The 288358-nt window shown below is 42.6% G+C and overlaps 1 protein-coding gene across 1 annotated transcript; it reads left to right on the top strand.

The window, feature by feature from the left end:
- The first annotated feature begins 48679 nt into the window (after positions 1-48679).
- Positions 48680-279724, top strand: ARHGEF26 (Rho guanine nucleotide exchange factor 26). The gene is made up of 15 exons (XM_082251520.1): positions 48680-48972; positions 60154-61277; positions 75817-75856; positions 87648-87790; positions 146750-146806; positions 148038-148198; positions 186443-186595; positions 192098-192227; positions 193773-193847; positions 204112-204201; positions 216469-216623; positions 251097-251303; positions 259520-259587; positions 264139-264243; positions 278890-279724. The coding sequence occupies exons 2-15, from the start codon at positions 60219-60221 to the stop codon at positions 279030-279032; spliced, it is 2586 nt and encodes an 861-aa protein (XP_082107646.1). The 5' UTR covers positions 48680-48972; positions 60154-60218; the 3' UTR covers positions 279033-279724.
- Positions 279725-288358: the final 8634 nt, after the last annotated feature.

Below are 288358 nucleotides of genomic sequence, written 5' to 3'. Positions count from 1 at the left end.
AGCAAAGAAGTGAAGAGCAGGAATTGGGGGTGGGGGGAATTCTAGCTGATGGAACAAGGAAGAAGTTGGGAGGGTCTAGTTAGCACTAAACTACAGTAACTAGCACTAAAACAGGAGGGGAGAACAGAGGGAGATATAAAATACAGTAGATAAACAAGTTATAGCAGTGCTGATCTACCTTTAGATGCCAGTATACATTAGCACATCAATGAAATCATTTCAATAACATCATCAGTGCAACAACAGAAAAATACATCATAGGTGGGACACAACACAAGCATAGTTGCCAACAGTCAGGGATTGTCCAGATGTCCCCGCTCGGAGCTAGTCCTGAGTAGAATCCTGAAAACTAGACTCTGTCACATACAGCGAGAGCTTGCCCATATGAAGAGAGATACTGCACAGTGCACATGCCACCTGAACATCTTACGCCTACCTCCTTCCCCAGTAGCATCAGGCACTCAAGGGGACTGCAGGAACATCCTCTAGGCAGAGCTTGCCTCCCCCCTGCTTTCTCCTACAGTTTAAGTGGGTGGGCGTGTTGCTGGCCTTGGAGATTGCGGCGGGCATGGAAGCATGCCATTGTCTCATAGAAAGGGATGTGAGCTGAGTTGATGGCTGGAAACTTAAAGAGGTAAGCTGCTGGTGGCGGTTCATGTGAGGAGGGAGGTGAGGAAAGATGTAAAGGTGTCAAGTAATGTCAGGGAATGGGAGAGTGTGGGGGGGGGGGGAAGCTGTCTGAGACTGCAGGCAGGCAGTAGACACTATGTACCCTGTGTGTTGCTGCAGCTAGCTTTACCTACTATGTCTGTGCATTGAATAAGGCTACAGTATATTCCCACTGGCAACCAGTGGCGGTGTGATGGACAGCACCTGTGAGTGCCTATCCATGGCTGTCTGCTCATGTAGAGATGATGGTAAGGTCCATGCATCTGTATGGACCGGTGGATGTACACAGACTCTTTTTAATCCCTTTCCCTTTAAGCCAGGCCCAATGTATAGCATAAATTCAGCCACGCCCATTTGCTGCCACTGTTCGCTTTGCGCCACATAACATTTTACAGGTAAGCCACACCCAACAAAATGAATGACACACCCCTAATTAACCTACTGCTACATTGGCTTTCTGGAAAAAAAGGGTCCCTAAAAATATTTTTTGCAATGATGACAACTATGCACAAGCATTGTGTAATTGTGGCACTGCAGAGACTCAAACAATATTTTCAGATGCATGGAAACAGTGCAAGGAGAAGCAACCACTGCAGTTGTATCACTTGAGAACAGCTAAAATATTTTCATTCTATAATTGATTTGGATATTTGAACTTTGTTTCATTTATTGGCATTTCACTTTTTGGACAGCTGACAATTGATAAGCGATAATATTCTTCATTTTGGTTCTTAATAGTTTACATCTTGCAGCTGTAGTAAAATGACAGTTGAAGGAATGGAAAGAAAAGGGGGTTCAATAACCCCCTTTTATCGATGGGATAGTGACAGGTCTAGCTAAAGTAAATTAGAGCTATTTTGGCGGGCTGGAGTGTGAGGAGACCTTGTTGCTGGGGTAGAAAAGGTCTGTAGCGCTCTGTTAGGTGAGAATAAGCCCCAATCAGCTTAACCGCTTGCCGACTGCTCACAGTATATTTACTGCGCCAGTCAGCCCCTCACAGGCAGAGCGACGTAGGTCTACGTCGCTAGCCTGTGAGGCTCTGGGGAGCGAGCGCGCGCCGCCGGAGGCACGCTCCCGCGCGGTCACGGACCCCCCCGCGCGTGTGACCGGCGGACCCGATGTCCGCCGGTCACTCGGCGATCGTCGGGGGAGAGGGAGAAAGTCAGGCGGCTTGTGTAAACAAGCCACCTCTCATTCTCCCCGGTGTAGAAACACCGATCACACAGTTCTACAATGTACAACCATTGATCAGTGTAACTACACCTCAAGCCACAGCCAATCACAGTAAGAATCACGCCCCTAGGGACACACAGCCCCTCCCTCTCAAATAAAGTTAACCCCTTCACTACCAGTGTATTTTTACAGTATCAGTGCATATGTATAGCACTGATTACTGTAGAAATGTCACTGGTAACCCCAAAGGTATCAAAAATGTCAGTCAAGGGTCCGATTTGTCCGCCCCAATGTCGCAGTACCGCAAAAAAATCGCAGATCGCCGCCATTACGCGTTAAAAAAAAAAAAAAAACACAAAAATTACAAAAATCTTTCCCTTTGTTAGTAAACGCGATAACTTTTGCGCAAACCAATCAAAATACGCTTTTTGCTATTTTTTTTACCAAACATAGGTAGCATAAAACAAATTGGCCGAAAATGTTAAAAAATTTTGATTTTTACATTTTTTTGGGGGGGAATTTCATATAAAAAAATGTGAAAAATATTGTTATTTTTGCAAAATTGACGCTCTTTTTTTGTTCATAGCGCAAAAAATAAAAATCGCACAGGTGATCAAATACCACCAAAGAAAGCTCTGTTTGTGGGAAAAAAAGGACGCCAAATTCATTTAGGTACAGCGTCGCACGGCCGCACAATTGTCCGTTAAAGTCACGCAGTGCCGAATCGCAAAATACCCCTTGGTCTTTTAGCAGTCAAATCCTCCGGGGCTTAAGTGGTTAAGCCTGCCCCTGTAGCTAGGAAGATTAGGTAGCATACCTGTTTTTTCCTGTATTTCCCGCCTCCAGAGCTCGCCTCAGCGCTATTAAAAGGGGCTCATCAGTGACCGGACCTCACATCACCTCACAGAAGTCAAGAAAAACCGTGCTGTTCCCCTCCCCCCCTCCCCTTTTGTTTGTCACGGCCAGTATATTATTTGTAGGGTCACCTTTGCATCATGCAAAGGGGGGAGATATTCTATTGGTTTTGTTTAATTGTTTATCCTGGGCCGTAGTGGCCGGGTTATTTTGACTGTTTCAGTATATTATTTGTAGCGTCACCTTTGCATAATAAGCAAAGGGGGACGATATTCTATTGATTTTGTTTAATGATATGTTTTGATTTAAGTTTGGATAATTGATTTATGTATTATTTATTTGTTTTAACCTGGGCCGTAGTGGCCGGGTTAATTTTGACTGCTTTGAATTGATGTTTTCAAGTTACAAGTGTTTTAAAACAAATAATAAACGGCCGCGGCCTTTTTAAATCCAACAGTAAAGGTGTAGTGTCATCATTTTAGTATAAGTTTTAGAGTATAAGAAATCCTGTCTACTATCCCATGGTGCATGTGAACATCTGTAGTATTTTACATGGCGAGACTGCATATGTATTCTATTTTGTGAAAATAGATGGAGTGAATTCTATACTTATTAGGTAGATCTCAACTCTCGTGGATATTCTCTACTCACCCAATCTAAGCACTAAGTAGGTGATGAATCTTGGCAGTCTGGATTTATGTATTCTCTGCAGACAGTGGGCTACATTTGTGTATTGATGAATACTGTGTGTGTATTAGCACCATGCTTTTCCCTGACCTTGTGAATATTGCACTTTATGAGATTTTAACGACAGGTAACACTGTAGTTACTGCAGGCCCCCTACTGCAAGCTTCACACAGGCCAAAAGTCTCTGCATGCCGTAGTGTGTAATCTAAGTCTCAAACATTCCATTCTCCCAGATGTTCTTAAGCTTCTTGATAAGGCTTAATTTGGTGTGTAATGTGTGCGGAAAGCTTCTTACCATAATTCATAAGCATTCTATACGGTGATGATGGCTGCTGGTTCATGTTTTGAAAAAAAAAAATATGATTTTCTTTAGGATTTTTTCCAGCAACAGGTATCTGGAATATTTCAAACATCCCTGTAGATTCTTCACTAATGTTCTCATACATAGGAAACAGATGTTTCTTTCATATTTCTGTTTAACTCAGGTTGTAGAACATAAAGTCATTACATTCATTTTGATAGACATTCCTAATATAAATGTAGGTTATGCATATCTCAACATAAAGAAAGAGCAACTGATCCTTAAAAAAATTGAGCTTGATTATTTTATTCCTAAAGAGATAAAAGTGTATCCATGTGTTTTAAATAGATATACTGTATTAGTAAAACAGGGTCTCTTGTCTCCTATTATAATTCTATTACATATGCAGCCTTTTTCAAGAAAGAGTTCTCATGTGCTAATTCTTAAAGTACACCTGTGCCCCTAGACTATGAAAGAGTTTTAACACAAGCCATCAGGGATCTTTCTAGTAGCATGTGCTTTGAAATAATTCATCCTCAAAGATCATATACAGATACTCTGAAGTCAGGATTTAGATTCTAAAAGCTTACAAGTAACCTGCAAAAAAGCAAAAGGTATCGACATCTAAGTGTATCAGTTTATTAAAAACAATTTAACCACTTCTGGACGGGAAGATTTCCCCCCTTAATGACCAGCTCCTTTTTTGCGATTCGGCACTGCGTTACTTTAACTGACAATTGCGCGGTCGTACAGAAATAAAATTGAGGTCCATTTTTCCACAAATAGAGCTTTCTTTTGGTGGTATTTGATCACCTCTGCCATTTTTATTTTTTGCACTATAAACAAAAAAGAGCGACAATTCTGAAAAAAAAATAAAAAAATTCACGTTCTGCTATATAACATTATTAATAAAAATAAATTAAAAATCATTTTTTTCATTATTTTAGGCTACTTTGTATTCTGCTACATATTTTTGTTAAAAAAAGTCTCAATAAGTGCATTTTGATTGGTTTGCGCAAATGTTATCGTGGATAGAAACTAGAGGAAAGATTTATGTCATTTTTTTTTTATTTCTTTTTTTACTAGTAATGGCGGCGATCAGCGATTTTTAGCGGGACTGCGACATTGTGGCAGACAGATCAGACACCTAACTGACATTTTTTAATAGTTGTGGGGGGACCAGTGACATTACTACAGTAATCAGTGCTACACATTTGCACTGTTACTGTACTAATGACACTGGCAGGAAAGGGGTTAACCCGAGGGCGATCAAAGGGATAAATGTGAGCCTAGGGGGTGTTTTATAATCCCCCTGGAGCCCTGGCACCCTCCCTTAAGGTGTTCAGGGATGTGGTGATCCGGGATCTTAATGACGTCTTAATGACGTCCAGGTTCGCAAGAACAGGTTAAGCCAAAAGCTTACCATGGGTCTGGACACCCTATGCCAAAATAAAGATCTTGTGATCCGTCCAGCTGACAAGGGGGGGGGGCATAGTGGTATTGGATAGGGATGACTACCTGTCTGAAATGAGATGGATCCTTAGTGATTCCGATACCTATACCCCCCTCCCGAGAGATCCGGGTATCCGATATAAGAAAGAATTGGATATTATTGTGTCCAAAGGTCACTCTCTAGGCATTCTGAACAAGAAAGAAAAGGCTTACTTGATACCTAAGGCCCCAAAAATGCCTATCATTTATTATTTGCCAAAGATACATAAGAGCCTCACCTCCCCCCCGGGCCGTCCCATTGTCAGTGGCATAGACTCTGTGACGTCCCGGGTGGGGAGGTATATAGACTCGTATCTTCAGCCTTTGGTGTGGCTCATCCCATCCTATATAAAGGACACTCTGCACGTTATTAACATGCTGGAAACCATTGCTCCTGTTGATGGGTTGTGGCTTGTCACAGCAGATGTGGCATCCCTATATTCTATAATTCCGCATAATTTGGGACTGAAGGCTGTGGAGGACTCTCTTATCCGGGATTCAGACATCCCCGCGCTTCAGATCCAGCTGATTATGGATTTATTAAAATTTGCCACCAGATCGAATTACTTCTGGTTTGGGGGGCAATTTTACCGCCAAGACAGGGGTGTGGCGATGGGGGCGAAGTATGCCCCCTCACTCGCTAACCTCTTTATGGCCCAATGGGAGGAGGACGTCATCTATAATAGTGCCAAGCCCCAGATTCTACTCTGGGCCAGGTACATTGATGACGTCCTCCTCCTATGGGATGGGCCTAGAGCAGAGCTGGATGTGTTTATGCAAGAACTGAACAACAACAGTAGAGGTATTAAGCTCAGTTTTGAAGCCAGCCAGGAGTCCATTAACTTTCTGGACCTAACCATTTCTCGTGATGATGTAAAGTTTATCACTAGGACATATTTCAAAACAACTGACAGGAATGCTTACATTCCGACAGATAGCTGTCATCACTCCCCTTGGCTGCAGGCAGTCCCTAAGGGGCAGTACATGCGGCTCAAGCGTAATTGTACTCATCACGAGGATTTTGAGCGTCAGGCACAAGTTCTTACTGACCGCTTCTTGGATAAGGGTTATGAGGAACCTTTCCTGACCGAGACCCTCAAAAAAGTGGGGGCCATGGATAGATCTGTTATGTTGACTGGCTCCACTAGACCAGCTAACACACAGCCTGCCTATACCGCTCCCTTTGTGACTACCTTTTCTACTCAGCACAGAAGGATAAAAAATATTATAGAACGACACTGGCATATCCTAAAGAATGATCGGATTTTGAGAGATGTTCTACCCATGAAACCTAGGGTCATCTTTAGGGGTGCCACAACTCTGAGTGATAAATTGGCACCGAATGTTCTTGATGCACCAGGGCCAAAGCCTACCTTTTTTAGTCAGCTCAAGGGTTACTATAAATGTAACCGCTGTCAAACGTGCTATTTTAACGCATGTAAGCAAAGGAATACCAGAGAAATCCGTTCCACCAGCTTGGGTATTAGTTTCCCTATTAAGCCCTGTATTTCCTGTACCACTACAGGGATTGTGTACTTGTTGCAGTGCCCGTGCGGCCTGCAATATATTGGCAGGACCAAGCGTGCCTTTCAGGTGCGCTGCAACGAGCACATTGCTAACATTAAGAAGGGCTTTAGGAAACATTCCGTTTCCAACCACTATAGGATTAAACATAATAAGGACCCCCGAGGCACTATGTTCCTCGGGATTGATAAATTCTCTCCTCACTGGAGAGGGGAACCCTTTGTTAGGGGACTATCCAAGCTTGAGATGACCTGGATCTACAAGATGAAGACGTTCACTCTGTTCGGTTTGAATATCGATACGGATGTGAACGCATTCATAGATAATTCTTGAGGTCTACTTGTATATCTGGGCCTATTTCCTTAGTCCCCCCTTTTCTTGAACATGTTTCCTAGTAATGAATCCAAGTTTCCTGCTGGGGGTTGTTTGATATATTTAATTTAAGTTTAGAGTGTGATATGTGTTTTTAGGGCCTATTTGGCCGTGTTTGACACACATTTATTAATCTACACAATGTAATTTATTTGAACATGAACCTATAATATTAGTGTCTATATGCTTCCAATGATGTTGCATTGATGCTATATGGGTTTGGGATCATTGCCAGATGGGGAATGGCCTTATTATTTTTTTTTTAATAGCCTCTCACATTATGTTTGTTTCATAATGTATTATTTATGCAATTTTAATTTTATTTTTATTGTTATGGGCCATGGATAATAATCTGTAATTAATACATCTATTTTCGTTTGGGATTTGTCCTAACTTGAGATTTTTCCATTTGTGCCCAATATATTTATAATTTTTATGTCCGCCTCGGTGGACTAATTTTAAACATATATTTACACTGTCCCCTTTGTAGATTTATAATGAATATGGTGTTTGTGATTCAATTCCCATTTGCCAGTATTTAAGATGGCCGATTGGGCGTCTTGCCCATATGTGAATTCTGTACCATATTAAGGTAATTTGTGAATCTACCAACTTTGAATGCAGCATCACGGGCAGCTTTGAATTAGTTGGATGTATGTTTATGTTTTTGATTTGTAATATGTGATTTTTGATACGGGTCCAGCCTCTTCCGGTGGCTTTGGTTCCAAAATCCAGTGTTTATCCTTCTGTCCGCCTTGCCTAGGATGCCGATCCTTAGAGGTATTGGCGGTCCAGCAGTTAAGATGGCGGCGTCGGCTCTGTGAGACACCGGAGGGGGCGGTCCGCTATTTGTTATTTAAGTGGTGTGTCAGCGCGCCGCCCGCATCCCCTGGAAGACGTGAGGTATCACGAAACGGCGTAGGGAAAGGCGTGCTGACGTCACCACAACGCGACCCGGAAGTCGGGCGGCAGCAAGAGATATACAAGCGCTTATGTTTTAACATTGATGTAAGTTTTTACAACCTTTTATATGAATAAACTGTGTGTACGTACTACGCTATTGCTCCCTTCTCTTTATTGGGACGTGGAACACCGAGGGGCTCCTTTACCAGCTCGGGGCATCTGTTCAGGAATACAGTGGCAGTGCGGTACCACATGGTGGATTCTGGTTGGCCCATTTGTGGATATATGTGTCATGCTCATAACCCAATGAGCTCTGGTAAGCTTAACTTGAGCTCTTTGCATGTGGCACCTTTGTGGAATTAGGCACATAGGAAGTGGTGTGTGTTTCATTCTTTCACCGGACACCTTTAACCTACATGGACCTTTATTGATGGACTTTTTTCTCCTTTACATTCATATACCTATGCCTGTAGTTATGTGATTTGTGATATATTTATATCTGTTTGTGAGGCATAAAGTTTTATTGCCATTGGTGTATACATAAAATACCATATATTTGTTTGTGAGGCATAAAGTTTTATTGCCATTGGTGTATACATAAAATACCATATAAGCCAATATTGCTATTGTTGGTGTAACATATACTTTACCATTACGTACAATTATTGTGTTTATGCTGGGTGACTCTAGCCTACCATCAATTTAGCGCAGCTCTTTATATACATTACTACAGTAATAAGTGCTACACATTTGCACTGTTACTGTACTAATGACACTGGCAGGAAAGGGGTTAACCCGAGAGCGATCAAAGGGATAAATGTGAGCCTAGGGGGTGTTTTATAACTGTGGGGGGAATGGGCTTATGGAATCAACACAGAGACCTGTGTTCCTAAATAGGAGGAACACAGGAGCCCTGTGTTGAGTGCCGAGAGAACAACGGTCTGCTGTGTTTACTATTTTTTATTGCTGTCTGTGCCCCTGTTAGGGAGATTCACCCTCTCTATGTGTCCTGCTTACCATTGTCATTGAGAGTGAAAGAAAAAGAAATCCCACATTTTGGGTTGTCCCCAGAAAAGTAATAGCAAGGAAATCTTCCAATGGGGACACTAGTTCTGGTGACCTAGGGGTCCCCAAGAAATTTCCCTAATTTGCAGGGATTTCCTCTCACTTCCTTTTGGCTATGGGACAGGAAGCAAAGGGACATCTCCGAAATGGGACACAGATGGCAAAAAAAAAATCTGACAGAGGTTAAAACCATCCCTTAGGGTCCTTTCACATGGAGTGGACTGTTTTTTGATCCGCTCTGGCACTTTTTTTTTTTTTTTAACGGACATGGATGACAACGGAGATAATGTATGTCAACGGGATAGCGGACATTCGCTGACATCCGTTTTTGCGTCCGTTCCTTTTTTTCTTTTAGCGGAAGAAAAATAGTGTTTTCTTCCGTTTCAAAAAATGGAACTGATAGGAAAGGACGCAAATCGTATGTCAGCGGATGGTCATCCGCTGACATCCGCAATCCCATTGACATGCATTATGTCCGTTTTTCATCCGCAAAAAAAATGGGATGAAAAACGGACATACGGACCGCCCGTGTGAAAGGACCCTTAGTCTATTCAAAAAAAAAAAAAAAATTGCCTATAGTTCTAATTTAATAATAGCATACAATGCCAAGTTGCATTATTTAAAGCTAGAAAAATACTTTCTCAGATAAAAGAGGTATAGACTTCAGAGACATAATTTTTCCCCTGTGCAAATCATTACTAAAGCTAACCATAGATGGATCAAAATTCGACCAGTTCAGCCCATCTATGGCCATCTACTAGAGAGAAATCCCTCTAAAAATCGGCTCCTCTCAAAATGTAATGATGAAAAATTTTCCTTCCATCAGCGCTGCAGCCAGTTTGAGAACTCCCCGCTATCAGAATACAGTAGTGAAGTAGGGAGAATTCCATCATCCACCTCGAATGGCTGGCTGATTAAAAAAAAAAAAAAATAGAAACCATCTTTGGCCAGCTTAGTACCTCAAATGGAATATGCAGTTCAATCTTGGGCATCAATTCACGAAAAGGATATCAGAGAACTCGAGAAAGTGCAGAGAATAGCAGCCAAACTGATAAGAGTCATGGAGGAGCTCAGTTATGAGGAAAGATTAGCTGAACTGAATTTATTCTCTCTTGAGAAGAGGAGATTAAGGGGGATATGATCTTCATGTATAAATACATAATTGGTCCAAATAGTGAACTTTGTGTTGAGTTATTCACTTTCTGGCCATTACAGAGGACAAGGGGGCACTCTTTATATTTGGAGGAAAAGAAATGTAACCTTTGCATACTGAACAGAAAGAGGTGTGAAAATGTGAAATAGACTCCCTTAAGATGTCTTGGCCTAGTCCTGGCCAGCTCAGTAGGTTGTTTTAAAAAATAGCTGGATGCATACCTAGAGGTACAAAATATAACTGGATACGGACATTCCGAGCTGGCCCAAGACATTATGCTGCCTGGGGTCCAAGAATGAAATGCTGCCCCCCTACAAAAAAATTACGCCCACCAAAAGGCCCCCACATCCATTATTTTATATCATGATAATTAAAACTAAAATACATTTTATGAGGAGGTCAGACTTACATGCAACAGTACCATGTCTATATGCAAAAATGTTTTAGGGGCTGCATTGTGGGGGTGGGGGGGGGTTAAGGGGCTGCATTGTGGGGAGGGGGGTTAAGGGGCTGCTTTGTGGGGGAGGTTTAGGTCCCTTTCACACTTGCGGACCGTTCAGATCCGCCTGTCAGTTTTTCAGATCTGAACGGATGCCCCATGCATCTCTATGGGGCATCGGATGTCAGCGGAGACATGTCCGCTGACATACGATCCGATCCTGTCCATCAAATCCGGACGGATGGAAACCCTATTTTCCACGGACAGGCGGTTCGTTCTCATCCGATTCCCCCATAGAGAAGAGCAGGGACCTGACAGCTCTGCTCAGCATGGGATCGGCGGATCGATCCCCCGCTGAGAAAAATGGAGTCCGCCGACCGAGCGGCAAATGTGAAAGGGGCCTAAGGGGCTGCTTTGTGGGATATTCGAACAAAAAAAAACAAACAAACAAAAAAAAAGTAATAACTTTAATAAAAAATTTAGAAAATATAATATATACTGTTATCTTCTTTCATATCTCACCACCAGACCGGTCCACCAAACACCCACTGTCAGTCCTCCTATCACTCCTGTGTCTGTCACGCCCACCACCCTAGAAGATCCAGCCTGCCCTGCGTGAGATAGAGTGTCCTGATGTCTGAAGTCATTGCACACACCAAGATCACACGAGGGACGTTCCCCAGAGGAGACGTTCCACCTCCTCATACTCATCAGTTTGCACTATGGGTGGTATTATGAGATGGGGAAATGCCACACGCAACGAGTGATGAAAAATAAATCTGGGACGTCAATTTGCTGTCCCTGTCAAAGTGCCGTCTGAGTCCATGGCAGGGCCGCCCCTGCTAACATTTATAGGTAATAACACCAGGGGTAGTTGATCCAGGGAACATCTGATTGTGTCACTTACCTGTATACAGAGACTGAGGTAATGAGGATGTCCTCTTGCACTGTTCCTTTCCAAGAACACCTGGACATTAAGACAGACTTTGCAGGTACAAAGGAAATACATAAGTGCCAAATGGTAGACTGTGAGAAGGAACTGGAAAGCGCTGGCATCTGATGAGCAGCGGTACAGATGACGATGCACCGTGGAGATTGAAAGTCCAGTTGAAGGTGGAGTCATGTCCCAAACCTGGTCAAATAATAGCCAAGTGGAAGGACACCAAGGCATTAGCAGAATCAGAGTTAGGAACAGGCAGAAGTTGGCAACAATCAGGCAGTGAGGTCCGAGTGTGCTCCTATGCTTGAAAATTATTATTTAGTACATGTTCTGTGCCAATAGAAATGTCCAGGCCTATGCCTGCAAGCACGCGTATTAGCCATACAGTGAACCTTAGCCTGAAAGCTGGCACCATGCTCCTGACTGATTGCCTCCTGGGGGACCAGGAAGGATTTTTACCCCCCCCCCCCCCCAGGGCAAATTGGATCATGCTTTTGTAGTGCCCCATAGGAGCCTCTGCATAGGATAGGATTCATTGCCTCAACCGTCACAAGTCAACTATTATTCAATAGAATCAGGGAATAGAAAAAAGGGGGAAAAAGTCCCTAATTTTATGGATTTGTGATGTTTTTAAGAAGGCTATATTGTGCTTTAGATAGAAGAGAACTAGAGAATGTGGAGAGTTGAAAAGTGCTTTGGCTGCTGATAAAAGGCCATTCCTTGTGTTTCTAAAGCTGAAAAGTAGGGGAGTGGATCATGTCTACCATCACTAGTACAATGAAAGGTATAAGAACAAATGAGGTAATGTTTGATGATGATAAGCTGAATAGAATGCTGAAACAAAGGGGAGGTTAACAGAATAAAAAGGTACACTACTGTATTACTGTGAAACATATTAGTATTATTCCTAAAACAAAATAAATTGTAGGGCTCCTACAAGTCTTGGTGAAAGGAAAACAAGGGTGTGCTAAATGCCAGAAATAATAAAAAGGCCTCATTCACACGGGCGATTAGAGCTGATCTGTGAATTCTTACAGCAAGCATCAGTGGATTCTCTTAGCTGGGATCACCTGTGTGTACATTTAGCTGCAGCCACTCTGCCCATATGAATGAGTGATAAACTGACAGCAGAAGTGACTGTCCACAGGTAAACGCACATGCAGTGGTTATCCACAGTTAGGAATAAATGATCGCAAACAGAAATCACTACAGCCCATCATTACTTTGTACAAGCTGAACAGCTGCCACTTTCTCATATACCTGTGATCCCAACTGCTAATCTGCTTATTCTTGCCACTGGAATCCTATGTATGCCACTAACTGCCCATGTTATGGAGGCCTTAGCCCTGGTTCACACAGGTGCTACATGTCAGGATTCGACAGTTGAAAATCACATGATAAGTCGCATCCTATTTGTACCTATGGAACCATTCAAAACATTGCTACTCCAAATTGCACCGATTTGCCAAAGGTTCTAGCATTATTTTTGGCAATTTCATGTGCGACTTGTATAGACATTCATGCATGAAGCCGTACAGATGTCAGCAAGCTGGCAACCAGGGCTAAAAGAGTATCAATAACAGTTAGGTTATCTGATGAGCAATTGTTAGGGGATTGGAACCCTCAGTTGTAGATGCTTAGGAACAGAAAACTACAGTACTGTATGTAACACATTGATGGTCCAGTGGTCCTCAACCCTGGCCTACAGGGCCCACTAACAGGCCAGATTTTAAGTATTACCTTGGGGAGATGCAGACTAGAGTACTGCAATCACTGAGAAGCAAATTATATCACCTGGGATGTATTTCAGTTATCTTGCAAATCTGGCCTGTTCGTGGGCCCTGTAGGCCAGGGTTGAGGACCACTGGACTAAACTGTTCTGTTTGATATTTTCTAAAACGTTTGTGCATTTACCCATAGTTTGTGAGTTAATATAGTAGAGGAGGTAAACCAAGAAATGTTTATTGATGAAGAAATTGGTATCCATGTCTCTAATGAGTTCCAGGGAAACTAGAAAAATGAATGCATTGGTGGTAACACCTAAGATGAGCCCTATAGTGTGTTTTGATTTGTAATTTGCTATTCTGTTGACTCTTGTAACTAATCGACAAGGGTACTTGGACCTTTGTCCTTTGATCCTGTGTGATTGCAACCTTTGTTGCAGGCTAATTGGGCCTTGGTCCTTTGCTCAATGTACTCATCCATCCAACTCATAAATTATCAAAAATGACAATTCCATTTCAATCTGCAGCCAGCTATGATTTCTGAAAACTGGTCACACTGGGAGCAATCTGTCCTGTGTAGAGAAAGTTCCCAGACATTTTATCTCTTGCTCTTGGGTTCCTGGTTTAAGTAGCTTTTCTTATCAGAACACTGGGACTTATCAAGCGGACAGAGCAAGTAGACCCTCCCACTTACCACTTTTACATCTGCTTGAAGTTATTGGAATGGCCTCAATGGTATTAGAATGGTCACAAATGGTCACAGTTTCATCAGAGAAGAAGAATCTGCAATAATGACAAAAACTTTTGCAGTGCATGTCAAGGAATGAATGAGGGTTCACTGGGCTGTCTTTTCTAGATAAAGAGAGATGTCCAGTGTTTTATGACGTCAAATGACCATGTCCTGATTTCTGAAGCAGAATGTAAACACTGTGCTTTAGTATAACTTTTTTTTTTTTGGATAGAGTGCAGAAGGGTTACATTCTAACACTGTCTGAGAGGAAGTACCCCCTTCCCCAATTACTCGTACTGTGATAACCAGGAGAATAAAGTTGAACTCCAGGGAAACAAAAAACATTCCCTCGCAGCGAGGCTGCCCCTACACTGCAAGGGTTAAATGCATGTTTAAGTCCAAGGGACTGCTAAAAGCCCTTTTTGCCTGATGCTCTGCTTCCTCAGTCTCTTCCAGGATTTGAAAGATTGGTCCCAGGAGCCTCTTCTCGTTTCCACATCAGTAGTCAATGGTCCTCTAAGACCTTTCAAGACCAATGCAGAGCCCAAAGACCTGCGCTGATTGTGATAACACTGAGGGACAGTCCATTCCTGATATGTAGGGAGTAGAGGAGAGTATCGGCTCTTTGCGTCCCTATAGACATAAACAAGCATGTTAACTTTCCTATTGTCCTTTTTGTTCTTCATTCTTCTTCATGTAGAATGTTAACAAAAGAAACAGAGATAATGTCACCAATCTCAGTTAGAGGATCTAATCCACTCTAACGCTCACTCTTCTAAAAATATCCTTTTATTTTGCCTTTATTGTAAAGATTTGCCTTTACAGAAAATGAGACCTGATCTCTGTAAAGGACATACCAACAGCAAAAATCACATTGTAACCCTTTCACACTCTACTAAAGAAGTGCTGTTGTTGCCCATTGGAGCAACATCCCTCATAAACTGTCTTGCTAAGTAAATTGGAGGTGGGGGGAAAACCCTTCTTTCACAAGAGGACCTTGAAAATTGAATAGTTTAGTGTAAAGCCTCGTACACACGCAACGATTATCGGCCGACAGATCGGCGGTCTTTTGTCCAGTGTTGTTGTGTTGGGTGAAATGTGCTCTAGACTGCACACGAATTTTCTCGGCCAACAAAAACCAACTTCAGAAGTGATGTCATGTGCTGGTTAACTTTCCGTGTGTTTTTTCTTCTCTGAGCATGCCCAGTCTTGCTCATCTGAATTTTGTCTGCCGAAATATGTACTGACTGACGGAAAATCGGCCGTTCTGTTGACGGCCAACAAAAATTTTATAGCATGCACACCAGATTTTGTTCGGCCGAAAAGTCGGAGTCGGTTGTCGGAAGCATCATACTAACAAGCTGACAATCAGCCGATCGGACGTTGGCCGAAAATTCATGGCCAACAATCGTTGCGTGTGTACGAGGCTTTACTGTCTATGTTATTACTAGCACCTTTCAAAGGGTTTGGTCATAGGCAGTATGTAGTGCCGTTTACATGACCTTCCCCAATGTGGACACAAATGGCAGGACAGACTATGATGTGTCCTAACCCTTCTGCACTCAAAATCTAAAAAAGTTTTGGATGGAGCTTCCGATGGCTAATATTTTAAAAATTATATATATTTTTTTCAATATAAACACTAGACAAATAGGTATATCAAAAAGTAAGGCGCTGCCTTACTTTTTGATTACCTATTTGTCTAGTGCTTATATTGCACTATTAACCTTCCTAGCGGTATTCCCGAGTGTGGCTCGGGGTTACATTTCAGTGCCAAAAGCGGTAACCCCGAGCCACACTCGGGGTACCACCAGAAGCATCGCTGGATCCTGGTAGAGGGGTTACTTACCTTGTCACCAGGATCCAGCGATGTATGCGGGCGGTGTGCGGCGGCGGATCTTCCTCCCGATGCTCTCTGATCCCCGTCTCCTGCGACGTGACGTTCGCAGGGAGGTGGAACCGGCGGCAAATTCAAATGTAAAACACATTAAACACACTAATACATTGCAAAATAAAATAAATTCACATTAGATTGCCCCCCAGTGCCCTTTCCTGCAGTTTTACTGTACTATATATATATATATATATATATACATGCATACTTTAACCTATTTATAGTAATTTATTATATTATATTATAATTTATGATTTTGTGTTTCAAACTTTATCATACCCGAGATGTTATAAAGAAGAACGCACAATAAAAAAAAAAATCATATGTAAATAGTTGGTTTGGGCTTCTCATTCTTAACCGCCTTAGCGGTATCCCCGAGCGTGACTCGGGGTAGGAATTTTCTGCCATTAGCGGTATCCCCGAGTCACGCTCGGGGTCAATGGGCAGAGCGTGCAGACAGCGCAGCGGAGCTTCTCTTACCTTATCCTGGCGATCCAGCGATGAGCTCTCATTGCTGTGACCGCCAGCCGAGATCTCCGCCGCTCGTCTGTCAGTAGGAGGACTTCCTAGTTCCGTTCCCTGCAGCAGCAATGCTGCATGGGAGCGGAACTAGGGAGGGAAATTCAAAAAAAAAAAAAAAAAAAAAAACGTTGCTCAAAACACATAACACATTTTATATTATATATATGCATATATATATATATATGCATATATATATATATATGCAAATATATATATATATATATACCTATATACACACACACACATATATATATATATATAAAATTATATTATTGATTCGATTATAATTCATGCGTTTTATATATATATATATATATATATATATATATATATACACACACACACACACACACACACACACACACACACATATATATATATATATATATATATATATATATATACACACGCATATATATATATAATATATAACGCATGAATTATAATCTAATCAATAATATAATTTTATTATATATATTATATATTAAATAATAAAATAATATTATTGATTTGATTATAATTCACTTGTTTGTGTTTCAAATTTATCACATCTGGGATGTCTACTAGAGACTTGTTTTGGTCAGGTTTAAGTCAGAAATTACTAAGAATTGTAGGCCTATAATACATAACGCCAAATTTCCATGAAAACAATTGTACCGCTTTTGGAACAGAATTCCTGACAGAATCATACCGCCAGGGAGGTTAAGAATTGCATGCAAAATAATTGTACCGCTTTCAGCACCTAAAATCGGAAAGAATCATACTGCCAGGGAGGTTTTAAAGGGGCAGCCTTAGATAACTAAGTAAGGTTGGCTCCCTTCCTATTAATTGCATTTTTTTCAGTATACAATTGTACAGTGTACAATTGTATATGACACTCAAAGAAAACTTACAACAAATTTCAAATTTTTTTATTGGAGATATAAGTATCTTTTCACTAGAATTAAATGAAATGAGCAATGAGCAGAGTATGCTTTGACATTCCAAAGTGTGACCTAATTGGTAATGAAAAGCAGTAGATGAACAGGTCCCTGCTAGCACAAGCAACAAATGTCCTTCCATCCAAAGTATACCTATCATTGTTGCATGCTGAATGTTAACTGCTTTTGTTTCCATTCCAAGGTTTATTGTTTACTCATCATTGTTTTTGTTTTACTATTAATGTAATGTGCCTTCTTTGTTTCAGATTTAGGTAGGTGTCTGCTTGGCGTTAGGCCGCCACTTTTTTCATAAATTAAATTATTTTAATTCAGTTTCACATTTTAATCCCTGTTTTATCTCAAGTAATAACTTGTTTACTGTAGCCTTGAAAACAGAGATTTCATTGTACACCTGGAATGTAATATTGAACAGTATGTGCAGTGTAGAGGTAACACAATGACTTCCTTATTTTACATGCAGTGCAAATAATTACAGTAAAATTCTAATCAGTTTAAAGAAAGATCTCCAGATTGCAGCCAAAAAACTATTTCATTGCTTCTTCTGCAGCACAGCTGTATGAGAATCTGGCTGCATTAAGACACAGAATTTAACTGTAGATGGTGCTGTATGTTAAATAAAATGAATTTTGATTATTAAAGGGTAACTCCACTTTTGTGAAAAATTCAGCAAATGAAAAAATAATATAACATATAAAATTGCGACACAAGTCATATTGTAATTTAATATTATTATTAAGAATTACCTTTCCTTTTTAATCTGCAGTCAGTCGCTTTTTTTTTTCTGTGAAATTCATCACAATATGTTCAGCCCCCAGGCCCACCCACAGGACCATAATAACTCTATAAAAGAGAGTGACGCCCCCCACCCCCATTCTTGTAACTAGACTCAAACCTGCCACAAAGATAAGAATGAGGGAGGGAAATATGCTGCCATGGATAGGCACTAGGAATGGAAAATTACAGAAGAGTAAGCATTACATTTTCCATTTTCCTAGTGCCTTCATGGCAGCATACGCATGGTAAATAATTCACTACCAGGAAGGGAATGCTGATGAAACAAAATTTTTATTGACTGTCACAAAACAGAAAAATTGTAAGGTCTTCCTCCCAAAATCAATGGGAGGTGAGACTAGCTGGATTTAGATTGTAGTGTGCCATAAATGTGGAGAAGGAGGATCAGCTTCCTGCCTTGCAGATTGTTTCTGGGGACACCTTTGCCAAGGCTGCCCAAGATGATGATATCCTAATCGAGTGCACATTCACTTCTTGATGGGCAGGAAACCCTGTAGCCGGTGTATAATACGCACAATCCATCCAGATATTGTGCGTTTCAATGCTGCTTGCCCTTTTCTCGCTCGGCTAGGTACCACAAATAATCTTTCATCTTTCTGGAGGTGTAGTGTAGCAGAGATGTAGGACTTTAAGGCTCTTGCCACATCCAGTTCGTGCAATTTTAATGAATTCTGATCTGAGTCTAAGTCTTGGATTTCTGAGACTCTACACCCTGCGATAACAGCTACAGTACTGGGAAGGCTGCCTTAAGTGTGATGTCTTTCAAAGAGCAGCTTTCCATGCCAGCTTTTTGCCTTAACACTGCTCTTAGAAAGCATTATACCAGAGGATTAGACGTGCACTTTCAGGGTATTAGGTCCTAAACCTAAATCTAAGCCTAATTGGAGAAATTGCAGCACATTCTGAACCTCCACACTTAGTGGGTCGAACTATTCGCTTTGTACTAATTTGTGGAATTTCTGCTAAATCCCGTAATAGGTATTATTTGGGGAGGCCTTCCTTGCCTGAAGCAGAGTCTTGATAACTTGGCTGGAACACTCTACTTCTTCCAATCTCCTCTTCTCAACTTCCAGATCCTTAAATTCAGAATTTCTGGATGCGGGTGAACAAAGTCTCCAAGACAGAAGGTCCCAAAGATGTGGGAGAGGGATGGGTTTGGAGAGGGACAGATGTGTCAATAAGGTGAACCATGGCCTCCGCGTCCAATAAGAGATTATTGCAAGCATGATCACTTTCTCCTTTCTGAGTTTTTGGAGAAAACATAGGATCAGAGGCGGTGCAAAAATGTGCTAAATTAAAGTGCAAATCAATGTGTTATTTATGGCAGCTATTGGCTGCTGATTACTATTAATGTAAGTGTTGTATGCTAATTAATAATCTTATATAATTAATTAATTAGAAGTGAAACAAGTGACAAAATGAATCCTCCAAAATCCTCCGACAATAGCGTAATATTGTATGAAACTTTTTATTGAGCAACAAAAATAAAAGCACTCACATATGATGGTGTCTACCAGACACTAGGAATCTGCATAATAAACCTCCTCCACTGCCTGGGTTGTTGTATGGTAAGTCACGAGCATGGATACAAAGTAGCAGTGTGCGGTATTGTCTCAATGTCCTAAGCCACGCCCTACCGGTTTCGTCACCTCACATCTTCTCGGGGCGGTCATATGCAAGTGCTTTTATTTTTGTTGCTAAATAAATAGTTTCATACAATATTACGCTATTGTCGGCATCCCTTTTTATGTTACTTCACATGATCCATTCTGAGCTGGTGTCCATCCTGGGGTGATTAACCATGCTATAAGGAGAAAGGATTCCAGGCTGATCTCTGTTGTGGCTTATGGTGTTTTGCTGGTTTATAACTTTACCAGAAAAATTTCTGGTGAGTTGGATCTAGGCAAATTAATGAAGCACTGTGGGTAGAAGGATCCTCACTTGTGAACACCTGCCTTTGGATAAATAGCACTTTTTGCACTTTGTCACTGAATGATTTAAATATGGACTTTGTTTGATGGACTTCTTATAATCTACACCATTTATCCATTGTTGTCTTACTAATTTTGGAGAATTTCTGTGGTTATTGCTAATTAATATGGTCTATGCATAAATTTTTTGCACTGCACTAGCACTTTTTTATTAATTAATTATTCATTGCACTAATACTTCCCTTTTGGAGGATTAATTTTGTCATTACTTGTTTCACTTCTAATTAATTAATTATATAAGATTATTAATTAGCATACAACACATACATTAATAGTAATCAGCAGCCAATAGCTGCCATAAATAACACATTGATTTGCACTTTAATTTAGCACATTTTTGCACCAGCACTTTCTTGATCATTTTTTGATCAGTTTAATATTTGATTCATCCATTATTTATTCACCTTATGTATTTCACTTTAAAATTAATTCAGGAGTCCGGTACTTCCATAATATTAGGTATTGCATTGATAATTTTATCACAATTGGACATATTTATCTATTTATATTTTGCAGTTTGCACATGCACTAGCACTGGTAATTATTGTCCAATTAATTACATTTTAATTTTTCATCCATTAACAGATATCACCATTAGAATTTTAGTATACCACATATATTAGACACATGAGAGATTAATCTACAGGTATTGCGCTAATTATTTTTTCTGATATTGCATACATAGCATTGCTATGGTTCATTGGCTGCATTCCTGATAGATTATTCTTATTTTTGGAAGGCTCTCTATTTTTTCCAAGAAACTCCTAGGCACCAGTTCTCCTTATTATTCTAATAGGATCATAGGGACTGGAGGTAATGCATATAGCAAAGCGGAAGGTCAACGACTTAGCAAGTGCGTCCATCCTCACTTTCGTCTGGCAGACATATCTCAAGAAAAAGAGAGGCATCTTAGTGTTCAGAGGCAAGGTGAAAAGGTCTGTCTGCAGTGACCCATTGCTGACAAACCCACTCAAAATCTTTCTGGTTCAGTGACCACACATTGTTGTTGACCAGATTCCTGGGCAATGAATCTGCGTGGTGATTTAGGAAAGCTGAGATGTAGACTGCTCTGAGGTTCAGCAGGTTCTTCTCTGTTCAAGATTAGATGGGCGCCACTTCCTCCATTAGGGATCTGCTGTGCGTGCCGCCCTGATTTTGCACACCCAGGTGCGGGCTGGAAATGGACAAACAGATATCCCTTAAAACGAGACCCTTGCTTTTTTTTCCCCTTACTCACCGATAGCTGCAGTCCCTTACCTAGATGGATGTTGAGGATTTTCATTTCATGGGGACAAGCTCTGTGCAGCAGCTAAGACAGACAAGAGAAAAATAATCACCATCAGAGAAAAAAATAAAGAGAGATTTTAGGTAGGAAAAGGGGCTCAGCAGAGGAAAACACTGTGCACTGGCAGTCAAAATGTTTTCCATGCTGGCTTAGAGCAGCAATCAGGCAGTGGAGCAGGTGGGAGGCAACACAAAGCAATTTCCCGTTGCTCCCACCTGCTTAAATACAGTGAGGGCAACATTCAGCTGGGATTTTGGCGTATGTCACCCTTCTTAATAAACAGAATGCTGTGGAGGCATAGGGAGTGCCGGCAGCTACCAAACACAGGCTGTCAAGTTAGATAGCCTGCTCCCCACACTATACCCACCAAGGAAGGACAGCAAGACAGAACCTGACAGGCAAAAGAAGGCAGGACAGAGCCACAAGGGGGACCAAATGGTGAGTCCTACATTCACTGCCTCAAAAAGATCCACAGGAAAACGGGCTCCCCCACTTCTCAGCCTGTTTAGCAGTAGGGATGATCGAACGGTTCGGGTCGACCATCGGTTCGACCCGAGCAGTAGGGATGATCGAACATTGACTATTAGTGTGAGGAAAGGGATATCTAGTGTAGTTAGGGTGCTATTTTCCACTATAGTTAACTTCAAAAATCTAGTTTCTGTAGGGAAAGTGTTAAGTGCCAGGGTGACCGTAGTGTAGTGTAGGGTGAACTGACACTGACTGCTATTTCAGGGTGACCGCTATAGAGAAAAGATCGTTTCTCTTATGTGACTTACAAAGCAGCGATATGGCTTCTCGCCGGTCAGCCTGTTTTTGCTGCAGGCGTTTATTGGGCTTTTTTGAGGACATGTTTGGAGTCAGGCATGACATCTGAACTTGTGTATAGGGGTATATATACACACACATGTATGTATATATACACCTACACATATATAGGTGTGAAAAGAGCAGAAAACTATGCTTGCGCTAATGAAATAATTAACAGGCATATGGCTCCGCTCCTATCGCACCTATATGTGTGTATGTGTATAATACATATAAGTGTGTGTTAAACATATTGGACTAGGTGGGACTTTAGATGAGACCCAAGCTGGTGTTGCCCGGCGTCTCCATCCCTATAACAAAACACAAAATGAGGTTGAAGGATTGTAAGAGGTGCATGAAAGTCAGCCAGCCCCCAGTTTGATGTACTCACCTTCCAGTCTGTCACCAACCAAATAAGACCTGTCTCTTGGTACAAAGAACAGGGGTTTAGTTGACACACATTTGCAAACGCATGTGAAAGCTGCAGAGCCACGTCACGGCACCCTGTTTAAATCTGCAGTCCTACACTCTTAATTTAGTGTCCTCACACTGGAGGCACATGGCCGCTAATGGGTGGATGGGGAACAGGTGAGAGGGAGACAGCCCAACCTCCCCCAACCCATCCCCATGCACGACTGGCTATTGTCTCAAAAAGTTCAAATAATTAGGTTAAAATATAACCATGGTGCAAACTGGAGAAGACCAGCTGAAAAGCATTACACCTCCATCCCCTTGGTGGATGCAGTATATGGATAGGAAGGGATTTTATATATGGGGCATGGCCTGTAAAGCACACTGCCTTTGAAATCCCTTATTTCCTTTGGGACTTTATATGAGACAAGCAGGTCATGCTATTGGTCTCCATCCCTGTATACGGAAAACACTAGGGTCAAATCAAAAACTGCATCCACCAAAAACGCACGAAAATCGCACGGTGGGACTTTAGATGAGGCACCAAGCTGTAAGCAAGGCGTCTCCATCCCTGGTTGCTTTAAACATATTGGACTAGGTGGGACTTTAGATGAGACCCAAGCTGGTGTTGCCCGGCGTCTCCATCCCTATAACAAAACACAAAATGAGGTTGAAGGATTGTAAGAGGTGCATGAAAGTCAGCCAGCCCCCAGTTTGATGTACTCACCTTCCAGTCTGTCACCAACCAAATAAGACCTGTCTCTTGGTACAAAGAACAGGGGTTTAGTTGACACACATTTGCAAACGCATGTGAAAGCTGCAGAGCCACGTCACGGCACCCTGTTTAAATCTGCAGTCCTACACTCTTAATTTAGTGTCCTCACACTGGAGGCACATGGCCGCTAATGGGTGGATGGGGAACAGGTGAGAGGGAGACAGCCCAACCTCCCCCAACCCATCCCCATGCACGACTGGCTATTGTCTCAAAAAGTTCAAATAATTAGGTTAAAATATAACCATGGTGCAAACTGGAGAAGACCAGCTGAAAAGCATTACACCTCCATCCCCTTGGTGGATGCAGTATATGGATAGGAAGGGATTTTATATATGGGGCATGGCCTGTAAAGCACACTGCCTTTGAAATCCCTTATTTCCTTTGGGACTTTATATGAGACAAGCAGGTCATGCTATTGGTCTCCATCCCTGTATACGGAAAACACTAGGGTCAAATCAAAAACTGCATCCACCAAAAACGCACGAAAATCGCACGGTGGGACTTTAGATGAGGCACCAAGCTGTAAGCAAGGCGTCTCCATCCCTGGTTGCTTTAAACATATTGGACTAGGTGGGACTTTAGATGAGACCCAAGCTGGTGTTGCCCGGCGTCTCCATCCCTATAACAAAACACAAAATGAGGTTGAAGGATTGTAAGAGGTGCATGAAAGTCAGCCAGCCCCCAGTTTGATGTACTCACCTTCCAGTCTGTCACCAACCAAATAAGACCTGTCTCTTGGTACAAAGAACAGGGGTTTAGTTGACACACATTTGCAAACGCATGTGAAAGCTGCAGAGCCACGTCACGGCACCCTGTTTAAATCTGCAGTCCTACACTCTTAATTTAGTGTCCTCACACTGGAGGCACATGGCCGCTAATGGGTGGATGGGGAACAGGTGAGAGGGAGACAGCCCAACCTCCCCCAACCCATCCCCATGCACGACTGGCTATTGTCTCAAAAAGTTCAAATAATTAGGTTAAAATATAACCATGGTGCAAACTGGAGAAGACCAGCTGAAAAGCATTACACCTCCATCCCCTTGGTGGATGCAGTATATGGATAGGAAGGGATTTTATATATGGGGCATGGCCTGTAAAGCACACTGCCTTTGAAATCCCTTATTTCCTTTGGGACTTTATATGAGACAAGCAGGTCATGCTATTGGTCTCCATCCCTGTATACGGAAAACACTAGGGTCAAATCAAAAACTGCATCCACCAAAAACGCACGAAAATCGCACGGTGGGACTTTAGATGAGGCACCAAGCTGTAAGCAAGGCGTCTCCATCCCTGGTTGCTTTAAACATATTGGACTAGGTGGGACTTTAGATGAGACCCAAGCTGGTGTTGCCTGGCGTCTCCATCCCTATAACAAAACACAAAATCACCATCAGAGAAAAAAATAAAGAGAGATTTTAGGTAGGAAAAGGGGCTCAGCAGAGGAAAACACTGTGCACTGGCAGTCAAAATGTTTTCCATGCTGGCTTAGAGCAGCAATCAGGCAGTGGAGCAGGTGGGAGGCAACACAAAGCAATTTCCCGTTGCTCCCACCTGCTTAAATACAGTGAGGGCAACATTCAGCTGGGATTTTGGCGTATGTCACCCTTCTTAATAAACAGAATGCTGTGGAGGCATAGGGAGTGCCGGCAGCTACCAAACACAGGCTGTCAAGTTAGATAGCCTGCTCCCCACACTATACCCACCAAGGAAGGACAGCAAGACAGAACCTGACAGGCAAAAGAAGGCAGGACAGAGCCACAAGGGGGACCAAATGGTGAGTCCTACATTCACTGCCTCAAAAAGATCCACAGGAAAACGGGCTCCCCCACTTCTCAGCCTGTTTAGCAGTAGGGATGATCGAACGGTTCGGGTCGACCATCGGTTCGACCCGAGCAGTAGGGATGATCGAACATTGACTATTAGTGTGAGGAAAGGGATATCTAGTGTAGTTAGGGTGCTATTTTCCACTATAGTTAACTTCAAAAATCTAGTTTCTGTAGGGAAAGTGTTAAGTGCCAGGGTGACCGTAGTGTAGTGTAGGGTGAACTGACACTGACTGCTATTTCAGGGTGACCGCTATAGAGAAAAGATCGTTTCTCTTATGCGACTTACAAAGCAGCGATATGGCTTCTCGCCGGTCAGCCTGTTTTTGCTGCAGGCGTTTATTGGGCTTTTTTGAGGACATGTTTGGAGTCAGGCATGACATCTGAACTTGTGTATAGGGGTATATATACACACACATGTATGTATATATACACCTACACATATATAGGTGTGAAAAGAGCAGAAAACTATGCTTGCGCTAATGAAATAATTAACAGGCATATGGCTCCGCTCCTATCGCACCTATATGTGTGTATGTGTATAATACATATAAGTGTGTGTGTATATATACCCCTATACAGAAGTTCAGATGTTTTGCCTGCCTCCAAAGACCCCAAAAAAATGCCCCAAAAAATGCCTGTGCCAAAAAAAAACACCCAGGTGTGTTATTGCAGGCGTTTTTTTTTGGGCATTTTTTTGTGGTCTTTGGAGTCAGGCATGACATCTGAACTCGTACATGATCGTGTGTACGAGACATTTTTACCAAAACCATATATTTGAGATCAAACCAAAACATACCCCCCATATCCCCCCGGACCACACCAGCACACACACCATACCCACCCCCCCGGTCTTCCTATGGGTAAGGTGAACTCTGCAGGACCATGGGAGAGTGACCATAGGAATGAATGGGGCCTAGCGTGCATTTGCAGTAAAAGGAAGGAATATTTTCCCTGGAAAGGGCCTGTTTGTCTAAAGTGATGGATCTGTACTAGGGATGAGTGACCCTCCCCCAGTCGCCGGCTCACTCACTCTGCCTGGACATGTGGAGGGAGGGCAGGCAGCAGCAGCTTCTTCTTCCCCCTCAGTCTCCTACGTCTCCTCCCTCCTCCTCCATGGCCAATGGCATGGCTTCTCCTTTCGGCGAATCGAGGAACGGGACACAGGACTCGCTTCCTGATTAGCCAGTCAGTGTGACAATACTGACTATTCATTCACTATTGTCACGCAACTCATTCACTATTGTCACACAAAAAAAACCCCATCGGAATCCATGCGTCCAGCGCCCTGCATGTAGATTAGGAGGCCGGACGCATGGATAAGGGGGGGAGGTGCCCCTGCACCCCCAATGGGTGGGCTGCCCCTGTTCATTAGGAAGATTTCCCCACACCCCATCTTCTGTTTGACACCAGTCAAATTAAAGGGAAGTGCTTGTTAAAAAAAAAAAATAAATTAAGGAAAGTGAAGAGAAAAGTTTCAAATGGGAACAAAGATTGTATTAAAAATGTCCATACTCAAACTGAAAAGGGGTTACCATTCATCCCCGTTTCCCGCGGACAATCTCTGTTGGGACGGGATCTGTCCCCGGATTTATTCCTGGGAGCCAGGCACTGTAGAATAACCAATGCAGTGCGCAGACTCCAACAAGTCACACTACATAATCATCAATGAAAATGGTGCCACTAGAGCGACATACACAGCCAGGGCTGCTGTTAGAAATCACGAGGCCCCATACAGCCTGCGGCACGCCACGCTGGGACACGCGAGGGGACACGGCGGCCATTTTCTTGGTTGGGAACTAGGTCCCAGGATCACTCCCCATAGATAAACGCTTTATTATCTCCTTCTAAATGTGAGTTGCCACTTTTTAGTTCGTGCATCAATAAAAATAGTTACTGTACTTCACTATGGGAGTTGTTCCCTTTTTTTACACATGCACATATACAGAGCGGAGCTGATGTGGATATCACTGCGAGCTGGTCTACTATCTGCATGGTTCATCTGATTTGCAAAGGGTAATTGGATCCTGTATTAAAAAAAAAAAAAAAATTGGCCCTATTGTGTATGTATGTGAGTTAGGGACCTTAGATTGTAAGCTCCTTGAGTTTAGGGACTGATGTGAATGTACAATGTATATGTAAAGCGCTGCGTAAATTGACAGCGCTATATAAGTACCTGAAATAATAATAATTTCTGCCAGGGTATGCAAACTTTTAAGCATAACTGTATATATAAATATATGTATTACATTAGCTTTATAACTTCTAGTTCTAGTGGTTCTTTAAAGTGTATCTTCAATTAAAAGTGAAAGTACCGCTAATCTACCTCTCCTCCCCTCTTCGAACATATTTGAAAATGTGTTTTTTGGGGGGAGGGGGGGGGCATGCAATCATATAAACATAATAGAGACCACCCCAATGTATAACTAGCCTTTAAAGCTAACAGTACACATAGAAGGACTAAGTTACACTGTCTAACCATTTGCGTTAAAATCCAAGGCTTTAGTTGCACAATATTTGCAAATACATGTGGAAGCTGCACTGTCCTGCCAAGATCCCTCAGTATAGTGCAGTGAGAGTCTCCATGTTGGAGCATATATAGCAATGGATAAATTAGGGGCAAGTATTCTGAGAGGGATATATAGATTTATATAACTTGGTACTCAACCATTGTAATCAACAGCCAGAATAAAAATTGCACCAATTCACAACAGTTCACTGAACAAATGGCAAAACACTGGCTGAGACACTTTGTTTTGTGGCTAAGGCTTCAAAGAGCCTCATTCCTCATGAAAGAAGAAGGTGTGATGTCCTATTCCTTTGAAGGTAGAAGATATCCATCTGACACTTCTAACAGTGCCAACTAAAACTGCCGATCAGAGCAACTTCATGGCATAATGTTTGTTTAAGCAAAATACAAACATCTCTAAACCTGTCTCTGATCACATTTTACTAGTGAGAAATTCTCTGTGTACACAGCTAGCAAATAAATAATGATATTCAAATTTTACAAATAAGTGCAATGAAGTCTAGAAATGTGTTTACTCTATTTAATTGGCCATTTCCTCCCATTCAGTTGATGACAGAGAACTTGTGAATGGCTGTGACGCTTCCTTTAATGCCAGAGTTTTGCCTTCCTTAAATGCCGGTATTTATTAGCCATACTGAGACTTAACTACACAATCTCATTAAATCTCCAGCTAAAGTATAGCTAAAGGCAAAACTTTTTTTTCTTCTGGCTAGAGTGGGGAGATATTAGAACACCTGTCAGGTTTTTATTACCGTCTCTGTGCCCCGTTAGGGATATTCACCCTCTTTATTTGTCCTGTTTACTGTTACCACTAAGAGTGAAAGTGAAAGAAAACTGTCACCAGAACAAGAATAGAGGGGAGATCTTCCAATGGGGACACTAGTTCTGGTGACAACCAGGGACTCAGTTTGGAGAGATTTCCTTTCACTTCCTGTTTGGCTATTGGACAGGGAGTGAAGGGAAATCTCCCCAATGTGACACAGACATAAAAACCTGACAGAGTTTATAACCCTCCCATTCTCAATCCAAAATGAAAAGGTTTCTACTTTAACCACTTGCTGACCAGCCGCCGCAGATGTATGGGGGCAGGTCGGCTCTCCCAGGCAAAGTCCCGTACATGTACGGCGCTCACCTGGGAGGAGCTAGGGGCGAGCATGCACTGCCGGCAGCGCGCTCCCACCCCCATTTGTCAGCGGGGAAGCCAGTGCGTGTGACAGGCGGCTCTGATGGCCGCCTGCCACCCCCGATCTCCCCCCGCTGACAGAGAAGGGCAGAAAGCTGATGTAAACACAGACGTCTGTCCTTCTCCCTGAGATGATCACAGAGACCATGTGATCCTGCTATAAAGGATCGCATGTCTCTATGGTCATCTCACAAGCCCAACCCCCCCCCCACACACACACACAGTTAGAATCACTCCCCTAGGCTTACATTTAACCCCTTGATCACCAATAGTATTAACCCCTTCCCTGCCAATGGCATTATTACAGTAACAGTGCATATTTTTAGCACTGATTACTGTAGTAATGTCACTGGTACCCCCAAAAGTGTCAAAAATGTCAGTTAGGGGTCCGATCTGTCCGCCAAAATGTCACGGTCCCACAAAAAATTGCAGATCGCCGCCATTACTAGTAAAAAAAAAACAATAAAAAATGACATACATCTTTCCTGTAGTTAGTAAACGCAATAACTTTTGCACAAACCAATCAAAATACGCTTATTGCGTTTTTTTTACCAGAAATATGTAGCAGACAACAAATTGGCCTAAAATGTTAAAACATTGTGATTTTTAAATTTTTTTTTTTTGGGGGGAATGTTATATAGCAGAATGTGAAAAATATTGTTTTTTTTTTCCAAAATTGTCGCTATTTTTCGTTTATAGCGCAAAAAATAAAAATTGCACAGGTAATCAAATACCACCAAAAGAAAGCTCTACTTGTGGGAAAAAAGGACATTAATTTTGTTTGGGTATAGCGTCGCAGGACCGTGCAATTGTCCGTTAAAGTAACGCAGTGCCGAATCGCAAAATAGGGCCTGGTCATTAAGCAGCAAAATCTTCCGGTCTTAAAGTGGTTAAGAGCTTAAAGCCATCCACAACTCTGCGCAAAGCTAAATTGTCAATCTAGTCTTGAAATATCACCCAAATCATCCTCTTTGCTCCTTACAGGACCACGTGCTCTAGCTCTCTCATGGTCTCCTCCTATCCTTATCTCCAGGATTTCTCTAGAACCTCCTCCATCTTCTGGAACGCTCTACCCCATTCTGTGCTGCTATCTCCTACTCTCTTTTCCTGAAAACTCATCTCTTCTGGACCTATCCCGACACCTAAAAAAATGTACTTTTACTTTCTCGATCAACTCACCCTTACACAGTTTCTAATACTTGTATCACTTGCTCTTCGCTATTGGATATTACTCTCTCACCAACAAGGCCCCTCTAACCCTCTTGTCTTGAGTTGTATTCTAAAGCTTGCCACTCACTGATTACATTTCAAATCGAATTACAAATTCAATGAGTGGGTGGCCCTCTCAACCAAATAACTCCTTCATCCAATCAGATGCAGGCACAGTACTGGTGGAGCTGGTTGTCAAAATACAATAGTCGCAGCAGGAAACTCCTTCATTTATGCTTTAAGCATGAATGCAGGAATCTGATTTTATTTGTTCAGCCCACAAGGGGATAAAAAGTTACACTAGTTAGGTGCTGTCCCAGACGGAAGGGTAAGAGTTTCCATAAGAGAAAAGTTCGAGAACAGCATCTGGGAGGAGCAAAAGAATATTGATTACTACTGGCAAGACATAGATGTCATCAGAACTTGGGATTCACCCCCAAGACACCAGCTGCTGGAGTATGCCACAGACGGACTCTGTATTTTACATGGACTCTACCCTTGCAGGTACACTATATTGTCGAAAGTAATAGGACACCTGCCTTTACACTCACATGAACTTTAATGGTCTTAGTCCGTAGGGTTCAATATTGAGTTGACCCACCCTTTGCAGCTATAACAGTTTCAACTCTTGGAACTCTGGGAAGGCTGTGCACAAGGTTTAGGAGTGTGTCTACATGAATGTTTGACCATTCTTCCAGAAGCGCATTTGTGAGGTCAGGCACTGATGTGGACAAGAAGGCCTGGCTTGAAGTCTCCACTCTAATTCATTCCAAAGGTGTTCTATCGGGTTGAGGTCACTCACTCATTTATGTCTTTATGGACCTTGCTCTATGCACTGGTGCGCAGTCATGTTGGAACAGGAAGGGGCCATCCCCAAACTGTTCTCACAAAGTTGGGAGCATGAAATTGTCCAAAAGGTATTGTTATGCTAATGCATTAAGAGTTCCCTTCACTGGACCTAAGGGGCCAAGCCAAAACCCTAAAAAACATCCCCACACCATCATCCCCACTCCACCAAATGATTTAGACTAGTGCACAAAGAAAGGTCCATAAAGACATAAATGAGTGAGTTTGGGATGAGGGAACCTGACTGGCCTGCACAAAGTCCTGAACTCAACCCGATAGAACACCTTTGGGATGAATTAGAGTGGATACTGCAAACCAGGCCTTCTCGTCCACAGCAGTGCCTGACCTCAAAAATGCCCTTCTGAAAGAATGGTCAAAAAACATTCCCTTAGACATACTCCTAAACATTTTTGACAGCCTTCTTAGAAGAGTTGAAGCTGTTATAGCTGCAAAGGGTGGGCCAACTCAATATTGAACCCTACGGACTAAGACTGAGATGCCATTAAAGTTCATGTGCGTGTAAAGGCAGGCGCTCAATTACTTTTGGTAATATAGTGTATGTCGGGGCAGCAAATTCCCTGAGCTAGGGTTAGGGACATAGGAAGGAATTTTGTTTCTGCATGTTGCACTTTGTAATGTCTTTTCCTCTTTTTCAAGTAAAGTTTGCTGCCTGGTCTGAAGTTAGTAAAAGGGGCGTAATGCAAGTAACAGGCACCATTCCACAGTTCAGGTCACTAAGGTACATTGGGGCATGATGACATCAGTACAAGAGTACTACAGTGTGAAGACACACTCTTACCTAGGGTAACCCGTGAGAGCTACAAGCAGCCTGTTGTTAAACATGTGCCTGAGATAGATGGGATAGCCTCTTGCAGGAGGAAGCTGTTGCCACCACTCTCTCGGTAAGTGGTCTGTCTCTCATAATAATGGGGGGTAGACTCATGCCGCAGAGGTCCCCAACCTGTTCCTGGGTATAGAGGAGTTAAGCGAAGCTATGTGCACAGCAAGACCCCGTACAGTTACTGGGAATGAGGTAGCTGAGATGAGCTGGACAGGTGAATGTGTACAAGGCTCAGCATTTCTTCCCTTAAATTGCAAATTACATAGACAGTGTGCATTGACACAGGGACCACAGAGTTGACTTGAGAACAGTTACAGTGCAAGTGTACTCGGTGTACCTCCATCTCTAACTGTGGAGGCCCGCCTTAAAGTCGAGTATTCCTCCACGGCAGTCTCAGCCTTGTCCCAGGGCATTGATGAAAATGGAACAAAAGTAAAAGGTACCTGATGTAAATTAAAAGTGATCCATGTGTCTAGCGTAGCCCAGAAGACTCCACCCTGGGGTAGGCCTCTAAATGGACCCATGCTTGGTGTCCAAAGAGGAGAGAAACATGAAGGCAATGCTGTATCTTGGCCTAGGCTGAAAAGGCACTTTCCAGGGGGGCGTCACCAAAAGATGCCCCTGGGTCTTATAAGGGTGGACTGGGTCAGGAGTAAAATCTGCCTGGCGCCCCCAAAAAGTCCCATATCATATATGGGAGGTCAGTGTATATATAATATTTGGGAGTCATTGTATATATAATACAATGGGGGGTCAGTGTGTATATATATATATATATATGTATATATATAATATATGGGAGTCAGTGTATATATACTATATTGGGGTTCAGTGTATATATAATACATGGGGTGATGGGGAGGATCAGTGTATATATAACACATGGGGTCAATGTATATATAATATATCGGGGATCAGTGTATAAATAATACACGGGGTGATGGAGAGGCAGTGAATAATAAATGGGGGGTCAGGGGGGCATCCACCAGTCTGCCTGCCTGCAAGGAGAACTGGGGGCTTCAATAATATTAACAGATGAAGGGGTGTATCTTAAACAGGAAGGGGTGGGACACATTTAGATGGGAGGCGCCCAATTTTAGTCTTGCCTAGGGCATCACAAAACCAAAATACACCACTGCATGGAGGACATGATGACCACCCTATGACCCTACCAATAAGCACTCCACCCCCCCTTCCCCTTTCAACACACAGGCTGATTGAAAGATATGTGTATATCCAAATTAACTGTACTGTCTTCCCTAGATTTTGTAAAACACAGAGAAAACTATTCTCACTGTAATAATAATACAATTATTTTCAGTTTGTCATCATTTTGCATCTGTCTGTGATTTTTGCACAGCTGTATTGTAATGAGCAACCTGACAATGGCTCAGCTTCTTGGATAGGGGCAGCTTGTAGCAATATTCTAGAATAAGTGTGCTGTGTATGGCATTTTTTTTTAATAGGATCATTTTCTATATAAATCAAGCGATTAAGTAATCAGATGTTTGCAGCAGGATTCCTGGTAACTTAGGCAATTCCTCCTTTCTGCCATAGCAAATGGAACAAACACTATGTTGCAACATATTTAGCTGTAATCCAAGTTCATGTCATATTGACAAATTACCAATAACATCTTTGTTTGAAGAATCATTTTCCAGCCAGCATTAATAAAAATCACATAATGGAGCAAATGTGAAATTATCCACAGTGGTTGTATTTTTCTAGTTATGCAAGTTATAAAATGCTTTTGCCAGAAAAAAACTGAAATGTGTCCCTGCATTTGCATTACATTTTGCATGAATGACAATTTTCCTGAAGATTCAGCAGGACTGAAAATTAAACAGCTCTGCCAGAATGTATAGCCAGGCTGATAACTTTTCTTTTTTTTTTTTTTTTGCTGCTTTTAAGCAACACACCTAGGTCCCCCCTTTTGCCTTTACCTGTGACTGAATGGTGAATGAGCTGCAGGAGCTCATCCCTCTGTTTACTCTGCTTTCTCCTCCTGTCAGTAAGATCCTTGTTGTCAGCACCTATTTAATGTAGAACACCTGTCTTGACTATTAGAGCTACTGTCAGTCTTAGTGCAACAGTGCAGGGAATTACAAGAGGATGCTACACGTTAAATGCAGGTACTTACCCAAGTGAATAATATAAGATAATTGCATGAATTACTTTTATATCTGCATGGAGTTCAGTTGTAAAGGCCAAATTCATCAAAAACTCTTAGTTTTTTAATAGAGTTGGAAGAGTTAGAAATTCTGTCAGGTTGTCTGTGGCTCCAATCAAAAATCCCATAATTTTTTGTGTGTGTGTGACACTAAGGCGAGTCATTTTTTGCCTGCTTCACCCCCCCCCCCTTTTCCTTTCTTATCCCCCCCTTTTTTATTGCAATAATATTTTATTGAAAAGAGAAATGGGATATAAATAACATTGAAATACAATTGTGCATATTTTTCACCAATGCATACATAGAGGATAGGGACAATACAGAAAAAAAAGGGGGGGGGGGTTAGGTACCCAAGGGAAATGGGAGCTATGGAGCAGGGAAAGGAGGTATGGGGTGGATGGGTGGTTAGTGAGGTATATAGGAGTAATGGGATTTTAAATCCCTTTCATAGCACTGAGTACCCAGGCGATGTTGTATGTTGTCGTGCTTTTGTAGTGTGATGTTTCAAGAATGAAAGCTTACACATCTATCGGATGCACGTCCTCCCTCCTTGAGCCCTTGTGTAGGGGAGGAAGGCCACACGTTTTGAGAGGTAGACTAGAGGGTGTTTGAGGATGGGATCGTAGGAAATGTTTATTGAGCGGAACTGGTATTAATCTCGTCTCTTAGTAGAGTATATTGACTTGACATCTAGAAATGTGTCTGATTTTCCCTTTTTGCTCTGAGGCCTAACAACTGTCTCTGATTTCAGGCATATATATATATATATATAGTATATCTCCTGAGGAAGCGAGCATGGTCTCGCGAAACGCGTAGAGAAATTTTACCATATATACACATTTACACCTTGGCTTGTCGGTCATATTTTGATTTATGTAACCACGGAAACCCATGCATATATATATTTACCTATGTCTAATAGAATTATTTCAATTGTATGTACCAAAGTGTTTACAATTTATTACATTTTGTACATTTTATACCTTGTGGTTTGTGTCTTACAAAATCCCTTGGGCATTCTTCTTTTTTGTATTCATACATATCGGGACTAAGACACTTTCATTCCCTTCACATGCCAGCTCTCCTCTAAGTAATTTGGGGAATTGGTTACAAACAAAAGGAAAAAACCTGACGGAGATTCTAACCCTTACCCACTTTTTTTCACTCTCTGTCACCATTGTAGAAATTCAAATTCGTGTGAACAGTAGAGAAAAGCTGAAAATACCTGGGTTTAGTTCAAGGTGGGTGCTGGTGTCAAATTCACTAAAATCAATGGGAACTAGATTAATGTCCATTTTCTAGGTTAAAGGCAAGGGATTGTCAAACAAATGAGCACTACCCTGGGGAACATGCACCAAAGCAAAAAAAAAAAAAATGAAAAAAGTGAAAAATTCTGTTAGGTGTGAAACAAAAAAATTTAAAATTTATGTCTGGGGGATGCCCTTCACCTGCCTGTGAAGTGGCACATCGGCACCATGTATACAACCTACTGCAGCAAAATGGACATTTACAATGAAAGAAAAAATACGGTTTATATTTCCAGCAGATGAGAACTACGTAGCTTGCTTCTTTTTGAAAACAAATGGCTGTGTATCTCTTCAGCTATACCAGACCCTTATTGTAGATGAACAAATTAACCACTTCTGGACCAGAAGGTTTTACCTCCTTAATAACAAGGCCATTTTTTGCGATACGGCACTGCGTTACTTTAACTGACAATTGCGTGGTCGTGAGACTCTAAACCCAAATAAAATGAATGTCCTTTTTTTCACACAAATAGAGCTTTATTTTGGTGGTATTTGATCACCTCTGCAATTTTTATTTTTTTCGCTATAAACAAAAAAAAAGAATGACAATTCTTAAAAAAATAAATATTTTTTACTTTCTGCTATAACAATTCCTAATAAAAAAAAAATGTAAAAATCTAATTTTCTTTATCATTTTAAGCCAATATGTATTCTACTACATATTTTTGGTAAACAAAAATCCCATTAAGTGTATATTGATTGGTTTGTGCAAAAGCTATTGCGTTCCTCCCATATAAATGAGTAAGGGGTGCTATGTAAAAAATGTAAACAGTAAAAAATGTAACCACATATTTTGACAAGTCCTTCAAAAAAAAAAAATGTCCAAGGATGTATATATACCCCTAATCGTGTCATTCAGTGACACAGATCCACATCAAACATGATAAATGATGCCCTCTGACCTGCTGAAAGAGAATAGCCTTGAGCTCATCTCTAGTTATCAGAAGTCCCCAATGAAAACAAATGCTTTGAAAAAAAAAAAAAATAATAATTTTTTAAAAATTAAAAGAAAACCTGCGACAGAAACGAACCCTTCATCTAAACAGAAAAGGTAAATTTTCATTACCTTTCAAGGTAAAAACGTAAAGCTGAACTCCAGCCTTACCTTTAGCCTTGGTTGTATAGGCTCCTCCCCTGTACTGAAATTACTTACATTGATTTCAGTGCACACTGTGAGCTTCTCTGTTGTGCCTCTGCATGACAAATATCCATGCTGTTGGAAACAGGTATGTGAATTTGTGTATTTCTTCTTGGTTTGGGAATATGAAGCACATACTAGTTGAATAAAATATTGTTGCGCTAGGCTGGTGCGCCCTCTATTTTTCTTTAATTTTAGAGGTTCACCTGGGTTTCCCTGACTTGTTGAGAGTGACAGCGCAGTCTTTTAGGCAACTACACCGTCAGGATTCACCGTGTAAAAGATTAAGTCGCACAGCACTTCTCAAGCGCAGGAGCATAACATTTCTTTTCTACGTTAATTTGTCACACAGAGACCAGCAAACCTAGAGTTGGTCCTAATTATTTCCTTTTTCCCTATCTGCAAACTGGAGGTAATTCTTATTTATTCTATAATATCTATCTATCTATCTATCTATCTATCTATCTATCTATCTATCTATCTATCTATCTATCTATCTATCTATCTATATATATATCTATATATATATATATATATATATATATATATATATATATTCTATTTATTTAGCCATAGTGACACATTGTAAAGGTATATTGAATCTGTTGCATATGTTGGAACAGTTATCAGAACTGTTGCAAGGCTTTCAAGAATTAGGTGCACAAACTTCTAATGCTAGAAAAGTGTCACAAATGCTTGTTTAAATGGCCCTCCAAGACTTTTGCTTTGATTGAATTATAGCCTTTTCCAGCTGCTGCTGTCACTCACTATATGGCTCATTCTAAGTTTCAGCTGTACAAAGAATAGACACATTTATACAGAAAGTGATACATTTATACACTTATACTATTAAAAAAAAAAATCTACTTTTGAAAGAGAGTGACAGTTGGATTCCCAGGCAATTAGACTAGCATCAATTATTAGGCCTTGTGCACACTGGACGTTTTTACAGCTGCTATTTTTGGCGTAAGACGTTTTTTTTTTTTTGCAGCCAGTAAACTCCCTTGCATGTCCATGCACACATAGGGTGTTATCAGCAGTTTTCGGCAGGAGCATTTTCTGGCTGTAAAAAAAACCCCCAGAACTAGTGGGTTTTAGGAGGCGTTTTTCAGCTGTAAAAACATCCTAATGCCTCGTACACACGTGCAGATCTTCGGCCGAACGATCGGCCGTCTTTTGTCCCCAGGCTGTCTTGTCTGTTGAAAAGTGCAAAAGACTGCACAAGAATTTTGTCCGCCGACTACAGCCGACTGCAGAAGTGATGTCATGTGATGGTTAACTTTCCCTGTGTTTTTTCTTTTCTGAGCATGCCCAGTCTTGCAAATCTGCTGTCTGTCGGCCGAATTCTGTACTGACTGGCGAACAATCGGCCGCTCTGGTGTCGGCATACAAAAATTTTAATGCTTGCACGACAGATTCTTTTCGGCCGAAAGTGCGCTGTCGGCTGTCGGAAGCATCATACTAACAAGCCGAAAATCGGCCGATCGTTCGGCGGCCGAACATTTTCGGCCGACAATCTGCACGTGTGTACGGGGCATAACTCTGAAAAAAAGCTAAAAAAAACCCACTAAAAAACGCGGCTATTGGACGTTTATCAACGTTTTTGAGCCATAAGCTTTTGTGGGAGTATAGTTTTGCTAAAAAAAAAAAAAAAAGCTAAAAAAATGCTACAGCTGAAAAAAGCTAAACAAAACGCTGAAAAACGCTACAGCAAAAAAGCTGAAAAACTTTTTCTACAGCTATAGCTTTCTACTGACGTTTTGGTAATGTCCAGTGTGCATGGGGCCTTAAAGTCGGTCTGATGATAAATTTTTTTTTCCTAGTGTGGGGAAGTATAGAGGCCCCCATTGGATGTTATTTGCTGTCTGTATCCCCATGCCTTCACTTCTAGGCCAAGCGACATGATAGGAAGTTCTGAGATGTCACTTATAATGTCACTGAATGAAGTGTCACTGCTGGAAGATTTTCCAGCTTCCTGTTTTGGTGAATATTTACAAAATTTGCACTCCACCACTATAGATTCTGATAAAATTGGTTGCCAAGATAGATATTGAGGGTGGATCTCCCCCAAGGGAATTTAGACTGAACTAAATACCTTATGTAGAAGAAAGTTGTGGTGCCTTCGATCTTCTAAAAGCAGTAGAAGTTTCCAATAAGGTTTTAAGCAATGTAGAAGAAATAATTAAGCTTAGGCAGCTTGCCAAGAGTGGTGGCTGAAAGTCGGGACACTGCTTAGGTAGAGACTGCAAAGAGGCAAGCGCTAAAAGCAGCCTGGAGTGATCACACTATTTACCCCATAGGCCCCATTCACACCTAGTGATTCCAAATCCCACTAAAATCATGGAAAAGCACAGTTGAATGCCAATTATTGCTAATGGCAACCCAAATGTCGTGTGATTTTTGCCACGATTGTTGTGCAAAAAAAATGTTTGGAATTCAAAACATAAAAAATTGCATAAAGCTTGTCACCTGAAAATATGCAGCAGATATTTTTGCACGCCAAACAAGCCATAGAGCAGCCCATTTAATCAGGGCCAGATTAACATAGGGGCTATTGGAGCTGCAGCTCCAGGCCCCTACCTTAATACAGGCCCCGGGTTGGCCATATTCACTGTTACCGCTCTTCTGTCACTTGTAAACACAGAAGTCTGGCTTCTATGCTCGCTTCCCCAGGCAGCACCCTCAGAACCTCCCCACACAGCACGAAGGCCGGACAAGGAGGGACAGTTGCCGATGCATGGATGTGTTTATGGGCTTCAGAGACAGCATCCCATGTTGAATTAGGCATGCATGGCTGCACCCTTCCTCCTCTGGGTGCATGCCAAGGCACGGCCCTTAAGGCCCTTCAAAATCCTCAGCACCAAGACCATGATGCTCTTAATCCGGCCCTGCATTTAATAAACCCCAAAGAATTTGAGTGGGAACGTGTGTTCCTGCAATGCGAAGTGTGAATGGGACCTTGGCATCTCTTCAATTTTTTTAGTCTAGTACACGCTACATTCAACAGTATCAAGCCCCAATGAAGGATGAAGGGGGACCCTTTGAAATCAAACACGTTCACTTTTAAGGATACAAGAATCTGGATAAAATTAATTCTGGACTTTATTTAAACAAACTATCCGCCAGCGGCTCTCACCGTTTGTCACTTATTTGTGTACATCTTCTTGCATAACTGATCATTTTTAGGGACCTCCAAAATTCTTTTCATAACACACAGCATCTGTGATATATAAATGGCCCTAAATGATCTCAGTGACAACTCTACGTTGGCTGTGATGTCTTGCACTAGCAGGCTATACTGGGAACTGCTTAGATCTGAAGCAGCCAGACCTTTGTTTTATGACCCTATCTCATGACAATAATGTACTTTCATCACATGTCAAATGCACCTATTCATATTAGAGTTCTAGAACTGTTGCCATAGCGAGTTTGGAAGCATGACATGTTGCTTTGATTAGGACAGTTAATCCAATGCTGCAGAGCAAACTTAAACATATGAATAGGTATTATTATTATTACAGGCATTTATGCAGCACCAACGATTTACACAGCACTATACATTCAGTATATTCACATCAGTCCCTACCCTCAAGGAGCTTACAATCTAAGGTCCTCTACAGTAGCATACCTCCCAACAGTCTTAAAATCTGTAGATCTGCCCGGATTTTGATATAAACCCTGCAATCTTGTAGATCCAAGCATTGAGCGTTGTTCTGCAGCATTTCCCTGCCATGTTCTGAACAGTGATGCAGGGCAGGAGAAATGACATCTAACATTATCAGCAGCCAGTCAACTGTTTAGTAAATGTACTCTGTCATTCTAACTTGCAACCAGTGGCGGCTGGTGCTCAATGGGCCGAGGGGTAGCAGACGGACCACACCATACCCTCCCCCCCCCCCCCGAACCACACCAGCCCGCACACCATAAACCCCCCCCCCCCCCCCGACGCCAGCTCACTCACCCTGGACATGTGGAGGGCAGGCAGGCCGCAGTGGCGGTGGCGGCTTCCCCCTCAGTCTTCTGTCTCCTCCCTCCTCCTTGGCCAATGGCATTACTTCTCCTTTCGGCCAATCGGGAAACGGGTCTCAGGGTTCACTTCCTGATTGGCCAGGAGGAGGATCAGTGTGACAATAGCGAATATTCATCCGCTATTGTCACACAACTGGGTGGGCTCAGGGCGCAGTGCTCTGCGCCCCGAGCCCACCCTTTTTTGAAGCCCCTTAGAGCCTCTGGCTCTAATCACATGCTTCAAAAAAAAAAAATTCATGGCTTCATTGGAATCCATGCGTCAGGCGCCCTGCATGTAGATTAGGGGGCCTGACACATGGATGGGGGGGCGGCGCCCCCAATGGAAGGGCCGCCACTGCTTGCAACCATTCAGAAGTTTTGGAACTGCAGCCAATCAAGAGGTATGGATCCTGCCATGTGACAGTGCCAGTTTATTTATTTATTTCAAGTACTTCTATAGCGCCGTCAATTTACGCAGTGCTTTACATATACATCATACATTCACATCAGTCCCTATTCTCAAGGAGCTTACAATCTAAGGTCCCTAACTCACGTTCATACATACACATAATAGGGCAATTAGACCCAATTAGGATCCAATTAACCTACTAGCATGTATTTGGTGTGTGGGTGGAAACTGGAGTACACAGGGAGAACATACAAACTCCAGGCAGATAGTGTGGTGGTTGGAATTTAAACCTGTGACCCTTTTGCTGCTAGGAAAAGTGCTAACCACTACACCACTGTACCACTGTGCCTTCCAGTTCTTACCTGATTGGCTGCAGTTCCAGAACTTGGATATAGAGTACAATGACACTCCCTAAATGACTGACTGTCTGACTGCTGAATAATTGATTTAATGAAACAGCTGCAGATTGGACTTTCATGCAGCTTGAGGGCCATATACTTCAATGTTAACCCTCAGAAGTTGTATGAAAGTCATACCTAAATGTTATACAATGCAACTTGTGCGCAACAGTTGTCCATTAAAACTGGTCAAAAGCCAAAGTCGTATCTAAGTTGCACCCATCCATAGTTGCATAAAAGTTGCATCAAAGTTGCACCAAATTTGCACCAAAGTTGAACTCCAAAGTCGGCGCAACTTTGGAATTGTACAAGAGTGAAAGGGGCCTAGCACCACTTCTGTGTTTGGAAAATACATGGCATGCAAGGGTAAATGTTGATGCAAACCAGTGTTGTCATTTACAAAAGCACAAAGGAAAACAGGGATCCACCACTCAACTCGAACAGATTTGGGTGTAAGTGGCAGTGTACAGAAGCTCCTGTCAGCCAAGACTCCAGTAGAAACATATAGTGCCAGCTTCCGCTGCTACATTAACATGCATTGCTTTAGTGAAACAGGATAGAAAGATACCTTGCAACCTCCATGCTTATGCGTTTCTGCCCTGTGTGTGCGCCTTAGTAATTGCCATTTACAAATTTAGGGTAGCATATGGCTAATCACTTGTATTGCAGGCTGTACACAGTGACACATGCGGCTCCCTGTGTGCCAGGAAATTATAAGTACCAGTTAAAGCCTCCTGTGCACGAATACTAATGCAGTATGTTGCAGGTACAACAAGTACTGCAGACTAGTGTACAGTGTAGTTTTTGACTACTTACCATGCTCCTTTAAGCCATGCCCAATATTTAGTGCAATTTAGCCACACCCATTTTCACCATATTTTCCCTCTCCCAGGGTGTTCCTCATTCTTAACGTGTTTGTTACCCCAACATTTCATATTCCTAATATGTGGTTGCTGTACCATGTACTTGTATGCAAAAGTATCCTGTTTTTTTTTTTTTTTGTATTGCTTCCTTTGTATGAAATCCCTGGTGTTCCTGCCAGTTCCTCTACTTTCTTATTAAAAACTGACCACACTAAGCAGAAGAGCACAGCGTGGTCAGTTCTCTAGTGGCGCTTTTCCACTGCATGGAACCGAACGGTTCAGCTCGCTTTTGTGCTTTTCCACTGCTGGTACCGCATGGTATAGTGCATGAACGGTTCGGTACGGTACGGTACGGTACAGCGACGCTTTTCCACTGCATGGAACCGAATGGTACGGCTCTCAAAAACAGTACCTACTCGATTGTGGTTCCAAGAGGTACCATACCCGGTACCATATCCCACAATACTTTGTATGCAGTCACTACTAGCCACTGATTGGTCAGAGAATCCCACCCACCCCGTTGTTATCCCACCCACTTAACTTTAGTACTACTTTAGTGGAAAAGCAAACCATACCAAACCGCACCGAACCGTTCCAACACCGTACCATGCGGTACCAGCAGTGGAAAAACAAACCGGGCCAAGCAGGGCCGAGTAGAGCTGAAACGGTACTTGCAGTGGAAAAGTGCCATAAGTGTGCTGGGAACTCAGCTTGCTCTCTTTCAATGATCAGACCTGTCCTGACACGCCCCTCCTGCACAGCCATTCACTGGAAAGCTCAGTGTCTGCTGTTTCTCCTCCCCCCAGCTCTTATGCAGCTGAGAACAGAGGGAATGTGATCATTTACAGTTAACATTTTAGGCCAATTTGTTTTCTGCTACATATTTTTGGTAAAAAAAAAAATCGCAATAAGTGTATTTTGATTGGTTTGCGCAAAAGTTATTGCGTTTAATAACTACGGGAAAGATTTATGTAATTTTATTGTTTTCTTTTTAACTAGTAATGGCGACCATCTGTGATTTTTTTTTTTTTGCGGGACTGCGACATTGCGGTGGACAGATCGGACCCCTGACTAACCTTTTTGACACTTTTGGGAGTACCAGTGACATTACTACAGTAATCAGTGCTATAAATATGCACTGTTACTGTAAAAATGACACTGGCAGGGAAGGGGTTAACTTTATTGGTGATCAGTGGGTTAAATGAATCCCTAGGGGCGTGATTCTAACTGTGGGGGGCGTGGCTTGTGATGTAACCACAGAGATATACGATCCTACATAGCAGGATCGTACAGTCTCTGCAGTTACATCAGGAAGAATGACAGGCGGCTTTGTTTACATCAGCCATCTGCCTTTCTTCCTCTCCTGCGGGAGATCGCGAGTGGCCGGCGGACATCGGAGTCACCGGTCACATGCGCGGGGATCCCTGTGAACGAGCGGGGGCAGGAGCGCACCTCTGGCGGCGCGCGCTCGCCCCCTACTGGCTCCTGGGCGAGCGACGTAGCCCTACGTCGGTTTGCCCAGAAGCGGCTGACCGCCGCAGTAAATAGTCGTGCAAGTGGTTAATGGGACCAATTTAGAGAGAAGCCAATTAACCACTTCCCGACCGCCGCCCGACTATATACAGCGGCGGTCAGCCCCTCACAGGCAAAGTGACGTACCGGTACGTCACTAGCCTGTGAGCCAATAGGGGGCGAGCGCTCCCGCCCCCGCTCGTTCCCTAAGCAGCCCGCACGTGTGACCGGCGGACCCGATGTCCGCCGGTCACTCGCGATCGTCGAATACAGTGGGAGAAAGGCAGGGGGCTAATGTAAACAAAGCCGTCTGTCATTCTTCCCTGTGTAAAAGCACAGATCATACGGTCCTGCTATGTAGGACCGTTGATCTCTGCTGTTACACACACAGCCACATCCAATCACAGTTAGAAGCACGCCCCTAGGGACACACTTAACCCCTCCCTCTCCAATAAAGTTAACCCCTTCCCTCCCAGTGTCATTTTTACAGTAACAGTGCATATGTATAGCACTGATTACTGTAGTAATGTCACTGGTACCCCCAAAAGTGTCAAAAATGTCAGTCAAGGGTCCGATCTGTCCGCCGCAAAAAAAAAAAAAAAATCGTAGATCACCGCCATTACTCGTTAAAAAAAAAAAAACAATAAAAATGACAAAAATCTTTCCCTTAGTTAGTAAACGCAATAACGTTTGCGCAAACCAATCAAAATACGCTTTTTGCGATTTTTTTTACCAAACATATGTAGCAGAAAACAAATTGGCCTAAAATGTTAAAACATTTTGATTTTTTACATTTTTTTGGGGGGAATTTCATATAAATAAATTTGCAAAAATATTGTTATTTTTGCAAAATTGTAGCTCTTTTTTTGTTTATGGCGCATGATCAAAAAATTGCACAGGTGATCAAATACCACCAAAAGAAAGCTCTGTTTGTGGGGAAAAAAGGACGTCAATTTAATTTGGATACAGCATCGCACAATTGTCCGTTAAAGTCACACAGTGCCGAATCGCAAAATAGGCCCTGGTCAGGAAGGGGGTAAAATCTTCCGGGGCTTAAGTGGTTAACCTACCAGCATGTCTTTTGAGCATTAGAGGAAACCTGAACAAGTACAGAAAAAGATGCAAACTCCATGCCATGCAGATGGTGCCCTGGACAGGATCTGTACCATTGACCCCAGTGCTGCAAGCCAGAAGAGCTACTCATTAAAGCCACTGTGCGGCATGAAAGAAATAAAATAAAGACACTCAGTAGAAAGGATTGGATCTCCCATACAATAAATTAGGTGCAGGATGTCCATGTGCAGAGAATAGTCTGTAGTCATCTCTTTCACATAGCACACTCACAGCTCATCCACATGGAAACATGTGAGTTCATTTTATATGTCAGCAGTATTCCATGAAGACATGTCAGCCATAATACAGCCTTTGTAGCTACAACTAACACAGATGGAATCCATAGGTTTACAAGGTCCATTTGTTATAGGGAAATCCCTACAATGGTGACAGCTGTCTAAAACTATGCTTTATAGAGTACAGCCTGGAAGGTTTACACAGGGCTTTTGGCAGACCATCATCCCCAGGAGAACTTGAATATGCAACACTGGTAATTTGACAGTGATAATCTGAAGCTTGAAAAGCCATTAGACCCAAATAGAATGCCATGACATGGCTCAGTCCGGGTGGCTCTATAATGGCCAGCCAAGCAAATACAAATTCTACTGTAAAGCAATGCTTGATATGACAGTGTGCCATGATGGCTTGTATATGTCTATTATTCCCTTCACAAGGTGAAATAAATATAACGCTGGCCATACACTACACCAGCCATGCTTAACCAGGGTTCCATAGAATCCTAGAGATCCTCCAGAGGTGTCTAGGTGTTCCATGAGCTTTGGCTAACTGACCTCCCATGTGATGGTGCCTCCATAGTTCCAGGTCTAACACAACTTGGTAGAGCCAGAGCCATTCTGGCCACACTTGTAAGGGGGATGGGGGAGGTATTCTTCCCACTTATCACCACCAATGTAGGGGAATTTCCGAAATGACAAAGGCTTCCTCTGCAGTAAAAGGTTTAGAAAGGCTGCCACTATACACTCAGATAGTACAATCACCAACCAATCTTCTTTAGATTTACCTAAACATATGTATTATGCATATATTACATATATTATTTATCATACATGTATATGTAATATGAGGACACAACTAAACCATCCATTCAATCAGGGCAGGCGTTTTCACTGTGTATTTGACGGTAGATCTAAATGATTGTTGGCTAACCATGCACTAAACAACAGAGCTGCTGTTAGGCTGTATGGGGTCCCATGATTTCTTTCTCGTGATGCCCCCCTACTTCCCCAGGGTGGAGCAGAACAGTGGCACTGAATTTATTTGCCTACCCCACAAAAATGAAAAACAAAACAAAAAAACTCCTCTGCTCTCATTACTGGAGCCCCTCTGTTGACCTGATGAGGCCCAGAGAAATGTAATTTAGGCCCTGGTTAGCAGGTTGGAGTTGGGTTGTGGTCTAATAAAAATCGAAATATTCATTTAGTCAGAAATGAACAATAAAGCTGCTCCCCCCCCATTTAGTTGATGAGCCCTGGGCCCAGTACAACAGGACCAGTTGTTCTGCCTTAAGAGCGGCCCTGCTAAACAACCCACTGTACAGCCTGATTGTACAATCCTATTTAGATCTACCAACAACCATGTGGTACAAGAGGAGCCTATCTCATTACATGCAAACAATTTTAAAAGTTTAGGTAAGTGCTCATTTTCCATAGTTTTGGTAGATGTACAGTAAAGTTGATTGTACAAAGATTGTATGGTCAGGTTATAACATGTATAGGGAGGTTGAACATACACTATACAGTCTGTTTGTACAATCTCTCTTAGATCTACCACCATCTATATACTGTAGGGCCTGTCTGATTTCATAAAAATTTAATAAATTGCTTAGATTTGTCCTTATAATGAAGAATTTTGTTAAATTAAGCCAGGCCATACATTATGCAATTTTCTTTGTGGTTGAAGGAAAGAAAATTACTTGATTACCCCCATCAACACTAATGCCTCGTACACACGCAACGATTATCGGCCGACCGATCGTCCGACTTTTGTCCAGAGTGGTGTTTTGTTGGTTGGAATGTGCCTAGACTGCACACGAATTTTCTCGGCCAAGAAAAATCTACTTCAGAAGTGATGTCATGTGCTGGTTTACTTTCCGTGTGTTTTTTCTTCTCTGAGCATGCCCAGTCTTGCTCATCAGATTTTTGTCTGCCGAAATCTGTACTGACTGACGGAAAATCGGCCGTTGTGTTGACGGCCAACAAAAATTTTATAGCCTGCACACCAGATTTTTTTCGGCCGAAAAATCGGAGTCGGTTGTCAGAAGCTTCATACTAACAAGCCGAAAATCGTCCAATCGGACGTTGGCCGAAAATTCCCGGCCAATAATCGATGTGTGTGTACGAGGTATAACTCCCGCAGCCCTATTGTGTTTGATTGATTAATAGACTTCAAGTGATTGTAAAGTCTTGTTTTTTTTTACAAAATAATAAAAAAAACATGTTATACTTACTTCCTCTGTGCAGTTGGTTTTGCACAAGGCAGCTTTAATCCTCCTCTTCTCGGGTCCCTCAATACTGCTCCTGGCCCCTCCCTCCTATCGAGTGCCCCCACAGCAAACAGCTTGCTATGGGGGCACCCGAGCCGAGCTGCTGCTCCGTGTGTCCATTTAGACACAGAGCTGTTATATGGCCCCTCCCCCTCTCTCTCTCCTGACTGGCTAACTGACTTTGATTGACAGCCACAGGAGCCAATGGCACCGTGGCTGTGTCCCAGGCAATCAGGAGGGAGAATCCCGGACGGCTGAGGGACTCCTGGACAGAGAAGGACCTCAGGTAAGTATTAGAGGGTGCTGGGGAGGCTGCTTCACCCAGAAGGTTTTTATCTTCATGCAAGGAATGCATGAAGATAAAAAACCTGACTTTAAAACTCCTTTCAGTACAACCAGCTTGCCTATAATTGGATTGAAATTTGGACGGTTCCTGCTGAACTTCGATCCATCTTAAGGATAGGTTGACAAACGTGGACCTAGCCTTAGATTTACCAAAATTATGAAATGCACAAAAAAATGCCTTTATTTTACATATTGCTGCCATCAATTCCTAAAGGCAAATCCCAATACGCCTTCCTAATGTGAAATCTTGTGTTCAAACCTCATAGCACCAAAGCACCCTGTTTTTGTGCAGCATGATTTTTTTTAAAAAAGGTTCATTTACTTCTTTTGCAATTTTTTTGCATGTATGGCAGCCAATTAAAATGGATAGGCTTCCTAAACACGACGCAGAATGCCGTGATAAAACACACACAATGTCGCACCCGCATAGGTGTGAACAGAGCCTAAAGCTGGACACAGATGGATGGCATTTCAGCTAGTTTAGCAGGAACTGGCCCAGTTTCGATCCAACAATGGGCAGGCTGGTTGAACTGAAGTGGATCTATTGACTGATGTCAGTACAACTAGCCCAGTTTATTTTGTACGATCACTGCCGGTGGCTATAGCTGGCAGCAGTGATCATTGTATTCTGATGGTGGGGAAACCTCCCGCTGTCAGTATACAATAGTACAGTCAGAGGAATTCATCCATTAACACTGACTGTGATGATGGGTAAATCAAGTGATTTTCTTTTCTTTGACCTGTGATTGAAGGAAAGAAAATTGCATAATGTATGGCCAGCCTAGAGAATATTGTACAATCAGATTGCAGAGTATATGGCCAGCTTAGATTGATTCCTCGAGAATTAGTCTATAGGCTTCTCCGCTGACGTCTCCACTCATCTGACATTCTTGATAACACATGGTGACCTCATTAGACTTGTCATATGCTTATTGATATAGTAACCCAATGCTTCGGCCGCTGCTTGGTGTGGCAGCGTGTTTCCACGAGGGGGCGCCCACGCCATGAATGGAAGTTTTTCCCGTAGAAGTGAGCAGTGGGCTCAGAGTGCGCTGTGATCAGTGACAGGCGCCCCTCTGCTGCTGGCTACGTTATGCCTGGATTTGGATCGTTGTCAGCAATTTACCTTCACATCACCCCGAGCTCGGATTTGGACTCTGCTCCTGCCTGGCTGGCCCTCCCAGAGGAACCCTGTTACTCCACCCTGTACAGGTGGAGCTGAGCCTGCTAATACTGACCTGAGTACACTGGGAGATTAACCCGGAGAGGAACGGTGTACTCCTCCGATCATTACTGCCACCGGGACATGGATGGAGGATCGCTCATCTAGACGGTAATGTTGTACACAGCCCGAGAAATCTACTATTCATACTGCACTTTACTTTATAATGGAAAAGTAGCAAAGAAATTACTTTTTGCATATTGATTCTTAATGGCCCCTGGAACTGGATGTCATGGCAAAAGGTACCTGTTCTTGGGGCTACCTGATCTTTATCCAGAGGGTACTTGTCCTTGGGGGTACCTGATCTTTATCCAGAGGGTACTTGTCCTTGGGGGTACCTGATCTTTATCCAGAGGGTACTTGTCCTTGGGGGTACCTGATCTTTATCCAGAGGGTACTTGTCCTTGGGGGTACCTGATCTTTATCCAGAGGGTACTTGTCCTTGGGGGGGTACCTGATCTTTATCCAGAGGGTACTTGTCCTTGGGGGGGTACCTGATCTTTATCCAGAGGGTACTTGTCCTTGGGGGTACCTGATCTTTATCCAGAGGGTACTTGTCCTTGGGGGTACCTGAACTTTACCCAGGGGGGTACCAGATCTTTACCCAGGGGGGTACCTGAACTTTACCCACTGGGGTACCTGAACTTTACCCACTGGGTTACCTGATCTTTACCCAGGGGGGTACCTGATCTTTATCCAGGAAGCACCTGATCTTTATCCAGGGGGGTACCTGATCTTTATGCAGAGGGTACTTGTTCTTGGGGGCACCAGATCTTTACCAAGGGCGATACCATATCTTTATCCAGGGGGGTACCTAAACTTTATTCAGAGGGTACCTGTTCTGGGGGGTACTTGATTTTTATCCAGGGGGATACCTGATCTTTATCCAAGAGGTAGCTGTTCTTGGGTGTACCTTAGCTTTATTCAGGGGGTACCTGTTATTTGGTGTACCTGATCTTTTTCCAGGGGTACCTGATTTTTTTTTTCTCCAGGGAGTACCTGATCTTTATACAGAGGGTACCTAATCTTCATCCAAGGGGTTACCCAATTTTACCAGAAGGTATTTGATCTTTATCTTGGAGGGTACCTGATCTTTATCCAAGGGGTTACCCAATTTTTATCCAGAAGGGTACCTGATTTTTATCTAGGAGGGTACCTGATCTTTATTTGGCGGGGGGGTTCCTGATATTTACCCGGTGGGTATCTTACCTTTTATATAAGGATGTACCTGTTCTGTATGCAGGGGGCGTCTGATCTTTACCATCTCAGAATGGTGGGGGGGTATATGAGTGATCCTGTATTCATTAGGCAGTGCAGTTTATTTTTCTAGTTGTGTAATTTCTTCTTCTCAGGTGTGAGGGTAGGCATGCTGCTATTTGTGGTTCCACTAGTGAAGGAGAGGGTTGAAGTCTATTCCAGCTGTCTGTGTTCTATACCCCCCTCAACTGGCTCTCTGACTGTTCATTTTGTGCAGGACAGGTGTTCCACCTTCACAGAAAGGTAGGTATTAGTTCATGGGTCATTACCTTTGTTTTATGATATAAATGGTAAGATGAAATCTAATCAGTGTTCATCAATCCCATCACATTACTCAACCTGCTTATTAATGTGTTTTTCCCTTGCCACCGACCCGTCGCCAGCTGAATGTGGTTTTCATTCTTTTTTGTATCTGGCACAAATAATCCTTTAAAGACAGATCGGCTTTCCTCCATAGGAATCATTGCATTGTGATACAGGCAGGTGAGAAGAACTAAAATAACTGCCATTTGTATGGGGAGTTCAAGGCAGCAAACAACTTCCATTATTTAGGACTATAAACCTGTCTAATTCAACAAAGGGTTATCACTTACGTAAGATTACATGTCCTGTTAAATCCTGTCACTAAAGCTCACCACTCTCATTACAATCTGATTGTACAATCTCCTTTAGATCTACCAATAGGTATGTAGTGAAAGGGCCTGAATGATTGAATACTGATTGGATAGTTTAGGTAGGTCCTCAAATTACATAGCAGTGATGAGCTCAGGGGGGCTCAGATATGAGTCCAAACTCACTTGAGCTTTCCCACTGCAAAGTTCATAGCCAATCATAGGCAGTGGGGGCATTCACTGAGCAGCTACATACCCCTTGCATACCTGCTGCTGCGTGGTTGGGAATGCCTCTGCTGCCTATGATTGGCTATTGACTTTCCGGTGGGAAAACATAGATGGGTACTAGAACACACCTGACTTCATCCCTATTATATACCTACATTATAAAACATTTGGTGGATCTACAGTACGCACTGTATGGTCCGATTGTAACAATGCGACCTGAATAGGAGCAGTTACTGAAAAGTAATGTAACATTTTTCCTGTGTATGGATAAGTTAAGGTTGTGTTTTGGACCCTAGCCTGAACCGTCCCGAGTAAGCCCACCAGGAAGCTGTCATCTGCTATGTGCATCTATGGAGCAGGGAATGCCTCAGATGCTTATGATTGGCCAAGTGCAGTAACAGCTTCCTGGTGGGATAGCTCAGGTGGGTACACACTTGTGTCCGAACACACCTGACCTCATCCCTATTACATATCTACATTATTATAAAACATTATCTGGCAGATCTGCCGTTTAGTGTACGGTCAGATTGTAACATGTGTGGTGGCCCAAATAGGAGCAGTTACTAAAAAGTAATGTGAGATTTTCCATTATATGGCTCAGGTTGTGTTTGGACCCCAGCCTGAACCTTCTTGAGTGGGCCCACCAGAAAGCTGTCACCTTTACTAGGTCAATCATCTGCAAAGGGCATCTGTAGAGCAGGGAATTCCTCAAATGCTTTTGGTCGGTCCAGTGCAGCGATAGCTTCCTGGTGGGATAGATCAGGCAGGTTTGGACTAGGATCGATCTAAACACACCTGAGCTCATCCTCATTCCAGGATCTTCTCAGCAAATAGAGGGGTGCCACCTGCTGTCCAACCTAATGCCTGCCTCCAAAGACGCCCCAAAAAATGCCTGATAAATGCCTGCAACAAAAACGCCCAGGTGGAGAGGAGCCACTACCCTCCTCTATTAATAATTATAAGAAAAATTATCTTTTTTTTTCTGGTTCTGGACATGCTACAGAGCTGAAACTTCACATGTACACTTTTTAGACCCCCCAGACACTAAATCCAAAAAAAGTCATGCCTGCCTCCAAAAATGCCCAATAAATGCCTGCAACAAAAACGTCCAGGTGGAGAGAAGCCATATGCCTGTGCTACTAAAAATTATAAGAAAAACAATCTTTTTTTTTCTGGTTCCGGACATGCTACAGAGCTGAAACTTCACAGGTACACTTTTTAGACCCCCCAGACACTTAATCCAAAAAAAGTCATTCCTGCCTCCAAAAATGCCCGATAAATGCCTGCAACAAAAACGCCCAGGTGGAGAGGAGCCCTATGCCTGTGCTACTAAAAATTCTAAGAAAAATGCTCTTTTTTTCTTGTTCAGGACCATTTTAATGGAAAGTCGGATCACAAGTCGCTTCAAATAAGATAAGGAGGCGACTCCCATTGAAGTCTATGGGACAAGTCGGATACAAGTCGCCTCAAAGTAGTACAGGACCCTTTTCAGAAGTCGGAGCGACTTCAGTAGTGCCAATTAAGACGGCACTCATTGATTAACATTGCCTTTGTTATGTCAAGCGACTTGGGGCGACTTGAGGGCACACAAGTTGCGGCAGTGTGAATGGACTCTTAAACTCTGCTAAAGCTGAATATACACTATACAAGTTGGTTGTACAGACTAGTTGATTGGGCGCACTTTATTCCGTTCAGAGGGGAATCCATGAGCAGATCCCTTGCTGAGTCAGGGTAGAACATGACAAATGTCACTTTTGTCATATCCACGCCCCTTTAGTATTTTGACAGCTTACTAAGGCAGACTCAGGATGGATCTATGGGCTGCTGGATGTAAAAAGACTTCTGTTCAATTACATCAGTCTACCTTCAATTGGCAATGTCTAGGTTCAGAAAAGCAGAAAAGGATTTAGTCCTTTTCTGTTTTCTTTTACTGAACCTGGACAGACTTGGAGGTGAGCTGAAGTAGACTGACACTTCTTCCTGCCCATAGAGCTGCATGGAACTTCCGATAGCCTAAAAAAAATGACCGGTAGGAAGACACATCTAAACAACCCATTCAGTTTGTGTCAAATCAGGCAGACCCTTGCACTATATAATCTAAAGAAGATTGTATAATCAGATTGTATAGAGTATGGTCGCCATAAGATGATGCACTGTGTAGTAAAGCTAGCCTTGGATAGACAAGGAACCAGTGGATTGTTTGTCTATGCAAATGACAGGTAATTAAGTCACTGCTACTTCTGGAATGTGTTGTAAAGCCAGCGAGGACCAACTCTGTGTTCTCTTGGCTTTGGAAGATTACTGATCGTGCACACATGCCAAAAACTACTTGATGCCTTTTTTATAGAGAAGGGAATGATTTGTACCTACTTTGTAGGTATTTTCCAAAAGCAATGTGAAATGCTTATCTCTCCCTAAGGAAACTTTATAAGTTGCTAAATTTGGGCACATTGGACCAGGCCACGTATGGCCAGACTATGGTATAGATATCCGACATCTATTGAGATGACTTTTTAAATTGATGAAAGGTGAACTGCCAAGAAGTTCTTCTCTTCCCCCATCATCATTCCTTTCATAGTACACCTGTTATGATAGTAATGTGAGGTCTGCTATTGGTGGCCTCTTTCTAAAACACAAGCTGATTGGCTGTAATGTAGACTCACAGGCATACACTGATCAAAACCTGGCTGGTTTAGCAGGTTTGGACAAATTTCCATCAGCTTGTGTCCTTCCTCAGTTCATAGAAGCTGACCGTTTGATCGACTTTTGCTGAAGGTACATGCTGGAAATTTTTTCTCAAGTAGTGGCTATAGCCACTGTTCAGCCGCCATGCTGTTTCCAGCCCGTGTCTGTATAGTGAGTGATGATCGGGTGTATTTTTTTGAAGACCCAGATCCCGCATCTGCATGGTTGGATCAACGGGACGCGGATAGAAATAGCCTTGCATGATGAGGACCCTTCCCCTCATTTACTGTGAGTAAGCTGATTCACAATAGGGTCAGTCTGCAGGTCCTTGCACTACACTGGATGCCTACGTACAAGTCTTTGATGCCACTTTGTTACTTGAACAAGTTTGTTCCCTGTCGGAACTCTCCCTAATGTTTTCAGTGGCTGCAGACGGTTTCCACAATGTTTTAGCCCTTTGGGGTGCCAACATATACTCCCAAATTTGTATATCCAAATGGGCACTACACTACTCTTATTCACCAATTGGTGATGATCTGTTTCCCATTCAAACTTCCATTCACACTTTTCATCTACAACAAGCATACTAAAGCCTCGTACACACGCACCGATTGTTGGGCGTAAATTTTCGGCCGACGTCCGATCGGCCGATTGTCGGCTTGTTAGTATGATGCTTCCGACAACTGACTGCGACTTTTCGGCCGAACAAAATCTGGTGTGCATGCTAAAAAATTTTTGTTTGCCGTCACCAGAACGGCCGATTGTCAGTCAGTACAGATTTCGGCAGACAAAAGTCAGATGAGCAATGCTCAGAGAAGAAAAAACACACGGAAAGTTAACCATCACATGACATCACTTCTGCAGTTGGTTGTTGTTGGCCGACAAAATTTGTGTGCAGTCTAGAGCACATTTCAACCAACACAACAACACTGGACAAAAGACGGCCGATCGGTCGGCCAACAATCGGTGCGTGTGTACGAGGCTTTAAGGAACTATACCAGCTCTTCTGTGGAACATTGCAAGACCTTAAAGCGGTTGTAAACCCTATAAAAAAAAAAAATAAAAAAAACCTGCAAGACAAAAGCATAATGAGCTAGTATGCATCGCATACTAGCCCATTATGTTTAACTTACCTTAAAACGAACCCCCGACACGGACCCCCGGACATCGATGCGGGCACTGCCATGATCCCTCGTCGTCTCTTCCGGGTTCGGCGGCTCCGGCGCGCTGATTGGCCGGAAGAGACGGCTCCAGCTCGCTGATTGGCCGGAGCCGCGATGAAGTGATTTTTCCGGCAAGCTCCCGGCAAGTTAATTGAAGGTCCCCCCGGACCTTCAGAGCGCATGCGCCACTCGCGCGAGCGGCTGCATGCACTGTAAATATCTCCTAAACCGTGCCGGTTTAGGAGATATTATTTGTACCTACAGGTAAGCCTTATTATAGGCTTACCTGTAGGTAAAAGTGTCAAAAAGCGGGATACAACCGCTTTAACCACAATGAGTCCTACTGTTCGTTCCTCTCCCAGCGTATGTTCACTCCCAGAGAACCTTAAAACTCTATACTACCCCGGTTTTTATTTTATTTTTTCTGATTTGAGGGATTTTTTCCCCTCCCAGCACCTGCCTCGTTTTTCTAGTATAGACCTTTCAGTTCTGACCGTCCCCTTGTTTACATGTCAGTTCTGTACAAGTTACGGGTAATATGCCCCTGCTATGTTTGGGTTGTAGAGGGCAGGGTGGGGGGTTTTAGACGTTATTAAGTTTTGGTAATGTTTTCTATGTGCAATGTATCGCTATGTGCATGGTGCTCTTTCTATATGTACTTCATGACTCAGACATGTCCTCTTTTTTTTTTTACTATACTATAACCTGTGCAAACCTGCTTTGGGGGCTAAGATAGTATTATTCCTGCTTGTTATTTCTACATCTTTCCTATGACCCATGTAGCGGAGTAGCATTACGATCCACGATATCTCCACTGGTAGTCAGGCACAGCATACAATAATCCTGGTAGCGTATAATATTAACAACCCTCCAATAACCAGACGACCCATGGCTTGTAGGTCAACTAACTCTTTTATTCACAGGACTTGTATTTAAAACAAGATACTTATACGGGGTCTCCACAGAGGGGCAGCAGGGGTTTCCAATACACATTCATGAGCCAGCAGCTAACAAAAGTAAGATACTTATACAGGGTCTCCACAGAGGGGCAGCAGGGGTTTCCAGTACACATTCATGAGCCAGCATCTAACACAATACAAAATCCTACAGGTACTGCACGGGTTACGTTTACACATACAATACACACATAATACAGTTGGACAATCATTCCTGACAGAGTACTCTGTAAGTGGCGATGCTTGCCACAACCCCCATAAATTTCTCACATGGAACGCCCGTATGATCTGTGATTGGCTGAAGCGTTCTGTCGTTTTTCAGGTGCCTCAAGTCCCATTGGGCGGATATTGTGGTACTGGTGGAGACGCATTTCACTGGCCAACTCCAACTCGCCATTAAACTTCCTTATATAGGATGGGCTTATCATGCTACACATACCTCTTATTCGCAGGCAATTTAAATTCTAATTTCTAAAACAGTTCAGCTTGTGCTTATCTCTATAACCACTGTTCGACATATTCTGACAGCTGCAGATGCTGCTGTCCAAATACAATGTGCTGGGTGGGGGGATTCCTCCATCCACTTCCATCCACCTTGTATGAGGACTATGGATGCCCTTTCTGATCGGTCCAGTGCTTGCATTAATCTCCACATCACTGGGAGATTACCGCTATGGGGGTGGGGAGGACAGAGAATTTTAGGAGAGTAGTTAAAAGGTTAAGTTTTAACTAGTTTCTGAGTTATTGATCCCAACAGATATGCAGGTCATAACATCTGGCACTCTAGTCTGCTTACTCTTTCCATGCCATTGATTCCAGGGGAGAATGTGCCCTGGAGCTTAGTGAATGAGGTGCATCTCTGCTGTCTTTCATCATGCAATCATATGCAACCAATAATGCTTTTTATTTCCTTGCACATGACTGGGTACTCTCCTAGACATGCGCACAGGGTGTGCTGAATGTGCCTGGGCACACCCTAATCACCCCACGCGCACTAGCCTTATTGCTCTGTGTGCCAGCGGGGATTATTATTATTATTATTATATAGGATTTATATAGCGCCAACAATTTGCACAGCGCTTTACAGTGTGGGAAGACAATACAGTTACAATACAATACAATACAGGAGGAATCAGAGGGCCCTGCTCGTTAGAGCTTACAATCTAGAAGGGAGGGATGGGAAATATCTCTCTCTCTGCCACAAGAGAAGTGTTTATGCGCTTCTCTTTGAGTGTGGCGGCAGGGAGATCAGTGTGCCGGGTCGTATATCTATGTAGACCAGTGTTTCTCAACATTTTTTCAGTCGAGGCATCCTTTAAAATTATGGACAGTCTGGAGGCACCCTATTCTAAAATGAAAAAAAATATTCTAATAGCTTTATTTAATGCAGCAACATCCACACACAGGACAACCAACGTTAGAGGTGCATTATTCTTCCAAAGCAAATATACCGCACACTGGTACTGACTAGTATTCCAATGTTTCTCTTCTCTCTATCAGTCAGCTAATGTCACCCCAGTGCTGAAGGAGAGAGGCACGGGAGGGTTAAGCAAGGATGCTGTGGAGGCAACCGACATCCTCCTTATTAACTGATGAAGCCATTGGTTGCCAATGTCTAGAAAGTCGTAATGGTGCATAGTGAAAACTTGTGCCTTTGTGTAACTAAAAGACAGGCTTGATCCACCTACTGGCTTGTATACAATTTTTTGATACATTTTTAGGCATTTTGCCAAGACACCCCTGAAGAAACCTCAAGGTACCCCAGGGTGGCTGGGCACACTGGTTGAAAAAGGCTTTGAGCTTTAGGGTGCACATCCTAATGCAATAGGCTGCACACACCTTTGGGTACTCTTCACAAAGTGACATTTCACCACATTCATTAAAACTCTAAGGAATGTTTCCTTGCAAAGTGGAAGTCAGCCCCCATCTATTAAAGCAAGAGGATCAGGTTGACAGCCAAGCACCCAGCATTTCCTAAAGAAGAGACCAGACACCATGCTTCAATTAAAGTGATTGTAAAAGATCACCTTGTAAAACAACCTATTCAGTTTAAAATAGAAATGAAAAGCAAAATATGTGTGTATAGACATACAAAAAAAAAAAAAAAAACTTTTTTGGTGATCACATTCCCTCTGTTCTCAGCTGCATAAGAGCTGGGGGAAGGAGAAGCAACAGTACAATGAGCTTCCCAGTGAGTGGCTGTGCAGAGGAAGGGAGGGGGGATGTAGGTATTAGGCCAAGTCTGATCATTGGGGGAGAGCGCACTGAGTTCCCAGCACAGCTAAGAACTGACCACGTTGTGTTCTCCTGCTTAGTGTGGTCAGTTTTTAATAGAAAAGCAGACGGACTGGCAGAAACGCCAGGGTTTTCATGCAATAAAGTAATACAAAGAGAACAGGATACATTCTCATACAAGTTCATGGTACAGTGGGCACATATCAGTTATATGAAGTGTTGGGCTTACTAGATTTATTCTGGTCAGTGTATGCTATGACTTCTGTTTGGTAGATTTGTATTGATATGTATTAAGTGATGTATTGTATTGATATGTCATGTGTAGCTGGTGCTGAATTGTAAACTGAAACCTTACTTGTTTCCCACCTTTAAAACTGTTCTTCAGGAGAAGCAGATATTGTTGAAATACAACAGTCATGTTTGTTACTTGAATCTTGGTGTGCTTTGTGTATTTCTTTCAGACCTGTGCAGCAATCCAGTGTGAAATTTGCTGTGCAGGAGCTTTCTGTAATAAAGACCGGTCACTGCTGCTCTTTCTCCTGGTGCAGGGTGACTAGTCTTGTATCCGCCCTTCTGTAGTTCTCTGCAGGCATCCAGTAGTAGGTGGGGCCTGCTTGGCCCCTCCCACAGCCCTGCTCTCTGCACAGCACAGTGATGGTGTCACTGCTACATTTACAAGGTAATATCTGGGTTTGCAAAAGGCATTTTTTGCACATAAAGTGGATTTGCATCTTTTTGTGGCTATTGAATGATAGATTTAACCACTTGCCGACCGCCGCAAGTACATATACTGCGGCGGTCAGCCCCTCACAGGCAAAGTGACATACCGGTACGTCACTTGCCTGTGAGACTCTGGGGAGCTCCCGCGCGCCGCCCGAGGCGCGCTCCCGCGCGGTCACGGACCCCCCCACGCGTGACAGCGGGAGAAAGGCAGGCGGCTAGTGTAAACCAGCCGCCTGTCGTTCTCCCCTGTGTAGGAACAGTGATCATATGGTTCTACTATGTAGGACCGTTGATCACTGTTCCTACACCTCAAGCCACAGCCAATCACAGTTAGAATCACGCCCCTAGGGACACACACAGCCCCTCCCTCTCAAAAAAGTTAACCTCTTCACTACCAGTGTCATTTTACAGTAACAGTGCATATGTATAGCACTGATTACTGTTCCTACACCTCAAGCCACAGCCAATCACAGTTAGAATCACGCCCCTAGGGACACACACAGCCCCTCCCTCTCAAAAAAGTTAACCCCTTCACTACCAGTGTCATTTTACAGTAACAGTGCATATGTATAGCACTGATCACTGTTCCTACACCTCAAGCCACAGCCAATCACAGTTACCAGTAATGTCACTGGTAACCCCAAAAGTGTCAAAAATGTCAGTCAAGGGTCCGATCTGTCCGCCCCAATGTCGCAGTCCCGCAAAAAAAATCGCAGATCGCCACCATTACGCGTTAAAAAAAAAAAAAAAAACAACAAAAATGACAATCTTTCCCTTTGTTTAGTAAACGCGATAACTTTTGCGCAAACCAATCAAAATACGCTTTTTGCAATTTTTTTTTTTAACCAAACATATGTAGCATAAAACAAATTGGCTGAAAATGTTAAAAAATTTAGATTTTTACATTTTTTGGGGGGGAATTTCATATAAAAAAAGTGAAAAATATTGTTATTTTTGCAAAATTGTCGCTCTTTTTTTGTTTATAGCGCATGATCAAAAAATCGCACAGGTGATCAAATAGCACCAAAAGAAAGCTCTGTTTGTGGGAAAAAAAGGACGTCAAATTCGTTTGGGTACAGTGTCGCACGACCGCGCAATTGTCCGTTAAAGTCACGCAGTGCCGAATCGCAAAAAAACCCCTGGTCGGAATTGGGGTAAAATCTTCCGGGGCTTAAGTGGTTAAATGAAGAAGAGCTAAGCTTTAAGGTTAAAATGACAAAATAGGTTGTAAGAATACATTTTACATATCTAACCTGAGCTTTGCAGCAATTCTAGGAATATTCTGCCTTTCAGATAAATTCGTGGTCATACAGCTAATGCTCATTATTATTTGTATTAAATGACTTTGGGAATTAGTATTACTGTGCGGATTTGGCGGTGGTGTAATGACATCAATCACCAGATCACTGATACATAACAATCTCTATCTTCTAGGAATGGCAGAATGTTGGTGATTTGCTGACCTTCACTGAGGTTTTGGAGGATGAATAGACGTTGCCATGGAGGCAGAAAGTGAGGTGGAGTTTTCCAAGGATCTTAACTTTGTTCCATTGTGGAGGAGAGCGAGTCCTAATGTTCCCCAGGGAGAGGGACTGTACTGCAGCCGGACTCCTAGACCAAGACCGCAGTCCTACCAGAGTCCTAATGGATTACTCGTCACAGACTTTCCCGTGGAGGATAGGCAGTGCTTTACGGTAACCCAGCCTGCAGAAAGGATTATAAGTTCTCCAGAAAGCCATCAAGGAGGGAAATATTTGCACAGTCCTAATGGAAAACTACAGACATCCCCATCACTCTCATCTCTGGAATACAAATCCCCCAACCACAAACGTTCATCTCAGGTCTTAAAAGTGTTTTCCAATAACTCCATTTCCTTTACTACAGGTGATAACCATTCCTCACCAAACCAAAAACCAATGATTTCACGGCGGACATCTGGAAATGTTACATTGGCGCCTGATAGGGAACAGATTGTCTTTGGGTCCAGTACTTGTTTTCCATCGAATGGGATGGTAACTGCTAGCAACTGCAGTCCGTCTCATCCCATTCAGGCCATCCAGGACACCTTTACTTCAGAGTCTTTGCCAGGTTCTCCAAAGTCTTCTCGGGAAGACAAGCAGTCTCTGCAAAGAACTCAATCCAATCCAGAAAAATCCCCCATCGTTTTGAGCACAAACAGTCCCGCGGCTCTCAAAGCTGGAGCCCAGCAAATCATTCCTAAGAGCCTAGCCTCCGAAATAAAAGTCACAAATAAAACTAGTAATCATAACCACCAAAATTCCGATTCTTTTAAAAGGTTGCTGAAAACTCGCAGCATGGTGGAGACCAGCTCATCTAGTCTAGTGGTGGCTCCGGAAGATGGAGATGCTGAAAATGAGACGGATAGCCCGGGCGCACTGCGCAGAGGGCTTAGGTCAACATCCTATCGAAGAGCGGTTGTCAGTGGAGTGGAATTCAACAACTCATCGGATAGAAAAAAGAGTAACAGAATGTCTCAACCAATCCTCAAATCAGTTGCAGAAGATAAGGAAAAGTTTTATAGCTTGGGAAGGATAAAGGTAAGCTGGTCTAAATGCAGTATGCCCTTAATGTTTGATATTGGGACATAGAACTCAAACCCTGCATCTTGTACTTGTTTGACTTTGGTTAATCAATAACCAATAATCTGAGTGTGATCATAATGTTCCCTTCTTCATAGCGCCAATGTATGTATTGCCACATCAATGACAGTTGCGCAAACCAGTGCTTGCAATTCACATATTGCCAACTTTAGTTATGGCTTGTGTTTGTTTTTAATCTTTGTGAAGTGTTTGTAAGCTTTGTAGATGCAAAATGTCCAAATGTATCATAGTAAGGCTGCATTCACATGTCAGCGTATGGATCGCGGGCAGAATCGCCGCGATTCCACCCGCGATCCGGAGATCATTGCAAATCGCGGGACGCCTGTGCGTTGCCCGTGATTTGCAATAGCACCCCAAACGCTGAGCGAGGTTGCCGCGATTTCCGCCTGCCGAATCGCGGTAACATCGCGCAAAAAAAATTGCGGGACGCAATACGCTCCAAAGAAGCTCTTGTACTTTTTTGGGCGTAATGCGTCCCGCGATTTTTTTTGCGCGATGTTACCGCGATTCGGCAGGCGGAAATCGCGGCAACATAGCTCAGCGTTTGGGGTGCTATTGCAAATCACGGGCAACGCACAGGCGTCCCGCGATTTGCAATGATCTCCGGATCGCGGGCGGAATCGCGGTGATTCTGCCCGCGATCCATACGCTGACATGTGAATGCAGCCTAAATGTAACTTGTGAAAGGGACACTAAACAAGATCTTACATCAATAATAATCCATACACATCCACTACTAAGTGACCCTGTAATAAAGCCTTTCTCAATCTTTGCAGAGGAACCCTCAAAATAACTTTCTGGTCTCGGGGAACCCCTGCTAAAAATGACTTTATCTACCACTCATGATACATTGGTGTGATGGTCAGTAGGATGAATGCTCCTTACATTTGTGGGCATTGGGAAGAATTACCTCCTTACAGATAAATAAAAAGATTAATGGTGTCAGTGGGAGCTTCCTGATGATCCTCAAACTACGGCCCTCCAGCTGATGTGGAACTACACATCCCATGAGGCATTGTAAAACTCTGACTTTCACAGACATGACTAGGCATCATGGGAATTGTAGTTCCTGAACAACTGAAGGGCCATAATTTGAAGACCTCTGGCATTGTTTCTCAACCTTTTTTTCATTCAAGGTACCCTTTAACCACTTCCCGACCACCCCCAGCCTTTTTACTGCTGCAGTGTGACTCTCCTGCACAAACCGACGTAGACCTACATTGGTCGCGCGTGGGAAGCTAGGGGGCGAGCGAGCGAGCCACCACCCCCCCCATTCGGCAGTGGGGAAGCCGATGCATGGGTCAGGCAGGTCTGATTGCCCCCTGACACCCACGATCGCTCCCCGCTGAGAGAGAAGGATGGTCAGCTGTTGTAAACACAGCTGACCGTTCTTCTCCCTGAAATTACCATAGAGCCCATGTGATCCTTCTATTTAGGATCACATGTCTCTATGGTCATTTCAGAAGCCACACCCCCCCCCACAGTTAGAATCACACCCCTAGGCTAACATTTAACCCCTTGATCACCCACAGGGTTAACCCCCCCCCTTCCCTGCCAATGGCATTTTTACAGTTTCAGTGCATATTTTTAGCACTGATTACTGTAGTAATCTCACTGGTACCCCCAAAAGTGTCAAAAATGTCAGTTAGGTGTCCGATCTGTTCACCGCTATATGGCAGTCCGGCAAAAAATTGCAGATCGCCACCATTACTAGAAAAAAAAAAAAAAAACAATAAAAATGACATAAACCTTTCCTGTAGTTAGTAGACGCAATAACTTTTGTGCAAACCAATCAAAATACGCTTATTGCGTTTTTTTTTTTTTTTTACCAAAAATATGTAGCAGAAAACAAATTGGCCTAAAAGGTTAAAAAACTTTGATTTTTAAATGTATTTATTTATTTATTTTGAGAATGTCATATAGCAGAATGTGAAAAATATATATATATATATATATATATATATATATATATATATATATATATATATATATATATATATATATTTTTTTTTTTTTCAAAATTGTCGCTTTTTTTTGTTTATAGCGCAAAAAATAAAAACCGCACAGGTGATCAAATACCACCAAAAGAAAGCTCTATTTGTGGGAAAAAAGGACGTCAATTTTATTTGGGTACAGCGCCGCACGACCGCGCAATTGTCCGTTAAAATAACGCAGTGCCGTATCGCAAAAAATGGCCTGGTCATTAAGGGGGAAAACCGTCCGGTCCAGAAGTGGTTAAAGTGGAGCCAAACCCTCCTATCCTGTTCAGCCAAAGAAGCTGCAATTTTAGCCTGTGTTTGATCTGGAACTGCCATGATGCTGCACATGTGATCAGTTATGACACCAGACATTTGAGGGTTTGACAGTTTGGTTGAGAGCACAACGAAATGTGCTCCTTTTAAATATAACTGTTTTAGGGTCAGCAATTCACACCACGTGCAGTCCAGTGCATTTTTTTTCTCTGCATCAAAAATGCATGGATAGTAGGTTATATGTGTAACACCCTACAAGGTAGGTGCTAGATAAAAGCATATTGGGCTTTGGCTGCCTAACAGCAGGGCCATGTTTTTCAGCTGGGCTGTCATGTCTCCCAGGTGTGGCTGCTGAAAGAGGAGTCTCCCCACTGGCTCCATGAGAGGATTCTCATTGGGCAGTGGAGGAAACCCAATCAGTGGCACATTCAGGCCTGTATCTACCCCAGAAGGCAGATTCTGCCACAGAGGATTCTGGAAGTGGGTATACGTTTGAAGGGAAATGCATGACGCAGCGTCTTTGGCGGGAAGCAGAGTCCCAGGTGGGGGAGTACAGCTGTCTCTCCTCCTGTCAGAAGGATCGGGTGTCTCGAGTGGCTGCCTGGGAATCCAGGAGGGAAAGCTGAGCTGCAGAGAGAATCCAGTGTGCCGAGGACCAGTGGAGATAGAGGGGTTCAGTTCCAGGAAAGCCTTCCAAGGTTGTGAGTACTGTGGACTGCCCCTGGGGGTCTGCCTAGTGTAGAGTGGACCACTCCAGTGAAGGTCCCAGGGATCCTGGAGCCTGCAAGTGTCAAGGGGGTTGCCTAGTGCGAGGACCCTGGAAGTGTAGAGGGGGCGCCAGTGGTTGGGCCCTGAAGAGTCAAGTGTGCAGTGTACAGTGTTAGGAGTTGCAGCAGCACAAGGAGCTACCTCAGTCAGTGAAGGGCTGGAGGGAGTCATACACAGGACTTTTGAGCTAGACAGAGTGTCAAGAGTCAAGGATTATTACAGTCCTGCATCTTCTGAGTTAACTAAGGAGTTAAAGCTGAGTTCCACCCAAAAATGGAACTTCCGCTTCAGGCATTCTAACCCCCTGACATGCCACATTTGGCATGTCATTTTTTTGGGGGGGGGGAGCGGGTACCTAGTTTTGACAGGTACCCGCTCCCACTTCCGCTCGGAGCGCCGCGGCGCCCTGAACGGAAGTTCTCCTCTCCCCCTCCCTCCCTGCAATCTTCTGGGACATGTCAGAGGTCCCAGAAGATTGCCGGCCAATCACGGCGCGCAGCGCGACTCGCGCATGCGCAGTGGGTACCCGGCTGTGAAGCCGCAAACTGTCACAGCCGGGTGCCCACAGCAGTGATGCCGGCGCCGAGGGAGAGGATCGAGGCTTCGGGCGGCCGCATCGCTGGACCGTTGGACAGGTGAGTCAAATGGCTGGAACTCCGCTTTAAAGTCGAAGTTTCAGCACTTTCAGCAGAACAGTATTTCAAGTGCCAGGAAGCGCTGGTCGGCATTCAGCTGGCCTCAAGACAGCGCTAACAGGCATTTTTCTACAAAGTGTCCCAGTTAAACCTAGTTGAGCCAGAGGAGTATCCCACTCATTCCCTTCTCCCATCCCCATTATAAAATAAACAAAACAAACCAAAGATGCCAGAATGGTCATTGTCTCCAATCTCACACTGGGGTATTCAACTTAAATGTGTTGGAAGTGTTCCCGGTAACAATGGCAGACCCACATCAGGCCCAATGCCTGGAAATATTGCTACATATGATTTTCAATGGCATAGTTCACACAAGTGCAGTATGTTTCAGTGCATTTTGGTTCTAGAAGAAAAAGGTAGAACGTGTTGCATTTTTTTTTTTGCACTGAACTGTACTGGAAAGCGGTAAAATGCATCCAAAAATGCACCAAAAACACACTGGAACACACATTTTCAAAATTGTCACTCCTTTTTTTTTTTGTTTATAGTGCAAAAAATAAAAACCGCAGAGGTGATCAAATACCACCAAAAGAAAGCTCTATTTGTGGGGGAAAAAAAGGACATTAATTTTATATAGGTACAGCGTCGAACGACCATGCAATTCTCCGTTAAAGTAACAAAGTGCCGTATCGCAAAAAGTGGCCTGGTCATTAAAGGGGGAAAATCTTCCGGTCCAGAAGTGATTAAATAGTATTGGCTGCAGTTCGGCTTTAAAGCAGACTTGTACACTCCTCCACTCCAGTGATGCAGTGTCCAGGAGCTTCCTGTTGGCCACTGACTTATTTGGCCAGTCCTCTTCTGGGTTCCAGTCTTTGGGCATTTTGTGTGGGAGTTTATTAATCTACGCATATGGTGATAATATAGTTCAACCCTCCTGCGCTCAAGTGTAATTCTGGACGGCGTGTGGTAAACTGGATTCGGAGTGGGTGGAGCCAGCCTCCATTTAGCCCCCCCACCTGTGCAGTGTGTGGTAGCAGCATTTCTTGGCTCTGAGGAAGGGGGTTCTCCCTCGAAACGCGTCAGCGTAAGCCACAGCAACTCCGTACGGTTTATCGCACGCCGCCCAGCATTACGCAGTGCCTTTATTCATAGATTTGTTGATATGTGTGTATTATCACACCATTTTTGTGAGTATATTTTATGCATTTTACTATTTTAATAAATGTTTTTAGTGGTAATGCACTAGGTCGGTGCGCCCCTCTTTTTGTGATCTTTCTATGGTGATAATATACCCTGAGCTGTACATGCGCAATGCAAACAGGCAGGTAAGGATACTGTAGGCCTCATGCAAACAGACGCCTAGCAGCTCCTGTGTGTTGAGGCATAAAATCTCCAGAACTTTCTGGCACTAATACAAAGCCAATGGCTGTATGTGGCCATGCACGTATAATTGTCGATGACTTCTTCGTTTACCAACGCATGCATTATGGCGCTTCTTCTGAAATGCGAAAGTGGTGCCCCCTCTAAATTAAAAAGTCTATTTGTTTACAATATTTTTTTTACATTTTTTTGTAAAGTCCCACTTTAATTTGTTACTTCACCTAAAGGTATATGTTTATTTATTTTTTGTCATGTATATACTTGCCTTGTGTATTCCAGTTTTCACTTTTTCACTTTCCCAGAACTGAAGTGGTTAAGGGCTTCTTTAGTTTCTATGATGAAGCATCTTGGCAACCTTTCATGAAGTGTGACACTCTACATCAGTACTGTGTATAGGCTGCTTACACACACACAACCTTTCATGAGGTGTGACACTCCACATCAGTACTGTGTATTGGCTGCTTACACACACACACACACACACACACACACACACACAACCTTTCATGAAGTGTGACACTCCACATCAGTACTGTGTATATAGGCTGTTTACACACACACACACACACACACACAACCTTTCATGAAGTGTGACACTCCACATCAGTACTGTGTATAGGCTGCTTACACACACACAATCTTTCATTAGGTTTGACACTGCACATCAGTACTGTGTATAGGCTGCTTACACACACACACACACAACCTTTCATGAAGTGTGACACTGCACATCAGTACTGTGTATAGGCTGCTTACACACACAACCTTTCATGAGGTTTGACACTGCACATCAGTACTGTGTATAGGCTGCTTACACACACACAACCTTTCATGAAGTGTGACACTGCACATCAGTACTGTGTAGGGCTGCCACGACGCGTCGACGTAATCGACTACAAAAAATCATCGACGTGCGTGAAAAGCGTTGACGCGTCTACGCGTGACGTCACACGCCCCCTGGCCGGCCGCCGCGCCGCTTGAAATTCCCCCGCCGGGCTCCGTCCACACCGATGCCGGAGACAAGACCGTCCACACCCATGCCGGAGACAAGAGGTGAGCGCTGACCGTCTCCAGCACCCCTGTACTCCGCCACAGCTTCTGCCGCAACGCCATCCTCCCCGATCACCCAGCTACTTAAGAGATGTCAAATGTGCGGCACTACACCGGCTTGTACTGTACTGTGGCGGCTTGTAATGGCCTGTACTAGGTGGGAGGGCTTACTGGGGGGTCTGTACTGGGAGGGGGCTTACTAAGTGGTCTGTACAGTACAGACCACTTAGTAAACCCCCCTCCCAGTACAGACCCCTTAGTAAGCCCCCCCCCTCCCAGTGCAGACCCCTCAGTACGCTCTCCCACCTAGTACAGTCTGTACTAGGTGGGAGGGCTTACTGAGGGGTCTGCACTGGGAGGGGGGGGGGCTTACTAAGGGGTTTGTACTAGGTTGGAGGGCTTACTGAGTGGTCTGTACTAGTGTACTGGGAGGGGGGCTTACTAAGTGGTCTGTACAGTACAGACCACTTAGTAAGCCCCCCTTCCAGTACAGACCCCACAGTAAGCCCTCCCACCTAGTACAGACCACTTAGTAAGCCCCCCTCCCAGTACAGACCCCTCAGTATGCCCTCCCACCTAGTACATACTGTACTAGGTGGGAGGGCTTACTGAGGGGTCTGCACTGGGAGGGGGGCTTACTAAGTGGTCTGTACTAGGTGGGAGGGCTTACTGAGGGGTCTGTCCTGGGAGGGGGGCTTAGTAAGTGGTCTGTACTATTTGGGAGGGCTTACTGAGGGGTCTGTACTGGGAGGGGCGGCTTACTAAGTGGTCTGTACTAGGTGGAAGGGCTTACTGAGGGGTCTGCACTGGGAGGGGGGCTTACTAAGTGGTCTGTACTAGGTGGGAGGGCTTACTGTGGGGTCTGTACTGGGAGGGGGCTTACTGAGGGGTCTGTATTAATTACAGGATTAATTAGCTAATCAAAAAAACACTCAATTAAGCAAAAAAAATAAAATAAAAATAATCGTTAGATTAGTCGACTAATCGTAAAAATAATCGATAGATTAGTCGACAGACAAATTAATCGTTAGTTGCAGCCCTAGTACTGTGTATAGGCTGCTTACACACACACACACACACACACAACCTTTCATGAAGTGTGACACTGCACATCAGTACTGTGTATAGGCTGCTTACACACACACAACCTTTCATGAAGTGTGACACTCCACATCAGTACTGTGTATAGGCTGCTTACACACACACACACACACACACACACAACCTTTCATGAGGTGTGACACTCCACATCAGTACTGTGTATATAGGCTGTTTACACACACACACACACACACACACACAACCTTTCATGAGGTGTGACACTCCACATCAGTACTGTGTATAGGCTGCTTACACACACACACACACACACACAACCTTTCATGAGGTGTGACACTGCACATCAGTACTGTGGATAGGCTGCTTACACACACACACACACACACACACACACAACCTTTCATGAGGTGTGACACTGCACATCAGTACTGTGGATAGGCTGCTTATACACACTAGGCCGAAGTCTGGTGTCTAATATACCGTGTTTCCCCGAAAATAAGACCAAGTCTTATATTAATTTTGGCTACAAAAAAACACACTAGGGCTTATTTTCAGGGGATGTCTTATTTATTTACAGCATGTACAATAATTTACATTTATTCAAACAGTCATGTCACCATGACGATCTTAAAGTGGTTGTAACCCTAACAAAAAAAAAATAATCCTGATTCTTTAAGGCATGATAGACAGCACTGTGCTTTTATTGTGTCATTTACCCCTCTCTTTGTTCTAAAAAAAACTTGGAATAAAGCAATAAAATGTTTTTAAAAAAGTTCCTGCGTCCCCTGTCTTCTCAGGAGTCAGCATTAGTACATTCAGTAATCCCAATCATAAACCTTGATTAAAGGCATTCTAAAATTCTATAATCAGTTTTGTAAAAAGATTATAGAATGTGCAGTGTGTCTCTTTTTGTAACTTTATAGTAGAAAATCCCTTATTTACAGCGCCATTGGGTGCTCACATGACCCACCGGAGCTCTTCTTCCCCGCTTTCAGCACTGCAGAGTGAGGGACCACTGACGTAAACCGTAGAGCAGTGGTAACCTCTATGTTTGCACGGGTCAGGGAATGTAGAGTGGTCTTATGCATTTTTTTTATTCATTAAAGTGATTGTAATCTCTTGTTTAAAAAAAAAAAAATAGCCAACCATGTTATACCTGTCTGCTCTGTGCAGAGTGGTTTAGCACAGTGGCCCGGATCCTCCACTTCTCAGGTCCCTCTTTGGCTCTCCTTGCCCCTCCCTCCTGATGAGTGCCCCCACATCAAGCAGCTTGCTATGGGGGGTACCAAAACCGAGTCACAGCTCTCTGTGTCTATTCTGAAACGGAGCCGCGATCCGGCCCTCGCTCCGCCTCTGTCCTCATTGGCTAACTGACTTTGACAGCAGCGGAAGCAAATCACGTCTTGTCTGCTGTCTTAGCCAATGAGGAGGGGGGGTCCTGGGCAGCTGAGACACTCCTGCAACATCGCTGGATAGAGATGAGGCTCCGGTAATTATTAGGGAGGCTAAAGAGGGCTGCTGTACACAAAAGGTTTTTTTTTTTTTTTTATCTTAAAGCGGAGTTCCACCCAAAAGTGGAACTTCCGCTTTAGGTGGTCCTACCCCTCTGACATGCCACATTTGGCATGTCATTTTTTGAGGGGGGAGCGGGTACCTAGTTTTGACAGGTACCCGATCCCACTTCCGCTTGGAGCGCCGCGGCGCCCTGAGCGGAAGTTCTCCTCTCCCCCTCCCTCCCTGCAATCTTCTGGGACACGTCAGAGGTCCCAGAAGATTGCCGGCCAATCACGGCGCGCAGCGCGACTCGCGCATGCGCAGTGGGTACCCGGCTGTGAAGCCGCAAACTGTCACAGCCGGGTGCCCACAGCAGTGATGCCGGCGCCGAGGGAGAGGATCGAGGCTTCGGGCGGCCGCATCGCTGGACCGTTGGACAGGTGAGTCAAATGGCTGGAACTCCGCTTTAATGCATAGAATGAATTAAGATAACAAAAAAAAAACCTTTGCCATTACAACTCCTTTGATTATGGTGAGGAATAAAGACAAATGTCTAAAAATGCAGGCTGTCCTCTACTCTGTTCAGATATTTTTTTACATATGTCAGTCAGTAACTGTAGATTTGTGCACAGATCATCGTCAGTGATGCTTCTTTTTAGTATGCACATTATTTTTTTATTATATTTGTTTTTTTTTCATTAACCTTTTGTGTATTTGAGGAATACTTGCTGCCAGGTTTCTGGGCTTTATCCTAACCTTTTAAAGTTGAATGTCCTTGTATGACCTTCAATGGCATTGCTCATACTGGAATCTAAAAATTACAATTAGAAGCATCCTCACTTGTACTCTTGCAAGGAAGGCTACCTGTTGCTTATTAATCTTTAAATGCATTCAGCTGGATTCAGGCTGGCAGCAAATTGAGGTCCACTGACGGGCAGTTTTGACCCTTATCAAGCACCCACTAAATAATGGGGACAGAGTCATGTAGTGACCAAAAGGCTCAGCTGGCATGTGCGAGGTCTGGGGACAATGTGGAGCAGCACAAATGCTCAAATGTACAACATTTTATCCGCCCCTTGCCTCTTCAGATGGGCCTATCCTGAGTGTTTACATTCAAATAGAGCTTCTGACCGACCCTGGATGCAGGCATTGTGAGTGCAGGGTCAGAGTTTCTGTAGAATTTTGGGTGCACAAACTAGCTTTGGTTATTCACCCAGTTTGTGTGTGGTCATAGAGTCTTGTTGCTTCCAGAGGTGGTGTTTAGCTACCTTTTGAACGCCCCAGAGGTGGGGAAACGGTGGTAAAACCATGTGGTTGAGTTGCACTTCCCCGCTACTCCCTTCAGCTGCAGAGGCATAGCCGCGGCAGGAATTATACCCAGTAGCTTTTGGCGGTAGTGGTGCCTATTCATTTGGGTGCCCTACAAGTTATGTGCAATGCCGTGTGTGTGGGGCGGGGGGTCAAGAGGTTAAAGAAGGCGGGGAGGAGGTAATACAATGCCATCTCATTATTTGTTTAATGCTCTCTGAAGTAAACCACACATGGATTGCTCTTTTAGGGAGCAAAGTTATTGTGAGCGAGCCCTAAGGCTGATTTCACAGGGCTGTCTGATCAGGTCCTCCTGTCAAGTTTTTTAGGGGGACCCAATTGGATCATCCATAGCTTTCTATGGAGTGGTGGATGTCTACGAACATCTGATCTGATCCTGTTCCCTAAAAACAGACAGATCAGGAACCCATTCCTCGTCTGTCTGGCAGATCTGATGACAATCAGATGGAAACAGACAGGCGGTCCGTTTCCATCTGACCGTGCATAGAGAAAAGCGGGGCTATGTCTGTTCTGCATAGCGGAATGGACATGGACCTGTCAACTGCCGACTCAGCGGGAATCAGCGGGGAGATCCCCTGCTGAGCAGGCCGATGCGCATTATAAAACAAGCCTTAAACTTACATTTATGTGTTTAAAGGACATTTCTAAATGAATATAAATGCAGGTTAGTGTTAATGGCAACATTGAAAAATCCTAAGGTTCCATTCACACTTGTGCAACTTGTCATGTGACTTTGGACATCAAAGTTGCATGCCAAGTCACGGCCCAATCTTTTCTGTGGCACCCGTTTAAATTGGTGCGACTTTTGATGCGAGATCAGAGTTGTGCTCCAAAGTTGCATTGAAAATTGTGCGACTTTGGAGTCACGCTAGTGTAAATGGAGCCTGAGAGATTACCTGTGTTTTAGAGAAAATAGAATTCTGTGTGTCTAGGATCCCAATAGACACTCTGGACGCTGTTTATACTTTCCAGGTAACTTTTGAGTTTAGAAAAGCTGAACAAGAGAGCGCCAGTGTGAATGAGGCCTCAGAGGGCTGACCTACCATCTGATGATCCCCCCCGCCCCCGCCTGTTCAGGCCGTTACTATAAACCAGAGACTGGAACATAATGGGGAGGAATAGGGAGTACTTGTCCGTCAGCAGATCTCCTCACAAGCAGAGACAGGTGAGGAGATCACTTTGCTTGCACGGAAGTTACCTGACATCTAGGCATGCAGATTTGAAATTCCTGTTTTGAAAGAAAAAAAATGTTTTACGTTCCTTTTCATAGAAAGTTCTTTCTGTGTTTTCTTGTGTAGATACTTATGGTTAAAAGTTGTTTCACCTGCTGTTCAACGTTACGTAGCCAGGAGCAAAATTCACAAATGGTGACGTGCTTGGAGAACTTTAACAACTTAGAAAACGTTTAACATCATTGTTCATAACTAATAATATTTACGTATTGTCAGCGGATTACGGATAACTGGACTCTCCCATTTAACCATGAACACTGTGCAAATATTACTTAGTACTCACTGTAAATACAGGACTATACAAAGGCCAGTCAGCGTCATTTTTTTAGAGCGTGAATTGCGTGAAACGCTTGAAAAGGCAAGTTTTGGAAAAGTGGATTGTCCTCATATTTCATGGTTTTGGTGAAGCTAAAGGAGAACGTACAATCAGATAATGAAGTGTGTGGCTAGCTTTATACACACATGAACTTTTAGATCTATTTTATTTACATATTTCATTCATACTAGGTCCATATTATAACCTCTTGCCAACCGCGTAACAAATATGTAAAGGTAAGAAAAGTGGGATTTAACACCCCAGGGCTCAGCAGCAATCCAGGTCTGAGGAAAAGGCAGAAGCTGACACATCTTGACGTCCTGTCCGGTTTCCACGCTGGTTCCTACACCGTGGAGCAGGGTCCTGGCCAGCTGATCCATCCTACCTGCTGGTGCCATGGCGAACAAGCTACAACACATCCTTAGGCTCCCACTGTGACTACAGACTCCTTTCTTTCTAATCTGCTACACTAATGGGCCATACACACTATACAATTGTCTTTAGATTTTTTTGTTTAGATTTACCAAAACCATATAATATGAGGTCAAACCTAAACACTTTCAATTTGTATGCAATCAGGCAGGCCCTTGCACTACATGGTTGAAGGTAAAGCCTCGTACACACGCAACGATAGTTGGCCGTGAATTTTCGGCCAATGTTCGATCAGCCGATTTTCGGCTTGTTAGTATGATGCTTCCGACAACCGACTGCGACTTTTCGGCCGAACAAAATCTGGTGTGCATGCTATAAAATTTTTGTTGGCTGTCAACACAACGGCTGATTGTTCGTCAGTCAGTACAGATTTCGGCAGACAAAAATGTGATGAGCAAGACTGGGCATGCTCAGAGAAGAAAAAACACACAAAAAGTAAACCAGCACATGACATCACTTCTGAAGTTGGTTTTTGTTGGCCGATAAAATTCGTGTGCAGTCTAGAGCACATTTCAACCAACACAACAACACTGGACAAAAGACGGCCGATCGGTCGGCCGATAATCGTTGCGTGTGTACGAGGCATTCATCTAAAGGAAATCTATCAACAAAAGTTGTATAGTGTGTATCCAGCTTTAGTCCGGCGCACCTTGCTGTTACAGAGAATTTCAGACAATCACTTTACCCCCAAGGGAGCAGCCACAAGTGTTGCTTTTAGCATCCCAAGGACTTTTAGCCCCGGTTCACACTTGTGCGTGTGCGGGGTTCGCATGTAATGTCGGAGCGCACTGCTCCGACATTACATGCGATCAGCTGTGCGGTGCGAGTTTAGCCATACAGTTTGTATGGCTAAATTCGCATCGCACCCGCAGCAAACACGCGCAGGAGGCATTTTTGCTGCCGCATCAGGATCGGATCGCACAGCGGTTCACACTTGTGCGATCCGATCCTGTGCGAACTGCACGATCGACAGCTCTGTTAAAGTGGTTGTAACCTCTTACATGTACCCAGTGAAGTGACTGGCCTCATGTTATGCACAGAGATTTAAAAATCCTCCTATATAAGTTGTACCTGTTTATCTTCAGTCTTCTCTTCTCTACATCCGATCAAAGTGCAGAATTTATAAAGCTGGTCTGAGCTGTCAGAAAAAGGGGCCGGAGGGCTGAAATTACACATAGAAAAGTTCAGTGAGGAGAGCTCTGAAAGCTGATTGGAAGGGAGGGACACACCCCTCTACACAGCACACAGGAACAGAGCTGAGGCTGACAGCTGGAGAGCCTTCCATTTCCACCATTTTTCTCTTGGTGTCATGAAAACTTGTCAGAAGTGATTCATGTTGATAGCAGAGGAACAAAGCAGCAGAGAGAAATTACACTTAGTGCTCTTAATTGAGATGAGTACACACTATAGAGATAAAGGCTTTGTTCATATTTCATGTCTGAGGTTTACAACCACTTTAGGACTTCTGATTGGGAGCCAGTAGGAAGAGCAACTGATCATGTGATCGCTGTGAGAGCCAATGACAGCAGTCACATGATACAAAAGTCACACACCGTTTCCCATGCATTAAAGCCCACTTAAAGGACTGTCAGGGTGGGGTGAACAGCTTAAAGAGGTTAATTAGGATTTATCATTTATTTTTATTATTATTATTACTCTTTTTTTTAATCCTATAGTATTAATTTAAATTGTTTTATTATTCAGATTCTCACATTTGTTTGAGGCTCTTGTATATTAGTTATTTATTCAGTGTTATCCAATTATCCAATTACTTTTTAAACATTCAATGATATTGAGTGCCTCATTTTACCTTTGACCCTGAGAAGGGGATATTGTATTGATATGCAGATGTTATTTTTTAACAGGGGGAGGGGGGTGTTTTTGGACCCCAGAAAAGCATTGTTTACTCTTTTGATTGTCCCCCTGATCTTTACTGGAATTCATATCTCAACCTTTTAGCAGTGGTGTGGCACTTTAATCCGCAAAAATAAAGTAAAACTATGTATACATTTAGGCTTCATTCACAACTTGCAAAATCGCGGGACGCATGTGGGACACCATTGTTTCTTAATGGCAAATAAATAGGTGACGCAATTTTGCTGCACTTGATGCACGATAAATGACAGAAAATTGCATTGCGCAACGCTGTCTCTTAAAAGAAGCTCCTGCTCCTCTTTGAGTGACAAGTTTTGCACGTTAAGAATTGATGTGATTTACGCAGAAAAATTGCAGCGTGATTGGGGTGCCATTAAGATGTAATGACATTGCAAATGTGTCCTGCGATTTGTCGCATTTGGATTTGCGGGCAGATTTGCCGAATTGCGATGATTCCACTTGTGATTCAAATCGCCCAGGTGTAAGCTGAGTCTTGGTATAGGATAAAGTATTTAGCTGCTTTAGGATAAAGTATTTAGCTGCTTTTTTAAAATTACACCAATTTCTATTGTATTTGCTTTTTGTGATAAATATCAAAGTAACTTCTATTAATTCTAATAATTGTCTTTTTTTTTATTTTTTCCCTTTCATAAGCGCAAAATCCTTCGAGGACAAGGAACATTTGATGGTGAAGGTAGGTAAAAAGAAAATACAGTTTAAAGTGGGCCTGTTCTTTTAATTGATAAAAAGGCCATTTCTTTTTTTTTTTTTTGAGATGAGAACATGAGATGCTGGTGGCAGGAATTGCATAGCACTCTGACTCCCCCCCCCCCCCCCCACACATTTTTTTCCTCTGTGCTCCTTATACCGTCCCCAGAGTTGTATAAAGTACTTGAGTAAACGTACAAGTGCTCGATCAAAAAGTGACTTGAGTAGAAGTACTAAAGTATTCAATATTTTTTGTGCTTAAGTATTACAAGTAGCTTTTTTAAACATTTTGCTACTCAAGTACTGAAAGTAAAAGTACAAGTACTTTGTTATGTAGTTATTAAAGAAAGAAGTAACAAGTTTGAACATGATATTGTTTTTTTATTATTTCAAATGCAGCTTTTATTTATACATACAGTAGCATTTATTTTCATATGCGCTGATAATATACATGTTTTGAGCTTCATGAAACCTGTCATCTACTGTTCCGGCAGTGGTAATGTTTATAATAGTAACGAGTAACTATGCAGCACAAAAAAAAAATATCGGAGTAGAAGTATTGAAATCATTGAAAAAATGTAGTGAAGTAAAAGTGGAAGTAGGAGAAAAAAATTCTACTCTAGGAAAGTACAGATACCGCCTTTCGGTACATAAGTACAGTAATGAAGTATTTCTACTTAGTTACTATACATCTCTGACCATCCCCCAGCGGTTACCCAACTTCAGCCATGTGGGTACCCCCTGTGTCTGATAGGATCTATGGAGCTTCATCGAAGTCACCTCTTTTGAACTACAAACTATCACGATTCCTCTCCTAGAGCCACACAAACAGGCAGAGCAAGAGGAATAGAACCAAAGCCACATGTCTCCTCCTCCACAATGGTGATTGACAGTATCTCCTGAGCTTTGGATCTGTGCCTCTCATGAATCACTGTTCTTGTAATTCAAAATGGAAAATGAATTAGTCTACAGTGTGTGCAGCTACAGAAGTCAGTGGGGACTTGTTTTAAAGTGAATGTAAATTTTCACATATACCTAGGGAAGTGAACAGCCTCAGATTATACACAGATGAAACAAATCCTCCTACATAAGTTTTACTTGTATATCCGCAGCCTTCCCCTTTCTACACCCCTTCCAAAGTGCAGATTGTGTTAAAATCTTTTTGCATCTTTCAGCAGTACATAGGGAAGGGCAGAGAGGATGCACTTACACTTTGTGAGAGCTGATTGGAGGAAAGGGACATCCTCCCCCCCCCCCCCCCCGCCACACATAGGCAGAGAAACAAAGGAACATGCAGAGCTGTATTATGAATAGACAACCTCCGAGCTTATTGTTGATCTCCCTCCCTAACACAAATTTTTAGCTCATGTTATCTCATGTGTCAGAAAACATCTCATGCTGATATGAGTAAGGAAGCTCCAGAGAGAAACAACTCTTAGAGCTTTGGAGAGAGAGAGTGATAAGTAAATATTACATATAGAAGTGCTTAGTTTCAATTTCACGGATGGGGTTTACAACCCCTTTAAAGCTAATGCACTGTTTAACAATATGTAAACAATTGAATGTCCTCAGCCTGGCAATAGTGTCTGTATCTTCAGCTGCCAGTGTTTGTTTTGATCACTTTGAAAAGGGCAAATCATTACATAGATGTATTACTGTCTTAGTACTGCTAATAAATGAGCCCAAAAATCTTTGACAAACAGTTTGTTGTTCTAAAGAATCTAGTACCTCTGTGGCTCAAACAAGTAATTGAGACCTTCCTTGGGGCTCTGAACTAGACTTGTTTTTTGTAAGTGGGAAACCCCTTTCCAATATGGGGATGCACCTTCTGTGCTATTGGATCATTCACACTTGTCCAATTGCTTGCTGCAAAACACATTCATTTTTCTGCTTAAAGATTAGGGTATGACATTTATTTTCTTTTTTTTAAAGCCCGCATTTTTGTATGCATACGTGTGTTTAGCAGACCTACAGACTACAGAAAATCCATATTCTAAATGTTTTTCCATCGTTTGCATAATGAATAAATAAACCTATGTATAATGCTCACATAAACCTGCATAAACACATGAACTAATGCACATCAAAAACATTACTGTGTTACATATAAATACGGGCTACAACCTCACTGAGTAGCGCCTTCACAATTCTAGATGTGTCATTTGAAGCTGAAGGGGTTTGGCCAGTGTAGTGTACTGTGACCAGGCCTAATGCTTTGTGTTTGCTTCCTTATCACAGGACTGTAGATTAAGGAAGGTAGTGCAACACTGTCATAGTTTTTATTGCTGTGTAACTTTATATGTTTTTCCTGTGTAGTTACCTTTTGTATCTGTTGCTAAATATAAAGTGGAACTTTCCCTTTTCACCTTTCACAGAAATCAATATGGTGCATGTCAGCATTGCTAAAAACAAAACTTTCTGTAAACTTGCGTGCCATAAATATATAAATGCTCCCCTTTTTTGCCTAGGCAGTTAGGTGAAGTGGTCTGTGGCTACCATGAGCATTCTGGGTATTTCATAAAAAGAACATTAAATGTCTGATTGTAGTCAGGCAGAGCTTGTCTGGTAGAATTAACAAGACGTAATTTGTGATCAGTACTGCCAAGCAGGATGCAGAGCCTCCTGAGACAGGTCCTATTATCTCTAAATACCCACACAGTGATACTATGAGGAGTTGGGAAATTTCAAGGGGATACTCCCAGTATGCATGCCGCAGTATTTGTACGCACTATATGCCTTAACCTCTATGTCACAAGTTAGCGTTTCACAGATACAAACCTCGGCACAATCCAGGAAAAAAATAAAAATTGTATTCACTTTTCTGCTTACAAAAACACCTCAGTCAGGATTATGGACTATGTAATGAATAAAATAGAATATAGGGGACAGCAGTATGTAATGAGTCTAGCAGTAAGGAGTATGTAATGCAAAGATTACAGGGATCAGGAGTACATAATGCACAGAGTGCAGGGGTCAGGAGAACATAACGCACAGAGTGCAGGGTTCAGGGGTTCGTAATGCACAGAGTGCAGGAGTCAGGGGTTCGTAATGCACAGAGTGCAGGAGTCAGGGGTTCGTAATGCACAGAGTGCAGGAGTCAGGGGTTCGTAATGCACAGAGTGCAGGATTCAGGGGTTCGTAATGCACAGAGTGCAGGAGTCAGGGGTATGTGACGCACAGAGCGCAGGGGTCGGGGGTATGTGACGCACAGAGCGCAGGGGTCAGGGGTATGTGATGCACAGAGCGCAGGGGTCAGGAGTATGTGATGCACATAGTGCAGGGGTCGGAGGTATGTGATGCACAGAGTGCAGGGTTCAGGCTTATGTGATGCACAGAGCGCAGGGGTCAGGGGGTATGTGATGCACATAGTGCGGGGGTCCTGGGGTATGTGACGGGCAGGGGTCGGGGGGTATGTGACGCACAGAGTGCAGGGGTCGGAGGGGGGGGTATGTGACGCATATAGTGCAGGGGTCAGGGGGGGTATGTGACGAATAGTGTGCAGGGGTCAAGGGGTATGTGACGCACAGTGTGCAGGGGTCGGGGGGTACGTAACGAACAGAGTGCAGGGGTCAGGGTACGCAATGCACAGAGTGCAGGGGTCAGAAGTTTCTTACACTCAGACTGCGGTAGTACCAAATGCTTAGTGCACAGAGGTCAGGAGTTTGACACAGGGTGCAGTAGTACATAATGCACAGGTCCGGAATATGTAACCCCCAAAATGTATGTTGGGCAGTAGATTGCATCACCCGTACTGCTGCACTTTGTATGTTGTGTTGTGGTTTGTGTACTCCAGACTGCTGTACTCCCAGCATACAGAGTGCAGATTTTAGTAGCATTTAGCACACAGCAGATAATGCTACCGGACAACCCCCCCCCCCCCCCCCAAAGCAAATATTCCCCACCTCCCTAAAAAAAAAAAACATCTCCCCAGCACAAAATTCCCACCTCTATCTAACATCCATCCGCCCCCACCTCCTTCCCAAGCAAAAATCTACCCACTTACCCCACCCCATCGTAGGAAGAGAACCACACAACACACATTTCCCTTTTTCTCCCCCCCCCCCCTTTCCTTCAGCCCTCCCAGAAGCCTAGGGGCCTTCCTCAGATCTGAGCCACTCTGACTATGAATATTGTGGGTGACAAGACTGCAAGGATGCCTACATACTCTCACAGTGCAGGCACTGCAAACCCATTGTACTGAGAAAGAGACTAGGGTGCCTGGCGCTAACAGTGCCAATAACACACACTTGGTTAACAGAAATGGAATCTAATCTAAAATAAAAAGGTGCTATTGTCTCTATATTATAGCTACAAACCTCCTTTCACAGTTAGTGTTTATATGCTGCACTTCTTTTGCCCTCTAAGGCATGCCATCTCATTCTAGACTAGGGATAGTAGGCATTACAACCTCTTTCTGTTTTAATTGACAATATTTCATAGGAAGAAAAAATGTTTACAGTTCCCACGTTCTCTACATACTACTATGAGGTAATGCATCGGGGCAGCTGTATACTTGAGACCGGGGAAAACATTCCTTCCCTTCTTTAGTGGTGTTTTGCTGCAGTCTACAATCCATAGTTTTCTATCTGCTCCTTGGGCACTGCACTTCGTCCTATTTCATTTCATTGATTGTATTGCTACATTATGATTCTTTATGCTTGCGAAATCACCCAGCAGACTTTACACCAGAGCATTAATCCACTCTACTTCCAATAATTCTGGAAAGTACCTTCTAGTGATGCTGGAACACATGCTGTGGTTAACCTTCTGCCTCTCATTTGGTAAATATTAATAGTAATAATAATCATTATTATGATTATTAAAGAGTTTGTCACAAATCTGTCTTGGATGTTTGGACATGATTTGATTTGGGATGCACAAGGTAGAGCAGCAACCTTAGGAAACCTTATCCAGTAAATGCTCTACTACACCTTTCTACCCTTAAGGCCCGTACACACGTACCGATCGTCGGCATACAAACGTCGGTGGACGAAGGATCTGCCGATTGTACGCGTGTTAGTATGGTGCCTCCGACAGATGTCTGCGCACAATCCGCGGACAAAAGTCTTTCTTGCAAACATGAAAATATTTGTATGCCGACACCAGAACGGACGATTGTTCGCCTGTCAGTACACAATTCGGCCGACAGACCGCAGATTTGCAAGACTGGGCATGCTCAGAAAATAGAAAACACAGGGAAAGTTAACCATTACATGACATCACTTCTGCAGTCGGCGGACAAAATTCTTGTGCTGTCCTTGTGCTGTCTTTGCACTTTTCAGCAGACACCGACATCCCGGGGAGAAAAGAGGAACATTTGTATGCCGACCATCGGTACGTGTGTACGGGGCTTTACCTGTGAGGGGTGGCACAGAGGGTAGGATTCTGGGAAATACACAGGTCTTATTGTAGAGTAAATTAATGAGCTTTCTGACTTTAGCATAGTTTGATGAATTTGCTCGCTAGTTTCAGGGCCGTTTCGCACTGCTGACCTGCTGTTTGGCCGCAGCCTAGGTGTACCCGCAGTTTGGGTGCAGTTTTTTTTTTTGTGGTTTCCAAAAGACTTTATATTTTGTATAATGTTTTGGCACATTTTCTGAAAGTGCATCAAAAGTCCTGCATGCTAAATCTTTAGTGCTCTTTCAAAAAACACGCTTAAATCACTGGACATAATAGAAGGTCTATAGAAAACCACGTGTAACAAGCATGAAAACTGCAGGTACACCCACACTGTTGCCAAACCGCAGTGCTACAGTGTGAAATGACCCTTAGTACTTTACAAAGTAATTTACCTGTATTGGCCACCAAAAAATCTCATATTAACTGTCATTTTTTTTTCTCTCCTATTCTGTTTTTTTCTGGTATTTGAGTTTTGAGAACCGCTCCCATGCAGCAAAAAAAAAAAGAAACCTGTTTTCTGGAAAATTCCACTTTTAATTTTACTTTTCAAAAAACAAATATAAGGACTACCATTGCCGACTTCCCCTAAAAAGTTTTAGGGGAACTCACTGGCTACCTTGCTGAACCAATGGCCAGAGAACTCGGGAAATTTAACTATTCTGATTTGTATATTTATTCCATGTCAGCAACTCAGAGTACTGAAGCCAGAGTCAGCCAGACAGCTAGCGTTTTCAGGAGGTTAGCAGTGTCCGCATACATTTTCTTTTCAGTGTGTTTCCTTTACTCTTCCTCCTGTACTTTATTATAAAAAAATGTTAGTCATTTGTAGAAGAAACCTAGCTCCCAACTCCCTACCTACTAATAAAAAAAAGAACCCTATAAGAGTGATTAGAATGGACTTAAATAAGGAAAACCATATATGAAAGCGTATTTGTCACACTCTCTATACTGGAGTTACATCATGGGTTATAGTGGGCTACCACATATAAAGATGTACCACCTCAATGGAGAAGACAAGCATGCCTTAACCTAAAACATTGGGTAGCACCAATTATGGAGCATTTCACAGAGCTCAGAGCCGGTTGCTAGGACATGAATGGCTCATATACAAACACTGCTATGGCTGCATGGTGTCTTTATATTGGACGTTTGCCCATAGTTTAAAGTACAGCTTAATACCGTGTGACAGCAATGCTTAACACAATGTGCTGCTACAGTCTTCAAATTCAAGAATTTAGCACAGTAGGTTTGCTTCTGTATAGCCTATCACAGCGTGTTTTTCAGCTCTAAATTCATCATAGGTAAATGTCACCTATATGTTAGGTACTTTGCTGCATCAAGATGTGTATGTGTGTAACGAAAAAAATGTGTGTGTGTGTGTGTATGTATATATATATATATATATATATATATTGTGAGGGATTAGCTCGGTGGCGGGTGTGGATGACCCCTTGGGGGGTGCGTTTTCCCAGAGAGGTAGCCGACAAGTGCTTGCAAACAAACAGTGTGGTTTATTAAATGGTGTTTTCTTCACCAGGCTGTATGCAGCAAAACATCCAAAATAAAATAAAACAGAAAATAAATCCTTGCCTCTGTGGGCGGCTACCTTCTCACAACTGGAACCTGCCTAAGTGTCTGTCTCCAACCTACCGTCGGGCAGACTTCCTTGTCCTACAGCGGACACTCAATAGTCCTTTTATAATAGCTTCACAGGGCAACACAGTCCTTTGTTTCTTTCACATCAACAGTTCGTCTTCTCACCTTTGAGACGTATTCACCCTTGGTTACCGTCCCGGGCACACATCACTCCGGGGGGTCTTCTCCCAGGCCCACACATCCTGTCGGGAGGCACACGCTGACTGTCCTCCTGCTCCCAGCCCACATGGCTTCAGGACACAGCTTCTGGAGGCAGCAAACAATAGGACTTTCTCTGAACAAATTATAGAGCCTTAACTCCCTCATTCTGAACAGGTGAAGGCCTTTCAACTTCCTGCTGGCTAGCTCTGTAGCCAACACCCTATAGTATCAGTGAACTTTTCAAAGCAGGTGGGAATGTGTCTCCTCTCAGTGACTACATTCCCAGATTTACCTGACTTCCTGTCACAATATATATATATATATATATATATATATATATATATATATATATATATATATATATATATATATATATAATATATTGTATGTAATTATATATACACACACTGCTCAAACAAAATTAAAGAAACACTTTGAAAACACATTAGATCTCAATAGGGAAAAATATTATGCTGGATATCTATACTTTTATAAACCGGGTAATGTGTTAGGAACGAAGGGATGCCACATAGTTTGATGGAAATGAAAATCATCAACCTACAGAAGGCTGAATTCAGACACCCTGAAAACTAAAGTGAAAAAATGATGCAGCAGGCTAGTCCATTTTGCTGAAATTTCATTGAAGCAACTCCAAATGGTACTCAGTAGTTCGTATGGCTCCCACATGCTTGTATGCATGCCTGACAACATCGGGGCATGCTCCTAATGAGACGACTGATGGTGTTGTGGGATATTTTCTCCCAGATCTGGACCAGGGCATCACTGAGCTCCTGAACAGACTGAGGTGCAACCTGGCGGGGTCAGATGGACCGAATCATAATGTGCCAGAGGTGTACTATTGGACTTTAGGTCAGGCGAGTGTCGGGGCCATTCAATGGTATCAATTCCTTAATCTTCCAGGAACTGGCTGCATATTCTCGCCACATGAGGCCGGGCATTGTCATGCACCTGGAAGAATCCAGGACCCACTGCACCGGCGTAGGGTCTGACAATGGGTCCAAGGATTTTATCCCCATACCAAATGGCAGCCAGGGTGCCATTGTCTGCCTGTAGAGGTCTGTACGTCCCACCATGGATATACCTGTCCCACCGGCAAACTGGTCATGCTGAATGATGTTACAGGCAGCATAACGTTTTCCAAGGCCTCTCCAGACCCTTTCATGTCACATGTGCTCAGGGTTAGGGGTGATCAAACTTTTCAAAAGTTCGGTTCGGCCAGAAATCAATGGAACCCGAACTTTGGTAATCAAAAAACACCATTTTGAAGCCCTAAAACCCAATAAATGCCCCTAAAAAGTGCCTAGGGTTCTGGGTCATGCCCCAGGGACTATTAATCACACAAAAAAAATTGTCATTTTTGATAGAGAGCCAATTATTGAAAAAAAAAAAATTCTTTGAATTAAGTATCTGGGGGGTCTAAAAAGTGTACCTGTGAAGTTTCAGCTCTGTAGCATGTCCAGAACCATAACAAAAAAGTTTGTTTGTATTATGTCAATTATAGAACAGGGATATGGCTCCACTATTTTCACACCTTGCCGGTTTAGTATCAAGTATTTTTTTGGGCATTTTTTGGTGGTTATTGGAGGCAGGTAAAACATCAGAACTTCTGTGTAGGGGTAAATATACACACATACTTATATGTATATATACCCATACACATATATAGGTGTGAAAGGAACAGAACACTATACTTGCGCTAATTAAATAATTAACACCAATATGGCTCCGCTCCTATAACACCTATATATGTGTAGGTGTAAAAATACATACAAGTATGTGTGTATATATACCCCTATACACAAGTTCAGATGTTTTGCCTGCTTCCAAAGACGCCCAAAAAAACGCTAGCGCCAAAAAAAAAAAACGCCCAGGTGTGTTGTTGCAGGCATTTTTTTGGGGTTTTTGGAGGCAGGCAAAACATCTGAACTTGTGTATAGTGGTATATATACACACATACTTGTATGTATTTTTACACTTAGACATATATAGGTGTTATAGGAGCGGAGCCATATTGGTGTTAATTATTTAATTAGCGCAAGCATATATTTCTGCTCCTATCACACCTATATATGTCTATGTGTGTATATATACATATAATTATGTGTGTATATATATACCCATATACACAACTTCAGATGTCATGCCTGACTCCAAACTTGTCCTAAAAAAAAGCCCTATAAATGCCTGCAGCCAAAAAGCAGGCTGACAGGCGAGAAGCCATATCAGTGCTCTGTAAGTGACCTAATAGAAACAAACTTGTTTCTATTGCGGTCACCCTGACATGGAAGGGTTTGGTCACCCTGCCATAGCAGTCAGAGTCAGTTCACCCTACACTACATTACGGTCACCCTGGCACTTAACACTTTCCCTACAGAAACTCAATTTTTGCATCTAACTAAAGTGGAAAAAAGCACTCTAACTACACTAGATATCCCTTTCCTCACACTAATAAATGCTAAATTACACTTTTGAAGCAGAAGTAACAGAACTGCTTCCACTCTCTTCCATGTCCCTTTATTACAATGCTAGGAATTTGCCGGGGCTATCTTATGTACTGGGGGGCGTATTCACTAATGATTGGCCTAGGGACCCCCTAGTAACTCCAATCACATTCCTAGCATTCTCCTGCCCCCTCAATTGGCTTTTACTAATGGTTCTGGTCCAATCACGGGCTTTTAAAGCCCATTTCCTGTCCCATTGCATTTTGGTCAGTTCTGGTTGCCGAATTCCGAACTTTTTCAGCAAAAAGTTCTAAATTTGGCCGAACCTTGAACAGCCAATGTTCGGGTCGAACCGATGGTCGACCCGAACCGTTCGATCATCCCTACTCAGGGTGAACCTGCTCTAATCTGTGAAAAGCACCGAATGCCAGTGGTGGACCTGCCAATTCTGGTGTTCAATGGAAAAGGCCATTCAAGCTCCACATTGCCGGGTAGTGAGCACAGGGCCTACTAGAGGACCTCGGGCCACCCTCATGAAGTCTGTTTCTGATTGTTTGGTCAGAGACAATTAGTTGTTATTGGTTAGAGGTAATTTTGTAGGGCTCTTGCAGAGCTCATCCTGTTCCTCCTTGCACAAAGGAGCAGATACCAGTCCTGCTGATCGCTTAAGGACCTTCTTTGGCCCTATCCAGCTCTCCTAGAGTCTCCCCCATGTTCTTGAAACTGTGCTGGGAGACACCGCAAATCTTCTGCCAATGGCACGTATTGATGTGCCATCCTGGAGGAGTTGGGCTGCCTGTGCAACCTCTATAGCAGTGATGGTGAACCTTGGCACCCCAGATGTTTTGGAACTACATTTCCCATGATGCTACATACAGTGTAGTTGAGCATCATGGGAAATGTAGTTCCAAAATATCTGGGGTGCCAAGGTTCGCCATCACTGCTCTATAGGGTCCAGGTATCGTCTCATGCTACCAGTAGTGACGCTGATCCTAGCCAAATGCAAAACTAGTGAAAAACTGCTGGAAAAGATGAGTAGGTAAAAAAAGTCAGTGGCCTCCACCTGTAAAACTATTCCTGTTTTGGAGGTGGCTTCGTGGTTGCCCATCTAATGCATGTGTATATGTATGTGTGTGTGTGTGTGTGTGTATATATATATATATATATATACTCCTTTGCAAAAATGACAGCTATATGTTATCATTTTTATATGAGTAATAAAGAGCTCTGTATGCTGCAACCCTCTCTTCATTGGTATTTTTTTGGTGGTTTGCTAGGAAGTCACAGGTTGCATGCATGGTCATTCAAGCCTTCTTGCTTTGGTGCTGTCTGATAAATATTATCACATGCTTTAGAAAGGGGTCTTGTGCAGCTCCGAAACGTTGCACTTGGTGCTTTGTGATGTGATCTTTCTGCAATAAAAGTCTTGGCTGACATGTGATGATCCATGGTGTGCTGGCGAATGTGCGCGTTACTGTCTAAAATATAGGCACACAATTTGCAATGCAGTTTCTCATATTCACTTTTAATCTAGAGTTCTCTATTTTTAGAAACCTTACTGTTTCCGTGTTATATATTTTGATGCACTTGGACAAATGCTGATAAATGAGTAGGCTCTGCTAGGAAAATAAACTATGTTTGGATGTCTCTATTGCTTCTGCATACAAAGTTTATAGTGCTTACCTTTTTTACTGTTAAATATCAGTTGTCAAAGTAGCTTCCCAAGTCTACATGGGCAGTAGCGATATCGTACATTGTTCTATTGCATACGTTCAGGACAAGAAGAGCACAATTTTTAACCATGATCCCTCCTTCTCATTTTTTATCTGTCCCCAGCATGCCATAGAATTATCCATTTATAATACAATGTCTCTGTGCGCATATCAGTGTATACAAACACATGCTTGCGTTCCTATTTTTAACTTGACATTGGGCCTATAGTTTCCATGATGTATATACTATGCTAAAATGTATGTTTAACTTGTAAAACACATGGGATTGCATTTTTTTTTCCTGCCCACTTTTCTTCTGTTTAGTGATGAGCTGATTTGTTTTTAATGTGATTTTATATAGTTTTCTTGACTTGTTTTAGTAAAATAAAATCTGCATTTCTTTCAGAAAATGCCGTCTTATACCAGAACTACAAAGAGAAAGCACTGGATAATGACTCAGATGAGGATGCTGAATCCAAAGAGCCAAAGGAAGATCGGATCATTGTACAGTATAAACCACTGAGGTCAACATGGAGTCAGTTGTCTGTGGTATGTAAATTCTATATAAATTTTTTTCCCAGTGAGCTGAAAATGTTCTTTTCATGAACCAATTTTCTTATGGATAAGTTGTGTTGTGTGATTTAGGCTACATTTATGAGCATTCTATTCGCTAAACCCCCTCATTGACCAAGCAATAGTATATACTAAGTTTACATTCTCTGCTCAGGTGAGTTAGGCAGCCCATAGATGAGTCATTTTTCTCATTCAACCAGCGGGTTGAGTGAAAAAAATGACTCGGTTCCTGCATCCACACATTTGAGGTTCCCTGCCGTTAGAATGCACTAATCAGTACCACCGGCTATAGCTGATCACACCAGAAATATCCGACAGCGCAGTTGTACAGAAGTCGATCCGTAGATCTGTACAACCACTTCCTCATACATGAATCGAAATTCAGCTGATCCCTGCTGAACCATACAATGGATGGCCATACATGGATCGAAATTCGAACAGTTCAATAGGGACCGGCTGAATTTCAATTAATTTATAGAAAAGTGGTTTTTGTATATTGACTTCTGTAAAACTAAACTGTTGAATAAATGGATGGGCAATTAGGGTCTGTTTTTTTTTTTCATTCAACCCGCTGGATTATCTATGGGCTGCTTTAGGCTTTCATGTACAGCATCTGACCTAAATATCACTAGCTACAATCAAGCATAATGATTGCTTGTTCACAGTGGAGTTTGTAAAGAACATTAAAAAAATAATTAATGCTTTCACTGTACATGCTTTGAAATTTGGACCCATTTGCTAAGGGCAGGACTTCAGTGTGTTTGGGTAACTGGTGATTTTTGAGATCTGTGGCATAAGAAACCTGGCAGTGAAATGGGTGAAGAGTTGCCCACACGTGTCTGCCAATTCAGAAACATATTAGGGTCCTGACAATTTTTTTCATATTTCAGCTTTTACATATACTTTTTACTTAAAATAATTTGCTATTTTCACCTAAAATGTGAAAAGCGGTTTTTTGCTGTAAATGTTTGCATCTCTTTATGAGGAGTAACATCAGTCCAGTTTTAGGGGCTACTCTCACATCCCCTCCAAATCGCTGTGAAGTAGTTGTAACAACTCCACTGAAGTACATCCTTCCTGCACGGTTTGTGTACGTGAATTTGGACATTGACCATCTCCAATGTTTTTCCTAAAATGTCAAGTAATCTTTACCATATCCTTAAATGAGGTCCTGTCTAATGCCTCATGATGCTCCTAGAAATGTTGGTACATATCTGATACCTTTCCCTAGGAAGGTACCTTAGGTAACTGGCAAACCCTTCCCCACCAATACTTTGGTAAAATCCCCAAATAATCTCTTCTGGCATAATACAGTTCTTAATCACATGCCAATTATATCATACAGCCATGTGTGGGCATATCATGAAATTAAAGGAATTGTACACTTTCAAATGGTTGTTGGTTTTACCTAGATATTAATGCTTGTTTGCTTTAACTTGTAATCATGGGTTCACGTGTGGCTGCAGTTTTATCGTGCTATGGCTGATCATTTACCCTATGTCCATGTATTCATTCACCTAGCTTGTCCCTATTTGCTAAAGGGATAGGCAGCTTCTTTTTCTGGGTAACGCAGTGTCCAATGCAAGACTCTCCGTTTCCCTGTGGTTGATTTACTAAAGGCTAAACAAGACTGGGCACTTTGCAAAGTGCAGTTGCTACAGAGCTTAGTAAACGAGCAGAAACACTGCTGACTTGCATCATCCAATCATGTGCAAGCAAAAAATGCTGTTTTTTAAATTTTTCTTGGACCTGATTGGATACCCTTTGCAAAGTGAAGCCTTACCACATTTACTAAGCCTTGAAGCAACCGCACTTGTGTAAATCAACCCCTCTGTGTTGCATCACAATTGTGGGAGTACTAATGTGATGAAAACACATATTTTTCCTTCAATACTCTGTCTGCTTGTTTCAAATCTAATTACTATGCAGCTTTCACCTGTTGAGCACTAGACTGAGATACCTGGGGACTGTGGGATATGTAGTTTCTTTACTAGAATTATCACTTCTCAGACTACAGACAGAGGTCCTACATTAACCTGCGTAGAGCCATCCCCATCCCTCATGTTTCACCACAAACAGAAAATAATGACAAAAGAATGTGAAGATTTACTCTACTATAGGCACCATGAAACTACATAATCAATATAAATCTTATGCAGGTGAAAAACACAAGGTGCAGGTATAAACTTTTATAATGCCTTTTTATTTTTTCCAAAAAAATAATGCCTTTAGATATATTCCTCATTTTATATTGGGTTGGGGCATTTAAATCATTCTGGCCCTTCCCCAATGGGTACCACTATACTCTTAACATTTTACTGCCAAATCCATCTTAGGGAAGATGTTCATCACCAGTATGGTTTGGAGTGAATAACGTTTATAAATACCACAGTTATGTTAGGCTGCATTCACATGTCAGCGTTTGGATCGCGGGCAGAACCGCCGCGGTTCCGCCCGCGATCCGGAGATTATTGCAAATCGCGGGACGCCTAGCATTGCCCGTTGATTTGCAATAGCCCCCCAAAACTGAGCGATGTTGCCGCGATTTCCGCCTGCCGAATCGCGGTAAAATCGCGGGGCGCAATACGCTCCAAAAAAGTACAAGAGCTTCTTTGGAGCGTATTGCATCCCGCGATTTTGTTTGCGCGATGTTACCGCGATTCGGCAGGCGGAAATCGCGGCAACATCGCTTAGCGTTTGGGGGGCTATTGCAAATGAACGGGCAACGCTAGGCGTCCCGCGATTTGCAATAATCTCCGGATCGCGGGCGGAACCGCGGCGGTTCTGCCCGCGATCCAAACGCTGACATGTGAATGCAGCCTTAAGGGTAGATTTACACCACAGTGCATGTGTGGGTGCATTTGCGTTGACCTTTTCTAGTGATGTGCAATATGGTGCTTTTTTTTTTTGGCTGTATTACCTTGAATCCCAAATTTTTGGGGCCACTTTTCTCCATTGTATGTGGGATTGCCCCCTTATTTTGGAATTTTGACCAAGGTTTACTGAATTCATTTGTAAAGCTTTTGCCCTATTGATCATCTATAATTTAAAACTATACATTCTAGATGTCATCTAGGATGTGGCCATTAAAATGCTTTAAAAATTGTCGCTCTTCTATGTATGCTAGGTGATGACAATGCAGTGAAGGTTGCTCTCGAAGTCACACATTTTAAATTGCTTAATGGTTACATTATCTAGGCTTTAAATTTTTCAGGCTCATGTACATGAAAGTGTTCATTTAAATTTAAAGGAGTTGTAAAGGCAGAAGGTTTTTTTTTTTTTTTTTTTTTTATCTTAATGCATTCTATGCATTAAGATAAAAAGCCTTCTGTGTGTAGCAGATTCCCCAGCATCCCCTAATATTTACCTGTGCCCCATCTCTGTCCAGCGATGTCCACGAGTCCCTCGGCTGTCCGAGACTCTCCCTCCTGATCTGCTGAGACACAGCCACAGCACCATTGGCTCCCAGGGCTGTCAATCAAATCAGTTAGCCAATCAGGAGAGAGAAGGGACAGGGTCAAATGGCAGCTCCAGGTCAGCTCGGCTTGGGTGCCTCCATAGTAAGCTGCTTGCTGTGGGCGGACTTAGTAGAAAGGAGGGGCCAGGGGCAGCAACGAGGGATCCCAGAAGAGGAGGATTCACGCTGCCCAGTGCAAAACCAACTGCACAGAGGAGGTAAGTATAACAACTTTGTTTTTTTTTTGTTTTTTTATACATTCCTTACACTGTTTGAACTTCTCTGTCTTGTTGTTAGTGCACTCTGCTGGCTTGGATAATTGACCCGGGCACAAGGTTGCATTTTTCCTCTTTCTTACATTTTTTTTTTTTTTAATTCATATTTTTTGCAAAATCAATAAAAGAAGCCTAAAAATGGATTTCCTTTTAAATTAGACCTAAAACCACTATAGATGTTTGTCTCCCCATTAACAGTTGCCTTCTCAGACATACTACTAAGAGCTCTCCAAAAGATTCCTGTTGGCAGGACTCCAAGTAGCAGTGACCCTCTGCTTCCCGAATTTCTGGGTGCCTGAGCTGGGCCAGGTGCATAATCGGTGTAAGGCAGAGACAGTGATTGGCTAAACCTCTGTAAACAGTTTAATGTTGGTCCAATGTAACAATATATATAGAAGTAATAAGAAATACACATAAGAAATTTACTGGCAGTCCTTTTTGAGTAAGATGATTGTAGAAGCTGCACTAGACATCACATTGCAGTGATTATGCTGAGCAGAAGGAACTTTCACTACAATGAGAGTTTGCGATCACTCTCTTCTTCCAGTGTAGTGCAGCATCAGGTTACATTTACTGCAAGCTGGTGATAGTTCACATAAGCCACTGACAGTGGGTAAAAAAAAAAAAAAAAAAATCTTGATTAATTTGGCTATACGTGGGTAGAATTTCTTTTAAAAAATGTGATTTCTGGATGTTCGTTTTTCTAATAGTTTAAAGGGTACAATTCATGATCATTTGCCGTAGCAGCAAAAAATAATAAAGGAGCATTTTTCCTGAACAATTTAAATTTTACCATCGAGTGTAGTTTTCATTTAGGAATTAGTGTTTATTACAAAATTTAAGTTTTAAAGTGCTTTTAAACAACATCTGTCAATTCTAGCATTATCACATGTAATGATGAGATTTGTCTGACGAAAGTTTCAAATTTGAATGTGTATGCGGTGAACAACCAGTTGGGGAACTATAATGTGAAATTTAGGACCACGTCATTCTAGTTTTTGGTTTATAGTGCATTTATCAACATGAAAAACAATAAAGAACATTTAGGCTAGTGCCACATGACGCATATATAAATGTGGGTACAGATTTGATACCTTTCACTATGAACGTATCTTGGGCAACTGGCAAACTCCTTTCCCACCAATAGCTGGGTGAAATCCCCATATCTCTTTTTGGTGTAGAGGGAATAACTTTAAACACACTATACTGAAGGTAGAATAACAGCTGCAGAACATGTTGACATGTGCTGCTTTTGCGCCCTTTGTTGCACTTTTTTTTTTTTCTGCCATTTTCACTTTCTGTTTATCTAACTTTGTGATTTTTCCACAGCATATCACAATGCGCTATGGAATATAATATTTATCACTACTTATTTTTCTTGGTTACTTGAATAGACCGGAGTCAATACAGTAAAGCTGACCATATAACTTGCAATTTGAATGGACAATCAAATGTATGGGCACCTTATGGCATATAACCTCCTGCTTTAGTGCCTGTGTGCTTGCAGGCTAAAAGAGGGGGCCACCCAGAGTTAAAAATGAACAGGACCAGCAGCATCGAAATTCCAAGATGCTACAGTCATTACTTATGTTAATATGCTGGCATATTTTCAAAAGTACATTATTTTTAGAGATCGGTGGCAAATATAGTGACTATTGCAGAAGAGCGAAGTGTAAAATTGATATGTTTCCTTTAAATAGCATTTTAGAAAATTAGCAAAAAGGAACGATGGAAAACGTGCTCTTAAAAGCTACATGTTCGTTATGCGGTAAGATTTTTTTCCCATAGTTAGCTCAGGAGAAGAGGGAATAGTTTGTGTCACCCATCCTTTGTCCCTCTGTACACAACAAAGTGATTCTTTGTGGATAGAGAGGAGGGGAAGGTCTGGCCTCATGCTGAGGGGAGCAGTAAAAGACCTTGGGAAGTTCTGTAGTAGCAGAGAAGAGGTTTAGTGTGTGAGGTGCAGTGTGTGTAATGGGTTTTGTTAGCGGGTAATTGAAATGCAGGATCCATTGGATGAAGATTGTGTTTTAACTGAGTGCGAGCCAGGCTTATTTTTTCTGTGTGTTTTGACTCGGAAAGCAGCAAAACTGATTTTTTTTTTTTTTTGTGCTGAGTGGACTAACTCTGATGTGTAGCACAAGTGTACTGAAGATACTTTAGTGCTGATCCCAATTGTAAACTCATTTTATCAAATGCACCCTTACGACTAACGACCCGCTAAACGGGACAAATCAATAGATTTCCCAATCCATGTTAAACAGCATGGATGGACATACCTCCCCTTCTGGCCTTTGTATTATGACAGCTACGATACCTGCAGATGTCAAAATACCCGAACAGTGACTGCAACTAATTGAAACTGAGAACTTCACATCAGTCGCTACCCACAGCTCAAATGTCAGCTGATTCATCAGAAATTGGCCAAAATTTGAGCTGTATATGGTCAGAGTTAGTATACACAATGGGTCTTCAAACTTTTCACTTTGAGGGCCAAAATGTATATTTTACACAAATTTGCAGGCCAAAAAAAATCAGTTATTTATAAATGAATCCACAGCAGAATAGGATAGAATTTGACAGGCAGCTGGCAGTGTTGCTGGATGGTGCTCCTGTATCAGGAGTGCATCTTGCCCGCACCCAAATGCCAGAACCTCATGCACTGGGAGTCTGGGACTAAACTTCCAGTGTGCATGGGTCTTACATCTTTGTTGCCGTCAGAGTTTCCTCATACATTTGTGTCCCCATCAGAGCCCCCCCCCCCCCTTGCATCTGTGTTTCCAACAGTGTCTCCCATCAGTCTACCCGCAAATTGCTGTCCCCATCAGTCTACCCGCAAATTGCTGTCCCCATCAGTCTACCCGCAAATTGCTGTCCCCATCAGTCTACCCGCAAATTGCTGTCCCCATCAGTCTACCCGCAAATTGGTGTCCCCATCAGTCTACCCGCAAATTGGTGTCCCTGTCAGTCTACCTGCAAATTGGTGTCCCTGTCAGTCTACCTGCAAATTGGTGTCCCCATCAGAGTTTTCCCACATATTTGTGTCATTTTTAGAGCTTCCCCGCTTTATTTGTATCTTCTTCAGAGCCTCCCTTGCATATTTATGTCCCTCCCAAGGCCCCTTCTTTACAGATTCTCCCATGCACATTGGTGTCCCCATCACAGTCCCCCCTCAATCACATTTATGTCTCCCTCAGAGCTGCCCCCCCATACTTATTTGTATTCACCCTCAAAGCTCCCCCATGCACATTTACCTCTCCATCAGCAAAAAAAAAAAAAAACAGGGTGCCTCTGAAACAACTAGCAACCAACCACTATCTTTAGTGCAGATCTGATGCACCTTTCAGCTCCAGGCCTGTTGTTCAACAAACACACTGTATAAAATACACTTATGTTAACAGCAGGGGGGAGCCGGAAGGTGCAGTGGGTCTCCACTAAAGTACTTCATTGGTGGTCCTAGCAACCAATAGCACAGTGCAGCACTGGGACAGGCAGGCTTTGTGAGGTTGCAGGACCTGTGGGTGGAGAGGAGTACGCAGCAGAAGTCCCGCAACCCAACAAAGCTGGAGCAGAGACTGGTCCCCGCAGTGAGTCTGGGGATTCAAGCTGCTAGTGGGCCAAATGTGGTCTGCAGGCCATACATTGCAGACCCCTGGTATACACCAAGGGTCAGCAACCTAAGGAATTTGTGCCACGGTTTGTACACGAAAAGCCATTTACAGTGCTACCCAAGGATCATAAAGTCACACAAAATTTAAAAAATTATTTGATATTTTTCCATTAAAACATACCTGCAGTATAGTTTATGAAATATTGTCTAGTTTGCAGTTTACGGAGTTTATCAAACTCCTTTGAAAAGGTGTCTTTTGCATTGCTCTCTGTATTTGTATTCACGTGTGTGAGAACAGAATTTTTCACACCTGATGACAGTGATAAGTCGGTCACAAGGCTGACTTACAGCAGACAATTCAGAGTGTGTGGAGCTGAAATGGTTATCCTGCAGGCCAGACAAAGTACAACTGAGCAGTGAAAGACAGGGATCACACTGAAACTGAAACTCAGTTTAATACTCAGGTAATGGTAAATATGAACCTGTTTTGTGTGTGCACCTATATAATAATGAACGAGTTTAACTTGGCAGTGTAGCTGTACAACTATGAGTGCGAAAAAGTAAAATAAACTATATGGCTGCTGGTTGTTTAATGCTTGTAATTGACACATAATATGGCAAAGGTTGCTGACCCTTGGTATAGTCTGTGTTTGTCTAGTGGTTCTTACACGTGTAAGCTAAAACAGGTTTTTCTGCTTGAGGATAATTGATAATATAAACTATAGAACTGAATCTTCCGATTTATTTGTATGCCTGATGGGTGAAATTCTTCACATATTTGCAAGCAGTGGGACTGAACCATACATTGATTGCAATAGTCCAATGTTTCAGTGGTTAATCCCTGAGTGATCATTCGTTTTTTGAGAATCAAAATTACATAATTAAAGTGAACCTGTTTTTGAGCTTTTTTGGCAGAGTAACTTCTGTATAGCAGTCAAATCTCCTCAGTGTTTGTGCTGGCCTTTTTACTTGATCTTCTGACTCTGTTTATCAGCCAAAGCCCCAAAGACAACTTGGTATTTTCTTACCAATAGAAGCATAGAATTAGGGCTGGGCGATATGGCTGAAAACTGTATCACGATATCAGTGTTTCATATCGGTCGATATCGATATATATTGATATTTTTTATTACCAATTTAAAATAAGGACCCTAGGGGGAGAATGCAGGGCGGCGGGCATGGTGCAGGAGAATGCAGGGTACTGGCATGGTGCAGGAGAATGCAGGGCACTGGCATGGTGCAGGAGAATGCAGGGCACTGGCATGGTGCAGGAGAATGCAGGGCACTGGCATGGTGCAGGAGAATGCAGGGTACTGGCATGGTGCAGGAGAATGTAGGGTACTGGCATGGTGCAGGAGAATGCAGGGCACTGGCATGGTGCAGAAGAATGCAGGGTGACTGGCATGGTGCAGGAGAATGCAGGGTGACTGGCATGGTGCAGGAGAATGCAGGGTGACTGGCATGGTGCAGGAGAATGCAGGGTACTGGCATGGTACAAGAGGATCCGGGGTTGTGGGCATACTACAGGAGATGCAGTGCTGTGGGCATGGTACAGGTAGACCACGCCCGCAGCACTGCATCCCTTGTAGTATGCCCGCAGCCCTGCATAACGGCAGGTAGTGAAGCTGTTTCACTTACCTGTTCCAGAGGCGCCTTCGTTTTAAAAATGGCGCCGCCCGGCGCCGATACGTCATTGCGCACGCGCCTTCACCGCTCGTGTAATTTCGGCTATTCCCGGCCTCTCCCGAGCGGCGGCGGCGCGTGCGCAATGACGTGTTGGCGCCGGGCGGCGCCATTTTTAAAGTTTAAACCCGTCGGAGCGGACTTTTCGATTTATCGTTCAAGTTTTCTTATTGCTATCGAGCACGGGACTATCGCGATACATATCGGTATCATTTTATCGCCCAGCCCTACATAGAATGCTCTTTAATGTTTTCCATAATGCAATGTTGAGTGCCTGACAAGGCTATTGCCAATCCCAAATGGTGTCACTGGAAAGCATTGGGAGGATCATTAGCCCAGTGTAAGCTCTTCAGACTTAATCCAGGACTTGCACATGGATTTTTGGGGGCTTCGACAGGTGACAAATGTGTCCAGGATGCAATTGTAAGATAAGTACAAGTACTAGAAGGGGCAATGTAAAGCAACAGTTAAACTGCTATCCTCCCCAGCTGCACATATTTACCTTCCTTGCCCTTTCCTGCCACTCTGTTTGGATATCAAAAGTGAAAAGAATAACCCCTGTGTAACCACGTTTGGACATGGAACATACATTGGGCTGGGCTGCTCCCCCCACCCTCGTGTGACAGCACTACATGCCTGAGGAGCCTATTACCAAGCGCCATCTTCGTCACAAAGGAGAAAAGGTGGTGAGTCACATTCCTCCCATATCTGGAGGCTTTTCTGCATCTACCAGGTATTTACTTTCGCACATGGTGGTTGAAAGGAGCAAAGAGGAGATAAGTATGTGCAGCTAGGAGAGGCGACAGTTAAGTGAACCTCTTACATGATTAAGCAAAGCACAGGTTAACCTTCAGGCCGGCCATACACTGTTGAACTGGCCAAGATTCGAACTGTGTATAGCCAGCCTAAGACACTGGCATGGAACAAGCATGAGATAATAAGGATTTATGATTTTATCTGACTGCCCAGGTTTCCAAATGTGTCCTAGCTTAGTCACTTATAAAATCGCAAAGACAGACTGTTGCCTAGAATATTTAAAAGCATATCCACAAAAGAAGCACCCATATTTGTCTCTTGACAAGACTGCTTTAAGGTCATTGTTCCATTTTTCGCTCTTTTGCTCTTTCTCTCTCTCTCTCTCCCCCCTCTCCTTTTTTAATATTGCAGTCACTTTAAGTCCTAATTCACCCAACCTCTGATTAGTCAGTACGTTATAAGATGTGTTTACAAGGTTTCTGAGCAACAGAAATGTATAAGTAAAAGTTTGACACTCAAACTGTTGGGGAAGGCTTTGCTAACAGGGCTACCCCTAATATAAGGAACAGGATGGACAACTAACTAAGCATAATGTGCCTTAGGCCGGCCATACATGGAGCGAATTTCTCACTTGATTTCCCCCATCAATACAGACAGGCCATTGTCTTCTCCCAGTGAGAGGGCAGGGGAAGCCGTTCCTGCCAGAGGACAGTGATTCATGCTAGCGGCTATAGTACCTGCTAGCGATTTTCAAAGTTAAAACCCGGCTTGTTGGTTGTACCCAAGTTGATAGATCGCTCAACTTGGCACATTCAGCCTGCCCATATGCGGTTCCAATCTGGACCAGTTCCTGCTGAACCGGGTTAGATTTAAACCGTGTATGGCCTGCCTTGGGCAGAAGTGGGTTGACCCTGGTTGCTTTCACAAATAAAGCTAAAGTCTTCAAACTAGAAGATTTACTTTCTCTAATTGTCCTCATCTGCACCAGGAATAAAAGTGAGAGTAAAGGCAAAATATTGAGTTGCCACTGGAAAAAGAAAAGAGGGGAAATCTTCCAATGGGGGCACTTTTTTGTAAGGACAGATCATCCAAGGCCCCGTTTTTTAAGTCAGGTCCTAGTCCATGTGCCCAATGTTGACCTCCCGCCCCCCCCGAACTTGGGTGCACGAATGGCAAATTCAAGATCCATCCCCTAGTTCTCTTTAGCACTGACACTCTGCCAGGAACTACTCTCTTCACAAAGCCTTGCAGGTTCTGAGTTTTTAAGCCAGGGCTCCAAAGAACCAGCCTTACACCCGTTCCGTATATCACATGAGGGACCAGGTCACTGGCCACATGCTAAAAATTGGGGGTTCTTTCCTCACTGCCAGGTAGACAACCCATTTCTCATCTAGCCACCATGAGCTCCTGGACCAACCACAGCTATACTTTACTCTTTTTTTTTTTTTCAGGATCCTGTCACTATTAGGCTCAGTTCACGCTTCTGTGACTTTGGATCCGACTTGTGAGACCCCCAGTCGCATGACATGTGAAGTCCCATGTTATTTAATGGGAGCTATCCTAAAAAGCACTACTGAAGTTGCTCCGACTTTAGAAAGGGTGACTTCAAGGTGACTTCTATCTGACTTGTGTCAATAGACTTTAATGGAAGTCCCCTCCAAGTCAGATCCTCCTCTATATTGATGTGATTTAGATCCAACCTTACATGAAGATTACCCAGGCATTCCCGAAAGTTGCTTCTAAAGTCGTATCAAAGTAGTACTCAAGTTGTTTGGAAAAGTTGCGCTAGACTGACCTGAGCCTAACCAGGCCAGCATATTATGAGAATGTAAACATCTTGTCCATCTGCCTGTAGCCCTGCTGTGTTCAAGCTCAGTTTATATGCTGACACTTGAACATGCAGGTGTCCTCTATGAAAAATAATTCTTCCAGCTAGAAGCCAATTTCTTCCACTTTACTTACAGTAGCGTAAGAACAAACCTTTAGTATATATTGATGCTTACCATTTCTTAGATGGTTGCAGTCCTTTTCATTTGTAGGCTTGCTTTCTTCTATTTTCATCTTGTGATCCAGCCAATAGGTTTGTTGTTAAGTACAAGCTCTTCTGCAGAATGTATCCGTTACAGAGATGAGACAAAAGGTTTAACACTGACAGTGCTGCTTAGGATGATCAGCTTTTATTTGGTTTACGTAAAACCTTTATTCCAAAATGGAAAAAAAAATGTTTGCTGTAACAGCTTATAAAGTGAAAACTGGAATTTGGCTTCAGTTTTTTGTTCTATCTAAATCTGCTAATACTTGTAACACTCCCCTCTCCCAGACTGACAATGCTGCTGTCCTAAGGTTCCCCCAGTGCTCATTCATCCAGAGGGGGACACTGTAATACAGGAGGTGTGTTACTGGCCAGATCATCAGGTCAAAACAGACAGAAAAAAGCCTAAGAAAATAAAACTGATGCAGCCACCACATCTAATGATTGGCAAGCTGTAATCTATTACATTTTGGGTTTAATACTTCTTTAAACCATAACAGCAGTTGCAAGTCTAAAAATTGGCATGGTATACAAAGTATGCCAAAAATATGTGAACCCAGTTCATGTACCCAGAATCTGGCGTGAAGGTTCAGCAGTCTTCATTACGCAGTGTGCGCCGTAATCTTTTCTCAGTTCCTCAGCAGTCACACGGGGACTTTTCTCCACTCGACGCTTCAGGTAGCGCACAGCAGTCGAAGTCAGCATCTTCTTTCTGCCACCAGGTAGCGTTTCAACAGTGCCCTTTGCCTTGAATTTGTGAATGATGCTTCCTATGGTGTCTCTTGATATGTTTAACATCTTTGCAATCTTCTTATAGCCATTACCCTTCCTGTGAAGAGTAATCACCTCTTCTCTTGTCTTCCTGGACCATTCTCTTGACTTCACCATGTTTGTAACCACACCAGTAAATGTCTAGAAGGAGCTGAGTATCACAGTCATTTTAAAGCTGCCTAATTGGTGCTTATTAGGCTTTATTGCTGCTCCCTGACATCCACAGGTGTTTTCAATACCTGATTGAAAACACTTCAATGAACCTCTGTTCTTCAGAGTGGTAGTCGTTAAGGGGTTGAATAATTGTGTCAATGAAGAATTCACAAAAGAAACATTTACTACTGTATTACAAAACCAATTGATGTCATTTTAGTTGCATATGGTTCTTTAAGAAGTCCTTGTAGGATTTCATTCTGAATACAATTACAAATGTACACTAAATTCCCTAAAACCCTTTACAGCATTGGGGGGTTGAATAATTTTGAACACAACTGTACACTCAGTGGTTTATAGTAGTGAGGTCGTTTAGAGGCAGTTGAGGTTACTGGCATTTTTTGAAAGCAGAAAAATCGCGTTCAGGAATGTAGTTTACCGGCATTTCAAATGCTAAATGTTTGTAACCATTTGTATCTGCGTGTAACCGCGGTAAACTGCATTTATGGCGTTTGCGTTATAAGCGTTTTTTAAAGGAGAAAGCATTTCTGATCGATTTTGAACATAAAAAAAGTAAAAAAAAAAAAACACAAATTTCACCACATACTGTTACCTGCAAACTTCACACAACGTTGGACAATGACCCTCCATGTGATATTCCCCTCATCAATTAATTGTGCAATAAAATACCCCACAAGCAGTTAACTTGTAGACTAGCTTTTTACACAAGCGCACTGCGGTTCTTTTTAACATGGTTTCCTATGGGACATGTTCACATCTATGCTTTTTTCAGCCGCTGTGTTTTTGGAAAGGATTAGGGACTTTTTAAATGCAAAACGGTGCTTTTTTGGTCCTCTCACGCAATTTTCTACTTCTACGGAGCCTCAGCAACATCAGGAGCATTTCCTCACACATGCTCATAATGGGTTCCATAGTGAAAACACGAAGAATAAGACCGCTATCTACAAGCACACTGCTCACTCCTGCTGCTCTCTCTTCTCTCTCAGAATGGCTGCAATAGTTAATCATTTACTTGTTTTTCATGCAGTGTGGGCATTTTGGAGGGTCTCCTGAGGTTCTAACCTCAAGTGCTCATAACTGCAGCTAAATGCTCATAAACGCAGTATGTAAAAGCTGTTCAACTGACGTTTTTCACTGTCTGGTTCCAGCTGTCAAGTGTACAACTTTCAGAAAAGGTTTTACACTGCCCTGTGTACATGAGCCCTGTACATGGACACATAGGGGGAGATTTACTAAAACTGGAGTACTCAAGAATCTAGTGCAGCTGTGCATGGCAGCGTACCAGCTATTAACTTCAGCTTGTTCAATTAGGCTTTGGCAATACAACCTGGACGCTGATTGGTTTCTTTGCAGAGATGCACCATATTTTGCACTCTCCTGTTTTAGTAAATCTCCCCATAGTCTTTTATGGAGTTTGAGTTTTGGGCCTTTTTCGCAAAAAAACACCAAGACCTCCAAAACAAGTTTAGAAGCTGCCAGTTGTTACGAGGCCTTATAGAACCGCTCTCCTCTATTTGCCCAGTCTAAAAAATGCATGAAGCTTGATACACATGCAAAACCACTTGCACAAAGCTTGTAAAATGCTTGAAAAAAAATATGGAATATGCTTTGCTTGCACTCAATGCAGGTTAAACTCGCATAAGTATGCAGGAAAAATATAAACAACTGATGTGATGATTCCATTAGTGAACGATGGCATGAAAAAAAATTCCTGACGCGCTCCTTTTATCTTTTTTACTGTGAAGAGGCTCAGAAGGGGACTGGATAAAACTCTATTTGGAAAATGTAGGATTAGCAAGAAAGCATTAACATTCAACCAGTAGTTACTAATAGATTAAAATATTCTGACTTTACAACATAGCGGTTTTGTTCCTGCATCTTGTAATGTTTTTCTGTCATTTTGGAAAATAACAGTTTTTGGGAGGATTATTGTGCAGTATTTTTGGAAGTCTTAGTAAAAACATGATGCCGGCCACACACAGAGTAGCTAGATGAGTGTCCAGGTTGGAATACAGTGATCTGGCCATTAGACATTCCTGCCAAGTATTACGTCAGGAATGTTAGGACATTATAATGAAATCAATGCACGCATATACAATACACAGCATTTTTGTGTTGCAGTGCATTCCTTTTTCCCTATTGGATCAGGATAGAAATTGTTATAAGTTATCCCTCACATTGTAAAGCACTGCCCAAACTGTTGGCGCTATATAAATCCTGTATAATAATAATCTATACCATGGATTCCCAAACTACGACCCTGCAGCTGTTGCAGAACTACATGTCCCATGAGGCATTGTAAAACTCTGAAATTCACATTCATGACTAGGCATGATGGGAATTGTAGTTCCTGAACAACTGGAAGGCTGTAGTTTGGGAATCCCTGACCTATACAATTTGATAATGCAGGCAGCTTGGTTTGATCACCACAGCCAGTGTTGGCACATGGAAATAAATATATGAAGAGGAAAAATAGTAAAATAATAAAGCAACATGTCTATACACTTACAGCATATAACTCTGAGGTTTTGTAGACTGCACAGAACACAATTGCCTTAAATTCCCATTAATGTAGTTACAAACCTCAATATGTCATAGTGCCCGCTGAGCAGTGTTTTCTAGCCGATCCCTTTTGGTGTCCCTCTGCCCAGGAGGGGACTTTAAAGTTCGGGCCATGTATATGTAAATGGAGCAGATTTCAGAGGGGAGTAGGATTCATCCACATGGTGCAGTCCCTAGCAAAGGACCACCATTTAAAACAAATGTGTTGTTTATGATAAACTGTTCTATATTTTCGGTTATCGGATATATTGTTATTTTTGCTTTTTTTTTTTTTTGTAGACATAATAACTTGTTTAATGGAGGCACTCCATGCCATCATTATTTATGTTCTATCCATGCTGCAACCAGAGCCCCAAAAGCCATGTGTGACTTTTAAAGTGTTACTAAACCCACAACCGTAAAATCAGTCTTTATGCAGTAAAGCATGCTTGTTATGGTGGAACCTAGGGGGTTAATACTCCACATTTTGTAAAAAGGCTGTTTGAACCAGTCTTCTCTGATCTTCCCCTTTTTCTGCATTCCCCAATCCATCTCCTGACGGTACAGAGCCTTGGGGGCACTCTGCACATGCTCAGTTTGGTGTGTATTGCTAGAGAGTTTTTTTTTTTTTTGAGAGTGCATGTAATCAGCAATTCTAGGCAGTCAGAGGTAAAGGAACACTCCTTCTACAAGCTTTAACCAGTGCTCGAATAGACACTGATAGAAGTCACAAGACTGCTATATACTGCTGATGAGAAAAGGTATTTAGCAGTTTATATTTACTAAAATAATTGCATTGCCAAATTCTGTGTACTGTATGAGACCAGATATAGTGAATGCCGAGTCCTGGCTTTAGTAACACTTTACCTGCCTGAAAAAGTCCAAACTTTCACAGGGTTGTGCAGAATCCACAATCTCCCATTTGACTACAATTGGGTCTGGTGGTTGGCTGCAGAGGAAATGAGCGCTGCATTATGAAGAGGCAGAGGGTTATCATGTGTTCCCTGTACTTGGAGAACCGGTTGTTTGCCCTGGCTACAATGGTAGATCTGGCAATGGAGGAATGTGAGTACTGACTGCTACAATGGTAGATCTGGCAATGGAGGAATGTGAGTACTGACTGCTACAATGGTAGATCTGGCAATGGAGGAATGTGAGTACTGACTGCTAACTGTGTATCCTGTAATTCAACCTGTTACTGTGACTTGAATGGGCAAAGGGCAGGTTTATTTTAAAGTCATTTTTATGGCACTTTCACATTTTTACATACTTGCTTTATGATTTTTTTTATACAATGAAATGTTGAGATTTATAGATTAGTTACTAGAGGCAGGGTGAATTAAATACAACAATAATCTGCCGAACCACTTTACCATTTCAGTTACTATGACAGCCACCTAGAGAAGGCATTTGGCTGACTCCTAGACCGTGTTGGGGGTAACGAGTTACAAAGTACGGATTACAGTAACTACATTACTTTTTTTGGTAACGAAGTAACGTAACTAGTTACAATACTAATATTGGTAACTACACTACTTTACTAGGCTATAAGAACGCGCTTTCCTGCGTTACCCAAGCCGTGCGATACAATCGTTATTTCAAAGAATAGAGAGGGATGAAGTTTATTACTTTTTATTGCACTTTATGTTTTGTTCTGTTTTTTTCAGGTTTTGTTCTCATGTTTCCCAAAGCCTGTGTTTATACAATAAACTCTATGCAGAAAGCGTGTCATGTATCTTCTTCTACACGGTCAATTTAGAAAGAGGGAAGTAAAGTAATAAGTAGTGAAGTTACTTTTCAAATGCAGTAACTAGTAAAGTAATCTCGATACAATTTACAGAAGTAACTAGTAACTAGTTACATTTTTTGAGTAACTACCCCAACACTGCTCATAGACTTGCCATGGACTGTAAGCAGGAACGGGATCACTGCAAAGAAGGAAGCCGGGCCTGCATGTGTAATAAGAAATCATGTCTGCCCCAATGTGCATATATATTTGCAAATTATGCATAGAAATAATGCTTTTAAAACATAAACATATAATGAGAATGTATATATCACACTTGCATATATGAAGTACATCTAAAAATCATTGCAAAAAAAACATATAATCAGTCTGGTGACATCATGGCAACTTCGGCTTCTTCCTCTGGCAGCAGAGGGTGGGCAGTCTGTCTAGTCCTAGTGGCAATGGATTTGTACCTAATTCTGTCTTTTTTATAATAGTTTCTTGCAGTCCTTGTCACAACAGAGTAAGATGGCACTGTGACCAATCAGGTTCTAACAAAGTGCACAGTACTGTCAGTATGTAGGCAAGTAGATTTCCCCTTTTAAGGGTCGCTGCTCCTCTAAGGTAGGAGTGGTCATATGGGGTGCCACTTATAAGGAGGGAGGAACTTGGCTTTGGTGGGAAGAGTGGAGGGGTTCCTAGTGTGCTCTCCCCTTCAGGGGGGAGTACCATGAGGCAATGAGGTAAGAGGCTGATGTGGTCTACCTCGCCATGATCTGGAAAAGATATTGCCATTGAAATGGATAGTTTAATAACTTGCTACCAAGTAAAGGAGCTACTTTGCAATAAGAAGGCCTCTATGCAATGTTCTACTGAGAACTTTGCCTAGTCTGGAGTGAGTGGTGATAAAGGAAAAGGAATTCCCCCGCCTGATGGTGAGAGAAAGCTCCTCATGTACCATGGGTCAGTTGGACTTCTGGAGCTTCTATCTGGACCTTGTGTAAAACATAGCCCTGTGTTTGAGTACTCCAGGGCCTGCTGTATTATGGCCTAGGCCGACAAGGCCCAGGCCTAGGGCGGCACTTTGCAGGGGGGCAGCAAAAAAGCCGCCCCCCCCCCACCTGAGGTTCTATTGGCTACTGGTTGCTAGAGCCGCCTCTCTCACTCACACCCCTCTCTCTCTCACACCCCTCTCTCTCTCTCACACCCCTCTCTCTCTCTCTCTCACCCCTCTCTCTCTCACCCCTCTCTCTCTCTCTCTCTCTCACCCCTCTCTCTCTCTCTCTCACAAACCTCTCTCTCTCTCACAAACCTCTCTCTCTCTCACCCCTCTCTCTCTCTCTCTCACCCCTCTCTCTCTCTCTCTCTCTCTCTCTCACCCCTCTCTCTCTCTCTCTCTCTCTCACCCCTCTCTCTCTCTCTCACCCCTCTCTCTCTCTCTCTCTCACCCCTCTCTCTCTCTCTCACCCCTCTCTCTCTCTCTCACCCCCGTCTCCCTCTCTCTCACCCCCCTCTCCCTCTCTCTCACCCCCCTCTCCCTCCCTCTCTCTCTCTCACCCCCTCTCTCTCACCCCCTCTCTCACCCCTCCCCTCTCTCTCAACTCCTCTCTCACCCCCCCTCTCTCACCCCCTCTCTCTCTCACCCCCCCCCCCCTGTCTCTCTCTCTCTCTCACCTCCCTCTCCCTCTCTCTCACCCCCTCTCCCTCTCTCTCACCCCCTCTCCCTCTCTCTCTCTCACCCCTCTCTCTCTCTCTCTCCCTCCCCTCCCTCTCTCACCCCCCCCTCTCTCTCATCTCCCTCACCCACCCCTCTCCCTCTCTCCCACCCCCCCTCGTGAGATCTCGGGGGTTTATGCTGGGACTTGTAGTCCTTCAATTTTGGAAAGAGTCACAGCCATTAAAAGGAAAGGAGTAGGGCAAATTTACATAGGAGGGGGGGGCATCCAACGTCCAATTTTAGTCGTGCCTAGGGCAGCACAAAACCAAAATACACCACTGCTCCAGGCATGAAGGTATTCATTTGTAAGGTGACCAGGAGGATGTTGATGAGATCTCGGGGACCAACATCCATGCACATGAACAGTATGTGGGTTTGGGCTGAACATCCGAGTAATGCCCTGCAACCCTGGTTGTAAAAGCAGAGCCCAGCTGCGCGTGTTGACCATGTGGAAAAAAGCTAAGGACCCCACCTTACAAGCATACAGCCTACAGTGGTGATGCACCTTTATTGTACAATCAGCAGGTTAACATAGAATGATTGATCATGCTGTATTGTTCAACTGTAGTGAAGAAAAGTGAGACCACTGATGTCTGTCTGGGATAATACCTGGGTCACAAGACTATTTGAACAGAATACAAATCTTTTGGTAGAGAACTGTTCTGAAACAACATGTATCTAAATTGTGTTTTTAGATGCCTGGAGTTCAGTTGGAATTCTTACTATCTCTGGTGAAAAGTTATGTAACCTATAAACAAAAAACCCTTTTGCATATTTTGAGACTTCAGGGGATCAGTCATATTGTTTTAAAATACAAACGTATTATAACAAATATCTCAAGAAGTTCTTTTTTTAGTACTCAATCATTTTGTCAAACCGTTTCCAAGGAAATAGCCAAAACCCTTATTAGCTGCATCGGATCCTGGAACTGTGCACATAAGACAGCTGTTTCATTGTAAGGTCATTTTCCAAGTGTCAAACACTCTGTTTACTGTGCATTTCCCAGAGTCATTTCAGTCCCTGGTACCAGCTGAACTAGATAAGAGCTTTTTGGAATGTTTCCAACAGAGACATAGAGCAATTAACAAGAATAAATATGTTGTTCAATATTGCACTCAAGATGAGAATGACACATTTGAAATCTTCTCTTTTATACTGCTTTTTTTTAAGGGTCCATGCACACACTAGGCAGCATAAAAATGCCAGAACTGCTGGCTGAAAAAAAAGAACCATAAAAATTCTCCTATGGATCATATTATACATGCGTTCAGGCGGGTTTGCAGACCTTTTTCTCCAAAATACTGTAAAAAATGTACACTTAGAAAAGCTTGATGCGTCTAAACACGGCGTGTTTGGGCGTGTCAAGCATTTTTTCTGCCCAAAAGCTTCTCTGCAAAACTGACCAATCGCACTACCCTTGTTCAGGGGCCATTCATTTTCAATTGCTCCTAAACATGGGTGTGGGTCTGCCACAATTGTTGTGCTGCAAGCGCAGCTAACCGCATCCCACTAAGCTTTAGTCAAAAAGGAACATGAGCTTCTTTTGGGCGACATGCAACGCGCAATGCGATTTGCTGCAACTGCAGCGTGATTTGTCATCACGGCGGAACTGCACTCGCATTTGGGTGACATTGAAAAGAAATGGCACCTGAAACAAACGTGGTGCGATTTTTGTCAGGTTTGTATAGCGTTTTGGAATAGCGGGCAGAATCGTGCCAATTCTGCCTGTGATTGCAAATGCCCAGGGGTAAACGAGGCCTCAAGGTGCGTTTTTGTCTTTGCCTAAAATAGTTTTCATATTTGTGAATCCTAATGTTGTTTTATCTTCAAATAACCTACAACATTTGAGGGAATCTCACTGCAGATACAGCAGTACTTTGTGGCTTTTCTGTCTATACCACAGGTGTCAAACTGGCAGCCCTCCAGCTATTGCGGAACTACAAGTCCTATGAGGCATTGCAGGGCTGATAGTTACAAGCATGATTGCAACAGGCCGTGGCATGATGAGAATTGTAGTTCTGCAACAGCCGGAGGGCCGCCAGTTGAACACCCCTGGTCTATATAATTGAAATGGTGCGAGACAAGGTCATCTGACCACCAAGGGGACGATGCTAAAGCGTGCCCCCACCCCTTCCTACCCTTCCTACCCTTCCTACCCAAGACACTCATTTATGATTCAGGCTAGGTTCACACTGCTGCAAACTGATTTTGATCCGACAGTCCGTATGATTTTGTAGTGCAACTTGGATGCTAATTTGAAGTGGGGCCAAAATTGTGCTGAAATTGCAACAGAGTAGTAAAAGAACCTATTCCAGATTGCACCATGCTGAGTTGCCTTGATGTGAACAGGCACTATTAAAAAAAAAAAAAAAAGTCATTCCCATTGCCACAAAATTCTGTGCGACTGGAGTTGCATCTGAGATCGCAATAGTGTGAATGAAAAATGTCAACTGTATCCTTTGTTCTTAAATAAATGAGTAGCAGGGCTGGGCTATCACATTATCAGCCCAGCAATGAAGATTGCACTGAGAGAGTGCTTCTCCCTGTGAAATTAGAGGCAGTTTGCTGTCACTTTGGCACATGGCTCACTACGGTCTGTGTATCGGGAGCAATCCTAAAATGTCTGACATGGGAGGCAGCTGTTACATCAATTACAGCAGGAGGGCAGCTCTCGCAGGACTCCGCTGTCAGTTTGACAGCTCGGTCCTGCACATTGCAGAAGATGTGCCATTCACATCATCCAAGATAGGTGCCTCCCCTGCTTTTGTCTTGTTCTGGCCCAGCATGGATATTTTGTGGGCCCATTCCAGAGTTAGCAGAGATAATGGCCGTCAGAGATCTCCACTATTATAACATGTTTTTTTTATACACTGTGTAATACATTGATGGGAGGGGTAGGTGTTCTTTATGAATACAGGTTGTTGGTCTCAGGCTCCAAGTTTATCTATGCGCCTTGTCTTGTCTCACTCATGCCCACCTGTACAGCACTTGGCATTGATGTAAGGGATCAGGTACCCCCTGTTTACCTTCTCTTTGAAATTATAGGAATAATATGATTCACATAGAAGAGCGGTAACCACACAACCAGCACCCCTATGTAGTCTACAGACCCAATACCTTTTCATAATGGTCACTGAACTCATTATATTCCTCATTTTTTTGGGGGGGGCTACCCCATTCTTTCTAGTACACCAGTATAAACACACAAACCAACAGACGCAGACATACCCTTGGTTCACACCTTTGTGTTTTTTAGTGTGTTTTGCAGAAACACACCACAGTCTATTTACATGGTTTCCTATGGATCTAGTTCACATCTGTGCCTTTTGAGCCGGTGCAGTTTTTGAAAAGGGTGAGGGATTTTTTTTTCTACAGCAGATTGTGTTTTGCGTGTAAAAGACTTCAATGGACCCGCACCAAAAATGCTGTTTGTGTTTTTGATGCGTTTTGCGTTTGATTTTGTGGCTAATAGGAAAGTATGACAGTTCTGTTCATGGAGTGCGACTTTATACTCTGGCACTCAAGTAGCATCAAAGTCACATCAAAGTAGTGCAGGAACTGTTATGGGTCCAAAGTAGTATGCTAGGGTTAAGGGCTAGGGTTAGTGTTAAATGTTAGGTTAGAATTAGAGTTAGGGTTAACAGTAGTTGTTAGTGTTAGAATGCTAATGATTACCGCTAACCCTAACAATTACTGCTAACCCTAGCTCTTAACCCTAACATGCGATTTTGGACACCTAAATGTTCCTGCACTACTTTGATGCGACTTGAGTGCCAAAGTGTATAAAGTTGCATCAGTCACACTCCGTAAACAGAACTATATTTTCCTATTCGCCAAAAAAGTAAAACGTGTCACAAACGCGTGATCAAAACAAAAAATGCGCTGAAAAATTCATGCCTTATGCCTCGCACACACGTGCAGATTGTCGGCCGAAAAGATTCGGCCGACGACCGATCGGCCGATTTTCGGCTTGTTAGTATGATGCTTCCGACAGCCGACAGCGCACTTTCGGCCAAAAAGAATCTGTCGTGCAAGCATTAAAATTTTTGTATGCCGACACCAGAGCGGCCGATTGTTCGCCAGTCAATACAGAATTCGGCCGACAGACAGCAGATTTGCAAGACTGGGCATGCTCAGAAAAGAAAAAAGACAGGGAAAGTTAACCATCACATGACATCACTTCTGCAGTCGGCTGAAGTTGGCGGACAAAATTCTTGTGCAGTCTTTTGCACTTTTCAACAGACACCGACAGCCCGGGGACAAAAGACGGCCAATCGTTCGGCCGACGATCTGCACGTGTGTACGGGGCATTACACATTTTGTTGGACAGACTGACAATGATAAACACAGCGGGCCTAATGTATGGAAAAAAGTACAAAAATGGGGCAGTTGTTTACAGCTCAGACTTAGTTTTCATATTTTCCTAGTCCCTGAAGGAGGAAATTTGGTTGGGTGTTATGGGCAGTTGTTTAGCTATTGCTCCATTTTTATTATTGGCTGTAGTTTTGCACCTATTCGCTCTGAATGACCGAGACTGACAGACATTGGTGAATTCATGGGTTCCTTTTTTGTACTGTTTTTTTTGTTTTTAAAGCCTTGGCCACCTTAAAATTTCAACCTAAACTGCTACCCAAAAAGGTGTGGAATTCTAGCTGTAGTGGGTTGGACTTGTAAAGACAGCAGGGTTAGCACAGCAATGGGCACAGCCTAGTTTGACAGCTGTATACACACAGCGAGATCAGAATGTGTTTATAGAAAGTACAACTGACACTTCCTGGGGGGGGGGGCTACAAACAGATCTCTGATTAGAAAAAATCTAGATGAATAGATTAGGGTGTGCGGCGATGAATGCAAATTTGCTTTGATATTGCACAGTATTCCCACACAATTACTATTGTGCAGTAATTCTGTCTATACAAAACCCTATTTCATAGAATTGATCATATTCATACACTGCACAGATGATAGCCAAGTAGCCTGAAACAGCTGTATGCAGTTTGGAATAAATCGCTCTATAATATCACGGTACTGCCCACCATCCTGAAATGAGGAACAATCATGGTCATTAAATGAGACCTGTGAATACCTTCTTTTTAAAGAAGGCCTTACTGTGCTTGGAACTGAATAGAGTTAGAGGCTTTTTGATTTCTATAATCCCTTCTCACCCTAACCTGTATGGTTATACTGTCTCATGGAAGGGATTGTAAATCCAGACTGACATTTCCATAATCTATATTGTGACAATTATGCACTGTCTGGAAAGTGAACATTATTCAACCAGTGAATGCAAAGAAGCAAACGTTACATATGTGCAAAGGTAAACTAGCGTTACGGTTAAAGGAATTTGGTCAAACAATCTGAACAGATATGAAAGTCTTGCAATGTAATCTACCTGTACTGCAAATCAAGTATGACCCTTCAGATCTACAACTTGTCTAAGGGCCAGTTCACACCACATGCAGGTTTTTTTTTTTGCATTATAAAAAAGCATGGAAAGTGGGTTATATGGTTTCCAATCGCATATTTCACAGCAGTGCTTGCAGTTCCAGAAAAAAAAAAAAGTAGAACATGCTGCATTTTTCCTGCACTGGACTGTACTTGAATGCTGTAAAACACATAAAAAACGCACCAAAAATGCACTGGAACACACGTCCTTTTTTTTAAGGTTCAGAAAAAAGGGGTAAAATGCACTGGACTACATCAAAAACACATCAAAAACGCACTGGAACGCATCAAAAACATGCATGCAGAAAAGCAGCTGAAACGCATCCAGACTGTGTTTCTATGGTGTAAACTAGCACTAGCTAGCTACTCTGCAATTCTCTTGATTTAAAAAAAAAGTACTTCAAGCTGAACTCCAGGAAATACATTTTTTTGCATACTAAACCCCCGTACACACGCGTCGAAAATTGGCAGGAAATTTTCGGCCAATGTCCGATCTGCCGATTTTCGGCTTGTTAGTATGATGCTTCCGACAACCAACTCCGACTTTTCGGCCGAAAAAAATCTGGTGTGCAGGCTATAAAATTTTTGTTGACCGTCAACACAACGGCCGATTTTCGTGCAGTCAGTACAGATTTCGACAGGGAAAAATCTTATGAGCAAGACTAGGCATGCTCAGAGAAGAAAGAACACACAGAAAACAAACCAACACATGACATCACTTCTGAAGTAGAATTTTGTTGGCCGAGAAAATTCGTGTGCAGTCTAGGCACATTCCAACGAACAAAACACAACTTGGACAAAAGTGGGACGATCGGTCGGCCGATAATCGCTGCGTGTGTACGAGGCTTTACATTGGTCCAGCTTGGCTTGATGTGAGTATCCATATCCAATATTCTGAGGGCTGCTGGGAATGCTGTATATCACTGTCATAGCCCAAGCTGCATACAGAAATTTTCTGGATGATGATCCAGGTTCTGTGCAGATGGCTGTCTCCTTTCCTGCTACAGATTAAAACCTTTTTCTCTGTCGCTCATTGACAGACGCAGTCCTCTTGATTAATATCAAATCGGGTTATACTGCCCTCTACAGGAGTAGGACACTAGGCAGAAGGAAAACGTTCTGGCCACACCTTAGGGGCAGTCCCAGAGGGTATATCCTCTCTCTCCCTGCTACAGGATGTCAGTTTTTTTCTGTCTAGTTAGGAGTAAGGACCTAAGTTCCTTGCTGGGATCTTGGTCCTTGGTCCAAGATTTTTTAAGAATTTTTTTTTAGGGCAACCCGGTTTGGATTCAGTTGGACAAGGCCACGGCCGTGGCTTATGTCAATCACCAAGGGGGCACCAAGAGTGCCCTGGCGGCCATAGAGGTGGCCAGCATTCTTCATTGGGCGGAACGGTTTGTTCCGGCTCTCCCCGCAGTATGCACTCCAGGGGTGGAAAATCGGCAGACAGATTATGTCAGCCGTTGGATTCTGGATCAAGGGATATGGCCTTTTCATCCAGAGATATTTCACCAGCGGTGCCTTCATTGGGGCACCCTGGAGGTGGATCTGTTGGCAGCTCGGCTCAACAGGAAGGCGCGGAGTTTTGTAACCGCTCCCGAGATCCACGAACGAACACAGCAGACGCGCTGGTCGCCCCATGGGGACAGTATCAGCTACTGTATGTCTTCCCTCCTCTCAAGTTGCTGCTGAAGCTTCTTCGCAGGACAGAGGTGAAAGGAATTCCAGTTATCCTGGTAGTTCCGGACTGACCTCGTCAACCCGAGTACGCTGACTTCTTCAGGCTGGTCGCGGACGCTCCCTAGAGACTTCCTCTCAGGGAGGATCTGCGGTCTCAGGGACCGATCTTCCATCCTGCTTTACAATCGCTGGCTTTAACGGCCTGGCTATTGAGACTCAGGTGCTGAAGGACAAGGGATTGTCAACTTCAGTTATTCCTACTTTAATTAAAGCAAGGAAAGCGACTTCTAGAAAAGTCTATCATCGCACATGGAAGTCTTATATTGCGTGGTGTGAATCCTTTGGATTTCCTCCACGGGCCTATTCGGTGACCCGAATCGTGGCTTTTCTGCAACAAGGAGTTGAGCAGAAGCTGGCCTTGAGTACTATCAAGGGTCAGGTTTCAGCGTTAGCAATCTTCTTTCAGAAACCTTTGGCTACTTATTCCTTGGTGCGGAATTTCATCCAGGGGGTGCTGCACCTGGCTCCGCCAGTGCGCGCGCCCTTACCGCCCTGGGATCTTAATTTAGTGTTGTAGGTTCTTCAGAAACCTCCCTTTGAAAATATCAGGGAGATTCCCTTGCTTACTTTATCCCAGAAGGTGGCCTTCTTGGTGGCCATTACTTCTGCACGCAGGGTGTCAGAACTGGCCGCATTATCTTGTCGTTCCCCATATCTGGTGGTTCATAGGGATAAGGTGGTTCTTCGTCCGAATCCATCCTTCCTTCCTAAAGTGGTTTCAGAGTTTCATCTGAATGAGGACATTGTATTGCCTTCCCTATGTCCTAAGCCCAGTCATCCTCGGGAGTGTGCGTTACATTCCTTGGATGTGGTTCGGGCAATCGGGGTATACCTGAAAACTACGGACTCGTTTCGTAAAACGGATTCACTTTTTGTGATTACGGATGGGCCCAAAAAGGGGTTGCCTGCATCTGCCGCGACTATCTCCAAATGGATCAGACAGACGGTGGCAATGAGCTTAAGAGAAAAGGATTTTACGGTAAGATTTTACAAAAATCCATTTTTAGGACATGAAATTTGTTCTTTTCCATACAAATGATGCAACTAAATAACACGTTTATCATGGGTTTTGTGTCTTGCCTGCTGTTTTATCTAAATCTGATCGATTTCAATGGACTGAAGAATTCCATGATACTTTGCTCTAGATCAGGGGTCTCCAAACTGAGTCCACGGGCTGGATGTGGCTCTTTGCTTGCCTTTTAATTGGCCTTTGGAGGACTGTTTCTTCTACTGACATCAGAAGAACGAATTCTTCTACTGACAACAATGATGGGGTACTTTTCCTCCCACTGACACCAACAATGGGGTTCTATTCCTCCCACTTACAGGAGAGATGGGGAACTAATTCTTCCACTTACAACAATGGTGGGGCACTATTCCTCCCATTGACACCAATGATGTAGTTTTTTAACTCCCGCTGATCCCCCAGCCTATGGCTTTGTTCACCCCCATCAATACCCCCTAACATTTGAAACAAAGGGCCAGTTTACTGCTATTCAAACTTAAGGGGGGGGGGATATTTTCTACTCCCAATGGCTACAGTCCAGCACCCCTAAAGTTTGAAAGGCAGTAAGCTGGCCCTTTGTTTCGAGACCCCTGCTCTAGATTGTTCTACATACTGCTTGCTTTGTGATTGTTCTACCCCTGCTCTGCATATGTTTCCCCAGAGCTGAAAAAAAAAAAAAGCAAACCTTACAGGTAGTTTTTTTTTTTTTTTTTATACTTCAGACCATCAATGGTCTGTGGTGCCAGAGTTATCAACATGTGCCGGCATGATAAAGAAAATCTGTCTTTGGATTTCTCTTAGACGCCTTTCCTCCTGGCAGCAATGTTTTGGCAGAAAAAACACTTGACGCTGGTAAATGTACTAAATATGTTGTGTTTAGGCGCGTCGCCTAAACACAACATATTTATAATGTTTATAAAATTTATAATTTCATTATCCACGATAATCATATTTCTCTTTCGTCCACCGATGGACGTAGCTGCTGCTTTAAATCATAGATGGATGCGTAATAAGCACTTCCCACTAGGAGTGACCAGGTACAGCCAAAGGCTTTGACACGCCAAGGGGGGCAGGGTCCCTGGGTCATCCCTGGCCTCACCTTCAGTTTTAGCTGCCTGGTCTTAGGAGCTTCTCCGGGCGGAGTCGTCTGTGACATTGGAACGGGATTTGGAGTTGACCATTCACTCTCTGAAGCAGTTCGGTTGGAATCTCAACCTTCAGGAATCTGCCCTGGTTCCAACAACCAGAGTGGAGTATATATGTATGATCCTAGATTCCGCTTTGGCAAAGTTATTTCTACCTCCTGTGAAGTTACAGAAGTTAAGGGAAGCGATTCTGTCACTGCTGGCTTGCGACCTGTTGTCTCTCAGGTCATCTATGCACCCTGAATGTTCAAGGGGTCTGGACGTTGGAAGAGTCTGAGCTCCCAATCAACATTCTGGAACTAAGAGCAATCAAGTTTGGATGGACAATCTCAAGGGGTGTTTTGTCCGAGTCCAGTCCGACAATGTCACGGCCGTGGCATATGTCAATCATCAAGGGGGCACCAGGAGTGCCCTGACTGCTCTGGAGGTAGCTAAGATCCTGCGCTGGACAGAGAACTACGTCCCAGCCCTATCCGCCGTGTACATTCCCAGCATAGACAATTGGCAGGTGGACTACCGGTGTCGTCAAACCCTGGTTTAGGGAGAGTGGTCCCTGCATCCACAGGTGTTCCACCATCTGTGTCTCCAGTGGGGGACCCCGGATGTGGACCTTTTTGCCTTCCAGACAAAACAGGAAAGTTTCAAAGTTTGTGGCTCGGTCCAGAGATCCTCTGGCCGACGCAGTAGACACCCTGGTGGCTCCCTGGAGCCCGTACGGGGTAATTTATGTGTTTCCTCCACTGAAACTTTTATCTCACCTGGTAAGCAGGGTCGAGTTGGAGGGGATTCCGGTAATTCTGGTTGTTCCCGATTGGCCCAGGAGATCCTGGTACGCTGAAGTGATTCGGCTGAAGGTCGCAGGTCCGTGGACACTTCCTCTGCAGGAAGATCTTCTATCTCAGGGTCCAATTTTCCATCCTGCTTTACAGTCGCTGGTTTTAACGGCTTGGCTGTTGAGAGCAAGGTGTTAAAGGACAGGGGTCTGTCCGATTCTGTGATCCCTACCTTACTGAAGGCTAGGAAGCCAACTTCTCTGAAGATTTATCATTGTACGTGGAAAGCGTACATTGCTTGGTGCGAATCGCTGAAGGTGCATCCTAGATACTTTGCTATCAGCAAGATCCTGACCTTTCTACAGAAAGGGGTTGACCAACATTTGGCGTTGGGCACTCTTAAATGTCAGGTCTCGGCCTTTGCTGTGTACTTCCAATGCCCTTTGGCTATGCACTCTTTAATTTGTATCTTTCTTCAGGGGGTTTGCCATTTGGCTCCCCCAGGAGGTCTCCGTTACCTGCTTGTGACCTTAATTTGGTTCTATTGGTTCTTCAGAAATCTCCTTTTCGAGACCATAAGACACATTTCCTTGCTCGCTTTGCCGCAGAAAGTTGCCTTTTTGGTGGCTATCATCTATGCGCGCAGGGTTTCTGAACTAGCAGCGTTATCTTGCCGCTCTCCTTATCTGGTAATACACAGGGATAAGGCAATGTTACGGCCTAATCCGTCGTTTCTTCCTAAGGTCATTTCAGACTTCCATCTGAACGAAGACATAGTGCTTCCGCCACTCTGTCCGAAACCTTTGAAACCTAAGGAAATTGCCTTGCATTGCTTGGATGTGGTTCGGGCGATACAGGGGGTATCTGGAGACTACTGAGTCTTTTTGTAAGACGGACTCTCTGTTTGTGAATACAAATGGACCCCGTAAGGGTCAGGCTGCGTCTGTGGTGACCATCTATTAATGGATCAGACAGGCGGTGGTGAAGGCATATTCTCTTAAGGGCAAGGTTCCTCCTTTCCCTGTAACGCTCACTCTACGCAGGCGTTGAGTGCCTCTTGGGCTTTCCGCCAACAGGCGTCAGTGATGCAGGTTTGCAAGCAGCTACTTGGTCGTCTGTACATACTTTCACCAAGTTTTACAGAGTGGATATGTTAGCATCCTTGGATGCGTCCTTTGGCCGCAAGGTTTTGCAGGCTGCCATTTAAGGAGCAGTCTACTTTTCCTTCTCCTTTATGGTTTTGCTACAATTGAGCCCCAGTTGTTGCTTGTTGGGCTCCATGTTATATAGTTGGCTATGTTCGCCGTGGGAATTGCATTCTTTTAATTTTGTCCATTCCCCATCCCTCAGTGGTTTCTGCTTTTGGACGTCCCATCCGTCTATGATTTAAAGAAGCAGCTACATCTGTCAGTGGACGAAAGAGAAAATGGGATTTTTTACTTACCGTAAAATCCATTTCTTTGAGTCCACCGACGGACGTAGCTCCCACCCCTCTTTTCTCTGAATAGTTGGGTTTTGGTTATTATTCACTGCTTGCAACTAAACTGTGAGGCCAGGGGTAAAAACCCAGGGACCCCGCCCCCCTGGGCATGTCAAAGCCTTTGGCTCGACCTGGTCACTCCTAGAGGGAGGGCCTTATTGCCGATCCTTTTATGATTTAAAGCAGCAGCTACATCCGTCGGGGGACTCAGAGAAATGGATTTTATGGTAAGTAAAAAATCCCATTATTCTGGCCATTAAAATGAAAGAATGCTCAAGCACTAAACGTGCCTAGTGTTGTTGCTTTTACACGCATCAACCGTTTTTTCTACCAAAACACCACTGCTTCTATGTGTTTTTTTTTTTTTTTTTTTTCCTGCCTCTAAATGGCCCTGCCAATAAACTTCACTAAAAGCCTATGTGTGCATGAACTCATAGGCTAACATGCAGGGGTGTTTAAAGACAGGAAAAAAAATGCCAGCCGCCCTTAACAGCCATGTTAAAAACATCCACTGTACATTAGGCCTTAAAGTGACCCTGTCTCATTAAAAAGAAACTGAAAGGAAACCCTTCTGTCTGATGACCTGCATGTAGAAAGCCGGTCCCTTTGAGAATGCCAGGAACTGCTATTGACATGTCTTGGTTAGTAGGATAACAGGTCCCCTGCTGTAATCTGTGGTTTCTTATGCCAACTCGTTTGTCACTATAGTACACAGCGCTGCTAAGACCGGACAAACACAGAGCTAATTTCTTTACTACAACCAAGAGTTGCAGAAAAGAAATCTGCATGATTCCCATCAACACAGATAGTGCTGACAGGAGAATCAACAATTTTTTTTCTCCCCGGGGGAGGGGGAAGCTGTTTGCCGGAAGAAGACAGTGATTATCGCTAGCAGCTATAGCAGCTGCTTGCGATAATCACAAGCACATCCGGCAGGCTGGTTGTACCCAAGTTGAACGATTGACTAGTCAACTTGGTGCATTCAGCCTGCCTATTAACGGTTCAGTTCGATTAACAATTCAAACTGTGTAAGGCCGGCCTTAGATTCTGAAGTAGCTTTATGTTGTGAGCTCTTTTGAGTCTAGATCAAGACTCAAAGGAGCTCACAACAGACCTTACATACTTGCAGGTAGCCCATCCCTTCCAGAAAATGAAATAGGAGGTTTTATGGTAATTTTTCTTGCTCCCATTTCTCTCTAGAACTGAAACATTATGAATGATGCTATAGAAACAAAGTTGTAAAGTAGTTTTTAGCCATATTAAAAAAGCATACCAGTGTGAACAAGCTTTACCCTTTAACCTGTTAGAGATTATCTACTTGTGGATTTCACCAGCAGAGATCTTCTTTGGGTTTTTCCACCAAGAGTAGTGTTACTTGGGCACATTTGTAATAAATCATGTTATGCCTAGTACACCCGATGTAAATATCGGACAAAAAAAAAAAAAAATGCATTTGCAGCGATCGTCTGATAATCTATTCATTAGTACACAGCTTTCGAGAGCTAATCATGACTGTAAATGCGAAAATATCTGAAGGGTCAAACACGAAAATTTTTCTCAAAAGATAACCAAACAAACGATTTTATTGTAATTGGTATAGTTATACGTACAATGAAAATCGAGTGACCAAGACCATGCATGCTCAGAAACAAAAGAATACATTATATTACAATACATTAAATCCCTTCCAGAGTTGCATCCTGTCTCACAATATTTTTTGTGACTTTAGTAACCTATTGGTTTTCAATATAATACTAGTATGCCCAAAAAAAAAAACTGACGATCATTCGTCTGATTATCTCATCGCGTGTACTTGGCTTTACTCTCTCTGCAGAAATGCAGACCAAGCAGGTGCTGTGAAGCTGAAAGGCAATGTAGAGCTTTTATTAAAAGGAATAAACGCCATCGTTGCTGCTGATACTAAAATACTGTGTCCTTTAAACAAAGAGCAGATTGTCAGCGCATGTTCTGATGTGACTGGTGAAATATGCTTTTGATTTATATTTTGGAGACGATGGAAAAAAATTATCTTCTGATAGAGCAGAAGTAGGGAAGCCAAAATACTTGCACTGCTTCCAATATGTCTGTCTGTGGAAAGCTCGTGATCTAGCCCAGGAATATTTCAAGTGAAGTAAACAAAGAATTTAGCAGTTCAGTTCATAAATACTAATGGACACATTAGTGCTAGTTGAGTTAAAAAGAACTTTATTTGAAATTGGTATTTATGCATTCTTTCATGTATTTAATTCATGTTGGTTACTAATACATTCAGTAAAATAAAATTTCAGTAATGTTATTTTTTTATTTTGTAACTGTCCAATTGGAGAGACTTCCCTTTTTATATTTAACAGAGGAAGTGAGAGGAAACCCCAGTGAGGCAATCCCTGGTTGCCAGCATAACTAGTGTCCCCATTGGAAGACTTCCCCTCTCTTCCTGTTCTGGTGACAACCCAAAATTTGGGATTTTATTTCATTCTCATTCTCAGTGATAACCGTAAACAGGAAAAATAGTGAAGGGCAAGCTTCCTGACAAAGGAACAGACAGCAATAAAAACCTTTGAGTGTTCTAATCCCTTTCCACTCTATCCAACACTAAAAATATTTTGCGCTTAGTTCAACTCTTAAGGTTGAGAACCTTTTGGCTCCATTTTGGGCAGGGCTTGTCTGTGACCACTCTTACAACCTCCATTGGGTGAATTGACCATGTTTTTTATATTCTCCACTTATGGTAAAAAAAATAAGCAACTGAAGAATGGATAGTAGTCTATCTAGTCTAGCCAGTTCATTTTGGAAGTCATCAGCTGTTTTTTAGTGAATCAGTTTCCACAACCAGAAATGTCTTAGGACTCGTGACAAGCTTGCCATACACCAGTGAAATTTCAGTTTGATCATTCATCAGAGCATTTGATGGCACCATCATGGGCCAACAAATCCATGTGATATTTTAAATTTCAATTGCCATTACTAGATGTCAAACTCTAACAAAGATGGTGAAGACAGAGGGACGATGTAGGTGAAAGTAAAGAGGACTAAAGTTCCTCTTTAAGTTGGCCATGCATGCTTTAAATTTTCTCCTGCAGGCTAAGCCCAGGTTCACACTGCTCCGACGTGAAAGTGGCGCAACTTCCAATACAGCTATGTTCTGACTTAAAGAGATTGTAAAGTCTTTTTTTTTTTTTTTCTATTAAAATAACAATCATGGTATCCTTACCTGCTCTGTGCAATGGTTTTGCACAGGGCAACCCAGACCCTCCTCTTCTTGGGTCCCTCTTGGACGCTCCTGGCCCCTCCCTCCTGTTCAGAAGCTTGCTATGGGGGCACGTGAGTCAAGCTGCAGCCCCGTGTATCCATTCAGACCTCACCCCTCTCTCTCCTGAATAGCTAACTGAGTTTGATTGACAGCAGTAAGTGCCAATGGTGTCGCTGCTGTGTCTTAGCCAATCAGGAGAGAGAGCCCAGGATGGCTGAGGCATTCATGGACATCGCTAGATAGAGAGGGGGCTCAGGTAAGTATTGGGGGGTGCAGAGGACGCTGCTGCACACAGAAGGCTTTTTATCTTAATGCATAGAATGACAGTTCATCTAGATGACAGTTCATCTAATATTATCCGATTGGACAAGTACAAAAAATTTTGTTGTATGATTTTCGTTTTAATCAGTACATATGTCGTTCAAAAATACAATACAAATACACTACAACACATCACTTCCAAATTTTTACTCTTGTACAAGAGTTTTCATTAGTAAACTCTTCAAATTTAATGAGACCAGCAACCAAAAAAAACAGACGATCTCTCGTACAATTTTTGGATTGTGTGTACGGGCTATAAGTAGCACACATAGAGGAATGTCCGCTGTCAGGTATTGTATTCATCAGCAGCTGCTAAGTACCTGAACGGTGTATGCATCTGAGTGAATGTGAGAGCTGTTTGGCTGAGAATTTTCAGACCTGCTGCTTTGACAGAAGTTGACGGCATAGATGGTTACAGGGGCGTAACTACAGGGGTTGCAGGGGTTGCAATCGCTACCGGGCCCCATGCTCCAGGGGGCCCGGTAGCAAACCAGTGGGTGAACTTCCAGGATCGCAAAGGTCACACTTGCGACCGGACCCTGGCATTGCACCACTGTGGGGAGGCCCCAAGATTGCAGGAAGGGGGCCCACTGCAGAACCTGCTGCGGGACCGTAATAAAAGGCCATGCAACGAGTGTAAAGAGCCCCAGGATTAGTGGGAAGAGCCCTGGGCTTGAAGGGAAGGGCCCCGGCCAGGGGTCTGGGGGGCCCTTCATGGTTTCTTGCATCAGGGCCCTGAAGGTTCTAGTTACGCCTCTGGATGGTTAGTTTTTTTTTTTTAAGCATAAAAAAAAAAAAAACTTAGATTCCTCCATTCAGATAAGTGAGAGGTGGATGGAGGAATCCCCCTGCTGACACATTGGGGGATATTTTCTAAAACTGATGCACACAGAATATACTGCAGCTGTACATAGTAACCAATCAGCTTCTAGGTTTTTTTTTTTTTGTCAAAGCTTAACCTCTTCCGGACCCCCCGCCGCAGATCTACGGCGGCAGGCATCCCCTCTTGCACAAACCGATGTAGCTGTACGTCGGTCACACACCTGCAGCTAGGGGGCGAGGGCACCGATAGCCGCCGGGCACCCGTGATCGTTTCCCGCTGAGAGAGAAGGACGGTCAGCTATTGTAAACACAGCTGACCGTTCTTCTCTCTGGAATGATCAGAGCGCCTGTGATCCTTCTATGTAGGATCACAGGTCTCTGTGATCATTTCAAAAAACACTCCCCTAGGCTTACATTTAACCCCTTGATCACCCACTGTTAACCCCTTCCCTGCCAGTGTCATTATGACAGTAACAGTGCACATTTTTAGCACTGATCACTGTAGAAATGTCACTGGTACCCCCAAAAGTGTAAAAAATGTCAGTTAGGGGTCCAATCTGTCTGCCGCAATGTCGCAGTCCCGCTAAAAAGCGCAGATCACTGTCATTACTAGTAAAAAAAAAAAAAATAATAATAAAAATGACATAAATGTATCCCGTATTTAGTAGTCGCGATAACTTTTGCGCAAACCAATCAAAATACGCTTATTGCAATTTTTTTTTTTTTTTACCAAGAATATGTAGCAGAAAGCAAATTGGCCTAAAATGTTAAAACAATTTGATTTTCAATTTTTTTTTTGGAAATGTTCTATAGCAGAATGTGAAAAATATTGTTTTTTTTTTTTTTTTTTTTTCAGAATTGTTTATAGCGCAAAAAATAAAAATCACACAGGTGATCAAGTACCACCAAAAGAAAGCTCTATTTGTGCGAAAAAAAGGACATCAATTTTATTTAGGTATAGCATCGCATGACTGCGCAATTGTCCGTTTAAAGTAACGCAGTGCCGAATCGCAAAATATGGCCTGGTCATTAAGGGGGCAAATCCTTCCGATCAAGAACTGGTTATCGTGGGGTACACATTATATAAGAAAATTTGGAAAATGATCGTTCAATTTTCCTCGTTTCACAAATTGGAACCAATGAAAGAAAATTTGTACAAAAACTCTCAAGGGCTTTGTTTTGTTTGTTTCTGATTTGGTGCAGTCTTTCGTTTCTCGTACAAAAATGATACACATTAAGCAAAAATAGTTTGTTCTGTTCCCATACGAGAAAAAATTTGAAGCTTGTCTCTTCTGAAATTTTTGTTCAGAAGGTCAGAATTGAAAATTGTGTGCCAGTTCTTTGGATGAAAATTGTCGCCCAATTTTCTTTTGGTGTGTACGAGCCTAAGGGCTCTTTCACACACTGTGTCCGTCAAACGGACTCCGCTTTTCTCAGCGGGGGACCGATCCGCCGATCCCCCGCTGAGCAGAAGGATGACAGCTGTGTCTCCGCGCTGTGTGTGGATACACAGCTGTCAGTTCCCCATTCATCTCTATGGGGGAAATTGGATGGGAACGGACCGTCGGTCCGTTCTCATCTGATCCCATCCGATCCGCTGGACGGATGGAAAATAGGGTTTCCATCTGTCCATATTTGACGGATCGGGTCGGATGTCAGCAGACATGTCTCCGCTGAAATCAGATGTCCCATAGGAATGCATGGGGGGACCGTTCAGATCCGCCAAAAAAACGAACAGGCGGATCTGTCCGTTTTTTTGGCGGATCTGAACGGTCCCCCCATGCATCTCTATGGAAGATCGGATGTCAGTGGAGACATGTCCGCTGACATCCGATCCGTCAAATCTGGACGGATGGAAACCCTATTTTCCATCCGTCCAGCGGATCGGATGGGATCGGGTGAGAACGGACTGACGGTCCGTTCCCATCCGATTTTCCCCCATAGAGATGCATGGGGAACTGTCAGCTGTGTCTCCGCACACAGCGCGGAGACACAGCTGTCCTCCTGCTGCTCAGCGGGGGATCGGCGGCTCGATCCCCCGCTGAGAAAAACGGACTCCGTCCAACGGACGGAGTGTGTGAAAGGAGCCTTAGTTAGAAGCTGATTGATTGCTATGCACAGCTGCACCAGATTCTGTGTGCAACAGTTTTAGTGAATCTCCTCCATTGTATTCTGACAGTAGTTCCCACTGCTGTCAGAATAAACCGATCAGTAGCTGCAGCAAATCAGCCAAAGCTTTCCAGCATGTCCATTCAGCAGACATTGATCTACTAATCAACTTCTGTTGAAAATTCAGTGCCACACACAGATTAAAATGTGTCTGGTTTCTGCTGAATCGGCTGAATTTCTATCCACCTATGCCCTAGCGAGGGGAAGGGGGGCAGTTAACGGGCCGGCCCCATCCACCTAAAATATTGATCAGTGTATGGCTTCTTTCACACGGCCGCTCCGGATTTATTCTCCGCTGCGGGACTTTTTTTTTTTTTCACGGAGCGGATGACACTTGTGTCATCCGCTCCGTATGCCCGCATATCATCCCATCCGTTTGCTGATGATATGCGGACATAATGTAAGTCTATGGCATTGCGGATGTCAGCGGATGACACCGCTGACATCCGATTTTCCTTCCTTTCCATTTTTTGAACGGATGAAAAAATAGGGTTCTGTTCCGTTTCAAAAAACGGAACAGAACTGAAAGGAGGCAAATCGGATGTCAGCGGATGGTATTCCGCTGACAACCGCAATGCCATAGACTTACATTATGTCCGCAAATCATCCGCAAAAAAATAGGATGATTTGCGGACATACGGAGTGGCCGTGTGAAAGAAGCCTATGGCCAGAATTGGTAATCCTTGATTTTCCCTGTCTCTAGGAAGATTACCTGACATGCAGAGAACATTAGAGAAATAATTACATACTTTAACCACTTCTGGACCGGAAAGTATTTCCCCCCTTAATGACCAGGCCATTTGTTTGCCATTTGTCACTGCGTTACTTTAACGGACAATTGCGTGGTCGTGCGGTCCCACAAATAGAGCTTTCTTTTGGTGGTATTTGATCACCTCTGCGATTTATTTTTATTTTTTTATTTGTTTGCACTATAAACAAAAAAAGCTACAATTCTGAAAAAAAAAAAAAAAAAAAAAAAAATTCACGTTCTGCTATATAACACCCCCCCCCCCCCCCCAAAAAAAAAAAAAATAAAAAATTACATTTTTTTAACATTGTAGGCCAATTTGTTTTCTGCTACATATTTTTGGTAAAAAAAATAGCAATAAGCATATTTTGATTGGTTTGTGCAAAAGTTATCATGTCTACAAACTACGGGAAATATTTATGTAATTTTTTTTATTTTTTTACTAGTAATGGTGGCGATCTGCGATTTTTAGCGGGACTGTGACATTGCGGTGGACAGATCGGACCCCTAACTGACATTTTTTACACTTTTGGGGGGAACCAGTGACATTACTACAGTAATCAGTGCTAAAAATATGCACTGTTAGTGTAATAATGACACTGGCAGGGAAGGGGTTAACATTTTGGGTGATCAAGGGGTTAAATGTAAGCCTAGGGGAGTGTTTCTAATTGTATGGGGGTTGGGCTTGTGAAATGATCATAGAGACATGTGATCCTATATAGAAGGATCACAGGCACTCTGTCAGAAGAACAGTCAGCTGTGTTTCTCTATCAGCGGAGAGCGATCACGGGTGCCAGACGGCAATCAAAGCCGTCGTGCATCGGAGTCCCCGCTGCCGAGTGGGGGCGGGAGCACACCGGGGGCGGCACATGCTCGCCCCCTAGCTGCAGGCACACGACTGATGTACAGCTACGTTGGTTCGCGCAGAAGGGGCTGCCTGCGGCGGGTGGTCCGGAAGGGATTGTAAATGCAGAAGGTTTTTTTTCTTTCTTCATCTTAATGCATTCTATGCATTAAGATAAAAAAAACCTTCTGTGCGCAGCAGCCCCCTAATACTTACCTGAGCCCATCTTTATCCAGCGATGTTGCAGGAGTTTCTAAGCTGCCCAGGACTCCCCTCCCATTGGCTGAGAAAGTAGCATGGTGCGATTGGCTCCCGCTGCTGTCAATCAAAGTCAGTCAGCCAATCAGGAGAGAGTGGAGGCAGGGTCAGAACACAGCTCCATGTCTGAATGGACAAAGGGAGCTGTGACTTGGCTCGGGTGTCCCCATAGCAACCTGCTTCCTGTGGGGGGCATGCAACAGGAGGGAGAGTCCAGGAGTGCTGAAGAGGGATCCGAGAAGAGGGGGACCTGGGCTGCTGTGTGCAAAACCAACTGCACAGAGGAGGTAAATATAGCATGTTTGTTATTAATTTTACATTTTTTTTTTTTTTTTTTTTTAAATGAGACTTTACATTTACTTTAAGGGTTTTGGTACAACTCTTTTTGTATAAAGTCTACTTTCAAAAACTTGGATTCATGTATGTATAAGTAAATATTATTCATTTTATAATTGAGGGTTAGCATAACCCAAATGGGGCTGACATTTCCATTTATGTTCTCTTCTAGATGCTGATACTTAATTTGTTCTCTTTATCTGATAGCAGATTGCAGAATGTTTATGTATCATCTTTCTAAGTGGAAAATTACATGTTGTATAAAAGGTTTCTAGTGTCCCATAAAATGTTTCCTAAAAGAAGCTGAAACTCCCACTGACATTATGTACTGCACTTATGAAATGAATCTGTAAACAAATTATGTTTGTTTGTCTTCTATTTCCTAAGCTGCTATCCCAGCTGGGCCACAGGGGCCCCACTGTTCATTAGTAGGCAGTGGTTACTGGCTCCCTGGCCTGGCTCACTTGTAAAACTTGGCATATCTCTGGAAGAATTATGGATGAGAGTGCTACCTGGAGCTGTCTCTGCAAACCCAGCAAAAGGCAAACTAAACACACTGGTGTTGTATAGATAAGGACTATGAACATATTGGGGTTTCCAGTGTAAGCCCCTGTTCACGCCGGTTGTCATGGGATTTGACCGTTCCAAACAGTGACTTTCATGCTGATCAAATGGCTTTTGTATTGCATTAATCTCAGACATGGGACATGTACAGTGGGGAAAATAATTATTTGATCCCCTGCAGATTTTTTAAGTTTGCCCACTTACAAAGAATGAAAGGGTCTATAATTGTTATCATAGGTGTATTTCAAATGATAGAGACAGAACATCACCAGAAAAAACACATGATACAAATTTTATAAATTGAGTTGCAGTTCAGTGAATAAAATATGTATTTGATCCCCTACCAACCAACAATAATTCTGGCTCCCAAAGATGTATGTGTTCATGTGGTACACAGATTAGCCCTGTTAATTTAACCACTTCCCACCTGGGCCAATTCTGACACTTTGTTCCTACATTATCAAAATCGACTTTTTTTTGCTAGAAAATTACTTAGAACCCCCAAACATTTTATATATATATATATATATATATATATATATATATATATGTATGTGTGTGTGTGTGTGTGTATGTATATATATATATATATAATATATATAAACATAAATTCTGCAGCGCTCAAATGTTGAAGTGAGTACAATGGGATACACACTATAATGCAAAATTAAAGTCCAATATGCAAAATTAGACAAAAAAGAAGGTGACCAGTCCCACATAGAAGAGTGAATACTTGTGATAAATCCCACACCAAAAAGAGAATATAATTCGCTCACCAAATGGCATGGACCAAAAGTACCTTACAGCAATTGGGTCATGCAGGCTGAAAGTGATGATCTAATTGGAACAGATGGCAAAGGCTTCCTCCAAATGGTGGATATTGGAAGGTCACTCACGGATGGTACACGTATGGATATATGGGAATCCCCACTCAGAAAGGTGTATGCGGGATAAATCGAAAAGACACCATAGCGTGATACCGTTTAAATGGTTTATTAAAGCAAAGAAAGTAATGCACTTACAATGGGTCAGTGTGTGTGTGTGTATATGTAAGTAAGTGTGTGTGTGTGTGTGTGTGTGTGTGTATATATATATATATATATATATATATATATATATATATATATATATATATATATATATATATATATATATATATATATATATATATAATATAATATTTTAGCAGAGGCCCTATAGAATAAAATGGTGGGTGTTGCAATTATTTGGAAAAAAAAAAAAAAAACGCTTTCATGAATGGAAAAAACAAAAAAAACAAAACGCTAAAGTTAACCCAATATTTTTGTATAATGTGAAAGATGATGTTACGCCGAGTTAATAGATACCTAACATGTCACCCTATAAAATTGCGTCTGCCCGTGGACCAGCAGTAACTACGGTGTTTAAAATTCTCCATAGGCAATGCTTTAATTGCCTTTACAGGTTACCAGTTTAGAGTTGCACAGGAGGTCTGGTGCTGAATTATTGCTCTCACTCTGACAATACCTCACGTGTGGTGCAATCACCGTTTACATGTGCGTGCGGGAGTAACTTGTGTGCTCCAATTTGCGTGTAAGCATGGTGGGACGGTGCGCTTTACATATTTTTTTTTTTTTACACTTTTTTTTTTTTGATTACCTTTATTGCTATCACAAGGGATGAACAACATCCCTTGTGACACCATGGGCCGTGACCAGGTCCTCTTTATGGAGAGATCTGGTGTCTAATAGACCCCAAATATCTTCTCCAGCCTCCCATGCAGCCGATCAGACACAGATCGATCTGATCCGCTGCTTTCCTGGCTGCTGGTTTGACGAAGTGACGAACTACTCATTGCTCCAGGTTTTCAGGGTTACAGAGCGAGAAGAACAACATCAGTTCCTCTCTCTCTGTTCAGGGCAGCATTCGCTTCGCTCCCGGGCTCCGCAGTGGGACAGTAGAGCCTGGAAAAGGCAACGGTGGCCTTGGGAGGGGGCACTTAGTCACTTAGATCACTTCTGACTGAAAGGGAACCGCCGGCTAAAAAGGTACATACCGGAATGATGCCTGTAGGTACAGGCATTATTCTGGTATAACCATTGAAACCCGTCCTCCCTGTGGAAAGGGGTTAAGAAGGTGCTCCTAATGACAACTCATTATGTGTATAAAAAACACCGGTCCACAAAATCTTTCTTCCATTCACACCTCACCATCATGGGCATGACCAAAATGCTCTCAAAGGACATCAGGGACAAGATTGAGACCTGCACAAGGCTGAAACGGGCTACAAGACAACTAGCAAGAAGCTTGGTGAGAAGGAGACAGCTGTTGGAGCAATTATTCACAAATGGAAGCAATACAAAATAACCTTCAGTCGCCCTCGGCCTGGAGCTCCATACAAGTTTTCACCTCATGGGGTAAGGATGATCATGAGAAAAGTGAGGAATCAGCCCAGAACTACATGGGAGGAGCTTGTGAATGATCTCAAGGTAGTTGGGACCACAGTCACCAAAAAACAATTACGCCACCTTGGAGCGAAATCCTGCAGCGCCCGCAAGGTCTCCCTCCTCAAGAAGGCACATGTACAGGCCTGTCTTCAGTTTGCCAATGAACATCTAAATGATTCAGAGAAGGATTGGGAGAAAGTGCTGTGGTCAGATGAGACCAAAATCGAGCCCTTTGGCATTAAAGCAGAACTCCACCCGAAAGGGGAAATTCCACTTTAAGGACCCATTCCTCACTCATCTTGCACGATTGTCACTTTTGAGGAGCAGGGCGGGGAGCAGGTACCCAATTTTGACAGGTACCTGCTCCCACTTCAATTCGCACTCGGCACTGGAAGTTCTCCCTCCCTTGCTCCCTCCCCCTGCAGTCTTCTGGGACACTGACAAGTCCGAGAAGACTGCATCCTCTAATCCAGGATGCGCTAGCGTGACTCGTACATGCGCAGTGGCAACCGTCTGTGAAGCCACAAGCTGTCACAGCCGGGTGCCAATAGTGAAGATGCCTGTGCCGTCGAGGTTGCACAGAGGAAAAAATAGCTGGGGTGAGCTCACCACTGGACCGTGGGACAAGTGAGTGGCTGTTTTTTAAAAGTCAGCAGCTACACTTTTTGTAGCTGCTGACTTTTATTTTTTTATAGGTGCCTGAAGCTCCTCTTTAACTTGACTTGCCGTTTTTGGAGGGAGAAAAATGCTGACTATGACCTTAAGAAGTACACCATCCCTACAGTCAAGCACAGAGGTGGAAACATTATGCTTTGGGGCTTTTTCTCTGCTAAAGGTACAGACCGACTTTGCTGCATTAATGGGCCAATGAATGGGGCTATGTATTGTAAAATCTTGCATGAGAACCTTCTTCCAGCATGAAAATGACCCAAAACCTATTACCAAGACAACAAAGGAGTGGCTCGAAAAGAAGCACATTAAGGTCATGGAGTGGCCTAGCCAGTCTCCAGACCCTAATCGTATAGCAAATGTATGGAGGGAGCTGAAACTTCGATTTGCCAAGAGACAGCCAAGAAACCATAAGAATTTATTGAAGATCTGTAAAGAAGAGTGGACCAAAATCCTTCATGAGATGTGTGCAAACCTGGTAAACAACTACAAGAAATGTCTTACCTCTGTGTTTGCCAACAATGGTTTCTTCACCACGTACAGTCATGTTTTGCTTGGGGATCAAATACTTATTTTATTTACTGCACTGCAACTCAATTTATAAAATTTGCATCATGTATTTTTTCTGGATTTTTGGTTGATCTTCTTTTTTTTTTTTTTTTCCAAAATGATCTTCTGTCTTAATCTTTTGAAATAACCTATGATACAAATGATATGCCCATCATTTTTCTTTTTATGTGGGCAAACTTACAAAATATGCAGGAGATTAAAAGGTTAGTTTCCCCACTGTAGTGGATCAAGTTTTTTTTTTTTCCCCACTGTATGCAGACCAGGAATTCTGGCTTTACTTGTTTGGGGGTAGTGATTCAGAAAGTATTGGGGCCAGAGACAGCCAGGTACCTAGCATTTTAGGTGGTCCGCAGTGACAGCTCCCATGCTTCTCTCTTGGCAGGCTTCATTTAATTATTATTATTATTATTATTATTATTATTATTATTATTATACAGGATTTATATAGCTTTAATAAAATAAGCACAAAATACACCACTGCCTTCTTTAATAATAAAAGTTTTGTGTAGCTGTGATCTAAAATTTGATATGTTGCTGCTGAGAAAGATCTGCAGTTTGTTAAAGTACAGTTGATAGTTTGTATAGAGTACAATATCCTACAGAAGTGACATTTATGATTACACTATGAAAGCGTTGTTCCTGGTAGTCATGAGTTTACATCACACATATGCCAAAGTTCTCACATTTCACATTAATCAATAAGGGCTCATGTCAGCATTACCAAATCTATCCTTTTTAGAGAAAAAAGTTCCACATTTTAGCTGTATTTTAGAGTGGAACTTCACTCTTCCAAGCAACGCTGACTATTTTTAATCCTTTATGCTGCTAGCATTAGTAAATAGATAGGAAAGTATATCATATTCACTTGTTTGATTATTTTACATTTTGTCAGTTACTTCCTGAATTCCAGGCCTAGGCAGAATGATGTCCTAAATCCCAGGAGTCTTCAGGAGGGGTTTTCTCTAAGCACTAGGGATGATCAAACGGTTTGGGTCGACCATCGGTTCGACCCGAACATTGGCTGTTCGAGGTTCGGCCGAATTCCGAACTTTTTGCTGAAAAAGTTTGGAATTTGGCAACCAGAACCGACCAAAATGCAATGGGACAGGAAATGGGCTTTAAAAGCCTGTGATTGGACCAGAACCATCAGTAAAAGCCAATTGAGGGGGCAGGAGAATGATAGGAATGTGATTGGAGTGACTAGGGGGTCTATAGGCCAATCATTAGTGAATACGCCCCCCAGTATATAAGGTAGCCCCCGCCAAATTCCTAGCATTGTAATACAGGGACGTGGAAGAGAGTGGAAGCAGTTCTGTTACTTCTGCTTCAAAGTGTCTTTTAGCAATTTTTAGTGTGAGGAAAGGGATATCTAGTGTAGTTAGGGTACTATTTTCCACTATAGTTAGATTTAATAATCTAGTTTCTGTAGGGAAAGTGTTAAGTGTAAGGGGACCATAGTGTAGTGTAGGGTTAACTGACTCTGACTGCTATGGCAGGGTGACAAAACCCTTCCATGTCAGGGTGACCGCTATAGAGAAAAGATCGTTTCTCTTAGGGCACTTATAGAACAGCGATATGGCTTCTTGCCTGTCACCCTGCTTTTTGCTGCAGGCGTTTATAGGGCTTTTTTGAGGACATGTTTGGAGTCAGGCATGACATCTGAACTTCTGTGTAGGGGTATATATGCACACACCCATGTATGTATATATACACATACACACATATAGGTGTGAAAGTAGCAGAAACCTATGCTTGCGCTAATGAAATAATTAACACCCATATGGCTTCTCTGCTATCACACCTATATGTGTGTATGTGTATAAATACATATAAGTGTTTATGTATATATACCCCTATACAGAAGTTCAGATGTTTTGCCTGCCTCCAAAGACCCCAAAAAAATGCCTGCTGCAAAAACACACCTGGGCGTTTTTTGTAGCTGGCGTTTTTTTTGGGCATTTTTTGGGCGTCTTTGGAGGCAGGCATAACATCTGAAGTTCTGTGTAGGGGTATATATACACACACCCATGTATGTATATATACACATACACACATATAGGTGTGAAAGTAGCAGAAACCTATGCTTGCGCTAATGAAATAATTAACACCCATATGGCTTCTCTGCTATAACACCTATATGTGTGTATGTGTATAAATACATATAAGTGTGTGTGTATATGTACCCCTATACAGAAGTTCAGATGTTATGCCTGCCTCCAAAGACGCCCAGAAAATGCCCAAAAAAACGCCAGCTACAAAAACGCCCAGGTTTGTTTTTGCAGCAGGCGGTTTTTTTGGACATTTTTATGGGGTCTTTGGAGGCAGGCAAAACATCTGAACTTCTGTATAGGGGTATATATACACACACACTTGTATGTATTTATACACATAAACACATATAGGTGTGATAGCAGAGAAGCCATATGGGTGTTAATTATTTCATTAGCGCAAGCATAGGTTTCTGCTACTTTCACACCTATATATGTGTATGTGTATATATACATACGTGTGTTTGTGTGTGTGTGTGTATATATACCCCTACACAGAAGTACAGATGTTATGCCTACCTCCAAAGACCTACAAAAAATGCCCAAAAAAACGCTTGCTACAAAACCGGCAAGGTGTGAAAATAGCGGAGCCATATCCCTGTTCTATATTAATTCTAATACAAATGAACTTTTTTTTTTCTGGTTCTGGACATGCTACAGAGCTGAAACTTCACAGGTACACTTTTTAGACCCCCCCCCCCCAGACACTAAATCCAAAGAAATCTAATTTTTTTTTTTTTTTCAATAATTTTTTCAATAATTGGCTCTCTATCAAAAATGACAATTTTTAAGAACTTTTTTTGTGTGATTAATAGTCCCTGGGGCATGACCCAGAACCCTAGGCACTTTTTAGGGGCATTTATTGGGTTTTAGGGCTTCAAAATTGTGTTTTTTGATTCCAATGGGGTTCTGGAATCCGAACCGAACTTTCAGGAAATTTGGGTGTTCTGGTCGAACCAAACTTTTCAAAAGTTCGATCATCCCTACTAAGCACACCCTTTGCATGCCTGAGCTAAAGGCAGATGGATTCCAGAAAGTAAATGCTACATGAATCATTTGAATTTACTCAAGATGGATACAGGCAGAAATGCTAGGGGGTGTTTTTCAAAGTGATTTCTCAGCAAAAAAAATGCATAGAGACCTGAATGGATGGGGTGTTTTCTGTGAAAATTAAAAATGAATTAACCACTTAAGCCACGGAAGATTTTACCCCCTTCCTGACCAGGGCCTATTTTGCGATTCGGCACTGTGTGACTTTAACGGACAATTGCGCGGTCGTGCCACGCTGTACCCAAATGACTCTTCTATATTGTGAAAACTGCATTTCAGGTATTCAGGAGACAGAATATCATCATGAAAGGGACATGTCTATATATGAGAAAAATTAAATACGTCTGGATTTGTTTTTTATCTATTTGATTAAGTGTTGGGACACTTTCTGTCAGTACCTTACAGTGGTTCTAAATTCTAAGAGGTTTTTTATTTTATTTTTTATTTAATTTAATGCACTTACTGCATTAAAGCAATTGTTACCCCAACATTTCATATTCCTGATATGTGTCTGCTGTACCATGTACTTGTATGAGAAAGTATCCTGTTCTTTCTATTGCTTCCTTTATGTGCAATTTCTGGCATTCCTGCTAGTCCCCTTGCTTTCCTATTAAAAACTGACCACACTAAGTAGGGACAGCACGCTGTAGTCAGTTCTGTAGCTATGCTGGGAACTCAGTGTACTCTTCTCCAATGATCAGACTTGTCCTGACACACCCCCATTGCACAGCCATTTACTGGGAAGCTCAGTGTGCTGCTTCTCCTCCCCAGAGGCTCTTATGCAGATGAGAACAGAGGGAATGTGATCACTTTAACCACTTTAAGACCGGAAGATTTGACCCCCTTCCTGACCAGGCCCTATTTTGTGATTCGGCACTGCATTATTTAACGGACAAATGCACGTTCATGCAACGCTGTACCCAAATAAAATTGAAGTCCTTTTTTTCCCCAGAAACAGAGCTTTCTTTTGGTGGTATTTGAGCACCTGTGCGATTTTTTTTTTTCATTTTTTTTAATTTTTTTTTCGCTATAAACAAAAAAAGAGCGACAATTTTGAAAAAAAAAAACAATATTTTTCACATTCTGCTATATAACATTCCCAAAAAAAAAAAAAAAAAATGTAAAAATCTAAATGTTTTAACATTTTAGGCCAATTTGTTTTCTACTACATATTTTTGGTAAAAAAAATCGCAATAAGCGTATTTTGATTGGTTTGCGCAAAAGTTATCGCGTCTACTAACTGCGGGAAAGATTTATGTAATTTTTATGTTTTTTTTTTACTAGTAATGGCGGCGATCTGCGATTTTTAGCGGGACTGTGACATTGTGGCGGACAGATCGGACCCCTAACTGACATTTTTGACACTTTTGGGGCGACCAGTGACATTACTACAGTAATCAGTGCTATAAATATGCATGGTTACTGTAATAATGACACTGGCAGGGAAGGGGTTAACCCTATGGGTGATCAAAGGGTAAAATGTATGCCTCATACTTACTGACGTGTGTGTGGGTGTGGGGGGGGGGGGGGGGGTCTGTGACACAGACAGAGATTGCAGGTGCTGAATCCTGTGATCTCTCCCTGTCTGTCACTGAGAAGATCCGTCTTCTTTGTTTACATAAGCAGGCGGCTCTTCTCACACTTTCCCCGATGATCGCCGCCTCGCGACTCCCACTGTGTCTAAACACAGCGGGAGCAAGCCTCCGTCGGCGTGCGCACACTGCTGAGACCACTAGGAGTCCAGCTACGTAGGTCTACGTCGCTGGACCCAGGGGAGCCGCACTGCCGCAGTAGGATTACTGTCAGCAGTCGGCAAGTGGTTAAAAAAAAAAAGGGTAAATGTATTTATAATGGTTTATAGCTATACAAAAATGTTTTGCCTTTCAATTCTATTTTAAACTGAATGGGTTGTTTTACAAGCTTACAATCTCTTTAAGGTTAAAAAAAAAAAACAAAAAACTCCCAACTAACTGTTTCTCCCCCCCACAAACACTATTCGTTATCCTGCACTGTGCCCATCTGCAGCTGTTCTCTTTTCACTTCTGGTGTCATGACTCAGCAAGCAGCGGGAGCCGTTTGCTCCTTTTGCTGTCAATAAAATCCTTTGAGGGGGGGAGTGAGGGGGCGTCGCTGATCTGGGCTGTGTTTGTCTATAGACGCACACATCCCAGCTTGGGAGCGCGCCTGCACATGTGCTCCCATAAGGGGCACCTGCAGGAAAGTAGAAGCAGAGAGCACCGGCAAATGACTCAAGACAGGAAGGTAAAGGACCACTCTTTGTATTACCATTACACAGAGCAGGTAAATGCAGCATCTTTTTTATTTTAATAAAAAAAAAAATAGGCTTTACAACTACTTTAACCCTGAATTTTTGATGTTAATGACGTGTTGTTCTAGACCTGTTAGTTATAAGACAACGAGTTAACCATTTCTTTTATTATAAAACTGTTAGTCATATTATAATACAATGAGGTAATGGCCATAGATAAATGGTCTTGATATATCTTTTAAAGGTCATGAGATGTATTCTGTCAGTATATTTTTATAAGAGGCTTAACAAATTGTAACAAGTGGTCAATCTAATGATCTTCATTTCAAACAATTCATAGAAACAAGCCTTGTAAAACATTAACACACATTTAAGACTGTTTACCATGATTATTATCTACCTATTCTTTAACAATGGACTTGATTTAAAGTGGTTCTAAAGCTTGGACATTTTGGCAGGGCGGGGAATGCAATAAGATAAATCGTGTCGAAGTTTTTGTATCACCCCTTCACCCCCTTTATTCTTACTTGAGCCCCAACAACCCAGCGCTGCAACCGTCTGCAGCGGCTCTCCTCTTTCTCTCTGCTCACAGAGACAGCAGCGAGAGCCATTGGCTCCTGCTGCTGTCAATCAAATCCTGTGAGCAGAGCCACGCTGTGTGTTTTAGTAGAAGCACACAGCACAGCTTAGTGTGGAACACACAGGTGTGTGGCTTCCTTTGGTGGCACACTGAGAAAAGGAGGAGCCTGGAGCACTGGCAGAGGACTCCAGAAGGGACCTTTTTCAAATGCTTTAGTAAAGTAGGGAAGTTAAACTATGCAAGGGAATTTTCTCCGGAACTTAGTGAATGTGGTGAAATTAATTTTGAAAAAAATACCCAATCACATGTAAGGGAAAAAAAATGCATATTTTTTCTTGCAGATGATTGGATGTTGTAAGTTAGTCATTTGCTACCCTTTGGGGAAAAATCTCTTGCCAAATGAATGACCAATTTGAATTTCGTAAATCTGCCCCAATGACGCAAGCATTGAAATCTCTAGATAATTATGACAGCCAAGTAACTAACATTTGCAAATAGAAGTCAATAAAGCAGCCTCCACTTAGTCCCCGTTCACATTAGGTCGCTCCGACTTAGGTGGCGACCTGTGAAGTCACGTGCAGCGCGACTTGCATGGACTTCACATAATGGAAGTCAATGCAAGTCGCTCCGAGGTTGCCCCGAAATAGTACAGCACCCTTTTTCTAAGTCGGAGCGACTTGTGTCGCTCCTATTAGAACGGCTCCTGTACTACACAGTGGGAGCGAAGGTGCATGACTTGTCAGGCTCACCAAGTCACCTGACAAGTCGTACCAGTGTGAATGGACACTTAAAGTGATTGTAAAGTCTTGTTTTTTTTTTTTTTTTCAATAAAACTAACAAACATGTTATACTTGCAGTTGGTTTTGCAGAGAGCAACCTGAGTCCTCATCTTCTCGGGTCCCTCTTCGGCTTTCCTGGCCCCTCCCTCCCTTTGAGTGCCCCCCACAGCAAGCAGCTTGCTATGCTTGTGCTGCACACAGAAGGTTTTTTTTTTTTTTTATCTGAATGCATAACATGCATTCAGATAAAAAAAAAACCTTTTGACTTTACAACCCCTTTAAGCTGGCCATAGATGAATAGAAAATTGTCTGGTTCAGCAAAGACCGACCAAATTTCAAACCATCTATGGGCATTCCTGCTAAAAAAAAAAAAAAAAGTTTATCTATTAATTGGCTTCTCTCGAACAGGAATGTTGGAATATTTTCCTTTTTGTTTTTCCCAACAATATTTTATTGTAAATAATGAACATTACATAATAATGACATAGATTAAATACATCTGTCAATTATGCAGAGTACATTATAGTTATGTTTTATACATGACAAGAATAAAATAACAGCTCATGAAGCCATCGGCCTGGGCTTCCAGATGAACCTTTATAAGAACTTCTTGGGGTGGATTCAACAATAGCCACAAATAGTATAAATGGTATTAAGTTTATAACTGGAATCTCATGTTTGTGAAAGACCAGCTTAGTAAGGAGATTAATTAAAGCGGTTGTAAACTCTATAAAAAAAAATAAAAAAAATAAAAAAACCTGCAAGACAAAGGCATAATGAGCTAGTATGCATCGCATACTAGCCCATTATGTGTAACTTACCTTAAAACGAAGCCCCGACACGGACCCCCGGACATCGCTGCGGGCGCTGCCATGGTCCCTCGTCGTCTCTTCCGGGTTCGGCGGCTCCGGCGCGCTGATTGGCCCGGAAGAGACGGCTCCGGCACGATGATTGGCCAGAGCCGCGATGACGTCACTCCCGCGCATGCGCGCGGGAGTGATTTTTCCGGCAAGCTCCCGGCAACTTAATTGAAGGTCCCCCGGACCTTCAGAGCGCATGCGCCGCTCGCGCGAGCGGCTGCATGCACTGTAAATATCTCCTAAACCGTGCCGGTTTAGGAGATATTATGTGTACCTACAGGTAAGCCTTATTATAGGCTTACCTGTAGGTAAAAGTGTCAAAAAGCGGGATACTACCGCTTTAAACTCTCCAGTTAGATGGTTGCAAAGAGAACAATTCTTATTGGCCTCTATAAATCGCACATTAGAAGTTCCATTTGGTGTAGGCTGATGTTATCAAGGGAAGCGTGATGATTGGTTTTGTTTTGGGTTTGGGGTTGTCTGAAGGATAAGAAGGGTGTAGGGAAAGATACAGGAGAGGGATAGTAAAAGGAGGGGGTGAGAAGAAGGGAGAAAGAGAAAAAGGGAGGGGGGAGGTGTGTGTATATGTAGGGGGGAGGGGACACAAGGAAAGGAAGTGAGTTCACCTCCTTGGTCGCTACGGCTAGCAAAGCTCAGTCTATTGGGTATAAGTATACTTGTACAATGAGCAGGGTACGTTTGAGAAACGTGGGCCAAATCTTGGTTAGTAATATTGGCAGTATTAATGGTAGTCTTTCTTGACGTGGTGTCAAACTCGTCCCTTTGATAGGGCATGGAGGGAAATATTTTCATTTAATCAGTGCCTGCAGGCAATCTGCTTCAGCATTATCAATGCACTGTATTCTGATAGCAGAAGAGTCCCCACCACCAGAATACAATAGCAGAGCGGGGAAGATTCCTCCATCGACCTTACTTGTGTGGATGGAAATCTGTTCATCTTTTTTTTTTTTTTGACCAGCCAAAGATCCATCAATGGACATCCTTATTTCTCTTGTTTTGTTTTACTCATAGCAGAGAAAGGGAAAGGCTGATAAAAATCAAGGGTATGGCTAGGTTCAGAAGGACAAAATTCAACAAAGCATTGTTTTTCAAATCTTTATTGTAGTTTCTAACTTATTTAAGCAGCTACTAAAAGGTTGTTCAGAGACCTTAAACAATAGCCTTCTAACAGTGATAACAGCAGGTGATAGCTAAAAGGACCAGTGAATGTGATTAAAACTGACCGAGCTTAAAGGTAGTAGTAGGGAATTGTTTTTTGGTTATTCATTACAGTGGATATACACTGTGTATACATTTTATCGCTACATTTAATTCTTAACATCTTAGGCAGACCATACATGGTTCAAATCCCGGCTCGGTCACCAGAAACCAGCCGAGATTCGGACCGTATATGGGCAGGCTGAATGTACCAAGTTGAGTGATTGATCGACTTGGGTACAACCAGCATGCCAAGTTTTACCTGCGATTATCGATGGGGGAATCGAGCAAATTTCTTTCTTGCAACCACCGAAACCAGAAATTCGCTCCATGTATGGCTGGCCTGAGGCAACCCATATATTATGGAATTTTCTTTCTTTCAACCACAGGTTGAAGGAAAGAGAATTCCTTCATAAACGCAGTCAGTGTCGATGGGGGGAATCCCACCCACTACACTATTGTTATCTGAAAGCAGGAGATTTCACTGCTGGAGGCTATAGCAGTGATCGAATTAAAAAAAAAAAACAGATCAACTTCTTCAGAACAACCAGCCTGTTCATAGATGAATCGAAATGAGATTCCATCTATGGCCAGTGATCTGCTGAAACTCCAACTTGCCAAGAACTCCAATCATGTCACTTCTGGTGAGTGAACATGAGAAATAATTGGACATTTCAACTACTTGGTATTTTCACAGAACAGGCGGCAGCATTTACACTCCGGTACACGCTATGAGTGGACATTGTTTGTCTGCCCGTTATTAACCAACAACCTAGCCACCTCCAAGGCGGCAACAACTAGCGGGTGGACTAACAATCTCCACTCATTATAGCGCCTACCAGAGTGTAAAGGTCGAAATCTCCAATTATTCCTGGTGTACACTCACTGGAAGTAAAGTCGTTGGAGTTCTCGGCAAGTTGGCATTTTCCGCAGAACACCAGCTTTAGTCATTTTTCACTTGGGCATTTGTGGGGTTGCTTGGTAAAGCTCAGAACCTTCTGGCAAGTGCTCATTTCAGGCATTGGGTCTGATTGAGTTTTTTGAGAAAAACAGCTCTGTACAAATGAAGGTGGTTGGCAGCAGAGATGTATAGTAACGAAGTAGAACTACTTAAGTACTGTACTTAAGTACCGAAATGCGGTATCTGTACTTTCCTAGAGTAGAATTTTTTTCTCCTACTTCTACTTTTACTTCACTACATTTTTTCGATGATTTCGATACTTCTACTCAAGTATTTTTTTTTTGTGCTGCATAGTTACTCGTTACTTTTAAAAAAATTACCACTGCCAGAACAGTAGATGGCAGGTTGCATAAAGCTCAAAAAAATGTGTATAATGTCATTTGTAAATCAGCGCATACGAAAATAAAGGCTGTGTATAATAAAAGCTGCTTTACCAAATCTTTCCAATAAAAAGAAAATATGAAACAAACAAATAAATGGTGCTACAGCGCTTAAAGTGCATCAAGAAACTACTAACAAACACAGGTTAATCATTTGAATAAATCATTTGAAATAATAAAAACAATATGATGTTCATACTTTTGACTTCTTTCTTTAATAACTACATAACACAGTACTTCTACTTCTACTTTCAGTACTTGAGTAGAAATTTTTTTTCAAAACTACTGGTACTTTTTACTTTTAGTACTTAAGTAGCAAATTTTTTGAAAAAACTACTTGCAATACTTAAGTAAAAAAAATGTTGAATACTTTAGTACTTCTACTTAAGTAACTTTTTCTGCGAGCACTTGTACTTTTACTCAAGTAGAAATTTCGAGTACTTTATACAAGTCTGGTTGGCAGGCATGCATTTCTGGGGCACACCAACTGCTCTTCTGGGTTCAGGGACAAGAAGATTTGCATGCAACTGCACCGTTTTAATCTTTTCTTTTTTTTTTTTTTCTTTTTTCATGTTGACACAAATGTGCTGCAGTTTTCTTTTACTTCAACAAAGCAGCCTCCTTCCATTCCCTTCCATGTTGAAATAAGTATCCATAGATATTTAGCAAACTCTGCATGAGAAGTAAACTACTATACTGATTATTTTCTACATGCGAATAGGAACACTGGGAAATTGTTGGTATCTTCTGTCCTACATCTCTAAAATTTCTGATTCAAGAGAATATTTATGTACTTTTTTTTTACTTTGAAAACGTTACGAGTATTAACCATCAAAAATAAGAGTATGCTATTATAGGCTGTAACTACAAGGTATAAAAGAGCAGTAGATGGATCAATTGTAAAGTTTTGGAACCAGCCGGTTAAGTGTAGAATTCAACAGCCGAGGACATGTGCTTCCAGTGACAACAGGTAAAGAGTCTCAGAAATATAAAGCACCAGCTGGCTTCTGGAATCTGTCCAGTCTTTCCATAAAACTTTCACATACCAGCTGATGGGGATCTAGTTTTCGCTGTCATTTCTGCACATCTTTTAGAACATTACTGTTCCATCATTAGATTATGCAGTCAGTGTTTCACATGTTCATTGTGCTAACGCATTTTGGGAGAAATAATTGCTTTTCTGTCCTTGTGTTCTACCGATGGTGGATAATATTGTCCTTTAACCACTTTACCACTAAGCCTATTTTTGACACTTTTTGTTTATAAGTTAAAATCAGTATTTTTTTGCTAGAAAACTACTTAAAACCCCCAAACATATATATATATATATATATATATATATATATATATATATATATATATATATATATATATATATATATTAGCAAAGACTCTGGAGAATAAAATAGCGGTCATTGCAATATTTTTTGTCATGCGGTATTTGCGCAGCGGTCTTTCAAACGCCCATTTTTTTGGAAAAATTGCGAAAAATCACATTTCACTGCACTTTAAAAAAACTAAACAGGAAAGTTAGCCCATTTTTTTTTGTATATTGTGAAAGATGTCACGCCGAGTAAATAGATACCCAACATGTTACGGTTTAAAATTGCGCACACCCGCGAAATGGCGACAAACTACGGTCAATTAAAAATCTCCATAGGCGACGCTTTTAAAATTTTTTAATGGTTATCAGTTTAGAGTGAGTGTAGCTCTTTTTTTAAATTATTGCTCATGCTCTGGCAATCGCGGCGATACCTCACATGTGTGGTTTTAACAGCGATTTCATTTGCGGCGCGACTTCCATATACGTTTTCTTTCGTGCGCGAGCTGACGGGGGCGGCTAAATTTTTTATTTTTTTTCCTATTTTATTTTATTTTGATTTTTTTTATTTTAACACAGGTTTTTTTTTTTTTTTAAAAATCTGATCACTTTTATTGCTGTCACAAGCAATGTAAACATCCCTTGTGACAGCAATATGCAGTGACAGGTACTCTTTAGGCTCCGTTCACATCTAGGCGTTTTGGGGCGTTTTTGGGGCGTTTTTCTGCTCTAGGATCAGCTCTCAAAACGCCCAACAAGACAAATCCTATTCATTTCAATGGCCCCTGTTCACATCTGAGCGTTTTGACGCTGTATACAAAACGTCCAACGCTCAAAAAAGTACATGAGCTTCTTTTTGGGCAGATTACAGGCGTTTTCCATTGATCTCTATTCAATCTAAAAACGCCTGCACAAAAATCGCGGTAAAAATCGCGGTAAAATCGCGGTAAAAAACGCCGCAAAAATCGCGGTAAAATCGCGGTAAAAAACGCGCGAAAAACGCTACGCTCAGGTGTGAATGTAGCCTAATGGAGGGATCGAGGGTCTAAAAGACCCTAGACCCCTCCACTACACTTCCATGTATTCAAAACGCAGAAAATTGCATTTTTGCATACTGTCACTTTTTGAATCTGCCCCCTTTAGCAGCAGAGTAACCCGGACGTGACGTCATGGACGCCGACTCCGGGCTACGTCACCGGACGCTTGCAGCTTTGATCGGGACTCCATCCAGCCGGCGGAGGTGCCGACTGGGTGCTCGGGTCTCCCGGTGGGACGGGAGAACTGGGCAAAGCCGCAGAAGGCGGCGGGAGGGGGGGACGTCCCCTCCCGCTCGTCGGGGTAATGATCGATCGGTCATTTTCGCTGGAAAGCCGACCACCGGCTCTAAAAAACGGTACTGGGATGATGCCTGTAGCTAGAGGCATCACCCCAGTACAACCACGCAAAGTCAGCCGACGTAGGTCTACGTCACTAGACGTTAAGAATAGTGCATTGTATTGCAGTGTTATTTTTTTTATTAGATGTTCCAGATGTTCCAGTTTTAAAAGCTTGTGAGTGAGAAATATATATATATATCCTTGAAATTTTTTTCATACCCCTTGAAATTTTCCACATTTTGTCTTGTTACAACCAAAAACGTAAATATATTTTATTTGGATTTTATGTGATAGACCAACACAAAGTAGCACATGATTGTGAAGTGGAAGAAAAATGATAAAAGGTTTTCAACTTTTTTTTTACAAATTAATATCTGAAAAGTGTGGTGTACATTTGTATTCAGCCCACTTTACTCTGATACCCCTAACTAAACTCTAGTGGAACCAATTGCTTTCAGAAGTCACCTAATTAGCAAATAGCCCACCTGTGTGTAATTTAATCTCAGTATAAATACAGCTGTTCTGTGAAGCCCTTAGAGGTTTGTTAGAGAACCATAATGAACAAACAGCATCATGAAGGCTAAAGAACACACGGGACAGGTCAGGTATAAAGTTGTGGAAAAGTTTAAAGCAGAGCTAGGTTATAGAAACCCCCCCCCCCCCCCCCAAGCTTTGACCATCTCACAAAACATCTCACGGAGCACTGTTCAATCCGTCATCTGAAAATGGAAAGAGTATGGCATAACTGCAAACTTACCAAGACATGGCTGTCCACCTAAACTGACAGGCCGGGCAAGGAGAGCTTTAATTTTCGCAGCCAAGAGGCCCATGGTAACTCTGGAGGAGCTGCAGAGATTCACAGCTCAGGTGGGAGAATCTGTCCACAGGACAACTATTTGTCATGCACTCCACAAATCTGGCCTTTATGGAAGAGTGGCATGAAGAAAGCCATTGTTGAAAGAAAGCTTTAAGAAGTCCTGTTTGCAGTTTGCAAGAAGCCATGTGGGGGACAAAGCAAACATGTGGAAGAAGGTGCTCTGGTCAGAAACAAAATGCTATGTGTGGCGGAAAACAAACTCTGCACATCACCCTGAACACACCATCTCCACTGTGAAACATGGTGGTGGTGGCAGCATCATGTTGCGGGGATGCTTTTCTTCAGCAGGTACAGGGAAGCTGGTCAGGGTTGATGGGAAGATGGATGGAGCCAAATACAGGGCAATCTTAGGAGAAAACCTGTTAGAGTCTGCAAAAGACTTGAGACTGGGGCTGAGGTTCGCCTTCCAGCAAGACAACAATCCTAAACATACAGCCAGAGCTACAATGGAAAGGTTTAGATCAAAGCATATTCATGTGTTATTATGGCCCAGTCAAACTCCAGACCTAAATTGAGGATCTGTGGCAAGACTTGAAAAATGCTGTTTACAGATGCTCTCCATCCATTCTGACAGAATTTGAGCTTTTCTTTTTTGCAAAGAATAAGGTCACTCTCTAGATGTGCAAAGCTGGCAGAGACATACCCCAAAAAGACTTGCATCTGCAATTGCAGTGAAAGGGGGTTCTAAAAGTATTGACTCAGGCAGGCCGAATACAAATGCAAGCAACACTTTTCACATATTTATTTGTAAAACGTTTTGAAAACCATTTATCATTTTCCTTCCACTTCACAATTATGTTCCACTTTGTCTTTTGTCCTTCACATAAAATCCCAATAAAATACATTTATGTTTTGGTTGTAACATAGCAAAATGTGAAAAATTTCAAGGCATATGAATACTTTTTCAAGGCACTGTATATATGCAAATATTCGCTCCAACAGTCTCCTTCTTGCTGATGGTCTTGTAGCCCATTCCAGCCTTGTGCAGATCTAAAATCTTGACCCTGACGTCCTTTGACAGCTCTTTGTCTATGATGGTGTGGTTTGAATGGAAGAACAATTCTGTAGACCGGTGTCTTTTATACACATAACGATTTGTCGTTCGGAGCACCTTCTTAAATTGATAGGACTAATCTGTGTACCACATGAGCACATACGGAATCCAGTCTCTGGGAGCCAGAATTTCTGTTGGTTGGTAGGGGATAAAAATGCTTATTTTACTCACTGAACTGCAACTCAAATTATAACCTTAGTATCGTGTTTTTTTCTGAATTTTTGGTTGATATTTTGTCTCTTACATTTAAAATACACCTTTGATAAAAAATATAGACCCTTCATATCATTGTAAGTGGGCAACTTTACAAAATCTGCAGGGTATCAAATAATTATTTATGTGTGTGTATGGGGGTGTGTGTGTATGTATGTATGTATGTATATGTGTGTGTGTATATATATATATATATATATATATATATATATATATATATATATATATATATATATTAAAAAAAGGGATCTGTCAGTGTACTGTAGGAATAATATCAACATAGTTTATTTTATTGTGCTTTTATAGAGCACTTATTAATAATATTACAGTATTCACCTTTAATTTTTTTAGGGGACCTTCCAATTTTACAAGCTCACTTCTCTGTTTTTATTATATATATAATATAATTCTCATGTGTGCAATTTTTAAATATACATTTTAAGAACCTATCCAGTTACCTAATTTATGTAGTGCATTTTTACACTATTTATAGTTTTAAACTATAACTCTGACTCTATCTTGCCATCTTTCTGTATACATGATCATTTTTTACTATACAATGAAGTGTTTTTCTCAACGATTTGGGGAATGGAAGTGATAGAACATGTATATTTATAAATGATCTCTGTGTTTCTCAGGTAAGGAAGAATGGGCTCTCCCAGAGTATTGGGCAGGAAGAAAGGAAAAGGCAAGAGGTATGTATTTAACCATTCAGTGGAATGTAACCTAAAATATTAACACCTTCTTTTCTTTCAGTTTAGGGGGCCTAGGTTTAGTAGTGAATGAGGACTTGGGCCACGACAATTGATGTGGGGACTGTATGGAGGATCTGATGCATATGTCAAATACTTACAAAGACCTAATTAGAAAATTTGCTGCCTAAAAAATCCTAAATCCTACTTTTGCCACTGCTATTCCCAATGGCTTGTTTCCAGCACAGACTCTTAAAGAGGGCGGCAAAGAAATTCAAAGATAAACATCAGAGCCTAAACCATAAATACAACATTTCTCCCAGTTATCCAAAGTTAAACACATTTGGGTTGTGTTGCTTTCCTGGCCATACATTCATCATTTTTTCTTTTCTTTTTTTTTGATCTGCCAGGTGGATGATCAAAAGAAACTGAATGGATTCCCTCATCCACACATTATAGCTGCACAGTTGTGTTATGATAGCAGTCACTCCCCCTCTGTCAGAACACTCAGATCAGTGCTGCAGCCAATTCCATGCAGCGCTGATCGAACACAAATTTTCCAACAGGCCCATTCATGAGAATGTGATTATTAGGTCAACTTCTCACAAATGGAAAAAACCATAGATGGATCGAAATTCATGCAGTCCCTGCTGAAATTTGTTAAAACCAGTCCCTGATAGAGATGGGCTCGGGCGTGTTTGAGTTGGCACATGCATGATCCCGCCAGGAAGCGGTTACTGCACTCCGCTAATCACAGGCAGTGAGACATTTCCCGATCAGCAGCTGCACAGATGGAGTGCAGTGTCGGCTTCCTGGAGGGATCAGGCACGTACAAACTCGAACATGCCCGAGCCCATCTCTAGTTCCTGAGCAAACAGAGAAGTAGCCAATCGAAATGTCATCAACCTTCTTATTGGGCAATTAGTCAGCGGAGTGATGATTGATGAATTGCCTAAAGCAGGTTGGAGGTCACAGGGAAGCTTTGTAAAATGCAGAGCAGTCCCAGGAAATAGGAGTGTCGCCCACCTGGCTATAGATTGTGGCATAGGTTAAATCACAAGACTGTCTAAATAAAAATGTGAAAATAGATAGAATTTTTGCACTTAAACTGTGTATTTAGCAGTTTGCTTTGATTCTACTTTTAGGAAGTTTTCAATCTACTTCTGGTTGTTAGGTTACAGGATTTGCACTCATAGGTTTGTTACATGTCAGTTTTTTTGCTCTCATTTTACAGGCTATTTTTGAAGTGATCTCTTCTGAACACTCATACCTGCTCAGTTTAGAGATCTTAATTCGGATGTTCAAGAATTCCAAGCAACTTTCTTCCACTATGACCAAGACGGAAAACCACCATCTCTTTTCCAATATCACTGATGTATGTGAGGCAAGCAAAAAGTAAGCACTTTCGAATTCTGTCAAGTTTCTTTACTCATGCTCCTTTTATTAAGCACGCTTGTACTTACAAAAGTGCATTGTTGTACAGAAATGAAAGCTAGCCAGCTTCTGTCGAAGGCTCATGACCGGAAAAGGTCTGCCGACTGACTCCCGATCATAGATATATAGTTAGTCAGGTTAAAAAAAGACACAAGTCCATCTTGTTCAACCAATAAATGGCCAATGGCTGAAAGTGCTGACTAAAGTGTTCTGGCAGTGGGCCGTCCCCCTGTCGGAACACAATGGCTTAGCAGGGGAGATAGCTGCACTAACATCAGATTGTTAGTACAGCGGCTCTGACCTGAGCTGTCAGGTTTTTTTTTTTTGTTTTTTTTCAACCCGATGGGTTGAACGAAAAAAAAACTAGTGTGTACGAGGCTTAGCTTGCAGTGTGCTTATGGGACGGATTGGACAAAGTGCATTAACATACAATGCAGAACCCAAGCCTTTATATATTTAACCTTTTATTAGAGGACAATTGTAACTGAGATCTGTTTGCACAACACAGACAGGGTTAATCATGGTAGACATGGCTCCCCATCACCCTTTAACATTACATAGAAGGGGAGAGCTAAGCAGGATTTTTTCAGTATTGGAGTTTTTAGAAAAGAAAGACATATTAAAGTGTAATTTCTAAAAAAAGTTTTATGCTATGTGAATGGGAACATATAGAAAATTATAAGTCCGATATCCTCTGAAGCTTGTTTGTGTTTTACTTTAGTTTCTGTTTGAAATAGTGCCAATAGATAATTAATACCAGTGCTATGTCAGTACTTAGTCAATATTGGAGATTGACCCAGTGACTCAATATTTAACCCTTTTAAAAATATTTTATAATGCATAAAAAGCCCTCATTGGACCCCATCAATCTTAACAACCTGCACCCCATCTCCTTGCCCCCCTTTTCCTCTGCCTTGCCAACCATTTATTATCTGCTACCCCTCTCTGCAAATCCCTCCACTGGCTTCCACTCACCAATTCAATTCAATTGAAAATACTAACACCTTACAAAGCCACTCACAACCCAGCTATATCACTAACCTAGTCTCAAAGTACCAACTAAATAATTTCCTTTTGTTCCTCCCAAGACCTCCTGCTGGCTAGCTCTTTTGTCACCTCCTCCCATGCTCGCCTCCAAGACTCCTCCTGAGCCTCTCCCATCCTATCTCCCTACCCTTATCTGTCTGACCCTTATCTGTCTGACTATCTCCTACTCTGTCCACTTTTAGGCGATTCCTGAAAATTCTTCTTGCATAATTACATAGTTAGTCTGATTGAAAAAAGACACAATTCCATCTAGTTCAGAGAAGCCTATCCTGCCCCCACCTAACAACTGTACATTTATTTTCTCTTATCAGCTCATCCACCACAGTTATTGTTTGTATCACTTGATACTCCCTTTTAGATTGTAAGCTGTATAGAGCAGGGCCCTCCTGTATTGAATTGTATTGCAACTGTACTGTCTGCACTCTTGTTATAAAGTGATGCGCAAACTGTTGACACTCTATAAATCCTGTATAATATTAAGAATAATCTCTCTCCTACTCCTATCCAGCGATGTTGCAGGGGAGACTCTGCCATCCAATAATCTTTCTCCTGATTGGCTGAGACACAGCAGCAGCGCCATTGGCTCACGTTGCTGTCAGTCAAAGTTAGTTGGCCAATGAAGAGCGAGAGGGGCGGCTCCATGTCTGAATGGACACCTGGAGTTGCTGCTCGGCTCAGGTGCCTCCATAGCAAGCTACTTGCTGTGGGGGCACTCGATAGGAGGGAGGGGCCAGAAACTCTGTGCATAAACACTGTACAGGCCAGGTAATTTCAACATGTTATTTTTATTTAAATACAAAAAAAAACAAGACTTTGCAATCACTTTTAGTAAGTAAGTACCTAGTTAGGTCATGAGAAGTGGGGTAGGTCAGAAGTTGGCAAGACCGTGTTGATGCTAGGCCTGAGTTAATGCTGGAACTTATAGTGGACCTGAAATTAAAAACGGAAGATTTTTGTTGTTATAGGGAAAATTAGGAATGTTAATTGTTCATATGCAGTTCCCTAAAAATGTACCTTTTGCCTGGAATTCTTCCTTAAAGAGCAATGCAATTCCTGGTATGTGAGTGCCTACACACTCCTGTTCTTGCAGCCTTATAGCTATATCTCTAGAGTACAAGATATAAGGCACTTGCTACCTCAGACTTCTAATTTCAGGAGGTTTAACTGGCCATACATTATAACATTTTCTTGTTCGATTTCCTTTAGATTTACCTTCAACTATGCAGTGCAAGTGCCTGCCCCATTGCATAAAATTTGAAAGTGTTCAGGTTTGACCTCATATTATATGGTTTTGGAAGTGAGGTTTGGTAACGTAACTACTATGATACTGCCCTCTTTGCTGCAGGCTTTGACTTGAGAAAACAAAGCGGGGACATTGCTAGGATTATGAAAGACCTGGGGCATGCTTGAGCATCTAAAGGAGAGAGACTTACACCTAGCAGTGGGTGTGGCTAAATTGCACAGTGGTAGAGATTAAAGGGGCATGATTGAATAAAACCTGAGCCTACTCACTGTACACATGACACACACATGCCACAGTTCTTGTAACTACAAAATATGATTTCATTGCTGTGTCACAAGCAACAGGCATGTGCGAACAGAATATGTGCAGTGCATCCGGAAAGTATTCACAGCACTGCACTTTTTCTACATTTTGTTATCTTAGCAGTTTTCCTAAGATAACTTTTTCAAGATAAGTCTTATGTACCATCGGTGTAGTAAATTTACATTACATCTCATATACACACAAGTGGCAGCTTAGGGGGTGAGCTTTCCAGTGCTTCACAAGAAACTGAATTCTACAAGTTGGGCAAAAAAGGCAGGCATTGGGCTAGTCACTAGTATTGCCTGTTGACTCTGCAGTCAATGTTTTCCTTATTAACAACTTACCATAGCTTGCTCTGTGTAGGTCTCAACACATCAATTGCCCTGACTTTTTTTTTTTTTTTGCTTTAGTGCTGCAGGGGATTAAATGTTTACTTTTTTCTTTTCTTTTTTTTTTTTGGAGTGGGGCAGACGATCTTCACTAAAGAGTATATAGTGCATCTGGAAAGTATTCACAGCACTTCACTTTTTCCACATTTTGTTATGTTACAGCCTCATTCCAGAATGGATTCAATTAATTAATTATTTTCCTCAAAATTCTACAAACAATACCCCATAATGAAAAGCCAGGCACTGTTCATCACCTGGCCAATACCATCCCTACAATGAAGCATGGTGGTGGCAGCATCATGCTGTGTTTTTTAGTGGCCAGAACTGGGAGACTAGTCAGGATTGAGGGACAGATGAATGCAGCAATGTACAGAGAGATCTTTGATGAAAACCTGCTCCAGAGTGCTGTGGACCTCACACAGGGGAAAAGGTTTATCTTCCACCAGGACAATGATCCTAAGCATACAGCCAAGAAAACAAAGGTGTGGCTATGGGACAACTCTGTGAATGTCCTTGAGTGGCCCAGACTTGAACCCAATTGAACATCTCTGAAGAGATCTGAAAATGACTGTGCACCGACGCTCCCCATCCAGCCTGATGGAGCTAGAGAGGTCCTGCAAAAATAGAATAGGTGAAACTGTCCAAAAATAGATGTGCCAAGCTTGTAGCATCATAATCAAAAAGACTTGAGACTGTAATTGGTGCCAAAGGTGCTTTAACTAACTATTGAGCAAAGGCTGTGAATACTTACTGTATGTACATATGATTTTTTTCGTTTTATACTTTTAACAAATTTGCAAAGATTTCAAACAAACTTCTTTCACATTGTCCTAATGCGGTATTGTTTGTAGAAATTTGAGGAAAATAATGAATTTAATCCATTTTGGAATAAGGCTGTAACATAACTATGGAAAAAGTGAAGTGCTGTGAATACTTTCCAGATGCACTGTATACTCTTTAGTATAGATAGTCCGCCCCCCTCCAAAAAAAAAAAAAAAAAGAAAAATTATAAATTTCATCCCCTACAGCACTAAGGCAAAAACAAAAAAGTCAGGCAATTGAGGTGTTGAGCAAGGCATGGTAAGTTGTTAATAAGGAAAACATTGGCTGCAGAGAGTCAACAGGCAATACTAGTGACTAGCCCAATGCCCACTGCCTGCCTTTTTTGCCCAACTTGTAGAATTCAGTTTCTCGTGAAGCACTGGCAAGCTCACCCCCTGAGCTGCCACTTGTGTGTATATGAGATGTAATGTAAATTTACTACACTGATGGTACATAAGACTTATCTTGAAAAAGTTCACTTAGGAAAACTAAGTTATTGAGGAATTAATCCCCGTTTAAGTGTGTTTGCTTGAGTCAGAATGGTTTGAATATTCTTTCTACAAGCAGGGGTCCTGGAATGGTGGGATCTGCCTGGAGCATTGTAGCCAGTCCTAACATATACATATTTTCAGAACAGATTGTGTTAGGACTCTGACCTCTGTAGAAAGAATTCTTTGTCAAGTTCAGGGCTGTATTCTGGCTCACTCAATATGTGAGATGTTTAATGAAAGGTGACTTGTTCCTGGTGATTGATATATTGAAAGATGATACACGATATACTTTGTAGTACAAAAAAAAATAGAAAGTGGTTTTGATTTCAGTTCAGTTACCTTTGAAATGTAGTGTTTCCCTTCTGGTAAAAGAATTTTACAAGTTCTTTGTCATATTTTGTGATGAATGGTGGAGAAGCTAGGGTGTTGGCAGAATATTGGAAATTGTTCCAGAATGATATTGTTGCTACTCTTCACAGTTATGTGCCTTCTTTATTTGATGGGAATACCTAATTATATGTGACTGGAAGTTTTCCGGCATTTCTTTATTTTTTTTAATATAGCATTTTAACCAATTTGAATTTAAGAATCCAAGATCTCAGACAGCAGATAAATTAGACATGTCTCTTTTTAGTCATTAAAAGGGAAGTATGGCTTTGCTTTTTTTTTTCCATATACATACTTACCTATGTAGATGCAGCATCAGTCAGATGTTGCATCTGTCCCCCGGTGTCTCTGCACTGAGAACTGAGTGATCGAACGCCGCCGATCACTTGGTTCTGACAGCTCCCTGAGCAGAGAGCTGCTTACTGTCAGTCACAGCCCTCCACTCTGCTCCCTCCTGGAGCGCTGGGCTGTGGAGGGGCGGGAAGGGGGCCAGTTCAGGCTCTCAGCCGGGTATCGGTCCAGGCACCTGGCAGTTCCTGACTTCCACTGTCGCGATGACGTGGTGCCCGGACTGACTTCTGTGACGTCAGCAGAGAGCGGACTTTAGACTGCTCTCTGCTGAAAATGGATCACAGGAGTGAAAAACAAATTGCACTTCTGTGATCCATAGGAGAAGTACAGCCAAACAAGCTTTGGCTATACTTCTCCTTTAAATCTGATCTTTGCAAAATGATCTTCCTTTATTAAGACAGCCTGCAGGAACAGCTTGGCACCGAGCTATATCACTAACCTTGTCTCAAAATACCAGCCACATTTTTCTCTTTATTCCTCCTAAGACCTCCTGCTCGCTAGATTAACTTCTGTATCTCTTGACCCTCCCTCTTAGATTGTAAGCTCTAATGAGCAGGGCCCTCTGATTCCTACTGTTTTAAATTGTATTGTAACTGTATTGTCTGTCTTTTTTGTTGTAAAGCGCTGCGTAAACTGTTGGCCCTAAATAAATGCTGTAGTATAATAATTTTTTTATTCTGACATGTTTTGCACTATGCACAGCGCTTTTCAAAGAAACTCCTCCTGATATCTCTCTTTTTCATCACTTGTATACAAGCACTTAAGCCCAGTACATACATACTGAAATTTGGCCAGTTCAGAAGGAACTGAACTACTTTTGGTGCACATGTACCACTGTCTGTTAAACAGAAGCCGGTCTAACGACTAGCTTCTGTCAAATGGTTTTGCTGAAAAACCATAATTAGATCAGCGCTTGTAGCCAATGGCTGCAGGCTCTGATCTGTGTATTCTGATGAGGGAAAAGGGGATCCACCCTATCAGAATACAATACAGCGGTGGGAGATATCCCTGCATCAGCATCACTTGTCTTGATGTGACATCTGTCAGTTTTTTTTTTTGTTCAACCTGTTGGTTGAACAACCAACCAATAAACTGTACATGTATACCTAGCCTATGACTAGGAGAGGGAGGGGGGACACTATAAGCAAGTAAGGTTCTGTTGCTTGCACACGTGATGACAGGACCATATTACAGAATGAGCAGTTGATAAAGAATCAGCATTTCTGTTTCTTCCTTCCAACAGCAGACTGCAGGCAGCTAGATGACCCCACTATCTTCTTTAACAGAGAAAGCGGTGTCATCCTGCTGACCCCTTCTCTTCCTTATTGACTTATCCAGGATCTGGTCCCATACATTGCATTAGTGTCTTTTCCCTCCTCACTGCTGAGAGAAGATTCTGTCATGTGTTGATGGTGAAAGGGGAAAGGGGTAGAATATGATGGTGGGCTTTATGATGACCTGCATCATAAAAGTCAAAAAAGTCCCTTTTCCTCCATATGTCCTGTGTCTTCCTCTACTGGCTTTCTAACCAGCTCTTCAAAACAATCCTGCTGTTCACCTCAGATCTTAGTGTTCCAGCTCTATATAATTCCCACGTCCTCCCTCTCCAAACTTCTACTTAAATTCCTTCTCTGTTTTGTTTACACATGTGGTTGCTGTATTTCTTCAAGATGAGACCCTGACACAGTCTTTGTCCCCTGTCACTACCATCATTTCCATACCTCCCCCCCACCACCACCAACTTCTTTCCAGCCCTGGCCACCACCATCATCCCCTCCTTTCCTATACCCCTCCACATTCTCTCTCCTGCATAAGCTCCCCTCTTCTACTATCAGCTCTCTATGTATAGTTTGTAATCATATTTTTGTATGCAGCATTTAGGCCCTGTTAACACTATACATAGTGGGAACTTGTACCCTGCTTTTCAATTTTGAAATACATTTCATGAATAGGGCAGCCTATTCTCTTGAATGAGCTGTTCTGAGCGCGATTGTTGCTCCTAAGAAGTTCAGGGACCAAACTTCGGTCCTGAACATGTGCGTTTACCCACAGTTTGGAATCCATATCATCCTTTTGCGAAAGGGGCCTTCTACTTGTTTGTTACATCTTCTGCTTTTGTGCCTTGCTTGAACCTTCTTTTTTTTTTTTTACAAGATTTTTATTAGGTCTATCTAACTGAAAACAGACTTTTCAGTATGATATGAAATGACAACAGTTCTCTTGGTAGCCAGACCATGTAATTTGTGCCTAGGCTTTAGGTCAAATCATCATGGAAACCTTGGAAGTCTTTTTTTTTATTATTATTCACACACAGGAAATGGTATTTTTTAGTACAAAATAATATTGTAATTTGATCATTTTAATGTGTGCTTTATTGATTCTTGTGAAATGTGAAGTTTAAAAAAGGTCCCCCTTAAAGCTGGCCATACATTATTCTTCTTCAGCTGGGCTGATCACAAAAAAAAAAAAAACTGAACGAATTGCCCCATTCACACATTCAAGGTGGATGGGAGATCACTGTATTCTGATAGCGGGATTCCCCTGCTATCAGAATACACTGATCAGTGCTGCAGCTGACTAGCTGCATATGCTGATCAGACACACATTTTCCAGTAGTCCAGTCCAAGATGAGTCAATCACTAGATCCACTCCCAATGAACAGGGAATGTCAATAGATGAATCACATGAATTGAAATGCAGACGGTCCCTGCTGTACTTGCCAAATTTTGATCGATCTATGGCTACCTTAGCTGTTATTGGTTATGGGCTTAGCACTTTGCATGGCCATTGCACTTTGCACTGCTTTCCTGAATAAGTCCTTTGAATTAGTAATAGCCTGCTGTTTGTGGTGACACTTATTTAAAATTTAGGAAAGATTTTAGAGCCTCTTCATTAAAAATAAACATAATATATTTACACATCATGCCATATTAGATTGGGCAACATCTAACCTTTTGACGGAAAAAAATAAAAATCTTAAAATTGTCTGTCTGGAGAAAAAAATTCTGTCTACTAGAGGAATCCAAGGAAACGAGAAAGAAGGAACTGAAGGACATTTACTGTGAAAGAGGGTTTGGTATAAATAGCCTTCTTGCATATGTCGGGGAGTCCTGAATGGAATGGTCATCAATATGTGCTGGGACAAAGGGACTTTTGTAGACTTGTGAATGCTGTCAGAATGTTTCATCTCTTCCAGGCTGCTCCCGGGAATCTGTTTCCCTTTTAAACTGCTTAAAACATTTGGCGATTCCCAGCCATGTGTTTTGTAGTGACCTTCTTGTACAATATGTGACTGTTGGTGTACATTCCTTAGTGTATATGGAATTCTATTGGGGGCTTCTTTTCAAGACATTGCTGTTTGGGACATTAAGGTCTAGTTGTCATCCACAGAATGAAACAGTAGTCCAAAATAGTATCTGCATGAGTTCTAAAAACCTTTGTTTTATTAATTTTCCGGAACATTTTCAACAAGTACATGTTACGAAATTTAGGTTGTTTTTATTGTTCATAGAATCAAGACAATTAATAAAAAAAGTCTCAAGTGACTTAAGCTGTTCTTGGCAGTCAACCGACTTTCAGAAATATGCAATGAGGTACAAGCAATTGTAAGACTGCAAAAACGAATAAAGTAAATGCCTGTATAGTCAACAATAACTAGGCTGTTTTTTTGGGGTGTTGGTGCATAATATAATAATCAGATTGGTTTCTGCTAACAGATATCAAAACACATACCCATAACAATCCCAAATTTAGTGGGATAGTTTTAATTTTGGAGCCCAAAATGGGCTTGTCCATGTGTATGTGATCTATCAGACATGGTAACATTTACATGTTTGAAATTGTCTTTTTTGTTGTAAAGGCACAAATATGGACATATACCCATATGTAAGTACTTTCTGTGTGTATAAACACTAATTTGTAATATATGAGTTCCTCTGTAAGTATGTCTATAGTGCATAAGTCATTATTAAAGTGTGTGTTAAAGGTTTTTTTTTTTTTTTTTATTAAAGCGATGTAGTACTACGTCGCTCGCCCAGGAGCCTGTAGGGGGCGCTCCCGCCCCCGCTCGGTCACGAACAACCCCGCGCAAGTGACCGGCGGCTCCGATGTCCACCGGCCACTCGCGATCTCCTGCTGGGAGAAAGGCAGGTGGCTAATGTAAACACAGCCGTCTGTCATTCTCCCTGATGTAACTGCAGAGATCATACGATCCTGCTATGTAGGATCGTATGTCTCTGTGGTTACATCACAAGCCATGTCCCTTGACAGTTAGAATCACGCCCCTAGGGACACACTTAACCCCTTGATCACTAATAAAGTTAACCCCTTCCCTGCCAGTGTCATTTTTACAGTAACAGTGCATATGTATAGCACTGATTACTGTAGTAATGTCACTGGTACCCCCAAAAGTGTCAAAAATGTTAGTCAGGGGTCCGATCTGTCCGCCGCAATGTTGTAGTCCCGCAAAAAAAATCACAGATCGCCGCCATTACTAGTTAAAAAAAAAAAAATAACAATAAAAATGACATAAATCTTTCCCTTAGTTAGTAAACGCAATAACTTTTTCGCAAACCAATCAAAATACGCTTATTGCAATTTTTTTTTACCACAAATATGTAGCAGAAAACAAATTGGCCTAAAATGTTAAAAAATTTTGATTTTTACATTTTTTTTTTTTATGGAATTTCATATAAAAAAATGTGAAAAATATTGTTATTTTTTTAAAATTGACGCTCTTTTTTTGTTTATAGCGCAAAAAATAAAAATCGAACAGGTGATCAAATACCACCAAAAGAAAGCTCTGTTTGTGGGAAAAAAGGACGTCAACTTAATTTGGGTATAGCATCGCACGACCGCGCAATTGTCCGTTAAATTCACGCAGTGTCGAATCGCAAAATAGGCCCTGGTCTTTGAGCAGCCAAATCCTCCGGGGCTTAATTAAAGCCGATGTCCAGGTTTATTTTCACCTGAAATAGCTTGTTTCGGCCAAGCTGGCCTAAACAAACAATTTCATTCACTAACCTGTGCACCCACTGGGCGCCCTCTATAAACTATATGTAACCTCAGCTGCATCCAGTATACAGCATTGTGTTTTGGGTGTGTTTTGACCTTCCTGTCTCACACCCAGAAAAAAATAGTTTCAGGGTGAGCATCACTCAGCCAATTATAGGCAGCTTTGTATTTTATCAAAAAGTGCAAAGCTTCCGCTGGCTGAGTCAGAGATCGTGCCGTCATCAGCCTGCCTCTCCGGCTTAGCCAATCTGAGGAAGCTTTGTATTTCATGATAGAATACAAAGCTGCCTATGAATGGCTGAATACCTCGCAGCCTGATGCTATTTTATTCCTAGTGTGAGACGGGAAGGTCTCGTCTCACACCCAGAACACAGTGCTGTATACTGTATGTAGCGGAGTCTACATACAGTTTATACATTGTACCCAGCGGGTGCTCATGTTGGTGAAGGAAATGGTTTGTTTGGACCAGCTTGGCTCAGACCAACTATTTAGACCCCGTTCAGACAGGGGCGACACGACTTGCTGGGGCGACCTGTGAAGACTTCATATAATTGAAGTCAATGCAAGTCGCCTCCAGGTCACCCCAAAGTAGTACAGGACACTTTTTCTAAGTCGGAGCGACTTGTGTCGCTCCTATTAGAACGGGTCCTGTGCTAGTCAATGGCAGGCATGCTAGTCAATGGCCAAGTCGCCTGACAAGTCGCGCTAGTGTGAATGGGGTCTTAAAGTGGAAGTAAACATAGACATCAGCTTTAAAAATAAAATAAATAAAATATTTCTCTCTATTTTGCTGCTAGAGAGTTCCCTCGCTTCCTATATGATAAAATGTTGACTGCTGGACAGAAGTGAAGGAACATTTCTCTTGCGGTGCCAAGAAAAAAAAAAAACCTGACATGGATTTTTGTTGACATACTTTTTACACCTAACTTGAGACTGTATTGTCTATTTGATGTGTTGTTGTTTAGCCATGTCAGCTAAGTGTTGGAAACTTATCTTACTGAATTCATGAATGTTTCTTTATTTTGGTATTAGGACTGCTTTAGTGAAATGGGGACTGTAATGTTTTTGTGTTTTCGAACTTGGTGCTGAGTTCTTGATGGCTGAGTGGGGTTATTGCAATGAAACTGAACGCATGTTTCTCAAGTTATAGACAACGACGCTTTGCCAAATTGAAAGCTAATGGACCATATTCCCACCAGTCTTTCTAACGCTGACCTTATCCCACAGTTCACTTGCGCTATTAAGTTAGACATTTGGCTTATGGCCTGACTGAGGGATAAGGTTACAGTTTGTGAACATTAGAATGATAAAAGCTGGAACTGGAATTCACTGAAGAATGACACACAGTCTAATGATTATGGAGAGTTTATTGTCTGTGAATTCTCACAAGCTTTGAGATTGAAATCTGAAGATTTGCACTTGCTATGTTTTCATTCCATGTTTTTTAAAATACTATTTGTATGGTGTGATAGGCTGCGTTTCTATAACATTACTGTAATCACTGGCTAGACAGTCGCAGTGCACTACAAATATATTCATATTTGGTAAAAGTAAAACAGTGTAATCATTTTGCCCAGCAAAAAAATGTGATGCTTTTATTTATATGATGGGAAAAAGTGTCAATTTTTTAATAACCCAGAGTTGTTTTCCATCATGAAGATATTGGGGTAGTGTTCAGACTAGAAGGCTGAGGCATATTCTTGTATAATTAATAGGGCACTTAGGAAAGAAATTTTCTAATATATTTGTATAATGTATAGCAGGGCTTTTTTTCAGGGAGAACTCGGGGGGACACAGTTCCGGCACCTCCAGCACTGACTGCATGTAATGGCAAGGGCTGCTGGGGTGTGCTGCAGGGTCTGTTGATTTGGGGATCTATGCTAGCTGGAGGGGATTTTTTTTGAGGAGGAGGTCTATTGTTGCTGGGGGGTGGGTCTTGTATTGCTGGGGGGTTAGTTGTTGCTGGGAGAGATCTACTGTTAAGGAAGGGTCTATTGTTGGCTGACAAAGAGTCTATTGATGCTGGCTGTGGGGGGAGAACCATTGTTGATGCCGGGAGTCTATTGTTGCTAGCAGGGAAATTTTGTTGTGGGTAGTCCATTGTTAGGGGGATCTATTGTTGCCAGCCAGGGTCCTATTGTTACTAACTGCAGGGGATCTGTTTTACTGCTTTTCTTGTTATCATTACCAAATTCCATATAAATTACTTTGCACCGCAAAAATGATACATGGATCTGTATTGTCTAAAAGGGGCAATACTGGGAGGTGGGTAGGGGGTGGAACCAAGGAATGGGGCTCGGAAGTGAGTGGGGGCAGAAAAAATGGGGGACTTGGAAGGGCAGGGTTCCTGCACCTATTCTGACAAAAAAAGCCCTGATGTATAGACTACTAAAATTTGAGGCATATTCTATGTAATGGATAGGGCACACAGGAAAGGAGGTTGTAATAATTTCAGTCGTATAGATAAATTACTACTTTGACATAATGGTACCCATAGGGATTTTCCTCTTCATCTGTTTTTCATGGTTTTGACACATTTGCTTTACAGTATATGTAGTAAGTGAAGTCCTAGCTGAAAGCAGTTTAAATGACTTGTTCATCCCAAATTAAAAATTTCTCAGAATAGGCAGGGAAGATATAAGAAAATATGGGAGGAGTGGAGTCAATTCATAATCTCGGAAGAAGGGAAACAACTTACAATAGGATAAAGTAATCTGGAAAAACTTATTGATTGCTTTGATCACTTGAACATTGGCTATGGATGGAGGGGCGAGGGGGGGAGAGAGAGGAGGAGAGAAAAACTTATGGGGGTCTTCCCCTTTTTTTTTTTTTTTTTTTTTTTTTTTGATAGGGAGGGAGGGAGGGGAGGAGGAGAGAAAAAATGTAGGAATATAAGAGGTAAAAAGTGGAAGAGGAAGATTAAATTACGTGTTAAAAAATGTTGTAAATTTCACTTTGAAGTAATGTTTGTATTTTGTTTTTTTGTATGAATATTCCTGAATAAAAATTTCATATTTGAAAAAAAAAAAATTTCTAAAATGGGGGGCGTGGTCTGACCTCGCACGGAGATGGCTGCCTGATCCCTGCGCTCCCGCCGACACGGACAACAGCATCCATAAGCTGGAGAGACCCGGGTGCTTCACTGCCCGACAACGATGGGATCCACCTCCCGGGCTTCCTCTGCCACCCGATCACGTTCCCCGAGGGACACAGGGGCTCAGCTGAGCCAAAGCATCCCTGAAATGTTCCGGACCCAGGGGACAAACATGGCGCTCACAGGCAGCTTGGCGCCCTCCTCCACACAAACTTCGCAGCCTGCTCGCTCCTATGCTGCGGCTACAGCCTCGGCCACCGATCCACCCGCTATGCCGACCCCCCCTCCTCCCTCGGTGACGATGGCAGACCTCCGGATGATCGCAGCCGACATTAAGGACACGCTGGGCTCTGCGATCCATGACCTGAGGGAGGAGATGAGAAGCCTGACCGGCCGAGTGCAGGGCATGGAAACTGTCACAGCACAGCATGACAGAGTGCTACGGTCTGTCACACGTGCGGTGGATTCTCACTCCCTGCAGCTTAGGGAGCTTCAACGGCATATGGAGGACTTGGACAATCGGGGTAGACGTCACAATCTGCGGGTACGTGGTCTCCCCGAATCTGTGGAACCCGACATGGTCGCCCCTGCTGTCACAGGTATTTTTAATACCCTCCTTGATCGCCCCATGCAATCCCCCATAGACATGGAGCGGATACATCGTGCGCTGCGCCCCAGGGGCAGGGATGGCGACCCTCCCAGGGACGTGGTCTGCTGCCTAGTGGATTACAAATTAAAAGAGGAGATCTTGCGAAAGGCCAGGAACAGGGCCAATTTGGAACATGAGGGTGCTGTTATTCACATCTATCAAGACCTCTCCAGCATAACCTTGCAGCACCGCAGAGATCTGCGCCCTCTGCTGGAAGCATTGAGGCTGAAGGGGATACCATATAAATGGAAGTTTCCTTTTTGCTTGTCAGCCACCGCGCAAGGCCGTACGGCTCTCCTGAGGGTCCCGGAGGAACTCCCACACTTCTGTGCCGCCATGGGGCTCCCGCTGATTGATGTCCCTAACTGGTACGCTGCATTCCGTGGGGGTCCGCCAGCAGCACCAACGCCCAGAGAGGAACCTATGGAGGCCCATGATTCTCGTTTCAGGCGTCCTCGTTCACCCTCACCACTCAGGCCCCTCGCAGCTCTGCAGATACCGCCATTGGCGGCGAGTCCCACAAAACCTCCCAAGCAAAGGAAGCCTCGTCAAGGTGACTGATGGTCGGGACACCAATGATCGTCTGGCAAGTATCACTGTTTTTCACGTTATATGCTCCCTTGCCCACTCCTTGTTCTCCCGTAGTTCACTGGACTTGCCACTCTCCCCCTTTATCCATGGAGCCCACGTTTTTTTGTTTCCTCGTCCCATGTTTTGGCTGGCTATGATCCGTCCTACCTCCACTCCACGTGCCTAGCCGATGTGCCTTATGAACATCCTCGGACTGCTCATTGACTCAATGCTTATGTATTGTCCAGCGCCCCTGTATTCTAACTGTCCTGCCCTCCTGACCGTTGAACGCAGATGTATGCCCACCCATGCTTGCCAGGGTCGGGCGGCCAGCCTCCCCCCTCCCTGGTCCTCCCCCCCCCCCCCAAGGCACTGGCATATTGCCGCTTAGATCTCGCCTTTTGGCATCCGCAGCAACGTAGACCCTTTATGTGCCCTGCCTGTTCATGCTATTTGCTGACTAATGGTCGCTTTACCTCTGTTGGACTTCCTTTTACTACCCCGCCCCCCCGGTTACCACAGCCTAGTGGTTATGGACCTTGCAGGCTTCCCGACTGCTGCGGTGCTTTATATGGACCGGATTACTTTTGCACTGGGTGGGGGTTGGGTTGGGGAGGGTTGGCTTTTGGATTTTGGATTTTGGGTTTTCGGTTTCTATCGGACATGCCAGGTATACCCTATTCAGGTGGTCCGCGGGATGTGGTGGCGCTGTTGACAATAGCAATGTTGCCTAATTCAATGTTTATCGTAATGTGTTGATATTTCCCTGGATAATGCTAGCTTGGGGGGTCGGGTGGGTTGCCCGGGGTCGTGCAGGGGGGGATTTGCCTGTTCCGGGCGGATCCCTTCCGCCCCCGGGGAGTCGACCGGACCTCTCTTGTGTGATATATGCTTGGAGGATGGACTTCATAATATGTGTCTATGTTTTAGTGACCTTACAATGCTAATGTTGTAAGCAGTGGGGGGCCCACCCTCCCTGGTGACGGACGTCCATCGGGGGTGGTGGTCCTGCCATGCCCCATCCAGGGGCCTCCAGATTTTGGTTATGTTTTGCTAACTCGCTCCTGGCCTTGTGGTGGGTGACACCAGTGACCCCGGAGGCACGTGAGTGACCGGCTACTTTTCATGGTATGTGTTATACACCACAACGGTTCTCTAGTTTACCCCATGCCAGGTTTATACTGTTGCACTGATTATACGGGACTCCTTCCCCTATCCCTGTGGGCATTTGCATCTTGTTCATCGTTAATGTCTCTCCCCTTTTTGCATCCCCTTTTCTTTGTCCGTCGGCGGGGCACACAGTCAGTTGGTTCCTGTTTCTACCCGTTTTTCTCCTGTTTCCTTTTTTTTTCCTCTCTCCCACCCGAGTGTGGAAACAGGATCTCACGTGTGCCCTCCAGGTTAGGTTTTATCCAACCCCCCTAGTGTGTTACGGTTGACTACAATTGTCAGCTTAACGGCACTCATTGCACTTAAACACTACCTCCCCCATTGTTGTTTCCGTGCTTGACAGGTAGGCAGGACCTCCTGCCACCGGATTGTTCCCACAGCCTTTCCTCCCCCTTGCCCCCTCCTCCCCGTCTTAACCTTCCTTCTCCTTCTCATCCCCCGCACCCTTCTTTCTTTCTTTTCCTCTTCCTCTGCTCTTCCTCCTCTCTGCCCTCTCCCCCTCTCCCCTCCCTATTTCTCTCTCCTCTAAGCTGACCACCATGCCTGCCTCCTCTAAGGGGCGTGTGGCGCACTCCCCCGGGATGCATGCGCCGGACCCACTTTTGAAAATCCTTTCCCTTAATGTCAGGGGCTTGAACGTTCCCGAGCGTAGATCTAAGCTCTTGCTTTATGCGCGTCAGGCTAAGGCGGACGTGGTGTTTCTGCAAGAAACCCATTTCCGCTCGGATAAAACTCCCCGCCTTTACGATCGCTCCTTCCCGACGGTTTATCACTCAACGTCCAGCGTTTCTAAGTCTAAGGGAGTTTCTATACTGGTCTCTAAAAACTGTCCGTGGACGCTACAAGATTCTGTCTCAGACCAAGAGGGACGCTTTCTTTTCCTTAAGGGCACCATACGTGGTCAACTCTTTACGCTAGCGAACATTTACGCCCCAAACAAACGCCCCGTACCCTTTTTCCGGGCAACGCTTCTTCGCTTGACCGAATTTCAGGCGGGCACTTTAGTAGTGGGTGGGGATTTCAACGTAGCCCTCTCCCCCCTCCTGGATGTTTCCTCGGGCTCCTCCTCCTTACCGTACTCCGCCTTGCGAGCAATTAAGACTCTCCTTAGAGACCTTCTGCTTCATGACGCTTGGAGGACGTTGCACCCGGACACCAAGGACTTCACGTACTTCTCGCACCCCCATAATAAATACTCCAGGATTGATTATCTCTTTCTTTCCCAGGCTGCCCTCTCTTCTTTGCGCTCTGCGTCCATTGATCCTATGTTTCTGTCTGACCACCACCCTATCACCATCTCCCTCTCCCTACAGCCCGACCCTGGTCGCTCCCGCTCCTGGCGCCTGGACAACTCCCTATTGACCGACCCGGTATATATCGCGGAACTGACCTCTGCTCTGCGAGAGTATTTTGCCCATAACGCCACGCCTGATGTGACCCCTGCTACGTTGTGGGCGGCCCATAAGTGCACCATTAGGGGCGTTTTTATTGCCATGGCTGCGAAACGCAACAAGGAACGACGGGCTCATATTGCTACCCTCACTAACCGCATCCATTCCCTGGAACGCGCGCACAAGCTCACTCTAGCCGCACACACTCTGACTGAACTGACTCAAACCCGACAAGACCTCCTCACAGAATTGGGCTTTATAACGCAACGTAAATTCGCTTTACAGCAACGTCTGTTTTATGACTATGGTAACAAATCGGGAAAATTTCTGGCCAGAGCGCTTCAGACTCGACGGGCGGCAAGGACGATCCACTCGATCACGGACCCGCGTGGCGGGAAGGTCACCTCCACCAGTGCTATCGCTCAACAGTTCCTTACGTATTACCGTGCGTTATACAACCTGGATATCCCAGACCCTGAAGTCCCCCCTGCAGACAGAACAGCACATATTAAGGCATTCTTGCAGAAATATTCCCCCCTCCCCTCTCACCGGAAGCCTTGGCGGAGTTTGATGCGCCCATCTCCTCCCCCGAACTGCACTCTGCACTCAAACAACTTAAACCGGGGAAGTGTCCGGGCCCGGATGGCTTGACGGTGGGATACTACCGGACCTTCGGGGATATCCTGTCCTCCCCAATGCTTGCGGCTTTCAACTCCTTCTCTGATTCCCCTACTTTGCACCCAGACTACTTGGAAGCTCACATTACCGTCATTCCTAAACCCGGCAAGGACCCGTCCCTGGTCTCCAATTACAGGCCAATTTCCCTCCTCAACGTTGACATCAAACTTTACGCCAAGGTACTGGCGAACCGCCTGCTACCCCACATTCCGGATGTCATCTCGCTCGACCAGGTGGGTTTTGTCCCCGGCCGCGAGGCCCGGGATAACACTCTAAAGGCACTCAACATCCACCATTGGATGACTTCCTCTGGCACGCCTGGTTTCTTCCTCTCGCTCGACGCGGAGAAGGCGTTCGACAGGGTTGCCTGGGACTACATGACTGCAGCATTGGAGTCTCTGGGCATCGCTGGTCGCATGTTGAACTTTATACGGGCTCTTTACTCGTCGCCCTCGGCTAGGGTACGGGTCAACGGGAGCCTGTCGGACGCCTTCTCCGTGTCGAATGGGACCCGACAGGGTTGCCCCCTTTCCCCATTGATATACATCATTACCCTTGAGCCCCTCCTCCGCCGCATTAACTCTAATCCCGATATAAACGGTATAACTATAGCCCATAAAACCTATAAGCTAGCGGCCTTCGCCGACGATGTGTTGCTGTTTTTGACGAACCCTGCAATCTCTTTACCTAACCTTCTCCGGGACCTTGACGCCTTTCGTCTCTTATCCAACCTCAAAATTAATTACGCAAAATCAGAGGCCCTGAATATATCCCTCCCGCCATGCAAAGTACAGTTCTGCAAGGACAACTTCCCTTTCCGCTGGGAACCCTCTGCTATCACATACCTAGGCATCCAAATCCCTTCAACTCTTGCTGACCTTTACTCACGCAACTACCTGCCACTGTTGCAGTCTATAAAAGCAGACCTCTCTAAATGGGAATCTGGCTCCTTCTCCTGGTTCGGCAGGATTGCAGTGGTCAAAATGAATGTTCTTCCTAGGCTTCTCTACACTATGCAAGCCGTCCCCTTAAAGCTCCCTCCAGCGTTTTTTCGTTCGTATCGCTCCGCATGCACATCCTTTATCTGGTGCTCGAGACGCCCCAGGCTGTCTTGGGACGTCTTGACTGCCCCGAAGGAGATGGGTGGCCTGGGATTGCCGCACCTTCAGAGATACTATTGGTCCTGCCACCTGGCAAGGGTGGTGGACTGGCACAAACATCATCATGTCAAAGCTTGGGTCGCGTTGGAAGACTCTTTCTCCCCCATCCCTGTTCAACACCTGCCCTGGATCTCGACGCCTTCCTTTCCGACGGTGTGCTACAAGCACCCGACCATCAACCCCACGATCGTAATCTTTCGCAAGCTGTGCAAGACCTTGCGCCTGGCATCCTCGCCTGGCCCTATGGTACCCCTTGTTCAAAATCCGGACTTCCCTCCGGGCCTCTCCTACATCCCCCCGCAGGGTTCTGCCTCCGACGCTCCATGCAGGGCCGAACACTGCTTTCAAGCGGGCTCACTGCTCTCTCTCCATGATTGGGCACAGAAATACCCGGACTTTCAGCTTCGCTTCTTCAATCACTTGCAGCTCAGAGACTTTTTCCTACATACCCCTGATGTCTCCTGCTGGTCTAGGGATCTCACCCCCTTTGAGACCCTATGCAGATCGTCGGACCCGCAACGGCATCTTATTTCCCTACTATACTCCCTCATCTCTTTGCAACTTCCGCCTCGCCTCGTCCGTTTACGGGCTAAGTGGGAGGAGATCACCGCCAAAACTTTGTCGGATGATGATTGGGAGCGAATCTTCTTTCACATTCACAAGGGTTCCAGGAACGTCCTCACACAGGAGACTGGCTTTAAAATCTTCGCACACTGGTACAGGACTCCTGAACTTTTGCATAAAATGTCGGCGGACCTCCCCTCCCTTTGCTGGCGTTGCCGCCTCCATACAGGATCTCTCCTACATATCTGGTGGGACTGCCCGCGGATCCAGCCCTTTTGGAAGGCGATACATGCCCTCATAACTCGTATCACTACTTATACGCCGGATTTCAGCCCGGCACAATTCCTCCTCCATCATTCCTCCCTCCCTCAGCGGACGTACAGGAGGTCTCTGGTCTTCCATTTAATCTCTGCCGCCAACATGTGCATCCCGTGCCTATGGCTGTCTCCCTCCCCACCCACTGTAGCTGATTGGCTGCGGAGGGTTGGAAGGATCGCCCGTATGGAAGATCTCACGTTTCAAGCTCTTGACACTCCCTCCAAATTTTATGACATTTGGGCCCCGTGGATCGACTTTGCTGCATCGGATGACCACCGTCGCCTGATGAATACATAGTCTGTCGTTAGCTCGCCACACCCCACTTGCTTCCCGGTCGTCTTGCGGGGGAGTGCGCCCGCACTCCTCTTCTCCTCCTTTCTCCATTTTCTATCCCCCTTCTACTCTCCCTACCTAGTGTGCTCTCTCTATCCCTCTATCCCCTCTTCTTATGCTATTGCTCTCTTCCCCCACTGTCTCATGACGCTCTCGGCGTCCTCCACCCCCACCTGCTCTCCCTGTGACCCCCCTCTCCCCTACCTCCTGTTGCCTACCGTACCCATGTGCAGCGTTGGGCGGTCTATCTACATGTATGGGTGGTGCGCCCCCGGCCCTGGACACAGTGAGTTCCCCTTGGGGGTGTCCGATTCGGAGGTGCCCCATCCAGGACATTCATTTTCATGCCTCCTGACTGCCCTCATCCTCACTTCCCATGTTTGAGGGGTCGGAATTCTCTCCCTTCATCAGTACTCCCTTACCCCCTGATTCCCAATACCCCATATGATTGCACTGCACCCCGTAACGCATTGGTTTCGGCCCATGCGGCGGGGATGTTTATCTACGCCGCAGTGGCCCTCTGTATTTGCAATAATATACTGAATTTTTGGCCATGTATTGTACGAGGCTGGGTCACTTTTGCTTTGTTTATTTTTTAGTATCTTCCGCAGATGGCATCTCTCTGCGCCCTGATACAGTTTGTGGTTATTTTGGATGTACACTGTTATTTGTACTTATGTCTGTTGACTGTACTATATTGCCATCACTTGTTAATGTGCGTTTTTTTATTCTTTTCAATAAATTGTTTATAAAAAAAAAAAAAAAAATTTCTAAAATGGAGCATTTTTAAACAAAAAAACAAACAAACCCTGCAGGAGAAAGGCATAATGAGCTAGTATGCATCGCATACTAGCTCATTATGAAATACTTACCTTAAAACGAAGCCCGAACACAATCATCCGGACACCGCTGTGGGAGCTGTCATGTTCCCTCTGCGTCTCTTCCGGGTTCGGCGGGTTCAGCGGCTCCGGCGCTGTGAGTGGCCGGAGTCGTGATGACGTCACTCCCGTGCCTGTGCGCGGGAGTTTTATTTCCTTCAAGGAGCTGGCAAAGAGCTCTGAAGGTCCACCAGATCATTAGAGCGCATGCAACGCTGGTGTCAGCGGCTGCATGCAGGACGAAGATCTCCTAAACCATCATAGGCTTACCTGTAGGTAAAAGGTTATTGGCGGAGTATACTACCGCTTTAAGATAAGCGACTGTGGCATCTTGTGCGGAGGCATGGGGCTAGCCGGGATTCTGTGTGTCCTTTCTGCCACAAAGAAGGGGGTAACATTTTTCTTATCAAATGTATCCAGCAACCATTACTCGATTAAACTCGGTGGGGTTCCTCCCTTCGGGGGGTTCAGTAAGACCCAGAATGCGCACATTGTTTCTTCTGAGTCAAGATCATCAATGTGCGCGGTGATTAGTTTGCAGACCCGCTACGTTGAGATCACACTGGATGGGCCCTTGCTCATTCTCTATATTGCTTACTCTGCCCTCCAAGGCAGATGTGCGATCCCGCACTTTTTGCTTATCCTGTCTCATGATAGGAACATCCTCTCAAAGGTGGTGAAACTGAGTGAACAGGGAAGCAAGAATGTGATTACAGTTCTGAACAGCCATAAACCCATCTTTTAGGGTTGGTTCCTCTGTGGGGCCAGGTAAAGAGAACTGACTAAGCGCAGGCCTGTTCTTCCTTACCCCTCCCTCAGCCTCTGGTCACTCCACCATGTCTTCCCCCCTCTGTTACCTTACTCAATGACACAGCCATCCTTCTCCCAGTGTCTACTGTCTCTAATGCTGCCGATGCCAACCCGCTGGTAGATGACGAGAGAACCGGGGTCGTACTCCAGGCAAAGAGCTCCAGCCATTCTGCAGCATCTCTTCCTCTGTCCTTGGTCAGGGGACTGGGTGGGAGTTAGTCAGAGCCATCTTGAGGGCCTGGATTCAGCACTGCTAGTTGATACGCCAGAAAGCCAGTTTCCTGTTTGAGGTGACTATACAGTTGGGCTGATTTACTAAAGAAGTGATATTGACACTTAATAAATTGTGTAAATATTACTTCAATTTTCCAGTCATCTGAAATAAAAATTCTTGTTCACTTTAAAGTAGAACTATAGGCAAAACTTTTATTTTATTTTTTTTCAATTTTGGATAGAGTAAGGGAGAGTTTTAACCCCTGTCAGATTTCTTTTTTGCTGTCTGTGCCTTATTGCAGAGATTTCCCTTCACTTCCAGTCCCATAATTAAACAGGAAGTGAGAGGAAATCTCTTCAAATTAAGGCAATTCCCTGGGGACCCTCAGGTCACCAGAATTAGTGTCTTCATTGGAAGATTTCCCCCCCTATCACTTTCCTGGGGACAATCCAAAATTTGGGCTTTTCTTTCACTCCCAGTAATAATGGCAAACCGGACAACTAGAGAGGGTAAACCCCCTAAGAGGCACAGACAACAATTAAAAGTTGACCAGCATAATAATCCTTCTCTACTCTATCCAAAACTGAAAAAAAGTTTTGCCTTTAGTTATACTTTAAGGGCTTGTTTACCATTGCAGGTGGGGGACAGTAAAAACGGAAGGTTGAGATGCATTTTTACCACCCCCCCCCCCATCTTGTTGCAGAGGCAGCAGTCAGGGGTGTACATAAGGAGCAGCTGCAATGTTTTACTTTGTGGCCATAGCAGGAATTATACCTCCATCGAGCTTGGGGGGTGGTACCCCCTGCCGAGCATGACCCAAGTGATTGGAGCCATGCTGCAACCTCCCGGAAACACACGCAATTGTGGCACAGTTGTCCAGTATTTAGAGGGTTAAAACAGGTGGTGGGGAGGTAATGCAATGCCTCCTCACTGCCTGTCAAATGCTCTCTGAAGATCGGTTTGAATGCAGATTGCGTTTCAGATGGCGAAGCAAATGTACACCAGCCCTTAAGGAAATCTATGGTCACAAACATTATTTAATACCATCAGCATTGTAATAACAAAACAAACAATGTTTATTTTTGACAATCCAATAGAAGCTTACTTGAAAAATCTCCTTTCGTGTTGTGAGTGCTCCCTGTCTACTGGACCATCTTTTTCCACAACTTCCTGGATTCCCTGCATGCCTTTTTTAAGGACTAGATATCCCATGGTACCTTGCTGCCTGCAAGCAGTGATTCCTGTACTGACTCCGCCTCCTCAGCACTTCTGTAGTTCAGAAGGCAGGCTCTGTCAAATATGTGACACTCACAAGGCATAGTGAATATGTATCATAGAATTCAGAGAAGGAAATGTGTGAGGATCTTCACAAAGTTTACGAATGTTAAGATTGTTTATATTAATAGGAGCAGGCTAGAAATAAGTGAAATACAAAGTGGAAATGAATATATCATTTTACATTTTGACAAATGGTATTCTTTAAATAGCCATACATGCCAGGGGCGTAACTACAGGGGTTGCAGGGGTTGCAATTGCAACCGGGCCCCATGCTCCAGGGGGCCTGTGCAGCTCCCCTATACACCTGGATAGGAGGTAGGGGGCAGCATGTAGAAAAATAACTGTCCTCCTTTTTCCCCCTGTAGCTGCAGGAGGAAACTGGGTCCTCTGTATGCTGCCCCCGCCTCTGTTCCTATGCAGTTCACTTGTGTTCTGCTGTCTCTACCCCCCCCCCCCCCCCCACACACACACTGTGCTTCCTTCCCTCTCCTGTCGGCTGCTGCAGGGGATGTGTCACAATAGAGAACCAATAAGGGGTCGGTAAATATGTAATTTACCAGCTCCTTCCTTTTCTGAATGGACAGAGTCCTAGTCAGTCACATTGTAAAAAAAAATTTAAAAAATAATACAATTAAAATACTAAAAAATGAAAACTACTGACACCAGTGGGTGAACTTCCAGGATCGCAAAGGTCACACTTGCAACCGGACCCTGGCATTCCACCACCGTGGGGAGGCCCTAAGATGGCAGGAAGGGGGCCCACTGCAGAACTTGTGAAAAGGTTCCGCTGCGCGACCGTAATAAAGGGCCCGCAATGACAGTAAAGGGCCCCAGGATCAGTGGGTAGAGCCCCAGGCTTGAAAGGAAGGGCCCAGGCCAGGGGCGCCCTTCATGGTTTCTTGCACCGGGGCCCTGAAGGTTCTAGTTACGCCTCTGATACATGCCCAGATAAATAAGTAAAAAGGAATTTGCTCTTCACTGAAATCCTAATCAGTGTTTTCAGCCCTGCCCAGGCCTATTCTGCTGGACTACAGAACACCTTCCCTCTTATCTTATAACAGAAGAGAACTGGCCCTGCCTGAAACACTGCTTAATATTCAGTCTAGAAGAGGCAGAGTGAACGGAAAGTTAGGAAGTCCCTTGATTTCTGGCAGATCAACAGGTATTTATTTGCAACATTTATAGATAAAAGAGAAAATGTGCATGTATTGGAGAGATGTACTAAATAGGTTTGTTTTTTTGTTTTTTTTCTCTAATTTTGCCCAAACATAGACTTGGACTCTGCAGAAACTTGGCATGGTGCAGATTTCTTTTTTCTTTAATAGATTATCCTCTTTCATCGGCACTCAGTAAACACCTGCAGATCAAGGTCCTATTACATAAGCAAGGCTTCTAGGTGTAGGCCAGAGCAGATGTTGCTTTTGTGATAAGGAGTTTGATATACTGCAATTTACAGAAAATATTGCTTAAAGCATTCAATGCAGTGCACTTTTATTTTAAAACTTTTGTACCTATTCCAATACTTCATATATCATAATATCGAGTAGCATATTGTTAATGTGGGGCTGAGAATTTGGCAGTGAGCCGTGTAGTATGCTTTCCTTGATACCAGCACTATCAACTATTTTTGTTTTAGGCCCCTTTCACACTAGTGGACCGGTTAGGTCTGCCTCAAAAACCTGTCAGGCAGAACCAATTGGATCCTCTCTTGCCCTCCATAGAGCGGTGGGTATAAATTTACGTTTGTTTACACCCGCCTACGCCCAATCCAATCCACTAAAAACAGGCCGATGGGATCCGTCTAGCGAATCAGATGGCAGTTAGGTGTAAACTGACAGGAGGTCTGTTTACGTCCGGCTGCCCATAGAGAGAAGTGGGCTGTATTTGTGAAGCATATACGGACCAGCCATCAGCCTGCTCATGGGGCAGGGCTCTGTACAGCCTACCTGGCAACCCCCCCCCCCCCCCCGAATATATCAAGACAACATTTTCAACAAAAAAATATTTTAGAAATGTTTCTTGAATTATATATTAAAATGTTTAATTATACCAGTTTGAAGCTCATGCATTTCATGTTGTTGGGGGGGGGGGGGGGGAAGCTTACCTTGGCTCGGGCTTGGAAGTCCCCCTCGGTCTCAATGGGGGCGACCAAACGCAAAATCTCTTGGATCATGACCCAGGAGAAGATGGTCAGCATCTTCCGTGACAAGCAAGCGGAATTTGAAGCAGTATGGGAACCCTGGCGTCTGTACATCTCACCTCCCTCATCCTAATTGTGTTTTGTATTTTCTCCACCCGATCCCTTCTTGCATCCACTCCATCATCTCCATCCTTTCTCCTATCCCCTTTCTCTTCTTGTGTTCTTTCCTTCTTTTCCTTTCCTTTTCTTCCTTTCGGATATTCCATACTTCCTCCTTTCTTGTGGCTTATAGGGTATCTACCTCTCTCAGGACCTATATCTTCAGAGGGTGATTATATGCAACCCCAGTTCATAAGATTCAGGGGGGGGGGGGGGTTCCCCTTCCTGGTTTACAGAGGGCGTTTGTAACTTACATGGAGGTCCACGGTTATGTTTTTCTATGCTTTGCTTGCGGGCTGGGATTCTGTTCTGATCCTCAGACGTTTTAGTAATACTGTTTTAGTAACCATGCCTATCTCGTATTGCATTGTTGCCATTGTTATCATTACAAAGTCCCTTCCCGAGTGGGCTCTGTATATGACACATTGTATACCTTTCTTATGCAATATTTCCTGAGATTGTATGTTATTAATCTACATATGTCTTACAAAATTTTACTTTTGCAAGTAAAATGTTTAATTATTATAATTTTTTTACAATTTTTTTTTTTTTACAGTACAGGGAAGCCTGCAGGGGGGGGGGGGTCAGAAGCAGGCAGAACAGGGAGGGAGGTCGGTGTCGGAGTCAGAGAAGCAATTTAGAGGGCTGCATTGGATTTGTGCTCCCGCGGGACCCAATGGAAATTTCGCGGGAGCGGGCAATTTTACATCTGCTGCGGGCGGGAGTGGGCGGTCAAAAAATCTTGCGGGGAATGGTGCTATTTGGTTTAACGTATTTTCCGGCGCATAAGACTTTTTTTATAATAAAAAAGATACCCCAAAAATCAGGGGTCGTCTTATACGCCAGGTACTGTAGCTTCAGCTAGTTACAGAACATCCCTATTAAAAATGTTAGCTTGCTGGATGTGTATACAGTACCTTTGGCAACTTACAGAACGTCCCTGTGCTTTAATACTCTATGTACCGTGCTGAGACAATCACGGCAAGCGGTGTATTCTATTAATGCATACAACGCCTGCTTGGATTGACTGAGTCAGAGAGGCGGGCTTATACAACCTTTGCCAATCAGAGCAGGCTTTGTATGCAATAATAGAATACACAGCTTGCCGTGATTGGCTCAGCATGGTACATAGAGTATTACAGTACAGGGACATTCTGTAAGTAGCTGAATCTTACTATATACACATCCAGCGGGCTAAAGTATTAATAATAGAGAAGTTCTGTATGTAGCAGAAGCTACAGTACAGGGCACATCCAGCGGGCTAAAATATTTAATAGGGACGTGATGGCTCCATTGATGTTATGAAATGGTGTTGGCTCAGAAGAGGGGGTAGTCTTATACGGTGAGTATAGAGCAAAACCGCAGGAGTGGACACAAACATTTCAGGTGCGGGCGGGAGTGGACACAAACATTGCGGGTGGGAGTGGACACAAACATTGCGGGTTCGGGCGGGAGTGGAACACAAACATTGCGGATGTGGGCGGTCCTGGTCATACATTCAGTGGGTGCAGGTTTAAGAAAAACAGTCCCGCGCAGGGCTCTAAAGCAATTACAGGAATGATGCCCTGTGTCCGTATCTCTCCCTGCAGCAGCTGAAAGCTGGCAATAGGACGAGAAACTGGCTTTTAGCTGCTGCAGATAGCCGCACAGGGCTTCCTTCTGTAATTGCCCCTCTGCCTGACCGCACTGATTCCCCGTGCTGTTGGGCCCCTCTCTGTGCCCGGGCCCCCTAAAGGGGGGCTGGTGCCCCCCCCCCCCCTTATCAGCGGCCCTGAGCAGGGATCAGCAGACAGATCTTCCACTGAGAAAGCAGACTCTTGGCATAGTCCGCCCCGTGAGACGGCCCTTACTTTTGCTAAAGAAAGTGCTTTGAGTTTACATGTTCTGAAGAGACCAGCAGCTACTGGTGATCTGGAGCCCCCCATATGACAGTATATTCCAATAAAACAAGTCTTGGGAGATATATTTGATACATTCCAAAAATGCATATGTGTTTTTACACAGAAAATTGATAGGAGTCGTCTCTAAACAGTGGGAGAGAATTTTATATTGGAAAAAACATAGAGCTGAAGTGTGTCTAAAATGAATTTCATTTTATAAGGCTTTAGGTGATGACTTCATTCAATGTTCATTTATTGTCATGTACTTCATAGGGATGAACGCTGCATTTTGTCACACTCTAGTTTCTGGGTGGTTTTGTGGAGCTGGAGTGTGTATCTCCATCTGGTACGATTTAACAGAAGGCGCTAAGCTGGCGTGTGCTATTTTTCCTCCCCTTAAACAAAGATTACTTCTTTCCTTGTGACTTGTATACCTAACATTACTTCCTGCAAATGGAATATGGGCTGGTGTTTACCAGGGAAAGTCAGTGCCTGCCTGTCATTGTTTGTAAAATGCCAATTGATAAAACATATATTGGGTGTATGCTGTTACCAACTGAGTAGTAAATGAAGAAATAAATGGATGAAAAGCCCAGCTCTAATGGATCTATCTTGCCTTACTAAGAGAGGCCTTGGTGAAGGTAGTGCATTCAAAGACTCTTCTATTTTTATATTTTTTTCTAAGCTCATTATATCATATGATGGATATATTGCACTTATTAGATAAGACAACAAATGGAGATGTTTATCAGATATAGAGCTGCGCGATTCTGGATAAAAGAGAATCCCAATTTTTTTTGCTTAGAATAAAGATCACGATTCTCGGCATAACATCAGCTTTTACTTTATACAAAAAATTTGGGCTAACTTTAACCGGTTGCCGACCGCCGCACGACTTTGTACTGCGGCGGTCAGCCCCGGCCAGGCAGAGTGACGTATCGATACGTCACTCGCCTGTCACTGACTTGCGAGCCTATTGCGGGCGGGCGCGCGCCCGCCGAGGCTCGTTCACAGACAAGTCAGTGCGTGTGTCCGGCGGACTCGATGTCCGCCGGTCACACTACGATCGCTCCTGTGAAGGGAGAAAGGCGGAGCAGCTTATGTAAACAAGCCACCCGTCATTCTCCCTGGTGTGAAAATGAAGATCAGACAGTTCTACTATGTAGAACTGTTGATCTTTGTTTTTACACCAATAGCAATGTCCCTGCACAGTTAGAAACACGCCCCTAGGACACACTTAACCCCTCCCTGTCCAATAAAGTTACCCCTTCCCTGCCAGTGTCATTTTTGCAGTAACAGTGCATATGTATAGCACTGATTACTGCAGTAATGTCACTGGTACCCCCAAAAGTGTCAAAAATGTCAGTCAAGGGTCCGATCTGTCCGCCGCAATGTCGCAGTACCGCAAAAAAAATCGCAGATCGCCGCCATTACTCGTTAAAAAAAAAACACCAAAAATGACAAAAATCTTTCCATTTGTTAGTAAACGCGATAACTTTTGCGCAAACCAATCAAAATACGCTTTTTGCGATTTTTTTTTTTTACCAAACATATGTAGCGTAAAACAATTTGGCCGAAAATGTTAAAAAATTTTGATTTTTACATTTTTTTGGGGGGGAATTTCATATAAAAAAATGTGAAAAATATTGTTATTTTTGCAAAAATTACGCTCTTTTTTTTGTTTATAGCGCATGATCAAAAAATCGCATAGGTGATCAAATACCACCAAAAGAAAGCTCTGTTTGTGGGAAAAAAGGACGTGAAATTAGTTTAGGTACAGCGTCGCACGACCGCGCAATTGTCCGTCAAAGTCACGCAGTAAAAAATCGCAAAAAAAACCCTGGTCTTTTAGCAGCCAAATCCTCCGGGGCTTAAGTGGTTAATGAATTTAAAAAAAACTAAACAGTAAAGTGTTTTTTTCCCCCAAAAAACTGTGTTTGAAGGACTTCAGTGCAAATACAGTGTGACATGAAAGATTGCAACGATTTCTATTTTATTCTCTGCAGTCTCTGCTAAAAAAATGTATATATATATATATATAAAATATAAATATAATGTTTGATAATGTTTCACAGATGGACATTCATTCCTTTGATCTAAAAGAAGGAAATGATACATTGTAAAACATTGTGTTTGTAGTTATCTAGCAGCCTTAACAATGTTGATAAACAATTGCTGGGGGCTCTTTTTTTTTTTTTTTGACAGCTGTGAGTAAGCAGAGAACAGCTCTGTAAGAATCAAGGACATACAGTTTTAAGATCGGGGGGGGGATTGAGATCGCAATTTTTTAACAATTAATCGTGCAACTCTAATCAGATATGTACCTAGAAGCCCCAGGCCCAGATATGGAATCTTCACATGCCATCAGGTTATCCTGTTTATATGTTTTGTAGCCTAGAGACACTCGAGCAGTTGAACACACCGCAGATATTCCGTGTAAGCATAGGCAAATATGAGATACCTCAATAAAATGAAATGATGGATTTCTTTCCAATAGTACCTCCATCTGTCTTTGTACTAGTCTCCTGTAATTGCCTTTTGCTTCATTGCACAATGCAGGGAATGTAGCAGACTGTACTCTGTAACTGGAGGACACCTGAGGATAAATACACTGAGATACATATGAGTGATCTGTACATAATTGTTTTCAGTTATTATTGAATCCCCTGACTTATCCACCCACAAAGACTAGGGCACCCTTAGTCCCGGTTCACACATGCGAATATGCAGCGTGATCCCGCACCGCATCCGCTACTCTGGCAGTTCACACTTCCATATGCGATACGCAGGGGGTGTCAATTAAAAGTTAACGACACCCCCAGTTGCGATCGCATATCGCAGTGCGATCTGCAAGTTCGCACAGAATCGGATCGCACAAGTGTGAACCACTATGCGATCTGATTCTGCTGCGGATGAAAAAATGCCTCATGTGCGTGTTTATTGCGGATGCGGTGCGAATTCAGCCATACAAAGTGTATGGCTGAAATTCGCACCACACATGAGATTGCATGTAATTTAGGAGCAGTGCGCTCCGAATTACATGCGATCTCCGCAATCGCACAAATGTGAACCGGCACTTATACCATTATAGCTTTGAACCCAAATGTCAGTTGGTCATGTGGAAATAAAATGCTGGAATATATTCTGGGACCAGTTCTTACCAGTATTACCAAACCCACAACAGTAAAATCAGTCTGTATATGCAGTAAAGCATGCTTGCTGTCTTCTGTGATCCTCCCCTTCTTTTACTGTCCCCAATCCATCTGCTGATAGAACAGAGCCTTGGCGGCATTCTGCACATGCTCAGTTTAGTGTGTTCAGACAGATAGACAGGGGCCTTGAAGCCTCATAGGAAAGTTAAAGGAGAATGAAAATGTCTCCTACAAGCTTTAACCAGTACAAACAAGTGGCTACTACCTTCACCTATAACTGGTCTTTGCAGCAAGGAGCACATGGAAGGGCAATGCATGGAAAACAAAACCAAAGAAATTCCAAGCTCAACTTGCCAACCAGCCTACAACCAACCAAATGATCCTGTCTAACAGCATGCGTTGAAAACGGGTTTAGTTTGCACACATTTGCAAATTCATGCGTAAGCTGCAGAGCCCATCAAGGCACCCCAGTATCTGTAGTCTCCACAGTGGAAGCACATGCATTGTAATGGATAGGGAGAGGGCAGGTAAGCGTGGAGAAAGCCCATCCCTCCTTAGAGGCACACTGAACACCCAGCATATAGCACCATTAGAGCAAAGGTGCCCACTACTTCAACAGTACAAATATTTTGCATGTGTTGCCCTTCCATGAGCTCCTTGCTGTAAAGGCCAGTTATAGGTGAGGCCAGTGGCCACTTGTTTATACTGTAAGATCACTTGTTTAGTTTATATGTGCTAAAATAATTTCATTTCCATGTTCTGTGTAGTGTGGGAGACCAGGTTTAGTGAATGCAGGCTCCTGGGTTTAGTAACACTTTAACTTTTTTTTTTATTATTAGGAATAAAAAAGGCTCCCTTCATTGCACACATACAAAAATGCATATTTACAGTGCGTCTGGGGTGATTGCCACAACAGTAACTATTGAAATGTGAATGTTTCAAAAATATACAATATTCTGCCCTTCAGCTGCATGAAATAGAGTCAAATGGTGTTGAGTTACCAAAGGAGTAGAGTATGTTCATGTTGCAGAGTAGCTGTGATTACTTCAATCATCCAATCATGTGTGGGCAAAAATATATATATATATATATATATATATATATATATTTTTTTTTAAAGAGGTTGTAAACCCCCAACATTTTTTATTTTTTTTTTGCCACCTGCAAGAGAAACACATAATGAGCTAGTATGCATTGCATACTAGCTCAATATGCAATACTTACCTAAGAACAAGCCCCCACCGTGCTGTCCGCTCACCTGCATGACGGGCAACATGTCCAGTCGCCCGTCTTCCGGGATCGCGGCATCTGGCCATCTGATTGGCCTGAGCCGCGGTGACGTCACTCCCGCGCACGCGCGCTGGAGCCGACGGTCACGGCACGGAGCTCTGAAGGAATGGCACGAGCGGCCGTTCCTTCAGAGCGCATGCGCCAGTGACGTCACTGGCTGCATGTAAGGTAAATATCTCCTATACGGTACATGTTTAGGAGATATTTACAGTACCTATAGGTAAGCCTTATTATAGGCTTACCTATAGGTACAAGTTACAGAGGAGGGTTTACTTCCTCTTTAAAGTTTTGGATAGAGTGTGGAGAGGGATTGTCAGTTTTTTTGCTGTCTGTGCTCCCCGTTGAGGAGATTCACCCTCTCTATTTGTCCTGTCATTATCATTGAAAGTGAAGTTAAAAATAAATTCCAAATGTTGGATTTTCGCAAGAATAGTAATAGAGGGGAAATCTTCCAATGGGGATACTATTTCTAGTGACCTGGGGGTTCCCAAGGGATTCCCTTAATTTTCAGAGATTTTCCCTCACTTCCTGTTTTGGCTATGGGACAGGAAGTTATGGGAAATCTCCGCAATGGGGAACAGATGGCCCAAAAAAAAAAATATTTCAATGGTTATAACCCTTCCTTGGTCTATCCAAGGGTTATAACACTTCCTTGCTCTATCCAAAATGAAAAAAAAAAAAAGTTTTGCGTATAGTTCTACTTTATACTTTACCTCATTCGCTAAGTTGAGTGAAAATTCACTTTACAAAAGAAACATGCTCATAAATCAGCCCACTTTTGTCTGGTTGCTAAATGCAAACAATGCCGTTTTTTGCCCATACTTTATTAATTATCTATTAGCTGTTTCTATTTTTTTCAGTTTGATAATTAAATATTTGCCACTTTGCTCTTGTTACAATTTAGTAATTGTAGTCGTGTTTACTATGATGTGTACTGCATTTTCAATGTTGGAAGTATATTTTCATATACCAAGAGGCCCTGGTATGCAAGAGATATTTATTTGTAACCTCCACAGTCGGTTGCCAGTCTCATTTAGGTCTGTTCATGTTCTGGATCCAAACTGAGAGTTGCACAAAAGATCATTGTTTCGCTCACTGAAAGCTATCCTTATCTGTCGGAAGGGGACAATGCCAACTACATAGCTTAGTTTCTACCAGATGATTTTTGTCATTTTCTGGTACACAGTAAAAACTGAACATGCTGAAAATAAACTTAGGGTGAATGTAAATGAAAACATCCAGTCCAAAGAGAAAAAAGGATGCAACATCGTTTGATGTGAATTAAAATGATCAACCTACAGTAGGCTGAATTCAGACACCCCGGAAATCAAAGTGAAAAAATGATGCAGCAGGCTAGTCCATTTTGCTGAAATTTCATTGCAGTAACTTAAAATGGTACTCAGTAATTTGTATGGCCCCCACATGCTTGTATGCATGCCTGACAATGTTGAGGCATGCTCCGAATGAGACGACGGATGGTGTCCTCGGTATTCCTCCCAGATCTCAACCAGGGCATCATTGAGCTTCTGAACAGACTGAGGTGCAACCTGGCGGTGTCAAATCGACCAAAACATAATGTCCCAGAGGTTTTCTATTTGATTTAGGTCAGGCGAGCGTGGGGGCTATTTAATGGTATAAATTCCTTCATCCTCCAGGAATTGGCTGTATTCTCTCACCACATGAGGCTGGGCATTGTCCTGCACCAGGAGGAACCCAGGACCCACTGCACCAGCATAGGATCTGACAATGGGTCCAAGGGCTTCATCCTGATACCTAATGGCAGTCAGGGTGCCATTGTCTAGCCTGTAGAGGTCAGTGCGTCCCTCCATCCATATGCCTCCCCAGACCATCGCTGACCCACCACCAAACCGGTCATGCTGAACAATGTTAGAGGCAGCATAACGTTCTCCGCGGCTTCTCCAGACCCTTTTATGTCAGTCAAGTTTGCTCAGGGTGAACCTGCTCTCATCTGTAAAAACCACAGGACACCAGTGACAGACCTGCCAATTCTGGTGTTCAATGGCAAATGCCAGTCAAGCTTCACGGTGCTGGGCAGTGAGCACAGGGCCTACTAGAGGATGTTGGGCCCTCAGGCCACCCTCATAAAGTCTGTTTCTGATTGTATGGTCAGAGACATTCACACCAGTGGCCTGCTGGTGGTCATTTTGTAGGGCTCTGAAAGTTCTCATCCTATTCCTCCTTGAACAAAGGAGCAGATACTGGTCCTGCTGATAGGCTGAGGAACTACTACGGCCCTGTCCAACTCTCCTAGAGTAACTGCCTGTCTCCTGGAATCTCCCACATGCTTTTGAAACTGTGCTGCAAGACACAGCAAACCTTCTGTCAATGGCAAGTATTGATGTGCCATTCTGGAGGAGTTGGTCTGCCTTTGCAACCTCTATAGGGTCCAGGTATCGGCTCATGCTACTAGTAGTGACACTGACCCTAGCCAAATGCAAAACTAGTGAAAAACAGCCAGAAAAGATGAGTAGGGAAAAAAATGTTAGTGGCCTCCACCTGTAAAACTATTCCTGTTTTGGAGGTTGTCTCAATGTTGCCCATCCAGTGCACCTGTTCATTTTATTAACACCAAAGCAGCTGAAATGGATAACACCCCCCCCCTGCTACTTAGCTGACCAAATCCATATCCCAGGAGTTTACGTGACTTGATGCTATACTCCTAATGGTTAATAGGGCTTCTTCATACACAGGTGTAATTGTCAGATATTTTTGGGCTGGCTATAGACAGGCAGATATTTCACCAAGAAAAGAAGGTGGAGAAGGCATCTGCCTGTTTTAGAAAAGCATGAGCAGTTCAACAGCATACTTCCAATGAAAGGAGGTGGTGCATTTTTGGTCACTTAAGTCCTTTGTTCTTTTCGTTGATGGGGATTTTAGATTTTGAAAAGTACTCCTAAACACCTACAAAAGTCACCGCAAGCGGCCTGATTCTTGCCCAGGCGTCATGTCTGACCGATGCGTTGGTGACCGGATCGAAATGCTTAGTCAAGGCTGTAATTTTAAATCCTCAATGTGGAGAGAAGTACTGTAGATGAACATTGTGTTCTAATACATAAGCCAGAAGCCACCATACACACACTGATACAATTACTCAATACATCAGATTCTGCAATAAATCATTCCTGTTCAATCAGGTGGCAGGTAAACAAAGTCACTTGTAAGGCAGGTTACATTTTTGTATCTCATCTCTTGTTCATATCTATAGAGAGATCTATCTATTGAGAGATCACTCAGTTTTCACAGGGTAGTGAATGTAAATGTTGTGAGACCAGAGGACCATTCAAGAGTATTACATGTTCTTTCTATGACTAGCTTAACACAGCGTTGTAGTGTCAAGATCTTTTATCTGGAGTTCATGAACTGTCCTACTGATCCCATTACTTTCTCCATGGACTTCGGCTTGTAGGTATTAAAGTGAAACTTTAGCTGATTGTTTGTTTTGGATAGAAGGAGGAAGGGTTAGAACCTGTCCGGTTGTGGTTTCTTTCTAAATCCCAGTTAGGGAGATTTCCCTACAGTTGATATAATGATGGTAATTACACTTTTCACTTTGCAAGTTAAGGTGCATTCTGCAAGGGACATTTCCCCAGTGAATGTGAGCTTTGTGAATGTAGTGAAGCTTCACTTTGCAAGGAATACTCAATCACATGCAAGGAAAATAAAAAACGTAATGTTTGCTTTCACATGATTGGACAATAGAAGCCGGAAGAATCCTTTACAGAGAGAATTTGCACTTACAAAGTGAACAGCCTATTTGCCTTTAGTAAATCAACTCCTTATTCTGAGAGACCTGAAAGGAAATGATGGGAAAGCCAACCCTCTGACAACTTTCATTGAAACAGGTGTGTACATTGGAAGGTTCCCCTTGCTTCCTGTTTCAGTGGGATTTGTAAAGATTTTGGCTTTTCCCCCACATTCTGTCCTAAAAGCAATACTTGCCATGGTGTTTTTTTCCCAGGGGGAACCCAGACACCTATAAAAACCTGGCAGTTGTGCTAACTCACTACTAGAATAGAAAGTTTTGGCTGATCTACTTTTGTAATGGAGGATTTATTGAACTTCCCAAGATTGCAATTTTTATTATATCAGACCAAACTTAGCATTGCGTTTGCTCGCAGTCTTGGGACATTAATACAGAACATTAAGGAATTAATACCTGGCACCAAATCATAATGGCATTACCAGCTTACGATTTCAGCTATGTAAGTGCAGCCTAGCGTGTAATGTAAGAAGCTAGATTGTTGTTATGACTGGGTTGTAATTTAATTTATTTGCAGCTCACAAGAGACATGGAGAACTTAACGTTCCAAACAGCCCTTGGCTCTTCTCAGGACTACCATTAATGCACAGGACTGGCACAAATAAACATTTTGTTTGGCAAAAGTGATCATCTTGCAACATTCATTTCTCTTCCTGTTCATTATCCGCACTTGTAACTAGATCACGTGTAAATTTAGCCTGCTACCTAAAGAAGTCACCTGTATTTGTATAAAAACTGGAATACAAACTGATATATAACATTTTACCTTTAGATTTTTACATTGTTGTTCTCTGGGTTATGAGACTTGTCTACTCAAACAGGGCTCCTGTATTTCATGTAAAATTAGTGGCCAGTTTACATCTAAAGTACCAACAAAAACGGCAACCACTCCAACCTATAACAAGCCTTTGCAGCAAGGAGCACATGGAAGGGCGACGCATGTCAAAAAAACAAAAAAAAAAAAAAAAAATCCCAGCTCGCTTACCAGCCAGCCTGCAACAAACCACATTGACCCTGTCTAACAGTTCACATTAAAAACAAGGGGTTTAGTTTGCACACTTTTGCAAGTGTATGCGTAAGCTGCAGGGGTGACATCACAGCACCCCAGTGTACTGTAGTCCTAACTCTATAATTTTTAAAAGTCTTCAAAGTTGGAGCACATATATATAAATTATTGAATTGATTAAGGGCAGGTATAGCTGAAGGGAGCCCACCCCTCCTTAAAGGTACAGGGATGCACTGGACACGCAGCAATAGCCCAATTGCAGTGAAGTTATCCTGTGTGTGCCCCCCACCAATTCACCATTAGTACTAACGAATGTCAACCACCCCAACCTATAACAACCCTTTGCAGCAAGGAGCGCATGGAAGGGCGACGCATGTCAAAAAACAACAAAGAAAAATTCCCGCCTCACTTACCAGCCAGCCTGCAACAAAGCCAGTTGTTGCAGTTCACATATATGCTGCAGCCGCAGTAACGGCAATTTCACCTTCATGGGTGCGTTAACACTGAGGCATGCTGTTTTAAGGCAGCTTATTTGAATAAACTGGCGGTGTACCCCAATGCATTTTTTAAAGTCTAGTACAAATACGTAGGCTGCTATTAAATGTGTGATGGTGTGCCATTCTATGTACAGTGTAATATCTTGAGTTTTGGTGGGGTAAAACACATTTTACAATGCATAAACATGGAGCCTGACTTATACTGGTGTTTTTTTTTTTTTTTTAATGCATTTGTGTTAATGCACACTAACTGGTTCTTGATATGTGTTGTTGATTTGCATTTTCTGTGTAAAGCCAGGAACACATAGTTTATGTATGACCTTGCACCATTATTTTCACAAGTCTCAGGCAAGATTCAAAGGCTTTACAGGTTCCTTTGTATAGTGGGGTAACAAAAAGGTCTTGTTTGAGCATATAGTAAAAGTTTAACACGTGTATGCATCCATTACCATTTATCTCTTAATTGTGAAGGTTTTTTTTATTGTTTTATGTGAACTGTCTGGCCAGACACTATTTTATTTTAGCGTTCTTAAGTTTTTCTGCAATAAAAAAATATGATTTATGGATTTGTTCTTTAGGTTTGTTTCTGGCACTGACTATCCATACTAACGTTCTACCGATACTGGTATTGCTGCCGATACTAAGCATTTGTTACGATACTAAGACCACTGCAGCTGGCCTGCACATATGTGAATAGGCTCCATAGAAAAGGATTTTGGTTCACATGTCATGTGAATTAGATGTGGTTCAAAACACATACAATTCGTATATATGTGACCCAGTGAATTTTCATTAGTCTAAAAAAACTGTCACGTGACACTAAAAATAGGTATCGGTAATTGGTATTGGAGAGTACTTGAGAAAACTGATATCGGTACATCCCTAAATCCATAGATTCAAACTGTGTCATACGTGTCTGTGGCTAGTTCTGTTAAAGATATGGCTTGTCAGTGATCAGTCAGGTCTTCCAAGCATTACTGTGTATGCCATTGGTAGTACAACATAATATCAATGTGAAAAGTATCTCCTGGTTCTAGTCTCTTCATCTTGGCACATTGATATTTTGATTTTAAAAATAATTCTGTGTTTTTATAAATCTGTTGTGTAATTGATGACTTCAATCTCATTTCTCAACTGTGTTTTTCAGATTCTTTAAAGAACTGGAAGGGAGACATCAAAGAAACATTCTTATTGAAGATATCAGTGATATTGTGGAGAAACATGCAAAGTCTACCTTCGACCCCTATGTGAAATATTGCACTAATGAAGTCTACCAGCAAAGGACGCTACAGAAATTAATGTATATTTTTTCTTTAATCTCCTTCTCTTGTACTTTTTTTTTCTGTCTTCTGTATTGTTACCTTGCAATGTCACACCAAGCCGGCATAGTTTTAAAAGAAAAAGTGCCTGCAATTACTATAAGAAGGGGGGATTGTGGGGTCAGATGCAGGGGTGAATTCCAGAATGGAAAGATTAGGATTTTAGACTAAACTCTTCATTTGTAGCTTGCCATACTCGCAGAGAATGTGGACATAGTTGATGGAGTGTGAGGTAGCATGGTAGGTATTTAGAGGAATTATTTGTAAATAATTGATACATTAATTTATTTGTCAAAAATGGCAAATGTTTCAAGTGTAACATTGGTCATATTTTAAATACAGGCAATGTTACTAAATCCTTAATCATCAATAAAATGGGGAGTCCAGATGTAGGATGAATGGAGGAAAATCTTCCACTGGGTGTTGGAAAGTGAAAATAATCATTCCTTGCTTTTTCAATATAGTCCATGGCAAATATATATACTGTATATGTATATATATATATGTATATATATATATATATATATATATATATATATATATATATATATATATATATATATATATATATATATATATATATATACAGACAGACACACACACACACACACAAATCTTAAGGTTTACAGCTCTGTTCTTGAAATGCTACTATTGTGTGTGTGTGTATGTGTGTGTGTATATATATATATATATATATATATAATTTTTTTTTTTTTTTTTTCTGGAATGATATTTGCAATTTTTTGTTGCAGCAGGGGCAATATATATGCTTATTATTGGTTGAATATGTTAAGAAAATCAGTATGTTTAAATATTCTTTTCTTTTTCTTTACAAAAGCTTGCTGGTGATGCTCACTGTTTCTGCTTTCTAGAAATGTAACAGATTTTATTATTAATATTTAACATTCCTCAGTAATGTAACTTTTTTTTCCCACTGTGTGGTTGTGCCGCATTTGATGAGGCTTTCCACTTTCAGGAAGGAAGTTGGAAAGTCTTTCTGCTTCTTCGTCTGGTGGCTTTCTACTGCAGGCGTTGTGTTGGTTTTCTTCTGAAATTAACAAAGCCAGCAAGTTTGGGATGGTTGCCACCATCAGTATTCAATTTGCTGAATGGCAAAAGTCCAAGAATGGACCACCTTGCCTCCAGCTGTCACTAAGTTGCCGGAGTGGGCTTCACAGCCATACAGACACAATTTCTAAGCTAAGCTTCATATTTTGTAGTCTGCATTATGCACATATACGATTTTATGCATCTTTTCTAGAAAACCAGTTGTAAGCATATCATTCCACTAGGCTTATTTAAAGGGAACCTGACACAACAATCAAAGTGTAAAGCTATTTTAGGTCTGTAAGAGCAGGCACCAGTATTGTACATAGCTTTTGTTCTTAGCAGAGCTTTTGTAGACCACAGGATCCACTGACCCAAGGTGCACTCAGAATGCAATATTCAACTCTAAGTTGGAGCTTGAAAACTTTCCTTGGTTTACACAGTGTAACGCATATGCTTGTGTTGACCAATACAGACACATGCATTAAAGAACTAATGACTGTGCCAGAGATTTGAGTCAGAACTTGGGGTGCAAAGAAGTAACTTGCAGATAACAGAAGCTATTTTTGTGCTTCACGTGCTCTTATATTACTGTTGCATTTTGTTGTTCTTGATTACCAAAGGCAACGTGTGATGTTGGGTCATTTGTAACAATGCAAATCTGATTACCTGGGTTATTTACACATCCTCATTGCTCCTACTTAAGTGGTTCTCCAGCTATTTTTTTTACCTTATTGCATTCCCTGCATTAAAGTAATTGTAAAGGTTGTGTGTTTTTTTTTTTTTTTTTAATACCAAACACAATGTTTTTGCACAGAGCAGCCCCAATCCTCTTTTTTTTTTTTTGGTCCCTCGCCAGAGGTCCTGGCTCCACCCCCCTGCTGCATGCCCCCATTAGCAAACCTCTTTCTATGGGGGCACTCGAGCAGACTCACTCCTGAGCTATTCTCCTGTGAATAGACATATCATTTGCACACGGAGCATGGTCCCCCTTTAGTCCCCTGCCTTTAGAACCACTTTAAAACTTGCTGTGCTCCCCCACCTCCCTAAATACTTACCCTTAAGTCCTCAATTGAGCCAACTGCATCTCTTTTTTTTCCCCTCTTCCTCTACTCTCAGGGACTGAGTCGATGGCTCCTGCTGCTGTAAATCAAATGTTGTGAGGAGGGGATGAGGCTGAGCCACTCTGTGTGTTTATATAGATGCACACAGCCCAGTTTAGAGTCAAGCAGGCATGTCTGCTTCCGTAGCAAGCACATTGATATGAGAGCAGACATGGAAGAGGAGGAGCGGACAGAGCCGGCAGGGACCCCAGAAGAGGAGGTTTGGGGCCACTATATGCAATACTATGCAAAAGGAAGAACAATTTGTTCAAAAATTGTGGGACTTTAAATGAGGTAAGTCAATTACTGAATATCAGAGTAATGTAAAATCGCCAATTGATAAATATTTATTAAATAATTCATGGTTTAACAGTAGTATAAAATACAGATAGACCTACACAATTCAAAGACCTGACATGGAGTATACAAATTCATATAAATAATTTTCAATAGTAATAAATATATTATATAACATAACCAACATATAATTGATCTCCAAATGGTATGTCATCATTTCTTGTAGAAATGCTGAGAGCTTACAAGAAATGATGACATACCATTTGGAGTTCAATTATATGTTGGTTATGTTATATAATGTATTACTATTGAAAATGATTTATATGAATTTGTATACTCCATGTCAGGTCTTTGAATTGTGTATGTCTATCTGTATTTTATACTACTGTTAAACCATGAATTATTTAATAAATATTTATCAATTGGCGATTTTACATTACTCTGATATTCAGTAATTGACTTACCTCATTTAAAGTCCCACAATTTTTGAACAAATTGTTCTTCTTTTGCATATTCATTAGGGAAGGAGGTTTAGCCATTAACTATACCCCAGATCATGCCCCTCTCTTTATATGCAATACTATTGCACAGAGCAGGTAAGTATGAGGTGTTTATTATGTTGTTTTAAAATAATCCTTTAAATAAAAGAAAATAAGTTAGCATAAGTATGATTATTTTTGGCAACATACCATTTTTTTTTCATGGGCACAATGGATATGCCTGGAGTCTGTACAGTTGTGCTGATATAAGATCAGTAATTGGTGTTAAAATATTTGGATTGAAAAGAAGTTTTATTTTACTGAAAAAATCCTACTTTCTCTGTCGCTCATTGACAGACGTAGTCCTCCTTGATTAATATCAACTCGGGTTATACTGCCCTCTACAGGAGTTGGACTAGACAGGAAAGAAAATGTTCTGGCCACACCCTAGGGGCAGTCCCAGAGGGTATATCCTCTCACTTCCTGCTACAGCAAATCAGTTTTTTTCTGTCTAGTTAGGAGTAAGGACCTAGATTCCTTGCTAGGATCTTCGGTCCTGGCAGGATTTTTTTAGAAATACTTTTTTTTAGACAGCTTTTTTTCTCCAGTGTTCCTGTGAGATCTTCAAGCAAGTACGCTGAAACTGGGCGATGGGCTGGATGTTGAGATCCAGTGGTCACCCCAGTTCAGCCTACGAGCGCGTGCAGGCCATAGCTCCACGCTGGGTCGGCCGCGACATAGTCCCACTGGAGCCTGCTGCCATCAGGCGTCAGTGGTCCAGGTGTGCAAGGTGGCTACCTGGTCGTCGGTTCATATCTTTACAAAATTTTATAAAGTTGATGTGATGGCATCGGCGGATGTCTCATTTGGCCGCAAGGTTTTGCAGGCCACCAAGTTGAGGAGACTGGTGGTCTACCTCAAGGGTTTTTTTCCGTTGGAATTTCAGTTGAGGCTCATCGTGTGATTGATGAGCCTTTAAAACTTCTAGTTGGCACCGGTTGGGCCTTCTAGATTGGATTTTGATTTCCATTTTCCCACTCCTCATTTGTGGCACTGCTTTGGGACGTCCCGAGTTGATATTAATCAAGGAGGACTACGTCTGTCAATGAGCGACAGAGAAAAATGGATTTTTGTAAAATCTTACCGTAAAATCCTTTTCTCTTAACCACTTGCCGACCGCCGCACGACTATCTACGTCGGCGGTCAGCCCCTCACAGGCAAAGTGACGTAGGGCTACGTCACTAGCTTGTGAGGGTCTAGGGAGCGAGCGCGCGCCCCCGGAGGCGCGCTCCCGCTCCCGAGTGGTCACGGACCCCCCCGCGCGTGTGACCGGCGGACCCGATGTCCGCCGGCCACTCTGCGATCGGCGGGGGAGAGGGAGAAAGTCAGGCAGCTTGTGTAAACAAGCTGCCTGTCATTCTCCTCGCTGTATGAGAGCTGATCACATGGATCTACTATGTAGATCCGTTGATCACTCTGCATACAGCTGAAGCCCCAGCCAATCACAGTTAGAATCACGCCCCTAGGGACACACACAGCCCCTCCCTCTCAAATAAAGTTAACCCCTTCACTACCAGTGTATTTTTACAGTAACAGTGCATATGTATAGCACTGATTACTGTAGAAATGTCACTGGTAACCCCAAAAGTGTCAGAAATGTCAGTCAAGGGTCCGATCTGTCCCCCGCAATGTCGCAGTACCGCAAAAAAAATCGCAGATCGCTGCCATTACGCGTTAAAAAAAAAAACAACAAAAATGACAAAAATCTTTCCCTTAGTTAGTAAACGCAATAACTTTTGCGCAAACCAATCAAAATACGCTTTTTGCGATTTTTTTTTTTACCAAACATAGGTAGCATAAAACAAATTGGCCGAAAATTTTAAAAAATTTTGATTTTTACATTTTTTTTTGGGGGAATTTCATATAAAAAAAAGGGAAAAATATTGCTATTTTTGCAAAATGGACGCTCTTTTTTTGTTTATAGCGCGTGATCAAAAAATCGCACAGGTGATCAAATACCGCCAAAAGAAAGCTCTGTTTGTGGGAAAAAAAGGACGCCAAATTCGTTTAGGTACAGCGTCGCACGACCGCGCAATTCTCCGTTAAAGTCACGCAGTGCCGAATCGCAAAATACCCCCTGGTCGGAATGGGGGTAAAATCTTCCGGGGCTTAAGTGGTTAAGCTCATTGACAGACGTAGTACCCGCCCCTCTGTTTTTGAGTTGGGTTGGGGTAAATTCTCTAAACACTGCTTTGTGACATAACTGATTTGCTGTAGCAGGAAGTGAGAGGATATACCCTCTGGGACTGCCCCTAGCGTGTGGCCAGAACGTTTTCTTTCCTGTCTAGTCCTACTCCTGTAAAGGGCAGTATAACCCGAGTTGATATTAATCAAGGAGGACTACGTCTGTCAATGAGCTTAAGAGAAAAGGATTTTACGGTAAGATTTTACAAATCCATTTTTGTTAGACATATTATTACTATATTAATTTATGTTGTTCATATGAAATTCAAATTAATAATATTTAAACCATGATCATCTTTTTTTTTTTTTTTAGATCTACAAATGCATCTTTCAAGGATGCTCTGGTTAGAATTGAGTCTCAGGAAGAATGTAGGAATTTGCCAATGATTTCTTTCCTCATCCTCCCCATGCAGAGAGTCACTCGACTGCCACTTCTCATGGATGTAAGCTTTCCTTGTCTTTCTTTTTATGTTTTTTTTTTAAATCCTAATGAATGACTGAGCTACTTACTGAAGGTAGTGGGGCTATTAGAAGTGAATCTAATTTAATAAACTAGTTGCAGAGAATCTGCAATATTCAAGAATAATGTTGCAATCATTTTCTTCACAATTTTGGAACCTTGTTAGCCTTGTAGCAAAATACCTCTTATACGTCTTCACATGTACACGTTGCTCACCATACATTTACTTAACTTGATCTCCAGTGTAGGGTGCTAAAGTTTCAGAATGGAGTGAGCCATCCAATAGTACAAAAAGTAGCCAGCATACAAAATCCTATGCCTCGGGAACTGTCTATTCATCCTGAGAGCAAGGGCAGTATAGTGGTTTAGTAGTTAGCATTTCTACCTTGAAGCGCTGGGGTCCATGATTCATATCCCCGACCAGGACACTGTTTTTCCATAGACACTAAGTTTGCATGTTCTCCCTGTGCTTGTGTGGGCCTCTTCTAGGTACTTCAGTTTCCTTCCACACTACAAAGACATGATGATAGGTTTATTGGCTCCTGTCTAAATTGGCACTGGTGTGTGTGTGTATGTATGTATGTATGCAGATTTTAAACTCTTGAAGGCAAGGACTGATGTGAATGAATAGTATGTAAAGCTCTGTGTAAAATGTTTGCGCTAAAGAAATGCCTGTAATAGATAATGTTGATTACTCAGGTGTGTGAAAGCACAATTTAGGATTCAGCAACATAGATGTATGTATTTTTTGTGTATTTCTATACCAGTAATATATTCTTGCATATTTTGCATCCTAAACAGGGTTGAATATTTTAAAAGCTATATGATGACAAATGCCATTTCATTATAATATCAGATACTTTGAAGTTTCAGTTTCAAGATTTACCCAGTTGCATGTAACATGTATAACATGTTTAAATGGTCAGAGGCTTTCCCACATATAGGCTACTTTTAAGGCAGGCCCTTATCCCCCACTTGATCAGACTTCTTTAGTCTGTTAAGTGTTTAGTCAGTTTCTGGTCTTCGGTCGCATCCAAAAGTCTGAAGAAGAACTTTTGCACTTGCATACTAGTGGGATTCTTGTGTTTTAGAAGCTAAAAGTGGGTATTGTTTGCAGATGCTGAAGGAATTTGAGTTCTTGTTCATTCATCTTTCACCTAATGTCTTCAAACTAACCACAAGCACTTGCACTCCCAAGCACTGCCTGTGCCTTCTCCTGTGAGCTGTCAGCAAGGGTGAATCAGAACATTACCTCCCATGTAGGACTGCATGATTGGGTGGGGATTGTTAAAATAGCACAAGCCGCTAGCTGATATCTAAATTGTAGCTAGTTTTACATGCTTTTCGGGTAAGCTTAAGTGTGTAGATTCTTGATATTTTTCCAACTCAGAAATTTTATGGTCACTTTATTATAGACTAAGTCTATATTTAAAGTAAGCTTTATAGCAAATATTCAATATAAATGTTATCTTTTACTTTAAGTTTTTTTTTTTAGTACAGGTCTAACTAGATATTATGTTTAACACAGACAATCTGTCAGAAAACACCTAAGGATTCTTCAAGATATGAAACCTGCAAAAGAGCCTTGAAAGAAGTTAGCAAGGTCGGTGTAATGCATCTTTTTTCTTTCTATTTCATCATAAAATATACACCATGGTTCATGTATTTCTACTAGTTTCTAACGATTAGAGACTAATCAGCTTTCGTTGTCCAATTTCTGTGAAGTTTTCAGCTTGGCAAGTTGCCATTCTTAGGAAAGACCATTGACAGCTTGAATATGATCAGCAGAAGTCAACAGCTGTTTTCATTAACTGCATAGGTGGCCATGCATTTTCAGGATATCAGAAGACATAACGTTTAAAGTCAACACTTTACAAACCTTTCTCTACCAAAAATAAAAAAGTTTTGGCCTTAGATATAGTTACATTAGAAAATTGCAGAAAACAATTACATGCCCACAAACTGGAAAGAACTAGAGAAAGCAGTTTTCAACACAAGATCCACATTGACCTAATGAAAACTAATTTCTGGAACACTGAATAGAGCTCGTCATTTACTTTTTGTAGTATGTACATTCATGTGTGATAAATAGACCTTTAAATAGAAAAAACAACGTTCATGCTGCCTTAATGTGGAGAGTAGTCTGAATGTAATGGATGATTACTTTGACTATTTGTGTGTGTTGCAACCCGGAAATGTATAGCTTGTTTAAAACTTGCATACCTAAGCATTCTGTTATTTCACACTGTTAAGTCTTATAGCATATTTATTTAATGTGAATAAGGGTTTATTATAACAGAAAAACATATGGCTAAGACTGTGTATAAATATGCCTCTGGGAACTTCCATTTTAAGATGAACTTGAAAGCTTTCCATAACTGATGTAATTATCTGGGAATCAACAGTACGTAGACTGTCTCAATTGTTTCTTACAGTTTTACAGAACTATTATGATAACATGCATATTTAAGCTATAGCTCTCAGTCTTTTTAAGGTCAGGAGTTTTATTAATAAATAATGCTGGACATTTTTGGTGGCTTGTCTCGTCTTAGGCCCCTTTTTACACATGCGGACCGTTTGTCCATTTTTAATTTGTCCGTTGACGAATGAAAGACGGACATCAATGTATCTCTATGGAAAAGTGGATGTAAACAGATCATCATCCATTTACATCTGTTTTTATCTGCTTGCATTACCATCCATTTTTTGGAATGGATCAAAGCCCTATTTTTGTTCCAATTAAAAAAAACGGAATGGATGTAAATTGACAAAGGGTCTGTTTGCACCAGTTTTTGCATTGGTAGTGGATGTAAAAAAAGCTGATGTAAAAACTGATGAAAAACTGATGTAAACTGTTTTTCTTTTCTTTTAAAAAAAACGTGCCTGAACTCATGAATTGACTGGTTTACATGTGTGTACAAATCGTTCATTTCATCAGTTTAGTCACGGGTTTTCAAAGAAGAAACGGATGAAGCTTTCATTAGCTGCTTAACAGTTTTTCATCAGTTTCTTATCAGTTTTTTTACCTCCACTACCAATGCAAAAATGGATGGAAAACGGACCGTTTGTCAGTTTACATCCGTTTTCATCTGACTCATTTTCTTAAAAAAAACGGATGTTGATGGATGCGAATCTAAATTTATGTCAATGAATGATCATCCATTTACATCAGTTTTTCCATAGAGATGCATTCATGTCCATTTTTCATCTGTCAGTGGATGGAGGGAAAATGGACAAAGGGACCACATGTCTAAAAGGGGCCTAAGTCCTAAAGTTGAACTAAAGGCAAAAGTTGTTTTTTTTTTTTTTTTTCATTTTGGAGAGGTTAAAACCCAGGTCAACAGAACTAGTGTCCCCCATTGTAAGAGTTCCCCCTCTATTACTGTTTTGGGAACAACCCATAATTTGGGATTTTCTTTCACTTTTTATTATAACTGTAAACATAACAAATAGAAAGTGTCCCTAAGCGCCCATTCAGACTGGCGCGACACGACTTGCTGGGGCGACCTGTGAAGTTGCAGTGCACAGCGTGCACCACGACCTCGGCGCGACTTGCAGGGACTTCATATAATTGAAGTCAATTCAAGTCACCTCCAGGTCGCCCCAAAGTAGTACAGGACCCTTTTTCTAAGTCGGAGCGACTTGTGTCGCTCCTATTAGAACGGGTCCTGTACTATTCAATGGTGAGCGACCGACCGCGACTTGTCAGGCGACCAAGTCACCTGACAAGTCGCGCTAGTGTGAATGGACCCTAATAGGTGCATAGAAAGCAAAAAAAAAACCTGACAGGTGTATTCTTTTCTCTCTCCATTCTCTTTAAAACTAAAAAAAAAGTTTTTGCCTTTAGTTTTCCTTTAACCCCTTTCTGATAGAGGGTAAAAAAAAAATCCTAAAGTTTGACATGTGTTTACTATATACAAGCACATCTCATAAAATTAGAAAATCATCAAAAATTTAATTTGTTTCAGTAATTCAAAAAGTGAAACTCATATTTTATATAGACACGTTACACACAGAGTGATACATTTCAAGAATTTCTTTCTTTTAATTTTGATGATTATGGCTTACAGCTAGTGAAAACCCAAAATTCAGTATCTCTGAAAATGTGAATAACTGTGGTGCTACGTCCTGCAGGAAAATGAAATTAGCATCTCCATAAAGCTGGCCAGCAAAGGGAAGTATGAAGTGCTCTAGAATTTCCTGCTAGAGGGCTGCGCTGACTTTGGACTTGATAAAACGCTGTGGACCAACACAGCAGATGATGTGGCTCCCCAAATCATCACAGTGTGTAGAAAATGTATTTCATTTGGAAATCAAGGTCCTAAGGTCTGGAGAAAGAATGGAGAGGCAAATAATCCAAGTTGCATGAGGTCCAGTGTGAAGTTTCCACAGTCATTGATGATTTGGGGAGCCATGTCATCTGCTGATGTTGGTCCACTGTGTATTTTCAAGTCCAAATCAGCACAGCCGTCTAGCAGGAAATTCTAGAGCACTTCATGTTTCCCTCTGCTGGCCAGCTTTATGGGGATGCTAACTTAATTTTCTGTTAGGACTTGGCACCTGCCCACATTTCCAAAAGTATCTATAACTGGTTTAATGATCATGGTATCACTTTACTTGATTGGCCAGCAAACTCATCTGACCTAAACCCCATAAACAATTTGTGGGGTATTGTAAAGAGAAGAAGAAGAGAGACACCAGACCCAACTATGCAGACAAGCTGAAGGCCACTATCAAAGCAACCTGGGCTTCCATAACACCTCAGCAGTGCCACAGGCTGATCACATCCATGCCACGCTGCATTGATGCAGTAATCCGTGCAAAAGGAGCCCTGACCAAGTATTGAGTGCATACTATGCTGTACATGGACATACTTTTCCGTAAGCCAACATTTCTATATGAAAACTCCTTTTTTTTAATTGGTTTTATGTAATATTCTAATTTTCTGAAATACAGAATTTTGAGTTTTCACTAGCTGTAAGCCATATTCATCACAATGTTCAAAATTAAAAGAGGAATTCTGGGAAGTGGCTTGACGATGGCGGAGTGAGGACGTGTGCTCCGGAGCTCTGCACAACATGGGTCCACGATACTGCCCAGCAGCCTTACCACCCGCATCTAAGCCCATGCCAGGGGATCAGAGACATACACTGCCTTCTGGAGAGCCCCGGGGCGCTGAGATTACGCATTACTTTCTCTGCCAGCACCCGGTATCTTCTCCTGCGGCCTCCCCCAAGATGGCGCAGACACGATCTGGCTCTGCCAGCTCTGCTGCAATGAAAAAACCTGCACAGCAGCATACAGACACCTCAATGACACGGTCCGAGTCAGCATCACCGATCCAGTCACCGGACCTACCACAGGTAATGACCCAGACCCCCTCTGACTCTACCCAGGGCCCGGATCACTACCAGGAGGGCACAACCAGGGAATTAATGGCTGACATCCCTACTAAGCAGGACTTGCAGGCCATGGCCACCTCCATTGTCAATGCGCTCTCCAGGGAGCTGTATGACATCCATCAACAAATGAACACGGTAGAGGAGAGGGTTACAGACCTGGAGGCTACCTCCACATCCACTGAGGCTTGGCTGCCAGCCCTAGAGTCTGACCAACAAGAACTCCGCAGACAATTCATAGATGTTCAGTTATGGCTAGATGATGGTGAAAATCGCAATCGCTGGAACAATCTGTGCCTTAGGGGGATCCCAGAGGCTACTATGGGAGCGGATCTGCGCTCCACAGTGTCTGCCATCTTGAACCAGCTCCTGGGAAAACCATCTACCGCTGAGCTGGAGCTGGATTGTGTACATAGGGTACAGGGCCCACGCACTTCTCCATCACCTCAGGCAGCCTCTGGCTCTGCTGTTTTTTCACGAAATGTTTTATGTAGGGTCCACTTTTTTACCGTGAAGGAGGAATTCTAATGCCAAGCCTGGAACAAAGGGGCTATTGACATGTCCAGACAGACAGACCAGGGCCATGAGAGGGATGCTTCATCCTTTGCTGGAGGCAATATGCTCAGCAGATGACATGTACCAATGGTGGTCACCCATTCCACTTGATGATACGGAACCAGGAGACAGAATTCTACCTACGTACCCCAGACCAGCTTCCTGCCCTATTCAGTTGTAAGTTGTTCACTGATGAGGCTGCACTGATGGGCGCTGATGAGGCTGCACTGATGGGTGCTGATGAGGCTGCACTAATGGGTGCTGAGCGCTGATGAGGTGGCACTGATGGGCGCTGATGAGGAGGCAATGATGGGCGCTGGTGAGGCAGCACTGATGGGCGCTGGTGAGGCGGCGCTGGTGAGGCGGCACTGATGGGCGCTGGTGAGGCGGCACTGATATGGCGGCACTGATGGGGGGCACTGATGGGGGGGCACTGATGGGGGGGCACTGATGGGGGCCACTGGTGGGGGCTGCACTGATGGGCTGCACTAATGAGGGGAACTGATGATAACTGCTCTGATAAGTGCTCTGATTATCAGTGTAAACGATGTGCTGACAGGCTTGCCCGTTAACAGCTCTCCTTTTCTCCCACAGACACAGCATGGGAAGGAAAGGACTGCCTACAACCGGCAAGTTTGTTTACATGTGATCAGCTGTGATTGGACACAGCTGATCACATGATAAAGGGCTTCTGTAATTGACCATTTACCTTACATTAATTTGTAATCAACTGTGTCACAGAGCACGCTGGATGCTAAGTTCTGGAAGGACATCCATGGACGCCCTCCCAGAACTGGATGACCTGACTGTAGCCGTCTTTTGGTTATGGCAAGATCGAGAGCGTGTTAAGTCTCATACATACAATGAGAATATTGGGCGATTGATTGTCTGTTTTGTTTTGGTTTTTGGCATGCTGTCCTCCTATCGAAAATGAAGAAGTTAGTAAAGATATGAAAATTCTTGTACGACAGAATACAACTTTGGAAGTGATGTAATGTTTTGTACTGTATTGTAATGTATTCTTTGGCTTGCAAGCATGCGTTATCTTACTCTTCTGATTTTTATCGGACAAACACTGTACTGATTAAACAAAAATTGTATGTTCTGGTATCGTGCAAGAAAAATGTTCTTGTTTGTCCGCTTCGGATAATTTCGGACTGTTGCGATCAGCTCTCAAAAGCTGTGTACCAAGAATCTGCTTATCATACAATCGCTCCGAAATCCTGTATTTTTCATACGATTTTCTGATCGTGTGTGCTAGGCATTACATAGGGGAGCTAAAGCTTCTAAATCACGTGACCAGACCGCATTGAAAGAGGTAAGTACATAGAACTTTTTTTATGTAGGGAATGCAGAATATGTAGGAGGAGGAAGGGTGGGAATGATTTTAAGAATAGTTAGTTTTTCTTTACTACCACTTTAAAGCTAGACTGTTGGCTTTTCTAAAAGTTCTCTGTCTCTTTCAATGCAGACACTGTTCCAGGTACACCTGTCTAAGAGGGGAATTCTCCTCCCTTTAGCAGATAGATATTCTTTAATAGGCTGTGGTGTTTTTGGGACAGGAAATGAAGGGACATTTACCCGACGGTAACCAGCAAAAAAAAAAAATGTTGTTGCAGTTTTTTAACCCTTCTGTGTGCTATCAAAATCCAAAAAAAATAAAAAGTTTAAGAGCTGTTTTTGCAAAGCACAACTCTGTTAGCATCACAATGCATTGGTCTAAACTTGGTCTTCCCACCAATTGCATTTGAAAAATATAATTAAGTATATATTTTTATATGCTAATCTAGGACCTATGATCCCTGTTTCTGTTCTGTCTGATCCCCTAGGATCAGTCCTTCCTGATTTGTCAAAATATCTGCTTACCCTTCTCTGTAAAAACTCACTAAAATACTTGGGTTTAAAAGAAGGGAAATTGCTGTCTCCATCCCCAACACAGTTTACTCCCAGATGGGGTGTCAGGGGTGGGTTAACAACATACCCCTTTGCCTTATACCAAACATTTGGTATTGCTTATATTGTTTACCTCTGTTGCCACCCGGTTATGTCATATGTTCACACCCAAATGACTTGCAATGTCTCACTGTGTGTTTGTGTATTTCTGTTATTTGTGAAAAACTAGAATAAAATATTGGAAAATAAACTTGGTCTTCCTTTTGAAAACGGAAATAATGAAACCGAACAGTGTTAGTAGTTTAAAAATATAAGTTTATAGAATAAATACAGCTAATACTATGCTTGATGAAGTAACAGTTGTGAGCTGTGATTCTTGCACATGTTACGACTCATCACCACCCAAGGCACTCAGCATTCCAGTCAGTGTTACCTTATACACACGATGGAAAGTGATTTGTTCTGAACTAGTTTGGTTTCAAGGATTAATGATCTCTAGCCTGCAGGTCCGTCTGTATTTAGTACATCTACAGAATTGTGCTCTCCCAATTTTTAGAACAATAGCTATCCATTTGCTGACTACTCATCCAGGAATCATTGACAGGCTTGGATTTCAGAAGTACACATCACCTGCCTTTAAGGCTTGGTAGAGACTAGGGAGTAATATTATATCATTTATCATTAGTGTCTCCAGGAATGAACTCTGACCAGATCTTAAAAGCTGGATTAGAAATCCATGCAGTGTCTACATATTTGCCATATTTATAGAAAAGTGCATCTATTGTACACTTTGGTATGCATGTTAAATGTTCTCAAGATTTATGATGGAGCAAAATGATGGCACATCCATCTGTTATTTATTACTGTTGGAAAGATCCTCTGCCAAAAGTGATTGGGTCAACCATTTATTGTATAGGTTAATGTAATGGGAGAATAGCTTTATGTTTCAGAAGTTTTTATGTAATGTGAGCACATATATGTGTAGTAGCTGTAAAAGCTTACAAACCAAGAGGATGGACACTGGGAAGTTTTACAAGTAATGCAGATTTTTTTTATGTCTGTGGATCTGCACTACTTAACATCTTTTATAATCTCAGTAGTGCCCTACAATGGATTATCTGTAGGGAAGGGTATCATGTAACATACTTTACTTTGTTGGTGCTGCATGCAAGGAAGCCACCTCACTTGGCTAGATCTCAGGATTGGTCAGTACACAGAGCTAAAGGTGCATAGCTGTACCATACATTATTTCATATTAAAGAGGTTGTAAACTCCGTTAATTTTTTTTTTTTTACAAGCTGAAAGAGAAAGACATAATGAGCTAGTATGCATCGCATACTAGCTCATTATGAAATACTTACCTTAGAACGAGCCCCCGCCGTGCCGTCCGCTCACCTCTATTACGGGCGACATGTCCAGTCGCCCGTCTTCCGGGATCGCGGCATCCGGTCATCTGATTGGCCGGAGCCGCGGTGACGTCACTCCCGCGCACGTGCGTGGGAGCCGACAGTCACGGCACGGGTCTCTGAAGAAACGGCACCAGCGGCCGTTCCTTCAGAGCGCATGCGCCAGTGACGTCACTGGCTGCATGTAAGGTAAATATCTCCTAAACGGTACATGTTTAGGAGATATTTACAGTACCTATAGGTAAGCCTCATCATAGGCTTACCTATAGGTACAAGTGTCAGAGGAGGGTTTACTTCCTCTTTAAATATTACTTAAAGTGATTGTAAAGTATCGTTTTTTTTTTTTTATAACAAACATGTTATGCTTACCTGCTCTTTGCAGTTGGTTTTTCACAGAGTGGCCCAGATCCTCTTCTTCTCAGGTCCCTCTTATGTTCTCCTGGCCCCTCCATCCCATTGAGTGCCCCCACAGAAAGCAGCTTGCTGTGGGGGCACCCATGGCCAAGTCAAAGTTCCCTGTGTCCATTCAGACATGGAGCAATGACCCGTCTCCATCTCCTCTCTCTCCTGATTGGCTGACTGACTTTTACTGCAATGGGATCCAATCACGCCCCGCTGCTGTCTTAGTTAATGAGGAGGGGAGTCCCGGGCAGCCGAGACACTCCTGCAACATCGCTGGATAAAGGTGAGCTGCTACACACAGACGTTTTTTTTTTTTTTATATATATCTTAAAGCGTAGAATGCATTAAGATAAAAAAACTTCTGCCTTTACAATCCATTTAAAGTATAAATGTTTTTGTTTTGGATAGAATGGTGAGGGATTAAAACCCCTGTCAGTTTTTATTGCTGTCTTTGCCCCCGTTAAGGGGATTTACCCTCCCTATTTGTCCTGTTTACCAATGACATTGAAAGTGAAAGTAAAGTAAACCTCAAATTTTGGGTTGCCCACATAAAAGTAATAAGGGGAAATCTTCCGAAGGGGACACTAGTTCTCCTGACCTGGGGTCCCCAAGAGATTCCCTTATTTTTCAGGGATTTTCTCTCACTTGCTGTTTGACTATGAGACAGAAAGTGAAGGGACATCTCTGAAATGAGACACAGATGGCGAAAAAAAATAAAAATCTTGCAGGGGTTATGACCTGCCCCGCTATCCAAAATGAAAAAAAAAAGTTTTGCCCATAGTTCTACTTTAATGTTATATAAGCCACCACGTGGCATGCCCTAGAGAGGTGTTGCAACACAGCATGCCTCTGTTGATGACTTTTTGCACTTACAATGATTTCACTGCCCACCCACCTCACTACTTTCTACATTGCCCTTCTCAAAAGTCATGTTGGCAGAGAATTTCTTTGAAACTGGGCAGAAGTAACTGATCTTCACACAGGCTGTAAGTGCCACTCTCCACACTACACTTAGTGGTGGAGAGACTTGGGAAGCCGGTTGCTCTGCCAAGGATGTGTTATACTGCAAGGAACATGTGGTTATACCAAGGACACCATAGTGCAGGGAAGCATACTGAACTAAATAGCACAGGTTACAAGGAGACATGTTCATAGTTGACCTAATGGTACTGCTCAGCAGGATAACTATACACTATATGTAGTTGCGGAGTAGGGTATATATGGGCCTGTGGCTCTAAAAAGGACATTGTGGAGCAGAGGAGCCATATGCATTCCTCTGCTCCACCATGTTCTCAATTTGCCAACAGGTCTGCTGAATTGCGCACTTGTAATGCACCTTGCTTCTACCTAGTATTTTATAAATCTTAGGATTTATGCTGTATATAAATTAGAGTGCTGGGGCCAGGAGCATTTGGTGCTTGTCAGCTTTGTTTAAACCGATCATTACAACAGGATGTACTCCAGATAGCACATATGACACCGGTTAAGCAGAAAATGTGTCACCAATGAGAGTTCAGTTTTGAAATGGGCTGATTTGAACTGATTTATCTCTACGACACTTTTTAAAATGAAATCTCAGTTTTGGGTAGAGGTGATCTTTACCATAATTTATGATCCTCTGATGTTATGACTCCTTCTTGGAACATAATTTGTTCAAGACTTGACAGGGGAGTGTGGCAGAAACAACTCGTCTTCACATAGTAAACCTACATAGTTCATTTTCACCATCATGTATCAATTTTATTATTACACAGAAATCTTCAATAAGGCTTGGAAAGAAGACAGGGATTTAATTTACCCTTTAGGCTGGACAAACGTATTGTAGCCTGATTGTACATCCTATCCTTGTAGATATAAGAAAAGCTGTGACGGGCAGCAGCATGGGCCCTGGCACAGAATAGTTGTTTAAAAAAATGTAATCAAATGGTTTTATGCAAGTTTCAAGTTTAGAAACCAATATTTGTATATTTACCTCTGGCTTTCTGTTTGACCACTACTCCAAGTGTTTCATCTACAGCAGCCCTGAGTAGTGATTCTACCCACACGTCCACATGGTATTGTGTATTTAGCGCTTAGCTTTGAAGTGTTTTTGACGTATATTTGTATACACTCTTGTTCTTATTTGTGTTCCAGTTCTCACATTCATGTTTGAGTGACAGGATGTATGTTTGTTCTTTTTCAAATGAATATTCTCTATTATCTTTCATTTTAGTTGGTTCGTCTGTGTAATGAAGGAGCACGGAAAATGGAGAGGATGGAAATGATGGTGACAATTAATTCACAGCTGGAGTTTAAAATAAAGGTATTTTCACTATTTACACTTTCATTGCCACTTCAGGCCTCATGCACACGGGCGGAAAAAAAAAACGCCACTTTTGGAGGCGTCAAGCTTTTCTTTTTTTTTTTTTTTTTTTTTTATGCCTTTCAACACAGCTGCATGTTTGCTTTCACAAGCCAGGCTTGTTTACATCAAGCTGAAACCAAAAGTGACAAAATCCTTGTCGCGTCTGGTTTCTGACATCACACATTGGGAGGAGCAAAATCAGTTCCTCTCACTGTATCTGGGGAAGCTGATGCCACCAATCGCATCCTTACTAGGCTCTTCTATGGGACAGGAGAGCCCGGTAAAGGTGACACCGAGAGTGGGGGGGGGGACCCCCTTCTGCTGCTTGTAAAAGTTATGAAACAGCTGAATAGCCACTCAGATCACTTCTACCAAAAAGAGAATCACCGGATGAAAATGTTGACTTTAGGATGATGCATCATCCTGGGTCTAACCACTTCAACTGGAGGGCATCCTATAATGTACACCCAAGGACAAGTAGTTTTTATGCCCATGTGCATGAGGCCTTAGGCCTCGTTTACATGGGTGTTTACATGCTGCCAGCAGATTCCAGTGGCTAGAATCATGGATTCTTGCTGCTGTAGTAACCGGGCATGTGAATAGCAGCCAGACACTCAGCCTCTTTAAAATAATGACAGGCTGACAGTGGCTGCTGCGGTTTGCATTTTGCTCCACACAGAGCAGATAGCTGCAGTTATGCATGGATGGCCATAATCTCAGCTATTTGCTCTGTCTGCAGCTACATGTGAACAGTGTTAGCCGTTGTCAGCCGACATGTCATTAGTTTAAATAGGCCTCTGCTATTCGCGTGCCCTGGTCATTTCAGCCTCAAGAATCTGCTAATTCTTACCACTGGAATCCACAGGCTGCATGTAACCGGCCACATTAAAAAAGCCTTATATGTTAAATATGACTTTATTTGCTTGAGCCCACCTTCAGATATGGTTTTCATCTTTAAATAAGCATTACTAAAGGGACTGTTTTCATAAAGATTGGCAATAGATGAACTTGCAGTCACATACTCAGTTCTGAACTGTGCATAAGTTCCAAGTGTGGTGAAAATATGCCCGCTAAATATGCCAGAAAAAAATGCATCAGTCATTAACTGATGCTGCAGAGCTAACATGGCTTTCCACCCATAGCTACAGCTGTGACTTGTAACAGAGTAAGTGCGAGTGTTGGACTGGTGGGAGTGTCGGAGTAGTAGTCGAAGTGAATCTGAAAAAAAAAAAAATCTAGAATTTAGGTTGTTTGTTTTAAAACCTTCTGCACGCATAAGAATTGGAAAGGGCATGTTTATATTTAAACCGTGTTTTTTTTTGTTTTTTTTGGACAGCATTGTAAGAAAGTAGATTTTAAAGTTAAATTTTTTAGTAAATCTGCCTCGCCGTTCATGTTTTGCACCGTTCTGCTTCCACAGAACAAGTCATCTACTTGATCTCAACAACCAATTTAAATTCCAAAGATAGAATGTATATGATAAAGTATCTCCGCCATCTACAACTTACTAGCACAATGTAAATATTTTAGTGGAAACATTTTTTTGTTCAAATCTCTCAGAGCTCTTGAGGACTGAAGGAATGTGAAGGTGTCATTGCACAATTAATCTACATTTTCCATAGCGATCACTTAATTTGTTTTCACTTCTAAGTTTATAACCATCGTGTGTATTTTAGGGAAGATTTCAAAGCAAACCAAACTTTCCTGTTTTCCACACTCACTATTTCTGGAAATCACCTGGGATGTCTCTTGTTATTTTGACTTTATCTGTCTTCACTTTTACTAACACAAATTGTTACCTTTTACTTTAGAGCTCTAAGCAGCTGAAATGAAACATTTAAACTATCATTCCAGCTAAAGCTGACGTTTTAGTTTATTATGGCAAATAAAGAGTTACGCCATCAAACAAAATCTCCTTGCACACAAATTCATGGTCTACAGAGCTGCCACAGTCATTACAAGGAAGGCCTCATTCTTTGTGGTGGATTTAAAATAATATATTTTATATTTTGGAAAATGTAACCACAAGAGTGTGATTAAATTAAGAGGGGTGGTATCGCCCAAAACGCTAAAGCAGACAGGAAACGTTGAAAAGGAGGTCTTGTTGCTTAGTGCTTACCGTAGTTGTTAAAGCTGTGCCTTATCCAGGGATCCCCCTCAACAAACAATACCCCCACCCCTTCTAATTGCTGCAGTAATTTTTAAAAATTAACCTAAATGCCCCTTTTACCTAAATAAATCTGTGATTATACGAAACATCCGGTTTCAAGTCTTCTCTCTTCTTCACGTCAAAGTGCAAGGGACCGTCTTTGGGTGTCTTGGTGACATGGACACTTCCTCTTGACTGCCCAGTGGCAGGGTCATCTCAGGTCTTGAAAACTGTAGAGGCATGGTAACAAAACAACAAAGGGGACCAGTCTCGACTCAGGAAGAGGAACTGGATATGGGACATGGGAAGCAATTTAAAACTGCTTTAGGAGCATTTTTCCAAAAACATGAATGATTGATGAGCACAGGGTAGGTGGAGAGCATTTTCCTGGAGTGGGCTTTGGGAATTGAACTGGAATCAAGTATGCCGATCAGTTGAATAAAATGAGGGATGAAATCACCACATAAGGGGCAATAACTGTTATTTCACATTTGGATGTTTATGACAAGCTAAATCACATGCTGATGTCTTCTCTTAGTTGAAGACTATAGTGTTTGGAGTTTCTCATCAAAGTGTCTAGTACACAGCTGCATTATGAAAAGCTTAAATCATTAGTCAACCATTATTACAAAAAAGCCAAATGATATTACATTCCCTGAAATTATTCTCATACAGCTTGGCATTTAGATTTAGAATTAAAAGATTTAAAAAAAAGTTGAGTTTTAAAGATTTTTATTATTATTTTCAAGCATCTAAAACACACACACACACAGCATATATAATAAAGTAGCAGATTCTGAAAGTAAATGACTTGCACATGACTAACTGGGTTCTGGCATGCATATTGTGATGTTTGCCATTTTTTGTACTCGTACGTGTTAGTCACTCTTTCTCTCTCACAAGACACTCCTTAATTACATGTCATGTAGTGTTAAACCTGAAGGAAGATCTGCCACGTCCTTATTCATCTTAGCTATTTCCTACCTTTCTTAGGCTGTGTTGCCAAATGCAGTGAATGGAGTGACGGTTTTCCTATTGTTTACGTTTTTCCGGAGTGAAAACAATTTGCATGGCCCTAAGGATCCAGTTGAATATAAAATGTGTAAGAGAGTGAATCATGTTCAGTCTTTTGGAATGCAATGTATCATTAAAAGATGCCAGGTACAGAACAGCAATTAACAATTGTAAAGGTCATTTGAAAGAAAACGCATTCCTTACTCAAATTTTCATGTTTGTATAAGTAGGCTAGCTGATTGCAGTACAGGTTTGAAAATTATAATATAGCTCCCCCGATGGCATTGTTCTCTAGAATTACACAACCGACATTATGTGAGACTACATTGTAGTTAGCTTTGGTTGTGACTGTTTTTCAGGATTGATCATTTCGATTTTTGCTAACAATTTAACCCGTCAGTATCACTAGTAATAAATAGGTGACATCAGCACCAACATTGAGGTTGAGGTTTTGACAACGACCATCCAACATAATGAACAATTTGTTAAAGCAATAGCATTTTTATTTTATTTTGAATACATAAGGGAAATGGGCTTTTTCTTTCACTAAACATAAGAAAACCAAGGGATGTTTGGAAAGGGCATCAGGGATGGTCCTAGGTGATTTTTACCAAGACAGGTAGATCTGTGTGTTATTTAGAACAAGGCTGTAGCTGTAGTCATAGAAAACCATGTGACGGCAAGGGGGCTTAGGCCGGCCGTACACGGTTTGAATATTGGCCAATTCAACAGTAACTGTCCAAGATTCGAACCATTAATGGGCAGACTGAATGTACCAAGTTCATTGTTCAATTAGCTTGGGTACAACCAGCCTGCTGGATTATTTTGGGATTATCGCTAGGGGCTGCTATAGTTGCTAGTGATAATCACTGTCTTCTCCCCGGGGGGGGGGGGGGGGGGGTAGGGTGGCTTCTGCACCCCCTGTCAGGAGAAAACAATTACTGGCTCCCCTGTCAGAACTGTCTGTATCGATGGGGGAATTGTGCACTTTCCTTTCCTGCAGCCGTAGTTTACTTTACGGTCCTTTACGTTACTTTATGATTTACTGTATGCTAATCATAATTTAATTTATCGACTGTTTCAGTAAAGTAAATGTATCCACAGTTTGGGGTCCTATATACGATTGCCATGAAAACCGACATTTTTTTATTAAGATAAGGATTGCTTTTCTGGCAGGGTAAACATGAATACACACAAGCAAGGTTTTTTGGCACAAGGCATCAGGTACACTTGTTCATCAAATCTGTATATTGCCTACATGAACTACAAAGTTCATGTCTGCAATTATCGCTCACAAACATCCCCTAAAAATGTCTCTATTAATCTCTCTGGTGCAATGAACAATCTTACTGTATCCTGGACATAATAAAATAATACCTCAATGGGAATACGGAGGTTAGCCAACAATGACTAAACATATGGAATGTCTTGTAACAGTCTTTAGTAATAAACCAATATATTAAGAATTGTGAAGATATCTTCTTGTAATTCATAGCAGTGTCTCTTATAGTGTAGTTGATTTCCATTAAATCTCTGCTTACAAAAGCATTACTTATTAACTCAGGCCATAAGTTTAATCCTCTTTCCCTTGGCCTCTCTCTTTTATGTATGCTAGACATTGGTGTACCTAGCACATCTGGCACATGGGCTGGATCAATTTTTTTACACCCCCCCCCCCCCCTCCCAAAAAAAAAAAAAAATACATAAATAAATAAAAGTCTGAAAAAAATAAAGTGTCTCATTGAATTGTGGGTGTGGCCAAATATTCAGCACACATTGGCCACAACCCTTTTACCCACAAAACCAGCTTTATTGACACGCATGTAGTATTCAAATGTTTCTCTTCTCCCTCAGTTTTTTTTCCATCAGTCAGCTAATGTGACCCCAACACTGATGGAGAGGGGGATACAAGGATGCAGGCAACTTCAGCTCCTCCATATCAAGTGATGATGCCATTGATTGTTAGGATGCCGGCAGCTAGAAGGTTGTAATGGTGCACAATGAAAACCTGTGGCTTTTTGTACCTAAAAGGCAGGCTTCATCCACACAGCAGCTTGTATACAATTTGTGTGCAATTTTTAGGCATTTTGCCAAGGCACCCCTAAAGAAACCACTGTTTCTGCTCATCCCCACTAAGCAGCCAAATGACAGGTCTATCTCCTCTTACTGTGCAGAGATGGACCTGTCAGAGTCCAGTGTTAATTTTGGCATCACACTTTGATTTAGTTTTAGTTAGTCTTTTGACTAAAATGCTGTTGTAGTCCCGTTTTAGCCATCTGCATTTGTTTTAGTTTTAGTCTTAGTCTTTTGACTAAAATACCATTTTAGTTTTAGTCCCATTTTAGTAATCTGCAATAGTTCAATAGTTTTACCAGTATTTTAGTCGACTAAAATCTCTGGTACATTTTAGTTGAATAAAATAATTTTAGTCAACTAAAATCGAATGTGTTTAGTTAAAGCGGAGTTCCGGCCTCGGGGGTGAAATTTATATAAAAATACCCCCGGGACAGTCAGGGCTAGTACATTCCACAATGGATAGCCTCTGAACTGTCGCGGGTCGCACTTACCTTTTAGAAGAGATACTTACCTTGAAAATTTCTTCTCCAGTGCTGCCATCTCGGATATGGGCAGCTGAAGCCAGCGCGTCCTCTTTTGCGCCCTCTTCTGTGTCCTCTTCTCCCAGAATGCACCTGCCCCGCTCGTCAGTTCCGGTGCAGGCACGTCATCCCTCAACAGCTTCTGGGCATGCCCAGAAGCTGTTTAGCAGGGAATGACGCACCCGCACCAGAACTGACGAGTGGGGCCGGTGCAGGCGCATTGATTCCTGGGAGCGATGACGTTCAGCTCCCAGGAATCAATGCAAGGAGGAAGTCACGGCGCAGGCAGCGGCCGCAGAGAGAGGAAGTGGAAAAAAGGTGAGTATATTTTCTTCAATAACAAGGTAAGTAAACAAAAAAAAAATCGTAATTATCCATTTGTTTTTAGGTAACCTAGAGCAAGCGGATGGCCCAAAATCGATTTTGTTGATTCCAAACTCATTATATACTCCTGGAGTAAAAAAAAATCTAATATGTGGTATTAGGGTTTGGACAAGCTCACAGATTTAGCCTCTCTGTACTGTCTGAGGAGGTCTGTATTGTATTGCTGACGGTGGTTTGAGAGGCCTGATGCTGCAAAGTGCTCAGGGTGCTGGTGGTCAGAGGAAGCCTGTAATGCACACACAGTGCTCTAGACGGTGGTCACCCTAAGGGGAGGCTTGTAATGCGCATAGCTCTGGGTGTCGATGGTCAGAGGAGGCCTGTAATGCTGCACAGTGCTAGATGCTGGTCTCAGGTCTGACTGGGATGGCCTGTAATGCACAGTGCTCTGGATGCCGGTGGTCAGAGGAGGCCTGTAATGCTGCAGTGCTGGATGGTGGTCTTAGGTCTGAGTTATATGGCCTGTAATGCACAGTGCTCTGGATGCCGGTGGTCAGAGGAGGACTGTAATGCTGCAGTGCTGGACGCTGGTCTCAGGTCTGACTGGGATGGCCTGTAATGCACAGTGCTCTGGATGCAGGTGGTCAGAGGAGGCCTGTAATGCTGCAGTGCTGGATGGTGGTCTCAGGTCTGGGTGGGATGGCCTGTAATGCACAGTGCCCTGGATACCTGTGGTCAGAGGAGGCCTGTAATGCTGCAGTGCTGGATGGTGGTCTCAGGTCTGGGTGGTATGGCCTGTAATGCACAGTGCCCTGGATACCGGTGGTCAGAGGAGACCTGTAACGCTGCACAGTGAAAGGGGCCTAATAATTTACCCTGACTATATATCCTAATAAAAAGTCAAAATGTGCATAGCAATACTTGTTTATGCATTTTAGGCAGTAGAGACTGTCATATTTGAAATTCCTTTGGATTTCAGTTTAGGGGAGAAAAATGTAAACACCTGGTTCTTTTTTTAGTCTCTAACCCTTGCTTTTTGAAAAGCAAAGGCAAAACTATTGTTATACAGTATAACAAGAAGTCCTATCTTTTAATATATTCTCACTGATCTTTCAATATTATTGTAAGGTTGTTGATACTTATACCCTGGATTCCATTTTGGCAGAGGATTGGTTAAGTTGGCTGAGCTTGCTTGTTGTTTCCATCTGAACTGTCCCGCTGAATTGACTCCTCACAGGAAACAGTCGACTTTCATTTAGGAAAGGAGTTACCAGTGCTGGCGCATTGCCCTTCAGTGTCTTGGCACAGCGTAAAGACATTTGATCAGGCATCCACCAGTCCCATGGTCTGGCTTAGAACCAAGAGATCCATTACTTTTCTCTTTGTAGTCATTAACCCTTAATTTTAATATTAAATACTGATAATTAAATGGGTGTGAGGTGACAACAAGACATTTTAAAAAGCAGAACAGCTTTAATGGTTTTATAATAAAGTTCTAAATATTTAAATCATTTGCTCACCCATACTTTTCTGATGATTTCTTTTAGAATATGCTGTTTTATAAAGTAGCACTTTAATCATATACCAGTTTGTGAGTCATATAGACGTAACACATGGCGACAAGCCCCATTAAATATTATTTCATAAGTCATTGTTAGTAATACAAATCCTCCCTGGATTGAGCGAAGGTAACTTGGACAGATCTGGTATTCACAGTTTTTGGACCTCTCCCCTATCTTTCCTGATCTATGTGCCACCTGTGCAGCATTTTCTGGCTATTAATTGGGTGGTAGTGTTATGTTAACGCTCACAGAACATAACCCTTACCCTGCTCAGGAAAATTCTGTAATAATAAAATAATATATATTAATTCGAAATAATAGAAGTTATGTCATACTATAAAGGAACATGCAATGATGATATCCGGACTTTTTAAGTTATGAAAATGAAGAAAGACAGAGACATGCTTAGGCATAAGCAACAAAAAAAAGCAATGTGAAGAAAGGGGAAATGCTGATTTATTCTGTGTAGAGTGTTATTTGAGGGCATAGCTGGTAAAGACCAAAGAGTATGAGATAAAGTTCACCTGTATAGGTAAGCCACATGTTGAGATGAACACAGCAGTGAATAATATGTGCCATAATCTTCTAGATTGTAAGCTCTAACGAGCAGGGCACTCTAGTTCCTCCTGTTTTGAATTGTATTGTAACTGTATTGTATTCCCTCACATTGTAAAGCGCTGCACAAACTGTTGGCACTTTATAAATCCTGTATAATCATAATAATGTACGTAATTGTGTCAAACTTGATATAACATAATTTCCTCTGTCAGTCCCACTGGGCCTCATAAATATCCTTTGCAAACACAAACTCCCCTTCTCCAACCGACCCCCCACCCCCCTTCCCCAATTGACCTTGCTCACACCTGAATGATATGGTGCTTTGGAACTGTACATTGCATTGAAGGATAGAGAGGGGCTGCTATCTTGATACCAAGTGTGTCATGGTATTTCAGAGGGGCCTAGTAGTGCTCATAAGTGGACTTTTGATGTAGCAGAAATACCACTTGTGTCACAGAACCATTCGGCATGCTATGGGGTCTATGAATATCTTTAACAAGTGTGTGGTTTAATGTTGACAGCATTTGCTATGGGCATTCAAGTATTATAGTTTCATCCTTGCTGCTGCTGTGTTTTAAATTGAAATTAAATTGCTCCATAATAATTTCATAGTACTGTATTTTCTGGCGTATAAGACTAGTTTTGAACCTCAAAAAAATCCTCCAAAAATGGGGAGCCGTCTTATATGCCGAGTATAATATCTCCAAGGTAACCTAAGTATAAGTATTACCGGTAGATGTAATCTCTCAAGACGCTGGCTGTGTGGGAATCCTGTACCGGAATACTGTATGTACCGTAGCTTCGGCTACATACAGTGTACCGCGCTGAGCCAATCAAGGAGAGCGATGTATTCTATTATTGAATGCAAAGCCTGCTCGGATTGACGGAGTAACATCAGCCCACCTCTCTTACTCTGCCAATCCGAGCAGGCTTTGCATTCAATAATAGAATACATCACTCACTGTGATTGGCTCAGCGCAGTACACTGTATGTAGCCGATGCTACGGTACATACGGTATACCGGTACAGGATTCCCGCACAGCCAGCGTCTTGAGATTACATCTACTGGTAATACTTAGGGTACCTTGGAGATATTATGAGAGATTACATGTATTACATTACTAGGGTAACTTGGAGATCTATGAGAAATCTGATGTTTTTCAATGGTGTTGCCTTGCTTCGGAAGGGGGGTAGTCTTCTACGGCGAGTATAGCCCAAAACCTATGTTTTAACTTGAAAATTAGGGGGTCGTCTTATACGCCCAGTCGTCTTATACGCCGGAAAATACGGTACTTGTGAGGGTTTGTTTTAAAGCTCATTTACTACTTATTATAGTGTACTGTATTTAAACTAACAATGAACTTCTCTTTTTTGCTCCCTTTTGGTCCGTTTAAATATACCATTTGAAGCGTTTTGTTATATTTCTGAAAAAAAAAACCTGCTGGTCGGCTGTGCATAATCACATAGATCTACGTGATTGTGCACACGATCTCGGTGGCCAGACTCGGAGCAAGACCGCTGGAGGAGTGGGCTCAATCGCTGCCGGCCTCCCGCAAACTTCGGGGAAACTGAAAGAAACTAAACAAAGAAGGGGGCTCTCCTGTCACACAGGCACAGTAAGATCGTGTATCTCAGCTAAGCTGAAGCACCGATCTCTGTGTGCCTTTCACACAGCCCTCCCCCCCCCCCCCCCACAGTTAGTAAGCACAGTTAGGCTCACACTTGATCACCCCCAGTGTTAACTCCTTCGTATGTTGCGTTTGTTTTTAGTCCCCAAGTGCAATACCTTACACTTCTCTACATTAGACCTAATTTGCCACGGAGTTGCCCATTCTGTTATTTTGTTCAGGTCATTCTGTAAGATTCCTGCCTCACGATGTGACGTCATTGCCCTGCTTAATTTTGTGTCATCTGCAAAAACTGAGATTGAGCTAGTGATCCCGTCCTCAATGCTATTTATGACTAAGTTGAACAAAATTGGTCCCAGGACTGAGCCTTGGGGGACCCCACTTACCACTCCAGACTGAGTATGCGTTATTTATTACCACCCTTTGGACACGCCCCTTTAACCAGTTTTCTATCCAAGAGCAAACCTTGTGGTCTAAGCCTGCAGACCTTATTTTGTAAATTAGGCATTTGTGGGGGACTGTATCGAATGCCTTAGCAAAATCCAGATACACCACATCCACAGGTCTCCCCCTATCTAGTTCACAGCTCACCTCCTCGTAGAATGTTAACAGATTGGTCTGACAAGGACGTCCTTTTGAAAACCCGTGCTGATTACTGCTGATGATACTGTTGACTTTAGCAAATTCTTGGATATAGTCCCTTATTATCCCTTCCAGTAATTTACATATTATTGACGTCAGGCTGACCGGCCTATAATTGCCCGGAATATGTCTCTGCCCTTTTTTGAATATCGGTATCAGGTTAGCTTCCCTCCAGTCACCTGGTACAGTTCCTGTCAAAATACTATCTGCAAATATCAGGAACAGTGGTCTAGATATAATCTTACTGAGTTCTTTGAGTACTCTCGGATGCGTGCCATCCGGTCCTGGTGATTATTTGTGTAAATATTATGAAGCCTTTTCATGGTTTCACCCTCTGTTAGCCATAGCGGCATGTCCTGTGAAGTACTGCTAACCATAGAGTCATGGTCAGTATAACCCTCCTTTTCCTGTGTAAAGACTGACGAGAAGAAAGCATTTAGCACAGTTGCCTTCTCTGTGTCCTCTGTCACCATCCTCCCCTCATCGTTAATTATGTGTGTAACATGTTCTGACCTCGTTTTTTTTTTGCTATCGATAGATTAGATTTAAAGAATTTCTTCAGGTTCCTTTTACTTTCCTCTGCTATATGTCTCTCAAAGTCGATTTTAGCCTTTTTGATTTCGTATTTACATTTCTTATTTAATTCCATGTATTATAGCAGAAAGTAAAAGTTGTCTTTTTTCAAAATGGTCGCTATTTTTTTGTTTATATTGCAAAATCTAAAAACTGAAGAGGTGATCAACTACCACCAAAAGAAAGCTCTATTTGTGGGAAAAAAATGACATCAATTGTATTTGGGCACAGCGTCGCATGACCGCTCAATTGTTAATTGAAATAACACATTCCCGAATCGCAAAAATGGCCTGGTCATTAAGTGGGTAAAACCTTCCGGGGCTGAAGTGGTTCAAGTGATTCTAAAGGTTAATTCCTTTCTTGATATAAATGACTTACTACTGTTACTTATACTTACCTACTCTGTGCAGTGGTTTTGCACAGAGCAGCCCGGGTCCTCCTCTTCTCGGGTCCCTGCCAGCACTCCTGGCTTCTCCTCTTCTCTGCCACCATAGAAAGCCATTTCCTATTGTGGCACTCCTGAACCTCCCCCTTGACCAGTGCCCCCAATAGAAAGCCGCTTGCTATGGGGACACTGGTGCATGCTTTCTCCCGATCCTCTCTCAATGCGCACACGAGACACATAGAGCCGTGGCTCGGTCCCGCCACACCCCCCCCCCCCACTCTCTCCTTATTGGGTCACTGGCTGTGATTAGCTCACGCTGCTGTGTCTCAGCCAATGCTGAGAGAGAGACCCGGGACAGCTACGGCTCCTGTGCACATCTTTGGGTCTAGAGGGGGCTCAGGTGAGTACTAGGGGGGCTATGGGGGAGCAGCACACAGAATGTTTTTTACATTCATGCATAAAATGCATGAAGATAAAAAAAACTTTCAGCCTTTACAACCACTGAAAGACTTTTTTGTTCTGAACTTGGACTACAGAATGATTAGTCTTTATGTTTTAAAGATCTGAGAGTGTTGAGTAGTTAGGCAAAAGACAACAGGTAGGGCTTTCCTCCAAGAACTGAAACCTTTGGGTGTGTGCCAGTTTTGTGCAAAAACTATTGCAGTTGGTAGTCCATTGGTATAAAAGTAAAGAGTTATTTTATGTGACCTTCCTCTTTTGCACAATGTAATTTCAATTTATTATTATATGGTCCGTTTTTTTCTTTACACTGACAATGTATACTATGCTTCTTTAGCCATTCCCATTGGTGTCTTCCTCGCGATGGTTACTGAAGCGTGGTGAGCTTACATCCTACGTAGAGGACACCGGCATTTTCTCCAAGAGAACAACAAAGCAACAAGTCTACTTCTTACTCTTCAATGACGTGCTGATCATCACAAAGAAAAAAAGGTAATTTCTTCCTTTTCATTCAAATATTGTATCTCTGTACCAGTGAGCTTTCAGTGCTTGGCTGTTTGTCTCCAGGCCCATTCAACAGCCTGTCTAGCTAATGACCAAAACATGTCAGGAAGTTACAAATGTCCACTCAAAAAAAATCCCCTAGATTCCTTCTACAAAAGACTGAAAATAAATATACAGCTTATAAACTCACATAGCTGTATATGTCAAATGACCCATGCACCCAATACTTATTACACAGTTTTTGATAGACACTGAAAAGTTGTGCATTCTAGTGATGGTGATATTTGTGATTTAGGACCCAGTATTCCACACCCCCCTGTGGCTATTACAAGAAACTCCCACCCTCCTGGTTGCATGTTTAACTGCTTCTACCCCCTTCCTGCCCAGGACAATTTTCAGCTTTTAGCGATGTCGCGTTTTCAATGACTATTGCGTGGTCATGGAACGCTTTACCCAAAATACATTTTTATCATTTTTTTTTAAGAGCGCACTTTTTTTTGTTGGTATTCAGTCGCCGCTGGGTTATTTTTTGTAAAAAAAAAAAAAATTTCAAAAGACCGAACATTTAAAAAAAAAAAGTTTTTCTTAGTTTCTGGTAGAACATTTTGTAAATAAGTCATTTTTTGCCTTCACTGATGTGCACTGATGGACACTAATGAAGCGGCACTGATGAGGTTGCAATGATGAGGAGGCACAAAATATTCAGCACTGACGAGCAAAGATAGGCGGCACTGTTTTGCAGCACTAATGGACACTAACTGGCTTCCCTGATGGGCACTGATTGGCAACACTGATAGCCACAGACTGGCATTACTGATGGCCACTGTTGGGGCAGCACTGATAAGCAAGGCACTGATTATCTCTGCATGTTCCCCCTGTGAGGAAATGCCATTGATCGGCTCTCCTCACCTTACACGCTGTCAGTGGGAGGAGAGGAAAGCCGATAATCGACATTTCCTTGTTTACATGTGATCAGCTGTAAGTGGATACAGCTGATCACATGGGCAAAGAGCCGCATCATCAGCTCTTTACTGAGATTGGGGCAAGAGTGAGACGACGTCATATGACGTAGTCTCAGAACAATAGAATTATCCCTCCGCTGTCATTTCCCTATATGGCGTGTGGGAGGTGATTAAAGCGCACCTGTGTGTTTTTACAAAATAAGCCTTCATTGACCTGTCTAGCTGCTTTTATCCTCAAAGATCAGTGTCAGTCAGTTTTCTACAGCTTACCTACCTGTTGTGTGTTTACATTAGATCACTGGCAGACTGCCAAGATTCTGTTTATCATAGAAATGACCCGCTTGCCCGTCCTCCTAATAGCAATTTTACTGGTACAGGGCGGCAGCTGTGTGCCAGCTCACGTATATATACGTGATACCGCACGTCCGGGTAGAGGACGCTCATGTGCATCGCCGGCAGCTCGCTTCCACTGTGATTACACACAGCGGCAGCCGATCAGGGGGTGCCGCGTACTCGATGTCCTCCATCACCCGCCGATCATCAGGCAGAGACACAGAACTGCGATCTGCCTATGTACACAAGGCTTTTCTCCAGTCTATCAGGGGGGAAGGAATGGAATTTGTGTCCCTGCAAAGAAAAGAATACATTTCATCCCTTCCCCTAGTAAAAGCATCTCCCATAGTTCACATAAACACAGGTTAGGCACATAATTTAACCCTTTGATCGCTCCTGATGTTAATCTCTTCCCAGCCAGTATCATTTTACAGTGACCATGTATATTTTTAGCACTGATCACTGTATTAGTGTCACTGGTTCCCAAAAGGTCTCAGAATGTCTGCCACAATATCGAAGTCCTGCTGATTGCCACCATTACTAATAATAAATAAATAAAAATATCCCATAGTTTGTAGATGCTAAAACTTTTGTGCAAATCAATCAATATATGCTTATTGAGTTTTTTTTTTTTTTTTTTTACCAAAAATATGCAGCAGAATTCATATTGACCTAAATTTAAGAAGAAATAATTTTTTTATTTATTTTATTATATATGTTTTATAGAAGAAAGTAAAAAAATAAATAATAAATATATATATATATTTTAAATTGTCGGCCTTTTTTTTTGTTTATTGCGTAAAAAGTAAATGCAGAGGTGATCAAATACCACCAAAAGAAAGCTTTATCCGTGAGAAAAAAGGACATAAATGTGATTTGGGTACAGTGTCACACGACCGCACAATTGTCAGGTAAATTAACATAGTGCTGTATTGCAAATAAATGCCGTGGTCATGAAGGAGGGTAATTCTTCAAGAGGTCAAGTGGTTAATTTATGTCTCTTGTGTAATTTATGTTCATTTATGTGCTTTTTTGGCACCTATAGACTTTAATAGGAGCACTTGAAAACTTGTTTTTCTTGCCTCTTCCTCTCCTATTAACTAGCTTTATAAATCAAAACTTTGCAGCCTGAAAACAGTCGAAAAACATCAGTAAGAAAGCACTCAAAAAATACTTGAAGAAACGTAAGCTTTAGGCTCCATTCACATTTGTGCAACTTGTGGACTCCAAAGTGGTATGACAAGTCACACCTTAAGTTTCCCTATAAGTACCGTTCATATCTGTGCGACTTCAAAGTAGTTCCTGCACTACTCTGGTCCAACTTTCATGCGACTTGAGGTCCATGGACCTCAATGTAAACCCTCAAAAGTCGCATCAGCATCATATAGATGCAGTTTTGATGCAATTTTGGATGAGAGCAAAAATTAAAAATGTGTTGGTTTTTTTTTTATTATTTATTAAATTCCAGAAGGATCAGAATTCAAATAGATTGAAACTTGATTAACCGATTCGAATTCGGTGTGAATAGCTGGTTGTGAAGGAGGGAGCTGGGAAGCCGGCCGCCGTGTCCTTAACAAATGATGACTCATCAGCTGTCAGTGAGTTTCCCCACTGACAGCTGAATGTAAAAAAAAAAAAGAAAAAAACACGGTGTGGGGTCCCACCTCCCATGCATACCAGGCATTTTGGGTCTGGTATAGAATTAAAGGGGAACCTCGCGCCAACTTTTTTTTTTTTTTTAAACGGTATGGGGTTCCCCTAAAATCCATTCCAGACCCTTACCAGAGCATGCTGCCCAACAGGTTAGGAAAGGGGGAGAGGAGCGGGCGGAGAGGACCCTCCTGAAATATACCAGGCCACATGCCCTCAACATGGAGGGGGATGCTTTGGGGCAGGGGGGGGGGGCAAGGGCCTCTTCCCCACAACCCTGGGCTGTGGTTGTGGGAGTCTGAAGCCCCCCCCCCCCCCCAAGTGAATGAGTATAGGGTACATAGTACCCCTAACCATTCACCAAAAAAATGTACAAAGTGAATCAACACAGTACATAGGTTTTTGTGAGTTCCATTTATTAAAAGATAAAAAATACAAAAATCAATGTCCTCCAATGTAGATCCATCTCACGTCGCATGTCGCACCGCCACATCGAAATAAAAGCAAAACAAAAAAAATAGCCCACTACTTAACAGCCAGCTATTTTTCACACAGATTTTGAAACGGTTAATCAGTTTTTGACCAATTCAAATTCTGATCGTTTATAAAATGTGGAATATATAACAAAGGTGTAATAGACAATCTAGAAACATAAAGATAAATCCATAACACTAACAGCGCTAATGAACACAGTCTGCTCAAAACCAATTATAATAATATAATCTAAAGGTCACTCCCGTGTGGGAGGGATGATGTCAAAAGATGGAGTTTTCAATCACAAAACAGTTCCAGTAAGTGACAATCCAAATCCCAGGGAAAGGGTGTGAAGGATTTCTTAATCATCCACCAATCACCGGTGCTCCCCCCTCTCTCCTGGACCTCACCAGATCAGTGATCAAAATTCTCCCTCAGAATATACTCCGATCACCATACATATGTCTCCAAATCTCGTGAAAACGGAACTCCATGTAAACCTTATTAGCCTTCATATAGAACTCCAATCATGGTAGCATGTAAATGAAGAGTGAGGGCACATAGTGTAATTCCACAATTTTAATGGATTAAAATATGACACAAAAGCACCCCGCTCCCCTCAAGGTTTCTACTTACAGCAAAAGATAGGAATGAAGGCATTCGATAAAACATGTACGCTCCATGACCCACCACTAGATCGGACCCGTGTTCTCCAGGAGACCGTAGTGTGGCCAGGCGTAGCAATGGTAACATGCGACCGCGCACACACGCCCTGACGCGTTTCGTCGTAAGGACTTCCACTGAGAGAGCGGAATGTGGAATATGTTAGAATATAATGTGGAATGCGCTAGAAATAAAAAAAATCAAAATCCTGTCAAGTAACACAGCAGAGTCGTAATGAAAATCGCACCGATTTTAAAGTTCTACAAGTGTAAATGGCGCCTTAAAGGATAAGTCCAGACAAAACCTAACTAATGCTAAACCTGCTCTGTGCCACATTCTAACCCTAATTTATCTAAACCTGTAAAGCAAAAATCACTGTACTTATTTTGCAACCAGTCCAGTCCCAGCATCAACTGTCAGCGGCGGCTTCAGCGTGGAGGTGGGTGCAGGAGAGGCCTCTGACAACAGAAGCTCCATAGTAACTCTATGGGTGACGTCACTTCCCAGGCATTTCACAGCCATTGTCGGTCCTCTCCTGCACAGAGCTTCCGCCGCTGGAGGACTGACCGGATCGACTGCAGAATAGGTAAGTGTAGCGATTTATGGTTTACAGGGTTTGAAAGATTAGGGTTAGAATGTGGCACTTTAGCATTAGTTAGGTTTTGTCTGGAGTTATCCTCTAAGTTTAAGCAGGAACGTAGCCTAAATGTGAAAGGAGCAGGGATATCGGTCCCTCTGTTGTGAATGAGGGCTTTTTGTAAAGTGCTTTTACTGCTTGTTCAGAATCTTTTTGTGTGCATGGTTTAGACATGGGTTCACTTTAAAGTCGTAGTAAACTGTGGCATTGGGGGGAAAAAAATCGCCTGCAAAGAAATTAAATGTGCTAGTATACATCTTGGAACAAAGGCCTCCAGCGGTGCGCTGTCCCCACTGACAAGGCTTCCATCTTCATCATGTCTTCCGTCCAGGTTCGCGGGCCAAACCACGATGACGTCACGGCCGTGGCACGGCTTTTGGAGATATTCTAGCCATTAGCAGCTGGTGGTGTCACCAGCTGCTGCTGGCTAGAATATCTCCTGAACGGTGCACATTTAGGATTTACTATAAGATTACCATAGGTAAAAATCAAAATGAGGGTTTGCTACCATTTAAGTTGTTTTATATAGTAGTAAATGATACCCAATTAACAAAAGGTGTGAAAATATACGACAGAGCTAACACTACGACTGGAAAATGTCTCCTCTGGGATTCTTATAACATAAAAAGACGCTAATATATTAACTCATTACACTCTACCTTTAGCCAAAGATTTTTCTTTAGTGCCAATTACAACTACTTGTCTGAACTACAGTAACTGGCAGATCTTCTGCCTCCTTGGCAAGGTTCACTTATTCAAGGTCCTCCTTCCCAAAAAAGGTGAATTAAAGTACTTGTGGGAAGACATATGATTAGATACTTACCTTATTCCCAATTCCTCCTGCAGTGAGCAATCAAGGGTCCTTTCATTCTCTTTCTGGCCAGATATCCGAGATTGTTGAGTAGCCCAATTCTCACAAGGAGATGACCCTGCATTATACTCAGGTACTGAATGGCTACTTTCGGCCCAGGGGGCAAGGACAAACCAGAGGCCCATGGTGCAGCGACTCGGCCTCCCTCCCACTCCCCCTCTTTCCAACCTCCTCCTGACCCCCAATTTAGGCTGAAGCTCTGCTCCAGGTACTCTCTACTCACAGGCCGAAACCGGTTTCCTGACCTGGCCAGCAGGGGGCAGTTGAGGGGAGCTGGGGCAGCTCGGTTGGGGCTCTAGTGGGGCATGGAACTGGCCTCTGCTCAGACACAGTTCACCATCCATCCCTGGGGGGAGGCCTGCGCTCTGTCCTTCCTGTCTGATCTGCACTCAGTAGGTCAGCGGCAGGGACTTTTTACTTTTCTTCACCAGGAATCCTTTAGGCATGTCTGTGGCAGAAGTAGTGCAGCCTTTTTATGGAGCATTATAGTGGTCCAGAGGGCAATTGCCCCCCTGTCCCCTGACCCAGTCCTCCCCTGATTATGCTGCATTATCTTGTCATGATATTTGGGCTATTCCATGTTCACAGGAGCTTTATTAGCAGTAGGGTGACATCACCCCCTGTACTATGTAAGTAGGGGAAAGGTGATCATATAATCTCACTCAAACCATATTTCTCCCACAGGTACTGTTATGCAGTGTTTTAGAGGTAAGGGGGATCGTTGAATAAGCCTTTTTCTGTTTTTGTATAGCTCCATGTTTTTATAATATTGGAATACATGAAGAACCGAAATAGAAACCATAATATCCTGGAAAAGTAGAAGTGGAACGTGATTGGTAACAGTGAGCAGTCCACACATTTTCTACCCTCTAGCCCTCATAACTGAGTCCACTTGACATTTTTTCTGCTTCTGTTTGTAGTCTTCAGCAGAATCAACCAAACGTTTCTGTTGATTTTTCATTTAACCTTTAAATTGGAGTATTAGGGTGTCCAATACACCAATATCCTTTAAAGGCCTACTTAAAATGATTCTAAAAGTTGTATTGTTTTTCTTTTTTTAATAACAAACATGATATATTTACCTGCTCTGTGCAGTAGTTGTACATAGAGCAGCCCTGATCATCTTCTTTTTGGGTCCACGCTGGTGGTCCTCCCAACATCAAGCCTCTTGCTATGGGGGCATTGGAGCAGGCTCGCTCCAGAGTCGCGCTCATGTCGACGTTGTCCATTCACACACAGAGCGCAGCTCGGCCCCACCCTCACTCTCTCCTCTTTGGCTCACTGGCTGCAATTGACAGCAGCAGAAGTCAGTGGCTCCCACTGCTGTGTGAGCCAATGAGGAGAGAGACCCGAGAGAGCCATTGCTTCCATGCACATCACTGGATCAAAATGGGGCTCAGGGTAAGTATGAGGAGGAGCTGGGGGTGGGGGGGGAGCTGCACCCAGGAGTTTTTTTTTTTTTTAACCCTAATGCATGGAATGCATTAAGGTATAAAACCTTCTGCTTTTAGAACCAATTTAACTTGGCTGTCAGTCATGCATTAGAGGAAGTAATGAATCATGTTCAGCCCATGTAACGCCCTTGTATCACGTTCAGCCCTTGTAATCATTTTGCAGCTCTGGGCCTAGTGAGAAAATCTGTTATGACTTTTCTTAAACCTATCGTCCTAAGATCTACATACAACAGTGAATAGAGCCTCTGGGTGTAAGAAGACCTAAAATGTCTGTAATGCAAGAGCATGTGCTCTCATGTTTTAGCTTGAATTCGTATGTCTGTGGTATCTTTGGTTTTCCCATTGTGTCCTGAAGTTATGTTTGTAGAGGTTTTCCTGGATTGTCCACTGGAATATAAAATGACTCAATACTTCTCACCACGGAAGCCCATGGACTCTGGCACTCTGTACCTTACAGAAAGCTAAGGGCTGTGTTAGGTCAGACATTCTTCCAAACCAATCTCTCTGGGATTTTGTGAATGCCAATAAATCGCGTACAGCCTCACCATTAGCTTGGTACCTCAGTCCTCAATGGCCTTACTAGATACTTGTGAGGAAAAATATTATTGTAGAATCATTCAATATGGCTTCTTTCACTAGAACTTGTGTACTGTAAGCCAGTGTAAAGAGCAAGGAAGGAGTGCAAAGTACAGTAACCCATAGCAATCAATTATGTGAATGTGCAGGATCAGATTATTTGTTATTGGTTACTTTAACTCAGATTATTGTTCTTTATACTGCTTCATGAAATAAGCCTATTTATGTTCATCCCTTGATTTTTTACATTAGATCTGCAGTGTGTGGAAAAATAATATTTCTAATCCCTTATAACAGTGTATTCAGCATAACTGTGTGCTGACGGAATTTGCCATGCTTTCTCTTCATTACCTCAGGCTCTTCATTGTGTCCAGACATGACATTCCATATCTCCGATATAATTGAATTCCATTGTTGGGCATATTTAGAAAATAGTTTGAAGCAATAGCAGAAACAATCTCCTCACCTTTAACTTGTAGTCATGTCCTTTAGAAATGCAAGTTGGTAATCTGATTAAACAATATAAGATAAAATAAGAGAAAATACATAAGAAATAACATGGACATGTTTGATAAATATTACCCCTTTTATTTTTTATGTCGGCATTGCAACTATATTGGATTAAGAGGTAAAACAATACCAAAACTGGGTAATGTACTAGCTCTGATCGGGTTGTTTTTCAATGTGTCAGGGTGGGGGATCTGAGATATTGCACAGGTGCTACTTTGGTTACATAGGCTGCCAAGGTGCCCTGCTTATGGGTGTATTGCCTGTTTACAGCCATGGTAAGAGGACCTAAACTCGAAAAGTGAAAATTTTCTATGTCATAGGAAACGTTTACAAATGTTAAATGAGCACCCTGCAAAAATCTACTTATGTCTTAAATTTCTCTTCTCTCCATCTTTCTAAAATACACAATTTCCACAGCATCTCTCAGCTCCAAAAAGCAGGGGGCAGGGATCTGACGCCACACACATTGTAGAGCTTGGGCATGGAGCTGTAGTGTATTCTGATAATGGAATAGAAAAAGCATACAGAGCTGAGTCTTCTGCTATGTGTTGGGTAAGGGGTGGGGGGGAGGCCAAATTCTCTAGGCTATTGTATTGGCTTAGAGTCGGGGATTCATGCAGATAGCAGAAAAATCAGAAAGGAACCATGCTTAATGCTTCAGATTAAGGCTACTACACACAATAGTTGGATGTGCTTTGTTGATTTTTCATGTATGCGGTTTACAACTACTTTAGGACCAACGCAAAGTTCGGGTACAGGGGGAGGAGGAGTGTTAAGTGTTCATTATTTTATGCATATGTTTGAATGTGTTCTACTGGATGGATATGTCATCAGTGGCTGCTAGGACAAAGGCCCCTCGTATTCTATCAACCAAGGATGCAGGTCAAACTAAACTAACAGAGGGCAGAGCCTAATGGGGAACTCTGAGACTAGATTCCATCAGGTTCACCATGCCTGTGATTGACAGTGCATGACAGTGGGCAGATCCATAGTGGCTATTCAGTCCAATAGCGGCTTTTGAATCCACGCACCAGTATCCACTATCAACAGGTAAGGCAGACCTGATGGGAAACTGATCTCAAAGTTACCCATCATGCTCCACCCAACCGACAACTCAATTCATTGCTACTGCATCTGTTGTTGGGTGAAGCCTGACACTGAACCCTGAGACTATTTCACCATCCGGTCCACCTTGCCTGTGATTGACAGTGCACGGCAGTGGGCAGATTGGAAAGCTGCTATTGGACTGAATATTGATCTGCTTATGGCCATGTGCTGTAATCTGAAAGTAAAGCAGAGCTGATGCAGACAGCCAGTTCCCCATCAGGTTCTGCCTACCCCGGTATTAGTTTCCTTGACCATACAGCTGTTGGTATAATGGGCACAGTGGCTGTGAAGGGGGAATTGAGTGCACACTGACCTCATTGCTTTCATTGACAGATTCATATACCTGTCTCTGACCTGTGTTTCTCTCTAACAGGAACATGAATCGCACGCAAGCATCTTTCGATGTTGCAGCCTGATGGAATTCTAAAGGTAGCCTTGAGACAGCCTCTATGAATTCCCCAGTATGTGCTTCAGCTGAATGTACATGAGAAGTATGCTGAGTGCCTATGTGTGCTACCTGACTGGATTTACAGAGATTTGCAGTGTTGGCTTGTTCTGTCCACTACTATCTGCTAAAGCAGGGATCCTCAAACTACGGCCCTCCAGCTGTTGCAGAACTACACATCCCATGATGCATTGTAAAACTCTGACATGCACAGACATGACTAGGCATGATGGGAATTGTAGTTCCTGAACAACTGGAGGGCCATAGTTTGAAGACCCCTGTGCTAAAGCATAACATAAGAATAACATAAGAATACACAGCCTGATATTTGTAAGTCAAGTATTTGATGAAGCATTACTTGCAATTTTGGGGCAATCTAAGGGTTATACCTCGAGAGAAGCATCTCCAAAGTCCTCCCACAAACATTTTCCAAGAAGAAAGAATAAAACTCTAAAAAGCAATCTTTTTTCATAGTAATTGATATTGTTCCTTTGCAGTGTATGTACCAAATTGTAATGATAGACCAGTTACAGACCAGAAGTTGCAGTGTGCCTTTATCTTGTATGTAGCCCTCCATGCATCTCAGGCTCACTGCTCCAAACAAAAGGGTTCTCTTCATTACTAGACTGCCCAAAATACTGTAAACTTAAGTGCATTTCAGCAACAGGCTAAATTAGCTCAACTTTCTTGTATCACTGGTGTAGAATCCATTGTCATTTTCTACCTTTTACTGTACTTGTTTTCTTACATAATCTGTGCTGTTGAAGCTGTCCTATTTGGTAAGAGATATTTAGAATTGATTTACAAAGATTTTGTTGCTCGAGGTAATTTATGAAATTTCCTTTCTTGGCTTGGAATGCTGGCTATTGCAATTTCTAACTTCCAGGAAAGTGTACATAAACCAAAAGCACATTTAATACACACACAAGTCAGTCTTTCCTTGCAGTTATCAGTTGGAAGTATTAAGCTAAAAGCTTGATCTCAGACCATTCTGTTTGCTGTTTACAGGAAGTAGCTAGGAGCCGAGTTGGCCTGTACTCAAATTCTGTCAGTATGTGTAAAAGGGGAGTAAATTGTTACACCTTTACATGTAACTTATTAACAATTAGCTGTTAGTAAACAAATTGTGGTAATTGATGAAATATATATATAAAAAAAATACATTGATAATAATATAAATAAATAAAATAAGAAAGAATGGTTAGCAAATTGAAGGTCAAAAATGTAGTATTGGATTAGTTACTATGGACACATTGCTTTGTACATTTTGTAACATTAGCTAGCTGTATTGCTATGCACTTATCAGTTTACTTGCGTTTACTTGTTACTAAGCCTATGTCACAGTTGTTGTTTACCTATACTGATATAGTTCTAGCTCTGTCTACTCTGTATGTAACTGGATAAACTGGATTCTAGAGAAAATATTGTCGTAATGTTGGGAGGGTCTCGCATATCAGAGATCAGAGTATATCTTTACAGTACTCTCTAAGGTATAGAAATATTCAGCATTTCTGTCCTGTGTTATACCTGACAGTTAATTTACAATTAACAGTCACACAGTCTCCTTTGTGACCAAAATACACCTTTTGTACACCAATTGTAAAATGCCCATTGCTGTGAAAACATTAGTTAAAGAGTATCTAAGTCCAATAATAAAAAAAATGTAATTTTTTTGCAGCTTAGCAATCCTTAAAGTGTTACTAAACCCACAACAGTAAAATCAGTCTGTACAGTGAGGGGAAAAAAGTATTTGATCCCCTGCTGATTTTGTACGTTTGCCCACTGACTAAGAAATGATCAGTCTATAATTTCAATGATAGGTTTCATTTAACAGTGAGAGGCAGAATAACAACAAAAATATCCAGAAAAAACGCATTTCAAAAAAGTTATAAATTGATTTGCATTTTAATGAGTGAAGTGCGTTTTTGATCCCCTATCAATTAGCAAGATTTCTGGCACTCAGGTGTCTTCTATACAGGTAATGAGCTGAGAGTAGGAGCACTCTTATAAAGGGAGTGCTCCTAATCTCAGCTTGTTACCTGTAAAAAAGACAACTGTCCACAGAAGCAATTAATAAACCGGATTCCAATTTCTCCATCATGGCCAAGACCAAAGAGCTGTCCCAGGATGTTAGAAACAAGATTGTAGACCTACACAAGGCTGGAATAGCTACTAGACCATCGCTAAGCAGTTTTTTGAGAGGGTGACAACAGTTGGTGTGATTATGCGCAAATGGAAGAAACAAAAAAGAACTGTCAATCTGCCTCAGTCCAAGATCCATGCAAGATCTCACCTCATGGAGTTTCAATGATCATGAGAATGGTAAGGAATCAGCTCAGAACTACACAAGAGAATCTTATCAATGATCTCAAGGCAGCTGGGACCATAGTCACCAAGAAAACAATTGGTAACACACTACGCCATGAAGGACTGAAATCCTGCAGTGCCTGCAAGGTCCCCCTGCTCAACAAAGCACATGTACAAGCCTGTCTGAATTTTTCTAATGACTATCTGAATGATTCCATGGAGAACTGGGTGAAAGTGTTGTGGGCAGATGAGACCAAAATCGAGCTCTTTGGCATCAACTCAACTCGTCATCTTTGGAGGAGGAGGAATGCTGCCTATGACCCCAAGAACACTATCCCCACCATCAAACATGGACGTGGAAACATTATGCTTTGGTTTTTTTTTCTGCTAAGGGGACAGGACAACTTCACCGCTTCAAAGGGACAATTGATGGAGCCATGTTCTGTGAAATCGTGGGCGAGAACCTCCTTTCCTCAGCCAGGGCATTGCAAATGGGACATGGATGGGTATTCTAGCATGACAATGACCCAAAACACACATGGCCAAGGCAACAAAGGAGTGGCTCAAGAAGAAGCACATTAAGGTTTTGGAGTAGCCTAGTCAGTCTCCAGACCCTAATCCCATAGAGAATATGTTGAGGGAGTTCAGCCTCAAAACCTTAATGACTTGGAGAGGATTTTCAAAGAGGAGTGTGTGTAAACCTGATGGCCAACTACAAGAAACGTCTTACCTCTGTGATTGCCAACAAGGGTTTTGTGACCAAGTTCTAAGTCATGTTTTGTGAAGGGGTCAAATACTTATTTCACTCATGCAAATCAATTTTTTTACTTTTTTTTTTTTAAATGCTTTTTTTCTGGATATTTTTGTTGTTATTCTGTCTCTCTCTGTTAAAATAAGCCAACCATTAAAGTTATAGATGGATAATTTCTTTTGTCAGTGGGAAAACTTCCAAAATCAGCAGGGGATTAAATACTTTTTACCCTGACTGTAAATGCAGTAAAGCATGCTTGTGGAACCTAAGAGGTAATCTTGCGCATTGTGTAAATGGTTGTTTGATCCTGTCTTCTCTGATCCCCCCCTTCTTCCACAGTCCTAAATCCATTTCCTGATAGTACAGAGTCTTGGGGGCACTCTGCACATGCTCAGTTTTCCTAGAGAGTTTTTTTGGGGAGGGGAACAGGGCCATTTAGCACTGTCCAGACAAAGGGTCAGGGGTCATGCAGTCTCATAGGACAGTCAGAGGAAAATGAAAACTCCTCCTACAAGCTTTAACCAGCGCTCGGCCGGACACCGATAGAAGTCACAAGACTTTACTAAAGAATTACTAAAATAATTGCTTTTCTATGTACTGTGGGGGACTGGATATAATGAATGCAGGGTCCTGTGTTTAGTAACACTTTAATGCCCCATTCAAAACTGTGTTTTACCGGCACAGTAGGAGCAGCGGTTGTATCCCAGTAGACATCAATAGAATTGCCTGCATGTGAATGCATGGAACACCTGTGCATTCCTGTGCAGGTAAACATGGCCCTGCATGGGGCAAGGATCAAACTGCCCCACGTGAACAAGATCTAATATAGACTACAACAATCCACTTTTATTTGTTTATGTAAAACCTTTATACCAAAAATAAACAAAACTGTTTGCTGTAACTGCTTAAAAAGTATTAGCTGGAGATCAGGTTTACTTTGTCAGACAAGTCCGTCCAGTCTACTAGTGCATCTAATACTTCCCTTTCCCTAGATTGACAGTGTTGCTGTCCGTGGGTGTCTCTTTTGCTCCTTCATAGAGTACAGATACCCTTAGGGCTCTTTCACACGGCCGTTCCGATCAGATCCGCCTGTCAGTTTTTTAGGCGGATCTGATCGGATGCCCCATTCAGCCCTATGGAGCAGCGGATGTCAGCGGTGACATGTCCGCTGACACCCGCTGCTATCCACATCCGACCACCCTGTCCGTGAAATCCGGACGGATGGAAACCCTATTTTCCATCCGTCCTGGGGATTGGATCGGATGGGTTCGGATGAGAGCGGACAGGCGGTCCGCTCTCATCCGATTCCCCATAGAGAGCAGCGGGAGCTGTGACACCTCTCTCTCCGCACTGCAAGCGGAGACGGAGCTGTCATCAGCCGGCTCGATCCCCGCTGAGCAGCACGGATCCGCCTACGGAGGCGGACCGTGTGAAAGAGGCCTAAGAAAGAAAGTGTGTTACTGACTGGATCTCCACAAAAAAATAAGGGAAAGGTAAAAAGAAAACAACAAAAGAATAATGCAGCCAACGCATTTCAGGATTAGTAAACTGCAATATATAATTTTTTGTTTTGTGTTTAGATACACTTTAACCTTGCAGCAGAGAACACGAAGTGTGCAACTGTGTTCTTAGTTCTCAGACATGCTGCCAGCAAATTATATTTGTATTGTAAAGTTAACTTGTGCATCTAAACTTGGTCTAATCCTCAAAAAAAGCAAAAGGGTTAAAGAAGCATTTTGATGACTATTTTACAGTGTTTTCGCAGACGTCCTCAAAAGCCATCAACTGCTTACTTTCTCCTGGAATGTAAAAATAAATGCATACGTGTATGTGCTTTTCTCTGCACAGGGGCTAATGGGCCATACACACTATAAGATTTTCTGAAGACTTTTTCCTTTAGACTTACCAAAACCATATAATATGAGGTCAAACCTAAACACTTTCAATTTGTATGCAATCTGGCAGGCCCTTGCACTACATAGAAAAGGTAAATCTGAAGGAAATCTAACCACAAAAGTTGGATAGTGTGTATCCAGCTTTACCCTGCTGTTGGCTGAAGATTTCCAGTTCAACCAATGGCCTTTATAATAATTATAATATTGCTTTCCTCTTCTTCACTATAAGTTTAAATCACTTTTATTAACAATAAAACAGTTATAGTTTAAAAACTTTTAAGGGGGAAATTGGGCACATTTGCTTCATTTGTATTGGGTTTTGGCAGTGGCCATTCAGAAGCTAAACTCTCACCTTCCAATGGCATCAGGGCCGTCTTTAGCATTGGATGGACCCTGGGCAATTATTTTCTTGGGCCCTACCAAATGCACTTATCAACTATTTGTGGGCAATGCGGGCTCAAGGGGCAGCTGCTTTGGGCCCCACAACAATGGCTGGGCCCAGGGAAGCTGCCCCCTTTGCCCTGTGTTAAAGACGGCCCTGAATGGCACCTCTGAACGGACAGACATAATGAAACATGTGGCCTCCTTGAGCACTCCAGGCCTAATCTGAAAGCCCTAGACTTGAGCAGGCTGTCTGCAACTGGCATATATGTTAGGAAGCAAACACCTGGGTGCCTTTTATACTTTGTTTTGTCAGATGACTTGTAGATCTTTTCATCAGAGGAAATCTCTCAGCTTTCCTGGTGACACGCAGCTCCACCTAGTACAGTAAAGCAAGATTCCCTCATCTGCAAAACTATTTATGAGCCAGTTCCTCAGAGGAAACTGGAGATGACTGAATGATGTTTCCAGGCCACATATTATTTAGTGGTTTTCCAGTGGAGAGGCCTATCTCAGCTCAAGCCTGCAATAAAAACCTAATTGTTTCATTATAGCTATGATGACCACATATCAGCCAGATGCTGTGAGCAGTAACCTAGAACAAGAAGTTGGGAGGATCCTCATTATCGGTGTAGTTTGCTCTTCAAAGTTCAAACTGTCAAAATTAGCTTTAGTCTTATGCTGATTGCTTGTCTAAGTTGTGGTCATAAATGGCAAATAATTACAGGTGATGTTTGCTCTTTTACAGAGAAAAGGAGAAAGGGCAAAGCACCAAGCATGTACCCCTGTACTTGGCTTAGCATCTTGGTGAGTTCCAGTGCTCTAACATGGTCAGATACATTCCCCGGCCACTTTATTAGGTGCACCTGTTCAATTGCTTGGTAACACAAATTGCGAATCAGCCAATCTCACGACAACAACTCAATGCATTTAGGCATCTAGAGGTGTTGAAGAAGACTTGATGAAGTTCAAACGAGCATCAGAATAGGGAAGAAAGAGGATTTAAGTGACTTTGGATGTGGCATGGTTGTTGGTGCCAGATGGGCTGGTCTGAGCATTTCAAAAACTGCTGATTTACAGGGATGTTCATGCACAACCATCTCTAGGGTTTACAGAGCATGGTTCGAAAAAGAGGAAATATCCAGTGAGCGACAGTTGTGTGGACAAAAATGTCTTGTTGATGTCATAGGTTACAGGAGAATGGGCAGACTGGTTCTCGATGATAGAAAGGCAACAGTAACTCAAATAAGCACTCATTATAACCAAGGTATGCAGAATACCATTTCTGAATGCACAACACAGGGAAACCTTTAAGCAGATGGGCTACAGCAGCAGAAGACCACACCAGGTACCACTTCTGTCAGCTAAGAACAGGAAACTGAGAAACTTCGGGAGAAGTTTTCCTTGCCGAAGCAGTCCTTTTATTTTTTCTCCAAGTCCGCGACTTTTTTCGGAAACTGGCGCCAACATTTACCCTGGAGAGGCCCACGGCCTTTGAATTGTTGTGTGGCCGTGGTCCCCATCAGGGATATTTGGTGTCTTCCATATATACCATTTTACACAACGCTGTTCCGGTCGCTGAGGACTCACATTTTTACATGCGTCGGTGGTCTGAGATACTGGGTCGGCCGATTACGCTGCCCATGTGGAGTAGGATATGGACGTCTTCCTTTAAATCTTCCCGCTGTGTGGCGCAGAGAGAGACTGCCCTCAAGGTGCTTCTTTTTTGGTATAGGACCCCGGAACACCTTCATAAGATGAATCCCTCGTGTTCCGCTCTGTGCTGGCGGTGCAAGGGGGATACAGGTTCTCTTTATCATATTTTTTGGTCGTGTTCCCTTATTTGTCCCTTTTGATCGATGGTTCTGGATACTCTCAAAGCCATGGTGGGAGTGGATTTGCCACTAGACCCCTTGCATTGTCTACTCGGCCTGCCATTTCCCAGGCTCTCCAAGCCGGCATCCAAGTTGATTTCCTTTCTCCTTTTGGCTGCTAGGAGGGCCATTCCCCTATGCTGGCTGCAGGAGGCCCCCCCAGACAAGGCTCTTTTTTGGAAACTAATTTCTGACATCCGGAACTTGGAGTCTTTGACGGCTAGGGTGCATGATGAGCTGCCCAAGTTCAATGCTGTTTGGGAAGCTTGGGATTCATATACCTTGAATCCCCCTTGATCCCCTAGCTCTTTTCTAGAATGTTTCTTGTGTATGTGGACATTTTACTATGTTTTTACTGATATTTTTCTCATGCTTTGCAGTTTTGTACTGTATCTTTACCTGCTTTGTCATTGTGTTGTCTTCTATTTTCTTACTGTTTTGAAGACACCATTCCTTGTATTGGATGTTACTTTTGCTGATTATGTTCTTTTTATGTTATGTTTATTATGCTTTTATGCAATAAAAATATAATTTAAAAAAAAAAAAAGAACCGGAAACTGAGGCTACAATTCATACAGGCTCACCAAAATTTGACAATGTAAGATTGAAATAATGTTGCCCGGTCTGATGAGTCTCGATTTCAGCTGCAACATTCAGATGGTAGGGTCAGAATTTGCATAAAAAACATAAAAGCATGGATCCATCCTGCCTTGTATCAACAGTTCAGGCTGGTGGAGGTGGTGTAATCCATAAGTAGAGCAGTTTGCTATGATGGGCACTCCGCAAGGGGAAGGAGCCAAGAGCGCCAGTAGGGGACCCCAGAAGAGGAGGATTGGGGCTACTGTGTGCAAAACCATTGCACAGAGCAGGTAAGTACACCATGTTTGTTATTTAAAAAAAAAAAAAAAGGGTCCTTTCACACGGGCTTTCTGCCCTGCAAACTCAGTTTTGCTCAGAGGGGGATCAATCTGCCGCACCCCGCTCAGCAGGTGGATGACAGGTCCATCTCCGTTCACTGTGCTGAGACTGACCTGTCAGAGCCCCGCTCTCCTCTATGGGAGATTGGATGAAAACGGACCGCTTGTCTGTTTTCATCCGATCCCATCCCATCCGTTCCTCCAGATGGTTGGAAAATAGGGATACCATCCATCTGGATTTCACAGACTGGACCGGATAGCAGTGAGTGTCAGCAGACCTGTCACTGCTGACATCCGCTGCTCCATAGGGGTGCATGGAGCATCCAATCAGGTCTGCCTGAAAAACTAACAGGCGTACCTAATCGGAAAGCCTGTGTGAAAGGGGCCTAAGGGTTTACAATCACTTTAATCACTGTGGTGCCTGTGCGCTGTTAACATATTGCAAATACAACTCAGGCCTTGCTTAGTCAACAGGAAACAGGGCTAAATTTGTGAATTACCTAAAGTTGATTGGGACTCCTTTTTTTTTTTTTTTTCGATAAATCTGTTCATTAGTGTGTTTTTTGTTTTTCTGAATTTTCTCGGTAGTTTAAAAAAGCATGTAGGCTCTAAACTAGTAGTAAAGCTTACCAAGCTAATTTGTCAGCAGTCAAAAATGAACGTCAGTTTGACCCCACTAACCATTAGAAAATTGAATGAATTTTCAAATTAAAATATACTGGCTTATGGGCAGCTTTAAACTCCTCCATGGAAATCTGTTTTAATAATGAGTTTCTTTTCTGTAGAAAAGTTTGAATGCCATGGCCACCAAACACTCTTCCCACCAGTGGATCATGGAACCCTCCTCCCCATCTCCCATATAATGAGTTGGCATAGGTCTTTGGAAGGTCTTTGGTAACTATTGCATATGAACAAATACAGGGGAACATGTCAAGGCCAAGACCACCTAAAATGGGATTAAATACATCTGGCATGCCTAAAGACTTTTCTGGCAATGTTATTGTTAAGTACAAGGAATGTCTATGTAAAATATTAATAACCTTTAGTTGTCAAACAAAGTGTTTTTCTGTTTTTCTATCATTGTAGGCTGTTTTTCCTGTTTTACATGTCGAAATTGCTAATGTACCTTTGTCAGTGATTATGTAGGCTGTTCATGGCTGTAATGGTGGGTATCACATGTTTTGTTTGGTAGTCCCAGAGTAACAATGGATTAGCATATGCTTAGCACATTTGCATTCAAAAGCTTCAAATATGTGGGGAGTCCAAGGCTGACAATATTTTGGCACAGTTTTTTTTCATGGTGCAGCTTTCTATTCCTTCTCTTGGGATTCCAGTAAAATGCTGAGACTTTTGGCTTCATGCCCCGTGGAAAACAGATATATTTGACAAAATGCAGCTGGACTCCAGAACTGGAATCGTTCCAGCAGTGAGACAATGCACTAGAATGCTACCTGTGTGCAGCTGGATGCTGGAATTAATTTACATTACACCAGTCAGCTACAAGAGAGGATCACACAAAAAGGAATTTTGTAAGTTCTCAGTTAAAGAGCAATTAGCCCGGTGTACTTGAGGCTTACTCCTTCAAAAGCCAACTGTATGTATATAGAGCCAAATTAAATCAGTTATGAAGATATATTGTAAATTTGATGATACACCTCAGTCAAAATTGAATAGGAGTTTTTTTCCATGCATTGCTGTACTGCTTAAGTTCACCAAGCAAGCTCCATTTTCCTATTATTCTTGTGATCTGGGAACCCCTTTTACTTACTTATTTGTTATGAATGTTCTGTATTCTAAGACACACCCTCTGTAGCCTCTTTGCTATGCAGGGAATCTGATATGAGATCTGTCAGATCTTGGTCAGTTGTGCTACTTCCCTTTGGTCACCAATCATATTAAAAAATGGCTCTGGAAGTAGCATTATTAGTTAAAGCTGAACTGATGCTCCCCAATAAACCCAAAGGATATAAATGTATTTTGTTTACACCAAATGCATTTACAAACCCAAATGTTACCTTAGAGTAAAAGTAGCATTATTACTGTGCTGTACAGAGTAGTGGTACGGACCCAGCAGGTCCACCCACTACAAGCTGCCTGCAGAAGACTACAGGAGTTGGTGGAGACAAGACCAGTCACCCTGCACAAAGGAGAGAGAGCAGCAGCGACCTGACTTTATTACTGGAAGCTCCTGCACAGAGGGCAGATTTCTTTATGGATTACTGCCCTGGAAGAAACTGACAGGCGGACCTGATCGGAAAGCCCATGTGAAAGGGGCCTAAGACTGCTCCTAATTCCTAATCTCAGCTCGTTGCCTGTATAGAAGACACCTGGGAGCCAGACATCTTGCTGTTTCATAGGGGATCAATTACTTATTTCACTCATTTAAAATGCAAATCAGTTTCTAACTTTTTTGAAATGCAATTTTTTGGATATTTTTGTTGTTATTCTGTCTCTCACTGTTAAAATAAACCTACTATTAAAATTGTAGACTGATCATTTCTTTTCATGTCAGTGGGCAAATGTACAAAATCAGCATGGGATCAAATACTTTTTTCCCCTCACTGTACACGCCTATTCTGTTCAGACATTGTTTGCTTATTCTGGAGTTTAGCTTCTTTTTCTTTCATTGCTTGAAAAGGTTGTTTAAAGAAGAGCTTTCCATTTTAGGATAATTGCAAGAAACCCATTTATTTTGATTGTATTCATTCTTGTGTCCATGTTTCCCTCCCTACAATTCATTCTCTTTGCTTCAATTATTTGACTTTGTTGCTCTTCCACCTGTTGGCTACTGTTATCCCGGAATGTATCTTTCCTCAGAGATAGATACAATAACACTGGGAAGGATAAATGTTCATATTCGGTACCATCGCCATAGATATTACTTGGTATGTTAATAACTGTTATGACATGTTCCCTTCTATTTGTGCTCTTTATTGCAGTGTTTATGGTGGTGAATTACCAAGTTTTATTGTTAAGAATGTTTATAAGTTAACAATCAGGAAGTGAACATTTTGCCCATAACAACCAAATAAGTGCCTTTAATTTCAAGTCCTACTTTGGAAAAATAACAGCTGGAATCCTATTTGTTGTCTTGGGTATTGCATCCCTTAATTTTTTTATGTTAACGCCAATTTGAGATACTCAGGAATCTTATAGCCAGGATGTGCCCTATAGCTGTTTGTGTGTCAGTTTCAGACATAATGTTCTGTGGAGTGATTTAAAGAACAACTTCTGGCAACGAGTGAAAAAAGGGAGTCTTCTGTTTTGAAAGCTTGGCAACTGTGCTTTGGAAATTCTTTGTTGTGCGTTTTATATACCTTGATACCTTGCAGACAAATTCACCAGGTAGGGGATAACTTCTTGTAGAAGTTTCTTTTTTTATCTAGATTGGTCTAATCAGTCTAAATGAAGGTTGTTGTATGCGATGGGCATCTACTGGCCAGTCAGGAAAACAATGGAGAGGCGATCAGCTCCTGCAGACAGTTACCTTTTCTTATGTGGTACTGTCTATCCCCAGGAGCATGCAGGTCCCTCTTCTTACATGCCTGGGAAGCAGCATGTGAGTGCTAAGCACTCCCCTGGGCATTTTTATTTGATCTGATTCTGCAAGCACAGCAAGGAACAGATTTTACAAAGATAACAGCTAGTAGGGGCACTTTATAGGCATTTGATGATGATGGAGCATTCCCATTAGTACTTTGCCTCAATGTTGGCATAAAAGAATGTGTGAGTGTAAAGAGTGAACCACTGAAGAGGCGAGAGGGATATGTGTAAGAAATGAAGGCCTGAATGATCTTTGGCAGCCTTGGGCTAAGAATGTTTCTAACTAGTAAAACACCCCACTTACCCCTCTTTTACCAGCACTCACCTTTACACCATCAACATCTTTTTTCATTAATGCTAACCTTGGCACCCCCCCATTCATTTTCACCAGTGCTCACCGCTGCGCCACTCCTATCCCTCTTTCAACATTGTTTACCTCTGTACACCCCTCCTATCCAAAGCTCAGCTCTGCAGCCCCCCAGCCCCCCTACTCTTTTTTTTTTTTCACCAGTGCTCACCTCTGCATCCCCCACACCCTTTTTTCACTAATGCTTTCATCTGCATCCCCTGTACCTCTTTTACCAATGCTTACCTCTGCCCCCCACCCTATCTGTTTTTCATCAGTGCTCACTTCTATACCCCTCTTTCACCAGTGTTCACCTCCACACCCCCCCCCCCCCCCATTCATTTTTTAACCAATGCTCAGCTCTGCAGCCCCCTTACTCTTTTTTCACCAGTTTCCACTTCTGCACCACCACACTTTTTTTTTTTTTTTGCCAATGCTTACCTCTGCATCCCTTGTACCCCTCTTTTACCAATGCTTACCTTTGCACTTTCCCATTCCTTGCATTCCAGCTGCTCTGCTCACCTGTTTTGGCAAAACCTAAATCGCCAACAGACTTGAACAGAAGACCAGAAGCCAGAATATAGCTAGCTGCTTAGGTGTCGACACGAAGCCCCCCCCCCCCCACCTCCCTTTGAGAGGACCCGTGTAGTGCAGAGATAGACAGAATAGTCCTCCTGTGAGCTGAAACTGCAAGTGCCAGGTGCATCTACAGCTTAAAGGAGGGCACCAGTCAGAACGGTATGGGTGTATTCAGTCACAGCGGGAGTCGGGCCAGGGGAGGAGCGGCGGCGATCACCGCTGCTCTTCCCCGATCGTCGGGAATCGAGTGTGGAGATCCGCCTGCTTGTGTAAACACAAGCGGGCGGATCTCCTAAGTGACAGGCAGGGTCAGATTGCAGGCGGATCTCCTAAGTGACAGGCAGGGTCAGATTGCAGGGTTCAGCATAGCTGAACCCTCGATCTGTCCTTGTGTCACATAGTCCCCTCCCCCCACACACGTCAGTAAGCACCAGGCATACATTAACCCCTTGATTACCAATAAAAATTAACCCCTTCCCTGCCAGTGTAATTTTTACAGTAACAGTGCATATTTATAGCACTGATTACTGTAGTAATGTCACTGGTGCCCCCAAAAGTGTCAAAAATGTCAGTCAGGGGTCCGATCTGTCCGCCGCAATCTCGCAGTCCCGCAAAAAAAATCGCAGATCGCCGCCATTACTCGTTAAAAAAAAAAAACACCAAAAATTACATAAATCTTTCTCTTAGTTAGTAAACGCAATAACTTTTGCGCAAACCAATCAAAATACGCTTATTGCGATTTTTTTTACCAAACATAGGTAGCAGAAAACAAATTGGCCAAAAATTTAAAAAAAATTTGATTTTTAAATTTTTTTGGGGGGAATTTCATATAAAAAAATGTACGCTCTTTTTTTTGTTTATAGCGCAAAAAGTAAAAATCGCACAGGTGATCAAATACCACCAAAAGAAAGCTCTATTTGTGGGATAAAAAAGAGCGTCAATTTAATTTGGGTACGGCGTCGCACGACCGCGCAACTGTCCGTTAAATTCACACAGTGCCGAATCGCAAAAAGTGGCCCAGACGTAAGACAGCAAAATCCTCCGGTGGTAAAGTGGTTAAAATGTAGTGCATCCACTGTCTTCTGTACTGAAGTTATCTGAGCTGGAAAACAATTCAGAGTGACAAACTGTAGTGCATAGTGCACGTGCCTTTATGATTCTTTATAGGAATTATTAAATAACGAGGCATATATACATGTTTGGTCAAACCAGGAAATGATTAACGTGATTGTTGTAAAGTTTATACAAGGCTTTAGTCTTGCTTAGTTAGTTGTGTAGTCACTCTTACATTGAGTAACAGTTTGTACACAGGAATGCACCGCACTTGACACACAATTGACGGAAGTCTTGCTATAGCTTCATGATCAGGGCCAAAAAAGTATTTAAAGCATGCTCTGTCTGTGAGCAGCCATAATGACTGTAATTAGAGACATTGCTCAGGGGAGGCTTCATAATGAATATTTCTCATGTCAGGGCTGTAGATGTTTTAAACATTAGCTGTTTCTGAGCTTTCTGCCAATCTTACCTTTCCCTGGCTGGGGATACAATAATGCATACATAGGGGTTGTCATCCGGCTGATTAAAGTATTACATTTTGTTTGATAGATTTCTGTGGAATCCATATTGTAGACACCTGTTGTTGACCTCTGATGTTGCTGCTTGGGGAAAACATTCTGGTGTTCCCAGACTCTCCTATTACCGAATTTTCTTTTAAAACCTGGAGTAACTTAAATGATGGTTAAGTGCAAAGTATTTTGATTTTAAACAAAAAGACAAGGCATTTTAAAACATACAAGCACAGCATGTAGTCTGCCAGTGCATGGCATCAAGTGAGCTCTGATGGAGATAGAAACTGCCATTTGCTAAATGAAAGTCTTTTGAAATCTACAATTCAGTTTTAACTTTTAAAGAGATCTTTGCTATCTCTTACATACAGAAAGCCTAAAAAGAATCACTTTCCTACATTTACCACACTTACCAAGCAGATTCAAACCTACCTTTGAGGTTTGTGATTGTTAGTACAGGAAACAGAATGAGAAGAAGCAAAAAAGCACAAAATCCAAACCTTTAGTGTACCTGAAGTCCAAAGTTTTGTTTAATTTGTATAGAGAGGGGACCGCCTTAAACCTCTGTTTGATTCTAATTGCTTTCTGTGTCCCCTTCTGTGAGATTGATCCTCTCTTTTTATTGTGGTACAGAGAATTCAAAATGTTTTGTTTGTCCCATAATCTTCCAGTGGCGACAACTAAGCAGTAGGTATAAGGAAAATTCCCCAATAGGGCACAGAGAGAATAAAATAATCTGAGATGGGTTCTAATCATTTCATACAACATTCATTGTGACAAAAAAAGTTTTAGCTTATTTGTGCTTTGCTAAGGATGATGTACACAATTTAATATAAATTAAAAAGAAGAAATTTCTCCAAGTTGATCCTCTGTGCCATTCTTTGTGAATCTAATGGGAAAGTGCCCTGGAGGGACCTTAAGAGCTGGATCGCTGCTTTGGACATGTTATAGATTTTAGGGTGTTTAACCTACTGGAATTTAGTTGGCCTTCGGCTGGCATCAGCGTAGCTAAAAATCCTTCTGAACAATAACATTAAATTTTCCCTAAGCAATCAAATCAAGGAAAACCAACAAGCTAAACTGTGCCACCTTTATGGTTTAAGATAGATTGTACTTTACCTGATTCAGTCCTTTATGGCAAAAATAAACATGTATCAACTTTCTTTATACACGGTTTAGATAATTTATCTGAGCAAGAAGAAAATTCTACTATAGGTTTACAATTTATGTAATAATCCTTGAGAAATAGTGGATAAGTATTGTCTGCAAATACGGAGATCGTGTTGGTCACCCCATCCTCCAGATCGTTTATGAATAAATTAAACAGGATTGGTCCCAGGACAGATCCTTGGGGGACCCCACTTTCCACACCTGACCAATCTGAGTACTCCCCAGTTATCACTATCCTCTGGACTCGCCCCATGAGCCAGTTTTTAATCCAGGTACTCACTCTATGGTCCATACCTATGTACCTTAGTTTGTACAGTAAGCGTTTGTGGGGAACTGTAACAAATGCCTTTGCAAAGCCCAGATGCACTACATTTACAGGCCTTCCTTTATCTGGAGACAGCTCACTTCTTCATAGATGGTTAATAGATTGGTCTGGCAAGAACGATTTTTCATGAATACATGCTGATTACTACTAATGATACCCTTTTTATTACTAAAATCTTGTACATAGTCCCTTATCATCCCCTCCAATAGCTTGCAGACTATTGATGTTAGGTTAACCAGCCTGTAGTTTCCAGGGATATATCTCGGCCTTTTTTTAAATATTGGTATCACTTGGCATTTCTCCAATCAGCTGGTACCATTCCTGTCAGTAGACTGTCCTTAAAAATTACGAACAATGGTCTGGCTATCACCTGGCTGAGTTCCTTCAGGACCCTCAGGTGTAAGCCATCTGGTTCTGGTGATTTATTTATGTAAGTTTTTCGAGGGCGCTTCCTGTGATGTGTTATTAACTTTAACATTACAGTCTAGGTTACTGTATCCCCCCAATTATTTTGCGAAGACTGAGGGGAATAATTTATTTAGAACCTCTGCCTTCTTTTTGTCTTTTATAGTCAGATTTCCTTCATCATTCTTGATGGGTCCAATATGTTCTGGCCTCACTTTCTTACTATTTATATACCTAAAGAATTTCTTGGGGGTTTTCTTAGTCTCTTCCGCTATGTGGCTTTCGTGATCTATCTTAGCTGCCTTGATTGCACTCTTACATTTCTTATTGCATTCTTTGTAGTGCTGTAATGCTGCCAATGATCCCTCTGCTTTATATTTCTTGAAGGCCTTTTCTTTTGTTTTTTTTTATGCATTTTTATTTTGGAATTTATCCACCCAGGGTTTATTTTAGCTCTTTTAAAAGTATTCCGTTTTGGAATGCAATGACCAATACCTTTTATTAAGTATGTTCTTAAAGCACTCCCATTTTTCCCCAGTGTTGTTTGTTCCCAGAATTTTATCCCATTTAATATCGTCTAGCATAGAGCGCAGTTTAGGGAAATTGGCTCTTTTGAAGTTTAGTGTCTGTGTAGTACCCTTATGGTTCCCATTTCTGTGATTTATACTGAAACTAACTGACCTATGGTCACTGTTTCCTAAGTTGTCCCTTATTTTTACATCCGCATTCAGGTCTGTATTATTCGTAAACAGTAGGTCTAATAACGCATTGTTTCTCGTTGCTGCGTTCACCATCTGACCCATTAAGTTTTCCTGCAAAACATTTAGGAAATGGCGAGCCTTAGACAAATGTGCGGTTCCTTCTGCCCAGTCTTTATCTGGATAATTAAAATCCCCATTATGACATTTCTCATCCTTGCTGCCATAGCAGGTCCGCCTCCTCCTCCCTCTTGTTGGGGGGCCTATAGCATACGCCCAATATTACTTTCCCCTTAGTATCTTCCCTTTGAAGCACTACCTATAGGGATTCCACCTCCTCCCTAGCTCCATTAGTGATATCGTCCCTCATATTAACTTGCACATCATTCTTGATATACAGGAATACCCCTCCCCCTTTTTTACCCTTCCTATCTCTGTAATAAAGGGAATACCCCTGAATGGTTGCAAGCCAATTATGATAGCTGTCAAACCAAGTTTCCCACAAATTCCCACAAAATCAAAATCCTCTTCCTACATTAGCAGCTCCAGATCTCCCATCTTGTTAGCCAGACTTCTAGCATTAGTATACAAACCTCTTAATTTTGTCCAATCACATACTATACCCTTGTTAGATATTATGAGGCTGTATTTTGGATTTGTCAACTTGCCTACCTTGGGTTTTGGATCTCTGGCTACTCTACCACTAATGCCTCCAATATTGACAGCTGAACCTTGTTCCCCGCTGGCTAGCTCTACAACTGGACCCTCTCCTCCATCACCTAGTTCAGAAGTTCGTTTTTGGCCATATTGTCTCCCAGTATGGCTGCACCCTCCCCATTTAGGTGCAGTCTGTCCCTTCTAAAAAAGCAGTACCCGACTGAAAAGTCGGCCCAGCTCTCCAGGAACCCAAACCTCTCCTTTCTACACCAGTTCGAAGCCAGAATATAGCTAGCTGCTTAGGTGTCGACACTACCCCCCCCTCCCCCCTCTAGGGAAAAGGTAGTATTTACAAGAATACTCCTCAATTTAGCTCCTAAGTGCCTGAAATTGTTTTTTAGTACTCTCCACCTTCCTCTAACTTTGTCATTGGAACCCACGTGTACCATGACAGCTGGGTCCCCCCAGGCCCACCCAATAATCTGTCCACCAGATACGTGATGTGCTGAACCTGAACCGCATACTGTTGGGTGCTTACGGTCTTTATGAAAGAATGCCCTCTCTGTCCTTCTAATAATTGAGTCCCCTACCACCTGTCTTTCCTTACCCTTAGCCTCGCTCACGCTCTCACTGGTGGAGTTCTTCCGATGGCAGCTAGGGTTGTCACTCTGCTCCAGCAATGCTGGTCCATGACTGGTTTCTCCAACATCACGCAACAGGGCGTATTTATTGGGATGTTCCAGTCCAGGACTGGCCTTCCTGACTCTTTCCCCTCTACCCTTCCTAACAGTCACCCAACTACTCTGCTCTGGTGCCTGCACCCTTGTATCGCTACCCGCCTCTGTGCTGGTGGAGATAATCAGTTACTCGACAATACCCAATACTCAGCAATACTCAGGTACCCAACCCTACTCAGTTACTCAATACTACTCAACAATACACAGGAACTCAATACTAAACAATACACAGATACTCAACAATAATCAGTTACCCAACCATACACAGGTACTCAACAATACACGAGTACTCAATACTACTTAACAATACTCAGTTACTTAACAATAATCAGGCACTCAACAATACACAGGTACTCAAAACTACTCAACAATACACAGGTACTCAACAGTACACAGGTACTCAACAATAATCAGTTACTCAACAGTACTCAGGTACTCAACAGTACTCAGGTACTCAACAATACTCAGAAAATCATAGTACTCAGTAGTACTCAGTTGCTTACACTACCCCCCCAGCCAGTTTCCCCACTACACACAGTCAGTCTTTTCTATATATGTCTCTCTGATAATGCTCAGCTGCCTCCCGTAAACTGACCCTTGTCAGCAGCCTCTTTCGGTCAGCCTGCCTCTCACTGCTCCCGCCACTTTCCTGTCACACTCCCCCTCTGGTCAGTAGTTTTCACCTACCCGTCGCCTCTCCTATCAACAGTCAGCTGTTACCTAACGGTCTCCCAATCCTGCTATCAATTCCATTCTCCCGGTCTGGTTGTCACTCCTGTTCTGCGCTCTCAGTGGTCCGCGCCTGCTGCCGCATTTAGTCTTCGGGTTGCCTGCCGCCGCTCTTGGTCCTCTGTGTCGCCCGCCCCCGCCTCTCACTGTCTCAATGGGGGGGGGGGGGTCTTAGTGGGGGTCTGGTCGGCAGCTCCTAACAAACTCCACACCACACCACACCACACCGTTTCAGCACTCCCAACAAATTCCACACCATGCTGTCTCAGCAATTCTTGCTTCGCATAAAATGTGTGCATCTATGCTATTTCACAGCTCATCTATGAGCTAATTTTTTATCAAATACTTGGACAACTTTATAATTACTTATATTACAGAGGAGCAGATATACACTGAATTTGGCAAGTAATTACATATTTTGTTGTTGCCCAATTTTCATCAAACCTATTCTCAAATTTCGCCATGTAGACTGTTTAAGCAAAATGTACTTGAACAAAAAGATCACAAGGCTTTGTTCTCTAACAAAGTCATATCAATTCTGTCAGCACTGACATAGTGATCAGTGGCTTTGTTGATCAACAAAACTACACCTTTAAAAGACAAATTCAGGTAATTTTATCCCAGTCGTATTTCAAAATATAGGTGTAGCTCCCCCCTGAACCCCAGCATTAGAGAGGACTGACATTTCACCTCAGGTTGATGGTTCCTAGGCATGGTGGGTGTGGAGAGTTTTAGAAAAATGGGAGCCAGTCACTTTTAGGCTGAAATAAAATGAGTATACTGCTTACAACAACAAAATGAGGGAGAGAGTGTTGGGGCACTGGACAACCTAGGACAGTAGGCAAACAGACCGGCAGAATTAAAAAAAAAAAAAAAAAACAGCCAGGTAGATAACAATACAGAACCAAAACCTTAGGCCTGCACCCTGCGTTTAGCAACAGCTGTCCTCTTTAAAAAAAACAGAAACTCACAGCATCATGCAGGGATTCTGTGGATGAGTCCGTCTTGACACTTTCCCAGGCTCTCCACAGTCCCTGGCTCATGGAAGAGTAACTTCTGGTAGTTCATCTCAGAACTCCAAACCTTTACTCATGCCTTCAGGCAACATACAGGCTCTCTGGAAGAGCCTTGAGCACATGGCTAGACCTTAGGCTTCAGACCTACACATCCACACCAGACCTGGGTCTGGATGGGAAGACCCTGTTCACCTGACCTCGCCAAATATTTATACTCTCTCCCAGCATGTTTAGTACTGATTTACCTGAGAGAAATATGCATATTCATAACTCACTCGCATATTCACTGCAGGTCATCATACAAATGCCGAAGGTATCAATGACACCTACTAGCAAAAGGAAGGAACTACTGCTATACTGAGCTTAGGGGAAAACCCAAATGATCGCAAAGACTACAAATCAGCCAGGTTAACTACAACCTAGCAAGCTAAATTTTCTAGTAGCCCCCATTCAAGAAAAAGGTGCTACATAGGTAATTCTTTTTTTAATACATTTTTATTTGCCTTATAATGGACTTTTTTCTACCTGGATTTTAGCTGAACTCTTAGCAACTGTAAAGCAACACCATTTCATGTAGTTATCCACTTCAGCTCCGGAAGATATACCCCCCTTCATGACAAGGCCATTTTTTGTGATATGGCACGGTTACTTTAACTGACAATTGCATGGTGGTGTGACACTGTACCCAAAAAAAATGTATGTCCTTTTTTCCCACAAATAGATCACCTCTGCCATTTTTTATTTATTTATTTTTTTATTTTTGGCGCTTTAAACAATAAAAGACTGACAATTGTGGGAAAAAAAAACATTTTTGTTCTTTCTGCTATAAAAAACATCCAATAAAAAAATGTAAAACAAAAATGGAATTTCTTCTTTAATTTAGGCCAAAATGTATTCTGCTGCATATTTTTGGTAAAAGAAAATCCCCATAAGCGTACATTGATTTGTTTGCCCAAAAATTATAGCATCTACCAACTGTGGCATATATTTATGGAGATTTTTTACTAGTAATGGCAGTGATCAGTGACTTATAGCCGCACTGCCATATTGCGGTGGACAAATTGGACACCTAATTGACACTTTTTTGGGAACCAGTGACACCAATACAGTGATCAGTGCTAAAAATATGCACTGTTACTGTACAAATGTCATTGGCTGGGAAGGGGTTAACATCAGGGGCGATCAGAGGGTTAACTGTGTGCCTGACCAGTGTTTTACTACTGTGTAGGAGGTGCTAATAGAAGGCATTGATTCATATTCCTGGAGGAACACAGGATCAATGCCTTCCATACTGACAGAACAGCAATCTGCCTTGTTTACATAGGCAGACTGCTGTTCTGCCTGTGTAACGAATGATCACCATTGAGTCCGCCGGACCCGCTGATCGGCTCCCGATGTGCACAAGCAGGAGTGAGCCTGTAGCGGAGGGCATGCACACCCGATACCCAGAAATGCAGGAACACACACACACATATATATATATATGTGCTCCTGCGCACAGCGCCCCCCTTGTAGCAGTAAATGTGCTATAGGGTGGTCGGCCAGCGGTTATGTAATGATTCTATAACAATCATCACATGTTAAATATAACCCAATATAAGTTTGTGGATTTGTCCTAGTATCAGCCTCCTGTACTTCCCTGTACAGCAGCATTGAGTCTTGATGACACATTCGTGTGATGCAGTGTTAAGCTGGCCATAGATGGACCATTTTTGAGCAGATTCCTCCATCCGTTGCATTCTGACACTGAACAACAGCTTCAGCCCATTGCAGCAGTCGCTGATCGAGAAATATTTTCCAGCAAACCCATTCAACATAAGTTGATCATGAGATTGACTTCTATCGAGCAGGAGTGTCACACATATATTGAAATTTGTCTGGTCCCTGCTGAATCAGCTGAACTTCCATCCATCTGTGGCCAGCTTTAGTGGTGTAATTGACTGTAGATCAAATTTTGCTGCATTGAAGTTCAAGGATCTGGCTATTCTCTGAAGAAAGAGTAAAACATGAGGGTGGCTATGTAGAATAACAAATTCTTTGGCCTTAAAGCTTTTCCCATATATGTATTTCTACTGTGCATGTAGCTGCTTACCTGGAGTTCAGCTTAAGAAACTGTTTACAGAGCTCTTTAAAGTCTCAGTAGTTGAACTTTGAGAGGATTAAAAACAGCTGGTTTGTGCTTGTCAGACTACTGGAAGGTAAAGCATGATGAGTCAGTGATGTCTGAAGCTCCTGTGATTTTTATATGCAAAATATTGAATTAGTCCACAAAAAGGTTTCTTTCCAAGAGTTTAGCATGCAGATATAGATTAAAGATATTAGGAAACCATAGATGTTTACTTTTCTTCAGGGAAGATTAAACTTGAAATCATTATTTTCTTTGAGTTGGGATTAATTTTATTTCCATTTTGGGCTGATTTTTTGACTGACATGGGCTCCTAAGCAGGATCATCTTACTCCTCCATACTGTGCAGAATGTTTATATAAAGGAGACTCAACCTTAGTATTGGCACATGATCAGGAATCACAGATGTTACAGTGAATTTCAAATGTTAGTGTTTTGATTTCCTTCCAGAGAGTTTCCTCTCTCTGCTTTACGCTGTAAACAGGTAGTGAGCTCATGTAAAAACACTCCCGGAATAGCTAAAATAATCATTACCTCCTCGTTCACCAATCTTTTTTTTCTTCCAGGAACTGTGGTAAGCTGTATTTTCAAACCCAGCATTTTCCTCTTATCTGTAATAAAGATTTATTTTGACGTCCTTATTTTGTACTCTAGGGATTATTATTATTATTATACAAGCTTTGTATAGTGCGAGCAGTTTGTACAGCATTTTACAACATGATGGCAAACAGTATAGTTACATTGCAAGTTTAAGCGGTTGTATGCTCGAAAAAAAAAACAAAAAAAACCTGCAGGACAAAGGCATAATGAGCTAGTATGCATTGCATACTAGCTCATTATGAAATACTTACCTTAGAACAAAGCCCCAACACGGTCGCCCGGACACCAATGAGGCAGCTGACCTCTTCCCTCTGCGTCTTTTCCGTGTTCTGCGGCTCCGGCGCTGTGAGTGTCCGGAGCGGCGATGACGTCACTCCCGCGCCTGCGTGCGGGAGTTCACTTTCCGGCAAGGAACCGGACCTTCAGAACGCATGCGCCGCTGGTGTCAGCAGCTGCATGCAGGGCAAATATCTCCTAAACCGTGCAGGTTTAGGAGATATTAAGTTTACCTACAGGTAAGTCTTATTACAGGCTTACCTGTAAGTAAAAGTTAAAAAGCGGAGTATACCACTGCTTTAAAGGGATAGGTTCATCTTTTTATAACATGTTATACCCAATCTCAGGGAGTAACAGGATACTGCTGCAGCTTCCCCAGAACCCCCCGAGTTTCTGCTGTGACAGCAGGCTGGGGATTTTCTCCCCACACCTACTGTCACAAATTAAAAAAGATGTGGCTGGGGGTGGGGGGCTGGAGGTTATCTGCATCATTCATTCACAGAGTTCTGTAAATGAGAAACTACAGCCACCGTCAGCCATTGTGGCTGTCGGCTTGTAGCTCTCAACGTGCTCCAGGTAGTTCATTGATGCTTTCTTCTTTCAGTGTGTAACTGCCTGCCCGTACAGGGTACCAGCAGACTGCTTGCACTGACAGTCTGCAAGAGCCCTGCATTGCACCCATGATCTGCTGATCATGGGTGCAATGCTTTACAGGCTCCCAATAATAAAAAAATGATAAATGCACAATTATTTAACTGCAAAAAGATGTGCATTCATTTTTTTTAATTTATTTATTTTTTTAAAAAGGTGAACTTATCCTTTAATATATGCTGGATCAGAGGGCCCTACTGAGTTTACAATATAAAAGGAAGGGTCAAGCTTAAACAAAGTAATGACTGTTAAGGATGCGCTGATGGAGGAAAATAAAAGTACAGTTTTTTAGTTATAGGCTGGATAGCCCTCTATGAAGGTGGTTTGAGTTAGAAGATGGACAGGTTGAGTTAAGGAGTTCCAGAGAATGGGAGAGGCTTTGGAGAAGCCCGGAATGCTTTCCCTTTTATTATTAAATGCTACCTATAGACATTTCAGGCACATACAGACACAATCCTACCAACTAAAGATCTGGGTTTAGCCAAATGAAATGTTTATTTAGGACTTTGAAGCAGGGGATGGGTGAACCAAGTTAGATAACCATGGATCTCACTTACTTGGGGGAGAAAATAACGACCAGCCAGGAAAATCCAACCCAACCAATAATGCAGGGGTTACCAAACTATGGCCCTGCCGCTGTTGCAGAACTACAAATCCCATGAGGCATTGCGGAACTGTGATATTCACATACATGACTAAGCATGATGGAAATTGTAGTTCCTGAACAACTGGAGGGCCATAGTTTGGGAATCCCTGCAATAATGTGTTCTTTTGAAAATGTTAAGATGTGTGAAGTTAAGGAGTGCCTTTAGACATATGATCACTTGCTAATGTGACCTGTAAACTGTAAAACCAGATTTCACCTTTATACATGGATATCGTCCGCTATAGATTGTGGCAAAGAGATAAAAATGGTGGTAAACATAATGGGCGTAGGCAGACAAAGGCAAATGCAGACTTTTGATGAACTGATGTACTAAGTTCCCTCAGTGGTACATAAGACCACACTCTCCTCAATACTCCAGTTGTTTTTTGGAAAAATAGACGTAAAGTTTTCAAAGATTATTGTAGTTTCTGAAGTGATGAGTTGAATTGTAATAACCTGGAAAAACCAAGAGACATTACAGAGAGCATGTATAATTGTATATGTGATCACTGCTTTATCGTGTTTAAATTGTGTATGGAAAATAATGGCGTTTTTTTTTTAAATACGTTTTTTTCTGTTCTTGCAGTGAGGAAAGCTATAATGTCACAGACTATGCCATGCTGGATCAGCTTCATGTTGAGCAGTGTGACAGTGAAGAGCCGGCGTCTCCACTGAAGAACAACACTCCCATCCTGTACTCAAGACAGTGCTCCGCCAGCCATCTGTTTACACTCACCATTCACAGCAATCATGTAGCAGAGAAGGTGGAGATGCTGCTGGGAGCTGAGACTCTGTAAGTGAATCCATCCGCCTCATATTAAAAGAACATTCCAATCATGTATGAACATTTTAGATTTCACTTCTTGTCCATTGGGCAGGTTAAAAAAGAAAAGATATTGAACCCAGCACCAGTCCCAGCCTCTCACTGTAAGGCTATGTTCACATCTTGGCGTTGCTATTACAGGCGTTTTTATGGGCGTTTTTTTAGGCGTTTTTATGGGCGTTTTACAGGCGTTTTTTGTGCAGGCGTTTTTTAGATTGACTAGAGACCAATGGAAAACGCCTGTAATTTGCCCAAAAAGAAGCTCATGTACTTTTTTGAGCGTTGGGCATTTTGCTCACTGCGTCAAAACGCTCAGATGTGAACAGGGGCCATTGAAATGAATAGGATTTGTCTTGTTGGGCATTTTGAGAGCTGATCCTAGAGCAGAAAAACGCCCCCAAAACGCCTACATGTGAACGTAGCCTAAGTGAATCCTTGATTTTGATTTTGAAGCAACCTGCAGCAACCCAACCCAGTCTTTAATGAGAGTGTCCTTACTGGCTGCACATGTTCTTTGACCGAACACCGAGGACAGAGCATCTTTCTAAAGTCAGAGATGTTGAGGACTCGGTTACAGTGTGTGCCTAGGTTTAGAGTTCTCTCCTGAAGCATCCAAAAGGGATTTAAAGTTATTAAAAGTGCTTGTAGGTACCATGGAATTAGTCTGTTAATTAGACTTTGTGAACCCTAATCAGATGTTCAGATGCCATAGCCGACTAGCTGAACACTTCTAATTTTCAACTTGGAATTTACGTTGTGTCGTTGGCTGCCTTTCTAACAAAATCCCAGTATTTTCTAATGTCCTAAAGTGTATCTAAACCCAAAAACAAAAAAAATATACTGCTGCTTATCAATCCTTAGCAGTGCTTAAGGTTTTGGTTTTTACACATTTTACCTTATATTTACCTGGTGATCTGGCTGGTAACATATTTCCTGTCTTAGGGTGTCTCCTCTACAGAGAGGAGGAGCAACCGAGACACCCTTGGACTACAGCGCTGTCTTGAGAAGGATGTTTCAGAAGAACTAGCAGATTTAGATTAGGCTTTTAGTTAATAATCCCTTATGTAAAGTCAAAGCATTTGTTACCCCAACATTTCATATTCCTGATATGTGCCTGCTGTACCATGCACTTGTATGAAAAAGTATCCTGTCCTCTTTGTATTTCTTCTTTCCCTGGTGTTCCTACTTGATCCCTTGCTTTCCTAATAAAAACTGACCACACTAAGCAGGAGAGCACACTGTGGTCAGTTCCCTAGCTATTCTGGGAACTCAGACTTGTCCTGACACACCCCTGCTGCACAGCCATTCATTGGCAAGCTCAGTGTGCTGCTGTTTCTCCTTCCCCCCAGCTCTTATGCAACTGAGAACAGAGAATATGATTAATGTGATTACTTAGAAAAAAAGGGAAAAAAAGGCATTTATAATGTTTTTTTTTTTCTAGACAAAAATGTTTTGGATTTCATTTCTATTTTAAACTAAAAGTGGTTGTTTTTTTTTTTTTTTTTTGGACCTGCAAGGTAAAGGCATAATGTGCTAGCATGAATTGCATACTAGCATGTTATGTGAAACTTAGGTGAAAACAAAGCCCTCCAGTGATGCCAGAGGCAGCGTCCATCTTCACCCGGTCTTCCTTCTGGGTCTGCAGTCTCCGGCTGTGTGACAGACTGGAGCCGGGATGACGTCCCCCCCGCGCATGTGCGTGCCCTCATTTACAACACATGTATCTAAAGGAATGGCACGGGTGGCCGTACCTTCAGAGAGCATGTGAGGATGACGTCATTGGCTGCATGTAAGGTAAATATCTCCGTAACGGTGCACGCTTAGGAGATATTTACAGTACCTATAGGTAAGCCTTATTAATTGAGTGGATCAGTGAAGAAAAGCTAGAAGCTGATTTTCTAGTTTAGATAAGACCTCCTAAGCTACACAAGCAGTTAGCCAGAAAATGAATAATATCAAAGATAAAGATATTTAACATACTGTTAATAGGAAAAATTTAATTTTTGACTGGACTTTCCGTTTAACTGATTGTCTCCCCATGCAAGTTTCTGGGAATCCATAAGCAGGTCAACTGCATCTGCAATAAATTTTACATGATTTCAAAAGCATCTCAAATGTCAAAAACAAGCTAAATTTGTTCAACGACCTCCACAAGTCGAAAACATTTATGTACATTTTGGACAGAGTTGGTTAGGATTAGAACACTGTGTGGCTGTTGCTGCTTTCTGGGGCTCTGTTAGTGGGATTCCCCCTTCTTACTCGCCTACTGACAATGGTTTCATAGACAGGATTTGATGGAAAATCAAGGATACCGACGAAAATAAATAAATAAAACATATGAACATGGATTCCAGCTTTCCCCTACTTTAAACAAACAAACAAACAAAAAAACAAAAAGAAATTGGTCCCTTTTGCTGTTGAAAAAGTCCCCCTCACTTCTAGTATGGTGAAACATCAGCAAGTCAGGAAGTGAAGTGAAATCTCTGCCCAGATAGCAGTAACAGCCCAGCAGGGGTTTTAACCCTTTCCCACTGTATCCAAAATTAAGAAAAAAAATTGGTGAGTGAACATACATTTTAAGTTGAGTTTGTGAATATACAGATAGCAGTGTTTACTGGCCCATACCCGGCACTTAGCTTGAATCCATTTCAGCCTCACTGGCTTACAATGGGACAAGATCTGGAAGGAGTTCAGCAAAAAATCCTATGACAGGTGACGGCAGTCTCCCCCCATAGAGTAGTACACGTGAAAGACTGCTAGGCTGATAGTGCACTGAGTATTAAAAATGGAGGGAATATTATTTTTAGTGTGCAGTTTTTAAATTTAGTAGTGAGGTCATTGTTTAAGTTTATTCATAATGAGTTTTGAGAGGATATTTAATTATTGCAATATGCTATAAAGTCATACTTTCTAACATTTTACATTAAAGAAGGCGCGTAAGAAATATGAACATTGTTCATAAATAGGGCCCACTTCAGTATGCCCTTCTCCATACTGAGCCATAGCTGCACAGGCACTCAAATATGTATTGTGTCCATACAATTGGCACTGTGTTATTTTAGTCCTTCCTGTTATATTGCTACCGGTATATTATTTTTGTATTTAGGAATGTTTGCTTTCATAGCCAGAGACATTTTCTGTATCATCTAAAAATCTACATAAAATGTTGGCACATCTAGCAAGACCTACTGCATAATAATAATAATAATAATAATAATAATAATAATAGTAGTGTTTACCAGGAACCTGCTTCTTTCCCTTTCTATCTGCATGGTACAGGGAGTTGTATTTATCTTACAGTGGCCGTTGTATCTGTTTTCCATCATCTTAGTCCTAGCACTTAACCTCGTGGATCTCTCGTCTTGATGGATTGTTAGTGACAAGGTGTCTGTACATACCAAGTGTTGCAGATTTACCACTTCTGATATCATGACATGATGGGATTACCAGCTAGAACACTTGCTTTCTCAAGCATACATCAGAGACCAGCTCAATTCCTCCAGGTTCCACACTAGTGTTTTTATCATCCTCATATTTCTTCCCACACATCATTATATCCTACTGTATATCATATGTGTTACATGCTAGCCAAATCTGCTTCCAAGTAATGTCTTTGGGGGTGTTTCTCATGTGGCCATTCGTCTTAGTCCGGTATTTTTATTTATACAGCACCAAACTTGCTTGTGGTGTTGTACAACGTAGTGTAAGCCATGTGGGTAAATTCTTTACCAAAGTTCCTATATTTGCCTTACCTTAAAGGGGTTGTAATGTCAGAAGGTTTTTTTTATCTTTATGCATTCCATGCATTAAGATAAAAATCCTTCTGTGTGCAGCAGCCCGCCTAATACTAACCTGGGCCCCCTCACTATCCAGGGATGTCCACGAATGCCTCAGCTGTCCGGGACTCTCTATTATGATTGGCTGAGAAACAGCAGCAGCGCCATTTGCTCCCACTGCTGTCAGTCAAACTCAGTTAGCAAAACAGCAGCTCGGTGTCTGAATGGATACCTGGAGCTGCAGTTCAGCTCTGGTGCCCCCATACCAAGCTGCTTGCTTTGGGGGCACTCAATCGAAGGGAGGGGTCAGGAGCTACAGCCAGGGACCAGAGAAAAGATGGATCTGGGCTGTTCTGTGCAAAACCATTACACAGGGAAAGTAAGTGTAACATGTTTGTTCTTTTAATAGGAAAAAAAAAAAATGAGACTTTACAATCATTTTAAAATGGGATAAAAAACAATAAATAAAATAAACACACGTACTCATCTAGGTGGATGTAGCATCCATTGCTGCATCTTTTCTCCAGCACCTCTAAGACCAAGAAATGAGTGATGAAAAGACTGCTGATTGCTGAGTTCACTGTTTTCAGTGAAGAGAGAGCCAGTAATTGACAGTCTGTACTCTGCCCCTCCAGCGCTCACTGGAGCCCCGGGCTGTGGAGGGGACATGCTGACAGACTGATCTAGCTGCCAGTCAGGCATCTGGGCAGATCCCAACACCAAAGTCAGGATCGGTCCAGAGTCTGGAGCGTCTGAGTGACATCAGGTGACAGCGGACTTTACCCGCTGTCGGCTGAATGTGGGTCACAGGAGAGCTTTGGCCCCACTTCTCCTTTAAGGCTCAGCTCCAGGTTATTTGCAACCCCCCATTCCCACCCCCTTTAACTGCTGGTATAAAAAAAAATGCCCATTTCACTTTCCTGAAGCTGCCAGGCCAATCCTTTTCTTTTCTTCTGTTTACTTACTGGGGTCATTCTTTGGGTATCAACATCAATGTCTGCTTGATGTGGACATCTCCAGTTGGCAGAGGTGATACTTCCAGAGGCTGGGTCTTCTCTTATAAGCTCCATAGGAAGGAGAACTTACGGGTGCAGTGGGGGAACCAGTGCCCAACAAAAAAACCAACAGTGAAAAACACCTGGTCCCCGATCAGGAAATCATCTTGGCTCATAATGGAAACTGTAACTTTGATTCATCACACTGCAAGATGGCTTAGGAAGAGGTGTTTTGAATTAGGAGTGAGGAGGAAGGTAGCTGATGTACAGTTCACTATTTCAATTTCATTCTTGCCTGGAGTTTGGTCTTAAACAACATAGAAGTAGAATTATTTAAAGTAGAACTATAGGCAAACTTTTTCATTTTGGATAGAGTAAGGTAGGGTTCTAACCCCTGGCAGATTTTTTTTTATTTTTTTTTTGCCAATTGTGCCCCATTTCGGAGATTTCCCTTCACTTCCTGTTCCATAGCCAAACAGGAAGTGAGAGGAAATCCCTGCAAATTGAGGGAATCCCTTAGAACCTCAAGGTCACCAGGACTAGTGTCCCCATTGGAAAATTTCCATTCTATTACTTTCTGGGGAAAAACCAAAATTTGGTATTTTCTTTTACTTCCAATGATAATGGTAAACAGGGCAAAAAGAGAGGGTGAATCTCTTTGATGGGGGCACAGACAGCAGCAAAAACTGACAGGTGTTCTAACTCCTCTCCACTCTATCCAAAACTAAAAAAAAAAGTAATGCCTTTAGTTATACTTTAACAATGCAACATATTTGTAGAGCATATAAAACCGGTTTTGATTTGGCAATTGTTTATAAAGGTGCTGGCAACTTGGCAAGCAGAAAATTATGCAAGATCCCTGTGATTTTTGTGCTTATCATCCCATTATAGGGCTTTCAAAATGCATCAATAAAGAAATAAATGTGCTCTTTATTCCTTTCTTCTAATGGGTGCATCCTTACTTGAGTAATATTTGGAAGTTGGAGACAGTTTATTGTTCTTTAAATGGAAGTGCAGCCAATAGACTAAATACACTAAATTTTACTGGCAAATCTGTTTAGCTGCTCTTGTGATTTGCACACCTCTTACTCTTAGACCACATTACACAAAACCACTTTCTAATATTGTAGTTTTACAGTCTCCTTTGTACCTGCCTGCTCACTGGACTATGACATTGTCATTGCTGAAGTCAACCTTGTATAAGCTCTCCTTTTGTAAGCTATCTAACCACTTCTTCCTTTATCTTAGAATGGTTTTATTAGGCAATGCAATAGAGTCTGATTGACGAATAATGCATGATGCCTCACTTTTTTTTTATTTTATTTTGTTCTGTTTTTTTTTTTTTTTTTTAAATACATGCATTACTTATGAATTACTATATGACTAGACTTAAAAGGGAGGGAGTGCTCTTCTCTTTCGAAGCCCAAAGTCACAACTTGGGGCTTTTGCAGAGTTATCCTATTGGAGGGCTATTCGCTTTGTGCACATTAATGTTTGGTGTTTGGTGCAACAATATGTTGTGTTGGCTCAGTCCAATTATTACCTAACACACTTAATTTCAGAAAAAACGTCCCTGACCCAATTTTTCCCAACACAGGGACCACAGTACACGTGCATTCACATCTATGCACAGTGGAGCTTTGAAGAGTCACAGGCATTGTTTACTGCATTGTTGAGGGCCCATTAGAAGTGAAAAAGATGCCACCAAAAATACGTACAGTGCTTGTTGCCAACATGCATGAAATGGCCATGTACAAGCGCAGGAGCGGCCGGTCCATAAGGGGTGCAGGGGCGCCACCCTTTAAGTTTGCATAAAGGGGATGCATGCGGGGCGCCGGACTCATACGTATATGTTTGTATGAGGTTTTTTTTAAGCTACATGATTAGAGCCGGAGGCTCTAAGTGGCTTGAAAAAGGTTGGGCTCTGGGCGCAGAGCACTGCGACCTGAACCCACCCATTTGTGACACTAGCGAATCAGTATTCGCTATTGTCTTCTGGAATCTCTTCCCAGGCAATCAGGACAGGATCTGGTTGGCTGGGTGGGGAAGCCATGGAGAGGCTGAGTGCAGGGGGGACCATGGAGAGCTGAGTGTGGACCTGGGGGGGGGGGGTTTGTTTTCCACCCCCCCCCCCAAAAAAAAGTTTAGCACCAGCCGCGACTGTATAAGTGTGAATCTAGCCTTACTCCTGTGAGCAAAAAGACCAGCTGATGTAAGTATAAGCATCTGTGGGTGCTGACATCACATATAAGCCTAAAAACCAATTAAAATTGATACCACTCCAATGCCCCAATCTGGTATCCCACCCAAATGGCCACAATGTTTGCAGGTTCTGGTTGGGTTGACTACTGACTCATCAAAAACTTTGAGAACTACAACAAAATCGGCACACTGCCTCGACATACAGTGGAATGAGCTCTCTTGGTAAAGTAACAGCTTCAGCTTGGTCTCTTACTTATGGAAGAACCCCTGCTAATATGTTTTGCCTAGTAGGGGCTTAATCGTAGTGGGGATCTCCAAAGCTGAAGCCATTTTTTACTAAAAGGAGCTCAATATAGGCTAAGGCAGTGTGTGGACAGGCTCATTTTATTGTAATTCACGTAAGCCTGTTGCTTTCCCTTGCATGGCAAAACACAGGTAAACTTTATGCATTATTTACCTGGAGTTCTGTTTAAAGTGGAGTTCCACCCATTTTTAATAAATTGGATTACATAGATGTATGTAATCCCCTTTAAAACGACTTTTACCAATGAAAAGTTTTTTGGTTTTTTTTGCTAGTAAATACCTTATTTTCTGCTTTATTTATCCTCTTCTCACTTCCGGGTCCGGTCGGCGATTACGTCATTCGGTGATTCGCAGTGTGTGTTGAGATGTATTTCAGGGCATGAAATCTTGCATTATTACACAGGAGATGAGCTGTACTGCGTGTTCTGCCCCGCCTCCTCTCTGTGAGCTGTACTGTATGTAGTGTATTGAGGCCGTGCTCCGCCCCGCCTCCTCTCAGTGAGCTCAGTGAGGATATAATGCATTCAGTCCTCGCTCACTGAGAGGAGGCGGGGCGGAGTGCAGTCTTTAGGCTTTGTCCTCAGGCTTATTCACTAATGTAATACCGACAGCAATCATGAAGAGCAAAATGCAGCATCTCTAGTAGCTAATCACAAATCATCTGTTTTTTACGAGTTACTGCACTCATCTTAGTATTCTTCAGCACAGTACAACAACAGTTGTACAATTTTGATTCATTTGTGTTGACGTTATACATTTTTTTAATCTTCAAGAAGTCAATATTTTGTTTTATTCCACTTAGATTTTTTGTTTTTACTTTATATATGTGTTTATTTGATCATTGTTGATGCTTTTACCCCAGACAGCTTGCCTGCCCTCTGTAATTTGAGTATAAACTTGTGTTTTACAGAAGTGATCGAGCACGTTGGATTACTGCACTGGGCCAGAGCACAGAGAAGCCATGCACAGATAGAACAAGTAAGAACTGCGGTGGTTGGCTTATACTACCCTCTGCTGTTCACTTATGGAATTGCTATACATTAAAATAGAACTGAAAGCAAAGCATTTTTTTATTCTGGCTAGAGCAAGGAGGTTTATAACCCCTCTTAGGTTTTTTTTTTTTGCCATCTATGGCCCATTGGGGAGTGTAGCCACAGCAGGAAGTGAGAGGAAATCCTTCAAAGTAAAGGTAATCCCTGGTAGTCACAAGGGTCGCTAGAGTTAGTGCCCTCATTGGAGGATTTTGCCTCTATATTTATTCTGGTGACCACTTAAAATTTGGAAATTTCACTTTTAGTGGTAGCAGTCACCAGGACAACAGAGAAACATTGACAGGTGTTCTAATCCTTCTTCATTCTATCCAAAAATAAGAAATGTTTTGCCTTCATTTGTACTTATAGCTCTTTTTACATATTGTATAGATTGGTGAAGTCTGCATTTATTAGGCTTCAGTACATTTCTAAAACCACAGCAGCCATCAATAGTAAGTCTCTACTAAAGCTGGATACACACTATACAAAGTTATTTAGATTTTTTTTACTTTAGATTTACCAAAACCATATAATATGAGGTCAGACCTAAACACTTTAAATTTGTATGCAATCTGGTAGACCCTTGCACTACATAGTTGAAGGTAATCCTAAAGGAAATCTACCAACAAAAGTCGCAAAGTGTGTATCCAGCCTAAGTATAAGCGAATATCAGAAATTTGTAAAGGTCAGTGAAATGCTTAGTCTTAGTTGTGCATGCTGATGATTGGTTTTATTTGTGTACTATGTGTGCATGTTCTAACAGTTAGTAGTAATATAAACTAATATAAACTTTAAATGATATTAATATAAATTAGCAATAGAAGCATATTCATTACATCACTTAAAGTACATCTAAAGGCAAAACTTTTTTCAGTTTAGGACAGAGAGGGATTAGAATCCCTGTAAGTTTTTTTTTTTTTTGCACTCTGTGCCCCCATAAGGGAGATCCACTCTCTGTATTTGTAAACGCTCCTCATAGTCAAGGTCCTCCAATCCCCTAATCATTTTAGTTGCCCTTCTCTGGACTCTCTCCAGCTCCAACACATCCCTCCTGAGGACTGGCGACCAGAACTGGACAGAATACTCCAGATGCGGTCGGACCAGAGTTTTATAAAGTGGAAGGATTATAGTCTTATCTCTGGAATACATCCCTTTCTTTATGCATACTACTAATATTCTGCCGGCCGTGTCAGCTACAGCTTGACATTGCATGCTATTGCCTAGTCTATCCTCTACTAAGACTCCCAGATCTTTCTCCATTTTTGATTCCACCAAAGGCTCCCCCCTAAAGTGTTCAATGGTGCATATTATTTGAAAACACATTAAACTTTAGCAGTGTGGCCATTTAGTATTGTATAATGTTTCTAATGCTATTTTGAGTCATACTGTCTAGCAACACCAAAGACATTCTCCCCATGCCCGAGTGGCTAATTATCAAGCACCTTTGCTGTCATATGGGAGGAAGGGCTGTGAGTTACATGCGCCCTATAACCTGGTTATTGGATATTTGTTTCTCTCCCAACTGCAAAGATGTAGAGAAACAAAAGATGTGGAAGTATGGTAAGCATGCTTGTGGACTAACCACTTCTGGACTGGAAGGATTTGTCCCCTTAATGACCAGGCCATTCGGCACTGCGTTATTTTTAATTGCGCAGTCGTGGGATTCTGTACCTAAATAAAATTTATGTCCTTTGTTTCCCACAAATAGAGCTTTCCTTTGGTGGTATTTGATCACCTCTGCGATTTTTACTTTTTGCGCTATAAACAAAAAAATAGCGACAATTAAAAAAAAAAAAAAACAATATTTTTCACACTCTGCTATAGAACATTCCCAAAAAAAAAATTTAAAAATCAAAATTTTTTAACATTTTAGGCCAATTTGTTTTCTGCTATATATTTTTGGTAAAAAAAATCACAATAAGCGTATTTTGATTGGTTTGCGCAAAAGTTATCGAGTCTACTAACTACGGGAAAGATTTATGTCATTTTTATTGTTTTTTTTTACTAGTAATGGCTGCGATCTGCGATTTTTAGCAGAACTGCGACATTGCGGCAGACAGATTGGACCCCTAACTGACACTTTTGGGGGGACCAGTGACATTACTACAGTAATCAGTGCTAAAAATATGTACTGTTACTGTAATAATGACACTGGCAGTGAAGGGGTTAACACAGTGGGTGATCAAGAGGTTAAATGTAAGCTTAGGGGCGTGTTTCTAACTGTATGGGGGTGTGGCTTTTGAAATGATCACAGCGACCTGTGATCCTATATAGAAGGATCATAGGAGGTCTGTGATCATTCCTGAGAGAAGAACGGTCAGCTGTGTATACAATAGCTGACCGTCCTTTTCTCTCAGTGTGGAGCGATCGCGGGTGGCCAGCGGCAATCTGAGCCGCTGGCCCCGTTTATCTGAGTCCCCGCTGCCGAGTGGGGCCGGGAGCCCCCTAGCTGCAGGCGCGCGAACGATTAATAGCTACGTCAGTTCGCGCAGGAAGGGCTGCCTGCCACAGTAAAACAGCGGCGGGCGGTCGTTAACAGGTTAATATACTATATAGCACAATGCCACTCCACTGTGTCCTTGTAAAGCAGTGTGATGGTGTATATTTACACATGATAATGTTAATCTGGGAATCTTTAATTCCTAAGTGTCTTCCTCAAAATTGTTAAAATATTTATTTAACCTTAAAAACAGACTAGTGTAACAAAAATGTAAGCCGAACCCTAAGAAAATGACAAACATATACGTTTTTCAAAAGATACAATGTAGATTCAGCAAAAATTATTATTTATTTTTTTTTTTTTTCATTTTTGTAAATACTTTATTATATCCTTTCATATGACAACACTGAAGAAATTACACTTTGCTACAATGTAAAGTAGTGAGTGTGCAGCTTGTATAACAGTGTAAATTTGGTGTCCCTTCAAAATAACTCAACACACAGCCATTCATTTCTAAACGCTGGCAACAAAAGGGAAAATGTCCAAATTGGGCCCAATTAGCCATTTTCCCTCCCCGGTGTAATATAACTCCTTAGTATTACAAGGTCTCAGGTGGGATTGGGGAGCAGGCGTGTTAAATTTGGTGTTATCGCTCTCTCTCTCATGCTGGTTACTGGAAGTTCAACATGGCACCTCATGGCAACGAACTGTCTGAGGATCTGAAAAAAAAAAAGTTGTTGTGCTATATAAACATGGCCTAGGCTATAGGAAAATTGCCAAGACCCTAAAACTGAGCTGCAGCACGGTGGCCAAGACCATACAGCAGTTTAACAGGACAGGTTCCACTTAGAACAGGCTTTGCCATGGTCGACCAAAGAGGTTGAGTGTACGTGCTCAGCGTCATATCTAGAGGTTGTCTTTGGGAAATGGACCTATGAGTGCTGCCAGCATTGTTGCAGAGGTTTAAGGGGTGGGAGGGTCTGCCTGTCAGTGCTCAGACCATACATACAGACACACTGCATCAAATTGGTCTGCGTGGCTGTCATCCCAGAAGAAAGCCTCTTCTAAAGAAGATGCACAAGAAAGCCGGCAAACAGTTTGCTGAAGACTTATTTGATAAACTTATTTGGTTCAGATGGTGTCCAGCGTGTGTGGCGACAACCAGGTGAGGAGTACAAAGACAAGTGTGTCTTGCCTACTCTTGCCTACAATCAAGCATGGTGGTGGGAGTGTCATGGTCTTGGGGCTGTATGAGTGCTGCCGGCACTGGGGAGCTACAGTTAATTGAGGGAAACATGAATGCCAACATGTACTGTGACATACTGAAGCAGAGCATGATCCCCTCCCTTCGGAGACTGGGCTGCCTATGGGGTAGTATTTCTGTTCAAACGGTTTTTATTAAGGCAGAAGGAATGTAGTACAAAACAATACCAATAGGTAACAGTGGTGCATAACAGATGAATACACGTCAAAATGACATCATGAACAGCAAGTAGTAGCATAACAATCAGGTTAAGGAATAGGAAAGGGGCAAGCTGGGCGCCCGGAATACAGGTACAAGGGATAAACACAGTGCACAGGGGCGGCTGGGGGTAGGGCAAAAAGGGAGGCCGTAGTGCAGCAAAAGTTTGTGGTCCAGCCACAATAGGGAAACAAATTAGGTAGCGGCCAACTCGAGGCAACAAGGGGGGGGGGCAGCAAAAATTCTTTAGTAAAATTAGCATGATAAATGAACTAATGCTGGCAACATATGTTAAACATTTTTGTGTAACTTGTATGATTTTAGGGATGTTGGTTGTTCTTTTTTCCCCTTTAAACAAAAACTAGACAGAAATTACAGAAACAAAATAATTTCAACAAATACAATTTCTGTTGGTTGTCAGCGATCATTTTTACCTAGATGGTTCTCTTCTGGTTTGTTGAATCTGCTGAACAATTTCCTGTGTATAGCGCCTGTGAGTTTTCTGTACGTAGATATGTGTATATATATATATATATATATATATATATATATATATATATATATATATCTTCTAATACATTTTTTTTTCTTCTTAGCTTTAACTCAGGTAGAGATTATTCGAACCTACACAGCAAAACAGCCTGATGAGTTATCCCTACAGGTAGCAGACGTTGTTCTGGTATATCAGAAAGTAAACGACGGTGAGTATAGACATCATGTTGTGTTTCATTGAGGATTTACAGTGATAAACTTCCACTGATTATATTTTAATTTCCAATTTTTAGGCTTTTTATTCATGGTAGATTTTATAATGGTTATTATAAACAGATTATATACAGTGGGGAAAATAATTATTTGATCCACTGCAGATTTTTCAAGTTTGCACACTTACAAAGAAATGAAGGGTCTGTCATTTTCATCATATGTGCATTTTAACCACTTCTGGACCGGAAGGATTTGCCCCCTTAATGACCAGGTCAATTTTTGCGATTCGGCATTTCGTTAATTTAACGTACAATTGCGCGGTCGTGCGATGATGTACCTAAATAAAATTGATGTTCTTTTTTCCCCACAAATAGAGCTTTTTTTACGGTGGCATTTGATCACCTCTGCAATTTTTATTTTTTGCGTTATTAACAAAATTAGAGCGACAATTCTGAAAAAAAAAACAATATTTTTCACAAAAATCGAAATAAGCGTATTTTGATTGGTTTGCGCAAAAGTTATCATGTTTACTAACTACGGGAAAGATACTTATGTAATTTTTATTGTTTTTTTTTTTTTTACTACTAGTAATGGCGGCGATCTGCAATTTTTAGTGGGACTGCGACATTGCGGTGGACAGATCAGACCCCTAACTGACATTTTTGACACTTTGGGGGGGACCAGTGATATTACTAAAATAGTGCTAAAAATATGCACTGTTACTGTAATAATGACACTGGCAGGGAAGGGGTTAACACAGTGGGTGATCAAGGGGTTAAATGTGTACCTAGGGGAGTGCTTCTAACTGTATGGGGGGGTTTGAATATCAACCAAAAATCCAGAAAAAACACGATACAAATGTTATCAATTTGAGTTGCAGTTTAGTGAATAAAATAAGTATTTGATCCCCAAGCAAAGCATGACTTGGTACTTGGTGGATAAATTCATGTTGGCAAGCACAGAGTAATGCTGGCCATACACTATATGAAAAATCTGCTGAAATTCGGTCATCTGGACAGTTCTTTCATTTTTCGACCACTTAATGGGCATGAATCGGTAATCAGTTGTGATGTTTTTGAGCCGAAAAAACGAAGGACAAGTTTGGAAATTTTCTGCCAAACAAACGATAAATTGAAAGGGTAATGTGTTTCTTGTCCAAACTGTTTGCACTAGGTGTATGTAAAAACTAGCACAAAACTGATTCATTTATGTCCATTGAACGATTTATCGGTCACTAAATGATGGCATGATCGTTTTCTCTCACGGCCGAGTGTTCGTTTTTCGAAAAGGAGTTTGAACGATTTTTCTTATAGTGTATGGCCAGCATTAGACGTTTCTTGTAGTTGGTTACCAGGTTTGCACACATCTCAGGAGGGACTCCTTTACTCAGAGGGGTCCACTCTTCTTTACAGATCTTCTCTAAATTCCTAAAGTGATTGTAAAGACTTGTTTTTTTTCTTTTTTTTTAAATAACAAACATGTTCTACTTACCCGCTTTGTGCAGTTGGTTTTGCACAGAGTGGCCCAGGTCGTCCTCTTCTCGGCTCCCTCTTCGGCTCTCCTGGCCCCTCCCTCCTGTTGAGTGCCCCCACAGCAAGCAGCTTGCTATGAGGGTACCCGAGCCAAGTCACCACTCCCTGTGTCCGTTGAGACACGGCATCATAACATAGCCCGCCCCTTTATCTCTTGATTGGCTGAATGATTTTGATTAACAGCAACGGGAGCCAATCTCGCCGGGCTACTGTCTTGGCCAAAGAGGAGGAGAGTCTCAGGCAGCTCAGACACTCTTGCAACATTGCTGGATAGAGACGGGCTCAGGTAAGTATTAGGGGGGCTGAAGGGGGCTGCACACAGAAGGTTTTCTTTTTATCTTAATCAATAGAATGAATTAAGATAAAAATACCTTCTGCCTTTACAATCGCTTTGTATTTCTTCCATTTGCAAATAATTGCTCCAACAGTTGAGAAAGATATACCTGTGCTCCTTCTCACCATGCTTTTAGCTAATGGTCTTGTAGCCCATTACAGCTTTGTGCAGGTCTACAATCTTTTCCCTGATTTCCTTTGACAGCTCTTTTGTCTTGCCCATGATGGTGAGGTTTAATTGGAAGAAAGAGATTCAGTGGACAGGTGTCTTTCATACACATAACAAGTTTCCATTCTTTATTTGACAGGACTAATCTGTGTACCACATGAGCACATACTGAAGCCAGTCTGTGGAAGTCAGAATTATTGTTGGTTGGTAGGGGATCAAATACTTATTTTACTCACTGAACTGCAACTCAGTGTATATATTTCTGGATTTATGGTTGACATTCTGTCTCTTACATTTAAAATACACCTATGATAAAAATTATAGACCCTTCATTTATTTGTAAGTGGGCAAACTTATAAAATCTGCAGGGGTATAATAATTATTCCCCCCACTGTATATCTATGCCATTACTAAAATTAAATGCGTTTTGGGTCAATTTTATAATTTTTTTTCAATTTGACAAGATTTTGATCAGATTTATTATATTTTGTTTTTTATTTTTTGAAAAGATTTAGCTCACAAATAAACATTAAATGCAGGGTACACTTAGCCCCCGTTCACATAGAGGCGACCTGTGAGGCGACCTGGTCGCCTCACAGGTCGCCGCAGGTCGTCTTCCATAGGGAAGCTGCGGACCCGTTCTAATAGGAGCGACACAAGTCGCTCCGACTTAGAAAAAGGGTCCGGAGTTTCTTTGGGGCGACCCGGAGGCGACCGCCATAGACTTCAATGTTATGAAGTCCGTGGCGGCCGCTCCGAGGTCGCGGCGCGCTGCTCGCACCGCGACCTCGGAGGTCGCCACCCGAAGTCGGATCGCCCCTATGTGAACGGGGCCTTACGGTTTGGCAGAGCTTTGTAGTTTTCCTAAATAGAGTACAATTAAACTCTGTGAAGCTGTACATTGCCAGGGAGAGATGAGTCCCTTCTTTGACTCCATCCTCGATGTGTTAATTGAAGCATCTAGTTTTGCAAAGCAGCTATGATTGACGTGATGAACATGTAAAAGGACCTGCAGCATCACATGTGGGCTGTAAAAAGAAAAATAATTCTGATTAACAGAATTTCATATGTAGAAATAACACCTCACCTGTATTTTACATCATGTTTTTTCATAAAAGGCAGAGAGCAGTGTGCTTCAGATGTCCTGCAGTGTGTACTTTGCAAAACACTGCAGAGAACGCGATTTCCCTCATTTATTAGAATGAATGGGGCTACATTTGCTTCAAAGTCCAGAAGAAAGCAAAGCACAAACTGCATTTATAAATGTGCTGGAATAGCTTCTTACAGAAAAGAAGCCAACAGGTAGACTGTATTGCTACTAAACAGGCTGTAGCATGATATGTCATAGATGCCTGTGTTTCTCAATGAGCTGTGCCTGCATATCCCAATTGGAAGTGTGCGGGATGGAACACAGATATCGGGGCGTTTCAGGTCTCCCTGACCCCAGGGCTGCCAGTCAGGCTTTTGACTCATGTGCATGTTTAACATAGGAGAGGATAAGAAGATGATTCCTCATCTTTCTTGTGTTACTTTCTCTCTCTTGTTCAAAGATATGTCCTGCAGAATTCTTCTCTGCAGCTCATGTGGAAATAATCCGAGCTGATATACTACTGGATGCCTTTGTTTATAATGGTGAATAATCTTTGGGGTGCCCAGGTAAGACCCCCTGAAAAGATGCCTTCTGGCAAAAGATTTTTACCATTCTTTGGGGCCTATTATGTCAAATAGAACATAATTAAAGTTTTTTTTTTTTTTTTTTTTTATACAAATTGAAAAACTTAAATTTAACTGTGATTTCACCAAATAACCGCAGATTTCCCTGTGGAAGCTTCATACTTAAACTATATTTGCAGCAAGCATTTGATATGGTAGCTTCTCTGTTCGGATTAGCCCTGATTGGCATCATTATACGTGCATGGAAGGAATTCAGATTATGCTTAAAGTAGAATTAAATGCAATCACTAAAATCTCTTATAAACTTTGGGGATTGAAAACTGGAGAGTGCCAAATCTGATGCAGATCTGCATAGAAACCAATAAGCTTCCAGTTTTTTTTTCTTTTGCCAAAGCTTAATTGAACAATCTGAATTTAGAAACTGATTGGCTACCATGCACAACTTCACCTGATTTTGCACACTCCAGTTTTAGTAAATACACCCCTTTGTGTTCTTCCTTCCTCCCCTCTTTTCCTTCCTCCCTCCCCTCCCCTCCCCTTCCCTTTGCCTTTCTTCTCCCTTTTTTCTTATTTATTTTGCCCTTCCTTCTTTTGCTTGCTTCACCCTTCCTTCTTCTTCCCAATAGTTTGTGCAACACTTTTTTAAATATAAAGAGAGACCATAAAGTATCAATACAATACAAGACAGGAAAGTTTGAAAGGTCCTTTTCCTGACAGACTCCATGGCAGCATACGTTTGGGTAGGCCCCGCCTCCTCTCCTACCTCATAGGACCCCACTCCCATAAATCTTTGCTCCCTTTCAGCATCAGTGTTCTTTTTTCGTCCTCCTCATACATACGGTGTTATGTTCCTACTATTCCAGTCCTATACTTTGGAGCAGAAGGGGTCGTAGAGTCTCCGCTAAGCCCTGGCTATTAGCAGGGTATGGAGGGGGCAATGGAAGAAACCCCCTTGCAGGAGCCTGGGGGTCTGGCCGAGAGAGCCCTGCTGCCGCGGGTGGCCTAAATTTGCCCGAAGATATGGACCGGTGGTGCGCCTCTGGGACTCTTCTCTGCTCTGGGCAGGGTGGTAAGCCCTGTTATGGGACCTCTTTTTACTTCGTTTTTACTATTTGTCAGTGTCTTAGGTACTTACTGTGGCTTGGTTGAGTGTGGGTTCTGTAGCTGAGTGTCACTTTTCAGAGTCAGCGTTTTTGCCCCTGTTATCGGTGCCCGGCGGCTCCCGGTCTTGCCGTGGCCGCGTTTGCGGCCGCCGCTTCCGGGTTGCGCGGCGCTTCTGCGCATGCGCGGTAGCCGTCGGGCACAGGATTCGGTGCGCATGCGCGGGGATGACGCGTGACGTCACTCGCGCATGCTCGGTAACGTTTGGCGGCCGCAAGGCGGCATATTTAAAGCCTGTGTTTGTCAGAGCTGGTGGGAAGGTCGGCAGCGTTGATACAGCCTCCCCCAGACTCTGACTAGCGTGATTCAGGTAAGATTCGCATTTTTAAAGGATCTTTTGGCAGTTCTCTCTTTCCTTTAGTATTTTTGGTACAGTGTGTCTTTTGTATCTCGCTGTAGGAAGAGTGTTTTTGCCCTCTATTGTTGTGACATGGATGCTTCTCCGCCCCCTAGTGGCCAGCCCGCTCATACCAGGTATGTGCTGGGCATTTAAGGGGGGGGGAAATCTCTCGGTGTTTCTCTTATATACCTCTACATGTTTCTATCTCTAGCTCTTCTAGGTCTGATCAGCAGCCTAATGAACGCAGAGATGATAGACGTTCAAAGTCGCATCACCGGCACTCCTCATCCAGGTCCAGACGCAATTCCCCCCATAGTAGGGGACGTGATGGCGAAACTTCTGGTTCAACACATCATGGCCGTTCTGATCGCCCGCACGGGAAGAAATGCTGGGGATGTGGTACCATAGTAACAGATGGTTCCTCTCTGTGTAAACCCTGTTATGCCCAAGCTACGGGTGAAAGGGAGAAGTCGGACCATCCTATTGAGGAAGTGGTACGCAGAGTCCTCAAAGACTCTCTGGCTGAGTTACAAAAGCCAAGTACTTCTGCAGGGCCATCCCGCTCTCCGGAAAGAGATCTTCTGGTTCAGGATCCTTTTGAGTCCTCCCAGCCCAGCCATCCTTCTATCCTTCCGTCAGAGTCCAAATCTGATTCAGATGACTCCGGTTCAGGATTTGAGTTCAGCCATGTCTCCCCTCTAGTGAAGGCGGTGAGAGAACCTCTTGAATGGGAGGATCCAGCTGTCTCCTCCCCAAAACAACGAAAATATTTCAAGCAGCTATGCAAAGAGCGCTTGGACTTTCCATTTCTAGGGGAGCTGGGAGATATAATTACAGAAGAGTGGAGCAAAGTGGAAAGGAAAAATTCTCTGACCACAAAAATGGCAAAGCTGTATCCATTTAAACAGGAAAAGGTGAAGTACCTGGAATCTTCCCCAAGTGTGGATGCAGCTGTGATGCGTTTGGTCAAGCATGTCACCCTTCCAATGGAGGATACAGCCTCTTTTAGGGATCCGTTGGATAGGAGGATCGACGCTGACCTTAAACGAGCATATCTTTCGACCGGCATGGCCTGTAAGCCAGCTTTGGCTTTGGCTACAATTTCAAAGGCCATGGAAGTCTGGATTAATGCCCTCGAGGGCACTCTTGGAGGAGTTTCGGAAGAAGTGCTCCAGAGCTCCCCAATCCAGGAGCTGAAGATGGCTGCGGGTTTTCTGGGGGAGGCGTCTCTAGACACCATTCGCCTTTTGGCTCGAGTTATGCTGGCTTCGGTTACAGCTAAACGCGCCCTTTGGCTTAGGCCTTGGGTCGCTGATGCTGCTTCCAAACAGGCGTGGTGCCGAATTCCCTTTGAGGGTTCTTCCCTCTTTGGGAACAAATTGGATGCAGCCATAACTCGGGCCACGGGTGGAAAATCTGGGTTCCTCCCTCAGGATAAACGCCCAGGCGCTCAGAAGCGCTCTTTCCCGAGAAGACAAACTACCAATCGTGCCAGGGAAGCACGCAGCTACAGACCAGGCAAGTCTTACGGAAGAGGTTGGAAGTCAAGGCAATCTACCTTCCAGAAAGGCCCTAAAGGCTCTTCGTCTGGTGACCGGGAGGCCACCAAATCCTTTTGAGGTTGGGCCCGTCCAGGCCTTCCCGGTAGGGGCCAGGTTGCTCCAATTTCGGGATGTCTGGGCGGCCTCGATCCAGGATCCCTGGGTGTTAAACATCGTGTCCCAGGGACATTCGTGGGCGTTCGACAACGTTCCCAAACCCAGGTTTGTCGCAACCTCACTTCCTCTTTCGGCAGAGAAAAAGAAAATTCTTCTCGCCTACGTGGACTCCTTACTGGTTCAGCGAGCTGTTGTGCCAGTTCCCGAGGCAGAACGAGGGTTGGGAGTCTATTCACCTCTGTTTCTCGTTCAGAAGAAGAACGGCACCTGGCGTCCGGTAATAGACCTCACATATCTCAACAGGTCTATCCGTCAAGAGAGGTTCACAATGGAGTCCCTAGTCACCATTCAACATTCGATCCTTCCAGGAGATTGGTTGGCTTTGATCGATCTAAAAGATGCATACTTCCACGTTCCTGTGGCAAAAGAGTACCATCAGTTTCTCCGGTTTGCTGTAGGTCATGCCCACATGCAATTTACGTGTCTTCCCTTCGGGCTCTCAACTTCGCCTCGCACGTTCTCCAAGACCTTGCTGGCAGTTGTGGCTCTCATCAGGACCAGAGGCATCAGATTGCATCATTATCTGGACGATCTTCTCCTTCTGTCCCAGGACAGACATCTGGAGCAAGTGACATCGACTCTTCAGGAATTCGGTTGGATTCTGAATCTAGAGAAGAGCCATCTGGTGCCTACGCAGTCGCTGGTGTTTCTCGGGCACTGTTCAACACGGTGAAGTGCACCATTTCCCTGCCAGAAGAGAAAATTCCTGTAATTCAGAGTAGGGTGTCTCACGCTCTCGCTGCCTCTCGTCTCACTGCTCGCCAGTGTCTAAAGGTAGTAGGGACGCTTGTAGCCACCTCGCCTATGGTGAAGTGGGCTATGTGGAAGCTGAGACCCTTCCAGAAGGGGTTTCTCCAACAGTGGACGACGGAGAATTTGTCACAGGTTATTCACCTGACTCCATTCATGAAGGGATGCCTTCCCTGGTGGTTACGCCGTACAAATCTGACCAACTGCCACTCAATCGCTCCGATTTCCTGGGTAACGATAACCTCCGATGCCAGCAATACCGGTTGGGGAGCCCACTGTCTGACCGAAGTGGCACAAGGCAAATGGAACTTCCCAGGTCACGGAGTAGTGTCCAACGTTTTAGAACTTCGAGCCGCCCTCAAAGCACTCCAGGCTTTTCACCATCTAACACAGGGGGCTTCAGTGCTGTTAAGGATGGACAACACCACGGCAGTGGCTTATGTCAAGAGGCAGGGAGGAACACGCAGTATGTCTCTCCTCCAAGAAACAGAACCGATCATGACATGGGCTCAGCATCATCTGGCCAATCTCTCAGCGGTCTTTGTCCCGGGAGTGTTGAATGTGGAGGCAGACTTCCTATCTCGTTTCCAACTAGACAACAACGAGTGGTCCCTCCACCAAGAGGTGTTCAACTGGGTGTTATCTCTGGGGATTTCACCCGAAGTGGATCTGTTTGCGAGTCCACGCAACAGGAAACTTCGGAAGTACTACACGAGATTCAGAGATCCTCAAGCTTTCGGAGTGGATGCCCTCACGGACAGGTGGGACTTCCAGTCTGCTTATGCCTTTCCACCAGTGCCAATAGTACTCCAATTCCTGCGGAGACTGAAGATGGAGGAAGTAGAGATCGTGGCAATAATCCCCTTCTGGCCCAACAGGCCATGGTTTCCCCTGCTGTCCCTTCTGAGCTTCAGGGATCCAATCCCTCTACCTCTCAGGTCGGACCTTCTGTCTCAGGGTCCTACTCTGCACCCTTGCCCTGCACGGCTGCACCTCAGGGCTTGGTTTTTGAGAGGGGGAGGTTGGAAGCTCTCGGATGTCCAGAGGAGGTGATTCCGACTCTCATGAGTTCAAGAAGGCCCAGCACCAACAGGGTATATGAAAGGATATGGGCCAGGTTCATGAGTCATCAGGCCCAGGGGTCAGGTCCAGTAGGTACGCCTACTGTTCAGCAGATTTTAAGTTTTTTGCAGTCTGGTCTGGATCTGCCCCTCTCGGTTAGTTCTCTCCGGGTGCAAGTATCCGCCATTTCAGCCTTTACCGGAATTCAGTGGGCAAGTCATCATCTGATCCAGCAATTTTTTAAGGGAGCAGTCAGGCTTAGGCCTCAGAGAAGGCCAAGATTCCCAAAATGGGATCTTCCTTTAGTTTTGGACTTTTTTTCTTCAAAGGATGTTGCTTCCATGTCTGTCAAGGAACTTACGTTGAAAACAGCATTTTTGGTGGCTATTTCCTCTGCTAAGAGGGTCTCCGAGATACACAATCGGGGTCACAAAGAACCTTTTTTGACCTTTTTTCAAGACAGGGTGGTCCTTATCCCTATGCTAGGGTCAAATCCAAAAGTGACCTCTGTCTTCCACGAAAATGCTGAGATAGTTCTTCCCACCTTCAGAACTGATGAGAATTCTTCAGTCCATCCTCTAGACGTGGGCAACACTCTAAGTCAATATTTGGAGGCCACATCCTCCTTCCGCCAATCGGACTTCCTTTTCGTTCTGCTACATGGCAAAAAGAAAGGAATGCGGGCATCTTCCAGAGCAGTGGCTGCGTGGATCGTTCAGGCTATCAAATGGGCGTATAGAGCAAAGGGCTTGGCTCCTCCAGAGGCGATTACAGCTCACTCTACAAGAAGTGTCGCTACGTCTTGGGCAGCTTCCAAGCACGTCGCACCTGACGTGATCTGCAAGGCAGCATCTTGGTCATCTGTTAATACTTTTCTTTCCCATTATTGTTTTGCCCCTGCTGCTTTGTCTTCCGTTAATTTTGGCGTTCAAGTCTTGTCAGTTGACAGTGCCAATTAAAGTTTTCTTTGTTCAGCATCTTCCCACCCGGGAGTGTATAGCGAGTTATTTCCCAAACGTATGCTGCCATGGAGTCTGTCAGGAAAACGGAAAATTGATATCAAATACTTACCGTAATTTTCCTTTCCTGATGGACTCCATGGCAGCAGGAGTCCCCTCCCAATTCCTGAGTAGGCTAGTTACAGAACACTGATGCTGAAAGGGAGCAAAGATTTATGGGAGTGGGGTCCTATGAGGTAGGAGAGGAGGCGGGGCCTACCCAAACGTATGCTGCCATGGAGTCCATCAGGAAAGGAAAATTACGGTAAGTATTTGATATCAATTTTCCGTTTTTATGTGAGTTTACAATTTAAAAGGGAAGGGCGAGTGACATAAAAAGGTAATACTGTGTAGGGATGTGTTGATGGAGAAAGTTGGTTGTTGGGTGGTGACAAGCTAGCCACTTTACCACCGGAGGATTTTGCTGTCTTACGTCCAGGCCACTTTTTGCGATTCGGCACTGTGCGACTTTAACTGACAATTGCGCGGTCGTGCAACGCCGTACCCAAACTAAATTTACGTCCTTTTTTTCCCACAAACAGAGATTTCTTTTGGTGGTATTTGATCACCTCTGCGCTTTTCATTTTTTGCGATATTAATAAAAAAATGCGACAATTTTGAAAAAATAACAATATTTTTCTACTTTGAGAGTTAAAAAATATCCAATATATTCAAACAGAGCTTTCTTTTGGTGGTATTTGATCACCTGTGCGATTTTTTTTTATCATGCGCTATAAACAAAAAAATAGCGTAAATTTTGCAAAAATAACAATATTTTTCACTTTTTTTTATATGAAATTCCCCCAAAAAAATGTAAAAATCAAAATTTTTCAACATTTTCGGCCAATTTGCTTTATGCTACATATGTTTGGTAAAAAAAATCGCAAAAAGCTTATTTTGATTGGTTTGCGCAAAAGTTATCGCGTTTACTAACAAAGGGAAAGATTTTTGTCATTTTTGGTGTTTTTTTTTTTAATGCGTAATGGCGGCGATCTGCAATTTTTTTTGCGGTACTACGACATTGGGGCAGACAGATCGGACCCTTGACTGACATTTTTGACACTTTTGGGGTTACCAGTGACATTACTGCAGTAATCAGTGCTATACATATGCACTGTTACTGTAAAAATACACTGGTAGTGAAGGGGTTAACTTTATTTGAGAGGGAGGGGCTGTGTGTGTCCCTAGGGGCGTGATTCTTACTGTGATTGGCTATGGCTTGAAGTGTAGGAACAATGATCAACGGTCCTACATAGTAGAACCGTATGATCACTGTTTCTACACAGGGGAGAATGACAGGCGGCTTGTTTACACTAGCCGCCTGCCTTTCTCCCGCTGTCACGGACGATCGTGAGTGAGCAGCGGACATCGGGTCCGCCGCTCACACACGCGGGGGGGGGGGTCCGTGACCGCGCGGGAGCGGGCCTCCGGCGGCGCACGCTCGCTCCCCAGAGCCTCACAGGCTAGTGACATACCGTTACGTCACTTTGCCTGTGAGGGGCTGACCGCCGCAGTATATGTACTTGCGGCGGTCGGCAAGTGGTTAAAGTACAGTCTATTAGGCAGACTCCGATTACAAAAACAGGTACTCAGACAGCGGTACAGGATAACAGACCTTGAGAATCATCAAGTATCCATAAAGCTTTAGACTGATCTGGGAGGTAACTCCTCTCCACCAGATTCAATCTCGTTTTGTGGTCTGTACAGCTGGACTGCTGTCTTCCATATGAAACAGGCAGATTACTCACACAGGTTACTGGATGTCTGTGGATGTTCTTTTCCATGTGGGTCGCTGGCTCTCCTCAGCAGAATCCCAGGCATGTGACTAGGCCCCAGGCTTCAGGCCTAACCAGCAACAGCACAGCAATACACACCCTCCCCGAAGGGGGTCCAGGCGGAAAGAGAGCGATTATTGGACCTCCCCTCCTTTAAATAAGGTCTCCCATAATGCCGCAGTGACACTGTAATTGGCTGAGAGATATGGACATTAACAGTTTGTTTAGAGGAAGTAAACCCTCCTCTGCAAGTTGTACCTATAGGTAAGCCTATGATAAGGCTTACCTATAGGTAGTGTAAATATCTCCTAAACATGCACCGTTTAGGAGATATTTACCTTCGATGCATCCAGTGACGTCACTGGCGCATGCGCTATGAAGGAACGGCCGCTCGTGCCGTTCCTTCAGAGCCCCGTGCCGTGATTGTCAGCTCCCGCGCGCGTGCGCAGGAGTGACGTCACCGCGGCTCCGGCCAATCAGATGGCCGGATGCCGCGATCCCGGAAGACGGGTGACTAGACATGTCGCTCGTCATAGAGGTGAGTGAGCGGCACGGCGGGGGCTCGTTCTAAGGTAAGTATTTCATAATGAGCTAGTATGCGATGCATACTAGCTCATTATGTATTTCTCTTTCAGGTTGTAAAAAAAAAAAATGTTACCGAGTTTACAACCTCTTTAACTGTAATTCTCACTCTAGTGTCAGAGGCAACAGTGCCACCTACTGACAGAAGGGAGAAATGCAGTCAAACCCAGATTAAGAGAGGAAGTTCAATTGACCACAGTGAAATTACAGCCAGGCTAGTTAAGGCCCAGCAAACTAAGTTTAACAGCAACCTTGCATTAAGACAAGGGTGCTACAAATATAATTCAAAATTTGTTTGTATTTTTAAATCTACAGCTTTATTGATCAATCACTTCCTGTTTTAGGGTGCCAACTGTCTCTCAACAGTACTTCTGTGCTGTCACTCTGCCACTGTCATTTCTAGTTGAGATTAAAAGTGGCTGCACTGAGACACTTGGCGCAGGCATATTCAACCACCGTCACTATCTGGAAGCTGGTCTAGAGTAGTGCCTTGCAGCTGACACTGGAGAAAGCACAACTAGACAGATAATGGCTGTAGAAGATCAGCAGCAACACTATGGGGTTTATTTACTAAAGCTAGAGAGTGTAAAATCAGGCACACTTCTGCAGAGAAATCAATCAGCTTTCAGGTTTTGTTACCAAAGCTTAATTAAATAAACTGAGGGTAGAAGCTGATTGGGTTCTCAGCAGAAGTGTGACTGATTTTGCACTCTCTAGCTTTAGTAAATAAACCCCTATGTTACACAAAAGAGTAATAAACAGAGAAAAAAATTGATAATGACAATGTAGAGTGCTTTAGTAAACCAAATCTCATCTAGTTATGACTAAATATACTTTAAAAGCTTGGTCTGGGTAGGGACTACATCTGATGAAACTAATATTTTTGGTGTATAACTTGAATTGTTTGTTAGCTTAAACGACGATAAAGACAATACACATTTGTTGACATCCAAGTGTATATTGTTTTTTTTGTTTTTTTTTCAATTTTTAACCACAATTCTTTCTTCTGACAAATTCATAAGTGAACAAAAAATATTTAATTGCCTTTACTAAATTTTGACATGTTCACCGTAAGAGTCAACGCACAGTGAGCTGCATGTATATAGCTGAATGTTATTTTATTTGAACACACAAATGTTGCATATATGGCTATTCCACATGAAAAATAGTTGACTGTGGTTGCAAATAACATTCATCTGTGCATGTTCAGATTCATATTTTGAGGGTAAATTGCTAATTTATTTGGTATTTCCTACCAAAATGTGATGCGCCAGAAATATAATAAAAAAGTGATGACTTTAAATACAATAAATCATATCCAGTTCATAAGGCACATAGCAATGTGTGTGCTTCCAATAAAGTGATATGAAGAGTGTCCCCGTATCCAATTGAAGAAAATCCAGTGATGAAAACAAGTTGTAAACACCAATTAGTGAATCCCTCCACCAGGTGAATTAGCCTCTCACCTTCCTAAAGGACCCAAACGGGCCAGCAATCACATGTATCATGGATCAGACTTCCAGGAAAGAGCCACACTGTATTGCACCTCGAGGGATCCCGGGACATATAAAAAACAGATGAAGAAATCTAGTGCTCTCTGCTTACTAATAAGGGTGTGCTTTATTAGAGAAAGGCAGATCAACTCACATTTGTTGGGCACTCAGCCGTGCCTGCTGTATAAGCGATGTCAGCGATCTGTTACCAGAGAGAGAGAGAGCGATCTGGTAACAGAGCGCTGACATCGCTTATACAGCAGGCACGGCTGAGTGCCCAACAAATGTGAGTTGATCTGCCTTTCTCTAATAAAGCACACCCTTATTAGTAAGCAGAGAGCACTAGATTTCTTCATCTGTTTTTTATATGTCCCGGGATCCCTCGAGGTGCAATACAGTGTGGCTCTTTCCTGGAAGTCTGATCCATGATACATGTGATTGCTGGCCCGTTTGGGTCCTTTAGGAAGGTGAGAGGCTAATTCACCTGGTGGAGGGATTCACTAATTGGTGTTTACAACTTGTTTTCATCACTGGATTTTCTTCAATTGGATACGGGGACACTCTTCATATCACTTTATTGGAAGCACACACATTGCTATGTGCCTTATGAACTGGATATGATTTATTGTATTTAAAGTCATCACTTTTTTATTATATTTCTGGCGCATCACATTTTGGTAGGATTTATAGTTTATTGTGATTTGTGAAACACGATTGGTGTATGCTGCCGGATACCACTTATATACTTTCACACACCTGATTTATGCACAGTGAATTGAGGTTGAGTTATTTTATCACATATATTGGGTTTGCGCTGATAGTTTTTATTTGGTATTTCACTGATCTCGAATCCGTTGCAACCATAAAGCATCAGCGACCACATTCCTTTTCAAATGTTTATTAAATGAGACTGACCGAGTAAGTTATAAACTTTAATCTGAGTGTAACTGTTTTTGTTCACTGGTAGTAATTTTTTTATACATATGTCACAAAGATATAATTGTTTTGTCTCCCAATACCAGCTGATCATTGTGTTTTTTTTTTAATCTTTGCAGGATGGTATGAAGGGGAAAGACTGAGGGACGGGGAGAGAGGCTGGTTTCCCATGGAATGTGCAAAGGAAATTACATGTCGGGCTACACTAGAAAAGAATATGGAGCGCATGGGGCGTTTGCTTGCCCTGGAAACCAATGTGTAGACTTCAATGTTGGCCATTTCTATACTGCAGCATTTGCACTATCGTAGCACCACTGTGCATAGGGAAGTTAAAGGGAACACAATCTTCAAACTTTTTTGTTGTGAGGGTACATGTTCTCAAAGCTAAGGGACTGGACTGATGATATCACAGCCCCCTGCTTTTCAGCTGTTGTCACCATTTCTTCTTTTATCTCTGAAATTCACTAGAGAAAGTTTAAACTGATGAGACCTATATACAGAACAGGACAGGAAATGCCTTTACTAAAGACTTAGAAAAGCTCTCCGATTCCTCATCAAGCTCTGTATGAGTATGAGAATTAGGAGGGTGGTCGTTGTATAATGTTTCATAGCCAGGGATAGAAATTCGGAAGCTCATGTTTAGACTTACATGTATGTTACTAATATAAATATTGATTATGAATGTATATGATCTATAGCAGAGATTAAAACATCTGTATTTGAAATGAATATTGCATTTGTATAAAAGCAATACTAAGAGTACTTTGAAGCAGGCATATTTATTAATTTTCTGGTTTAATGATCTGTAGAAATCGGTGTAATGTGGTTAAATGGGACTTAGTTTCTTTGTCCCAGAATTGACAATGATGCCTACACGACTTACTTTTTTACAAAGGACAATAGATCCTATGCCTTCCCAGTGAATCTTCTCTGTTGTATATCTTGGATTAGCGGTTTGGAACATATGCACTGGTGATCACCAAATGCAAACCATGTCATTTGGTCTTTTTATGTACTGGTTTAGCATTAATAATATTCAGGCCCGAGGTCATGCCATACATAGCTATCTTCCAACCTAATGCTACCCACTTGTACGAGAAAGATACCCATATATTGGGATATTAGGCAGGTATTCCGCACAAGACACCTACACCTGTTCAGATATAATATGGGGAAACCATGTAGATATCAAAGGGCTTATATTTATTCACAGTTTGCACAAATGGTCTAAATAAAGTAAACATAGTGGTTAATTTACTAAAGGTGGAGTGCAACATGAATTTTTACTTACCTTTTGTGAATTTAATGAAAATTCACTTTGCAAAGGATATCCAATCGCGTGCAAGGCAAATAAATAATAATAAAAAAAAAAACAGGACTTTTTTTGCAAAATCTTTTGCAAAGTGAAAGTGCTTTACTCCTAGTAAACCACCCACATTTTGTCAAAAAATGGTCCAAAATTAAGTTTCCTAGGAATTACTGATATCACAAAAGTAAAAATAAAAAAAGTCTTATACTGTAGTGATGTCAGTATTACACAGGGATTTCACACAGCCAGGGAAATGGCACAGCCTGTCATATGTTTGTCTTGAGTATTGTAGACTGGCACATTTGAGGACAAAACAGATTATTAAACCTGCAGCTAAATTTAGCCAAAAGGGAGCACAAAACATGTAACCTTATACATGATAAATTATGACTATCACTGTTAATGATCTGACTGTCCTGTTCTTTACATATTAGGACATCAATATACTAATGTGACATTACAGCAGTTTCTATCTAGTAGGTTGGTGCAGAGTGTAATGACTATTTGCAAAGTGCAATAATCTACAACAGCTGTGTGGAAATCAATTTTCCATGATCCGACTACAATCAGTCTGTTGTAAGTTGCTTCACTTTCCACAATATCTTTGCTCTTTGTACTGTAAATATAGATTTGTAAACCGCTTTCCAGCAGACTGAGAGTGATAACACAAGCACGTTTCAGTTTTGGGGCCAAGTATTTTGTACTTTTTTGCTCTTTAGGAATGATTGTAACGCCATTGTAAGTTTTAAACTGGAGGCCTGTCACTGTTAAATTTCCATGTAGGAGTAAATTCGTTGTATGTATGGGCTAATACAGAATACTGTGATGTTTTATCATTTTTACCACTGTATATAAAAGATTTTAATAATGGTAATGTTTGTATTGTTTTTTGTTATTGGAGTTTATATAAAGTTGATTATTAAGAAATTGAGGAACCTGCTACATTTCCATAGATGCAAAATTTTTTCAGAAAGGGTAAGGGCCCTTTCACACGGGCGCTCCGTATGTCCGCAAATCATCCTATTTTTTTGCGGATGATTTACGGACATAATGTAAGTCAATGGCATTGCGGATGTCAGCGGAATACCATCCGCTGACATCCGATTTTCTTCCTTTCAGTTCTGTTCCGTTTTTTGGAACGGAACAGAACCCTATTTTTTCTCCGTTCAAAAAACGGAAAGGAAGCAAAATCGGATGTCAGCGGTGTCATCCGCTGACATCCGCAATGCCCATAGACTTACATTATGTCCGTATATCATCCGCAAACGGATGGGATGATATGCGGACATACGGAGCGGATGACACAAGTGTCATCCGCTCCGTGAAAAAAAAAATGACCGAAGCGGAGAATAAAAACTGATCGCCCGTGTGAAAGAGCCCTTAGGCCCCTTTCACACAACGTCAGTTGTCATCCGTTTTTCGTCAGTTGTTATCCGTTTTTTATACGTTGTCATCCGTTTTTACATAGAGATGCATTGATGTCCGTTTTTCATCCGTCAACGGATGGATGAAAAACGGACAAACGGACAGCGTGTGTGAAAGGGGCCCTAGTCAACCCAAAAAGTTTACTATTCCTCAAATCCACTAATCATGTGCAGCTGAAAGGTAGTGCATTCAGGGCTTCTGGTCAGGTGCACAGCTGAATTATTTAACACGGTTTTTAAAAGAACAGGATGAATAATTTACCTATCTGTAGAGACTTGGAATCCTACTCTTAGTGGTCTGTGAGGACAGCTTTCGTCAACAATATACTAGAATAATGAAAGTGACAATATCCTTGGTAAACCTCTTTTTTTTCCATTTACCATTGTGGGTAATTAATTTACCCAATGCTTCAAGCAAGATTAGCATAGCAAATAATAGTTGAAATAAACTTTTTCCTAATGGGCCATTTAAATATATATCAGAAACACAAGCATTGGACAGCCTGGAGTGAATTTATTTCATACTGGGATTCTGAATGTGCATCTATAATATGTAACATGCATGTTCAATAAAAATATTGTAACATAAAAGGAAAAAAATGAACTGATAAAGAATACACTCCCAGTTATCCCAACAAAATCTATTTTTCTCCACCATCTACTATCTGAGCGTGTTAACAACTTCAGAAAATGTAAAGGGAACCTTCGTCAGGTAGCAGAATATACAGGGCTATGGAATCATTAGAAAAAAGCAATCACACACATATGTAGGTTGAACTAGATGGACCTGTGTCTATTCATTGAGGGACACAGGAATTCTGAACCAGTAAGTTATACTGCCACCTTCAGGAAGTTGAAGCACTGGCAAACAAAAATCAAAAGTGCCTCGATTTTTTGTTAGTGTCTCAAAAGGTTTGATGCTTTTTCTTCAGCTCTGTTGAAAAAAGTCAACTTTTTACTAGCTCTCTTTACTTTGTAACTTGTTTCTCTGTGACTTTAATCAAGATTCCTTGCTATACCATTGTTTGGGCTGGTCCATCCATAGCAAGTATTCTCAGCATTCGCTTTAGAGGCTGCCCCCTCTGAACTGCACATCTAGGGCTGGCCTAAAATGTGATCTTCGGCACTGGGCTTTGCATTGTTGCACTATCCAGAACATATGTGTACTGTGCTAGTTGGTCTCAGCCATTTATAGGTCCTGAGTTGTGGCATAGCCCCAGGTATAACTTTGTTTCTGTTATTTGGATAGTGAGCTGTATTGGATTTCTGCCAGACATATCGTTTGATGTTGGGGCCAAATAATTCAATTTTAGTCTCATCTGATCACCGTACATGGATCTGAGGCCACATGGAAAAAGGTGTTATGGTCAGATCAGACTAAAACTGAATTAATTGGCCTCAACACCAAATTATATGTCTGGCGGGATGATTTTTTGTACTCATGATAAATGGGATTTTAAATGGGAAGTTAAGGGTTGAAAAGATGGGAGTGTCACACTAGTGTAGCCGTCTTTTGGGGAGGTATAAGAGAAATGGCCCTCCCCAAACAGGATATTGCGCTAAAGCTGTAGGTATATAAGAGAACCTGAACCTTCGCTATGTGGAAAAGTAGGTTTCATAATAAAGTTTGCAGTACCTCCACCCAGGACAGGGCCTCTGTGAACTGAGGGGAATCCCTTCCTGTGCAATTATTACAAGTAATCTAAAACCACCTTTTTTCAACTGGAGTGCTATGGCAAAATGCTAAAAAGAGTAAAAGTGTGGCTCTGTGTAAAAAAAAAAAGAAAAAAGGCAGGCTTGGATGAACTTGATCAAAGCCTGCCTTTGTTTTTACACAGAGCAACAGGTTGAAAATACAAGCCCTGAACTGGTGCTGGGCTGCCTGCCCACATCCTACCAACCAATGATGTCATTGGTTGCTAAGGAGCACATTGGGTGCTCACACACAGCATGCTTAGTTTCCCCTCACTTGCTATCCTCTCTCTGAAGTTCATATGTGATTTCTCCTCAGCAGCTAGAGGTGGTGGGTCGGACTGTGGTGTGGCCACCTCCTTCACTCCTCGCACAGGTAACTGTTATGGCTGATACAGTAGCTGAGGAAGAGTAGCAATAATAGCAGCCCTATGGTATGGTTAGTGAGTGAATATGAGAGGCTTCTTCAGCAGGAGTTTCATGTGTCTATTGACTGGCACTACATACTGCTGACTGACGCTCCATGCTGTTTACTGACTACCCGACCACTGCATACTTCCCTATCCTGACACTACATACTGCTTACTAATTTCTGTAGGAATTACAAATTACATTTTAGGGCTTGTTCACACCATGTGTGGTGCAGGAACATCTGTGAAATCATGTGCTTTCCTGCACCACACAAAAGCACACTGCCTTTTAAGACACACGCGAGTGCCATTAATTTATTAATGGTCCCCCACGCATCTAGCAAATGCACACATGTTCACATGCTAAAATGCATGGTAACATGCTTTGTTGCAGCACAGTTTTAAAAATTGTGACAGTACCTTATTTGCATGTTTCACGCACATAGGGCAGCCCATTGAAAAACATGACGTGCGGGAATGTGCAAAAAAGCATGCACGTTCAAACACACCTCCTGGTATGAATGAACCCTCAGACTGGTGTGCGGTGGATCGATGTTGAGAAACACTGATCTAAATAAAGTAATTAGGAGCAGAAGAACTACTGCAACCAGGGTTACCAATGGGGGGTACCACCAGTCCAGTGGTAGGGGGCATGTGAACGCAGGAGGATTGGTAAGGTAAGACGGGAGGACAATTACAGAACGATGTCTGTGTCTCTCCCTCCAGCAGCTGAAAGCCAGTTTGGTTCCTTCTCACTGCAGCCGGCTTTCAGCTACTGGAGGGAGGGACAGTGCAATGTTCTTTAATTGTCTCTCTGCCCCATCCCACTGATCCCCCTCCATGTGCTGCCCACATCTGATAATATCCTGTGTGCCCAGGACCCTCCCCCCATAGCTCTGCCGACTTACCTATCCTGCCAGCTGCTGCATGTACACAGGGGGATGGAGGGTGGGGAAAGAGGCTAGTAACTATGTCATTTACCGGCCCTTTCCTTTATTAAATTGGACACAGTGAGCGACAGTATTGTCCATTCAAAACTGAAGAAGATTAAACTGTTTCTCTTTCGTTCATTGATGGACACAGCTCCTGATATTCTTAACCATTTGGTTATACTGCCTCCTACAGGAGTAAGACACTAGGCAGAAAAAAAGTCTGGCTACTCCTATGGACAGTCCCAGGTGGATATGCTCCCTCTCTCTGCTATAGGTACTCAGTTTTTTTCTGCCTAGTTAGGAGTAAGGATCTAGTACCTTCTTGGGATCTCCAGTCCTGGCAATTTTTTCTTTTTAGATAAAAATTTTTCTACTTTTTTTTTTTCCTGTGAGTTCTACAATCAACTGCCGGAATGGGCTGGATAGGTTGAATATGAACGTGTCTCGCCCCGAGTCACATTGTTCCTTCCTCCAACAGCCCACCCATTTAGATAGCGAGGGGTTCTGTCTGGAGCGGTACCTACCTGGTTCCTGGTATGGGGAGTAGCTGTCCCCCCTTCCCCCCTGGAGGGTTTTGGGGTGGACGTGGGCCCCTCCTTGGCACGGTCGGACCCCCAGGTTCCCCTTTTATCCGTCAGGCACCCCCCTTCATATGTCCCCTCATCCTATCCCCCTCCTTTTATGCTCGGGCTGTGTGGGTGTTCTGGTCCACTTCCTGGGGTGGGGGCAGGGCGCTATGCTGGCAATGGGGGTGGGTGGTGCGCCGCCACTGACCGGGCGATCAGCTGTTCGGGGGGGGTTGTACCTGGTAATAACTCCTGCCAGGGCCCCCTGTCTTACCTGGGCCTATCTCTGAGGCCTGGGGATCCCTCCTGGGTCCCTGGGACCCTCATGGTGCCGCCATTTTATTGTGCTCAATGCACATCGGCCATGTTTGTGTAGTCCGGTGGCCATTTTGCAGTGGTTTGCCATTGAAAATAGCGGCGGCCATGACTGGAGCCCTGTGGGTGGAGATTTTGGTGGTAAGAGCCCCTCCTCACCCCCTGGTGCTGACTCCTGGATCTTTTCACTTCCTGATCGCCACATGTGTAGTGCATTATCCTGGTGGCTGCGGGTGCCTGTTTCTGCTGGGTGGTGAGTCTGGTGGGGTACTCTCCCTCTCTGCTGAGAATCGCTTGGTGTATTGTGCCTGGCGATCGGGTGGTGCTGCCAGCGCAGTGAGGGTTGTCCCTTTGCAGTGTTTTACACTTTTTGTGGGGTCCCCCTGGTGACTCATGGAGTCTTTGGAGCACATCTCCCTGCCTGATCCCTCTCTGAGGCTGCAGGGGCCCATACATTGATGCACTGACGGCAGTCCTGGAAACCTTTGTGTCCCAGGTGGAGGTGGTTTTCGGGCGAAGGGCTAGCAAAAATTGCCCCCCGCCTTCCTCTGCCTCATCTGTCTCATCAGATCCTGAATCTGATTCGGCCACCGCAGATGTGGGTCTCCCTGCTGGGTCCGCGACCACGTGCCCAGAAACCTCAGATAGTGATGATTCCTGCAACTGTGCACGAAAAGGCGCTGTCTTTTGGCACAAATGCTGGTCTACGGACCAAACTTTGAAAAAGGCCTTGACTGATCTTACCTTTCAAGGAGATCGTCTGTTTGGAGCTACCCTTGATGACATCATTAAAGGTCTCACAGGGGGAAAGCGTACCTTTCTGGCTACTAATGGCAAGGACCCTCGTCACAGACGTGGGCCCTCCCTCTCAGCTCACAAGATGTTTTTTTGTCCCTAATGGTCGACTGACAAGGGCTTGAAGCCTTTCAGGGTCTCCTGTGGAAGTTCCAAACAAACCTGGTCCAGCAAACCAAGAGCAGGCTTCTCTAGACCCGCGGACAAGGCTCCTTCAGCATGAAGGTGCACCTTTCCAAACCCGTGGGCTTCCCTGGTACAAGACAAGTGAGTCCACAAAGTCATTTGGTCTGGCTACAAGATCGAGTTTTGCTCTTGTCCCCCTGGCAAGGTTCTTTCCTTCCAACTTTTGCCTGTCCCCGGACCGCCTACAGAGTCTGTTTGGGGTGGTACAAGACCTGTTAATTCAAGGGGTGATTGTCCTGGTTTCCGACTTCAGAACATTTCTATGGTTTTTACTCAAACCTGTTTAGAGTTCCCAGGAAGGAAGGCAAGGTGTGTCAAATTCTGGACCTCAAGGCGCTGAACTGCTTTGTGCAGGTGCAGAAGTTCAGGATGGAGTCCATTCGCACAGTGGTGGCATCCCTGCATCAGGGGGACTTTCTAGCCTCTATCAACATCAAGGATGCTTACCTTCACATTCTGATATGGTGCCGGTCACCAAGGCTTCCTCTGCTTTGCCGTGGGTGAGGAGCATTATCAATGTGTGGCGTTACCCTTTGGTCTCACCTCTGCTCCTCAGGTCATCACAAAAGTGTTAGCCCTGGTGCCATTGTTGTTATACTAACATGGGATTGCGGTACTGGGCTACTTGGAGGACCTCCTTCTGCGACCAGAGTCTTCTACTGCTCTGATGGAAAACCTGGAAATCACCCTACAAACTCGTTCAGCTGGATTCTAAATTTTCAGAAGTCTGCTCTGGTTCTGTCCACAAAGCTGGTTCATCTGGGTCTGACTCTGGACTCAGCCTTAGCCAGAGTGCTCCTTCCTCTGGACAAGCTCCAGAAATTGCAGGCAGCAATTCGTCTCCTGCTGTCCAGTAGATGGTCATCCCTCCGGGACTTGCATGCAGGTGCCTGATTGGATCTACCTTCGAGGTGGTTCCGTTTGCACAGCTCCATAGGAGGTCCCTGCAAAGGGAGATTCTGGACAAATGGGACAAGACTCCTTAGCCCCTGGACAATCAAATCTGGCTGAGCCAGGGATCGAAAGAGTCCCTGATATGGTGGCTTCGTTCTCCGGTGCTTCAGCTGGGCAAATCCTTCCTCCCCTTTTATTGGAAAGTGGTCACCATGGATGCCAGCCTTGTCAGCTGGGGAGGCGTCCTCGGCAGTAATTCTGCTCAGGGGCTCTGGACACTGGAAGAGTCAAGACTACAGATCAATGTCTTTAAACTTCGAGCAATCAGACAGTATCTGGACCATTGGACGGATTGTCTTCAGGGATGTCCAGTGTGCATTCAATCGGACAATACCACGGCCATGGCTTATGTCATCCCCAGTGGGGCACAAGAAGTGTCCTGGCAGCTCTGGAGGTAGCCAGCATTCTAAGGTGGGCAGAATGGATTGTTGCAGCCCTCTTCGCCATGTACACTCCCGGGGTGGAAAACTGGTAGGCGGATTATGTCAGTCGGCAGGCGTGGGACCAAGGGGAGTGGTCAACTTTTATCCGAAGGTGTTTCATCAGTTGTGTCTTCGGTGGGGAATCCCTGAGGTGGATCTGTTGGCATCTCGGCTCAACAGAAAGGTGCAGAGGTTTGTGGCACGGTCATGGGATCCTCTGGCGTATGCCACAGACACGCTGGTGGCCCCATGGGGTCAGTATCGTCTGATTTACGCCTCCCTCTCAAGCTTCTGCCAAGACTTCTATCGAGGATCAAGGCAGAATGGATTTCAGTCATCTTAGTGGCCCCGGACTGGCCTCACTGGGCCTGGTATGCCGATCTGATGCGGCTGGTCGCCGACGTTCCTTTGAAGCTTCCTTTCACGGAGAATCTGCTGTCCCAATGATCTTCCATCCTGCTTTACAGTCGCTGGCTCTGACGGCTTGGCTGTTGAATGCCAGTTGCTGATGGATAGAGGTTTGTTGAACTTGGTGATTCCAATGCTGTTAAAAGCAAGGGAATCTACCTCTAGGAAGATTTAC

This window comes from Pelophylax lessonae (assembly GCF_965119305.1).
Source record: "Pelophylax lessonae genome assembly, chromosome: 3".
NCBI classification, from domain to species: Eukaryota; Metazoa; Chordata; class Amphibia; order Anura; family Ranidae; genus Pelophylax; species Pelophylax lessonae.
Note: the sequence above shows the minus strand (reverse complement) of the source record. Positions and strands in the feature narration are given on the sequence as shown.

Excerpts from the sequence above, each read along its gene's own strand:
- ARHGEF26 (XM_082251520.1), top strand. The coding sequence starts at position 60,219 with ATGGAGGCAGAAAGTGAGGTGGAGTTTTCCAAGGATCTTAACTTTGTT. Across the intron at positions 146,807-148,037 it reads AAGAAAGGAAAAGGCAAGAG|GCTATTTTTGAAGTGATCTC; the intron begins GTATGTATTTAA and ends CTCATTTTACAG. Across the intron at positions 251,304-259,519 it reads CTGCTGGGAGCTGAGACTCT|AAGTGATCGAGCACGTTGGA; the intron begins GTAAGTGAATCC and ends TGTGTTTTACAG.